Source organism: Acomys minous, assembly GCF_964271855.1.
Source record: "Acomys minous genome assembly, chromosome: 18".
NCBI lineage: Eukaryota > Metazoa > Chordata > Mammalia > Rodentia > Muridae > Acomys > Acomys minous.
The window spans coordinates 17,780,707-18,069,064 of record NC_140501.1 but is presented as its reverse complement, the minus strand read 5'-3'; the positions used below and the strand labels follow the sequence as shown (position 1 = coordinate 18,069,064).

The 288,358-nt window shown below is 40.8% G+C and overlaps 1 protein-coding gene across 1 annotated transcript; it reads right to left on the bottom strand.

Moving 5' to 3' along the window:
- Positions 1 to 143,651: 143,651 nt before the first annotated feature.
- LOC311589092 (NADH dehydrogenase [ubiquinone] 1 beta subcomplex subunit 9-like) lies at positions 143,652 to 144,329 on the bottom strand. Its single transcript, XM_084767390.1, has one exon. It carries the CDS (start codon positions 144,123 to 144,125, stop codon positions 143,745 to 143,747), a length of 381 nt encoding a protein of 126 aa, XP_084623516.1. The 5' UTR covers positions 144,126 to 144,329; the 3' UTR covers positions 143,652 to 143,744.
- Between the last annotated feature and the right edge of the window lie 144,029 nt (positions 144,330 to 288,358).

Genomic DNA, 288,358 nt, shown 5'->3' with positions numbered 1-288,358 from the left:
AGGCATGTCCTCACTCACCAAGAGTAACCTGGCAGAAGTAACCTGTATAGCAGTGGAATAGCTGAAATGTTTATCCTGTTATTGGAAGGTAACATTATGTGGAACGAAAATAAAGCCAGGGTGATTTTCCGAATTCTACATGGCCGTGACAGAATTCAGCGCTCAGGTGCCACGCTCTTCAGTCATGACGCTGACAGAAAGGTGACCGCGTTCAAACCTCATTGTTATGGAAACAAAAACTTCCACCCAAAGTCAATATAAGTAATCTTAAATATTTAATTCTATAATATGCCAGCACTGTTTCTGTTCGAATAGCTCGAATTAGTTCCGATAGCCATGAAGCCCCCAAATCTTGTATGAATGTGCAGTTCTACATATTTACAGAGACTTCTGTTTAAAAGGAGTGAAGGACCTGGAAAAGCATTAAGAGATGTTTGGAGATTTCAATTCTATCAGTATCTACTTGTGGCCTTGAGGAAGGCACAAAAGCCCTTGAAGCCTCAAAGTTTGCACTCTGTATAATAAGTGGGGATAAATGGTAATTTTGAAAGGCTTTTTCACACACAGAAATTATATTTTGTATTTACAGCCGTCTGTGCAAATGTATACAAAATGTGTGCTCACATGGATGCACGTATGATTGCATTTGTGTGCCTAACATTTGTCTTTTGTGTTATTTTTACCAACCATGAAGGTGATAGTGAATGCTTTTCACAGACTACAGAGCCTGCCACACTGTCTTGCTGATGCTCTGGCATCCGGCATCCCTGCTAATTCCTGAAATGAACGGCTTAATTTGCTCTTAAACCCTTCTCCATTTGTGTTTATGCTGATCTGTGCCTATAAACAGTGGGCCTTGCTTTCCTGCAAGTATATCTTTAACAAAATTCCCATGTGTGGAAAAAGAGACTCGTTTCATGTTCACATTTTTCACAGCAAGTTGTTGGGTCTTTGCAAATTGCTAATAGGCTCATTAAGCGCCTGCTTGTAATCTACTGGGTGAACATGGAGTTGAGGATGGTAGCTAAAAGTAGATTGGATTTAACTTTTTGGGTCAGTAGCATACGTCCTATAGTCTTTCAGAGCAGCAAGGATTTAAAAAGACAATGTGTACCAAGGAGGGCAAGTGGTATTTGACAATTCGTCTCTCAAGTTTAAGGACTGGCAGAAGAGAGAGAGAGAGGGAGGCTGGATGGAGGGGGTCAGGGTGTTCTGAATGGGTTAAGGAGAATCTACCTGCTTGAGATTGATTTAAATCAGTAATGGATCATCTCATAAAACTGCTGTTACTAGATACTAGCCGCCTCTCTCTGGCCTCCGATAGCACAGATAAGAAGTGCTTACCGCAGAGAAGGTTCCTAGAGGACAGATATAGTTTCCTGGACCTCAGGGAGTAAAAAGCCATACTGCTGGATCAGTGACTTTTCCTAACAGCAAGTAAATTCAGGCCTTATCAACTTACAGCACAAACTGCACTCATGTTTTATTATTCTCATTAGAGATTTAAGGACTAATTCCAGTTGTTAGCGCTTAGCAGTTTAATGTTTTCCATAGATAAGAATTAAGATTCTTCTGGGGGGCTTTTTTATTTGCTAAAGCTTGCAAAATATAATGCGGTGATGCACTTACTGTGATGTAATGCGCTGGTTTTTTTTTCTAAATGTCCTGCATGATTTTTAAGGCATACATTTAAAATTTAAATCTAATGACTGAAAATTTCCAAAGTTGGACCCAACACCCATTGCACTAAAACGTGACTGACTGTCTTTGTCTGAGAACCCAAATCATCACTGCTCCCCTTAGAAACTAAGCTCAAAGGGGCTGGACTCGGTTCTGTCATAGCTTTGTTTTCTTACTGTGTCTTTTCTCAAAGTAAATTCACTTAAGCAGGACCAAAGCAGGCTTAGAGCAAGTTGGATAATCATTGTGTCACTTCTTTAATGGCCTTTCAGGAAACTGTGACCACTGCTGTCTAGAATGATTCTCCTTGAGAGTCTGAAAGTCAGAAAACCCATTTTAATAAGAAAATTTAAGTTATTTGTGGGAGAAAATTAGAAGAATTAAAGATTAATGATTAGAGCAAACTTTTGGGTTGTGTTTGTTAAAGTTAGTTGTTTCGTGTGACTGTGACATAAAATCCATTCCCCACCTTCTTTTCTTGGAATGACTTTCAGATGTCTCATTACCTGAGGATGTAGCTGCATGATACTTTTAAACTGACTGGGTTTTTTATTAACGTAAGCCACAAACACAATCATAGTCAGCTTTTGGGAATCAGGTGATTTAGAGGAAAATGTGCTATAGGCAAATGAAAAGTGTTGTCATTGGCAGGCACTCATTGCTGTCCACTCTGACATTCCTTCTTGGAAAGATGCTTTTCACGGTAGAAAGCAGCCCTCGTGGAGATGGGAAAAGAATTGACAAAGCTGTAACTAAGTGGGGCACCTGCCGATCACACACGAGGCCTTGGGGTTGACATCCAGCACAAGGCAGGGAGAAGTCTTAGTTTGTGTGTGGCAGGTCGGGAACTCTGAATATGCCGAGTAGGTAGAAATGGCTGTCTAACAACAATAAAAAGAGCAGCTAACATTTGTTATGTGCTTGGCACTAAGCTAGGCATCATAAATGCCCGATCTTATATATCAGTTGTTTTAAAGGGAATTATCCATGTATTAAATCTGCCCTTTAAAATTAAGTCAGAGAGACCTATTGCAGCTAATGTTTCCATTATTGCTGGCTTAGTAGGCCTTGGGCATGTTTACACCCCAGATTGTTTTTTCCTTTTAACTAGTGATGCTCTATCTGCCAGAAAAATTTAGAATCTGCTTGTTCCAGTTACGTTAGTGGGTGCAATCCTCCCCTATACAGGAAATAAATTTATTATGAAGAATTCCCAGTAGAAGCCTTGGAAAACTTACACAGAGCTGTGCTGTGTCCAAAATGCTGTTCAGTAGGTTTTCCAAAGCGCCCAGGTAACAGCTGGTGCAGGCCATGTGCCAGCCCTGACAGCCCATATGCTCTCTTTAGTGCAGTAATTATCTCAACACAAAACTCTGATAGCCTACTCTACTGGGTCCAGTTTCCCTAGGTTAAATTGACTCAGTGGCTTTGTTAGTAAGTTCCTTTGGCACAGTCTGAACTTCATCAAGAGTTTAAGTATTGGAATAGGCTTCAAAGACTAATATGACTGCTACTTTCAAGACAGGTGGCTTATTAACCCTGGGAGATTCTAGGTGGCAGTTCATTAGGCTGCCACCCAGCAGAAGCAATGTACTAAGAAGTCTGTTATGCCTTCTATCAGGGCTCTTGCTGAAGGGTGGTCATTTACTCGTCTACTTGGGAAATAGGTTAAGAGTCATTTTGTATTTCAGTTCTAAGGCAGGCACGTGACTTGTTCCAGTTGGAGGGGTTGGGGCAGTAAAGGCTGGGGTATGGAACTGCTGAGTGTGAGAGGAGATGAAAAAAAAATGAGGTGGAGCAACATAGGGCATGTATGTTTCTCTTGCTGTATGTAACCTCAGAACTGTCTCCCTGTATATGAAATTCACGTGTTGGAGAATTGAAGTCCACCCTCCCTTCCTCCTTTCCTCCCTCCCTCCATCCCTTTCTTACTTCCTCCTTTTTCCTGATAAACACAAATACATCCAAAGGCTTGGTTGCACAAAGCCCGTAGGTGCAAGACTACAGTGGTAATGTAGATGAGGCTGCTCCTAAATTGAGCTGCCAGGAGTCTCGGAGCTGTTGCACGGTATGGAACTACACACCTCAGCCATAGATGCTGTGGGTTACGTGGAGTGCTATGATATCACTCTTTTAGCTTCTTTTCGGTCTGCTGTTCCTTAGGAGATATAACACAGACCTTGAATGATGATGTCTAGGCTTGTCTTGACGTGATTGATGTCAGGCACAAGTTTAACCTCCCTTCTCATCTATTCATAAGACGACAGCAAAATCATATTCTTAACAAGACGATGGGGCAGCTAGATATATCGGACAACTATAGGAGCTGATGTTGTAGACTAAGATTGTGGGATGACTAGGAGTGGCTGCTTCTCCAGTGGACCGTTTGTGATGGAATTTGTTTCAGATGCCCCCGAGAGGAGTAGTAGCTTGGCTCACTTGAGTTAATAACCACAAAGCAAATAGTTTATGTCTATTCCTGGACACAAGCAAGGACTGAAGAAAAGCATGTCTACCGGATTTTCAGTATATTTTAATTTCTCCTTTGTAAATGGAATTCAGAGAGAGAGAGAGAGAGAGAGAGAGAGAGAGAGAGAGGGAGGGAGGGAGGGAGGGAGGGAGGGAGGGAGGGAGGGAGACAGACAGAGACAGAGAGGGGGGAGGGAGGAGAGAGAGAGAGAGAGAGAGAGAGAGAGAGAGAGAGAGAGAGAGAGAGAGAGAGACGTAAGATAAGTGGAATGCGGTTCTAAGAGGCATGGGTCAGGCTTTGTCTTTTATGTAACCCCACAGCACATTCTGGCCAGCTGATGCCTGGCTTGTTTCTTTCTTTCTTTCATTAATTCTTCTCCATATCTGTGTATAATCTCGGTCTGAGAAGCCTCTATCAAACTGTAGCTTCAAGTGGCACAGTGGTGATAGGCACACTGTTGGTGATGTTCATTAAGCTCTCCTTAAAGAAAATAGTAAATAGATTGGAATGGACTCTTTTTGCATGGAAATGACTGCAGCTGTAAGTGCAAGTGTGTGTTCTGGGAAGGCGGGTGGATATGGGAACAAGGTGGTCTTCTACATGTTGGAACCATTCATGGAGACCCCATCTTATCACCGTCAATTCCCAGTTGGAAGGATGCTAGTGAAATCTAGGGTACCCAACACTGTTTCATTGATCAAGACTATGAGTAGGACTGATACATTGAAAGTTTAGACTGTAGGTTGAAATTGGTAACTCAATGTCACTGCATTATGTTTTCCATTTAATACAGCAGAGTTCCAGAGAGTTTCTACTGAAAGCTAGATCAGCTAGTTCACAAAAACCCAAACACAAACCTTTATTATTTAGTTTTCAACTACAGGTAGTTATACTTCTAAAGTCATTATTTATATGTTGTCAGTAGTGCTCACCAAATTTATTGACTTGTACATTATTCTTTGCAAATAAGTTCTGGCTGCTCTCTGCATATTATAATTAAAACGACAGGGACTTTAATCATTTATGAAATTTTAAACTACATACTGAATATAAATGTATCATTCAATGTGATAGAATGAATTAAATTCATCACTGTCAAATAACTGTATAAAAGATGAAATATCTTCCATCCCACATCATTAACTTACATAAAAAAGACCCTGCTTTGCAAGCAGTGTAATAATGCTTTTATGGACTTTTAAGGACACACTGAAAACTGAGACATTTGGCATATACAAGAAAAAGTGCTTTTGACCAAAAAGTTGCTATCTATTCCTGTGAAGCTGTAGCTTCTATTTGGTGATGACAAGTAACTTTTCCCTAGACAAAAACAAATAGTCAGTGTTTCAGGTCTTCTGTAAGGACATGAAACATTCTATCACCATGACATAAATAAGCATGCACAGATAAAACGAAGTTATGGCAAGCCAAGTCTTTAAAGCAAACACCCTAACTCCAGGTTGAAGGGAAACATAACCCAGGAGGTTAACGGAAATGGTTGTCTGGAGTAGGTGAGGCACAGACACTTGGTTAGATCTCCATCTTTTGGGTAGCTCTTCTCACAGTGTCAATATCCTGATAGCCAAGGAAAACAAGAAAGATTCAAGTGACGTGTCTGACTGTTGCTTTCGTTTTCATTTTCCTTCCTCTCATCAACTCACTATCTTAGCTGATATTCAGTTATACGTGACTTTTACCGGGAAATTTCATATCAACAATTCCTAAAACACGGAAACCTCTACTACTCACTGATTGGTTCACGGAAGTACATGGTACAGACTTGTAACTTTTCTTTTACTTCATGTCTTTCTTAATTTAATTATTTCCCTGTGTTTCTGGATAGTCATCCTTTCTTAGGCACAACATCCATTAATTCATTGACTCATTTGTTGAGTAAACATGCATTGAGCTTGTCAGAAGTAGGTGGGTGCCTGTGTCTGTCTGTCTGTCTGTCTGTCTGTCTGTCTGTCTATCTGTCTGTCTATCTGTCTGTCTGTCTGTCTGTCTGTCTCTCTCTCTCTCTCTCTCTCTCTCTCTCTCTCTCTCTCTCTCTCTGTGTGTGTGTGTGTGTGTGTGTGTGTGTGTGTGTGTGTGTGTGTAAAAGGAATTTGTATGGAAGCACGATGGTAATCACAGTTCTTTTTCCTGGGGGCTTTAATGAGAACCATACAGGTCTTGATAAAATCTTCAATAAATAGGTTTTTAAAAACTTATGAACTAAATGTAGGTTTGGGGGAAAAGTATCAATTACAACAATAAGTTGATAAAATATCCACAGTTTGATTTATCTTGTCCTACAATTTCATATAATTTCCCCACCAAGCAGGAGAAAAGCCAGCATGAATGGAAGGAAACAGTTTGCTGTTCTGTTCCAGGACACACTGCGTGTTTTCATGTACGTTAAATAGCAAGAAAAGAGCAACTGGGGCAAGATGGCTTAGCATGGAGCCCGAAACGAAGAGTTTCCATGGTGATCAGTGAAGTTGTCATCAATATCACTTTATCTTTTCAACAAGAATTTTAGATTGTTTATTTGGGAGAGTAGTCAATACCATTACATTTCCCCTGTTCTCTTTCAATAGAGCTCTTCCGTGTAACCCCAGAACCTAAGAAAATCGATGCCATTTAGAATTTTATATAGTCTACGTTGTCTATGTGATATCTGGTTGATCTATAGTTACTTGAAAAATATTTTTTAAGATAGTAAAACTTACATTGGGGACAGAAATACAGGAAATAGCCAGAATAAGACTTGGGTCTGTATAGCTAGCACACATTGTGTGTGTAGCATTGCCTACCCTGACATGACTTCTTAATAGCTGACTAGCAACCACTGTAGCTTATTTTCCATTTTATGAGAATATTATCTCTTCTAATTTAGCAACTCTGAATAACAAGAAGCACATTGAACTGACTTGGAGTGATCAAAAAGAAAACACACAAAACCTAGAAATTAAGGCCAATATTTAATGACGTAAGTTAGACTAAATATTTTCTTTTTTAAAGAAATGATTGTTTTATTGTAAAATGCAGTATTTCTTCTCAGTGTATGGAATCTTGTTGGTGAAATATATTCCAAATGCCTTTCCTCGTTATTGAAAAAATGACATTGCTACTTCCCTTGCACTTTTTTGCTGTTGTTCATACTTTTTTTTTGTTTGTGTTTATTTTCACACAGGGAAGCTTTCCTGGCTAGCCTAGTCTAGGGGTTGGCTAACAACAGACACTATAATACTTACCTCATCATTAAGAGCTTATGTGGAAATGATCAGCGTGTATGAAGTCTCTTCTTGTGGAAATGCTTTCCCAAGATTTCTAACAGGAAGCAGTTACTTTATAGATCTGCCCCTGCGTATGGTGGTTTTGAAGTAACAAAGAACTACACAAGATGAGAGAGAGAGAGAGAGAGAGAGAGAGAGAGAGAGAGAGAGAGAGAGAGAGACTTATTATCAGCATCTCTTTCTAATAGCTTCGTGACAAGATTCTTTATATTGAGAGAGTTTTTATTAGGTTTGAAATATAATTTTCAGAAAGTTGCCACAGGTCAGAGGAAAGTGCATTTGTTAGACTCTTCATCTCCCCCCCCCCCACACCCCCGCAGTCCCTCCCACCCCATGCCTCAGTATTGTGGAATAGAAGGTGAGACTGTATTCCTTGGTGTGCTGTTTAAAGTCAAGAGCAGCAATATTTAGCACATGCTTGGGCAACCTTGTTTGAAATCCGTGCCGCCCCTCTCTGGTGTTCTGATGTGCCTTTAGGGGACGCTTGCCTGTTTGTAGTTTGTTGTCTTTTGTTTAAGGTTCCAGCTATTGCATTGACTAATGATTATATAGCAGTAAACTCGTCCCTGTTAAATTCAGTAGTGATGCCTCAAACGCATTTTTCCCTTGTGTGACATAAAACAATAAAAGAACTAGACAAACCCCTTTTTGAGGAAGAATAATCCTTTGTTTAAAGAAAAGAACAGGCATCTCCCTGGTGCCAGAGGGTGGAGAATTCAAATCAAAGCCTTTATCTAATTGATAAAATATAAAACAAGTATTAATCTGAAATTTTTTGCAGTTACTTTTTTCTTAAAAATGGTTAATAGCATAATGTTTTTAGCCATGTGTGCCTCTTTATGATGTCAACCACACAATATTTATTTAGCACATTATTACTTGACTGGCAGCTTCTGCTCTTGGATATAAAGGCTAAATAATTAGCCTGTTTCTTAGAATGCTTTCACCAGTATAATTTATCAGTAGAATTTTTGTGAGACAGTTGTATTTTATTTCTTTGAAGGGAGCTAATCATATAATTTTCCTCACAATTTTTTTCTTTAATAAAAATTAAAACAGTGCATTTGAAAGATAGTATACATTACAGGCTTAACTAAAAATTAAGCAACCAATAGATTTACATAATGCATAGTCTTAGCTCTTAGCTTTACCAATGCCAAGCCCAAAGAATCTGAACACGCCATTTAATTGTGCTCCCTGCAATTTTTTTAATGAGACTTGTGGCCGTGATTCCAAGTGATAAATTCTTCTTGATTTGCCTCCAGTTGTCATTGGCCAAACCTCAGGGAATGAAAGATTAGTTACGGTTGCAACAGACTTATTATTTTAAACTGGAGAATTCTTAATGTTCTTAACCCAATTAAATACAGAGTGAAAAATCTATCAATAATAGCATCAGTTTATTAGAGGGGAAAAAATCTTCCAAATTTTAATTTAGCTGTAGTTGGTGCTCAATTTCTGCCTTTAACTTAAAAACAGAATAAGACTGTATTAAATTAGAGTTGATTCTGGTGCCTACATGTAACATCACTAACTGGAAAATTACCTTGCAATTTTAAAAAAGATTTCAATCAATGATTAGGTTTCAGTCTTTTTGAATTTTTAGTTGCATTTGTCTTTTATCACCAAGTGCTTGAATCGTGGAAATAACCTGTACCACACTTTACACAGGCTTGGTTCTGGCATGAGAGTCACATGCATATTTATAATTCAGTCTTTAGCCACAAATTTCCAACCTCCAAGAAAAAAAAAAGTTTCCTTGTTAAGTTTAGGCAATGAATCTTAGAGAGCCAGGCCACAAAATTGTCCAAGTTGGCCCCAAACACAGGTGCTCCCAGTTTGAACATCAAGCCTGGCTTTTCTGCAGTGAAAGTAAATGAGAGCAACTTCAAACACAGGTGCAAAATCCTGCATCTGTGAGGGACAGCCTGAAACCATGGATTTCTCCTGACCGTTTGCAGCTTGTAAACCTCATCCTCCGCGGAGCACCTGTGTCAGAACCAATCAGGGACGTGTATAAATGTTACCAACACCTACACATCATTACTTATTCATCAACACCAGCATCAAATAGTGTTGCAAACATGCGACGGTGCTTTCTGGGGTTGGCTTTGGCCTGTAGAGATGCCTGATGCCGATGCTTGTGTCCATTTGCTGCATGGTTAATGGGAAGTAAAAGACAGAGATAAGAAAACAAGGGCATTTTCGATGTAAGACTCTACAGTCATTGGAGCTTTCTGATCTTTAAATCTAGATAGAGGCTTTGGTTTGAGAAATGGAAAAGACACAAAAGGCTCAAAGGCATTGATGACCTAAAGCCCCAATTGCAGGCATCCTGCCTGTCGGGGTGTACCATTGTGAGCCACATCCTCCTTGGTGGCCTCTCCTTATCTCTCCACTGGATTCGAGGACTTTGCTTTGCAAACACGCGAGCACAAGCTCACAGCAGGAGCAGCAGGATTCATTCCTGAGCCAGCTCCACAGGCCTGTGGGTTGGTGGCTTTGTATTTGCCTCTGGGCCTTCCCTGTACCGGGCTGAGGAGGGGCCCGTCCTGGCTGTCAGGAGCTTTTGGAAACCGTTCCTTCCTTGACAATTTAAATTTATGTGTTTTTTAATTGTCTCTAAACAAAGCCTTTTAAATCTAGCACTAAGTTTCAATCAGAGGTCAGCTGGCATCCAAGAAGAAAATGGCTGATTTAGTCCTTTGCTTTTCTAAAACAAAAAACAAAAAACAAAACAACAACAAAAAAACCCAGAACTAAAAACAACAAATAAACAAACAAAAAACCAATTCTCAATCAGTTTATTGTCTTCTAACCTGCAATAGAGATACACAAAACACACAAATCACTTGGCCCTTCCCCCTGCTTTGAATAAATGACTAGATAAAAATCCATCTGGTTTTTGTTTTTTTTTTTAATCTGGATGTTACAAAGGCTAAATTTGTGTCCTCTGTTAAAAAAAAAAAGCCACCATCATACAACTTCCTGCCAAACAGCTAAGAGAACTGACTGGGCTTTGGGATTTTAAGTCACGGATGGCAGCCGTTGAGAAACTTTCAGTTTAAAGGGTCATTAGGTGTAGGTCATTCATCCCGCGAAGTAGTAAGAACTGCACTGCACTCTGGTAAATATGTACAGACTGTATGCTTCAAAAACTATGACACAATTTTCTTTAGCAGTATGGCATTAAAAGCTGGAAAAGGGGTCACATAGTACAAGCGTTTGGTTTTCTATAGATGTCACACAATAGGCAATATTCTTTCAAAGCTCTGATTTAATATTCACACAGACAAATGCTTGGCTGCAGGTCCCTGGCTTCTGTGTGTTCCAGAGAGCCCTGGGCACTGTGCAGCACAGAGTTCCTGGCTGGGCTGTCTCAGCCCACACATTCAGTGCTGTGGCTCTCCTGTTTCTCTGAAAGCCAGTTCTGTCTCTGTCACAGTAAGGGGAAAAACCAAAACCAAACCAAAACCAAACCAAAATGAACAAACAAAGAAACCAAATCCCACCTTACAAACGAGGGGAGGCAGGGGCCTCTTCGGGTGAGCATGTACAGAGACCACAGACCCCCTGCATGAAAGCACGAGCTGTCACTGCTGGGAACCTGAAGACAGATGGGGGAGGGGCAGCAATACCTGCTCGGTGGAGAAGGCGTGGAGTTTTCAACTACTCACTTCTTTGCATTCTATGTGCTATCTGTTCCCACTTGGAAGCAGAACCATGAAGCACAAAGCAACACAATACTTTTGTTATTCGTCTTGTTTTCTGTATATACCTGAGCATACGAGTTGTGGTTACAAATGAAGGATTGGTTCCTTTCCTTCTCTTTGCAATTTTCAGTTAAGCTGGATGGTAAAGAACACACCCGTAGAGAGGGAGAGAGAGAGACAGAGACAGAGAGACAGAGAGACAGAGACAGAGACAGAGAGACAGAGACAGAGACACACAGAGAGACTTAGTCTTGACTTGGCTAATTACATGACTCCCTGACATATTATTTCTTTTTACTTGTCACTTTTAAAACTCTGTACAGTGGGACCTGTCACACATTCCATGTGAGGTTAAGACGGAGATGAAATAAGACAATTGAGAGCCTAAGTTCTTCACCACCTAGCAAATATTTGCACCGAAAACATTGCACACCAAGGAACAATTTGAGAATAAAACTAACAAAGGAGGAAAGGAAAGTGGCAAAAGGTGTATTTAGAGGGCAAATCTCTAAAACATAAAACCATGAGAGCTAAGTTAGGACTTAAAATAAAACAGGCAATAACTCCAAGCATATCATTGCTGGCTTTGATAAACGTAGAATTTAGGGTTTTAAAAATACCTTTTTATGGAGGACAGACATTTGGAATGTACTAGATTGACTTCTTGAGGCAAGAATGAGGAAGTTGGAAGTCCCCAGACTGTGGGGAACCGTGTGTGAAAGCTCGAGCAGTGGACAGGAGGCAGTGGTGCCCCCAGGTACAGTTCCTGCAAGCTCCGGAAGGTTGGGGCGATCTGGAATCCCATCCCTTTTGCAACCTCTCGGCCAGGTTTTCCGTTGGCACTTGTGGCTGCTCCTCAGCAGTTCTGCAGAAGGTGTTCCCAGGCAAACCATCTAAGTTACGGACTCAGCCGACTTTGAAGATTCACGAATTCGAACTGTTTTGTCGTGAAGCCACTCTTGCTTAGATTTCGGTGCACCCAGAATGAAAACGAAAATGTCGAGGAAACCCGGTTCATCTTCTGCCATCACGGGATCCCAAGGCAAGCTTATGAAGTCACTTGGCTGATTTTACTGAGCAACTACTAAGTGAGAGGTGACGATGCGCAGGACACGGAGATGAAACAGCGACCTATAAAAACATCTCCCTTGGACACAGAAAGATTCTGTTTCGGCGGTGGTCTCACCTAACTCTGTCAGTGTTCCTGCAGTAGCTGGCGACCCTACAATTTCTTTACTGATCAGTCCTCACTCTTGTTTTCCTAGTGTAAGGCATCAAGAGAGTAAGCTCACCCAAGGTGTCGGGAGGTGTTCTCTGACTTTAAAACATGTCGGGTTCTGCGAACGCACAGCCTGTAGAGAAGTAGCCAGGTCCGTGGGGTTCAGGTCAGATCCTAGGTAAGTCTGGGGAAGAAGAAGATCCCCAAATTAGAAGTCCAAACAGTGAGTGACAGAGGTGAACTATCAGTGCGCAGATGAAGGAATATGGATACATTTTGGGTCCTTAGCCACTCTCTTCTCTGAGTACAGTCTTGTTTTCTAGCCTTACCATTTTCTAACCCCCTGGAGATCAGAAAGCTACCTATTATGTCATAATTTTCACCATATGCCAGATGCGCTCAATCTTTTTACTCACCTTAAGTGATGGGCATGAGTGCCCCCATTTTCAGAAGGAAAAGTGAGGCAGAGAGAGCTTAAGCAAATCCTGCAGGCTCATCTAACCGGAAGACTATGATCCCACCAAATGCTGGGCTCACAGTCTTTACGTCACATTTTGTCTCCTTCAACCATGGTGTCTCTCTTCTTATTTGGACCCAGTTGGTAACTGCTTTTCATCTCTTCTTCTCCTGATCTTTTTCTTTTTCTTTTGGGGAATTCCAAGGGAAAAAAGGCAGACTACTGTAACAAAAGCTGTTAACACATCAACCTCAGACTTTCTTTGCTCTTTTGCTTACAGCCTGTTGGATCATCTTGAACTTGTACAGAGGAACACTAGATTTTCGTCTCCATTACTAGTTTGAAATTTGATTGTAGCATTCTTCTTTTTTTATTGAAAATAATTTTATTTATTTATTTTTGTTACATTTAATTTTTTAATTTATTCACTTTACATTTCGATTGTAGCCCCTCTCTCATCTCCTCCAAGTCCCACTCTTCCTCCCTCTTCCCCTGCCCCCCCTACTCCTAGTCCTCAGAAAGGGGGAGCTCTCCTCCCCTACCATCTAAACCCAGCCTATTAAGTCTCATCAGGACTGCCTGCATACTATTCCTCTGTGGGCTGGCATAGCCACCCTGCCAGGGGGAAGTGATCAATGAATGGGCAACAGAGCCCATATCAGAGGTAGCCCCTACTCCCCATATTATGGGGCTCACATAGAGATTTGTGCACTTTTAATCCCAGAACTTGGGAGGCAGAGGTAGGCGGATCACTGTGAGTTCAAGGCCAGCCTGATCTACAAAGCAAGTCCAGGATAGTCAAGACTACACAGAGAAATCCTGTCTCGAAAAAAGAAAAAAAGCTGTTATGAACATAGTTGAGCAAATGTCCTTACACTGTGGTAGAGCATCTTTTGGGTATATACCCAGGAGTGGTATAGCTGGGTCGTGAGGTATCACTATTTCAATTTTCTGGGAAACCACTAGATTGATTTCTAAAGTGATTGTACAAGTTTGCACTCTCATCAGCAATGAACGAGTGTTCCCCTTTCTCTACATCTTGGCCAGCATGGGCTGTCAATTGAGTCTTTATTCTTAGCCATTCTGATAAGTATAAGATAGAATCTTAGAACTGATTTGCATTTCCCTGATGACTAAGTTCATTGAATGTTTCTTTAAGTGCTTCTCAGACATTAGAGATTCCTCTGTTGAGAATTTTCTGATTAGCTCTGTACCCTCACTTTTTAATTAATTGGACTATTTGGTTTGTTGGTGTTAAATTTCTTGAATTCTTTGTATATTTTGGCTATTAGCCTTCTGTGTTTCTAACAATATTTATGCCTCACCTTCTGCATAGTTCTCTGAACCCTGAGGGGAGGGATTTGATGAAAGCATCCCTGTTCGGACTGAATGTTCCAAGGTCTCCACTCTCTGTACATTGTCCAGTTGTGGGTCTTTGTATTAATTAGTTCCCATATCATGTAGCAGGATACATCTCTGAGGATGGCTGAGCAAGATACTAATCTATGGGTATAGTAGAACACAGTTAGGAGTCATTTTATTGTCCCGTTCCTTTAGCAGAACAATTATATTTGTTCTCCCCTAAGTCTGTGGCCTATCTAGAGTACCAGAGCTATGGCCACCCAAGCAGTGTCAGGCATGGGCTCAATCTCATGGAATGGGCTTTAAATTCAACCAGACAGTGGTTGATTACTCTCATAACTTTGTTGCATCAGGCTATCATGAGGTCACCACTGTAGATCAAAAGTTTTATAGCTGGGTTGATGTTTGCCTTTCCCTTCTTGTAGTAAGCAGAGTACCTTCTTGCATCATGAATACTAGTTAGGAAAAGTGAAGGCTCCAGCAAGGCAACAGCTCAACCTCTCCATGTTCAATGATATATACATAAGTGTTGTCTTTAGCATCAGAGCCTTCCCATCAGCTTGTGGAGAGCAGTCAATAGGCTTGGCAATAGCCTCAGTTGTTTGGGAGTTTCCATGAGCCCCTCTAACCAAGAAGTCAATTAGATGTAACCTATTCCTGGCACACAAGGTTTCACTTGGTGTCCAGAGATGTCTGGAAAGGGCTTTGTCTCCCCCATTACTTTGGTAACTTCATTTAGATTTCTTTCATATTTGTATATATTTTAAGAAGCTTCTGCTATACTAGGTTTTCACATGTTCCCACAAATGCCCTTGCTGTTAGCTAGCTCACCCCATTTTCCCTTCCTTATCCCCATCTTTTCTCCCCACAGACTGAGAACCACTGAACTACAAAGGCAGAGGGAAAACTTGTGATCATGCTAAAGGAAATGAAATGCAAAACCCTTTTTGTGTTAATAGGAAAACAATTCTTTAAGGGTAAATATTTATTTACTTGTTGCTTGGGCAGGATCTCACATAGCTCATGTACCCTGGACTGTCCTAGAACTTCTGTTCATACTTTCTCTACCTCTCAACCTATCATGCCTAGGTGTAGTCCTGACCCTGTAACCCAGATTCTCATGCACACCAGAAAGCAACTGAACCACAGCTAGAGCCAATGCATTTACTCTGTTAATCAAATAAATGACTGAAATCTGTTTAGCATGCCATATGCTCCAAACTGATAGGTTCTCAGTGGTAAGGGAGTACAAAAATCCGTTTTCAGAGGCACCAATACATTACAATGTGAGTGAAATCAAAAAGTAGCTTTATTGCTATATTGCTGTGGGGACAATGGAAACCCAAACAAGTACATGGTCACGTATACACTTGCAGATGTTGAGTAGTTCCCAAAGAGTCCTTGCAAAAGAGAGAACTGTGAGTCAAGAGGAGTCAAGATAGTCTTGAGGGACCAATAGGCTTCTTTTGTTGGAGTGGGATTGAGAAGGAAAAGAGCTCTAGATTCCTTTTAGGAAAAGATAGGAAAGAGTCACATAACTGAGAGTCTGGAACTAGCAAACAGATAAGTTTGTAATTCAGCTTAGAAGAAGAGAGAGAGGAAGTGCAAACAAAAGAGTTTGCACTTCAGGCAGAACAGATGGGAGAGTTTTAAGCTGGCCATTCCCAGGCAGACTTGCTCTGCGACTTTGGTGGGAAGGAGGAAGATGAATTAGAAGGAAGCGAGGCGAGACTAGAGAAAGGGCTGTAATTAGGACACTTTCCCAGTCCTCCAGTCTAGACATGACGGAGGCCTCGTGTGCGGCAGCGAGGACAGATCAGAGATATATTTAGGAAGCTGATTGAGGATGACATGGCTGATTAATGGGAAGCAGAGAGGAAGAGACAATGAGGAGAGCAGGTTTGGGGCTCAGGCCATTGGGGAATGTCATTCTGTGTTGTAGGAAAAATGGAACGGAGGAACAGTTAATGGGAAGATGATGAATTCTCTTTCAAATATTCTAGGTCCGAAGACCATGTGAGACATCCACGTGGCAAGTTCCAGGTGTCATGTGGATTAATGTGTCTGGAGATGAGAGAGGTGGGGCACAAGTTAGACTCTCAGAAGCCAACTCCACAAGAGTGTCAATCTGTGGCATCAGAGTTGGTGAGAGTAACAATGTCAGTATATAGTCTGAGGAAGTTTAAAACATGGAGCTTCAGATAGTACCATACGCAGAAAAAGCTATTTCAAAGGGGGTGTATATCATCTATGGTGTCTTACCCACATTGGCTCCTGTAAATATTTTCTCTCTCCTTTCCTTACCTTTGTCAATGTTTCACCAAGTGTGCATCCATGAACAATTCTCTTCCTATAGTTTGAGTTCTGCTGCGCTGTGGTGGCACACGCCTTTAACAGCACTCTGGAGGCAGAAACAGGTGGATCTCTCGAAGGTTGAGACCAGCCTGATCTGCAGAGTGAGTTCCAGGACAGCAAAGGCCAAAGCAGAGAAACCGTGTCTCCAAAAGCATGCCCCTCCCCCCAGCAAAGAGTTTTGAGTTCTATAGAAATATGCTATGGAAGCATTGACGTTTTCCTAGGAAATATTATTTACATATTTTCTGGCATAAAAATTGATAAAGTGTGAACTCATCTATTGTCACCACAAGAATTAAAGGCGTATGTACATAATTTCATCCATTTATTTTTTTAACTCTCAGACATCTCACAATAACTAAGCCAATTAATTTAAAATTGACAGTCTACTCTTTGCAAGTAACACATTGATATACCTCTCTGTGTTAAAGTAGCACAGAAAACTTCTTGGATCGCCATTGCTTTGCAAGTGAAGTGTCAAGACTGACCTTTCCAAAGAGGTCACCTAAGACTATTGGAAAAAGCAAAAAATTTGCATTATGGTTCGTAACAGCATCAAAATTACAGTTTTGAAGTAACAAAACAGTAATTTTACATAACCGGAGGAACTATCTTAAAGAGTCTCAGTATTGGGAAGATTGAGGACCGGGGTTATAGCTAAATAGTAAAACTCATTAGTTACTTTCCTGATTGCTGTGACCTGAGGAAAAAAAAGCAACTCATGGCAAGAAGGAACTTTTTAAGCCTCATCATTTGAAGGCGCAGTCTAGCATGGCAGCCGAGTGCCTTCCTTTCGCTACATAGTGACTCTTTGATGTTTGGATTCAGATCCAACTTGTAAAGGCTCCCTGGTTTTAGTTATCATTATCATTATCTTTAAAAAAGCACTCCTTCTCACTATTTAGGCACCACTGACTCCTGGTAATTTCAAATAAACATGTAGAAAGAGTCATCGTCTTGTCGTTTCTAATTTATAATCTGTAGCCTTTTCTAGGCGTTCGCTAGCTAGGACTACTCAGTGAGGAAGCAGAGCTGCTCCTTGATGCAGTTTCTAACTCTGAGGGGGAGCTAAGAGAGCCTAGTACAAAGGCCGTAGCTCAAAGGTTAGATGAATGCCAGGAAAAATAGACCAAGTGCAAGGAGAAGAGAGAAAAGAGACTTGCTTATCCTGGTGAGTAGATGTAAGAAAGTCTGCACCTAAGAAGGGATGGTTTCAATTGGGCCTGACCAGCTGAGTAGAACTCCAAAAGAAGGCCGGATGAAAACACAGGACCCAGGCAAGCCAGGCCTTGGACCTTGAAACTTAAAACCATGAGCTACATAAACCTTTTTTCTATATGTAGTTGGTTGTCTTGGACATTTCATTGTAATAACATGATTCTTAATCTTACTGCACTCGAACTTTCCCATTTATAAAATGAGGCTGTTGCTGTCTAGTGCTTCTCGTGCATAGTAGTAATTCTTGCTGGGGTGCTTTCCCCTACTTTTCCATCCTCTCTCCCCTCTTCCACTCCATGGGAACATTTATTTGTGGTGCATACATATGTTTCTGCTTGGCAACGTTGAGAATTGCTACTGTGTGTGGTGAGGGTAGAGGCCAGGGATGCTGTGAAACAGCCTCTAATCCACTGACTACCTCATTACAGAGCCACCTGGCAGTGGATGTCTGCAGTGATGAGAGAAGACTTGCTTCTGAGCAGTGCGTAGCAGTATTGTTTGCAGGAGTCTGTGTCTTCTCTCTTCCAAATGCTTTTCTCCATAGTACAACCTTCCTTGGTCCTTCTTAATTCATAAGGATTATTACTATATTTACCTTTTGCCTTCAGAATTCTCACAGCACTTGTTATAGTGCCATTAATAAATGCACCACAACAAAAAACATAACCAGATAATTTATCTTTCTAAGCAAAAGGAATCACACAATGACAGACTAATCATTGAGTGCAATTCATAAAATTTCCATTTGCTGTCATCAAAATCAATTTCTGGACATTAGAGGCATTCTTTATCCCAGCTGGTCCTTTCCTTAAAAATTTGGATAAACTTTGTTGTATTTATGAGCATTACAGTATGATGCTGTGGGGTCCATGGAGATAGTTAAGATTTTACCACAGTATAAGTGCTAATGTGTCTACCATCTCATATTTATTCCTGTGTGTGACAGGAGCAATGAAAATATATTTATTTCATTAAAAAGTCCCTAATCCAATTTTATTAATATTAGTCTTCATATTGTGCAAGGGTTTTCTAGACTAATTTGTTCTACAATTCTCTATTTTGTATTTTTAACTATCTTCTAGTCTCAAGGTAGCTGCCATTTTGTTCTCTGTCTCTGTATTTGAGATGTTTTTTTAAAAAAATATTAATCATATAAATGAAGTTGTGCACTGTTTTTCTTTCTATCCTGTTTGTTTTAGTATAATGTTATCTTAGTCCAGATATCGTGTAGGAAAAGGAAAGACACCTTATTGTAAGACATGTTCTTTATTCATTCTTCTATTGGAAGGCATCTATTGAGATGCTTCTTACGCTGGCTGCTGTAAATAATGCTGTAGTCAGCATAGGCGCACAGATATTTAGCCAAGTAGTCTTCCCATTTCCATTGGGTACAGAGCCAGAGGAGAAAGTACTGGCCTCTGGGTAGTTCTGTTTCCAATCCCTTAGGAACCTCCCTATTGTTTTCCACAATGGCAGCATATTGTGAGGTGTTCTGCTTCTGGTCCCTGGAGGTCCTGTGACTCTCAGCTAATGGTGACAATGAGTTAAAGATTTTGCCAAATTTATGTCACATCGCTTTGAGGATCCTTCTAAGTCTCAATCCATTCCAGACTCTTCACTGGGGACTCATTCAGCAGTGAATGTCTCAGATGGAATCGCACAGGGAGACAGTGAGCCTACCTACCCAGGCCTACTTAGGAAGAGATGAGCTGAGCCAAACCAAAGCAGGGCCCTGGGTGCAGATTTCTAACAGACCCACTCCGTGTTGCGCAGGTAACCCATTTTATGAAATATGGCTCCTTACACTTTTCCAATGTACGTTTAACATCTTTCTATTTCTTGACCATGCCACATGGATTATGAATTACCATTTTTCCCAGCATGGGAAACACATCCAGAGTCCATCACTGGAGTCACTTGTGAAAACATTAAATAGCACCAGGTGCAGGGCTGACCCCTTGAGGACCACTACTCAATATGCCCCCAAGGCTGACATTTAACCATTGATGACTTCTGAGTAAGGCTGCCTCACCAATATCACATCAATCGATAGTGTTCTTGCAGCCGCACAGCTCCAGAATCGCTCCTTCTCTTTAGAGCTGATCCCATTTGTTCTCATTAGTTGCTTGGCTCAGATAGCAAAGCTACAACTTAAGGGCAGCTGCAGATGACTTACGAAAAGCATGATCTATATCTATATGCAACAATATAAGTGACATATAAAGAATATAGACTCAACCACACAGTGGCCATCGGTTGCCTAGCAAACACAAATATATGGTGACTTTCCAGGTTATAATTTTTTCCTTAACAGAGCATTTGTTTCTGATCGTGTTCATTGAACGGTGTTTGACCGTGTGCATAGTGCATGTATGTGTGTGAGCACTTGAGTCTGCACAGGCAAAGGGGATGATTTTTCAATTAGCATTGGATTTTACATGATATTCCCCCTGGAATATCCACTACTCAATTTGGTAATTTTGACAGATGAATCCAACCAGTACATATCATTCATTTATTTCATCATAATTTGATAAAGGATTTTAAAGAGGTACAACAAATGGTTTTATTAGTATATTATTTTTAAAGCAGTTTCGAGTACGCAGAAAAGTTTTATCAGAGAGTGCAGAGATTCCCCTGTGTTCCTCATTTGGCCCTCATCTTGTATTTGTATGGTCCATTTGTCACAAGTGATAAAGAAATTTGATTGATTATTGTTAACTAAAGCTCACAGTTTGCCTGGCTAGTTGCTCTTCTCTGTGTACAATTCTATGGATTTTGAAATTGCATAATGTTATTAACCCACTGTTATAATATCAGACACAATAGTTTCATTGGTCTCTGATTTCCCACATCCCATCTCTATCCATGTCCATCCCTGATCTTTTCACCCTATAAATCACTTTTTCCATGTTGCCTTATGGCTGGGAGCATGTAATATGCTGATTTCGAGCCTTACTTCTTTCATTTATATACTGATTTCAGGCTCCTGCTTATCTTTGTTTTTTTTTTTTTTAAATCACAGAAGAATATTCCACCCATGGTGTATAGTTTGTTGATTCCTTCACTCATTGAAGGCTACCATAGCAGTTGGTTCCTGTTTGGGCAACTATGAAAAAAGTTACCAATAATATTCTTGCACAATTTTGTTGTCAGTATTGGGACTTTAGCAGAGACACGTCATTATTATTTTAGTTGTCTACTACATAATGACATAAAACCTTGAGTATCTTTTCTTCTGGTTATCATCTGCATATATCGTTTGATGGGATGGCTGTTCAAACCTTTTATTTAGTTTTTAAATGGAATGTCAGGACAGTATTGACAACTAATGTGATGTGTGTGTGTGTGTGTGTGTGTGTGTGTGTGTGTGTGTGTGTGTGTTTACTCGTGTGTGTAGAAATACACATGCATGCATATGAATGTTAAGGCTCAAGTCTGATAGCATTTTTTTCCTCGATTACTCTCTCTACCTTATGTACTAAGGCAGGGTCTGTCACTGATCCTGCAGCCTGCCTGACTAGCCAGTTTGCTCTGGGTTTTCTATCGCTGACTCCTGTGTGATGGAATAACTGGGCAAGAGGAATACCACACTGTCCTGGCTTTTCTGTGAGTTCTGGTGTTACGACCATCAGACTCTTGCACAGCAAGTGATTTGTCTGTTGACCCATCACCCCAGCCCTTTATTTGTTTTAATTGTTTTCTTTCAAGTGTGTTTTTCACACACTTTGAACACAAATCTTTTTCATATATGTCGTTAAAAATATTTCCTCCAGCTTATTTGTCTTTTCACCAGCTTCTCAGTGGTGTATAAAGAGTGGTTTCATTTTCAGTGAATCTAATTTGTTAATTTTATTTTGATTAACCTCAGCTACCTGTAACACAGGTATGAGCCAACACGCCCAGCTCCAGGATTTCATATTACCCTCATAGGTGGAAAAAAAATTATTGAAAACAAGATGGTGGATGCAGGGGCATGCCTTTGTGTTCCAAAGCCCACATTTAGTGACTAATACCCAAGTCCTCAGTAAGATTTCTTGAATAAATGAATGAGCTGAGTAAATGAAGTATACACAGGACAGAAAAATCTAATGTTATTTGGTTAACACTTTTTATTGTGTCTGAATAGCCTCTCTCTCCTATAGTGTATTTTCTTCCCTAACTTCCCAGCAGCTTATTATGTATTTTTCAGTTGATTAAAAAAAATCTCAGAAATTAGAAGCACAAGGTAACATGTACCAAGAGTTGCCTGCATGTTCTGAAGTTCCCTGAGAAAGCTGTATATGGCTCAAGGTTCTGCAAGCTGAGTAGAAGTATATGATTGACTATAAGAATATTGCAGATTTGGGGTCAAGATTACCCCAAGCTTTCCTTAGCTTCATTAATAGCCATTTATCATTTATACATTATTATATTGTATGGGAGTTTGGTATGTATACCAGAAGAGGGCATAGAATCCCATAAAACTACAGTTATAGATGGTTGTGAGCCACCATGTGGCTGCTGGAATTGGACTCAGGGCCTCAGGAAGAGCAGCCAGAGCTCTTAACCCCAGAGCTATCTCTGCAGCCCTGGTTCTCTATCTTTTTGAGTATTAAGTAAAAGCTGTGGAATGTAATTAACCCCAGTTGAGAATGTCATCAAGTAGCATCTGGGACCTTTACCATACAGTTCCCTGCTTCATTGTAAACTCCTGCCTAACAGCCATACCAAAATACCAAGTATAAAGGCTCTACTTATGACTTTTGTAAACATTTACTTTGTGAGCCTGACTATATATGTATACACAGAGGGTGGGAATGTGCATGTGCATGTGTGTGCCACATATGTGAAGGTGCCTCCAGAGGCCAGAAGAGGACATGGGATTCCTAGGAACTCCAGTTACAAGTGGCTGTGAGCCACCAAATGTTGGGAACACCAAGTGCTTGTAACCACTGAACCATGTCTCTATCACCTTCTTTTTTGTGATAATAAAAGTTATGTAACTCCCTGCAACTGTAAAACATGTCACTTGAGTCACCTTGAATCTGTGCCCTGGATAACATGACTTATAACTCAGCTTAGAATATGTCCTCCTATCCCCTTTGGAAAACAAAGAGCTGTGATGCATAGTGTCACCTGCATCATGCAAGTAAGAAGAAAGCTTTTTAATACAGTTTTCCAGGCAAAAGATATCAGAAAATGCCCACCACTGAGCATGCTCACAAAGGGACATCTGATTACTTTAGCAAGTAAGATATGACCCTATGTCTTCTGTCCCATCAGTAAAACAGCTTGAAGTACAGCCCTTTATTTGAATAAAATGACCAAAGAGCCAAAACCTCAAAGTCATTTTTTAATGTAACATTAATTTTATTCCATATCCTTGTGTTTTCATATAATCATCTTAAGTGTTACAGTGTAATTTTAACAAAAATGGAGACTCATTGTCACCAAATTTTAAAATAAAGCTGTGTGGTAAGTAATTTTTCTTTTAAATATTTATTTACTATGTATACATTATAGATGGTTGTGAGCCAACATGTGGTTGCTGGGAATTGAACTCAGGACCTCTGGAAGAGCAGTCAGTGCTCTTAACCGCTGAGCCATCTCTCCAGCCCTTCTTTTCTTGCATGGATTGTCCTTTTGGTTTTGTTCTTTAAGGTTTCATTGGTAGGATCAAGATTGTGTTGATTTTCTGTTACACCTTACAAGGTTTATAACTTTGTACTCTGTATTTAGACTCATGTTCCGTTTTGAGACACTGCTTAGAAAGCGCCACATATAATTGTAGTTTCTGCCCCTCCCTCTCTCCCTTCCTTCCTTCTTTTCTTCCTTCTCCTCTTTTTCCTTGTACGGGTCCATCCTACGCAGCCTAGGCTGATGTCAAAACTACAACGGGGCCTCCGTGTAGTGGGGACTGGGATTATCGTTGGACAAGAGTACTTCCAGCATGTCTGGGTTTAATTATAGACTCCGTTGTGTTCAGTTGACCTGTTTGTTCTTTCCCCAACACCGCACGGTCTCAATCACTATAGGATTATAGTAATTTTTCATTAGGGTAACATCAATGCCTCTAGGTCTCCTGCTTTTCTGTATAAACTATTAAATCAGTGTGGAAATATCTGCAGTGCTTTTGGTTTCTTGCTAGGAATTTGATTGCCTTTGGTCTATACATTATCTTTGTAATGTTGAGACTTTATGGGTAAACACAATACCTGCCTTCCACTCACATGGCAACATAGGTGGATCTCTGTGAGTTCTAGGCAAGCTAGGCCTACAAAGTGAAATCTCTAGGCAGAATTGTAAATGGGCATTGGATTTTAACAAATGCTTTTTCTGCATCCATTGACATAGTTATGTGATTTTTTTTTGTCTTAAACCTGTGAATGTAATGAGGCACAGGACTGAACTTCAAATGTAGAATCAGCCTGCCATATTCAGAATAAACTCCATTTAATCTTTATACTTTTTTGAATTTATTTACTAATATTTTTGAGAGAAATTTTGAATTTGTGCTTACAGCAGACATTGGTCTATAGCTCCCTTTCTCGTGATGTTTTTAGCAAATAGTTTTCTCCTTCCGCACTGCCTCCAATTGCATCCAAATGGATTACCAATTACCAATATAGTTATTTTTAGAATTGTTTTTATCTCATGGTGCATAAGTTAGCCAGGTTGAACTAGGTAAAGAAAACTAGCTTTGGGTTGATGGCGTGTTTAGCTAGCAGCTGCTAGTGCTCAGTCCCCAACACCATAGCTAAGCATGGTGGTAAACAATTCTGGAAGCAGTGGAAAGAGTGAGAGTTCAAAGTCATTACCAGCTACATAAACATCTTAAGGCTAGCATGCATTACATGAGACCCTATGTCAAAAAACAAAAGGAAACAAACAAACAAACAAACAATAAATAAATAAATAAAAGAACCAAAGCCAAAATGAAATAGAAACTCTGTATTCCAAACCCAAACAAAACAAAACCCTACAAAACTGGATCTCAAACCTCCATTAACACAAAAATGTTTTTCCTCAAGGATTATTAACAGAAAATTGTTTGCTTTTGTTCTCTACATATACAAGTTGTTTCATGAATGAAACTTGCTACATTTAAGATCATGGTTTTGCTCTTAACTCTCACACTCATCAAAACTTGAGTAAATATACGAATCTCCGAATAGGCTGCAAAGGTGAAACTGTGATATATAGTACAAAATTAGGGCTTTGGAGTGAATGTTTTTACTTTCTTAGTTGGCACTTGAAAAGTTACTCACAAAATGAAGTAAGAGACCCAGTGACTGAAGAGAGACACCTGCACTAAGAAAGGTAAAATATTCGGTAGAGCACAATTCAGCAGTCAGACATACATTGTAACAATTATGTTAGATTTTTTCTGGAGGATTGATTTGCACACTGTCACATTTCAAGTGATGTACCATGGCCATATGAATACTGAAGTCATCCAGGCAAATGACATCGTCCCTCCTTCCTTCCTTCCTTCCTTCCTTCTTTCCTTCCTTCTTTTGTCCCTTCCTTCCTCTCTTTTTCTTTTTTCTTTCCTTTTTTCTGTACTATTTATATACATTATCTCTAACCAGTATTCCTAGAGGCCAAAGGTTCTATGGTTCACTAGTTGAAGAAGTGATATCCTGTGGTCTTCATTCTTTTTTCTTTCTTTCTTTGTTTTCTCTTTTAACTTTTATCAACAAGTCTATTAATTATTAACATTAGTTCTATACTTTAAATTTTTAAAATTTAAATTTTCAGATATATATGTGCAGGTATATAGACATAATACAGGTATAAATACAGTTAATCCATATATATGTGTGTGTGTATTTTAGAGGGGTAGATTAAGATGATACACATATAAATAGATTTATATGAAATATATCTAGAATATATATGCACATCTGGATCTAAAAAGGTATGGATACTTTCCTGTTTTCTGCCCAAGTTTTCTAAATTTTTTATTAATTTTTTCATATACATTTATATTATTATACATATATACAATAAACTACCTACAGCAAGAAGAACCATGACAGAATCAGGTCTTCGTTCATTCTTATGTCCTTCCTGTTGCCAGGACCTGAACTGCTCACATATAGTACAACAGTCCCACAATCTGATTGTACACAATGTTGGCCTGTGATAACAATAGTAAGATGTATAGAGTGCTACAGCATTCCAGGTGCTGTTCTGATGGATTACAGGTATAGACTCATTAAATTGCCATAACAACCCCAGGAGTCAGGTACTATGATTACTTTTTTTATTTTATACATGAGGAATATGGGACATGGAGAAGTTAAATAATTGTGCAAAGTCACCTAGATATTAATTAGTTAAACCCAGATTAAACTCTGGTGACTTAGAACTTTCTCTCAGATACTGTGCTATGCTGACTTCCAATTAAAGAGAAGATAAAATGAAACAGCTTCAACTTTGTTCCACCAATAGCAATCGTATGTGAGTGGGGCTTAGTAAAGAAACTGCCAACACAACAGCTCCGTTGCTAGGGGGAAAGGTTTCATTGTGAACAAGAGAGAGAAAATTTCCAGAAGCATCTGAAAGAGTCCAGAGTAGAGAGAAAGAGAATCAGACTGGACATGACCAGGGCTATGGGCTTGGTAGAGGCAAGAGAATGGGAGAGTAATGGAAGATTCGAGGCAGCAAGAGATAGAGAGAGAGAGAGAGATAGGTAAATATAGGTCGATAGACCAAGCGCAGGAATAGTAAGAGTAGGAGAGTTATAAGAAGGATGAATAGCGTGGGTGGGCAGGAAAGCCCATGAGCGTGAGGGAATTTAGGGTAGAGGAGGAGGTGAGAAAGGCTGGGATGCTAGCATGGACCTTGACATATATAACAGGCACTTGTGATATTGAGGGAGCCCGGAGGCCAGTGTGGGCTCCGATATGCTGGTAAGCACCACATATACATATTAACTGAAGAGCCATATGTCCCTTCTGCCTGAAGTAAGGGAAATAACCTCTTTGGGGGAACATAAACCTGTTTCAAAAGTTCGTAATTAGGAAATCCAGAAACACCTCTAACTTCAGACCCACTTGGAGCCTGTGACTGAAATGCTAGTCTTGGGATGGTCTCATTCTGTATCTCTCAGACGAATTTTCCCTAGAAGGGGACAAATGATGTGCTGTGTTTCACCCCACCAACTGGACATCTCCATGGGATGGCTACTTACGGTCTATTAAGAGTCACAGTGTTAAAAGGATTAGCTTTACAATTTTGCTAAGGCCTCTTCAACAGATCCTCTGAGTGTGCCTCTACCCAACTATAAATTGTAGAAACTTTTATAACTTTGCTTTGTGAATGTCTTCTCTCAGCTCCCAGTGTAAATTGTCCTGTTAGCATTATGCACAAATCATGCTGATTTGTATGTATAACACTGGGGGATGCTTGTCCTGATCGGGCGCCTTCATCATACAAGCTGCATTCCCCATGCACTCTGATTGCTCAAACCCAGATCCTCACTCAGAGGCAGAAGAAGACAGAAGATGTCTGGAAGAGTCAAGTGGTTAAATGGTTGTGTTTAAAATCAGCAAGCTGTCAAGGTTTGAGAGGTGCTGGCTTACTGTCCTCAGACAAGTTTCATACTGCTCTGGCAGTTGATGCCTCTCTTAGTCCCTTGTTGACATTGCCGTATATGCCATGGCCAGCTTTCCACACACTAGGATATTACTACTCTCTGAGCTGTAAGGTGTCTTGTCTGGTTTTCAGGAGTACACTCTCCAGGTGTTCTAGGGCTTCTCTGGCAAAATAAGTGTTCCTTAAAAAAACTGTGTAGTTTTAGACTCGATACCCTATGAGCATATACAGGGGGAGGAGGTCCTCCTCAGTCACAGTCATAGGGGAGGGGAGTAAGGGGAAAATGGGAGGGAGGGAGGAATGGGAGGATACAAGAGAGGGGATAACCATAGAGATGTAATATGAATAAATTAATAAAAAAGTATTTATGTAATAAATACTCATTGTATATAAAAAGTTTTGAAAAAGATTGATTACAATTCAGATGTATAATCTAATCTACAATTTGTATCTCAGTAATATTAATAATAGTTTAAAATAAAACATATCATCAACCCCCCCCCAAAAAAAAACAGCAAAGTGTTCTTGTGGGCAAGATAAATTACTTGTGCAAGGATGCAAAACCTAGTTAAACTCAAGATCTTCCTCCAATCCCATAGTCCTTTCTTTCTAATGTGTAAATGTGATCTGGAATTGTAGCTGGACTTTGCAAATCTTACATTCAGTGGGACTACAGGCTGACTCTGATCTAGCACACACCTTTATAAAAAATAGCATTTTGTGGGAGTCTTTCTTGACACCTTTCTGAAATACGAGCACTCTGTGATTGTACTCTACATGGGGCTACCTCGCTCATTTGGTGCTTCATAATGAATACATGGTCTCTCGGTTGCTCCTTGTGTCCCTACTGTAGTCTTGCCTGGGTTTCTACCCTCACTCATAGAAGCCACCACCTCAGCCCTCCAGCACCCACAACGGAGCTCCACGGCCACTAGTGTAAATTCCCAAGACATAAGCAATCTGAAAATCCAACGTCTTTGTTGTTTTTTCCTACATATACTAATTTGAAGGTGGGATTCTATTTTCTGTGTGGATTGAGAGCACAGTAAGTCCACACACAGAAAGGAACGCCCCACCCTGTCTTCAGGATCTATGGGAAACATGGATGACTGCTATCCTTCTGGATCTTTCACTTTGTTCAGGGGATGTGCCTGTGAGATGGAGATGCCCCACATCTGTGCTCAGCAGAATGTATTGTATACATGTGTGAAATTGTCAAAGGACAAATTTAATTTTAATAACATTTTTACTTAAAAATGTGCTTTAGCGATGGCTCAGTAACTAAAGTGCTTATCACACAAGCATGAGAATCTGAATTCCCAGAACCCACGTAAAAAGGAAGACATAATATAGAGGAATTTTAATCCAGTACACCTTTAATCACTCTGGCTGGAAAACAGTCACACCCTTGGTATACACCTTTAATCCCAAATGATGTAGATAAAGTTAGTTTGTAGAAGGAAGCACCTATGTTTGAAAGTAATGTCTAATTGAGGACAAAGTTATGAATTAGGGAAAGATTTGACAGAATAGGATAAATCCAACTTTAACAAGAATAGACAAGAAAAAGAAGTTACTTAGTTGAGACAGTAGAGTAGTGTGCAGTAGAGAGAGAGGGAGAGGATAGCGAAGTAAAACACAGTAGGGAAGACAGTACAAGACAGATGGGTTGAGTACAGTGCAGTACAGCACAGTATAGGCAGCTCAGTGAAGGCCAGTTGAGTTCAGTTGAGCTTGTGCAGTTTGGTGCAGTTCAGTCTGTGGAGTTCAGAAGCAGAGAAATTCAGTCAGAAGCCAAGAGAACCCAGTTGGAATCGGTCAGCTTGGAGATGAGTTTTGAACCAGAACAGCTGGGTTGAACCAGCCAGCACAAGTTAAGAAAGAACTAGAAAGGGTGATGTTATTCCACAGTAAGGCTCAGAGGCTGAAAACATTCTCGGCCTCCATTAGATTGTATGGAGGCTAGATATTTCCAGTACTAGACCTAGGTTAACAGACAGAGGCAGTAAACCTCAGAAATAACAATTACATCTAGTGAGTAAAAGTTACATTTACAACACAGAAATGACCTCCTGCAATCCCTGCACTCTTTTGGTAATATGGAAGATAGAGACAGAAGAATTCCCAGAAGTCTGTGGACCAGTGACCTTGGTGTTTGTAACTGAGACCAGGACAGCCTTTCTTAAGCAAGGTGGAAGGATAGGACTGACATTTGAAATTGTCCTCTGACTGCCACATGCATGCCTATGCTTACACACACACACACACACACACACACACACACACACACAGATAAAAACAACAAAATGCCAGGAGTGAATGTATTTACACATAATAAAAGCCGCGTATGATAAACCCACAAACAACATCATCCTCAATAATAATAAGTGAGAATCTATTCTGTTAGCAAGAGAAGCAAAGAAATCACACTTACCATTTCCATTCAACATCATATTGGAAGAGTCATGATAATCAAAGTCATGATAATCAAAAAATATAGACTGAAAATGTGGTTCAGCAGTTAAGAGCACCCCTGCTCTTTCAGGGGACTAGAGTTTGGTTCCAGCACCTATGTTGGGTGACTCAGCCCTCTTCTGACCACATTTATGCATGTACATCCATACATTCATAATTAAAAATTAAATAAACTGTAAAAAATTGTATAATGATATTTAGGTTCTAACCAAACTGGAAAATGTGAAGAAATATGGTGAAAAGTGTTTTGTAAAGTACATAAATAAATATATATGATATAAAATCAAATGTAAATACATGAGTTAAAATGTTTATGTGTTTTTTAACTAAACGCAGAGACTCAAAGCTTTAAAATATCTCAAATTTATACATATAGTTAGTAATTAAATGAAGTAAGCTAAAATATTAATACCTTTATTATTCATTAATGAGCAAGCAAGTAATTTTAGTATCTTATTATTTTCCTGTAATTTAAAAATTGTGTACAATGAAGGATTACTTTTTAAAGTGGGAATATCTCTAATAAATATCAGTCGCTTGTAAAAACAGTTCTCAATAACATAGAAATCATGAGAGTGAAAATCAAGAAAGAGATTTGACAACCAAGTCTGTGACGAAATCTGTTATCATAGATGAGGATTGTATCAGTGAAGGCTAGTCTGCGTTGTCAACTTGATATATACTGGAGAGGAGACAAGCTCAACTTAAGAATTTCCTCTAGCAGCCTGGTCTGTAGGCATGTCTGTAGGGCATTTCCTTGATTGCTAATTCATGTTGGGAGGCTCAGCCCACTGTGGGCAGTTCCATTCCTAAGCAAGTCAACCAAAGTTGCATAAGAAAGGTTCTTCTTGCTGTAGGTAATTTTTCATATGTGTGTGTGTGTAATAATATAAATGTATATTTAAAAAATAAAAAATTAATAAAAAAAGAAAGGTAGCTGAAGACATGCTAAGCAGAGAGCAAGTCAGTAGTTAGTGTTCCTCCCCCATCTGTGCTTCAGTGTTTCTTCCTCGTGATGCTGCCGTGAACTCCGACCTTGGCTTTCCTCCATGTTGCCCGGAGCCTTTAACCTTCCCTCGGCAAGCTGCTGCTGCTGGGTATAGTGCTTATCAGAGCAAACTGACTCAGTGTCAGCGGTAGCACAAGATAGGATGCGCCAGCTTCTAATTGTCCCTTGGAAGTGGGAAAGAAAGAGGAAATTCCAGCATAATTCTGCCAAATTGACTAAGAGAACAATGAAGTATTTAATATCAATTATTACAAGAAAACCTGGACTTAGAGAAACTGGGACAAAGTATCAACACTAAAACCTGATGACTTCGCACTATGCTCCACTGTCTTCCAAAAGATAAACAAACAAAGTGTAGACAATGTCATATTTATTTATTTTTCAATCCCTCTCTCTCTCTCTCTATATATATATATATATACACATACATATATATATGTACATGCATATATATACATATTATATACATATATTCTTTTTATTTTTCTTTTCTCAGCTAATAAAGATTCATCCAAGCTAGGAAGGCTATATCACATGCCTTGAACTCTCCTACATAGTCCATCCCCTCTTCAGCAGACAGAGCCGCTCCTATGCCTAATGTAAGAGTTTGGACTCAAGCCAGCCTGGATTCAAACCCGTGTTTCCTCCACTCTGTAGTCTCTACATGCTGTGGACTCACCGTTTTGTTCCTCTAGCCCGACTCTCCAGTGAGACAGCTAACATCGTATTCTAATTATCAGGTGGTAACAACTACCTCAGAGAACTCTTACAAAGATCAGGAAGGTGATAGATAGGGGCCACAGCCCCTGGCACATAACAACCTTGAAACATTTTTGATACAATTGTCCTCCTAATAGGACTGAGCTATCCTGGCCTTTTTAATGAGTAGCAGACGATAAGTCTTGATTCCAGTGTAGTTTTTAAAATATTTGCATATATGAGGCCGACTTTTAGTGACTAGTAGATTCATTCCATCAGCAAACATCTGTTATGGCCACCATGTACCCAGTAGTAGTCTGGGAAACAGGAGCAGAAGGATAAATTAGGCAGTGGCCTTCTCAGAAACAAGTGAGAGATAAACATTTATTTCCCATGCATATGGCAAAGGCAGGTACCCGGACTATGACAAAGATACCAACTGACTGCTACATAGGCGTATAGACATAACAGTGTTTGTGTGTCAGTGAAAGGGGCACCAGAAAGCCACTTCCTGTAGTCATAATTAACATCAAATTTCCAGTCTATGAATTAATGCAAGTTTCACAAATTTTAGCAAACATACTCTTTACTATGTCATCCTGATTCCTATCTCAAGACTTTCTCTGGGAATTTTAAATATAAGCAAAGTCTTTCAAATATCGCCCAGAAAAAGATACAGCCTCCTTCAGGTATGTTTATGAACACATGGCAGGTGCTACCCAATGTAACTCTTCAGTCAAGTGCAGTTTGGAAACAAGTAACAGTATTACTCAGGGTTCTCTAGAGGAACAAAACTTACAGAATGAATATATATGGATACATTATATTATTAGCATATGTACTATTAGAATGGCTTCTAATATATATGTTAGAATATATTTATATAGTATTAGGATGTCTTACATGGTTCTCAAACTGTGGGCTGTGAACACTTAGGAGATCAAATGACTCTTTCACAGGGGTTGCATATCAGATATCCTGCATACCAGGTATTTACATTAAGATTAATGGAGGCAGCATAATTACAATTATGAAGTAACAATGAAAAGAATTTTATGATTGGGAAGTCACCACAACATGAGGAACTGTATTAAAGGGTCACAGTATTAAGAAGGTTTAGAACCACTGCCTTATAGGCTGTGGTCCAGCCAGTCCAGCAATGGCTGTTTACCAATAAAAGGTCCAAGAATACAGCGGTTGTTCAGTTTACAGGGCTGGGTGTCTCAGCTGGTCTTTGGTATATGCCAGAATCTCAAATAAGTAAGCTGTACTGCCAGTGAAGGAATGGACTTGCCAGTGAGAGTGAGAGCAAGCCGACAAAGAGAGAAATCTTTCCCCATGTCCTTGGTATAGGCTGCCATCAGAAGGTGGGGCCCAGATTCAAGGTGACTCTTCCCACCTCAAAAGATCTGGATTAACAGTGGGCCTTCCCCACTCCAAACAATTTAATTTAGAAACTAGTTTCCTCACAGGGATATCTGGCCACTTGGGTTTTAGGTAATTCCAGATACAGTCTAGTTAACAACTGATTACAGTCATCACAGTCATCTCTGTGCCTCTTAGAATATCAACATGTTGGTGGCATTTACAGGGTCTCAATAGGCTTGTTTATATTTTTGTGATTACTTTTAATAAGTTTATTTATTTATTCACTTTACATCCTGGTTGTAGATTTTTTGTTGTTGTTTTGGTTTTGGTTTTGGTTTCTGTTTTTTGAGACAGGGTTTCTCTGTGTAGCCTTAGCTGTCCTCAACTCACTTTGTAGACCAGGCTGGCCTCGAACTCACAGCGATCCACCAGATTTTTAACACAGACTTTCCCAAATAGCAATCTCAAGTAAAAGGAAAAATACAGCTGCATGTCCATTAAGGATCTAAGGTTTGTGGATCTCTGATAAATCCTGATGTAAGGCCTCTTTAGTCTTCTAGACAAACCTCTGGCATTTTCAGAAGTGCTGTTTTGTTTTTGTTTTGTTTTGTTTTGTTTTGTTTTGTTTTCCAAGATATATATTATTTTATTAATTTGTTCTTGTTACATCTCAATGGTTATCCCATCCCTTGTCTCCTCCCATTCTTCTCTCCCTCCCATTTCCCCCTTATTCCCCTCCCCTATGACAGTTCCTAAGGGGGATTTCCTCCCCCTGTATATGCTCATAGGGTATCAAGTCTCTTCTTGGTAACCTGCTGTCCTTCCTCTGAGTGCCACCAGGTCTCCCCCTCCAGGGAAAATGGTCAAATATGAGGCACCAGAGTATGTGAGAAAGTCATATCCAACTCTCCACTCTACTGTGGAGAATGTTCTGACCATTGGCTAGATCTGGGTAGGGGTTTAAAGTTTACAGCCTGTATTGTCCTTGGCTGGTGCCTTAGTTTGAGCAGGACCCCTGGGCCCACATCTGCCTATCATAATGTTCTACTTGTAGGTTTCTAGGACCCTCTGGATCCTTCTACTTTGCCATTCACCCATGCTTGTCTCATCTAGAGTCCCAATAGGATTAATTTAATTCTTATCTGACACAATTATTTTACAAATTTCAAATGGCAAAATAAATCTATTACAAACCCCTTTTAATAGGTGAGCGTATTTTTCCCCCTTTGGCCATCAATGCATTTGAAGTTCCACTAGCAATAACAACTAAAGTGGGTGTGCAATAATTAATAGTTATATGAATACTATGTTTTTTAATGAGGATATACCTGGCTGGGGGTGTGTGATATTGTCTGTAATACATTTGTGGATCTTTCTAGTGAAACTATGCCAAGCTTAACATAGTGGCAGGACCAGTAGGACAAGCTAGGAAGTTGCAAAGTGCAGAACGTCCAGCAAGAGGTGACCCAGCTCCGGAAGGTAGCACTGCTTAGCGAAGAGAGTCACCTGATGAACGCTCGGGTCTTGTTCTTGTAAAATTATAGGGACATCGTGTTACTCTGATATTTTTAGAAAAGATAAGCACAACTATTATAACAGTAGCACAAAACAATATAGTCAGCTTGTATCATTTGGTTTGGTCTTGTTCTGTCCTAAACTCCTAATTAAAATTTCCCTTAGTTTTTTTTTTTTTTAATCATCTCCTACTGCTTTAAACGTTAGTGGTTCCCGAACACCTCTAAATGCATCAGCCTTCTGAAATCACTGAAAAACATGGTGATTGCTTTACAGTATGATTAGTTTTCAATGGTTCTGTGGATTGTGACCCAAATTTTCCCATCAAGAATGACGAGTCTTTTCTGATATTTGCTTGACTGTGGCAATTTGATGAATATGTTCAAGGTAACAAAACTGAGACGATTCTAACATGTATGTTTGACTTACGGACTGTGATGTAAATGTTTACAGGAAATGGTTGAATGAAAAAAAAAAGTCATGATCCCGCCCAGGAGAGCTCTCCCTATTCTGTCCCTTGGCAGTTAGGTTCTTAATTTTTTCTTTTCTTTTCTTTCTTTCTTTCTTTTTTTGTTTTGTTGTTTGTTGTTGTTGTTGTTGTTTTGTTCTGTTTTGTTTTGTTTTTTGAAACAGGGTTTCTCTGCGTAGCCTATCAAATCAAATCAGAACTTTGAGGCGGTACTAGATACTCTGTCAAACTGTCCAACAGCTCAAAAACTAAGCTCAACAATGAAAAGTATAAAAGGCTTGAATGGGGAAAAGACTCGACAGCACGCTATGAAACGTATTCGAGGGCTAAACCCACGGTAGCCTGGGATCCTCTGGGCTTGAGACAAGTTCGGCTCACAAGGAGAGAGGACTCCCACACACTGCTGAGAGGGCGTAGAGCACGGGACACTCAAGGGCAGAAGCGCCCAGAGATCTGCTTGCTTTCTTTTTCCACCTCCTACACTGTACAACGTACATCTCTGTCTCCCTACACTACAGTAAAAAAATTAACTAAGGTTTACTTTTTAATTAAATGTAGCACCACTTAGGAAGATGTATACTAATCTGAGGCCAAATCTGCCGCCCTCAGCTTTACAAGATGCTAGCCCCAGCAGAGCCCGTAAAGCTCGCGATAAGAGAGGCGAGGAGCAAGGTGCAGGTCCCTCAGCGATAACCTCCTGACTCCAACATTATAGGTCTTTCTGCTGGAATTGAGTTCTACATCTTACTCGATGGGTTATTGTCACAGATGAGTAATGAACGCACCCTGCCTGAGTCCCAGGGTGCAGGAGGAGGTGGGTCAGGCCATGAAGAGGCCCAGCTGCAGGCCCGGGGCAGGCAGATAAAGAGAGACCAGTTAAAGGTACAGGGACACTGGTGACTGCTCCAGACCAGCCGCTGGGAGCAGCCTGGGGCAGACTGAGCCTGCTGGCTGGGGCTCACAGCAAGTGCATTAATCACAATGCTCCCTGGGCTAATGGGCAGTGCAGGGGCAGCAGCCCAGTCTAGAAGAACAAAGGCAGAGTGTGATAAAGGAGGGCAGCACTTGGGGGTTACAGTGTGGCTTTTCGCAGGTTGAAATGAAACAAATGACAGTTACCGAGAACACAAATTGCAGACAGAGGAGACAATGAGGAAGACTGTGTGGCTGTCCTTTCAGCAGTGGGTCTGGACTTGGTTTCTTTGGTTGTCTGATTTCCCTGCATCCTCCTGGGGCACTCAGAGCGACCGGCAGCATCCTTTCTAAGGAAGGATGTTGCAGGCGTGATAGCAGTTCTAGTACATTTCTGGATATAGTTTTTTAAACGGCACTTCAGGTAACTCTAGGATATTAAACTGTAGATTTAAGGTCTTTGCATGGAATGCATTTAAATTGCAATTGAATTGATTTATCAAGAAACAGCCTGACCAGTCCATTTGCAGTGCATTCTGAAGCCCCATGTGACTTTCTCTTTCCTAAGACTCCAGAGCAAGGATAGGTCTCTAGGCAAGCACAGGAAAATTTAAGAGCAAAACTTGAGAAGAGGTAGCCCATTTCTCTTAGCCGAAGCTACTGCATGTGTTTATGAACAATGCTGCAGAGGTAGGTAAATCAATTGGCATCGTCTCTTGGATTTTTTTTTTTATAGCACTTGTATTGCTCGGCACTCTACAGTGGGGTGATTCATCCGTAGCCCTTGTCAGAAAAGCAGTTCCCGGAGTCTCCTCTGCGAAATAATAGCTCTCAGACTTGTTTTTACAAAGTTTTAAGGTAGCATCTAGGGGGAAGACCCAGTGGGCACAGTGCCTACCATGCGAGTCAGAGGACCCTTTTCAGAAGCCAAGCATGGTGGTGAATTTCTGTAACCCCAGTAGTGAGAAGGGAGGGGGAAGGTGGGCAGATCTCTAGAGATCACTGCTCTGCCTCCAAGTCTAGCCCAAAAGGCCAGCTCTAGGTTTAGTGAGAGACTGTTTTTGTTTTTTTTTTAAGCGGCAAGGCAAAACAGGAAATAGAATTGACTCTGATCTTCAGCCTACAGGTATGACCACGTTTACATATACCATGAAGACTCAGACAGCAGGCAAGCAGGCAGACAGATAGACAGATGTATACACACATGCATACACACACACACACACACACACACACACACACACACACACACACACACACACACACACAATTTTAAGTCAGAATTTCCTTGGAGGAAAAAAGAAGAAGAGATGAAATATCAATCAGTAAACCAAGTGATTGGTCCCACCTAGGCAAAACAGGAGGGTCTGAGGTTCTTCCCTGTTAAACTAAAAGCAACTCATGGGGATACAGGGACTGAGTGACACAGTGTGATGAGCTTTTGGTCTAGCCAGCGTCAGGGACCAGAGACAGGATGCTCTACTGAATTTCTATTTGAAGGCTTAAATTATATGACCTGCAATAGCCGCATTTTCACTTTTGCAATTCAGTCCTGTTTTGCAGAAAACACGCAGCCCTTTTCACATTCAGTAACTAACATGCTGCTGTCCCGGATTCCCACCCACAAATGCAGTGCTGATTCCAGAGAGAGGCGGCACATCAGAGAGCGTGACAGCACCCACTTCCACTCTGCCAATTGCTAATTGTTGGGCCTTTGGCAAGTGGATCTGTTTGGTAGTAGAAGGGACTTCTTTTTCTCATCTGTAAAACACTGACTTGGCAACTGGGTTTCATCGACTCCTTGTTCATTAAGCATTAAGATAATTAAATTATTTTTTTCATATGTCTCTTCTTGCCTTTGAACAAGAGATAATTCCAGATGAGAACTACTATGAAAATAGAATGGGCTAGCTATCCCAATAGACTATTTACAGTAAGTTCATATGTGTATGAGTGTATGAGATGAAAAGGCCCTTTGCCTTAAATATAATAGCACCTTAGATTGTTAGATAATGATGCTTATTATAGCAGCAACAGCAAAGGGACGCACACATCATTACAATTTATGGCTGCTAATTTGCAGAGATGCTTTCTTAGGATCTCCTCTTGAAGCCCATATTGCTTATTCTTGCTTATTTCCTGACCAGAGTCTGACCCTTGCTCATCATTATTATAACACATTGACCAGCCTCCATCATACACAGTCCAAAGTGTCACGGTGTGTAGCATGCAAGGTACCCTACAGGCTTTGGGGGCTGCAGGACCCTCCTAAATCCTCAGGCACCACCAGCATAGATATTCTTCAATTCCGTGGACCTGAAACAGAGCAAGTGTTCCAGGAAGCAGACATTTGCTCTAGCTTCCGAAGAGTCTGTCCCATCCCACTCTGAGACAGGAAAAAGGCGAGGAAAGGAGTGTATCACTATTTGGAAATCAATTCTGCTAGTTAACCTTCAACCCTTAGTAGTACCCAGTAGGCTCAGGTCAAATGGGTGTTTAGGAATGTTTTTCTCAATGCTGGTAAGAAGGATAATTACAGTATTAGTTTTTAAAAAGATTTTTACAAAGAATCACATTTGCCTCAGAAATATAGACGGTTCACAATTTCAAAAACCATGAGGTAAAAAATTTGCATAAGACTATACATAGTCTTAAAATACCAACTTGATCTAAAGCTGTTGACTATGAAAAAAAGGAAAGGAAAAGTTATGTAGCCCTAGAGCAAAGTTTATAATGTGTTAAAGACTGACAGAACACATAGGATCATCGAAGGAGTCTCCACTGTGAATTAAAGACTTTTAGGACAGATCTAATCACCGTAAGCATATGTACTTATTTCTTTATTACTAAATGAAATAATTTCAGCAACTGGTCTTCTGAAATGGGATTTTCTTTTCAAAATTTTCCATGGCTTGGGCCACTACATATATCAATGCATTTAAAAGCACATCTTAACAGAAACCAAGTTCTTGTTAGAATTTAAAACACAAGAATCCATTTCTGCCCAGCGGTCTCGTTGCTGCGCATTCCCTAAAGTGAATCCCATCTGCTTTGGGGAGCTCTCATTGCAATATGCAGTGATTGCAGGATAAGCACACCACTTTCCTGTCAATACTTTCCTATTAGCCTCCTGGATCCATACATCATCATCTCGCTGGCCTGCAGTTTGCTTATCTTTGTCTCCGAGGCTGCCTTTGATTTATCTAACACCCAAGCTAATGAGGCATGGAGCCCAGGGTGGCTCCAAGGATAATGCACTTCTGTATAAAAATGCTTAAGGAAGGATCAAGTGATAATCCATTCTAGACTAAAAGGCCTGGCCCTTCAACAAATGTTGTATTTCTTAATCGCTAAACTAAGACTATAATAGTCCCCCCTTAAGCTACTGCCATCAGTAAAACCGTACACCCTAACTACACAATTTACCAAAAGAACAGAAATTGGATTTTAATTTGTGCCTCAAAAAAAAAGCCCCCAAAATACTTTCTATCTTAGCAACAGTTATCACCATTATTTGACAGCATTCTTATGCAAGAATAAGTTAGCTTTAATATTTAATTTACAGTAATAGTTTTATATTCCCACGCTGGGACCTCTGTTTTTCTAAAGACAAAAATAACAGAAACTACAATGTTACTGTGGCATGGATAAATCAAGCTAGCTATTTCAATAATGGAGGTAATTACAAAGTGTACACATCTGAAATTTACCAAGTGGTTAAGGTTGCTTAATTAACATAAAAATTTCAATATTATCATCCAGTGTGTTGGTATCACAAAAAGCAGAGTTAAAAATGTATTCTGAAATAGTAATGATTTTTGTTCCTTAAATTATACACATTTTAGCCATAGAAACACTTTTCATTGGTACATAGTGGATTGTACATTCCGGAAACTACATAGATAATGTAGCTTAAAGAGGCAAGAGATTTAATTTGGTCAGTACAAGTAATCAACATCAAAATATAAGCCTCAAATATTTCTTGTAGAAATAATGCTTACATAGGCTATCACAGCAATAGTTGCCACATCTCCACTCCATCTATTTTTTCAACTTAATCATTTTTATTTTTCTACTAGTTGTTTTCAATGATAAGATGCAAAATTTCTTGCCTTTATGAATCTTTGCTAATACTAAACTAAATACTATTCTATTTAAAAGCAGACATGAAAGGTAGAAGGATAAGAGGACAGAAAAAGAAAGGAAAGGAGAAAGGGAGTAAAGAAAGAAGGGAAAACTGAAAAGAATGAAAGACAGAGAGAAGGAAAAGAAGGAGGAAGGAGAAAGAAGCCATTCTGCAAACAGATTGCAGCAAAATTCCCCAGAGAAGAAAGGCTGATGTGGTACCTTGGTGCAACAAGAAAACCCTTCATCCACTGCTTCACTCTATGCCCCTGAGGACCCGACCAAGGTAATAAGTTCCTTTATTGGTCACTAACCAACATTATTGAGAACCAGGGTGGAATTTAATGATGTGACATTATTAGGAATTGTTATTGAGATGTAAATGATCTTTGGTTGGTTTATTTAAGTCACATAAAGAACCTAGTTTAGAATGAAAATTACTTATTGATTATTAGAGCAATTAACTGAATAAATTTTAGTGCTGGTATTAACATTTTCCCAAAGTCCAAAACTGTTGCTACTGGAGCTCAGCAGCACACTTAATTGGTCTGGGACTCAACGATTATCTCCTTTGGAAGATTTACCCTTAAAGGATAGGAAGAAAAAAGAAAGAAAGAAAGAAAGAAAGAAAGAAAGAAAGAAAGAAAGAAAGAAAGAAGCTAATCACCAAACTCATTAAAAAATATCTGAAGTGTTTTTGTTTTGCCTTTCAGTGGAGGTAGGATATGTCAGAATAATATGGAAGAGCATAAATTTAATTGGACAAATAAGAAATAGAATAGTCATTCCATATTTGTTTAGTAAAAATACTTTTAAAGTCAATCAAACTGAATCTGTTTGTAAGCATCCTCTCTCCTTTCCTACCACTGAGAATATCAGTCAATCAACATGACTCCTCGCTTTTGATGTTTTCTGATGTTGTAATTCTTTCCTTCTTCATTTTTAAGATAGGATCAATTAGTTCCTAAAAGGCCTTCATCTGACTGTATCCTTCTGTGATTCTCAAGAGGCACTGAGGACATGTACAAACAGCTACAGAAAGGAGAACAGAGCTGATAAGATGCTCAGTTCTGCATCCAATCTTGGAAATTTGCTTGGAATATTCTAACTTCCTAAGCAAAGTTGTTTTGTATTTTAGTGCAGCTGGCCTCGTCCCAGGGCACCTGTCCACTATGGGGCTATGCTGAACACCCTTCACAGGGTTCTCCTAATTGACATAATCTGTTAACCAGCACTGTTATTGTATAATCTTAATGACACACTAATGCCTGAGTGTATAATTTGAGCCACATTATTGTATTAGTTTCTTGATGCTGCGGTAACAGTGGCTTTTAAAAACAGTAATTGTTCTGTAATCTCTTGAGGGATAGAAGTTCAAAATCAAGGTGTCAGGCTGTACTGAAAAGTGTTCTGGGAAAGAATCCATTCTTGCTTCTTATTTTCTGGAGGCTTCAGAAATGAATGCACCTCTCTCTTCAGTTTTTGGATACATCACGCCAATCTCTGTCTTTCTTCAGATGGCATGCTGTCTCTCTTTAGATGGCAACAGTCTCTGTTGCTGTCTCTCTGTCTCTGTCTCTCTGAGTCTCTGTCTCTGTCTCTGTGTGTTTCTGTCTGTCTCTGTCTTCTTCTCTCTCTCTCTCTCTCTCTCTCTCTCTCTCTCTCTCTCTCTCTCTCTCTCTCTCTCTCCCCCCCCCCCGTGTGTGTGTGTGTGTGTGTGTGTGTGTGTGTGTGTGTGTGTGTGTGTTTGTGGGAGCGGGTGTGCGCGCATCTGCACGTGTATGCTCCTTCTCTTCTAAGAGCACCAGTGATTAGAATCTGGGACAAGTCAACTGCAATACAACTTCATGTTGACTTGATTATATCTAAAAAGATCTTGTTTTAGAATAAATTGGCAATCAGGAGTATATGCAGGTTTGATCATATATGTCTTTGGAGGGCACAATTTAATCCACTATAGCATATAAATCATAGGTGGTTTTTTTACCTGTTTCTTTAATAACAGCTACTGTTTGGTGAATGCCCAGCTCAAAAACTTACACAGAATAGATACCATATATTTGAAATGTAATAATAATATAATTATATCTTTTCTCTATAGTTTTTAATGTACCTAAAGAAACTGACCTTTAGCTACTTGGCCCAAGATGACAAAGCTTATGAGAATTGACTTAGCATTTTTGTCAAACTATTTCTGTTCCAAAGCCATTGAATTCCTTTATCTGCTCTCCATGAGTTTAAGGAATTTATAAAGTGATTCTGTTCAGTTTTTTAATAGACTTACTTTTAAAATCAAGGTTATTATGTAAAATCTATAACTTAAGAGAAAAATAAATAATTTAGCCTAAATCACAAATGAACCTTACATTTTTGTCACTGCAACCAGAAAACTTGGAGGCACTCAGGAAGATGATGGATATTACCCTGTGGTAGATGAAATCAGGTGGTCCCATCAAGTGTCCAGTTTTGTTGCTCCAATGTTACCACATCTATCTAGAGAGATGTCTGCTAGAGGACACACATGAAAACGGATGAATGGAATGTCTTAATAGGGTCAAGTATCTGAACACATGATTTTGGAGAGGTTTCATGGAGCTAAGTTTATTGGTGGGTATGTTGTTTATGTGTATCAATTTTCTATAACTGTAGAAACTCTTGAAATAATTAACTTCTGAGGAGAAAAGGGTTATATTTCTTTGCTTTGGTGTACAGTTTGACAGTCTGGAGGTTCTAGTCCATGCTTAAAAGTACCACTGTTTTTAGGCTTTTGGTGGAAAAGAAGATGATAATAGTAGGTAAGACATGGTAAATTGAAACTGTTAATCTCATGACTAGGACTCAAAAGAAGAAGAGGAAATACCTGATTCCCACAATCCCCCTCAAGGACACACCTTGATTTACCTAAAGACCTCCCATGTGCCCTACCTCATAAACACATTGGAAACATGCAGTATCATTGTATTTGGCTTTATGGGTACATATCTAAACTTCAGAAGTTTATATTAATACTTGTGTGAGGTTTTCAAATTGCTTTAGTGTAAAATTATTAACTGAATGCTATGTTTGATGAGGGTTGAAGAACACTGTGGAAAATAGAGCTCAACTCTGCCTCCAAGGAAAAAAAGACAGAATGAGATGACCCACATGTCAGATTATTTTTTTTCCCTAAAGATGCTAAAATTACATATGGGAGGAAGAACCCTCTCCTCAATGAATGGTGTTGGGAAAACTGAAATTCAATATGTAATACAATGAAACTAGATTCAATATCTCTCACTCAGAACTAAACCACCCCCAAATGCATCAAAGACCTTAATGTAAGACCAGAATCCCTGTAACTACTGGAAGAATAATTAGGAAAAGATGCTGTAAGGTGTAAACATAGGCAAGGGCTTCCTTGCTAGAATTCTACTTATTCAAGAAAGAAGGCCAACAATCAATAAATGTGATCTCTCATGAATCAAGAGACAGCCAACAGGATGGGAGAAAATCTTTGAAAGACACACACACACACATACAGAGAGAGAGAGAGAGAGAGAGAGAGAGAGAGAGAGAGAGAGAGAGAGAGAGAGAGAGAGAGAGAACTTTACAAACTGAAATCAAATTAAATCAATGGGAGAAGGGGGCGCTCTAGAGAGATAGCCCCGTGGATATAGTGCGTACTTCTCTTGAAGTGCATACAGCACTTTGGTCTCAGCACTCATGTTGTGAGGCGCATAGCTGCCTGTACCTTGAGCTCAGGAGCATCCAGCTCCCTCTTCTGGGTTCTACAAGCATGTGTACTCACATGAGCACATACCCAGGCCACATACACATATATACATAATTTTTTAAGTGCTTTAAAAACTAAACAATATATAATGAAATAACTCAATCCACTAATGGACTAATAAACTAAACAAACAGTTCTGAGCATATGACATACAAATAGCTAAGAGACACATGGAAAAATGCTCAACTTCACATCAGAGATATACAGATTAAAAACTACACTGTGATTCTATGTTCCTCTACCAGAACAGAAATCATTACTACAACAAATGATGGCAAAGATATGGGCAAAAGAGAACCTTTTACACATCTGGAGGGACTGTAACCTACTCCAGCCACTGTGGAAATCAGTAAGGGGTTTTCTAAAAAAATGATAGAATTCCCTCAGTTGTACCACTCTTGTGTGTGCACCGAAATGATTCCAAATTGACATACTACAGACGTACTTGAACATCAATGTTTATTGCATCTCTATTCACAGTAACTAGCATACAGAATTAGCAATGGTATCCAACAACAGATGATCTATAAGGAATGTGTGGCAAAAAAGAAAAAAAAACCAACAAACAAACCCCTAACCCAATGGGAGTTTTTCACCCATGAAGAAGAATGTACTTACGGATTCTGAGTGCAGCTGGAGATAATCATAGCAGACAAATGCAATCAATTGTAGAAAGACAAACACCATATATTTTCTCTCATTTGTGATTCTAGATTCTTATTACTGATATGTAAAATCACACACACACACACACACACACACACACACACACACACACATATGCACCCACGCATGTATATGGTGTGAGAATAGCAGTAAAGCTGTGAAGGAGAACACAGGTGACCAATATGAGAAGGAAACAGCAAGGAACAATAGGGATGTGGAGGGGGAATGACTTCATAATATATATGTACATGTATATATATATATATATGAAAGTTTGAAAATTAATTATTTTACTGTTTATTAAACAATTGACAAATACAACACACTAGTTTAATTAGACTTAGCTCTTGTTTAAGTTGTTTAGTGAAAATGGCCATTTAAAAATTGTATTTCTCAGGCATTTGCAATAAAATTTTGCCCATTTGTGTCCTTAGTATTTTTGTGTGGGAAATGTGTCAGGGATGATATTTTATCTTTTAATTTGTAAATTTTTTCTCCATTATAAGGATATTAAGCATTCATTTGTTGTAATTTTGGTTATTATTTTCTCTACTAACTTAATTTTCTCTTTGACTACAGAGCTTCTATATTAATTCTTCCTCTTTTTATTTTATTTTATTTTAAGCCAGTCTCATATAACACAGGCTATTCTCAAATCTGAACTAGTTATGTAGCTTAACTTGACCTTGAACTCCCCATCCCTTCTTGCTCAAACTTCCAAGAGCTAGAATTACAGGCATGGACCACTATGCCCAGCTTTCTTTTTTAATTTTTACTAATCAAATTTGTTGCCCTATTTCTTTATTTTTTTTTTAAGGTCAAATCTTAAGAGTTATTCTATACCCTATGACTAGGTCAGAATTTTCAGTGCTATTTTGTATTTCTTAACATTATCATTATCACCAGTTTCTTCACAACATTATTTTACATGTTCACATTTAATTCGTGTGATTATTTTGGTAGCACAGTTCTCATTCTGCCTAATCCTGGAAGAAATACTGTTCTCCTTATGTAACAACCACCATGTGGCAGACTGGAAAAAGATGTCGGAGTCCTTGCTGCAGACTTTTCCTGACTCTTGGGTTCTGTGGTCCACATTAGACAATATGAGCTAAAAACCCTGTTCTCTCAAACTGCATTCCTCATGCCTCTGCGTTTCTTCACCATTAGACTATGGAGTGTCCTGACTGTTTTTAATACTTCAAAGGCATAGCCTGAAACATATTGGTACTGTGATAAACTCATTCAGTAGAAGAGTGCAAGAAGATATTTAACACAAAAGATGACAGTACATCACAAGAGAGCAACACAGTACCTATGCACATGGGTGCGACTGTATCAGCTGGTGGTAATACTAATATTTGCACTGAAATTGATTGATATCAGGAATAAAGTAAGTGATTCATGTAAAGCAAGTAAACGGGTCCCGTGCCATAGCGGTTGCTGTTGGTGCCTCTAGTGAATATTAACCTCTCTTCAAGTCTGGAATATTTTTCACTTTGAAAAGTTTTCAGCATTAAATACATTGGGGCCCATTTTGTTTTTTTATTAGCTGCACTAGTCCTGCTCTTGTTGGAGGGCTAGGGCTTAAAGAAGCCACTCCCTCCTCATACATGGCTAACTGAGGTGCCTACTAACATATCAAAGCAGAAGCTGGCCAGCATCACTCAGTACCTGGACTCCTCCTAGCATCTTTCATCCCATCCCCCACTCTAGACATCACCAGCCCAGGGGCTCCCCAGCTTCAGGCTCCTATATAGTTCAGCAGTTTTGGCTGCACATTCTCCTGATAGCTTGTTCCACATGCTCTTTATCCTCTTGGTACTCTTATCTTCTCCTGTTTTCCCTCTTCTCTTCTTTTCTCACTCACCTCCTTTCTCCTCTCATGGCCTGGTTCACCCTGGACCTTTCCCGATGATGCTTCTGCTTATCTCCAATGAAACTTTTTCCTGCAACTGTACATAGCAGCAGCCGTGTCCTCATTTGTATCGACTATGTGTGGGCATTGTCACTTAACTCAAGGAACTACAAATGTCTATGAAATAGCCAAATAAGAACTGCACAATAAAACTTTCTTCTTTTTAATGTCCTTTTTGTGGTCTAGCTACTAAATATTATCTCCTGTAAGTTGTTGGAGCAGAGAAATGTGACAGTTATTAGTAAATGACCTAGAAATTTGAAAATGTCACCTAGGAATAGTTAAGGCATGATTGAATATACTTCATTTCACAGTTGATAGTACCTCATAGCAACACTCTTTGTGTTTCTTCCCTGAGAATTATGCTAAAACATAGGTGACACTACTGCCTTACCTCCTGGTCCATTTTTATTTTTGAAAAATTGAATTGCAATATTGAGCCAGACTACTTAATTATCTTCTCAGAGATTAGTAGCAAAATGGGCAAACCTGGTGGAGAATATAAACTACTTCATTCATTGATGCATATGCAAATACTTAATTTTAATGGCTGTTTCATCTGAGTCAGCAAGAGTTACTTGTGTTTTGTTGTCTGAGCCAATGCGAACACATTAGGTCAACAGCAGACAATTAAGCAACTGTAGAGCTCCTGTAACTGCATCCATCAAGGGGGCATGTGAAGCTGTGACTACACACTTCTATAACACTTATTTAAAATGATGACTATTGTAAAAGAGCATTATTGCATTTGTCATATGTGGGTGGTGCTTAATTTTTTTTTCTTATTAGGCAACAGGATCCATTTCTTTCCACAAGACTTTGAAATAAAATCGTCTTAGATCATGATAGCATCCTATAAATTTTACTCACTATACCAGAGAAAGTCCAATTTTGTGGTTCTGTGTGCAAGTGTTTAATCCATATGTACAATCTTTCTAGTCCCTAAAAGTCAAGTGTGCTTTGAGATATTTATATATTTCCATCTACATAATAGCCTACATTTGATAAAAAATATTCTGTGTTAATCATGGACATTATTAATTAAAACCCACATGCTTAGCAATTAGCCTGTAGGGTTTGTCCTCCTGCCAGGACAGGGAAGACTCCCTGGATAGAAGATGTCACACTGGCTAAGCTGATGCTGGGCTTGCTCTTCGCCAAAAGGCCAAGCAGTGAGCAGCCAGTTGGCTATAGCTGAACAGTCAATCAAATTGTTTGCTGTGCTGGATGCACAGTAACAGACCGGATACCACAGGGGCTCACTAAGGAAGCAGAAGACAGCTTCAAAGTCCAACGAGAGGAAAAGGCCACCGAAAATGGAAGTGAAGTGTAGCCACAGCCAACAGAAATAATGGATAAACTGTTTTAGTGATTAAATATCTTAAATTATGTAGTTGGTGAGTATTGTAAACACAACTGTTACTCTTCTTAAAAGTCTTCTCTGAGCCAATGAGATTGCTGAGTAGGTACAAGAGGTTTCTATACAGGTCTAGAGAAATGAATTCAATCCACAGAACCAACATAAAGGTGGGAGAGGGCAGACTCTTCAAAGTTGTCCTTTGATCTGCGCGCACACACACACACACACACACACAGAGAGAGAGAGAGAGAGAGAGAGAGAGAGAGAGAGAGAGAGAGAGAGAGAGAGAGAGAGAGAGGAGAGAGAGAGAATAGAAAATTTAAATATTCTTCTTTTGACTATCTCATGCTTTTATGTCTAAAAGATCAGTGATTGGGGCCATCTTTAATGTGTGTTTCTGGCTGCCTGGCTGGCATCACTCTTCTCTTCCTCCTCCATACAGGTATCCCCTTTTCTTTAGCCTCCATATCTGTAGCATCTGTAGCTCATGAAAGGATGGACCCATCTTAAGCTTAAGGAGGGTAGCTTGGGTCTGAGGAACCAATGAGCACCCAGGATTCCAGCAACAAGCCCTGCTAGTCTGCTTGGGGTGGGCAGGGACTAAGCTATGCTAAGGGGTAGGGGAAGGATTTGGTTCCATATGGGAAAGAGAAAATGTCTTCTAGCTTCATGTTAAATAGGAAGTTCGTGTCCAGCTGCTACTGACAGCCTTCCTGCGAACAAGAGAAAAGACAGCTTGGAGACAAAGCTGATAGGTACAAGTGGCACAGGGTCATAGACATCAAGATTTGGAGGTGCAGCCTTGTTCTCAAGCATGCCCACCCTAAGCTGCCTGTCAGCACAGCAGGCAGATTTGTAACTTTTAAAAGTCAATTGGAGTTGAAATCTCTGAATGGATCCCCGCATCTATATCACCACCAAAGTCAACTATGTATGGTTTTATGCATTTTAGCTTATTATATATAAAATATTTGTATCTGGACGCTCCCTTCCTCAAGAGACCACATGTCTATGAAAACAGCTGACTTTCAGTATTTGGATTCACCTCACCAATATGCACGTTTAAAAAAAAGTTTGCTTTACTTGCCTTTTTAATGTTCCACAGTCAAAAATAGGTTAGGCATGTTTCTTTTACAAAGGTTCAAATGATGAGAGATCTCTATAGCTCTAAGTGTGATGTGTTCTATACCTCCAGGCACCTTTACCTGTTAAAAAGCCACATTCAGAGCCCAGGGAACAGATGAGTTTCGTATCATCTTCTTGGTAGAGGGTCAGGGCTTCCATTTAAGGCTAATCTGATCCAGCAACTCTAAACCAGATAAATTTTTATCCTCTCTGATCACTTCCTCTTTTTCGGAGCCAAATAAATCATGTGTAACTGTGCACAGGCTAAAACAATTGTTTTATCCAAAAGGTCAGAAAGGCACTGCAAGGCTGACACGCACACCAGAGAGGAAGCAAGCCTGCTGCTGAGCTTATGTGCATGAGGCCCAGATCTCCAGGCAGCTATCCCTGCCACCAGCAGGGTTGGTTTCTTTTCTCTGTGGGACTGGAAATCCTCCAAAGACTGACCTTTTCTCCTCCTCCTCCTCCTCCTCCTCTTCCTCCTCCTCCTCCTCCTCCTTCTTCTCCTCCCATCTCCTGCTTCTCTTCTTCATCTTCTTGTTCCCCTGCTCCTCCTCTTCCTCTTCCTCCTTCTCCTCTTCCTCCTCCTCCTCCTCCTCCTCCTCCTCCTCCTCCTCCTCCTCCTCCTCCTTTATTAAAGACAGGGTCACATTATGCAGCCTGGTCTGGAATTCATGATATGGGCTAAGCTGGCCTCAAACCCACAGAAATCTCACTCCCTCTACCTGAACCACTACACTCGACAACTGACTTTTTTTCTTGTTACAAGTCCAGTACCTACGACCTATTTTTTAAACACCATAAATTGTGATCATCTACCTGTATGAGCCTATGAGGTAAGCTGGCCTCTTCAGGCACTTTTTCTCCACTGCAAACATACCTGTACACGTCTGAAGCTGTGGCTCAATCATTTAATGACATGGGAGAGTTTCTCTGACATTAGGAAAAAAGTGTTTCATGTGAATTATCAAGCATTTCAGGCATTTTTTTTTGAGAAACTTGAGAGAATGTGTTATCTGTCCAAATCCTTTTTTGTTTGTTTCTTTTTATTTTTTGAGACAGGGTTTCTCTGTGTAGCCTTGGCTGTCCTGGACTCTCTTTGTAGATCAGGCTGGCCTGGAACTCACAGCACCCCACCTGGTTTGGCCTCCTGAGTGCTAGGATTAAAGGTGTGCTCCCACCACACCCAGCAAGTCTAAATCTTTAGAAGTAAAGCTTGATATTATCTTTATTCTTTGTCTCAGCTGTCGCACTACAACATAACCAAAAGCAATGTGGGGAGGAGAGGATTTATTTCATTTTACAGACTATAGTCCATCATCTAGAAGTGTCAAGGGCAGAAACATGGAGGCAAAGAACTAATGTAGTGGCCATGGAGGAATGATGCTGGCTTGTTTCCCACAGCTTGCTCAGTCAGCTTTTCTATAACACCCAGGACCACCAACTCATTGACAGCTTCGCCTTCCATGAGTGGCCCTCCCACATCAATCACCAATCAAGAAAATGCATCAAGGACTTGTCCACAAGGCAATCTGGTGGGGGCATTTTCTCAAATAAGGTTCCTCCTTACAAAAACTACTCTGGCCCATGTCAAGTTGACCTAAAACTGAGTCCAAAAGGCCCCCGAAGAGGTCACAAGGGGAAAGGAGAGAAGAATGTGCCAGAGGAGGAAGGCCAATGGCAGGACAGAAGATCATCCTCCAAGGAACGATGAAAAGCAGTGGTGTGTAGTACACTGACTTAAGTGTGCAAGCCAAGTGTGCAGATAAGGTAAAAGGATCTTCTCCTAATGGCTTTGGTTTAGGAGAGATGTTCAAGTGGGGGTATGTGAAATTGAACTTTATCTTGAAATGATGCTTTAAGATGTGGAATATAACAGGAACAGAATTGTAGATGTCCATCACTGTAATACCTTTGTGACTGGTTCCTTCCCTCCTCTCAGGCTTCTAAGGACAGTTATTACCCAGAATTTAGCCATAGCCACTTCAGTGGTGTTTTTCCTCATTTTCTTTGTTTTCACTTCTATTTATATACTGGTGATGACCAAAGTTTTTCTCCAGCTATGACCGTTTCCATGAACTGCCAAATTCTCAATGAGACTCCTTGCCATTTTCTTCTGATGTCGAAGATACAGCATGTATAACCAAACCATATCCTGGTCTTCCCCAAATCAACTTTCCCTGTTGTTTACAATATAAGGTAGTCCCAACTTTAGGCTTCCAGGACCAATTTTCAGCTACCTCTTCTTCTTTTTCCCCCTCACACTTCATGTCCAAACCATCAGTAGATATATAGTTGTCTTTGAAATCATTTTAGACTTGAACAATGTTTCAAGTCTACTGCATAATCCTGGTGAAGGTCAGCAGCATTTCTCACTGGAATTACTGTAACTCCTCTCACCACTTTAAAAGCTTCTTCTCTGAGTCTTTGCTTTAGTCTCTTTGCCATGCAGAGGCAAGACTTTCACTAAAATGCAAAGCTAAGTCTGTGAATGTAGCTCAGTGGGAGAGCACTTGCCTAGGTTATACAAATGCCTGGACTTAACCCCTAGCACCATCAAAAAGCAAAACATGTGTTTCCTGCTTGAAGCACATTGGTGACTTCCAGTGTCATCCTCCTGAGACTCTACTGCTATGTGTATCATCAAGGGCCTATCATTTATCAGCAGCTGTATCAGGTGCTACTCCCACTTGCTTCTACTGCCCCAATCATAGTTGCCTGTTGTTGTTCTGGAATACTCTAAGCATGCTTTCTCTTTGGCCTCTGAACTCATTGGTTTTCACCTTATAATGCTCTTTCTCCTATGACTTCCTCCTCCACCTTCATCATCTCTTTACTTTAGACTCATAAGCTGGCAAAAATTGCTCCTGTCTGCCTGTTAATTGCAACCCCTGAGGTACCTGCTGTTCTACCCCTGTTTAGTTCTTCTATGTGACTCTAACTGCCAACTGATTGGTTCTGTTTCATTTTGTTAAGGCCTTTCTTCTTCGTCTGTAGCCCCAATATACATACATCCTAGATTGTGAACTCCTTGATAGCAAGGATGTTTGTTAAAAGTCATCATGTTTTCAGGACCTGAAAATATACTTGGCACACAGTAGGCATCCTTTAGAGATGTGTGATTGGGGATAAATAAAAATAAATTTACATTAATTTAGCCATGTGGTGGGTAGTCAACAAATAGTTGTTGAATGAAGGAACACATTTGAAAACTTTTCTATGTTACCTGGTCCACCATGATTAGCTATATGAATGAACTCCAAAGCAGGCATATTTTCTATTTTTCATTTTTTTATTACAGAGGACCCTTCACAACCTAAGACAGAACTTATTTCTGCTCTGAGTTTGTTGAACCCTAAACCTAATCATTGTCATTGAGTATTCAGATCAATGGGTAAAAGTACAAGGAAATGCAGATGAGGTGCGAAGGCTGTTTGAGAAGATTTCCAAGAAGCCTTTCACTGACTTCATCAAATTCCTTGAGTTTCTGTTGATGCTATAGTCCAAGCTTAGGTCAAATCCTGTTTCTTGAAAATTCAGTGTGGGCTCACCTCTCTCCCTAGAGAAAACTCCAGAAAGAAAGCAGCAGACAGAGCCCTCTGGGTGCTGTCATTTTCAGAGTGTTCCTCAGAATCACTGGACATGGAGCTGTGCATAGAAACTGATTACAAATATAGATTCGTGGTTCTGGCCCACGGGCTCCATATCAGAACTCGAGGGCTAAAGGCTGCTACAGTGAAACTATTCTACTAGGTAATGCTTCTGTAGTGACTCTCACTTGAAAAGCTGAAGCTTAGAGCATTGCCTAAAAAGAAAACGGACCTTCCCCTTGACAAAGTCATTGAGTCTGGGGTGCTGTCCATGGTGACAAAGAGTTCTGCTGCTGCTCAAGTGCAGAAAATGGTAGAAATGTATCACCGGGGACCTGTCTCCATTAGGATTTTCTGCTTCTGAGAGAAATTACACGCACAGTTTTGTCTAAGTATCTCAGAAATTAGGAAGCAGAATTTCTGCATTCCTGGATGAAGAAAGCTTTGAGGAATGGAAACATTATGACCCTAAATTTTGAACAGTTTATGTCGGATAAGAGTTTAAGATGAGAAAATAGGCTGTGTAGTCAATAGAACTAGAAATTTTGGATGTGAGATGAAGAAAGAGGTGTGTCTATGTGCCAACAGTGGGAGGGATGTACCCCTCATCTTCTACCCACAGACGTATAGATATTGAAAACTGCTGGAAAACTACAGCAAGGTGGATTTCAATAGGACAGAATTAGAATGTATGCTTTCAAGCCCTGATACTTTTTAAAGCTGGATTTTGTTTTCCAGAGAGACTCCTGCAATCTCTGTTAGTAAGTATCTTTAAAATATACAGAGCTGCTTGGATGTTTAAGGAAAGATATTGCTACAAGGCAGAGACAGAGGCTTGATAATATTTCAGGTCTTCTCTGATCCCCAACTTTATTTATTTTTGATTTTATATGGCTCTGTTTCATTAACCTGATCATGTGTAAAATGAGTTTCTAATTTCTACCTACACGGTGGCATATGAGGCAGCAGTTAATTATTTATATCTCTTATTATTATCAGATTAACACAGCAGGTATGTGCAATAAGCAAATGTATTTGACAGTTTTTTCTCAGTTTGCTTCTCACAGTCTGGAAGCAGATTCATTTTTATGAATTTCTTCTTGTTTTCTGGGATTTTTATGAGGCAGCATTTAAGTACAGCATTGTACTAAAAATATAGATTGTGAGTGGAGAAATTGATAAGCAAAAGTAGGGGCAGCAGCAGTGGATATGTGCATTTCTTTTTTAATTTTTCTAAGAAAATGTTCGCATAATTTTGGGGTAATAATCAGCTCCCCAGTTTGTTAGAAATGTATATTATTTTTTGGTGTTGTGGATTAAAGCCATAGTGTTGTCCATAAATACTCTACCACTGGTTTCCGTAGGCCCACTTTTATTTTAATCCTTATCATTTAATGTGTTAATTCCTGTTTGAGGAGCCACTGAGAAAGAACGCGCCTGTCCTTTAACTTCAAAGTCACTTACTGACTGTGATTTGGTACTAGAGTATGACTCCCAGTGAGTAGTATCATTTTTGGAAGGAACCACGTGCCATGTTTTAAAAACCCTTCATCTGCAGGTCCATGTGAGATGCTCAGTCACACTGTTCAGAAAAGCCTGCATCTAGTTCCACCTGTGGCAGAAGCACACTGTCAACTTTAAAGCACCAGGCTGGACCTTGCAGCAATACAGGCTGTGGTGGTGCATGCCCACCCCTCTCAGAGGAGAATTCCAGGGACTTCTAACGATGCTGCTCACAAAGTGTGTGGTTTTTATGCTGCTGCCAGCATCTTCAGAACGTGGATTCCAGCTGGCTTCTCTTGGTGATGAAAATCCTGGTGCGGCATCTCTCCTCTCAAATTTCTGGCAGGTGTGTGCTGGATCCCGCCTACTAAATACTTTGTAATTAGAATGCCTTGGGCAATCGCTGTCACCCTACATCTGTGAGGCAGTGAGGGCAGTGTTAGCATGACTGTGCTCATTGCTTTAACATCCCAATGCCTGTAGACCCAGGCACAGCTGCCTGAAGGGCTTGTGTTTGATGCATGAACTATAGAAAGACCTCAGAAATGAGACTAATTATATCAGTATCTTGATGCTTTGTGGAAGCAAGATGCATTATTCATAACCGAGACTGAATTTCTATCTAAGGAAAAATAGTTCAACATAGGTACTGCCACTTTTTAAGTAGCCCCCATCAGCTTAGGGGTTTGTTATATTTATTGTCTGTTTTTGAATAGTGGAATACCAATTGGCAGAAGGGTGGGGGGAAGCTGTTTGGTTAAAGAAGCAGCTACTATGACCTAAAAAGTACCTGGCACAAAGATAGGGACCTTATTAAATAAATAAACATTACCTTTTAATAGTAACCTTTAAATACTTACAGGAAAATAATACATAAAAATATTTTCCCAATACAATCAAGTGAGGGGAAATATGTAATGAAACTGCACTATGTTATCACCACATAACCAAATGGGATCATGAGTTACAGCAGAGTGAGAAAGAATATGTGTTTTTGATATAAGCTGTTGATCTGATAGGAGATGATAAAAAAACATGAATATATATATCACTAAACAATTTAAGGAGACATGTAAGTGTATTTTCCTTATTATTTAAGAACAATCAGGAAGAATTCCAGGAAATAAAGGGTAAGGATAAAAACATGGGGCAAACATATGGGTCACAGATGGTCACCGTACAGCTGGGCCGGAGAAGAAACTGGTGGTCTCAGCGAGCTTAGTGGGGACAATCTAAGCATTCACACCTGACCACTGTTGTTTAAGCAAGTCCACATTTTTTTTTTTTTTGCTCATAAAAGCAAAGCCAGTTCAGGGCAGCCAGGGTGGTCACACGGAGAGACCCAATCTCAAAAACCGAACCAAACAAACAAAAACCCTTATTCTCTTCTACTTGCTTCTGGCATCTTCCCTCAGCAGTGCTCCAGTTTTATAATTTTGTTTCCTTGAATTTTCAAGCTAGTCGTCGACGTTTTAAATTGGAAAATGAATAATTAAGTTGTGTAAAGCAATCCGGGATATCAAAGGTTTTGGAGTGATACCGGGCTTCTTTTCATTTTAAGATATAAGTGTTAGTTTTGCACATACGCATGTCAGGAGGGTTTTCTATGCAGAGGTTTCTTCTAACGTTGCTTGCATCTGACTGGTGAGGACCTGATTGACTAGGAGTAGCCACTGTCGGTCCCCAGGGCCCTCTCAACTTGCATCTAAGAGGCTCAGGGCTCCTTGATGCTCTCTGACTGGGGCTTGACCCAGCAGGCTGATGAAAAAAAAAAAAAAAGAGCAAAGTGATCCAGTGAAGACTAGAAGTGCAGAAAGGCCTCTTCTTCTAGCTTGTACAAAACAGCGGAAGCATCCCCGTGCTGTTTGATAACGAACTGTGTTCAACATCAGGGAAATGAAGACCAAATTTAACAGGTTTCTTTTACATAAGCAGTCACTCAGAATTCTTTTCTAGTTATTTAACTTGAAAAGTCAAATGCAAGTTCTAGCACTGTGTGTGTGTGTGTGTGTGTGTGTGTGTGTGTGTGTGTGTGTGTAGCAGCAGTTGCTTTGCATAATTCGGGGGAGTACAGGGTTTGGCAGAATTTATGTACTGAATAATGTTGGGGTTGTGTTTGGGTTTTTGTATCTATTTGTTGCAAAGAATAGTTAAAGCATTGTGGAGGCCAGGAAATAACTTTCGTATGAAAAAGATTCCATGAAGATGCTGACTTTTCTGTAGGGCCTGGCTGAGACTGGGCGAGGAGAGAACAAGCAATGTGGATGTTAAGTCTCTTCAGTGACAACTGTATTTTCCGGTAACATTTTAAACTGAGCTGCGCAAGAACGTGCAATTCCTGAACTATTGTGCACATTCATTTCCCCCTTTCATTTTTCCTTACCTTGCCTTTCTTCACTGCTTCCTTGCAGCTCCCACTTTTAAGGCATCCTTAATTCTTTCTACTCTGTGCTCTTGGGAGGGCCTGCACTTTGAAAATACTTGACATTCAGGAAAATACACTTTATATGTTAAAAATCAATGGTGACACAATATTTACAGCCCAAAGGCCAAACATTTGGAGTTTCTTTATAGAGAGTAAGTGCTCAGAGACCCGCTTTGTGCTACTCAGCTGTAGACATCAAAGAATAGTAATACAGCAGTTTTCAACTCGATGGCCCAAATGGGCCTCAGCCCAGTGCAGTGAAGTATCGAGCTGTTCCACAGATCTGTAATAGCGAGCCCGTGTGGGATTCCTTATTTCATCTTAATTACTAAGGAGCCCTTCATGTCTCAAAAGTCCCCATGTTTTCTTTCAAAACTTGTATCTGGAGAGTGAGCTTATAGACTTGGGTATACAAAAGAATAACAATACTTTGAATGGGCTTTAAAGAGGATTCAAAGTGCAGACAGAAGGGGAATTCATTTAGCTGGTCCTTGCTACACTGCAGAGTTTCAAAGATAGTTCACGGTAAGCCTATGACTTCGGAGAAAGAAAGAAATGCACAGTTGATGACTCCCGATGCCTAGAAAGTTTAATCGTCCGAGTTAAATACACATCCAAACACACACATGCCAGCACGTACTCCACTTACTTGTTAGAATCTGCTTCATGTTTCTCAGTGAGAACTGCCATTCGGCTTATGCACTCAAACCCTCATTGTGGCCTTTTACTAAACCAGCAAAAAGAGCAAGGAAAGCAATAACTATTATTATGTTAATAATAACGATCAGGACCGAACATAGTTACTGACAGTTCACCCATCTTTTCATGTCTGTGCCGGTGGTAACACTGAAGTGTCACTTCTGTTATTGGCATGAACTTTCTGTGAGCTATCGTGTAGCATCAGATGGAGTTCGGCCTAGCTTAATAGAACATTACGTAACAGAGCTTTCGGGTGGTGAAAGGAATCCGCTTAAACCGCTGGTGTGCTCAGGTTTCATATAGGGTATAAAGTGTTCATTCTCTTTACTTGTAAAAGGGACTCAGAGGGAGCTAGACACCAGTCACCTTGGAGAAAACTGTTGATGGAACCAGACAAAGCTTCAAAAGGATCACGGTGAGAATAACTCCTATTTGACAAAACATGGGGTTTAGAAAAGACTGACCCCTCAAAATTCCTGGGACATAATTATCAGAGAAGGAATTCCCTTCATTTTCCCTGGATAAGGAATTTGGTAGTCATGTGGTCACACAACCTGTTTATGCCTTTCCCACAAAACTACCGTTCCTCTCTGCAACAAAAGACAAGAAGGAAAATGACCTTCATCACTGTGCCTGAGTCACCTATGACAGAACTGCCCCTCCCTGACCTTGGAGTGCAGGATGCACTAATAAGCAAGTATCTATAGAGAGACTGGGAGGAATCTTTCCTCGAGACTCAGAGCATGCAGCAACAGCCTATGGGGATCCTGGATTGGCCCCTCCAAGAATCCACCTGCACCCTTGCACCATGTGGGGACAGATGGCTCACCCATCAAGCTTCTGCTTGGGAAGAATGTACCACCATCATCAAAGGCCATCAGAAAACTGAGATAGCACACACTAAGATGAAGCTCTTTGGTTGGTAGCTGTAGCCATTGTGGACACAAGGTTGCACATAGCTTCCTAGGAGGCTGGTATTAGGTTATGCTTCTGAACTCGAGGAAGTTCTTTTATCCCAGCAGGCTTTGAACATAGCAAGTCCCTGAAGACACTAGGCTAGAAGCATTTGCCAGTGGGTAATTATGTCTGTTTGATGTGCACAAGCAAGAAAGTTAAAAAAAAGAAATAGAATTCACAGGTTGCAGTGCAGAAGGCAGAATGTCTGCAGCCCTGGGGCTCATTGTAAGGGGCCTCATGAAGGGAGGCTGAAGAGACCCTGCAGGCTGGGAGAGGTGCTGAAGGATCAACTGGCAGCAGAGCTATGGGACTCCACTAACTAGCCAGGCCTCCCATCACAAACTAGGCATCTTAAACAACAGAAATAAATGTATTCATTTGTTGAGTTTCTGATTCCTACGATAAACACTGATCTGTACGTATGGGTTACTGGGTGACGTTTAGATATATATTGTGTACTGATTATATCAAGGTAATTAAAATGTTTATCACATTTACATTCATGGTGGTAACCTTTAAAAATCTTCATAGTAATTTAAGAGGTATGATACATTATTGCTAACTAAAGGCAATATATTATTAACTATACACACCTTGCTGTGTGATAGATCTGTCAGACTTATCCCTTTTATATAACTGAAACTCTGTGTTCCTTGGACATTGTCCCCATTTCCTCTCCTGTTCCTTGCCTCTGGGGACCACCATTCTCCCCCTTCTACTTCTGTGACCTTGACTTTTTAAGGTCTCACAGGTAAATCAGAGCCTGCTGTATTTGTTTTTCTGTAAAACAACAGAAATGTATGATCTCACAACTCTGGTAACTGGAAGCCCAACACCTAAGGGCTCTAGTCTCCTCCTGAGGGAGGCCCATCCGGGTTTCTTTCCACGGTGTGTGGATGGTCACGTCCTGCTAGAACCTCTTTACACAGCCTCACTTTCGGCAAGCCTGCCCCTGCCTCTCAATTCACCTTCCTATAAGGACAACAGTCAATTAAGAACCACACACAGGATCTTCTGATCTGATGGCCTGCCTCACTTGAGACCCTGTGTCCAAAGAGTAGCACTCTAAAAGCCTGCTGATTAGGCTTTCCAAATATTTGAGCCCGAAGCCTTCCTTGCAGGGACTGACATGAAGGAGCTGTGTTTGTGTTTGGGGCATGGGAGGTGGGTCTTATGCTCAGCCACCATTTTTTCAGTTTCCACTTATGTGAAAGCAATCAAGTTCTTGGTAGGGTGGAAATGCCTCTTCTCCCTGACTCCTTACCTTTACCTATCATGCGTGGGATCTATTCTGAGCTCAGAAGAGAAAAACAGAAGCTATGTTCTCACAGTACTGCAAAAAAAAAAAAAATCCAAGATGAAGATGTCAACAAATTCAGTGGCTGGAAAAGGCTTAGTTCATGGTCCATAGACTGCATCTTTCACATAGTGAGAGGCTTATCTCACTCTCTGGGGCCCCTTTTATATGGTTATTTTTCCTATTCCTAATCTGGCCATTCAGAGGCCACTCCCATGGTGTCATCATAGGGATTATGAGTTCATGCTACATGCATGAGGGGAGTGTGAACTTCTGGACTGGAACAACTCTTCTCTTATTTCTTGGTTTAATAGACAAAGACTCTTCTAGAAAAACAAAAACAAATGAAGCCATAATTAACAGAAAACACGAGTAGGTTTTTACTGACCAGAGAGACACCTTGAACTGTGTGTAACTGATTCTTCAGCAAGCACTTTTGGTTGTCAGTGATCTGAAGGGGAGAAAGGCAGGAGTTATGCTTTATTCTGAGACCCTGTCACCAGCATTGACAGCACAGATATCACAGGCCTTGTTCAGAGACAAGCTCCCACCCCACTATGACATTAGTGTGAAAAAGTAGAACAAATCGTTGGTTATTTTTAATCTGTTATTTGCCCTCTTTTGTCCCTCATTTAGCTCCCAAAGCCAGTTTCTATGATACACTGCTGGTAAATATTTAATTTCCATTCTCAGAAATGTGTTTTGCATTTTCACACTCCTTCTCATAGCGATAGAAGACAAAGTGGGTAAGTGTGTGCATGTGGGTGTGAGTGTGAATGTGTGCCCATGTGTCTGTATGTGTGTGTGTGTGTGTGTGTGCATGTGTGTGTTGGGTAGATATGCTAGGCATTGTCTTTATAATAAAAGATAATGTATACAATAGGTTTCCTGTAATGGAAGACTTCGGTTGCCTGCTTCTTAATGAGAGGTGCTGATGTGAAATGACCCTCGCTTTCCTAAACACACAGCAATCTAATTTGAACCTGTACACCAATTACTGGCCTCTGTGGAGCACTTCATGGCGAAACAATCACGTCACAATAGGATTAGAACATGATGCCCCAGGACCACAAGGGAAGCCAGGCTGGGTATAACTGCAGGTTTATTCCTCTAAATTGTCTGTAAACAGCATTGATGGCCACCTTGTGCCACCTTGGTATTGTTTCTATAAATCCTCCATAGAAACAATCTAAAATGAATAGACAATGAGTCAGTAATGGCCTGTTAGCTCTCAGCACAGGGACGAGACACGGCTCTGCCTCCTGCATCCCACTCCCAGGGACTGATCGTGGGCAAACTCTCACGCATGGCACTGTGATGGGCCTGAGGACAGCACCAGTTCTGAGAGCCTGAGCACGGCAGGGAATTGCGCCTCCTTGGTCTTCTCTTGGAAAGTTTGCTCCAAACCAGATTCGACTTGTAAATTTCTACGCTCTTCAGTTAAAAAAGGAAAGAAAGCATTCCAAACAACAGGGCAGCACCGAATGCAAAGAAAGCTAGAATTGCCGTGTTCTGGTCACCAAGGGCAGGTCAGAAGGAGGTGAAGTAAGCAGAGTTGAAGTCAATGGAATGGAAATGAATCTCTGGGATGTCCCAGCAGGGCTCAGGAAATTATGGGCTGTACAATAAGTGATCGTGACAACGTGGCAGTGTAACAGGCTCAATCATATCCTCTTTCACTTACAGCCAAGAAGGAGTAAACTGCGCCATTAGGTGATAGAGAAGTATTCGAATTCTACCTTCAAAATGAAGCCATTGGTATCAAACCTCACTTCTGTGCCGATATGGAGAAATAACACTGTTTTCATGCACTCTGCTGTCCTGTGTAATGGTGTACCTCACTGGGGAGGTTTGCAGGAATCCACTGTTTAGATTGCTTTCCGCCTGGGTTAGAGCTTACTTCTATATAACTGACATCTTATTCCATAGTCAGTTTCTAAAGACAGACTATGCAAAGTAACCCTGTTAGAATAAGAAAGCTGACTAACTGTTGGTTTGTAATCCATTGTTTCTGCTCTACCCATCCCCCTGTTTTGACCCTCCTAAAGCCTTCGGTCCATGATACATTGCTGGTAAATATTTAATTTTCATTCTTGGAAATGTTACATTAAACTATTTCCGTGTTGTTTATGTAGCGTTGTGGGTTGACTGCAAAAAGTGGTTTAAGTTTTTAAAAACCCAAAAGTGAATATAATATACTTGATAAAAAAAACTTCATATTACACATTTCTCTAGGTTGATGACACTGCATCCTAAGGTAGGCGAGAAGTGATAAAGAGTTTCCTCTGCTCAGGTTTAAGTTTTGTGTTTTCCTACTGACCAAGTAGAGAGAAGTATACAAGTAAACAGTATTCCCTTAAGCAGATTAAAAAACAACAAGATTAAATGGAAGGCATCTCAAAATGATGAGTGGCTTCTTTGTAGTGCTCACCATGGGTGACAGAATTTGGGCTGTACAACCCCAGACACCCCACCCTGCCCCCACCCCGCTGAGAAGCACCTAGGCTTTTGCCAGTGAGGAAATAAGAATATTTGGTGAATGAAGTTTAAGAACAAAGTCATAAGGCGCCTACGAAAAAGCACACTGGTTATTTGAGAGACGAGCTACAGGTTGGGTTGTAGACGTAAGTTTCGCTTGAGATCAGTAAGCTCCTCACCGTCCTGTGTTGAAACACCTGGGTTTTGCCTCAGGATGCCGTAGTAGCAAACTACCAGAGATGGGTTGGGCTAAATAATGGAAATCAATTTCCTCGCAACTCTGGAGATCAGAGTTATGAGCACACGTGGGCTTCCCATAGGGCGCCCTCCCTGCTCTAGACAATGGCTTCCTGCAGTGTCTTCACATGGCTTCTCCTTGTAGGTGCAAGGGGAGAAGACAGTCTGCACCTCTTCCCTTTCCAGCAAGAGCAGCAGTCCTTCCAATGTAAGCATCTCCTAAGAGACCCAACTCCAAACAGTCGCATATAAAGACAAGGTTTTGACACATAAGTAAAGGGCGTGTTGAATCCATAGCCATGCAGTTTTGGATGGGCACTGAAATTTATTTCAATAGAATATTCATTCCAAAGCACCCATGTGCTTTAGCATAAGGAGACCGTAATGTCCTGAAACCAGCCCTTGGCTGAGAGCAGAAGATCTGCGTTTGAGCACTGGTTAGGCCATTTGCTGGTTGTACAACATGGGACAGTGCACCTCAGTATGGTCAGAATAGATATCTCGGTTCCTTTTTAAAGATGGAGGCTGCTTCCTTTTAACAGTGGGCACACTGCCCTGAGCTGCGGAGAGTGCACCTGTTACTGCTCACCCTCTTCCTTCCGGAAGGCTTTATGGCCTTTGGTTTTCTTGACCTGTTGGTTGAGCATAGAACAGAACGACCGAGCCTCACAACTTTGCTTTATGCCGCTCCGACTGTTGATTTATCCCATATAAAGATTCTGGTCAGACAGTGTGGGCTTCTTTAATTCTTCCCTTAAACTCCATCCACAGCTTTAACCACAGCTGTGCTATGCTAAAAGGCCTACCTTGTCTCGCATGGACATGGAAGACAGAAGTCGGCCTGATACTCCAGGCTTTCTAAATGCTGTCCTCTACCTAAGTGTTTTCCCTAGTGTCTCCCAACTCCTTATTGCACTTGCTCCTTGTCATCCATCACACTGAGGTCTTAACGCCTTGCAACTCTAAACTCTGCTCCCCTCAAACTTCTCACTTACCAGTGCTGTGCTCTTTCTCACACCACTCAAACAAACGTCTGTTGGAGTCACTGTCACAGGGCCTGAAGGTGTGTGAAGGAGATAAGACCTGGTTCGGGCTTTCAAGGTTTCTTGTCTAGCGACAGGCGAGACCATGTAAACCAATAGCTAGAATCTAATACCAAGGATAAGAGCTCGGCGCTGCGTTGCTTGTCATATTTGTCTCCACACGGCGGAGTTGCTCCCCCACTTAGCTCACGTGTGACTTAATCTCTTATCCCCTTCTCTTGTTTCCTTGGCACTTGATCTCTGCTTTTCTTATCACTTTCGCTCACTGTTAATGCGTCTGTTTTCATGTCTTGTTTTTCTCAGCTAGACTCAATAGTTCTTGGAAGCAACACCCTTCCGCACTGAGCTGTTCCTCACATATCCCTTCACAGAGCCCGTTATGTAGTCCTCATGGACGGCCTGACAAAAAGAATTTCCTGGGGTTGGGGAGAAGGTTCCATGGGTGAACTCAGACTCCCAGCACCCAGGTAAAATGTCAGGTGCAGTGAGTGGCGTGCATCTACATACAACCTCAACCCTAGGAGGAGGGATAGGCAGGGGGAGGCAAATCCCAGGGGTCCACTGGCCAGTCAGCCTACTCAGATGTGGCTGACTACAAGTTCTATGAGAGATGCTGCTTCAAACAAATGAGGCAGAGCATGACATAGGAAAACACCAGAAATTCACCTCTGGCTTCCACACGCATATACATATACAAACTACAGCACACACACACACACACACATACACACACACACACACACACACACACACACACACACACACCCCAAATATTTGTGGAAGTGCAAACTAAGGCATGGTACTTCTAAAAAAAAAAAACCACTCTTTTCAAATACTGTTGAAAACCCTTGCAATTTTATCAGATTTTAACTTTTAAAACTCTATAGGTTACTTTTCTCGTTCTGCAAAGTCCCTAGCAAAGCCAGTTTAAAGAAGGCAGGGGTGATTTTGTCTCATGGTTTGAAGAAACGGCCAAGCATGGGAGAAAAAGGATGACAATAGGAGCATGAGGTACTTGGTGACACCATATCACATTCAGGAAGCAGAGAGAGGTTGGAAAGGGAGGATGCTGGCTCACACCCTGAGTTCTTGCTTGCTTCTTTATCCAGATCAAGACCCCAGCAATGGAGTGGGGCAACCCACATTTAAGGTGGTCTTTCTGCCTTAATTAACAGTATCTAGGAATCCCTCACAGATATGATCCAGAGTTGGTTTCCTTGGTGATTCCGTATCCTGCCAAGATAGCAATCAATATTAACCATTAAATAAATACAATTAAATAAAGGATTATTTGGAAATTGAGGACTATATACATTTCAAAATTAACTCCAGGGATTTAAGGTACATACAATAAAAGGAACATATAAAATATTAATTATTACTAGTATGTTCTTAGCATTAAGAATATATTACATTGTGTTTTACTGTGAAATATTTCTATAGAGTATATATTAAAAAAATCAGAGTCTCCACAACAATGGTTCTCAACCTTTCCAATGCTGCCGCTCTTTAATACAGTTCCTCATGTTGTGGTGACCCCCAACTATAAAATTATTTTGTTGCTATTTCTTAACTGTAATTTTTTTTACTGTTAAGAATCATAATGTGAAAATCTGATACGCAGGATACCTAATATGTGACACTCCCAAAGGGGTCACAACCCACATGTTGAGAGTGACTATTCTATAAGAAAAGTCACATTGTATATTTGTATATATATCCATATATTATATGTTATATATTATAAGCATGTATATGTATAATAGAAAACATCAACAAATATTTGTATATTTAATCATATAAACCCTAGAGTTTTTGTGATTTTACTTGCGAATGTTATATATTTTATATTTTTATTTTATTTCACTATGTTAGTTCTTTGAGAATTTCATGCAATGTTTTGGTCATATTCAACCCCTCTTCCAATTTCTTCCTAATTCACCTATCCTTCCCTACCCACCCAAGTTTGTGTAATTTATTTTAAAAAAAAATGTTCTTCATGACCAACTTGTTGTGGCCAAGTATTATTGGATGTATCATCTTCTACTAGAGAGTAGTCAGTTCACCAGGGGCTGCAGTGCAGTAGGAGGACAACGTTATGTTTCAAGTGGTTTTTCCCTTGGTCCTCAATGATCCATTATTTCCATTAGTCTTTTACACCAGTGCATTCTCTCTCCTTTCATGAAGGTTTTCCTCCCTATGACACTTTAGTCATTTTCTGACCTTTATGGATATTCCAAATGAAATACACATATCTGAAGATTTATTGATAATATCTGTAGATGAGAGGAAAATGTATGATGTTTCTCTTTCTGGTATGGGTTACCTTACTCAGAATGAGTATTTTCAGCTCCATCCATTTACCTGAAAATCCCATAACTTCACTTTTAATAGCTGAATAATATTCCATTTTGTAATTCTGGCACATTTTTATTATTCAGTCACCAGTTGATGAACTTCTAGACTATTTCCGTTTCCTGGCTGTTATGAGCACAGCAGCAATGAGCATGATGGGCATGTATCGTGACCTAGGATATGGGGTTTGAACCGAGGATGGAGCAGCTGGGTCATATGGTAGATCTGCTTTAGGTTTTTTTTTTTTTTTCAGGAATTTACATATACAAAGTAATGCCTGCATTACTTTGCACTCCTACTACGAGACACACATAATTGTAGATACATGTTTCTTTCCCCCAACATTCACACCAGAATTTGTTGTCATTTGTGGTATTGTTGTTGTTGTTGTTGTTGCTGTTGTTTTATCTTAGCCCTCTGACTGGAATGAGAAATCTCAGAAAGATTTAATTAGCAATCCCTTAATGGCTAAGGATGTTCAATATTTTAAGTGTTTCTCAGACATTTGTGTCTCATTTTTTTGAGAACTCTCTGCTTAGTTCTATGTCCTATTTCCTAATTTTATTGTTTGTTTAATAATTTTGAGTTTTTAAAAATACATTCTGGATGCTCACTCTTTGTAGGGTTATATATAGTAAAGATTCTTTCCCATTCTATAGTCTGACTCTTACTTTATATTTTAGATTAGAATGTTCACTTATAAAAATCCTTCTGCAAAGGTTAATCAACATCCTGTTAAAATATAAAATTATTTGTTTGACTTATTTCATTCATATAATAATAACTGTAAACACAAATAAAGGGAACTGGTACTAATTTTTCTTCTTTTTATAAGTAAATTTAGCATATATTCAATACATTTAAATTTCATTCTGATAACCTACATAGCCTCTCACAATAGCTCAAACAGTGGTATATTTAGTTGCTAGCATTTCTTTAGTTGCATTGCTAGTTCTACAACTCTAAAATTTATTATAAAGATAAATACAATAAACTTATGAAACTGGAAACTATAGAAAACTACTTAACCACACAGAAAACATCACCCATAATCCTACTTAGAAGAAACATTAAATGTTTGCAATCCTTCTCAAGTTCTGTTTCCCTATAAATTTAAAAGGTTGCATAGTGACTTTTCTCTTCTTGCCTCTGATTTTTTTCTCAATATTAGTTGTTCTTTGATAGTTTTATTGACCAGTTAGAGACATGGAGGATGTGGAGAGCATAGGATAAAAACAAAACCATTCATTAAGCATCATTGGCCTTTCCCTCTCATGACTCATAGTTGATGTTCCCTAACCTTCTGTGCTTGATAAATATATGTCAAAGGTAATGTATAATCAACTCTTCAATTTAGAGCATCTTTTGTAATACTACTACTACTACTAATAATAATGATGATGATGATGATGATGATGATGATGTTTCGTTGCATTCAAGGATCTTGAAGAGCTGTTACTAATCCAGTCCCATGGTATGTACTGTCATTGAAATCAGTCTAGGTGAACAGGAACACAGTGGAAGCAATTATTTTAATTCTATGCCACCTTTTAACATCATGATTGAAGTAATTTATTTTCTTTTCTTCAAGGCAGTTTTGCTAGGTTTTCTTTCTTATTCCCTTCCTATTAAAGCCTCAAATTGAGGATGAGATAATAGACAATGCTATTGGTCAAACAAAAATGCTGGGGCTTATTTCTGATGGTGACAAGGTCATAAGATTTAGCTTCCATCCCTTTCTTGGCCCTTCCAGGCTCTGTCTTACATGAATTTGATGATCTCAGCTCTCAAATTCAGATATTGCAGTATCCGTACTTTTATTCGAAGATCAGTTTCTAGGACTGTAAGTGATGTTTCACTTAGCAGAATGCTTACCAGAAACCACACCATCCTGACCCACTGCCCCTCTTACGAGAAGCTGGCTTATACTGTGAGGGCAGAGTGTGTCATGTGTCCTTGTGGTGTTCCTCGAATCAGGCTGCTGTGCTTTGTTGATTTGAATGGAACCAGTTCCCATATAACCATCTCCACTGATTGTATCAGTGTAACTCCAGGTATGGAACCAAAATTATTCGCTTTCAAGTGATTTTCATACATCTTTGGGGCCTTTGAAGGCAGACGGTCTATCCCTACCTTTTATGGATTCCTGGTGACGAAAATATTTTCAGGTGACAGTGGGCACTGACTTCACACTCACTGAATTTAAACTGAACTGCATTTGCTTTGCTGATGTACAGAAACATCCCTGACATCCGTGCAGTTTTCCTCACGCAGCTCAGCCTGTTTTGCTCTCGTTTTTTTTTTTTTTAGAAGAAACCCCGGGTCACTGTGAAATGACCTCTGCAGTTTTCCCCATCCTGCCTATTACAAGACTTCTTGTCACTGTGCTCCGTTCTCTCCTTCAGTGCCTTTCTCCTGATATCACTCTGGCAGTTTGAGTTGTAAATTATTTATTTCCTGTAGAGTGAAGTGTTTACCTTGATAGGATTACTTTTGGAAAGCAAAGAGTCTCCTGGTTACAGAAGAAGGAGTTAACCCCATCTGCAAGCATAAACACTGCCCGCCCAGACTGAACTTAGCTGAAAGCTTTGAAGATGAGCTGTAAGGGAATTTGAAACTTGGCATAATGAAATCACACCCGCGAGTTCTGCAGAAATGATTGCTGCACTGCAATACGTATTGTACTTAGATACTTAGATTAAAGATCCATTTTTATTTGTATTTTGTTATCAATTATGCATCCAGAAGAGAAATTCTATTACTAATGGAGCCATTGAAACAGAGATCTGGAGGAGTGGATGGATCACTTTATTTCTTGTCAGGTTCTATATTTGGCTTTCTAAAGCCCATCTGAGTATTTATCTACGATTGTTATTGTTGTGTGGAAGTGTACCTGGGGGAAATCTGAGAAAGGAATGAATAGGCTTGATTTTTATATCTGCATCCACCTTTTCTGGCTGTATATGCCTAGGTGGGTGACGTAAGATCTGTGCCTTGTCTGTTCCCCATAAGGAAGTTCACATTCAAATTCTTATGGTGATTATTCCATTTTAAAGTAAGAGTGATCTTTTATAAACATAGGGGTGTAACTTCTCATAAGTCGCTACCGTGGATATATCCTTTTTTTTTTTTTTTTTTTTTTGAGTTGAGAAAATAGAGATGATTACATTTGAAAGCCTAAAATCTTTTAAAATGGTAGAATTGGCATTCGTGATTGACTCTGGGATTTTATAGTCAAGAGAATTTTCCGTTGTAATTCAGTAACTCGTAATTCAATTTCAGCTTTCTTTTAATTGGTGAAATGTATAACATCTAGGCAAAAATCAAGATCTGAATTCAAAAGACATGCGTTCAAAGCATTCCAGTTGGTACGGCAGTACCTTTCTGGAGCAGCACAGACTAAACCCAGAAGGCTGCAGTCTAACTTTTTGGGCAGTAAAGGATGTTGCCAGAGTTCGATATGAACGGGCAGATAAGTGACCAGGGCCACTTGTTGTTCTTTTTTCTTAATAAAGCAGCATTCCTAATTATTATGATAATAGAAATGTGTTCACAGACACACTGAAGCCATTTTCACTTCATCTTAAGAGAGACGAAGCTTGATAATATACTTTATCTATTTTTTTATTTTTTTAACTTTTTATTGGTTCTTTATTTATTTCACATCATGCTCCCCAATCCCATTCATCCCCCCTCTTCCCTTATACCACCCTTGTTACCTCCCATGAAGCTGAGGGGGAAAAATCTCATCGTGGAAACTGCAGTATGTCCCAGTGTGGCCCACAGTAAACTCTCTTGCCCACACTTCTTGACTTGAAAATGCTCATTGCGATGAGTCATTGGTCTTGTATGAGGCCTCTGGCTTCCGCTACTCTATCCACGCTGGAACCTCACTGGGAATCCCCTGGAATATCCTGTTGTTGCCTTGTGTCATGGAGATCTCATAGCTCTGGACCTGTAAGGCTGGCCCCTTCACACGCTCCAGCAGATCATCAATAAGGTAAATGCTGAGGTGGGCCAATTCAGAGCCCTGCATCTGGGCCTGAGAGGTGTCTGAGTTGGTCAGGCCATCAGCACTCCTGCATCCACACCCTCAGAGTGAGCTCTCCTGCCCTGCCGCAGCTGGCCCGTCCACCACCATCAAGGGGCAGGGCCAGCTCCCCGCTCATGCTCTCAGGTTGATTGGTTCATTTGCACGCATGGTATCGGCGCCAGTTCTACTATGCTGCTCAGGCAAAGTGCAGGGCTTTACTCTCCCGAGCGCTGCAGCACGCAAGGGACAGGACCAGTTCACCCACTATCCTGGCACTGAGGTCAGCTTTCCCACCATAGAACTCCCTATGCAGATGTTTCCTTGATGCCTGCTTCCCCTGGCTGGTCCCCTCTTGGCTCAAGTGCTTTAATGAGCAGCCCTTCTCACTTGTCACTTCCCTCAGGGGACATGGAGTCAACTTTCAATCATTAAGTCCTATACTCTCATACAGCATAGAAGAGAATCCTTTCCTAACCGATGACTCTGAGAATGCTAAATGTGCATTTTTACAGAGGGCCAATATAGGTAATATAAATATATTATCTGCTTCTGCCCCTAGTCACCCATGGCAGGCGGGAGAGCTGGTGCTGCGGTCATCAGAGAAGAAGAGCAGAGAAGGACCCTAATGTGGGCAGGGGCCTGCAGGAGAGCTAGGCCTCAAGGGTAGGGAGAGATGGCCCTGGTTCTTGTCTGCTGTGTGGTGGTGTCAGTGAGGGAGAGGTACCCTCCTCTTCCTTTTGCTCTCACTACCTACAGCATGTGGGAAAGCTGGCCTTGGGGTGACAAAAGAAAGAGAGCTGTCCCTGTCCCTCACCTGTTATAGCATTCAGGAGAGAAGGCCCCGCACTTCGCATGGGCAGCAGAGTAGAGATGACCCTGGTGGCAGAGGTCATGGCTGAGCCACCCCAAGGGTGTGATCACTGGAGAGCTGGCCCTGCAACTTGTCATCCATGCTGTGACATGGACAAGAGAGAAATGCCCTCCCTGACCCTTGTCCTTTGCCACCTATGGTAGGCAGGAGAGCTGGTCCTAGGGGCATGAGAGCAAGAGCTTGCCATGCCTTTCATCTGCTGCAGCACTGGGGAGAGTTGGTCCTGCAGCTCAGCTGTGTGCATTCCTGATGTTTTGGCACCCTCGGTCTACTATGAATATAAGTTGAGCACACTGCTAAAGTTTACAGTGAAAGGAGTGGTGGTTTTATTCTGGCTGATTAGAAGTAAAGAGGATACATTAAATAGGAAAATATACAACCAGACAAATCGTAGGAGAATCTGAATGGTTCCAAGTTGAAGAATGAAGAGCACGTGAAAGCCAACAGCCCTACACAGCAAAGTGAGCAGAGAAAAAAGAGTTGAGGGAAATAAAAGGAGCTCACATCTAATTGTAGTTCTCAAAGCAAGCATGAGTAAGAGGTGCATCAGGAAGGTGGTGGGCCAGAAGAGGGCATCATATCACATTACAGATGGTTATGTGGTTGCTAGGAATTGAACTCAGGTCCTTTGGAAGAGCAGGTGGCACTCTTAACCACTGAATCATCTCTCCAGCCCATTTTTTTTTTCAAAAACACAAAAGTAACAAATGTTGGTAAAGATGTGAGGAAAAGAACTTACATTTCTGAGGGTGTGTAAGTCACTACACATATTAGGGAAAACGGTACAGTCGTTTCTACAAAATGAAAACCCATATGATCCAGAAATTACAGTCTCAGATGTATATCCACACTTCTCTATTTGCAAATGTTCATTGCAATAAGTCATTGGTCTGGTTGGAGGCCTCTGACTCCTGCTACACTATCAATGCTGGATCCTCACTGGGACTCCTTTTAGATATCTTTTTGTTGTCCTTTGTCATGGAGATCCTGCAGCTCTGGATCTGTAGGACCAGACTCCTCAGGTGCTCCAGCCATTCATAAATGGAGTAGATGCCAGAGTGGGCCAGCTCAAAGTCCTGGATCTAGGCCTGAGTAGCAGGCCTGAGTGGGTCAGCTCACCAGCTCTCCTGCACCCACACCTGGGCGAGCTCTCTAGCTAGCTCATCCAACGTTGCAGTTGCCAAGGGCAAAGCCAGCTTTCTCACTCTTATGCTTCTGGGGCTGGTTCACCAATGCTTTTTCTAGCAAAGCCAGCTCTATTGTGCTGCCGAGATGAGGTGCAAGGCCCCCAATATCCCTAGCGCTTAAGCTGGTGAGGTGTTGTACCAGCTCTCCTGCCTGCCAGAAGTGAGGAGGGGTGGGAGGGGGTATGGCATTTCTCCCTGGCCTGTGCTACCGCTTGGCAGGGCTTTCTCTTCCGTGCTCACACCCTTGGAGACTGGCCCCCCTACACCCCCATCATGAGGGTCAGCTCAACTGTTCTGCCCAGATAAGATACAGAGTCTTCTCTCCTGCTCTCATGACCCAGGGCTAGCTCTCCAGCCTGCTACAGGTTGCTTGAGGCAAGGGAAGGGAGATCATCTTCTCTCATCCTCGTCCCTGGCAGGTCCAGTTCTCCCAAGCTCATGTCCTTGGGGCCAGTTCACCCATGCACTCACTCCCAGGGTCAGCTCTACTTTGCTGCCCAGGTGAGGTGTGGGGCCCTTTCTCCTAAGTGCTGCAGCTGGTGATAGGCAGAGCCAGTATTCACAGCCCAACATGACCCCAGGCAGCAGCCTAGACCCAGGATGCCTGGCCTTTAGTGGTAACAGACACATTCCCCCTCCCCACCCCGACTGCAGGACTAGGGACCCAGACAAGGCTCCCAGGAGCAGCAAGGGCCAGGATCTTACCGTGGCCTTAAAAGTGGCACTGCCAGCTACTCACAGTAGGCTTTTCCTCACTACCTTCAAGTCTGCAGTTGCACTTCATTGTGCACACATCCTTCTGCTTCTCTTTGCTCTTTCTCTTTCATCTCTTCATCACTTGCTCATCTTAGTGGTGCCTGGGGCCTCTGGGTGTCTAGGGTCATCTGGAGAGTGTTATGCTCTACCAATGTGGCTATGAGCAGAGGTCATCTCAGGCTTGCTCTGCCTCCCTGGGATACTTGGCACCAGGCTGGAGGTTGTCTCAGGCTTGCTTGAGATGGGTGCCATGAGGCTAGATGGGAGTAGTCTACTGTGTGGTCTGCCCACAAAGCAGGCCACGTGGTGACATACTGGGGGTTATCTTGGGCTTGGTCTGCCCACCTGGGGCATGTGAGGCCACGTGGTGACATACTGGGGGTTATCTTGGGCTTGGTCTGCCCACCTGGGGCATGTGAGGCTGGGTGGTGGTCATCCAAATATTACCATTATTAAAACGGTACTATGAACTTAACATAAGAGTATATACTCTTGCACAATTTCCTGTTATTGTCAACACTCATAGATGTACACGGGTAATAATAGGAGAAAAATTAGAGAGTTGTTAGAACTATGCTAAAGTTTAATTGCTGTAACACCCATGTCCATATTACACTAGATAGTGAAAAGTATTAGCTCAGGTGTCCATGATAACGTGTTAATAGTTGCTTCCTGGAATACTACAGAAATAGTTCCTGGAGCTGTGTGGGTTCTGGCAGGAATGGCTTTGTTGACTGATTTCAATGTCCTTTGCACAGAGAGGATCCAAGAGTGGTTTCAACGGGTTTTCAGTCTCAACCACCACGTTCCCAGCATTGAGCAGCTCCACATACTTGCTGTTGTAATCTTTTCATTCTAAGCACTTTTCGGTCTTATGGAAGTAGACAAGAGAAGAGCCCCCAACTGGTATATAGCTGTCTTAAATACCCATGGACAATCCTTGCCTTGATCAATCTATTTATGTTTCTTTCAGCTTTTTGAACTCAGCTCATTGCTATAGCTGAGTAAAGTATTTGTAGTAACTGGTAGAAATAGACTTTGTCATGAAAACATTGATTTAACCCCAGGATATTGGAAGCTTTTTATTGATCCTCTAAAGCATTCTCAAATTCTCTATGATGGAAAACCAATTTCTTAAAAAAAATTCTAATCCTTATGGATTTATACATTTATACAATGCAATAAATATGATTACTAGAGAAAGCAAAATGAACTGAAAGGCACACAAAGGTAAGAGTCAATGTTTCAATGATGTTCAACATAGTTCTTTGCCAATTGGTATAGATTCTAAATGATTTCTCCCTATTTATGCAATTATCATTACCACATGCTGACCATGTAGTTCATAGATGAGCACCAACCCATAGGCCGCATTTTGCCAAAATTCAGAATATTTTTGCTGCTTCTACAACCATAATAAAAGTGACTAGTTATTCTCATTCCCTGTCTGAACGAATCACTGTAATCAGGGACAGAAGTGCCATGTAAGTCATTGTGGATCTTTAATACACTGTTAATCCAAATCCTAGACTTTTAAAAACATTGAATGACACTGACAACAAAATTAAATATATATGTAAGGTGGTGTTAGTAAGTCTTTGGTACTCTATTTTAAGTACTGTCTATCTAGATAACTTTATATAATGAGAGATGGCTGCTAATTATTATTTTACCCCTGTGAAGAAGAGTACACACAACATTTGGCACTGACTAAAGAGGGTTGCTCATTTAAGAGTGAACCATCTGGAGCGCTGAACAACTGTTTCTAGCCTGAGATTCTGGCTGTCTTCTGAGATGTGCCATGGTTTTTCTCAAGGGTCATTAAACTATTTTGTAAAATGCCCAGTAGCAAATATTTTAGTTTTGTCTTTCCAAGCATAGTATATAATTTTGCTTTTATAATCGTTTGAAAATATGAAAAGAATTACAGATTGGGAGTTATACAGAAAGGGATATGGGCTCCAGGACCCAGAAGGCTACAGTTGGAGACCAGTTTTGAGCTATATAGTATTGGAGTAAAGTCTGAACTAATGTAGCAAAATCCTCCTTCAAATTCTAAAACAAATATAAAAAGGAAAGGAAAGGGCAACTTGGCTTAGAAGCTGTAACTTACCAAGCCCTAACTGATCTTATGGTAAAAGTAGAAACTTTGCTCTTTTTCTCTCCTAGCTAGTGGGAAAGGTTCTAGAAGCAGGCAACAGAGTCAGAGACAACCTCTACTCCCCTTGTTAGAGGACCCACATGATGACCAAGCTGCATATCGGGTACAGATGCGTAGGGGATCCAGCCCACTCACGCTCTTTGGTTGGTGGCTCAGTCTCTGTGAGCCCCCATGGGCTCATGTTAGTTTATTCTGTAGGTCTTCTTTTGGTATCCTTGATCACTCTGTATCCCTCAATCCTTCTCCCATTCTTCCACAAAATTCCCAAACTTGGCCTATTGTTTGGCTGTGGGTTTCTTCATCTGTTTCCATTAGCTCCTGAGTGAAGCCTCTCAGAAGACAGTTCTGCTAGGATCCTGTCAGCAAGCATAGCAGAGTATCATTAATAGTATCAGGGGTTGACTCTTTCCCATGAGGTGGGTCTCAAGCTGGTTTGTCACTCCCTCCATCTCTGTTCCATCTTTATCCCTACATTTCTTGTAGAGGTGGCTCAGTTGTTAAGGGCTAGGCTCACAGCTTAGTTCTTTTTGACTCAATAGCATTTTGGGGTATCTTGCTCATTTAAAAAAACTCATATGGAAACCTACTACTGTGGAAGCATATGTGTGTGTGTGTGTGTGTGTGTGTGTGTGTGTGTGTGCATATATATATGAATATGAGAGAGAGAGAGAAAGAGAGAGAGAGAGAGAGAGAGAGAGAGAGAGAGAGAGAGAGAGAGAGAGAGTCCAACATAAATAGACCCTGTGGTGTTAAATGAAAATAGTCCCCATAGGTTCATGGGTAGTAGCATTTTTTGAAAGGATTAAGACACATGGCCTTATTGGAGTATGTATGGCCTTATTAAAGGAAGTGTGTCTGTTGAGGTGGGCTTTGAGGTTTTAGAATCTCAAGCCAGGCACAGTAGCTCACTCTCTTTTCTTCCTACTGCCTTCCAATCCAGATGTAGAACTCTCAGCTACCTCTCCAGTGCCATGTCTGCCTGCACGCTGTCATGCATGCTGCATGGCTTCCGGCCACGATGATAGTAGACTGAACCTCTGAACTACAAGCCAGCCATAATTAAATGTTTTCCTGTATAAGAGTTGCTGTGGTCATGGTGACTATTCACAGCGATAGAACACTGACAAAGACAGACTTTATGGGTCTTTTCTTTTAAGAAAGAACATGTAGTTGGGTAAGAAGATCTGGGAGGAGTTGGGAAGAGGAAAAACAATATGGTCAAAATATTGTACAAACTTTTTCAAAGAGTAAATAAAAGCATTGTATTTTAAGATCCCCAAGCTTACCAGCTTGAAGCAGTTTTTATTTTTATATCATGGTGCAGCTTGCCTAGTACTCCTGGTTCTGGAGCTAATAGCTGGAGCTACTGTCCTATCTGAAGTTTTGTTCAAGTAGAAGGTCCACTTATAAGATAATTTGTGTCATTTTAAATAATGCTTTGCTGTCACCATGCAGCAATTCTGTTAGAGTGTATGAACTGAAAAGGTGCTAGACATATATCAAATATACAAATCAATCAATGAGCTCAACAGCCCACAGTCAAGGGAATTGATTTCTCAAGGATATAATACATAAAGGTAGAGGCCATTAAAGAGCATTTTAGTCTCTGTCTGTCCTAGCTATGTCTCTTCTCATCCATTTCAATACATATACACCTTTTAGCATCAACTTTACAGACATATTGTGAGGCTAAAATGAGTCATTTCATGATCCCATGTAAAAATAAACATGAAAACCTTGTGTGTTAGTTAATTTTCTCATTTCTGAGCAAACTACTAGACCAAAAGCAATTTAAAGAAAGTTTTGTTGGGGGCTTACTGTTTGAGGGGATACAGTGCATCATGACAGTGAAGGCATGGCAATACTACATGGCGAAAGAAGCATGCAGCTTAGCATCCTTGCTTCCTCACATTTTGGGAAGGGAGGCAGCGAGCAGACAGACTGCTTCCAGTGGTCCGATTCTTCCAGTGAGCCTCCGCCTCTTAAATGTTCTGCAAACTTTCAAAATGGCACCACCAGCTGTGGGCCAAGTGTTGAACTGCATAATCCCATGGAGGACATTTCACATCCAAACCACATAACATATTACTTTTTATTTTTATGTAGACAGTTATTAGTTAAAATGTTTCCAAATTAAAAAAGAAAGAAATGATTTCTATAGTTATCCAGGCTTAAGAGACATTGATATAAATGTCAGTAAATATATTAAATTTTATATAGATATATAAAAATACAATTGTGGAATATTTAAACTCAACAGCTAGTCACTAGATGCTTTGGATGATTTTTTTGTGTTTTCCTTATAGAACCTAATTTACTCCTCATAACAAACGCATACAGTGATTTATTTTGGTTTTTCTCATATAGCTGGAGAAGCTGAAATATACAGAGGTTGGGCCCCTCAGTACAGGCTTCTAGTAACCAGTAGTGAGTGGATCCAGGATGCAGAACTACATCCTTAAACCCTGTAGCTCTCAGTTTTCTGAGACACGAATGCAGAAATATAACCTAAGTAAAAGTGGTGACTGTGAATGGTACTTATAAAATAGTCATTATTACTTGATTTATTAAGGCCAAAGACCCATTAGGAGTCTACATTATGGGCTTTTTATGAAAAAGATTTCAAGATGGACGCTGACCTCATTGACAGAGGAAAGAAATCAAAGCAGTTTCTGCTCTAAATGTTATTGGTTTTTTGTTTTTGTTTTTGTTTTTTTTTAACCAAATATTATGGAGGGGGGAAAAAGTCAATGAAAACTTCTTTGTCCTTCTAGAAAAGAGCTTTCTTGGGAAGGTGTCCACTCTATTATTCTGAATCTATAACCCTTACATAGATCAGCTTTGACTGATAGAGTCCCAGATGACTTGTCTCAATACACAGCAAAGATCCCAGTAGCTACAATGTCTGAAAATGCACAGTCTTGTTCTTGGTATTGATAGCATATGGGGTGACATAGGAATTCTTATTGATATCACTGCACAGAATTACTGGGGATGAAACTAAGAAAAAAGCTATCCTTTCATCAGCATAGGTTTTAAGATGTAAAGAAAGACTTTGAATATATATATATATATACATATATATATTATTTCCAAGAATATTTTGACTATTAAATACTGTTTGATTAAACTCATTTTCACTTAAGTCAATTAAGGAGGCAAATATCCATTTGAATGAGTAGCAAGGTTCTTTTAGTGACATCATTCCTATCATAAGGCTATCAAGAAATGTGAGTAAAATAACAAGAGATTATGGCCAAGGCTAAACAAAACAAGGTTAAGACAAACAGCATATGATGGAGAGAGCAAAAAACTTTAGGGAACCCTATGAAGATATGAGTTCAATAGGACAGTTTGCCCATCTACAGAGGTAGTGCCGTCACTCACCAGCTGGCTGAGCCAACAGTGCCTGAGGGAGGCAGTGCAAGAAGCCATAGCATCTTCGTGAATAAATGACACAGAAGGGCTGGCGATGAAGCTCAGTTGGTGGAGTGCTTGTCTGACTCTCAGGGAGCCCAGGCCCTACATAATTAATACACAGTCGTGCACCTGTAATTTCAGCACTTGGGAGCTAGAAGCAGAAGAATCAGAAGCTCAAGGTCATTGTCAATTACACAGTGAGTTCAAGACCAGCCACGGCTACTTAAAGGCTAGTCTAAAGACAAAAACAAAAGAAAACCCCAAACAATAACAAAAAAACAAAGACAGAGAAGCACTCAATTATCAGTTTTAAATTGATGACTCAGTAAATAAGAAGGCAAAAGTGTAAATGGAGAGCAGCTACATGAATACTTATTGTGTTTTAAAGCATGGTTTTAAGGCTATATACCGAGCTCTCTATCAATCCATTATTTCAGACTTTTTGACTTCATGGTATATGAAGAGATGATTAAGGATTCAAGGGGCTATATTTTATCCCAGTCCCTAGCTAATAGACTAAGTTCTATCAACCTCAGCCTTCTCATCCGTGATACAAATAACAAGAGCTAAGTAATTTGGCTTTGTTTCCGCTGGATTCCATCCTCACCCAGAGCTTTGGATGCTTCTTTGTACATCACAGAGCTTATCTCCTCTTGCTTCCATTGGGTATTTTTACGGCAAACCAGGACACTACATTCTGCTCTTAAGATATCTCTCAGGAATTCAAAGAGCAAGCCCAAATTCCTGAGCTCCCAAGAGTGGATGAAGTCCACTCTGAGGACCCTGTAAGACACGCTACTCGAGAGAATTCCCACCTTGTAGTAGAGTAGGATAACACTATGGGTCAGTGTTCACGTGTGGAAGACATTTAGAGACCAGAAGAAAGAACAGTTTTTGCCAGAACCTTCCTCGCTGTATCAGTCAGGTTGAAATTCAGTAACCCCAGTTCCCAGTTCTTTTCACCCTGCCTCCTCATAATCAAAGCAACAAAAAGCCCATTCATCCGCATCTTGATTCCCATTTACAGCTAAAGTGATTGACATCTGGGAAGATGCTCAGAATCCAAAACAGAACGCAAGCATCTTGCCTGGCCAAAATTTTCAAATCTCAGTGTTTGACTTCTTATTCTAATTAAATTAATCATGTGATAACCTTAACAGTTTCTTTCATTGTTTTGTCATATCTTCACAAGTAGCGCTCTTCCAGGTGCCGAAAAGAAGTGTGGAGTCACTCATAGAGGCTCCTGAATGGAAATCCAAAAGCAATTGTCATCAGAAAGGAAATTCTTGGTACCCCTTACTCACTCACTGAAAACACTGTCCACTAGGATCTCTCTGTGCACCAGACTCTTGCCACAAACCTTTCATTTCTTTCCTAATGGCTTTTGCACAGTAAGAAGTACACTCATCAATAATGCACATTTTTCAGGCATAGTAAAAATGTTTGCAAAAGGCTATTAATGCAAAAGCAAAATGCCCACATTGCAAACACTAATCCCCCCATTTATTTTAATTTTTTTCTTGAAATTACTTAAAACTCAGTCTGCATTCCAAAAAAAAAAATCCAATAGAAAAAGGTCAGTGGGAGGACTAACAAAGTGCACCCATTTGAAAGCCTTAGATGCTCAGGAGTTTGCACAACAGATATTTGTTTCCTTGATTTTAAAAATAACACAGCTAATTTCTTTTGGATGTGATACGAAGGGAGATAAAAATATTCATGAGCTAAGATCCAGCACAAAAAAGTTTCCAAAAAAGAGTGCATTTTTAATATGGAGTTGTAAAGCCCCAGAAAAGTGGAGTGTTTAATGGGAAAAGTGACATACTCTTAACACTATATTGGGGATGGTTCCATTATAATGAGAGAAACTATTGGTTGGAACCAGAACAGCTATATTCTTCTCTCAGCTTCCACAGTCCCCACACCCCTGGAGTACCATTCGAGACAGTGATGAACTGTGGTCTCAATTCCCTTATTAGCTGTAAGACCTAAAAATTATATGTGCAATTAAAAGGCAAAATGCTGATATTACTCATAGGAAGCCCTTTGTACATTAGCAAGGTACAAAAGTCTGCTGACACTTTGCAACAGAGATAGTCAGCAGGGCAGAAGATTAATAGAGCCTCATAAATTTGCAGAGTGAATACAGGAGATGGGGCAGAATAAGCATGTTGTGTTAGAGATAAATAAAGGGCATGGTCAGCTTGACAAAACAGTTAACAAGGAACACAACCAGTCCTTTTACGCAGTTTGCTTGGCTGGCATTAGCTCGTTTTATATAACCACACATAATTACACCACAGCAGTTGCTGTTTGTGTCACAAAGGCCTCCAACATGACCCAGAGCAGAAAGAAAGCCATCCATTCAGATGGGTTACATGGCGTGTCATGCTGCCCTGCCCAGGCACTTTTTTTCAAGCAAAGACCTTGATGGCCTAGTGGTTATCTTATCCCCTGTCAGTGTTTTCCTGGGTTAATAGGCTGCTCTTTCTTTTCTTGGTGGGGAAGCAAGAGAGCACTAAAATTTCAAGATAAAAACAACAGGACATATATATATTTTAAAGCCATTCAACATTATTATTTGGGAAATTTGTAGAATAACATTTGTTTTTATCTTTTAAAACCCATCTAATGACCTAATTAAATGAGCTACATCCATTCCTTTTCATCGTTTCTAGCTTGGAAAATATCTTTTCATGTTGATTAGATATACTAGAATGTCAAAGAATTTAAAGTTTATTTTCTTTAATTATCAAGAGGAGCTTTTTAAAAAATCTATAATTCTATGTGAAAAATGAGACATGAAAATTCCTCTTAGGGATCAAATGTTTTGCATTTAAATTAACTGCCCCCTGTTTTCACTAGAGATTGAACAAAACCCTAGCCTCTACCTTCCAGGCCTGAAAAAACACATAGCAATGTCCTGTGACATATAAATATTAAATAGTCACAAAAGAAGCCCAGCTTTTAAATAGTTGGCAGGTCAAAGACACTACAACAAGGAACACTGTGTGGAGTTACAAGGCAGCTCAAGTTGTCCAAAATTTTCATCATGTGAGAAGATGTCACTTATGACCTATGCAGGGACCAGGTAAAATAGTCCAGCTAAGGCAGAGTCCTATTCAACCACTTATGTGCATCTTCATCTTCATGTTGGAAGAGGTGTGTGGAGGAAGGTGGTCACTGTGGTTGAGTTTCCCAACATTTGGTATTACGAAGTAAAAAGGACCATACTTAGAAAGTTTCACTATGTATGTGTTTGAAGGACAGAGGGATGTTCTAGTTCTGTTTCTGAATCCTCTGACACTAGCAGTGGTTCTAGGTCTACGATGCATTTTTGGAGTGAGCTTGCTGGGATTGAATAAGCCCCAGGGTTTTTTTGGGTTTTTTGTTTTGTTTTGTTTTTTGTTTTTGTTTTGTTTTTTGTTTTTGGAGGGGGTATCGAACAGCACTTTAGTGTATCCTCTCTCTGGAGGCCCTGATGAGCCTTCACTCAGGGAGGAACGAGCATGTAAAAGGGAAGGCCTCTATGCATGTCCTGGGTAGCGATATACCTGAGCTGGTCCTCTGTCTAAATTTAAGAACTGCATTAAAGCCCTCGCATTAGAGAGTTTGGTCACTTAAGAATAAGAGTGAGGGCCAAGTTTCAATTGCAAAACAGAAAGGCTAAGGAATAATGGAACATGACTCAAGAAAACATCTGCTTTTAAAAGCCTACTGCTAAAACAATGCTTTTTCATGTCTGGTCCCTCAGCATGAGAGTTTAAAAAGCCAACTGAGATATGAAAAGCCATGGGGCACTTACTTAGCCCAAGTACAGTTTTCATAGCGCAGAATGGGAGCCTTCCAGAACTTTCTTCCACAGTAACAGATAATTATGTCCACACAAGAATACCTGCTCATAGCTGTCTCCTCATAGTCACAAGCATTCTCATCACTGGGTTGTTTATCACAACATCATTCTCTCTACTGCAATGGTCTAGTCAAGTTGCAATCACGGGCTTTGTTTCTACTTAATAGTCAGACTCTCCTCTTCTCTCCTACGTGTATGGTTAAAAGGGTGGCTTACAGGGCTCTGACGTACTAGGGACAGCATCTGTATGTAGTAAATGTTACAAATGGGCATTCACAAAACACCCTTCTGGGGCCCTCAGGTTGGCCACTCAACTTGGTGCCCGCTTCGGAAGAAGTACTCTTTAGTTGACGTTTTCCTTCAAGCTTCATGTCCCCTAATGCGTTAGCAAGCCTGAATTCTCTGAAAGCTCTTTTTCCTCCCTTCCTCCCTCCCTCCCTTCCTCCCTCCCTCTCTCTCCCTCCCCCCTCCCTCTCTCCCTCCCTCTCTCTCTCTCTCTCTCTCTCTCTCTCTCTCTCTCTCTCTCTTAAATTTACGATCTAAATAATGCACCCCCACTAAGGGAATAGGCCTGCCACAGACTTACTGTGAGTAACATCAAGGAACCACAGCCATTCACACGTTTAAATAAGGCTGCTAATCAGACTGCGCATTGTTCACCGTGTCCTGGATCTTCTTGGCAAAAGCCTCATCTAAAAATAACATGGCATTCCATTTATAGGAGACCAGGCACTTGCTACTTCAAGATGAATGGCACTTCAAGACCCAAGTCCCTTGTTAGCCCTCATAATCTGCTGCAAATATAACCCATTTGACCAAGCATTTGAATGAATAAAAATTAATCACTGCTGACATTCAACCCCATAGAGATTAGGAACATTCCCTCTCTCTTCTCTCCCTCCTCCATTTGCACACACATACAAATATAAATGGTACTAAAATTAGCTGTAATCAATAAATGAGATTAGGGGTAGCAGACGCAAGTCGACATAATTTAAGATATTTAGTGAACCCATAAAAGGAAAATACACATTGTGAAGTCCAGGAACAAGAAAAATCGTAATCTCAAGAGTAGAAAACCAAATTTCATGGAATGACATATGATTTTTTTAATGCTGTTTTACTGTCTAATATGGGCACAGCTTTTTAAAAGGCTGCTCAAAAGGCATTTGTCTAGGTCCTGGCTTAGCATCTCTGGCAGCAGAGGATTCAACAACTTGAAGAGTTGCTCATCATACTGTCATTAAACATCAGCACACATCCTTTCTGTAGACAGCCCCATATCATCACTAACTGGCTAGGTTTGCGTGGTTATTATATGAAGTTATAAAAGCTATATTTTTTGTATTGGATCAAAGGTGTACATGGCAAATTACATGTCTTGGGCTAGTTTATGCTATTAGAACAAAATGCTTGAAACTGGATGGTTTATAAGGAAAGAGCTTTATTTGACTCATTTCTTATGGCTGCAAAGTACAAATAGCATCCTTCTAGTACACAGTGAGGGCCTTTTGGCTACATCACAACATGGTAGATAAGAAAAGAGGAAACACATATATGCAAAGACAGGCACACAGGGTACTCTAGCCTGACAGCAACCCACTCTCACAGTAATCCAGCCCTGCACAAACTCAGTCTTGAGAAATGGTGAAAAAACCCTTCATGTGGTGACCCGAATGCCCATAGAAGCCTCACTACTTCTCAGTATTATCAACATTGGGGTAAGCCTCAGCATGCGGTCATCTGAGGACAGATCATATTGAGTCAAGTGGCAGTACATGAAGGAACAACTTTTCAAAGGGGGAGGGTGTATTTACAGACCAGCCTTTTATTGGATTTTAATTTGTCTTTGATACAAAGCTCCTTATCTAATGTGTGATCCTCCTGCCTCAGCCTCCTCCAGATGATTTGAGTACCGCATGGTATTTTGAATTCATTTTGTTGTGATTCCCCTGTCAAAGCTGATCTTCTTCAACTCTTCAGGTTCCTTCAAGGTCCCCCTCTCTCTTTATCTTAACCCTGGCATTTTGTTAGTGTTACCCAAAGGTCAGACTGCTGACTTGGTGTCATGACCACTTATGAAAAACACGCTTTTGTAAACTGCAATTTGTGCACTACAGCACCTAACCTTCATAAGGAAGTTCATTTAGCAACAGACTCTTGAGCATATGCCTAGGCCATGACGTCATACCGAAAAACAGGATTGATTTTATCATAAGAGAAACAACTCCATGAACTGACTGTTACATTAGAAAGTGGTATGGGCTATGATGATATAGATATGAAGAGTTCATTGGAGATGAAGGCAAATGCCAATCTAAGCTAAATTTACGTCAAATTTCAGGAGAGGTTATTAAAAGAGGTAAGACTGGCTCACTTGTGATGACAGAATCCTTTAGTATGGTCTTTTGATGTCTCCCAGTGAGTGTCTCTCTCATGCACTCATGAATTAAAGGGCTGGAAAAGTTGGCACAGTACAATGGATTTGGGATCTCATATGCTTCAAATGTATTGCTAATGAGTTAATTATCATTAAGTCATCTAGTTAAGGAAGTAATGAAAGAACTGTAGTACTTAACATTCTGAGAGAAACACACACACACAGCTACTCTTATCTAGGAGAGAAATTAAGACTAAATGAATGTGGCTGAAAGAGGACTGACTATGAGAAAAAAGACTTGACAAGTCTGTAGGGGAAAGCCATAGGCCTTGGCAACCAGTTGAATGTGATAATAAGGGACCTCAAGTGTTCTTGTTTGAAGGACTGGGGTATGGCCAGATGGGCTGCAGGAGGAGAAACATGCTTTCAGAAGGAGAGTTGGTGAGTTCAGGTGTGGGTCTGTAGAGTTGGAAGCAGCTCTGCAATGTTTAGGCACAGGAGCCACAGAAGCAACTGAGTATTCTGGATACCAGGGCTTAGACTGTGGAATAGCTTGGAAATCTAAAGGAAGAGCTGAACCACAGGTGTGGCTAAAGTCACCGGTAACAAGCTATTGGGGGTGGGGAAGGGGGGGAATCATAGAACTGAGAACAAATGACTAGGGAATTAAGAATTTACCAAGTGGAGAAAGAACTGTTCTACGTTAGGCAGAGCACCTGAGAAGTGAGGAAAAATTGGGGTCGGATGGCATAGAGGATTTCTGTATTGTTTGCTCTGTTTGTCTTTGGGGGGATAGGCCTCACTATGTGGCATTCTAGAACTCACTATGCAGACCTCAAACTCACAGAGATCCTACTCCCAAGTGCTAGGATAGGGTCAGGCACCACCAAGACTGTCCTTTGACACAGAGGGCTTTTTTTTTTAAAGGGGATCATAAGAGTTCCTGTTTATCTTTCCTATAGCCCTGAACAAAGTGATTGTGCCTCAAGCCCTGGTGGTTCATCAGCCAAATACAAAGCGACTATTCTCAGAAGACCTGTCCCTTCATGTAGGAGCAGACAATTTATGGTCTGGCTCAAGTTCTGAGGGGAAGTCCTGTTCAGAGACTTGAATGGCAAATAGTCAGTGGATGTCAACAAAAATCAAAATACCTGCATGCATGGAGAGATGGCAGGTATTAGGAGGCTGAGTTTTCACAAAATTTGTACGTTGAAATTTTACCCCTCAATTGACTAAAATGTTCCTTTATTTATAAAACATTCAATTATCTCAGGCAAGTTTGATGATGCAGTAGGTTAAGGTGCTTGCCACCAAGACTTAGGTTCTGGGTTTGATCCCTGGGGCTCACATGGTAGGACAGAATTAATTCATACAAGTTGCCCTCTGACTCCACATGTTGGTTTTGGCACACATGTGCAGACTTGTGTCTCTCTTAGTTCCTCTCTGTGTCTCTATCTCTCTGTCTCTGTCTCTCTCTCTCATACACACACACTAAATACATACATACATACATACATACATACATACATACATACATAAAACATAATTAAAAATTAAATTAAAGAAGTTCAATTAATTGTTAGGAAAAGGCTATACTGTGATAGAGTGAGTCTCCAATCCAATGTGACTGGTAGCCTACAGGGGGAAAATCTGAACACAGATATATCATGTTAAGATTAGGACATAGGACATGTGTCCAGATTCTACAAGCTATGAATGCTAAAGCTTGGTAGAAGGTGCATGGAAAAAGCCTTGGAACAGATTCTCCCTAGAAGCAGTCAGTAAAAACCAACTGTGCTGGCACTTTGATTTTGCACTTCTAGTCTCCAGAAACAAAACAAATTTCACGTGTAATCTAGTTTATAGCACTTTGATATGACAGGCTTTACAAACTAATGTGGGTACAGATGCTGATAAACACATACGAATGAGGAGTCTGGGGGGGCCATGAGATCATGGAAAGCTATGTAAGTAGAAGCCATAAGAACAAACAGGTGCTTATTGGCAACAGAGGAGCCGTGAAAGCCGATTTGAATGTCTGCAATGGTAGAATATGAGAGGGAGGCAACAGACCTCGGTTGCTGAGAGAGAATGAGGTAACTGTTCTAGTTTCATTTCCACTGCTGTGATAAAGAATACCCCGACACAAAGCAATTTTTGCAAGGAAGAGTTTATTTCACCTCATAATTTCAGGTTACAGTCCTTTGTTGAGGAGAATGCAAGGCAGCAGGAACTTGAAGCAGCTAGTTACAACACAGACCAAAAAAAAAAAAAGATGGTGTTCTGATGAAGGGTGAAGGCTACACTAGCCTGTGGGGATAAGGAGAAGTATTTATAAGGCAGTTTGGTACTATATTAATTTAGCAAAATAATAGTAGGAACTATTACATTCCCAGCCATTGCTTCTTGTCCAGATTTGCAGTGTTTACAGATTTGCAGATTTACAGGCATGAGTTACTGCCTATGGCGCAGGCTTGAAATCTAATAAAAAAGCTGTTGGTTACCTCTATGGCATTCATACCATGATTTCACCAGTGTGTGATTGCCAGCAACACTGGCAATCACTGTAGCTCATAGACTTGACAGGTAGGTAATACTGTCGGTGGCTTTTTCTCTCCTGAAGCATACAAAGCACTCTGGCAGTAAGAATGTTAACTAGTAGGAAGAAAGCTTTTGAGTCATGGACCAGTGTAATATTGCCTTCTCCTGAGATCAAAGTCTGTGGTATCTTTAGCAATCAGGGTTCCTATCCAAATCTTTGGTCCATCAAGAGTGATGTCAAGGGGCTGGGGATTTAGTTCAGCGGGAGGACACTTGCCTACCAAGAGCAAGGCCCTGGGTTCAGTCCTAAGCTCTGAAAGAAAAAGAGTGATGTCAATAGCCTGTTCTGTTTTGTGGGTCTCAAGACACTCTCCCAAATCTGACAGTAAGTGCCCCCACATGTTACAATGGGCTTTTTGTTTGATAGCCTTTGGTTTTACCCTTCATCAGAAATGCTACTTTATACAGTGGTTGGTGGTTAATACAGGGATTAATACAGAGATTCAGAACAAGTCAGAGCTTGGCAAATAAGTGGGTGAGAGAGAATGCATTATCTCTAAATGGGACATGTATCATACACGCACACACACACACACACACACACACACACACACACACACACACACACACACACCACTCCTTCAAAGCTCAGGTAACATCATAAAAAAGGAAGTGGATATGTGGGAAGAGCTGGAGGTTATGGAAATTTTCTGCAAAATAATGTTCTTTGGATATGCCAGGGCCATTGCATCCATGCACACACAGCAGCTGTGGTTGGTGCATAAGACCTATATAAGATCAAGCCACTCAACAGTCTAGCATGTATGGAGAAGGGTATCATAAGGGCCCCACTCCTAGCTGAGGATCCTAGATGGTTGGTGACTCTTTAGAGAGGGAGAGGACATGCTACGTTCATGTGCATACAAGAAGTCCAAATTGGACTCAAGGAATGAGAGTGGGTGGTAGGGAGAAAAAGAAAAAAGAAGAAAGAGAAGAACAAGGAGGAAGAGGAGACATAAAGATGGAAAAGGAATGTGAGAGCAAAAGTCCAGGGGGAGTTTGAGAAGCTGGAGGTGGGGTGATAAATATGATCTAAATGCGTTGTATTCATATATAAAATTACCAAGTAAATAAAGCAGAGAATGAGGTGAACAAAAGGCAAAGAGAGACAGACAGAAAACATGAGAGAGATAAACGAATGCATGCTTACTGGCTTACTGGTGCTCAGCCTGGTTTAGTTACTCTTCAATATCCCTACTTAGGGAGTAATGCCATCCATAGTTGGCTGGGTCTTCCCATGTCAATTAACATAATTAACATAGATATGCCTACAGGCCAACCATAAAACCCATAGCCTCCCTGGCCACCATCATCCAAGACAACTTGGGAATCATGGAGCGACTTAAAACCACAATCAATGCTATTAGCACCACCCAAAAAGACCATGGGAGTCTCTCTCTCTCTCTCTCTCTCTCTCTCTCTCTCTCTCTCTCTCTCTCTCTCTCTCTCTGGGAAACTATGATGCAATGGCCATGAGGCTTTCCAGACATCCTCCCTGCATCCACTGGTGCTGACAAGATTGTAGGATGGTCATCTCGGTACTGAATGGGTAACTCATGGGCATGATCTTGCAAGTTGCTGTTGTCCATGTGTCCATTGTTGGACCTGACCTCTTTCTGAAGAAAGTTTCTAAATGTGATAACATCATGAATATGGTTAGACAGGCTTTGGAGGGTCCTCTAAAGAACATCCTTTGGATCAGGTTGTCTCCCGTAACTTTAACAGTGACATTCTCTCACTTACATTTGATACTGTGGCTGAAATTTCTCTCAAGACCATTTTGCCAAGAGTTTTTCCTACTAGGATGTTGAATTTTGATACAGAATCAAGTTGAAGGACTTAATGGTCCCCATGACTTTTTAGAAGTTAAGAATCCCTGGACCATCCACTTCAGCAAGAACACAAGAAGAAAGAAAGATGACCTTTCCCAACCCATCCCTCAACACAATGAGAGTGCCTCACGGTTTACATCTTAGGCCAGTAGAAGAATGAGAGAATTTGGGGGAGCCCTACTCTCACACATACCATCAGCAAAGTTCATTACATGCAGCTCCAGCGACTCTCAAAGATTTTGGTTTTTTTAATTTTGTATTGTTGACATAACAACACTTTTTTATCTTAGAGTGAGAAAGATCAGAGATTTTTAATAGGCAGGTGATTGCAGGGCTACATTCCTTCCAAAGGCTATATGAACAATCTATCATTTCTTTTACTATCTGCTTGTTACTGTGGGCTGCCCTCAGCTTATGACCCTTTCTCCTCCATGTTTGATAACAGAAACATTAAGCTTTCTAAACACTCCTCATCACATCTCCTCTAACTTTAGTAGCTCTGCTTTTGTCAAGGTTGTCATGCTAGATGGAGACTACATAAGGATCTGAGAAAATACACCTCATGTTAGTTAGTGACATTAGAATATACAGTTTACAAGATGAGTGTCATGACACATACCTAAAACTCTAGCATGCAAGAGACAAAGCAAAAGTTTACAAGTTTCAGAGCATTTGGGGGAGTGGGATATGTGGAGTTTCAGACCAGCATGGACTACATAATGAGACACATTCTACAAAAACAGAAAGACCTTTAAAATGTTATCAAGCAATGTGTGCTATGTATGGTTTCTGGGTTAGTGTACACACGATGTGAAGACATAATTCTATCCACCATGGGAAGAGGCTGAGAATAGTATTTCAAGGCATATAAGTGCATTGTTTTATCATGTGGCATGGTCTGTAGATACAGGGATGAGAATGTGGGTTCTCCTCTCCACTAAATCACAGCACCAATAATGAACCTATAAATGTTGAATGAAGCCAAATGGGTTGACTAGGGTTCTTTGCCTTTCTTAAAAATTCTGAATGTTAAGTGTAATATTATGCATGCATGTTTTGCGGTTGACTGTGAAGTCATGCTTATTTCAAATGAGTATTGTTCTCCTTTCTGTCCAATTGAATAAATGGACTTCAGAGATTTCTCTTGTTTAATCAGTGTCTGAGTTTTCAATTTAACATATGGGGAGTCAAAAAGTTCACTATACATGACCTCTGATAAAAAACATTGCTAGAAAATGTATGTTATGAAAGTTTTATTCACATAACTCTCAGTAGGATGTTGGGTAGTCAAACTATCTTCGCATATTATTACACATGGTGGTTTGAATGAGATTCCATAAGCTCATGTGTTTTAGCACATGGTTCCCAGTTGATAGAACTATTGGAGGAGATGTGCCAAGGGTGGTGATCTCTGAAGTTTCAAAAGCTCACACCATTGCCAATTAACTCCCTTTTTCTCCCTCATGTTTGTCAACTGAGATGTGTCCACTTGAGATCACTCAGATGCCAGCCTGCCTGCTGCTATGCTCCCTGTGATGATGGAAATGGGACTTTAATTCTCTGGAACTGAAATACCCAAACTAAATGTTTATTTGTTGCTTTGTCCAAAGTGTTTTGTCATGGCAATATAAAAGTAAGACATTACTTATTTATTTATAAAATACATCACTACTGTGCCCATTCTCCTACTGTACTAAAATGAATATACTCCAATCACATGTTCATGGGATAAATCAATATATTTAGTAAAACATACAAACACTTCCATTCCCATATGATGAAAAATATGTAACAATTAATAAAACAGACAGCCATGTCCCCTGGAGGGGGAGACCTGGTGGCACTCAGAGGAAGGACAGCAGGTTACCAAGAAAAGACTTGATACCCTATGAGCATAGACAGGGGGAGGTAATCCCCCTCAGGAACAGTCATAGGGGAGGGGAATAAGGGGAAAATGGGAGGGAGAGAAGAATGGGAGGATACAAGGGATGGGATAACCATTGAGATGTAACAAGAATAAATTAATAAAGGAGAAAATAAATAAAATAAATAAAATAAAACAGATAGTATATGTTGATTCTTGACAGGGTGCATATATGTAGATATAACTTCTATTTGTTTAATCAAGGAAATTATAAGGTGATTATAAATACCAAAGGGAGGCACATAAGATGCCCTTGGTGGTGGAGGAAGTTCATTAAAGGGTTTAGCAACTTCCAAGAGAAGGATGTGGCACATGAAGACGGTGGTAGGAGTAAGTATTGGAAGAGTTGGGGGTGGGGGAGGCTGGCAGGTGAATGTGTTTAAAATTTATTGCCTACATACATAAAATTCCCTAAGAATAAATGAAAACATTATGTTTTAAAGAAGCATAAGGAAGTAGAACATTAAATTTGTTTCCTGATATTTTCCAAAGGGAAAAAAAAATAAAATATTCGATTCTGATGCTTTTTAGCTTATTTTTTCATACAACGTATTTTGATTTTATTCTTTCCCCTCCACAAGCTCTTCCCAAACCCTCTAAAAACAAAAATAAAAAAAATGAAAAAGCAAACAAACCTTGACCCTAGAGGTGTTGCAGGTGTGTCATGTACGTGTCAATAGGGGCAGAAAGACTATGTCTATGCTCAGTGTTCTGACCTGTGAAGACCTGAATGATTAGTAGCCCAACACTCCCTGAAAATAGCAAGCCAGGGACAACCACCAGCCAGACTCCAGGTGGCCCAGCCAGTGAGCTAGCCTGAGATGACCACTGCTCTGGTACCATGAGGGCCTGGGTGGGCTCCCAGAGTGGGAAGCAAGCCAGAAACTAGACCTGCAACTGAGAATATGGCCCTTAGGCTAGAGTAAGCTTGAGACAGATGATCCACACACGGACCATGTCTGGGTCCATCATCCTGCAGCAGCAGGGGTCTGTTACCACAGAGGTCCCTAGTCTGGGCTGCTGTCCAGGAACCTGTTGAGGTTTGAAGGCTGTGCAGAACTGGTCCCATCTCTCACCTGGACATCATGGGAGAGCTGGCCCTGGGGGATGTGAGAACAAGACAGCTGACATCGCCCCTGGCTAGCTGCAGTAGTCAGGAGAGCAGGTTCTGTAAGATTGCCAACCCTGGGGCTATCTATGAGCATGGAACAGCTGGCCCTACCACTCATCCAGGGCTTCGAATTGGCCCTCCCCAACATCTACTCCATTGATGAGCTGCTGGAGTACATGAAGGGGCCAGTCCTATGGATCTGAAACTGCAGGCTCTCCATAACACAGGGCAACAGGATGTCTGAAAGGAGTACCAGTGAGGCTCCAGTATTCACAGAGAAGCATAAGCCAGAGCCTCATACCAGACCAGTAAGTCGTTGCAATGAACACTTGCAAGCAAAAAAGTGGGACACACTGTGACACACTACAGCTTCTACAAGGAGATTTTTTTCCCTCTGCTACAGGGAAAGTTGTGAGGGTGGAGGATAGGTACGAAGGGAGAGGGAGGTAAGTGAGATTTGGGGTGCAGGATGTGAAATTCACAAAGAACTTCTGGCTTTCCCAACACATTTCTATACTATTCTGCATATTAAGTTTTTAAAAATAAACTACCTAGCATGGTATCTGTTTACCTGGCTGTACCATGACTGAGACTATATCAGTCTTGTGTCTCCCTATAATACACAGCATATTGTAGCCCTTTGATTACCAGAGATCTACAAAGGTTCTTGGAAGGAAAAAGGCTGAAGAACTTGTGCTGGTGAGCAGAGAATATTCATATAAAGCTAATGTTCATGTGCTCACATGTTCCATAGGGACTTTTTGTCTTATTGTTAATCTAAGAGTCTTCCCACTCTGAAACAAACATGCTTTTCTGACTTTTCATTTGGATGTGATTATGCATCCTGTGCCATCATGCTGCATTTTTCTTCACACATCTGACATAAAACCACATCACCACCACTACCCAAACAGTGATAATAGCTTGCTCTTCTCTCCTGCCTCCAAACAACTGATAATTTAAGAGAAATAGAAATTCTCTTAAAACTGAAAAGCTTCTGTAAGGCAAAGGACACTGTCAATAGAACAAAACAACAGTCCACTGGTTGGGAAAAGATCTTTACCAACCCTACATCTGACAAAGGGCTAATATAAAAAATAAAATAAAATAAAATAAAATAAAGAACTCAAGAAATTAAACACCAACAAACCAAATAACCCAATTTAAAAATTGAGGCGTAGAACTAAACAGAAAATTTGCAAAAGAGGAATCTCTAATGGCTGAAAAACACTTTTTAAAATGCTCAACATCCTTATTCATCAGGGAAATGCAAATAAAACTGACTCTGAGGTTCCATCTTATACCAATCAGGATGGCTAAGATCAAAATCTCAACTGACAGTACATGCTGGCAAGGATGCGGAGAAAGGGGAACATTCCTTCATTGCTAGTGGGAGTGCAAACTTGTAACCACTATGGAAATCAATCTGGCACTTTCTCAGAAAACTGGGAACAGAAAATCTCAAGACCCAGCTACACCATTCTTAGGCACATACCCGAAAGACGGCCCACCATACACCATGGACACTTGCTCACCTATGTTCATGGCAGCTTTATTCATAGCAGCCACAACCTGGAAACAACCTACATGTCCCTCAACTGAAGAGTGGATACAGAAACTTGGCACATTTACACAATGGAATATTACTATTCAGCTATCAAAAACAAAAAAAAAATCATGAAATTTGCAGGCAAGTGGATGGACCTAGAAAAGATCATTCTGAGTGAGGTAACCCAGACCCAGAAAGACACACATGGTATATACTCACTTATAAGTGGATGTTAGCCATATAGTACAGGATAAATATACTATAACGCACAGACCCAAAGAAGATAAGTAACAAGGAGGACCAAAGGGAGGAAGCTTAAATCTCACTGAGAAAGGAATATAGAATAGAAAGAGATAGTGGTTGAAAGGAAGGAACAAATTAGGAGAAGGAGCTCAGAGAGATAAGAGAGTGGAGATCAGACCTGGGGAAAGTGGGAGGGGGCGGGGGAGAGGACAGAAGGACTGGAGAGAAAATAGAAACTGTGGGTCGGAGCATCTCTGTAATAAGCTGCAGACCTAACTCAGGGTAGGCTCCTGGGAGAATATGAGGGGGACTCCGACAGAGACTCATAGCAGCAGGAGCCATAGAGACTGAAGAGGATACCCTCTAACTAGGCGAGTCTCCTAGTAGAGGGAGAGGAAAACCAACCCACCCACAAAAAACTTCAACCCAAAACTCACCCTGCCCACAAGATGTTCAGGGATAAAGATAGAACATATGGAGCAAAGATTGAGGGAATGTCCAACCAATGATTGGCCCAACTCAAGATCCACCCCATTAGAGAGAGAGCCAACCCCTGAAACTGCTAAAGATACTCATTGCTATGCTTTCAGACAGAAGCCTAGCAGAGTTGTCCTCTGAGGGGCTCCACTTTAAAGTAGCACTTTAAAACGGAGGCTAAACATTGGGAGATACGTAGAGAGTGTTGTGGGAAAAGTAGGGCAAAGGGGAAAAGGACCTAGAAAAGACAGAAGCTCTGCAAGAAGACCAACGGAGCCAACTAACCAGGACCCAGAGGGTCTTGCTGAGGTTGCAGCATCACCTGAGGACCATGCAAGGACTGGAGCCAGGCCCCCTACAAAGATGTAGATAACGGACAGCTCAAGCTTTATGTGGGTCCTCTAAGGGGAGCAAGGGCTTTCTCTAACAGGGACTCTGTGGCCATATTTTGATCACATCCTCCTTGTGGGACTGCCTTGTCAGGCCACAGGGGAAGAGGATACCCTCAGTCCTGACGCAACTTGATGAGCTGAAGCCCATTGGAAAAGGGGCTCCTCTCTTTTGAGGAATAGGGGAGGGGCATGGTGGAGGAGGAGGGAGGGTGGGACAGGGAGATGAGGAGGGATGGGGCTGTGATCAGGATGTAAAGTGAATGAATAAATAAATAAATAAATACATTTTTAAGATGCTGAAGAATCTATGGGCAGGAAGGGAAAGAGAGCAAGAAAAGAATGAGAGGTTGGGAGGACAGAAAGGCAGAGGACAAAAGTTGGGCATGTACATTGCTCAAGAGACACTCTCTTCACCTCCTGCTCTGGCTTCCTTTGGAAGCTAGGCTTTTCCAGCCTTAGCTCCTATACGTAGGCTTTCAACAGCTGGCAGCTCTCCATCTTAGCACTTCAGTTCACACAACAGCAGCTCTAATTTTCAAATATTGACTACAGAACTTTGTCTCCCCGGTGCCAAGTCAATTCCTAAACACTGTTTCATCTAAAGCTTTGGTTATTGTTATGAACTATGGGGAGAGGGTTCCAGCTAGCAGACTAAACCCATCTGTCCAGAACTTATTTAATTGTAGTTCACCAAAAATACCACACCTGTACGTAGTTCCACATAGTGTTTAACCCATTTTAAACATGTTTGTGTATAAAGATTTGTATTTTAAATGCATTTAAAATACAAATCTTTTTTTTATCTTTTTTTTTTTTGGTTTATTTTTTTCTCCTTTATTAATTTATTCTTGTTACATCTCAATGGTTATCCCATCCCTTGTATCCTCCCATTCTTCCCTCCCTCCCATTTTCCCCTTATTCCCTCCCCTATGACTGTTCCTGAGGGGGATTACCTCCCCCTGTCTATGCTCATAGGGTATCAAGTCTCTTCTTGGTAACCTGCTGTCCTTCCTCTGAGTGCCACCAGGTCTCCCCCTTCAGGCGACATGGTCATTGCTGGTGGGAATGCAAACTAGTACAACCACTTTGGAAATCTATCTGGTGCTATCTCAGAAAAATGGGAATAGGGCTTCCTCAAGACCCAGCTATTCCACTCCTTGGAATATACCCAGAAGATGCTCCAGCACACAACAAGAAAATTTGCTCAACCATGTTCATAGCAGCCTTATTCATAATAGCCAGAACATGGAAACAAATCTTTAACTACATACATCATATCATATATTAAGAGTGGTGACTAATATATACTAGGACAGTTTTTTAAATAAAATTGGGTGCCATCCAATTTGGATGCAAAATAATTGGCATTTAGTGTTTGGACACAGAACATTTTTAACTCTTCTCAGATAGATGCACACTCTACATTTGATCGGGGCTGTTGGGAGATGTAGTGCATAGCAAAAGAAAAATATGGTTGATACTTATGATTGGCATTTGCTTTTTATAAGAAGAAACACTATATGACCACATTTAAGAAATATGTTAAAGTTTTTTTTTAAATGTTAAACTTCACTTTCCTTAGAAGTCACCTGTAGTTCTTTGTCTAGGGGTAGGACCCTGTAAAATTTTTCATCTTCCACATGGACAGGTCCATTAATATTGCCACTGCTCCAATCTTGTTTATGTGGCCATTTCTAGGAAAGACTGTTTCATGGCCAACTTCCTGGTATTCTAGCTCTATCGCTATTGCTACTGTTTATTCTCCAGAACCTGACTGCATGATCCTGCTACTGAAGACACTACATACTTGAGTCATAAAACATGGAGAAGCCAACTAGCATTGATATGGCAGCTTCATATCTACAGGTTAGCTTTCATGTGCTGAAAGGTGCTATTACACACTACTATAGGAAGGCAGACACACATATAAACTCACAGCAGTTAGGGGAGCATGTACAAGACTTGTGCAAGCACAAGCCACACCAAATCCCAGCATGAAGAAAGGAGGTGGGCACATAGTGTCCTTTTCTTAGACCAGGGGCTATGATGATTGATTGCTGCCAGAAGAGGGAGTAACTTGCTTGACATTTTTTTTCTAGCAACAAGGAAAAGGAAATATCAGATTGTCCTACTTGCCCCCTCCATCTGTTACAGGATCCGACTTCTAGGGATGAAAAAACTTAATAATAACTAGAAATACTTTATCACCTTTAGAATAAAAAGGAAACACTCACAAAATCTCAGGCAGTGCGCCGACTCCTACTCTTGCAGCAACGACTCCTCGTGGAATATTCACATTAATCAGGGCAGGGGAATCCAACTGCAGACAGGTCAAAAGAATGCTCAGTTAGTTGCAAAATATATGGCTCCAGTGGTATGCGCTGTCTGACTCAGCCTGCCGAGACTAGACAGTGTGCTGGGTGCTACACATACCCTTCATTTATCATAGGCCACGCACTCTTCGTTCTTGTTTAGCTAGCACATAACTGATTCCCTCTTTCCTCTAGGCACTCACTCATTTTTATTGTTTCCCTCTGAACTCCCTCCAACATGTCAATGTATTTCTTTTATCCAAAAGCCCCCAAACTGTTATAAAATAATCTGATAATTCCTTGATGGAAATACTGTTACTATTAAATAGTCCCCCAAGCTTCGGCACATTTAAATCGGCACTTGACCTTCAAAGACTTCAGCTCCCACTCTCAGGAAGTTTCCGTTCCAGTCGATCTATTTTGTACATCCTTGCTGGCTTTGTTCACTTTGAGTGCCTTTTCTAGACCATTCTGAAATGACCTCTAAGGTTAACAGTATGATGTTTTGTTCCTTTCCCCCTTTGAGTAATTGCATTAGAAGGAAAAAAAAATTAGTGAAGTAACAGATTGTCTCTATTTCATAAGGCTGACCTACATGACACGGACACAAACATTGAGAGGCAGGTAGACTAGTTCCATATAGAGGAGAAGACTTAGTGGCCTTATTTAGTAAGGAAGATTACATTGCTCAAATATGACATGACTTTTAAGTTTAGACACTATTTTGTAAAGAAATGAACTCTTTTCAAGGGACCTTACACTACTGACTACCCATTGTGGTATCAAACAGCACAGACCACACAAGTAGAAGTCAAATGTCAGAAGGACCTCAGGCGTTACACTGCAGGTTACAGGGGGGCACTGCAGCATTAGCAGAGAAGCCTAGACACCGGCAAAGACTGTCATATGAGTCAGTCATAAAAAGGTTTGGTTTTAACACAGAAATCATGACCCAGTGATAAGCAACCAGGAATCAGAGTTAACAGTGTGTACAACGCAGCTGTCATCAGGACACATGGAGCCAAAAGTCTACATCCATACCACCTGAAACTATACAACCTCATTCGATATCAGAGGCTAAGTGGAGTCAGGCATGGATTGTCTTTGGATGGGAGAACTCTCTTCTTTTTTATCAAAGACATAAAATTTGCTGGCGAAATCAGTGATCTTGATTTCCTGATTCTCCATCCTCCTAAGGCACTAAAGTTGGATTTGTAGAATAGAGTCTCTCAATCCATTGATAGCTTGGAATGAGCAATTCTTTATCCTGATGCTTGCCTTATGCACTGAAGAATGCCTATCAGTATTCAGGCTTTTGCGTTTGCATGCCAGCAGCACCATGCACTCAACCTTATCCAAATTACTAAATTCTCTAAGGCTTGGTTTTCTGACAATATAATACTTATCTCATGGATTATTGTGAGATTTAAAAGTCATATGAGAAAACCAATATACTCTTTATCACAGAGTAAAAACAATATACATCTTAGCTAATTTTCATTTAATATCTATGTAGTTTGGATTAGAATTGAACAAAACAAAACAAAGCAAAACTAACCTCTCCATATCTTTCTTGGCCAATTTTCCAAATCAGGGTCCTCTTTCAGATTTTATTTAAAATAAAACATGAATCCAGTGGCATTTTATAGCTATCCTACTCAATATTTATTCCTAAAATAAGATGAATCAGGAAAAATGCCCCAGAGAAGAGAGGCTGCTACTGTAATGCATGTATACATTTTAGTGTACAATATCCTAGTCAAGGTTGAAAAGATGGAGCAATGGTCTAACTAAATAAAGGTGAGTGAAGGTTTTGCTAAAAATGCTTTTATGTGTGCACACACACAAACATGAGTACTCATGAATGCAGGTGTGGAAAGTGGAGGTCAATATTTGGTGTCTATGTATTTTTCTCTTCACCTTACTTTTAAAAACGTCTTTTTAATAGAATAATACTTTAACACTCTCTTTCCTCCCTGCAGCTCCTACTAGGTATTCTCCTCTGAACCTTTTTTCTATGTTCCTCCAACCCCAAGTAGATAGGACAAACATATATATCCTTCTGCGTCCATTTTGTCATGTATATATGGTTTCAAGGTTGACAGCTCTTTTCTGTGGTTTTTTTTTTCATTTATTTGTATATTTATTTACTTATCTCAGCCCCTTCCTCCTCTCTTCCCAGCCCCACCTCCATGTCCCCACCCCTCACGCCCCTTCTCCTTCTTAGAGAAGGGGAGGCACCAAGTGGTACCAACCCACCCTGGTACATGAAGTCTCCCACAGAGGCCTGACAAGGCAGCCCAACTAGGAGAAAAGGATTCAGAGGCAGGCAACAGAGTCAGAGACAGCCCCTTCTCCCATTGTTAGGGAACCCACATGATGACATGCTACACATCTGCTACATATGTGTAGGGGGTCTAAGTCCAGCCCGTGCATGCTCCTTAGTTGTTGGTTCCATCTCTGTGAGCCCCATGGGTTCAGATTAGGTCTTCTTGTGGTGTCCTTGACCTCGCCAGTTCTCCCAGTCCTTCTTCCCACTCTCTACAAGACTCCCAGAGCTCGGCCTATTGTTTGTCTGTGAGTCATTTCTGTTTTTTGTTTTGTTTTGTTATTTTGTTTTTTTTTTAATACAGAATGTCTCAGGTCTCAGGAATTCTCAGAACTGAGAACTCACTGACCCAGCATGGCTGGCTAGTGATTCTTTAGTCTCTAGGGCATAACCTGGGATTACACATACAAACTGTGCTTTTTACATGGGTGTGGGAGAGAAAAACTCAGTTCAAAAGCACTAAGCCATTGAGCCCTAAAAATCCTCTTTATAGATCATTCACCCTAAATTAAAGTCCTGAAAGAATTCCATACCTCTGTTGCTTTAGACAATGAAGAACATCAGGACGCTGTAGTTTAAAGAATATAACTATAATTTCAGTTGTTTTTAAAAAGTGTATCTGAGGCTATAGATATGGCTCAGAGGTTAAGAGCACATGGTATTATTAGGAAGGACTTGAGTTTGATTCTCAATCCCCTTGTGGCAGCTCATAACTGTCTAGAATGCCAGTCTCAGGGAATCTGGGCCTTCTTCCATCCCCAGGGAGCATCAGTCACTTATATGATGCGCATACGTATATTCAGGCAAAATATTTATACATAACAAATAAAAGTAAAAAAATCTTTTAAAATTGTATTACAGAAAGTTCTGGTGGGCTAAAGATTTACATTTATCCCCTAGACAAGTCGTGGCAGCTAAGGAGTGAATCTCTGACTGTACTTTTGAGTGGATCAAGTTTTATCTCTTCATTCTTTGCCATTCCCTACCCCACACAAAACCTGGAGTCGCCAAGGTTGTGAGTTGTTTCTTCTCTCTTAAAGTTTATCAACAGACAAAGAAGTAATGCCAAACTAGAGTAAATAATTTGATAGACTGTCCCAGATAAAATATTAATTTACAGTAGCTGATAAATGAATGGTGGCAGTGGTTATAATGTGATTGGAGCCCTAATTCAGGATAAAAGAATAAAGAAGGGTATGTGGGCCTCTGGTCATGATAAATAACAGCCTATCCACCTAGAAGGAGCCATCCAAGAACAAAATGAAAAGGCCAGCATTAAGTCAAAATACAGGGTCTGGCAAGGACCGGTTGTTTGTTTCACTTTCAGTTTGTGTTAAAATCCTAGAGGCAGGCGGATCGCTGTGAGTTCGAGGCCAGCCTGGACTACAAAGTGAGTCCAGAATAGTCAAGGCTATACAGAGAAACCCTGTCTCGGAAAACAAAACAAAACAAAAAAAAATCCTAACCCTGAGGATGACAGTATCGCTATCACCTTTGGGAGGTAATAAAGTTTTAGTTTGTACCACTATGAGATTAGTACCCCAAAAGAAGATCTCAAAGGCACTCACCATCGCCATCATATGAGGCTATAGTGAGAGACGGTTATTAAGGAAACAGATGCTCAGGTACTGAGTCTGTTGGCACCTTGACCTTTGGTGCCCGAGCCTCTGTAACTGTAAGAAATAAATTCTGGCTTTTTGTTTGGTTAGTTGGTTTGGTTGTTGATGTTGTTGTTGTTGTTGTTGTTGTTGTTGTTTTGTTGTGCTGCTGGTGGTGGTGGTTATGGTCATGGTCATACTCATGGTACTGGGGATTGAACCTAGGTCCTAGTAAAGTAAGTTATATCTAGCCCATACTTTTTTGATTTTCAGATGTAGTTAGTGGTATGCTGTTTTAAGATCATGAGTAGAGCAAGATAAGACCTTAAGTAGAAATATTAAAAGCATCATCATTTTTAATACTTATCCTTATACCCGCAGAGAAGCACAGTTCTCATCAGTCCTCAAAGATGCTTCCTTTTAGAAAAGACAGAGACTACTGCAGAAATCCACAACCGGTAATGTGGTCCCCATCGCTAGTTCACACATTTAAGGTCATCATGGAAGAGGTGACAGAAGCAAACCTAGGACATTTGCTGAAAGATAAGGAAAAAGCAAAAAGGACGTGAAAGGGAGATGAGTATAGCGGATGGAGCCAATTTGGGGAGAGGTAGGGACTGAATATGAACAAAATATGTTGTAGGAAATTCTCAAAAAATTCATAAAAATACTATATTATTTAGAACATTTAAGATGTATTAACTGGCTAGATACTAGGAACATAGGAACAGATAAAGATATGGAGCAAATGGGTTTATGAAAAATAGCAATATTAAGAAATAAAGAATGTCAAAGCAGAAGATGAAGTCTAATATATTTGGAAATAAGTTCATTTTCAAACTATTATATTTAATTTCATTCCATTAATAATTCAACACAGCTGGGAAGAAGCATTTGGATGAGAGTTGTACTTAAAGAGATTTAAATATGATCATGATGAAGCCCAAAAAAGGTAGATATGAGTTCACCAAGTGAACCTGGAAATATTGCTAATAGCATCAGGGCTGCAAGTTCTGCCGGTCGCCATCATGGACATAAGTTATTCAAACTTGCTTTTTCCTTGTTCTGGGTCATCAGGTCCTTGCATGGAGACTGTTCAGAAATTGAAGTGCATTATAACAGAAATTGTGATGATGAATCATCATTGTTAATTTGACTGGACTGAGAATCACATAGGAGACACGTCTTTGTGAGTGTCTGTGTGGGTGTTTCCAGAAGCTCAATAAACAAAAGAAGAAATCCAGCATGCTGTCAGCATGTATCTCTCTGTGTTTCCTGACTGAGGGTGCAATGTAAACATCCCTCTCATGCTTATGTCACCACACGTCCCTCTTCTTAAACTGAGAGCTAAAGTAAACCCTCATTGCCCAGAGCTGCTTTTTGTCAGAGCAAAGATGAAAAAAAAAGCAATTAATACAGTGCTTAAGCAAGCTATATTAAAATTACAGTGCATACCAAATACAAAACAGAAATAGTGTCCCTTTAAAACTTATCCAGATGTGGTGGATGACTGCAAGTAGGCAGCACCTTCTGGACACAGCCAGGCAAATGAACATGTGCAAGCACAGCAGCTGTAACAGCCTACACACAACCTGTGCAAGCCAAAAACATGTCTCACCATGTAGAGAATAGTTGTCATGACGTCCCACAACTAGTAATAGTTATTACAATTGTTACAATTGTAATTCTTCCTCCTCAACTGGAGTTCACTTACTTGTGATAGGGAGAGAGAGAGAGACAGAGACAGAGACAGCGTAATTTTTAAGAGTATAGTCAATAATGCTCCAATGAAAAGCTCCAATGGACAGCACAAATTTGAACTTGATGTTTATTTTCTTTTTAAAATGGGCACAAAATTATTTTTTTCTTCCTTTTTTTTATTAATTTATTCTTGTTACATCTCAATGGTTATCCCATCTCTTGTATCCTCCCATTCTTCCCTCCCTCCCATTTTCCCCTTATTCCCCTCCCCTATGACTGTTCCTGAGGGGGATTACCTCCCCCTCTATATGATCATAGGGTATCAAGTCTCTTCTTGGTAACCTGCTGTCCTTCCTCTGAGTGCCACCAGGTCTCCCCCTCCAGGGGACATGGTCAAAGGTGAGGCACCAGAGTATGTGAGAAAGTCATATCCAACTCTCCACTCAACTGGGAAGAATGTTCTGACCATTGGCTAGATCTGGGTAGGGGTTTAAAGTTTTACAGCCTGTATTGTCCTTGGCTGGTGCCTTAGTTTGAGCGGGACCCCTGGGCCCAAATCTGCCTATCATAATGTTCTACTTGTAGGTTTCTAGGACCCTCTGGATCCTTCTACTTTGCCATTCTCCCATGCTTCTCTCATCTAGAGTTGGGCACAAAATTAAATCAGTGGATAAAGAAAGTAGATTTTGGAAGGATTGGGATGGAGGTGAAAATGTTAAAAATGTATGAAGTTCTCAAAAGAGTATATTGTAATGCTGTGTAAGTCAAGGTTCTGTACAGAAACAGAATATATATATGGGAGAGTTATTAGAATGACATACAGGCCATAGTTCAACTATTCCAACAATGGCTGGAATATGAATATATGGCACAATAATCCTGTAGTTGCTCAGTCCACAGGACTGGATGTCTCAGGTCATCTTCAATCTATGCTAGAATCTCAAAGAAGTAGGCTTTGGGTTGGCCCATCCCAAAGTCTACCCCATCTATAAACTGCTGGAACATGTGAAAGAGCTGGTCCTGCAGATCCGAAGCTGAAGGATCTCCATGTCACAGAGTATCAACAGGATGTCTAAGAGGATCCCCAGTGAGAATCTATTATTGATAGTTTAGCAGAAATCAGAGACCTCAAACAGACCAAATGACTCACAGCAATGATCATTTGCAAGTAAAAATATTTGGACAAAAGTGTATATTGTAGGGGAATAGGGTGAAAGATGGAGGGGGAAGGGAAAATAGAAGTGAGGGGATAATCTTACACCCAGCAGAATGGCTAAGATAAAAAATTCAAGTGACACCACATGCTGGCGAGGATGTGGAAAGAGAGGAACAATTCTTCATTGCTGGTGGGAATGCAACCTTGTACAACCACTTTGAAAATCTATCTGGTGCTATTTTGGAAAACTGGGAATAGAGCTACCTCAAGACCTAGCTATTCCACTCCTTGGAATATACGAAGAAGATGCTCCAGCATACAACAAGGACATATGCTCAACCATGTTCATAGCAGCCTTATTCATAATAGCCAGAACCTGGAAACAGCCTAAGTGTCCCTCAGTAGAGTAATGGGTAAGGAAATTGTGGTACATTTACATTATGGGATACTACTCAGCTATTAAAAACAAGGAATTCCCGAAGTTTGTGGACAAATGGATTGAACTAGAAATGTTCATAATGAGTGAGTTAACCTAGAAGCAGAAAGAGTCAAATGGTATATATTCACTTATATCTGCATACTAGCCCAAGGGGCATGTCCCATGAAAGTATTCACTTACCAGGAAAGTAGGATAGAGGTGAGGACATCCTAGTGAAACTCTAGGTGAGAGAAGTATGGAAGATTGGGGACATAGAAGAATCCAGAGGGTCCTAGAAACCTACAAGAAGAACACTATGATGGGTGGATCTGGGTCCAGGGGTTCTGCTCAAGCTATCGCACCAACCAAGGACAATGCGTGCAGTAAGCATCAAATCCCTACTCAGATCCAGCCAATGGAAAGGACATTCTCCACAGTTAAGTAGAAAGTGGGGACTGACATTTACTGAACTGGTGCCCCATATTCAACCATGTCCCCTTGATGGGGAGGCCCAGTGGCACTCAAAGGAAGGATAGCAGGCTACCAAGAAGAAACTTGATACCCTAGGATCATATACAAGGGGAGAAGATCCCCCTCAGTCACAGTCATAGGGGAGGGGAATAGAGTGAAAGCGGGAGGGAGGGAGGAATGGGAGGATACAAGGGATGCGATAACAATTGAGATGTGATATGAATATTATCAATAAAAAAGTAACTTTAAAAAAAGAAGTGAGGGGCTAACAATCAAGATAAAATCTGAATACATTATAATAAAAAGGATTTTTTGAAGTGTTTATTGTGTGACACACCACACTGTAGCTTTCATGGAGAGATTTTTGTGTTGTGGAGGTTTTTTTGTTTTGGTTTTGGTTGTTGTTGTTTTTAATTTTAAAAATTTTTTCTTCTTTTTTTGTTTTGTTTTGTTTTGTTTTGTTTTGTTTGAGGGGAGGTTACAAGGACAGAGGACAAATACAAAAGGACGAGAAGATGAGTGAGATTGGGATACATGATGTGAAAGGCATAAAGAAACAATAAACAGCCTAAGAACATCCGTTCCCACCCTCTGCTGCTCCATACCTCACTCCTACTTACTGTACATGTAAGGTCCTCAGAACACACCTCCACATTCCTTCTTTAGCCTTTCCCTTTCCTTCTGATCTGTCTTGCAAATCATTGCATAGCAAAAACCCACACCACTTTCACCTCAAACACATCTTCTGAATTTCCGTATCCTCTAGGAACTAGTTGACCTTTTCCCAGTGCTTCAGACCATTGTCTGTAGCTATATTTAAATAGCTGAGAGTAGGGAAAAGCAAAGCAGCTTATTTAGCTCAGTTTTAGAGGTGTCCACCTTTTCCTTTTATCACTATAATGAAGTATAACGTTTAACAACGTGACATGAAGGAAGTTTATTTAGCTCAAAGTTGTGAAAGTTAGCCAAAGTTTACCAACCTCATGGCACATGACAGGATTGCTTACCAGGAGCAAGAAAGGGACTATATTTAGAATCAGAATCACAGAAAGCAAGTGTGGGGGGGAAACTCAGGGTTTTATGACAGCCCTCTTGCGAGAACTACCAAGAAGTTACATAAAGTCTTTTCTAAGACTGAATGATCCAAGTGTCTTCCACCAAGTCCTCCTCCTAAAAGCTCCCAGTAGCATCAGTCCCATGGAACCAAGCTTTGACACATGGCCTATGTGGGGCTACCACCACCCAAGGTCCAGGAGAATGGCACTGGCATTTGCTCAGCTCTGCTGAGAGTGTCTTGGCTGTATCACAGCATAATGGATGGCATCCAGCTAGGGACACCAAGTGAGACAGGAAACAAGGGTCTATGCAGGAGCAAAGCTCACTGTTCTTATAACAACCAGCACCCATAGTAAATAACTTCTGCAAGGCTCTGCCATTCTCAGACTTGAACTAAGACTTTTTTGAAGACAGTATCCCATGACCTAACTACTAACCATAGGACATACCTTTAAAAGTTTCTACTGCTGAACAGCCACAACTGGACTGCTGGGGTTACAAATCATATACATATTAACAGTAGCACAATGTGTATAACCTAATCTAGCAAACTCTGCTCTGTGAAGGTCTCTACATCAAGAATAATTTTTATTAAATGTCCCTTTCCAACAGTAATTCTTCCTCCTCAACTGGAGTTCACTTACTTGTTACGTTTAGCTAAGTCTCATAGCCAACAGCAGTTTAGCGTTCTGCAGTAGAAATTCTAAAATGCCCCAGGCATTGGTTTAAGCTCTCAATCCATTTTATACTTCAATTATAACTTGAATAAATGACTTCACTTCTCAAAACTTTAGTAACTTATACCTATAAAATGATTAAAATAATGATCCGACCTCCCTTGAGCAGGCTTCGAGGATGAAATGAAGTCACCTAACATTAGCACCTTTTTGGCTAAAGAGGGAACTAAGTGATTACCATTAACATTTTCTTTTGATGATCTCAGTCCTTTCTCTAAACTTGCAGTTAGTTAAAGTTATACATTTAGTGTTCTTACTAAGTAAAATATGGCATTTAAGAAAAAGTAACAGACTTGTGGTCTGAAGCAATAACATTAAATTTTGGCAAAATTATGAATAATATTACTCTTAATCAAATTCTATAGCTCTTTAAAAAATTTAATCAACATAAGTTCTTTTTATCACCATTATATATTTTTCCTTTAATAGAATATTGGAATAAAAAAAGGACTAGGCCTCAGGAGACTCCCTAGTCAGGTATCATGGGGCTCTGGTGGTCAGAGCAAGTGTGAGATGACCCCCAGTCCAGCACCACATGGCCCAGGTAGACAGAGCAAGCATGAGGTGACCTCTAGTCCTGTGCCATGGGGCCCAGGCAGGCAGATCACACCCAAGATGACCCTGTGTCCAAGAACATGTAGCATGGGCAGGCAGAGCCAGCCCAAGATGACCCTCAGCCTGGTACCACATAGACAACCCTTGTCTGGCGCCATATGGTATGGGCTTGGGCATAGCATTACTGAGATGACCCCAGACACCCAGAGGACCTGGGTGTCACTAGGATGAAGAAGTAGATGTAGAGTGAAGCAAGAGAAAGACAAATAGAAGGAGACTCGAGGGTAGTGAGGAACAGCCTGAATTAAGTAGCCAACAATGCCACCTAAGGCTATGGTGAGGTCTTGGCTCATGCTGTCACCAACACCGAGGGCCGTGTCTGGGTCCATGGTCCTGCAGCAACAGTGGTCTGCTATCATCAAAGGCCAGGCAAGTGTCCCTGGTCTGGGCTGCCACTTGGGGCCATGTTTACATCTGAGGACTGTGCAGACCTGATTGCCAACACTTACCTGGGTGTTATGGCAGAGCTGGCTCTGCCATTCTCCATTGTGGTGAGAAACCAAGGCAGCTAACCCCACCAGCTGCAGTACTCAGGAAAATGGGCTCCCCACCTCAGCCAGAAAGCACATTAGAACTGCCCCTGGTTTCAGAGGTTGTGGTTGAGCCAGCCTGGAGGGTATGAGGAGTCCTATGCCTGCCAGTCTCAAGATGAGATTTTTGGAAGTTTAGACACGTCCCCTACCCCACTTTTGCTCCAGGACAGTTCCTGTTCTTCCTGTTTCACACAGCTCCTCAGCCCTGTGGGCCTTGAATCAGACCAATGACTCATTTGCAAGTAAAGAAATGTGTTAAAAATAGTATACTGTGGGACACATGGTGACACACCATAGCTTCCATGATGAGATTTTTTTTTCTTTTTTGGGGGGGAAAGGTTTCAAAAGCAGAAGACTGATATGGAGGGATGATGAGATGAGTGAAATTGGGGTGCATGATGGGACATTCAGAAAGAAATAATAAAAAGTTAAACAGAGAGAGAGAGACAGAGAGAGAAAGAGACAGAGAGAGAAAGAGACAGAGAGACAGAGAGAAAGAGAGACAAAGACAGAGAGAAAGAGAGAGAAAGAGAGACAGAGAGAGAGAGAGACAAAGACAGAGAGAAAGAGAGAGAAAGAGAGACAGAGAGAGAGAGAGAAACAGAGAGAGAGAGAGAGAGAGAGAGAGAGAGAGAGAGAGAGAGAGAGAGAGCAGTGTTGGCACATGTGTAGAAAAAGTAGAACCCTCTATGATATCAGTAAAATAGGTTATCGCGCTGGAAAACAGCTTGGTGCCGCCTTAAAATGTTAATATGGTCCCGCTGTGTTAGCCCTAAGCATACCAAGAGCCCTTTCACAGATAGACCATGGACAAGAAACTTTCCCAAGGTCACAGAGCCAGCAAATAGCTAAAGAGCAAGTCAAGCTTGACCATTCTGGTGCCAAAGCTCACATTCTACAAGTCTCTACACAACCCTGCAGTCTGGCCTCTGTTCCTCTTTGTCTTGCCCTTCTTGATTTGAGTAACTCCTTGCTAGGGCTCACCTTGGAGATCTCCTCTCCTCAGTCACACTCTGACCTGGGTTCAAAGCAAACCTTAGACCCACTAGTTTCCTTTGTGCCCATCACAGGGTGTTTTGTGTCTTTGCTTATTTTACTTACTTGTCTGGATGTTCCACAGCTTCTGAGTGTCTCAGTCACTATAACTTCAATATCTACCACTGTATTTAGTATTTTGCACTTCTTCACATCTTTTGTTAAATGTACTACTAAATCAATAAATGAATAACGCTGCAGTAGTTACTGATTTATTATGGTAAGGGACACCAGTGCTCAGTGCTTAAGACTAAGCTATTTATCTATCACCAGTTGTATGTATTGAACAGGTTGTGTCAAAATCTCCAGCCATGGCTACGATAGAAAGATGAATAGGACCCAGTGTATTTTCTTGGGTGGGTGGGGGGAAGAGAAGAAAGGGTGTTTATGTGTACACGCGCGCACACACACACACACACACACACACACACACACAGGAATTTGTGGATGAAGACTCCAAGGAGGATGTACAGTATCATTTTCTTCGTTCTCTACCTTCTCCTATTGGTACAAAGTTTTTCACCAAAACTGGAGCTAGATGGATGAACACCCAGCACCAGTGAGCCTCCTGTCTCTGAACCGCCCAATCCCTTGTGGGTTACAGGCATGCAGAGGACCACACCTGCCGTTTTATGTGGTTATGGAATTTGAATTCATGTTCCCATGCTTGCAAACAAAGTGCTCTAACCCACTAAGTAATCTCTCCAGCTTAGCTTACAAAATAATGAATTACATTAGATAAATATAGATGTACAAATTGCTTATATTTGCCTCTCCATGTCAGTCCTGTCCTCTGGTCACGTTCATTTTATTTATTTATTTTTTTTTTATATTTTATGTTTTTATTTTTAATTTTTTCACTTTATATACCAGTTGTAAGCCCCTCCCTTATTGCATCCTGGCTCCACCTTCCCTTCCTCATACCCCCACCATCATGCCTCCTCCTTCCCTCCCCTAGTCTTCAGGAGCAGGAGCCCTCTTCCCCTAAAATCTGACCTCAGCCTATCAAGTGTCATCTGGACTGCCTGTATCCTCCTCCACTGTGGCATGGCAAGCCAGCCCCACTAAGGAGAAGTCTTCAAATTGTGTGGTCCAGAGTACATGACAGAAATAGTCCCTACTCCCTGTACTATGGAACCCACAATGAGATGGAGCTACCTATCTACTGCATACGAGGAGAAGGTCTAGGTCCTCACCATGCGTGGTCCTTGGTTGGTGTGCTGAGACAGACAGCCAAACTTTGAAGGGAAACACAGGGAGACTTATGGAAGAGTTGAGGAATATAAGGACCTGGAGGGGTCAGACGCTCCACAAGGAGACCAATTATTCTGGGTGGAGGAGGTGGGTGCTGCAGAGACTGATGTACCAACATTCATTTTATGTTTTTATCTTTCTCTTGCTCTCACTATTGCTCTCTCACTCTACACTCTCTCACATATATGTATATACATGCATATGTACATATATATGAGAGGAAACATGAGACATTTTATCTTTCGTCCCTTTTTACTAGAACTCACTATTCAGTCTTCCAAGGCAAGCACACATTTATGTGATGCAGCACAGTACTTTAAGTTTTATGTTATGCCTAGTAACAATAATAACAAGGTGTTAAGGAGCTATCATGAAGATAATGGATAATTATATATACAGGATGTTTTGTATACTTTACAATCCAAAGGTTAAATTTAATATGTTCTGGGGTGTCTCACAGGTTTTATTTTGGACCTTGTCAAAGGCCCATGTACACTTACAGTCTTCACAAAAAAAATCTGAGACTTCCCAATGACACCTCTGTTTCTTAGGACGTGATCAAAGGCATCCTTACTCAAATTTAAATATTTGAAGAAAAGTATTTTTTTCCTTCCTTCTATAAACACCTGAAGTAGACAATCTCTGATACTCAAGTGTGATCATTTATTTTGTTTATGTCACTATGATTTTCCTCACTTTAGATAAATGTAGTCTGACATATTGATTATCCATTCTTGACTATGGGAGGGAATTTTGCCCATATTGATCTAACTGTTTAGGGATGTTTGTTTATATGGATGTCATGTGATGCTTCAGAAAGGTTGTGGTTCAAAACAAGATGCAGACCTACTGAATTATTCACTGCTGTGCTCTGACCATTAAAAAGGAAGAGACCTAGGGCTCAAAGTCTGATCTGGGAAGGGCTACCCTCCTATCTGTGTGCTACGTTGACAGCAAGTCTGGCTGTCCCAGTTGGAGTACCTCTCCTTAAAAATCTTTTCTGGGTACCTAATTGCTTTTACTGAATTTAGAATTTACACATTACAAAATTCACTTGTTTTAAGATTACAATTGAATAACTTCTTCAATTAAACTAACCATCACCATCACCACCACAGCCCATCGTGGGATTATTTTTGCCATCTCGGTATGATTCCTCATCCTCAGTTATTGTTAATTCTCACTCCCATTTGCACCGTGGGTGGCACCTGTCTACTTTATGCCCCATAGATTTGTCTTTCACATGTATTTTTGTATAAATGGGAATACATATTAACGAAGTATCATTTGTGTCCATTTTCTTTTTATTGCTTGGAACTTTCATAGATGTATAGAACACACATGGGTCACACGCACCATCCTCTCCCCTCGCCTCTCCACCTACTTTAAACTCCATAGCTCTCTCATGTAAGAGCATTGGATATCATTCATTCTCACCAGGCATCAGCATACTACTAACAAACACTACTTACTATGCGGAGATAACACATTCTGTCTTTCTGGTCACCATGTCTCATATATGTGGGTAGCTTTCTCGCCACTGTAAACATTGTGCTCAGAGATACATACTTATTTTGTGTTATTTCCGAGGGGCACACGTGTGTGTTGTGGTATGCGTGCTTGTATACATTCATGTGGGTAGAAGCCAGGGAACAATCTTGAGTGTCATTCCTCGGAAGTCATCAACATTGGTTTTGAGATAGGGTCTCTCAACGACTTGGAGCTCACTTATTAGGCAAAATTGGCTAACCACTGAGTAACAAGTATTTTCTTAGTACTACACCACTATACAGTGTTCATTACATTGGTTCTGGATATCAAATTTTATATTTGCATATGAGTACTTTTTTTTTTTACTGAAAAATCTATATTCTTAGTCCATACATTTAGCTTTTTTTTTTTTTATCTGTTTTGAGTTAAGTTTTACATTCGGTATGGAATGAATTTAAGTTCTCTTGTAGTTTTGGATGCCCAGGAATCTTGGTGGCATTTGTTAATGAGACAGTTATCACTCCAATCCAATTGCCCAGACTCCTGTGTTGATTGCCAACTGACCTTAAGCATTCAGAGTTTATTTCTGGGTCTCAAGTGTGTTCCAGTGATGTATATGCTCAACTCTATGCCATCACTACACTGCTTCAGTACATTTTCAGAGTTCATGGAAACTTTTAACCTAAGAGACTAACAATGAATGGCAGATATACTTTGCATTTTAAAGCTTTGGAAAAATACATACATTAGTAAGTAACTGAATATAACAGGATACAGAAACATTTTTTTAAAAACAATAAGTCCAGAAAAGTGAGACACATATTATTACATGACTTCTTTGTTCCTAGTTCTCATTGCTATTGTGACTCAAAGCTTGTCAACAGTGAAGAAAAAAAATGAGAGCATGTGCATAAAATAAGTATAATAAAAATGTACTACAATTCCTTAGGTACAACACAGCTATTTTTGTCTCTTAGACTAGAGGGGTTTTGTCTGGTGCTCATAAAATTGAGGATAAATGGTGTAATAAACAACACCCTTCCTGGAATTTCTGCCTTGAGTGAACCAGAAACTGCAGATTTTTCTTCCTTTACATATTATATTAAAATCAGTACAAATCTCAAACGAAAGAGATTTGTCCTAAATTTGGCTAATATTGAGACAAATATTTTACTACTGAAGTCCTTGTCCTATAAATTCTATTTCTTTCAACCACTGATCTAATGAACTGAGTGGCAAAAAAAAAATGACATTTTCCCCTCTTATAAGAACATTCTTTCTAACTGTGACAGGGAAGCTACGCTCAGTAAACCTCAACAACATGGCTGACTAGCCTCTGACTGGTCATCCAGTACTTAGTGGTCAGCCCTAGCTGCATACAGAGGCACCAACACTGAACAAACTGAGCAGGTTGTATTTTTATGCTGATGTATATGTATATGTATATGTATATGTATATGTATATATATCAGCAAAAATTAAAGAAGAGGATGTTGTGGATTTGTGATGAGTTGGGAGACAGACATGGAAGGTATATAAGGAAAGAGAGGAATAGGGGAAATAATATGTTTTAATTAAATAAAACAGAATTTAAAGTACAGTGACGCTATGCCGTAAATTGAGATCAAATTTTCTCTTAATAATGAACTCAAGCAAAAAAAAAATAGTTGGTTATGTCATTCAGATAACTAAGCTCATCTTCCAATTGATAGGATGAAAGAAACCCTCTTTCTCCATGGCAAAGTCAAATTATAAAACCCAAAACTAAATGCTTGTCATTGGTAAATATATAGGCTATAACCCTAATGTACCACAAGAGCAAGAAAGATAGTGTAAGGAGATAATTATTCTAAAATCCAGGTAAATTTTGTTAATACCAAAATTTTGTGAGAAAATACAAACACATCGAGGACCTTATTTTCACAGTATTAATTCATTGCCTATTGAAAGAGGACTCACTGTGGGAAGCTGTAGATTTTCCAGGCAGGAAGAATGAATAACCTTATTAGGCTGCTAGAACCAGATGAATTCATTGTCATTGCTGGAACTGACCTCTGCTTTTAAAAGACAAGGTCATTGGGAGAGATGGCTTCTCGTTGTTGACTGGCGAATGAACATTGAGGACCATATCCATCGCTCTGTGGGTGGTCATATCCAGCCATAGATTAAACCAGGTCCAGTGCCTCCCCACCTGTTAGCAAAGACAAGGGAAAGACCTCTCTTCCTAGGCTTGGTCGAAATGTTTATCACTATTTTGAGTAAACCTGATACAGAAGTCACGATGGAATAGTAAATATCCTTGGCCAAGTTATACAAGGGAAATTGAAGAAAGGTGTGTAAGGCATCATAATGACCCAGGCTACAATGCCAATTAGTCACCCTAAGACACAAGAACCTTCTGAGAACATCAGTCTTCTCATTTTTAGGAAACTAGATTAATCCAATCCCCAAAGCCACAGGAACTTCCTGAGGCATGCTTAAGCCAAACCAGCCTTGCTGTGCCTCTTCTCTTTTGGTTCCAGTTCCCTGGGTGAACCTAAAGTCCAAACTAAACTCTTAAAAAAGAAAAAGTTAGGCTGGTGGCCAACACTGTCAGAAGCCTCACTTTATACTATCCTGGAAATACAGAATCTCATGCTTCACCCAAGATCTAATAAAGATGGAGTTCTAAGAGTCTCATTTCCTGCATTCCAGATCTAGCAAATCCTTCAGATTATTCAGATTTACTGATATTGGAGAAGAAACATCTTCCTTCTTTTTTCTCTGTTGTGTGTGGTGCACCCATGTGTACCTTCAGTCACACTCCTGAGTGGACACATGTGGGAACTAGAGCAGAATATAGGTTTGTCTTCTTCTAGGAGTCTTCACCTTATTGCTTTGAGAAAAGATCTTTTCTGAATCATATGTCCACTATGTGGGTGAGGCTGACTGAGCAATGAGGCTTAATAATCTTCCTACCTATGCTGTCACTAGTGCTGAAGTCACAAGCACACATAGCCATGTCTAGATGCTTATGTGGATTTTGGAGATTCAAATGCAGGTTCTCACACTTGAACAGCAAGAACTCCTACATACCGAGCCATCCCCACGCCTGGAAAACCATGTTTGTAAGATATTTAAAACAGGATAGGGAACAAAAAAAATATGATGTAGTATTTGATGATAACCATAAAATGGCCATATCAAAGAAGCTCAGTAAACCAAAAGAACAATAAAGAAAGAAAATAATATCACAGCATATCATAATAAGTTCATAATCATATGTGATGAGGGGAAAATAATAAAAGAGGCCAGTACAAAAATATACACGTCAGATAAAAATGATCAGAATGACTGATGATTGCTTTTTGTAAAGAAGATCAGTGAGAGATGATATAATGTTGTTAATGTGATGATAAAGAAAAACTATTAACTTGGAATTCTAAACCCCAGGTAAATTATCCCTTTAAAAAAATGTGAAATTTTTACTCATGAGTCTGGCATGGTGACCACATGCCTTTCATCTAAGTACTGGAGAGACAAAGGCAGGTGGATATTTTTGAGTTCAAGGCCAACCTCTTCTACATAGTGAGTTCCAGACAAGCCAGCACTACATAGCAAGGCTGTCTCAAAAAGAAAACAAAACAAGAGAAAAGCAAAGCAAACAAACTCTCAACAACAAATACTGTTTTCACACATAAAATTGTTTAAACACTTAGTCTCCCAAATTATCACTGTAGTAAACATTAAAATATAAGGCCTCAGACACAAGAAAAATAATACTAGATAGAAATATGGATTTTATACAAATTAGTGAAGGATATAAGAAAGGTATACATGGATCAATATGTACCATGCTCACATTATCTAAATCAATGTAAATCTTAATTGAATAAAGAAAAATCAGACAAATTAGGTTTTCATTTCTGCACTGTGCTGAGGGAGAAATATAAGTAAGTTTTCCTAATTTTCTTATATCAAATGTGGCATGGTATAATATCTCAATGTAAATGTGATAAATCTAAGATGTATACCTTACATCATAATATAACTATTAAAATAAATCAGATTGCAAGCCAGTGAACCAAAAGAAATAGGTAAAACCAAGTACTAAAATAAAACAGAGAGCTGTCGGGGAAAAATCAACAGAATAGATAAAACTGAGTAACAAAATCAAAATAATTCAATTGAAACAGATACCAAAAATAAGGAAGGAAAGTAGAGGGCATGTGGGACAAAAGGAACTAAGGTATATAATTTTATCTGAGCTAGTCTTACAACTGATCTTGTAATTGGGTTATTTTGACCATTTATATTTAATGTAATTATTGCTATGCTTAGATTTCAAATGATGACCTTGATATTGTTTTTATTTCTATTTTAAATCAGCCAAAAATAGGTTAAAAGTTAAAGTATTAATGATTTTAGGCAGGCTCTGAATTCATATATGTATGATGTTTATTAGTGTGGTCAATATTCAATGGATAATCTAAAAGTAGCTGATAGGTTTCTGCCATTTAGTTAGGCAAACTTCATATGATGTATGAGCCAGTGCGGTGTCTATTTCATATATGCTCAACATCTCCAGTAGATTTAATTCACTGAAGAGCATTCATCCTTTTCTATAATGATAAGAGTCATTTGAAGTCATACTCTATAAAGAGCGTCATTTGTGTGCAAGCTCCTTTAAGATGAAAAATAGCCAAAGGGTGTGAATGGTAATACTTTAGTGTACTGACAAGTTTATTTGAAGATTAATTTTTAAAAGATGACAAATTTTGAAAATCCCAATATTCACCTAGAAATTAAGATACGACCTTTGTATAGTGGTTCTTGCATTCTCTCTGATGGGTTTAAAAATCATTAAATACCAAGATATTGAGCTACTTTTTCATTGTCACATTTTCACCATTTCCAGTTATCACTAAAGATGCAAAAAGCAAACAACCACAGCAAGTCTATTCTCAAATCTATATTTAATGTCAGATTATGTTCCATTTCTCTCCTTACTATACTGTACTTGGCATCTTTTGAAAGTCTTCAGGGGAATCTAATTGTTTCTTGATAGTCTTCTTTATTGTTATGTGCCTGCACATTCCCGTTTATTGATGAATATTTACCAAACACTACTTTCCTTCTACCTTCCTTCTCATGCATCTTTTTTGTATCAGAGATTTTAGCAAAATTTACTTAGTCATTCAAACTTAACCTGTTTTTTAAACTAGAGATTAGTGGATGTGAAATTATTTGTCTCTATTTCCTGATAAGGGGACAGTTTCCAATTTGATATTTTATGTAGGATTGTATAGACCCGTGTACACATTTTTATGCCAAAGCATAACTGGAATGGTTGACAGGTCTAGGAATACAAATCATGTCCAATCTCCTCTATAGATAAAACCTTGTTATATGATGATTCATCTTACTGATTCCCATGTCTATGCTATGGTAATTTTTGTCATCAAAGCCAGAGTTGGAATTCAAATGATCAATATTCTTGGAATTATCTGGCATGAAATGCACACAGTATAGACAGTTTGTTCCAACCTAATTCTCACATCTTGAGTGTTTTCCTTATCATGTTTTTTTCCTTACCATGTTCCAGCCTTGTCTCTTTATAATTATTGATACAAATAGGGACTTCAGACAAGCTAGACTCCACACATACTTACAATTGAAGAGGAGATATTTTTAGAGATAATGTATTTAAAAAGAGGCTGTTTCATGGAGAAAGTGGATAAATTACATTTTTTTTCTTGAGGGAACTAATGAAGTTTCCTGCAAAATACCATATTCAAGTAAACATTGGTTTTTATTCTCTCTCTCTCTCTCTCTCTCTCTCTCTCTCTCTCTCTCTCTCTCTCTCTCTCTCTCTCTCTCTGTGTGTGTGTGTGTGTGTGTGTGTGTGTGTGTGTGTGTGTGTGCTTATATTTTATTCAACACTGGCTCCACACTTTTCATTGCATTTTCAGTATATCAGATGTTTTTTATGTTCTAAAAATCATGTCACTCATGTGTTTTATTCTATACTAAAACCTATATGCTCTGGTCACCTTGTCTTTATTCATTTCAACCAGTCTGTCCTATAACTTGAAAGCTTTTTGTGTGTGTGTGTAGAGACAATTCTGGAATTTTGGTTTCTTTAAAACTCACATAAATATTATAATAATATGTTTTCATTCTAATCCCAGGTGTGGAGATATGGGGCTGCTTCATACTGTCCACAGCAGCTGACTATGATTTGCCTCACGCTCTAGCAGCAGCATGGTTTTTCCAGCTGCAAATAGGTTCTGCAATTGTCTGGTGTTTGGAATTCTAGGCACATTTCAGAAGGCATATAAATGCTAGGACACGAAGAGACAGAGGTGGTGGTAGCTGGTCATTTAGGGAGAGTGGGTAGAGTTTGTTAGTAATCATGCTCAAAGAACAAATTACAAGAAATTAGATTCAATGATCTCTCTGTCTGTGTCTGTGTCTGTCTATCTATCTGTCTGTCTGTCTGTCTGTCTGTCTGTCTCTCTCTCTCTCTCTCTCTCTCTCTCTCTCTCTCTCTCTCTCTCCTTCTATCCTTCTGTCTTTCCTATCTAGTAATAGCAGGTAAAATTAGGGGAATAAAAGGTGAGAAAAAGAAGAATGCACAAAGTAGCAAAGAGCAGCTACAAACAAAAAAAGAGAAAAGTAAATTCAAAGATCTCTCTTTGCCCCTCTATCCTTCTTTCTCTCCTATCTAGTGGTAGGGGGTGAAAACAGGGCAACAAAGGGTGAGAAAAAGAACTCACAAAGGAGCAAGGTCAGACCAAGTGATGCGTCCTTTGAATTCTTACCCAGACCTTCCCTAGCCCTATGCTATGTGCATTGTACTTGGCTTTGGCTGAGTGGAGGATTTCAGGAAACAATGAGACACTCTTTTTCTGTTTTATTCCAGAAGGGAAATTTCAGATTTTCACTTAAGAAAGTTCCTCATAATATTTCTAGACTCCCAGCAAGTATTAACTAGTTAAAAAACATGCTTCGTTGTTAGCGTTCCATCTTTTCCATGTTCATCTAGTTTTGTCCAGCCCCTTCCTTCTAAGAATTACATTCCACTCTCAGAGCAGCTATTGGTACACATGTGTTTCATTTCAAGTAAATATTAAGCTGAAAATTTCAATAGCTTAGCAAGTGTTATGGCCCACTCCAGCCCTCATGAGGTTGAAATAGAAAGATTACAGGTTCAAGACCAGCCCAGTTATGTAAGAAGACTCTACTTCAAAAAGAAAAATAAATCTACTTAAAGAGACACAAAGAACTTCACAGTTGAGCAAAAATTTGTCCAGATCTTTGCTTTCCCAGAATTAAATGATTATGGGATGGAAATTGAACTCCTATAATGTATCTGTCATCTCCTAGTTATACATCCTAATACAGCTTTTAGTCACTGCCCCAGTTTGCTTTCTGTCACTGTGATAAACATCACAACCAAAAGCAAGTTGAGAAGGAAAGGTTTCATTTCACTCTACAATATATGGTCTTTTTTTTTCTCCTTTATTAATTTATTCTTGTTACATCTCAATGGTTATCTCATCCCTTGTATCCTCCCATTCTTCCCTCCCTCCCATTTTCCCCTTACTCCCCTCCCCTATGACTGTGACTTAGGGGGACTTCCTCCCCCTGTAAATGCTCATAGGGTATCAAGTCTCTTCTTGGTAACCTGCTATTCTTCCTCTGAGTGCCACCAGGTCTCCTCCTCCAGGGGACATGGTCAAAGGTGAGGCACCAGAGTATGTGAGAAAGTCTACTGTGGAGAGTGTTTTTATGAAGTGAAGTCAGAGCAAAACTTCAAGACAGTAAGCTGGACGCAGGAACTGGAGCAGACACCATGGAGGATGTTGCTTACTGGCTTGCTCTTTAAGGCTTGCTCAGCTTGTTTTTTGAATAGTACCCAAGAGAACCTGAGGAGAGGGGGCTTCCCACCCAGTGAGCTAGGCCCTCCCACATCTATCCTTAATCAAGGGAAGCTCCACAGATTGCCTGCAGGCCAACCTCCAGGGTGAGCTTCCTTCTTCCCAGTTGATTCTCAAGCCTGTATCAAGTTGACAGAAAAACTAACCAGCACAAACTTTTTTGTGTGAAAACTTGAATACATGTTCTAAGTAGCACAGAAATAATGACAATCGCTTTCAAAAACCCATTGTGTCCTGACTGAGTTTCTATATTTTTCTTAATGCCATCCCACCATCGCCATGCCTTTACAGTCATTTGCTACTGTATTATATATATATATATATATATATATATATATATATATATATATATATATATATAGTTTTATTTTATTACACATGTATAAAACAAACTACATACAGCAGGGAGAACCATGTGACAATCATGAGAATAATGAGTTCTATATATGTTACATTCATAGTGACTTGGCCATCTGCATTCGTCTTGTTTGAAGTAAGTGTTTTTCCTGTCTTGTTGGGTCTAGATTTCCGAATGAGACTCAACATCTATCTTATCTCAACTCTAAGAGCTTAACTTCTTTATCTTGATCTAAAACGAGCTTGTCCCCTAACCAGCTAAACTTGGTTATTGAACTATATTATCTTGTCTTCAATACCCCTCAGAGACTTGAGAAGGAATAAAACTTAAATTCCTGAGTGAATCAGTAGTGGGAGTTTCTTAAATGTGTCTCTTCTGATTGGTGGTACATAACACTGCAAGATGACACCTACTAACCCCCATCATTTAATAATCTCACCCCCTTGGGTGCAGGTAGGGCCTGTAGATATGATGTGAAATCAGACTTCCACTATGTTGTATGAAGAAGCTGAAAGTATTCAGCATATATAATTAAAGGCTTCTCTTCAGGTCACTGTGAGCTAACCAATGGGAGATTATTCTGGTGGCTCTGATTTATTACAGGAAAGAGAAGAGGACTTAGGCCTTTGCTGGGCTAAGAGACAGTCCTACTATGCTTAAGACAGCAAGCCATCATGTCAAAGACCAGCTTCGACAGGTCAAGGTCGACTGACGCAGTAGACGTAGAGTCAGTGACTGCACACTCAGAACTTTTTTCTCAGGGTACAGCTTGATTCTCTGGGCAGCAGAGAATCTTTGCTGCTTATAGCCAGCAAAGAAAAAGTAAGAAAGAAGGAGTGGGGAAGGATCATATACACGTGTGTGCATAAGCTCATGTGTGCATGCTTGAGCACACACACACATACACACACATACACACACACACACACACACACTGGATGAAGCAAGACAAGTACCAGTGAGCAATTTCCAACAAATTTCAATAAGCTTCAACAATTTCATACATATTCATACACACACACACACACACACACACACACACACACGTATTCACACATTCGGTGGGTGGAGTAAACTCCAAAAAGTAAGCTCCAATGATTTTATTTCTTCTCCCACAGCTTATATATCCCAGCAAAATCTTTCACACAGTATAAAAATTACAATGTGATTACATTCCACTTTTCTTTTAGTGAACACTTACAGTCAGTATGCATAGAAAGACATGTTCCCCAATGCCCACACATGATCAAATGTTTTACATATTATGGGTAAGAAACAAATATGAAAAACAAATTATTCCCAAGAACCCACATAATTTGTAACTAAGCAACTTGTTATAGGTTAACAAAGTGTAAGCAAACAAGGTAATTTTCTCAGCCAGTTTCTCTGTACTGGCAGGCTGCAATTTGCAGTTAGAAAGAAAGAAACAATTATCTTAAAAAATAATCTTATAAAAAATCTTAAAAGAATCACAAATCTCAAGTTTTTTATAGAAAACGATCAGCCATTTCTACTTTAAATCCTCAAGATACATGTTCACTCACTAACAATATTTTAGCAAATCATATCAGAAAGCTAAGGGCAAAAATGAGTACAAGAAATTAATCACCTGATTCCCAGCCCAGCTTCAGCAAGACAGTCACATCCGCCAGTGCTTCGTAAAGTCCCTAGCTCAACTATAAGAGTGTACTTTTCTCAACTTCAAGTTGTTCCCTAAGATTTTCTACATCAGAGCCAATGGCAAAAACATCTTAATCTAACCTTCTAGAAAAATCTACACCTCTTAAGTTCTTTTCAAGAGTAGTGGTTGAACTAATCTGCTCCAGCAGCAATGCTTGAAAAAACATCAAGCATTATTGTAAGTGCCATTGAGAGGCTGGGAGCCCCCTTAGAGTTTTCATACAATTCTAAATTAAGAAGGATGTGAAGACCACAGAGGCAACAAGCAGAGTGATGCTCCATAACCGTGTAAAGTCCCCGGGACACGTAGTCCTCCGGGCTCTGCCTCTCCGAGACACACCCATCGTGGTTATGCTAACCAGTGGGCTGCGTTCCCTGAGTTCTAAAGCTGTTTTCCTCTTCCTCCTGCACGACCCTCGACACCATCATGAGTTCTGTAGCTCTAAATTAATTACTGTTCAAACCACGCGAGCTTGGAAAAGGATGAGAAGACTCAGGTGAAACTGACACTGAGTCCTTGTCAATGCTTTAATTGTAGCCATTGAGACGCTGAACGCAGAACGGAGTCACACTGTGCCCAGACTCCTGTCTCACACGAACTACAAGATGATACTTGTGGACGCTACTTTCAGTAACAGATTGAGCTTCGTGACACTTTGTTACACAGCATCATCATGTAGTTTCTGTTGACATTCGCATTTGCCTACCAGCCAAGGTTCCGAAAGCTAGCAAATGCTTTATAAACAACAAACATCTAATCATTTTAAAATAAGTGTCTACTAGTTAATATTCTGAAAAGAAAAAATACAAAAATACTTACTTGGGTTTGGGCAGTGCCATCCATATTAATTCTGAAAATTAAAATTGCAACATATCTTGGAAATTTTAATAATTTACATTTGATTTTCAATTTTTTTCATCTGCATAAACCTTGGCACCTATGAAAACCATCTACTACAAATAAAAGTGCATGAGCCAGGGGAAGAGGATAACAATTTGAAGACATCTCAGCTGTACTTCACTATTATAATAATGCTCACAAAATCAATGGAACAGACCTTCAATGAAATATAAAATGTTAGTGGGCCTGGAACAAATTGGTGTCAGGCACTTAAGAAAAGGAAATTTAGATCTTGAACTGGAAATATTTTTAAAACCAGAAAACGGTGATCATATACATGTTCATCATAGTGAATTTTCAAGATATTAAGGTTTAATATAATCTCTGTGTGTAGCTCGGGAGCCATTGATGAGTTAATATTTCTAATGTCCCTAGAGGTACTTTGATTAAATATGTTGGAACAATACAAATGTCTGAGTCTCCATTAAGGTGATAGTAGAACTATCTTTAAAAAAAAAAAAAGCATAAAGTAAGTAAGAATTTTCATTAAATGGGAAAACAGAGTTGTTGTTTGTTTGTTTGTTGTTTGTTTAAGACAGTGTCTATGTGGTTTCAGGTAGAAGAGGTTTCAGTTGGGAGAACTTTTAATTTTTAAAGTCGTTTAACAAAATCTATTGCTGACAACTAGCTTAATTGTTTTATATCTGTTACTTTTATTCTTAGTTGAATTCTTGCTTGAAATAGAGTTAATTGCATAGTAATCCAGTTGTACGGATAACAAGTGTGATATTCTTTGAATAAATGTTCAGACTTAGATAGACCTTAGCCTCTCAGATACAGCCAGTCCTACAGTATGTCCTTGCTTAATTTAATGCACATATTGAGAATTGCTCTTTGATAGGTTAATTTGGCTACAACTTCAGAACGAGCTACTTAGGAACTGAGACTCTTGATCAGTTTAGAAAGCATGGCCCCACACTTCCGGCAATGCTTTAAACCCATGGCACGAATGCAACACCGGGATCAGAGGTAAACGTCTCCAAAGGAAAAAAAAATGAAGCTATTTTGTAAGTGAGAGATAAAATATTATTACAGGCTAAGCCTTTCTCATGTCAATTTCTTAAATGTGAAAAGTACCCAATGAACCCATTAAATACATTTTGACAGACTAACAGCAGGAGGCTTGTTGACCTCTCACCTCATATCGATCTCCCTTTCAGTCCTTTTCCTCGGTGATTTCCACTTTTCCTGCATATGTTTTGCCTTGCAGTCTATTCTCCGCATGCCCCATCTCTAATCACTGGCAGAGGAAACCCACAAAGCCCTGAGCCACACTGATGCTTAGGAGAGCCTTGAAAATAAAGTGGCCACTTTATTCCCATCTGTCAGCAAATATTTCTATAAAAAAGATTTCCAGGCTCTCTCAATAGGTGACTCAAAATGGGCGTTAATTATTATTTATTCATACGCTCATCAATTCTACCAGCACTGGTTAATGGCCCCTGAAGGCATGGGGACAAAAATGGAAACTCAAAGAAAGGAAAGGAAGAGTAACCCTCTTTATCTAGGCATTTAGAAATATTATCTGTGTGAAAAATACAGGGAAAATATCTCCTGATGAAAAATAAGCAACCAAGCAGCTAAGGAGCTGAAACTAATTGGGAAACCTATAAGAATTGCCTGAAGGTCAATAAAGTTGCAAGCTAACTGAAGGGGGTCCCAGTTTGCTAGGTTCTTTTTTGATAGTCATCTTCTCTGTCATGTCTGAGGTCAGTGAAGGATGTCAGATACCTTAGCAGTAACTATTACTAAGGCGAGCCGTATTCCTTAATGCTGAAACCAAAGCTATGGTGAAAGGCCAAGGTGTGGGGGGCTCAGGGTGTGAACACGTACATGAGTTGTGAAAGCACTTGAAGCACTTGAGGTAACTTCAAGTAACTTGCACCATTTATCTGAAAGGAAAACTAAACCTCGGAAACAATCTTTAGTCAAGATTAAATATATCAGGGCTAGAAAGAAAAAAAGAAAAAAAAATACATCAGGGCTTTGTGGAAACTGGGTTAAAACCCTGCCTCCCCAGTAATTTCCTGATGTTTGCTTTTGTGAGCACATGCATGTCTCCAGATGCTGTCTTCCTCTGGGTCCTTCTACATGGTTGTGGAAAACAACATTCCCTCCCCTCCTCCCTTAAAGAAACAGCAAAGCCATCCACGTGGTATTAAGGAGCGCTGTGTGTTTGCTGGAGATTGTCAATGAGAGGGAAGCCTTTGTATTTTGCAATAGAAGGAAACCGACACAAATCTCAAGGCACTCGTGTCCTTGTCCGAGCCTCACTTTGGATGCCACTCAAGTCGCCTGCATCTTTCTTTCCTCATTTCTCCCTTATCGCTGGTCTATTATTATACATCTTACCTCACCTGTGATTTGGCTTCAGGCCTTATCCATGTCCAAGTAAAAGAATCATCAAGTACCAGGATCCACTTAATTTTTTATGTCAGTGTGAGCATAAAGGACAATGATATTTATATCCAAGTATTTTTTTTATATATAAAGTTTGGGATCGTTAAGAAATTGCAATAATTTTAACTTTAATACAGGTAAAATATCAGTGTACTCAATTCCTCTTAACTTCTTTATCAGTTCTGTTTTTCATTTCTTCACCAAAAAATCCAAAAGATTCTTTTCTCCCTGTAACCCCTACTATAAAATGAAAGTTTGGGTCTCATCTAAATTCATTTACTGAAGCCCTGCCCCACGGCAGGGTCTTATTGTGATGGAAACCCTGTAAGGAAGATATGAAGATTGAACAGGATCATAAGGTGAAGCCCTAACCCAAGAGAGATGGAACCCCTCAAATAAAGGAAAGACATACCAGCTCTCTCTCTCTCTCTCTCTCTCTCTCTGTGTGTGTGTGTGTGTGTGTGTGTGTGTGTGTGTGTGTGTGTATGTGTGTGTATGTATGTGTGTGTGTCCCCTGCCCACATGTGAGGACAGAAAGAAAGGGTAGCTCTTAACAAAAACAGACCTAACTCCAACTTTCAATCCCACTGATGCCTCTGGTTTCAGAGTCTATTTCATTTTGTATCATATCTGTATCATAGAAATTAGCTTGGAGGCGCAGGGTCAGACAGCCTTGCACTTATGTTCCTTCTTAGCTATATGCCAACTCTGTAGACAATAACCTCACCCTGGGGGCTCATCTACCTTATATGTAAAATGCAGGTGACAATGATTACTTTTGTGAGTCTTTAGGAGTTAAAGTTGATGCAGGTAAAATGCCATTAGAGAAGGGGAAACTCGGCTTACACTTAGCATCTTCCCTAAGGTCGTTGGATAAGAAAGTGGCATAGGCAGGAAAACCCCTCAGGTTTTCAGACCCCCCCCCCCCGATGAAGTTACAGTCTATGCAATGAGTTTAAATTTCACACCTTGGATGATTTTTGAGAAGGTACCACCAAAAAGGAGGATTCTGGCATCTCTTCTGAGTGCATGACAACAACTGCACTTCAATAATTGCGCCTTTCCTAGCTTTCTCTCATTGGAGATTTCACTTAAGATGCAAGCTGATGCAGTATCTGTGCATACCAGAGACTGAAACTGCACCAACAGCCTTGCAGCTGGTCTTTCACACCTCCTCCTTCCCTTGTTTCTGCAGGATGCTACACCATCAATGCTATCTCTATAGAGTTTCTGGAAACGCAGCAACAGGAGATTAACATAAATGTGGATGGCAAGGGATACTTTTTTTAGTCTTCCTATTACTTTAACAGTGCCTGTCTTTCTTTATGTCCTCAGCTGCAGTCCGGACATACACTCCTTCCTGGTTCTGATCCAGCTCTCTTAGGCAAACATACAAGGCAGCTTGAGCCACAGTTAAGTCTGTGAAATATGCAGCAATATTATTTTGATTTTCTACATTCTCTTGAGACCCTTCACTAACTTCTAGGCCATGTTTCTAAACTTTTGACACTGTGACATGCATTATCTACAGTATCAATGCTCAAGAATTGCACAACAGTTTTAAGATTTTCATAGTTTAAGTAAGTTTTATTTTGTGTTGGGCTGCATTTATAGGTATGCTCAGTCACCTAAACCCTGCAACTTTGGGTCTCTCACTAAAAATTTAACATCAGAACTAAAAGTGATACTAATTCATATACTTACTATCTTGGCTCTTTAATAGCCTTGTCTAGTCCTTGATTTTAATGGAATTTCTTTGAGTTTCTATTCATTTAATTTGGTGTTGACTATTGGCTTGCTATATATAGCCTTTATCATGTTCAGGTATGTGCCACGTATCCCTGATCTCTCTAAGACTTTAAACATGAATAGGTGTTGGAATGTGTCAAATACTTTTTCAACATCTAAGAAGATTAAAATGTGGTTTTTTTCTTTCAGTTTGTTTATACGGTGTATTATATTGATAGATTTCCATATATTGAACCATTCCTGCATGCCTGGGATGAAGCCCACTTGTCAAGGTGAATGATATCTTTAATGTGTTCTTGGATTCAGTTTGAAAATATTGAGTATTTTTGCAGCAACGTTCATAAGAGAAATTGGTCTGAAGTTTTCTTTCTTTGTTGGGTCTTTGTGAGGTTTAGGTATCAAGGTGACTGTGGCCTCATAAAAGGAGTTTGATAATGTTCCTTCAATTTCTATTTTGTGGAGTAGTTTGAAGAGTATCAGTATTAGCACTTCTTTTACTGTCTGGTAGAATTCTGCACTGAAACCATCTATCCCTGGGCATTATTGTTGTTGCTGTTGTTGTAGTTGTTGTGAGACTTTTGATGACTGCTTCTATTCCTATAGGAGAAATAGGACAGCTTAATTTGTTTACCTGATCTTAATTCAACTTTGGCAAGTGGAATCTATCAAGAAAATTGCCCATTTTATTTAGATTTTCAAATTTTGTGGCATATAGGCTTCTATATGCCTATATAGTAAGACCTAATGATTCTTTGGATTTCTTCAGTGTCTGTAGTTATGTCTCCATTTTCATTTCTGATTTTGTTGATTTTGATAGTGTCTCTCTGCCTTTTGGTTAGATTGGTTAGGGGTTTATCTATCTTGTTGATTTTTTTCAAAGAAACAGCTCTTGGTTTTGCTGATTATTTGAATTGTTCTCTTTGTTTCTAATTTATTGATTTCCCCTGAGTTTGATTATTTCCAACCATCTATTCCTCTTTGGTATTTCTGCTTTTTCCCCCTAGGGCTTCCAGGTGTGTCATTAAGCTGCCTGTATAAGATGTTTCCCATCTCTTTATGAAGGCACTTAGTGTTATGAACTTTCCTCTTAGCACTGCTTTCAATGTGTCCCATAAATTTGGGTATGTTGTACCTTCATTTTCTTGAATTTTAGGAAGCCCCTAACTTCTTTCTTCATTTCTTCTCTGAACCAGTTATCATTCAATTTCCAAATGTGTGTAGGATTTTTGTCATTTCTATTGTTGTGGAGGTTCAGCTTTAGTTCATGGTGGTCTGATAAGATAAAAGTGTTATTTCAATCTTCTTGTATCTGTTAAGGCTTACTTTGTGACCTACTGTATGGTCAATTTTGGAGAAAGTGTTGAGAAGAAGGTATAATCTTTTGTGTTTGGGTGAAAAGTTCTATAAATATGTGTTAGGTCCATTTGATTCATGGCATCTGTTAGTGTCATTACTTCTCAGTTTATGTTCTGTTTCCTTGACCTATCCTTTGGTCAAAGGTGGTGTTGAATCTCCCACTATTAATGTGGGGGATCAATGTATGGTTTAAGCTTTATTAATGATTCTTTTACAAATATGGGTGCCCTTGCATTTGAGGCATAGATGTTCAGAATTGTGCTGCCATCTGGTTGAATTGCCTTTGATGAGTATGAACTGCCGTTCCTCGTTTCTTTTGATTAATTTTGTTTGAAGCTCTATTTTATTACATACTAGAATGGCTAATCCAGCTTGCTTCTTGTCCGTTTGCTTAGAAGACCTTTGTACAGCCTTTTACCCTGAGGCAATATCTATCTTAGTGACTGAGATGTATTTCTTAAATGCAGCAGAAAATTGAGTCTTGCTTATGCATTTGTTAGTCTGTGTATTTTTATTGGAGAGTTGAGGCTATTGATGTTGAGAAAGATTAATAACCACTGACTGCTAGGTCCTTTGATTTTGATGTTGGTTGTGGTAGTGTGTTTGTGTGTTTGTCTGATTTTTGTTTTGCTAAAGTGAAGTTATCTATTTCCTGTGTTATCCTGGGTGCAGTTTTCCTTCTAGTAACTTCTGCAGGGCTGGATTTGTGAATAGGTACTGTTTGAATTTGTTTTTGTCATGAAATATCTTATTTCCTCCATCTATGGTTAACGAGGGTTTCACTGGATATAGTAGTCTGGACTGTCATCTATAGTCTCTTAGGGTTTCCAAGATCTCTGTCCAGGCTCTTCCGGCCTTTATGGCCTCTGCTGAAAAGTTAGGTGACATTCCGATAGGTTTGCCATTATATGTTACTTGGCCTTTATCTCTTGCCGCTTTTAATATTTTTTCTTTGTTCTGGATGTTTTGTGTTTTGATTATTATGAATGTGGTGGGAGGATTTTCTTTTCTGGTCTGCTCTATTTGGTGTTCTATAGGCCTCTTGTATGTTTATGTGCATCTCTTTCTTTAAATTGGGAATTTTGTCTTCTATGATTTTATTGAAAATGTTTTCTGGGCCATAGAGCCTGGTGTCTTCTCTTTCAATTCCTATTATCTACATGTTTCTTCTTTTCATGGTGTCCTTGATTTCTTGGATGTTTTGTGTCAGAAATTTTTTTTTTAGATTTAACATTTTCTTTGATCAAATTCTTCCATCGTATCTTACACACCTGAGATTCTTTCCTCTATCTCTTGTGTTCTATTGGAGATACTTACCTCTGAAGTTTCTGTTTTCTTCTCTCTTAAGTTCTCACTTTCCATTATTTCCTCAGTTTGTGCTATTATTATTGTTTCCACTTTCATCTTCAGATCTTGAACCATTTTACTGATTTTTTTTCATCTGATTGTTTACATTTTCCTAAAAATTTTTCAGTAATTTCTTCATTTCTGGTCTATAGGCCTCCATCATGGCCTCTTTAAGGACCTCAATCTGTTTTGCTGTATCTTTGTATATTTGTTTACAGATTTTATTCATCTTCTCCATCATCTTCATAAGGAAAGATTTTAGGCCATCTTTGTGTATTTCACTTATGTTATGGTTTGCAGGGCTGATTGCTTTGGGATAACTGGGATCTGGAGGTGCCATATTATTTTGGATTTTGTTGTTTGTGTTTTTACAATGGCATTTAGACATCTTGCTGTCTCTAGCACTGGATGATAGTTTCTGGTGTCCTTCACTGACTCTTGAGAGCAGCTTGTAGGTGAGTGCCTTTAGTTGAGATCTCTTACCTCTAGGGATCAGGGAATGTTTCATGTGCATCAGGAGAATGACTTGAGATCAGACCTGGGAACTTTTCATGGACCAGCTGGATGACCTGAGGTCAGATATAACTGTGTTCCACACCATGGTGTTTTCTCTCAGCAGGGAGATTCAGACTCTGGTGTTTTGTACCCCACGGTTCCATCTGAGACACAGAACTCAGGTACTGTGAGCATGCAGCAGTGTAGCTAGACCTTGGAGCCCAAGCCAGTCCCTCCAGTGTGGACCCAGGAACATTTCTTGGGTGAGCCAGGTGATTTGAGGTCAGATCTACTAGTGTTTCAAACTGTGAGGTGTTCTCTAGGGTAGGAAACACAGATACTGGTTTTGTGGTCTTGGATTCAGTCTGATACCCTGAGTGCAGGTCCTATTTGCATGTGGACCAGTGATTAGACTTTGGAAACTGGGCACAAGCCTGCAGGGACCTAGGAGTTATTCTGTGGATTAGATGGGTGGCCTGAAGCTGGACCCACACATGCTCCAGACAGTGTGGACCCCTCTTACTTGGGAATCACCAGCAATGGTATTTTTGCAGTTCTCAGTTTGGTCCGTAGGTTGCTGTGTAGTCACTGCTGTCCTGTTGACCAGACATGGTATATGTTCTGGGCTGCCATCTTGGATTTTTTGTCCCACTGTCAATCTTGACAGTATATCTCACTCTGATCTGCACTATTACTTCACTTTGAATAATAGTTTCTTGTTACTATTATAATAATAAAAAAGAAGCTGACCAATAGAAAAGTAGACAGCTCAGAAACAGTATAAATTTCATACATTGAAATTCACTGAGTTTTGAAAAAGTTTCAAGAATACACAATGAAATAAGGAAAATCGCTTCAGCTAGTGGTACGGAGAAAACTGGATATTCAAATGTAGATGAAAGAATGAAACTGATGCTTCCATGATAGCCTATACAAGTCAGCCCCAATGGTTAGAAATTTATAAGTAAAGCCTCAAACTTCAAAAAGATGGTAAATGTGGGCTGCACAAAGATTTTTTTTCTAGATATGAACACAAAGTATGAAAAGAAAATGAATGGAAGTTTATTCAAATAAAAAACTTTCACATGCCCAAAGAAAGATACAACCAATGGAGAGGAGGTGCTATAGAAATGGAGGGAAATGTTTAAACTGCAGATCTAATAAAGACTGATACAAAAAAGTATAGGGAATTGAAACAACTCAATAAGAACAAAGCACATACTCCAATTAAAAATAGATGAACCTAAGCCTGAATTTCTCAGACCAAGGCATACACATGATAAATGGGCAGTGAAAAGAATGCTCAAAGCCACTAATCATCAGAGAAATGCAGGTTAAAAATCATGGTGCTATCACTGCACAGGTGTTCAAATGGCAACTATCAAAGCAAACAAGAATGAGTCTAGATGTTCTTCAATTGTGTTCTTTACCTTGTACACTGTTGATGATCGTGCAGCTTTCTATACTCAATTTAAAAATCTCAAACATTACAACTTGAACTATCCAATAATCTAAGAACCCCACTACTCTATAATTACCCACAGGAAATGAAGCCAGTATGTTGAAGACATAGATGTATTCTGATGTTTACTATATTATTAAGCATAATCAATACATGGAATCAAAGTTTCCATCAAAAGATAGATTTAAAATTTTTAGTGTGTATAGAGAATTGAATAATATTTAGTCATAAAAATTATGGAAATCCTTCCCTTAAAAATAGATGAACCTTGATCTTATGTTAACTGAAATAAGCCAAGCACAAAAAGACAAATATCACATAATCTTATTTATATATGATGTCTTAAGAAATTCATCTCACTGAAATAAAGCATAGAATGGCAGTTACTAAGGGCTAGAATAAGTAAAATTGGGGAAGAGAGTGTTGGTGACAGGATTAAAAATAGATAGAGGGATGGAGAGATAGCTCAATCGTTAAACATCAGTTGATATTCCAGGGCACGTAATTGAATTCCTAGCACACATATGGCAGTTCACAACCATCTGTAACTCCAGTTCCAAGATATCCAACACCCTCTTCTGGCCTCCAAGAGCACCCAGCATGCAAGTACTCTACAGACATACTTGTAGACAATACTCCTGGTACATAAAATTAATTAGTTAGTTAATTACTACAAACTAGATAAAATAATGTCCAAAAATATATTGTATTATACAATATACATGATTGAAAACAATATATTATGAATTTCATTGAGGGCAGATTTAAGCATTACCAACACACACTCACAAAGAGATCAGTAGAAGTTATATGTATGTTAATTAGCTGCATCATTACCTAGTGTATACATTTTTCAGAGCAACATGTTGCACGTGGCAAATATATAAAATTTCATTTATAAGTTAAAAATTTTAGTCACAAAAGTTCTAAATTATTTCCATTCTCTTAAGGATTGTACATTTTTTCAGAGATAATAGTTGAGTAAAAGCAACTCAAGTGCACATTCTATGACCAGTGAAGATGCTGAAACGTTGATGCAAAACTATTGTCAGTAACAGAGGGCAGGAGGTAGCTAAGAGGGAAAACTGAAGAAACAGAAGCTGTTCTAATAAGATTAATATTCTGTCAATCACATATTCAGTTGTATTCTCAAACATTCATCTTGTCTGCCCAGTCACTCCAGTTCTAATTAACTGAGTTCTTTTTTAAAGCTAAAGCTTATCATGTGCAAAATGTTTGGCAATTGGCACATTACTCATAATAAACCTGGAGCTCCGTGATGATAAGCTGTCAGTAAGAGCATATACTCACATGTTAATGGCATAGCTTAAAATAATAAAGCTTTGATGATCCTTTTGTGTTTAATAAAAAAGACTAATGGGAATAATTTTGTAGAGTTATGAAGAATTTTCAATGAAATACAACCATTTCAACATCATTAATTTATTCAACAACTTATTTGAATGACTGCTATTTAGAAGTCACATTATATATAAAAGTGTTTCATAAAGGCTAAATTCCATTCTCTCAAAGAGCTTGTTAGAATTCAGACTTATATATAAATAGATTTAGCATGAGAGTGAGTTCCAAGATGGTGGCACCTATCACACACTGTATCTGATCTACAGCACAGAGACCAGGGATGAGACTGGGAGCCATAGACTACAAGAACTGGAGAACACTAGGTGAGTGGGGTCTAGCACAGTGCAGACCACAGGCAGGCCTGGCCTCAAGTCAAACAATAGTCCACAGAGGACCTGAACCCACTCCTAAGACTTTGGAAAGGAACCTACCTGTGGACTGCAGCTGGCCTCTATAGCCCAGGCGCAGCATGTGGGACGGTGGAACACTGGAGCTCCTGGCCTGGGAAAGTCTCAGGGAAACAGGTGAATCTGTCCTCGGACAACCTCATCCACCCCACGCCAGTCCAGAGAGAAACCCCGAGGCCACAGGGAAGCCCAGGCAGCGGTAAACGTGGTGCCCACCCACAGCATGCTGTCTGAACGGGCAGGTAGCCAGCCTCAGCAGAATGAGTTGCAAGATTGGGCTGATAGAACCTGGCCCAGCAAGCATTCAGGGCACAACAGGGACTCCCACACATGTGGGAGAAGCCAGATTGCCCTCAAGGGTCTAGAAGGGAGTCTGAATTGTGGCCACAACTCAGTGGGACTGAACCACCAAAGGTGCACTATCTAGAGTGGTTCGCTATCTAGACTGGTCTGGGCAGGAACCTGACTGCAAGCCACAGTGATCTGGGCCTGGACAATTGGGAAGATAAAGCCTGGCCTGGCCAGTTCCCACAGCCCGGCAGGGTTTCCCACACTCTTGGGAGAGGCTGGACAACCCTGAGGGATCTGGATGGGGTCTGAACTGTGACCACAACTCAGTAGGACAGAACCACCACAGTCCTGTTGTCTGAACAGCTCTGGGCAGGAAACTCTACTCACCACAGCAGTCCATGTCTGCACAATTTGGCAGTTAAAACCTGGCCTGGACAGTCCTGATGGCCTCATGGGGTCTCCCACACACTTGGGAGAGGCTGGACTGCCCCAGGGGTCAAAAAAAATTAAACAGCTGGCCCCAACACAGCTGGTCTGAATCCCCTCAGTAGCATTAACGGGATCAGGCAGAAGCCTACCTCTGCTGACCGAGTCAGGAGCTTAATGTATAAAGCAAAACCTCCTGGAGCAGAAACCAGGTCACCTGCCAGTTCCAGGGAAGAACTCCCTGATCCCCACAGGCAAGGACACATGACCTAAAATCACTCACCAATTATCCACTTGCAACTAGTGAAGGACACCAGAAGCCACCATCCAACATCAGAGATAGCAAGATGACTAAAGGACAGCATAAGAATGCAAACAACAAAAACCAAAACAACTCAGCATCTCCAGATCCCAGCTATCCCAAAGAAAGCAACCCTGAGAACTCAAACGCAACTGAAATATAAGGAAATGACGTCAAATCCTTAGTAATGGAGACTATAATGGAGGAAATGAATAAAATCTCTAATCAAATGCAGGAAGATGCAGCCAAATAGGTGAAAGACATAAAAGAGGCCTATAGAGAGGCACTAGAAAAAATTTCAGGAAAATACAAACAACCAGATGAAGGAAATCAATAAAAACAGTTCAAGATTTGAAGATGAAAATGGAAACAGTGATAAAGGCACAGACAGAAGAAAATGGGAATAAGCGACCTTAGAGAAGAAAATAAGCAACACAGAAGTAAACATCTCTAACAGTATCCAAGAAACAGAGGAACAAATCTCAGGACTAGAAGATACAATCGTAGAACTCGAAACAACCATCAAAGAAAATGCTAAATCTAAAAAATTCCTGATGCAAAATATCCAAGAAATCAAGGACACCATGAAAAGACGAAACCTGAGAATAATAGGCATCGACGAAAAAGAAGACAGCTGACTCCAAGGCCCAGAAAATATATTCAACAAAATCATAGAAGAAAATTTCGCCAATTTAAAGAAAGAGATGCATATAAACATACAAGAGGCCTACAGAACACTAAATAAAATAGAACAGAAAAGAAAATCTTCCCACCAAATAATAATAAAAACACAAGTTATACAGAACAAAGAAACAATATTAAAAGTGGTAAGAGAAAAGGGCCAAGTAACATACAATGGCAAACCTATCAGAAATACACCCGATTTTTCAGTAGAGACTATAAAAGCCAGAAGTACAGAGGTACTGTAAACCCTAAGAGACGACAGATGCCAGACCAGATGCTATACCCAGCAAAACTATCAATAACCATTGACAGAGAAAAAAAACAAAATATTCCATGACAAAAACAAATTCAAACAGTTCCTTTCCACAAATCTGACTTTACAGAAGTTACTAGAAGGAAAACTCCACCCCAAAGGGACAAGCCACAAACAAAACTACACATGAAATAGATAACTACACCATCACAAAAACGCAAACACACAAACTCTCTACTGTAACAAACATCAAAAATTAAGAGACTTAACAGTCACTTGTCATAAATATCTCTCACCATCAATGGTCTCAATTCTCCAATAAAAAGACACAGCCTAACTGAATGGATGTATAAACAAGATCCACCATTCTTCTGCATTCAGGAAACACATCTCACCCACAAGGACAGACATTACCTCAGGGTAAAAGGCTGGAAAAAATATTCAAAGCAAATGGTCACAAGAAGCAAGCTGGTGTAGCCATTTTAATATCTAATAAAATAGACTTTCAACCAAAATTAATCAAAAGAGGTAAGGAAGGAAACTTCATACTCATCAAAGGTAAAATCAACCAAGATGACATCACAATTCTGAACATCTATGCTCCAAATACAAGGGCACCAACATTTGTAAAGGAGCTATTAACAAAGCTTAAACCAAACATTGATCCCCACACATTAATAGTGGGAGACTTCAACACCCAACTTTCACTAAAAGATAGGTCATTGAAACAGAAACTAAGCTGAGAAATAGCATCACTAACCAATGTCATGAATCAAGTGGATATAACAGATATTTACAGAACTTTTCACCCAAACAAAGGGATTATACGTTCTTCTCACCACCCTATGGAACATTCTACACAATTGATCACATAGTAGGTCACAAAGCAAGCCTCAACAGATTCAAGAAGATTGAAATAATACCTTATATCCTATCAGTTCACCATGGTGTAAGGCTGGACTTCAACAACAACAGAAATAACAAAAACATAGAAACTAAACAACTCTCTACTTTATGATACCGGGGTCAGGGAAGAAATAAAGAAAGAAATTAAGGACTTCATGAAATTTAAAGAAAATAAGAAACAACATACCCAAATTTGTGGGACACATTGAATGCGGTACTAAGAGGAAAATTTATAGAAGATCAAGGGGATCCAAATGGGAAAGGAGTATGTCAAATTATCCCTATTTGCAGATGATATGATAGTATACATAAGTGATCCCCAAAATTCCATCAGAGAAGTTCTACAGCTGATAAACACCTTAAGCAAATTGACTGGATACAACATTAACTAAAAAAAATCAGTAGCCTCCCTATATACAAATGACAATCATGCAGAGGAAGAAATTAGGAAAACTACACCCTTCACAATAGCTACAAGCAATATACAATATCTAGGAATAACTCTAACCAAGCAAGTGAAGTACTTGTTTGAAAAAAAAACTTAAATCTCTGAAGAAAGAGATTGAAGATGACATCAGAAGATAGAAGGATCTCCCTTATTCATGGATTGGGAAAATTAACATAGTAAAAATGGCCATCTTACCAAAAGCAATTTACAGATTCAATGCAATCTCTATCAAAATACCTACACAATATTTTAAAGACATTGAAAGATCAATTCTCAACTTCATATGGAAAAACAAAATAAAACAAAACAAAAAATGCTGAATAGCTAAAACAATCCTATACAATAAAAGATCCTCCAGAGGAATTTCCATATCTGATCTCAAGTTGTACTGTAGAGCAACAGTAATTAAAACAGCATGATACTGGCACAGCAATAAGCTGGTTGATCAATGGAATCCAATCAAAGACCCAGAAATGAATACACACACAAACGGTCACTTGATTTTTGACAAAGAAGTCAAATTTATTCAATGAAAAAAGGATAGTATCTTCAACAAATGGTGCTGGTCTAACTGGTCTTACTACATGCAGAAAATGCAATTAGACACATATTTGTCACCATGCACAAAATTCAAGTCCAAGTGGATTAAAGACCTAAACATAAAACCAGAGACACTAAATAGGTTAGAAGAAAAAGTGGGGAAAAGCCTGGAACACATTGGCACAGGAGACAACTTCCTGAACAGAACACCAACAGCCCAGGCCTTAAGGACAACAATTAATAAATGGGACCTCATGAGGCTGAGAAGCTTCTGTAAGGCAGAAGACTCAGTCAACAGAACAAAGTAACAACCTACAGACTGGGAAAAGATCTTCACCAACCCTACATCTGACAAAGGTCTAATATCCAAAATATAGAAAGAACTCAAGAAATTAAACACTACCAAATCCAATAACCTAATTAAGAAATGGAGATCAGAGCTAAACAGAGAATTCCTCAACAGAGGAATATCAAATAGCTGAGAAACAGTTAAAGAAATGCTCAACATCTCTAGTCATCAGAGAAATGCAAATTAAAACAACTCTGAGATTCTATCTTACACCCATCAGAATGGCTAAAATAAAAAATTCAAGTGACACCACACACTGGCAAGAATGTAGAGAAAGAGGAACACTCCTTCACTGCTTGTGGGAATTCAAACTGGTACAACCACTTTGGAAATCTATCTCATGCTTTTTCAGAAAACTGGGAATAGGGCTACCTCAAGACCCAGCTATTCCACTCCTTGGAATATACCCAGAAAATGCTCCACCACACAACAAGGACATATGCTCAACCATGTTCATAGCAGCTTTATCATAATATCTAGAATGTGGAAACAGCCTAATTGTCCCTCAGTTGAAGAATGGATAAAGAAACTGTGGTACATCTACACTATGGAATACTACTCAGCTATTAAAAACAAGGAAATCCCAGAATTTGTGGAGAAATGGGTGGAACTAGAAATGATCATACTGAATGAGTTAATCCAGAAGCAGAAAGAGCCACATGGTATATAATCACTTATAATTGGGCACTAGCCCAAAAGGCATGTCCAATGAAAGTCTTCACTTACCAGGAGATTGGGATCGATGTGAGGACATCCCACTGAGAATCTAGGTAAGAGAAATATAGGGGAAATGGGGAAATGGAAGGACCCAGAGGGTCCTAGAAACCTACAAGAAGAACATTATGACAGGTGGATTGGGGCCCAGGGGTGTCTTCTTAAACTATTGTACTAACCAAGGATAATACAAGTAGTAAACATTGAACCCCTACTCTGATCTAGCCAACAGAGTGCGGACTGATTCTGACATGAACTCTGGTGCCCCATATTTGACTACCTACCCTTGGTGGGGAGCCCTGGTGGCACCCAAAGAAAGAATAAGCACTCAAAGAAAGAAAGAATACCATGATGAGACTTGATAGCCTAGGACCATAAAGTGGGGGAGGAGGTCCCCCTTGGTCATAGATCCAGAGGAGGGGAATAGGGTGAAAACGGGAGTGAGGGAGGAACGGGAGGATACAAGTGATGGAATAACAATTGAGTTGTAATATGAATAAATTAATTAAATAAAAATAGCTTTAGCACTAAGCAGAAAGCAGTCATGGAAAGCATGTTACAGACTTAACGGAAATATACACATGAGGCTAGATACATAAGATAAATAATTTACATATATTTGCATTTATACAAAAATATATATACAAAAATGCTGTTTGAAATTCAATTTGAGGCAGTAAAACATCAGTATATCACTCCTCACCAATTTCTCTTTGTAACAGAAGACCATTACAGAAAACCTCAACAGTTCAAAATGCAGACAAGAGATTAAGTGTTGCCCAGTCCCAATCAAAGTATCTGCAACACAATTCCAACACCTAAGAGTCGGGGATCATTGAGGAATAAGGGGCGGAAGGATTGTAAGATCCAGAGGAAACGGGAGTTTGTGTTTCCTAGAAACCTCAGAGAAACCACACCCATGAAGTTGCATCAAAATGTCCGCCGAAATAAGACCTGAACACCACCACCAACAGTAACAATGGACATGTTAACATTGAAGTTAAAAAGCTAGAGACATCGAAGCTAAATAAAGACTTACAGGCAACTGGGAAATTCTGGGTGAACAAAATAGTCTTCCACAAGGAAGACCGTTCTAATTGGTTATCCAATATCAAGAGGATCGAGTAGGTTTTATTTATATATGGAGGGGGGTGTGTGTGTGTGTGTGTGTGTGTGTGTGTGTGTGTGTGTGTGTGTAAGTGTGTGTGTGTGTGTGTACATATATGCATCACCAATTTTTTTAAAAAAGAGAGAGATCATAAATTTGAGAGAGAACAAGGAGATGCATGACGGTTCAAGTGAAGAAAAGAAAATGGGAAAGTGATACGTTGATACAGTTTTCTAAAATATTATTTTAAAAATTATCACATTTTTAAAGGAGATCCATATTCACCATAATTCTGCTTCCTTTACTTAGGCCCTTTTGTTCATATAATAAAATAGGAAGCACAGCAGAAGATAAATCTCTGTTCCAGATCCACACAGGGTCTCAGGTGGCGGATCGGTAGCCCCTATCTCACCATTCTGAGTGCTGGTCTTCATGAGGACTCTATTTTCCTTTACTCTCTAACACAGTATGAAACCACTTGGGAGATAACAGTTGATACTGAATTTCAAAGAACGTTCTAAAACACACAGACTCTGTTTTCTGCTTTGCTCACCTCAAAACATCCATCATGCTTTCAAGTTTTGCTTTGGGGTTGTGCTACCTGTCCTACCTTTTACCCTGTTTATAGAGCGTCGTACACATAGCTCAAACCACTTCCTGTTCATAGACTACTAATAATATCTATGACAAAATGGAGCTATTTTCCATCCTTAGCCTTAGCAAGTCTGTAATATCTTTTCATCTTAGAGGACAAAGAAGATACGGTGAAATGCACAGCTATCTGACCTACAATGTCTAAAATCTGTATGCTCAAATGCCTGCTTAATGGAGGCAGGGTGGCCTTCCTGAAATACTAGCAGACACTGTTTTCCCCCATAGGTTTAATTCTTGAGACACAAAAGATGCTGTAACCTTTCTGGCCATCTACGTGGTACTGCAGAGAGGTCTACCAACCTACACTGATCACTGAGAAGAAATAAAAATGACCATGACTGAGCTAGTTGAGGGCAAAGGGGCAATCCATGCTTCGCACTGCAGCAGAGCTGCGTGATTCTTTAAATGTAAACTGAGGGTTTGACTGGACAGCCAGCCTTCTCTGTAGCCGCGGAAACATGGCATTAGTGAAATGTCAGCTTGCGTTAAGATCACCAGTGGCCTTTGCTGCTCACATTCTTCCATGTTTCTGCACAAAGATAAGGGAACACGGCCATGCCTCTGCTCTGGAGATCGATCTGCCTTCATGTCTGATATTACCTTACATCGCCGGGGCCAGGTGGGTGTGAGAGCAGAGGGCAGAGGGAGCATGTTTACTCACTGAACCTTGAGTGCAGCTGTAGCAAGTAGCCAGGCAGCTTTGGATCACTGAACTGACTGCAGTGGGGAGCCTTCTTTTAGGGTCTGCAGTGATAAGAACAGATCTCGAAGGAGTTGAATGTCTGCGTGATCTAAACCCAGGGCAGCCAGGCTGAAGAGGATGTGTGCTCTAACCTGTTTGCACTGAATACTCTCCATAAATAATTTACAGCCAAGGCTGCTCGCTATTATTGCAAAAATACAGGATTGCGTTTTGACACATGCATCCAGCTTGTAAGTCAATAGACACAGTTTCACCCAGTGTGTGCAGACTTGGCAATAGTCACCCATACAAGTGTGTTTTCCAATAATGTAATTTAGCACTCTCAAAACCAGAGTGGGAAGAGATTTCTCAGAAAGCATTGCCACAAGACAATAGATTGCCCTTCCAGTTTTTATTTTATTATTCCTAATAAGTGGGCTTATGGTTTTCTCCTATGTGGCATTAACATCCTTATGAATACAAAGTTATTTGTACCTAATGGTAAATTAAACTTATTTGGATCTGAAAAATACTCTTCTGTTCTCCTTATTCAATTGATGCCTTTCATGGCCATACTTGGTGTTTTCTCCGAGATACACTTGAACCAGAAAGCATTTTGCTATGGTAAATTTTAACACCCCCTCCCAACTTCCAAATAATGTTACAGATTTCACCAGGCATTCAGTTTTCCACAGATAATGATCATTGCCCATGAAGACTACCTGTGACTTTTAAAATTGTTTTTAAACATGAGAAAAACAGCTTGTACTTTCTGGGATCTCAGAAATATTTGATAAAGCATCCTGTTAAATATGCAAAGACTGAGCCACATCAACACTGCCCAGCATCATTGGTGAAGTTACTTAATTCCTTCCATTTTGTTGTTGTTGTTATTGTTGTTGGTTGGTTGGTTCATTTTTGTTTTGTTTTGTTTTTTCTTAAATGAAAGGATTTTTTTTAGTTACTCAGATGCTACACTGTTCCTATGACCAATCAATAACAAAGCTGTAGTGTCTCCCTTTTTTTTTTATAAGGCATATTTACATGCAATAAGGGATTACATGTATATTTAATAAGAAAGTCCATTATAAGTATACAAGGAAAGAAAAGTAGATGTTTGTGCTGGATGTAGTAATGCTAAAATAAGAAATGCATCTAAAATTTATCTGCTACAGATTTAGAAAGAGAATCCTGCTTGGAGGACAAAGAAGATGGGAAATGATGGTTCCAGGTGAGGATGGGATTGAGTATTTATATGTCAAAGTAGAAGGTGTTTCAAGTAAGCTGTTAGTAGCATGCATTATTTTCTCAATAGAAGCACCTGTTCTACAAGGGTGCAGGGATGAATGCTTACAACATGGAGAAAGGATCCGTGGGGATGGGCAGAATTTCTCATCACAGTGGCTTTCTATATTTACTCACATGATATTGACAATCCTTGTGATGGCTAATCTCAGTTGTTAACTGCAAATAGAACCAACAAAACACAAGCTGCTGAGTGCTATTGGGGGAATTTTCCTGGACCAGACTATTTGAAGCAGGTACACCTACCCTAAATCTTCACTGAAGTTTCTGGTGGTGTACCACATAAAAAGATGTGAAAGAAGGAATCTTTGCTTTTTGCCTACTTGCTCTTACTCTTGCTGGCATGTTCATCTACTCTGTTGTTGAGGTATTCTTCAACCAATATTAGAGTTTCTTTGGGTTTCCAACATAGACAAGAAGACCAGAAGCAATCCATAAATCATTTAGGCCTTCAGTGCCAGACTTGGACTGCTTAGGCTCCCAGCCTTATGAGCTAAAGAATTGCTATATTCTCAGTCTCTCTAGTATGAGGCTGTTGGACTGTCCAGACTGCATCCTCTAAGTCAACTTAATAAATTCCATTTTAGTATATTTATCTATAAGCTCTATTACTTTAGAGAACACTTCATGAAACATGTGTTTTTATTGATTGAGGCTTATTCAACAGCCAGTAGATTGGAACGTATTCTGAAAACATATTTACAGTTTCTCAAAAGACACTTTAGTTAGCCAATAATAGGTCTGAGTGAATAAATACCATCTGGCAGCATCAAGTCATTTATAAGAAAAAAATTTTTAAAGTAAATTATGCTAAAGAAAGACACCCAAGCACCTGCCACTTGTACCACTACAATGGATAAATGTATGATGGAGACATGGGACAGATAGAGTATGTGGAGAGATGGAAGAGAAAGAAAAGCTGAATAGTCCATACAGTGTAGAAAAAGGTAGAACTGCAGACAAGATGGCAGTGAGGAACAGGCTGATATGAGACGGCCATAGTGAAGTCCTGGTCTGGAATGCTACTAAAGGATATGTCTGGCTCCCCAGTCTTGCTGCAGCTAGAGTCTGTGTCAATGTCTGTGGCCTGAGTTACCACCAAAGGTCAAGTATGTATCCACGGCCTGAACTGCCACCAGAGACCATGTGGATATCTGAGGGTCATGCTACCATGGGAGAAATGCTGATCTCATTGGCCCGTGCTGCCACCTGAGACCATAGGGACATCTGTTGTTCAGCATCCAATGGGCCCCATATCCAGTGGGTCAGTCCAGGTGCTCCTTGCCTCCAGATGAGAATAGATAAACCTTGAGATCAAAAGTCCCAAGGGTCTGTTTCTTGCTCATGGGCAGCTAAAGTGCCTTAGGTGAGGCAGGAGTCACTGAGGGAGGTAAAAAATGAGTTTTCTGCTGAGTATTTAATCTTTTAGAATGAGACTGCAGGTCTCAGAAGGCAATGGAGACTCAGGAGCTCCATAAGCCTGTGGTGATACCAAAAGCTTTGCAGTTCCTTGTTTGAGCTGCTGTGCCAAGCACAGCAAAGGAAGCAGGCAGATGTTTGAAACCCACTGGCAGGTGGGTCCAGTGAGATACAGGCCTGGTGGTTCTTCACCAAGACTCAGCACCAAGCTAGCGGCAGTGGTAGAACATGCCCAAGGAGCTGCAAAGGCAGTTTCACCATTGCTACCTGACCTTTGGGAATCCAGCGGCAGTTCTCCCCAGGATAAAGAAGTTTCAGGTGGTTATGGTGGAAGAATGGTGAGCACCCGAGAGCCCCCAGCGTGCCAGCCAGCCTTTATTTATAAACCTTGGGCAGTGGGGAGGAGTTTTGAGAGTGAATGTGTCCGATTTGCTAGGACTAAGGGTGCCAGGATCCTTAATCTACATACAGTGGTACAGTACCTCACTTACATGCAGTAACATGGGATCCTATCACAAGAAGGAGAAAACAGTACTTCATTATCCAATGGATGAGAGGATAACTTCTAGTTATGATTAGAGGTCATTTGCTGGAAACTAGCGTCTCCTCAGCATAGGGAGGGAGGAGTACTTCTTGGAATTCCTCATGCACGAGAGCAGAAGAGCTGGCCTTGACCTTGCTGGCTTCAGCATTGGGTGAGCTAGCCAGGGCAGTGTTGAGGAAAGACTTCACCCTGGTGGGTTTTCCAACTTAGCTACCTTCCAGGTCCAGATCCATGGCTTTGAGTTGACCCTCCCCAACATCTACCCCATTCATTATTGGCTGGACTATATGAAAGGGCTGGTCCTGTAGATCCAAAGTTTCAGGAGTTCCATGACACAGGGCAACAACAGGGTATCACAGAAGAGTCCCTGTGAGGATCCAACATTGATAGTGTAGCGTAAGCAAGATGCCCTGAAATAGACCAATGGGGCATTGCAATGAACATTTGCAAGCAAATAAGTGTGGACAAAGGGGTACACTATAACACACTAACAGCTTCCACAAACAAGATTTTTTAAAAATTCTATCTAATTTTATCTTATTTTGGTAAGGGGTAGGTTGCAAGGGCAGAGGTGTACAGAAAGGGACAGGGACATGAGTGGGATTGGAGCGCATGGTGTGAAATTCACAAAAAATCAATTAAAAGTTTTAAAAGGGAATAAATTATGAATCAGCTAAGTTTGGGTTAGTCTGATATGCAGATTAAGAAAAACCATGACATGCAGTTAAAATGAGAATTTATTGGAATTATTGGGGTTTTTTTTTCCATGTTCAGTTATTTTTATTAGGGCAAGTGTGAACGTGTTCTGCAACTTCTCTCACTTGCAAGCAGGACAGTGAGGTCCATGTCTACACCGGCCGGTCCCGAGGTCTAGTCACAATAGTGGAACAATGCCACCGCAATGGGGATAAGTCACCTTCTTTTCTGGCAGGAGGCAAAGCTTCAGTCAAAACACCATCAGGTGGTGTTTCCTCCTGCAGCTGCTTAACTTCCCGATCCCAGCTCTCCATCCTCGGCTTCTTCCACTGCTCTCTCTTGGAAAAGTAATCAGGATACATTGCTTTCTCAGAAGGATGCCAATAACCCAAGCACCATTCTGGAACCTGGTAGCACTCATATCTCTCATAGGAGGTGCCTCCGGGAGAATCCAGGAAGATATATGGCTGAGGATGCTGATTTTGCCAGAATTCTTCTTCCTCCTCCTTCAGCAGCTGTGTAGCCTTCGTCATATCCTTCTCATTCTTCTGTTCTTCAAACCGGGCTCTCGTCAGACAAGCGAAGTATCAGTATTTGTCCCTGTGGATGCACCATGATTCGAGGTGGCGCAGCGCACGCTTATATAGCCGCAGAACCTTCTGCTGGTGGGTCAGGTAGGCTGGAGGAGAGCAAAACGCCATAGCGTCCCGCTCACCTTCGGCGGCCACCGCGGGTGCTGCCGGAATTGTTGTTAATAAGGTAGCTTTACTTTCATGTGTCATGTGTCTCTGCCGCTACGTTACCATATGCTGTTCCGACCTTACATCTTGAGTTCCTCCTCACTCTTTACTCCCGTCCCTGATAGGTCTATCAACCAATCTGTTTTTAGGATAGTTTCCGACTCTCTGGTAGCCATTCCTTATGTTAGTCTTCTAGGAAGGCACTGCTTTCTAACCAGCCTATCAATAGGCCTTCCTTAGTTCCTTCCTGCATAGGGACTCATGGGCTGCCCTCAGTCCTGCCTTGACTTCTGTTCAGTACTACGCTCTCACAATAAAAACATCTTTCTTATTATAGTTACTTTCAGGGTAAATCAGTCTTCATATACAGACTTAAAACTTCTTAGAGCTCATGCCTAAATCGGCCATCAGGAAACAAAGTATCCGGATCCCATAAGCATCTACCTCTCCTCTGATTAAACTCCCTGCCCCCGCCCCCGCCCCCGCCCCCGCCCCCACTTCAGACAAGAAACACTGGAGCTATGATCAGAAAGACCACGTCTCCTGTGAGCCTTTAAATCTTGGTATATTCTTGCAGGTAATACACATTGTGATTGAAAATAAGGAGTTAAACTTGGTATGTCTTATAAGGCTCCACAGAATAGTAATTCTAATGGGAAAAAAACCCACACACAACCACTTGCTTTGCTGGAATGTTGCTGGATTCCTTGGGACGGGAATTTCAGAGTTAACCGTGGACTATGGATTTCCAATCAGAATAGAGTTATGTAAAATGAAAAATGGTGCTTCCTGCAGTCATAATGTAATCCCATTGGTTTTCCTCACAGCATTTGAACTACCTCCCATTCTAATGAGTCTCAGTAAACACAGAGGCTCTGAAATAGATAAAGACTTTCACTAGGTCAACGTATAAAAATATGCTGACTATGAACTATTGCGCAAATACAAATGTATTAAATCCTATTTTAAAGGTTACCTTGAGGAAAAGAAGAGACACCATCCCCACCCACTGCTTTCGCATCAGCCCTCCCATTTCTTTATAATCAAAACCACAGAGAAGACAGAAGACGGGTCCTAACACAGGCCCTGATGCTGCCTCCATAAGCCTCCTCCTCTCTGAGCCCCTCTAATTTAAAACACGCAGAAGGCATTCAAGACGTTCTGTAGGATTCCAGTGCTAACATGGATCACTTTGTTAAGTCTTCTACGTATCGCCGTTAAAGACACAGCATATCCAGGCTAGACATGGCGAGAAGGCACAAATCAGAAGTAGAGGTTTTGTATCCTCAGGCACAGTGCAAACTCTTAGAGTGCCTGTACTTGAACATTAAATGCTGGATTCCTGTTTGCTGAGAGACTATCTCTGCAGGAAGAAAGGGAGAGCCATGACTCTTGAGGGTACTAAAGAGCCTAGAAAAGGACTCTTATGTTTTCATGCGTTAAATTTACTCTATTTTCACTCACAATTATCAACCTTTTATCTCTCCTTTTTTAAAAAAAAAATGAAATGTAAGTGACACAGGGTTAGAAATTTGAATCCTTGTTCTCAGAGACCCTTAACGTAGAACCACGTGTTCCATTCACATGTTTGCAATTCTCTGGTGAATCAGCAGCAGTTCCCACCAAACAAGTGCTGGGTGAAGGTCAGTAGCAAATATGTGCTCTGAAGAATTATCTGGATTCCACTGGGTTGCTTATTCAGTCATTACTACACCTTTCTCTTCTATATCGGAGGACATGAAAAAATAGATTTTTCCTATCTGTGAGTAGCAGTCCTCTGTTACCCCCCCCCATTTGTACATCTGATTAAATGGATCTTATTTCTTTCACCAACAAAGGGACTGTGATTTTTATATTTAATCCCACTACGTACAGCCACTACTTGTGACAAAATCAACAAACATATGATCCACTAGACACCACGTCTCAGTTACTCAATATTTGTGTTCAATTTTTCATCCTTTTTCTATTTTCATTTTTCTTTTCATCTGCAGTTTCAGTTTTTAATCTCAATAGGTGGGTAGGTGGTAGGATGCTAGAATAAATACAAAGTCTCTGTGTTCCCCGGTTCTCTGCAGATGGAACAAAAGGACCGTTTCACTGGATGAAGCCTGCACTTAATTGCTGCCAAACTCAGAACCACAAACACGGCCCTGATCATCCAAAGGCATACGTGATGGATAGCTACTCCAGTCCTCTGCTCTGCCATCCATCTCTGTAGGAAAGCCATGGTGATAGCTGGAGACAGGGGGGCTGACATCAGCAGAAAGGACCACAAGAGTCAGATGTAAAGGCAGCCAAGGAAGGGCATTTGTCTTTAATCTGTTCTTTGAAGCTTAATGTGAATGAAGGGAATTTCAGTCACTTTGGTCCAGACACTTTGCAGATCGTTCGGTGCAAAGAAAATAGCTTATCTCTAGGGGATAGGCACGAAAGTTTAGTAGAGCTTGTAGGTCAAAACTATTGATTATCTAACTTTCTTCAAATTCTGAAAGATGGAAACACGCACCAAGGCAAACCATGCACACATCAATCCATCAGGTGCTTGGGTCTATTTTATGGATTGGAACATTGTTATTGAAAAAGCTTCCACGACATCCACAGCAAGGCCAATGAAAGTGGTCTGGTTAATATCCTTAAGAGCATTCAATCCTGATAACATTTGCTACCTAAATATAGAAGAAATTTGGGCACCAGGACCCTTATAGCATTTAAACTAGCATATGTCAAAATTTCAATTGTGTGATTAATGAGCTTGATGGTGTTGAGCAAACACAACCTTATAATCCTACTTGTGCCAGTAATTAGTAAAAATATTATCAATATTTTATCTTTTTGGTGCAGGTTTAATAATGTCCCCCAAAGCATATGTTCACATGAAACCTAAGATGGTATGCTAATATGAAATAAGTATTTTTCTAGATATACTTCCTATATTTCAAATGGAGATTATCCTGGCTTAGCATAGTCTCTACGGCCATTGACGGGTGTTTTTATATGAAGACAGGGACATAGGAGAGAAAACAATGTGAAGGCAGAGGAGACAGAAAACAAGATGACATATCTGCAAGCCAGGGCTCACTAGAAGCTGACAGCAGCCACAAAAAGTAAAGAAAAAGAACAGTACAGATTCTTCCAGCACTTCCTGGAGAATCGAGCACATCTGCCACGTTGATGTCTGACTTCTGTTCTCTAGAACTATAAAAGCAGTATGTTTCTGTTATTTGAAGACATTCTGTCTGCAGCAAATTGTGTGGCACCAAGATGTTATTATATTTTACAGTAGTTATTTCAGCACAAATTGGTACCCAATACCTAAGCTTCAGATTCTTAGACTCAACTGCCTAAGATCATATTCCTACTTAGTTATTGTATTATTCAGGAATCTCCACAGTAAGAAAGATCACAGGAAGTGTGTGTGTGTGTGTGTGTGTGTGTGTGTGTGTGTATGTGTGTGTGTGTGTGTGTGCGCGCACGTGTGTGTGTTTGGTTTATTTGAAAGGACTATTTCTGTACTTATGGAAGGTGGCAGAGCTGAAATCAGTAGGACAAGCTGGCTAGCTGGAGTTTGCCTGAGATTTATTGTTACTGTCTTGTGTCTGAATGCTAGGATTTCAGGTGAGACTTCTGTGCTGCAGTCTGGAATCTGAATTCCTTCCTGTAAAAATTTGGAATCTTATTTATTATGAGTAATAGCAACATTTTAAAACATTTATAGTAAAATCTAGATTGATGTTCACCTAAACAACTGACCACCATAGCCTAAGCCAAGTTGATAAATAAAATTAATCATCGTTGAAGCCAAAACAATAGCTCTCCCACAGTATTTCATATCATTTGTTGTTCAGAGTAGAAAACATGTTTACACCATTATACTTATTTCTTCAACAACAACAACAACAGCAACAACAACCACTCTCAAAGCATTCCCACTAAAATCAGAAATACAAAGCTGTATATTCTCTCCAGGTATGTTCAATATAATGCTTGAGGTCTTAGGTAGTAGGGTTAAAAAAAGGGAATAAAAGATTTACATGCAAAAAGAGAAGTCAAAGTACAGATTGTCAATAATATGATTCTAAATGTTAAGAGGCACTAACCACTTGACTAAAACCTCTTAGAGCTGCTAACAAGGTTCAGTAAAGTGGCAAGAAACAAAATGAAAACACACACACACAAAAATATAGCCTTCTTAATATCAATAACAAACATAATAAAAAGTCCATCAGGGCAACAATTATTCAAGATACACACACCAAAATATACACACACACAAACACACACACACACACACACACACACACACACACACACACTGAAGGAAATTAAAGACCTCTGCAATGAAATTTTTAAGGCACTGAAGAAAGAAATTAAAGAAAAAATTAGATGATAGAAACTCATCCTATGCTCATAGATTAGAAGTATTAATCTTGTGAAAATGGCCCAATGTAACACCAATGAATATTCCAAGGGCATTCTTTACAAACAGAAAAAAACAACCAAAAAATTTAGTGGAAACACAAAAGATGGTAAAGTAAAATCCTGAAGAAAAGGAATGCTGTGGTATGTATCACTATACTTGATTTTAATCTGTATTACAGAGCCATAGTAATAAAGGCAAAATGATCTACCATAGAAGTATAGGCCTCTATCAGTGGGATAAATGGAGGGTCCCAAATAGGGGCCACCAGAGTTCATGTCAGAGTCAGTTCTCACTCTCCACACAACTGTGGAGAGTGCACTGTCCTTTGGCTAGATCTGAAAGGGGGTCTAGGTTTACTGGATGCATTTTCCTTGGTTGGTACAGTAGTTTGTGCAGGTCCCCGGGTCCAGATCTGCCAGCCTTGATGGTCTCCTTGTAGGATTCTAGGACTCTCTGGGTCCTTCTATCTCCCCATTATCCCTTACCTCTCTCACCTGGCATCCCAATAGCAAGCGCCAGCATCTGTCCCCATCCCCCACTGAATGAAGACTCTCAGAGGATGTCCATGTTGGGCTAATATCCGATTATAAATGAGCATATTCCATGTCTATCTTTCTGGGTCTGGGTTAACTCACTCAGGGTGATCATTGCTAGTTCCATCCATTTGCCTGAAAACCACTTCCCCCTGGTGGGGAAGCCTAGTGGCACTCAGAGGAAGGGGAAGCAGGCTATCTAGAATAGACCTGATAGGCTATGATCATATGGTGGGGGAGGAGGGCCTCTTCTGTCACAGGTCTAAGGGAGAGGAATAGGGTGAAAGAGGGAGGGAGGGGGAACTGGAAGATACAAGTGAGGGGATAACAATCAGGATGTAATCTTAATAAATTATTAAAATAAAAAAATTAATTTAATTTTAAAAAAAGAAATGGAGGTCCCAGATATATGACAGCACAACAACAGTTACCTTGTTTTTTACAAAGATGCCAAAAATACACATTGGCACAGAGACAGCATCTTGAGGAAATGATAATAAAGAAAATTGGAATTTCAAACTTTTAAAAATGAAAATAAATCCCTATCTCTTACCCTTCACAAAACTCAGTATATCCAAGTGGATCAAGGATATCAGTGTAAGAGCTGATGTTGTAAAGGCGCTATTAAAAAAAAAAAAGTGGGAGATGTCCTTCAATTAAATGCAAAGCTAAAGAAACTGAATAAGGCCCCAGTGGCACAGCAAGCAAGACCAGTGATCAGCAAATTAATAAAATGCTTTTGTACAGCAAAAGAAGTTTAGGAGTGAGTGGATAGGCAGCCACAGACTAGGGCATTGGGGGGTGGGATTGCCAACTATCTTTTTGATGGGTAATTAGCATCTAGAACATATAAAGAACTCAGAAAGCTAAACATTAAGAAAATAGACAGTGAGAGGGGAGAATGGGGGAGGTGTGGGCGGGGGAGCTAGTAAGAGGGGGGCTGCAATCATGATGTAAAGTAAATAAATAAATAAATAAATAAATAAATAAATAAATTTAAAACAAAAATAAAAAAGAACCAATTCTAGGTCTGGAGAGATGGCTTAGCCATTAAAAGCTAGGTTCACAGCCCACCCACCCCCCCCAAAAAAAGAACTAATAATGGCTTTATTGTAAATATAACATTCCTGGCCACTTTCAAAGTTAGCTAGAACATATGCATTCCATCCTGGGCATGGCAAATGGCTTAGCAGACTTAGCTGCAGACCTTTGATGCACAGCTCGATGCCTTCCTTCATAGTTCATGAACAGTCAGTGTCTCAGAATTTTCTTCTGTAAAATACCTGCTTCATGGAAATGCTTCAACTGACATGAACATGGGACTTAAAATTTATAATAAATACCTACTTTCCAGTTTAAGGAAAGAAAGAAAGAAAGAAGAGGAAAAAACAGCTCAATTAAAAATAGGCTTTGGAACTGAACAGAAAATTCTCAGAAGAAAAATATATAGATGGATAGGAAAACTTTTTAATGTCTTCAACACCCTCACCCAACAGGGAAAACCAAATTAAGTTTATTTTAAAGTTTTGTCTCTCCCCAGTCAGAATGGCCATCATCAACAATACAAATGTCAGCCAGCGCTGGTGTGCATAGAGCAGAGAATACTTCCACAGTCTTGGTGGAGTGTAAGCTGGCGTTAATCAGATGAAAGTTACTTGCGCCTGGAACTGGAACTGTCCGCTGTCCCTGCCCTCCCCTCCTGGGCATGTACCCGACAGTCTTTCTTTCCTCCCACAGAGAACTTCCACATCCATGTTCATTGCGGTGCCAAGCTCTGGAATTCTGGGTGGAGGTGTTTGTTAACTGGATTCCTAGTTTTTAATCGTGGGATGGTGAAGAGATGTAGTGACTTCATTTCGCTGGGGCAGCAACTCTTCTCAAGCAATCATTTTCATCAAATCCCACCTCCACTCCCCACAGACCCTGGTGTCCCCTGGGGCTCTTTGGCAAGTCACCTTATTTCCTGCTGTTCTCACAGAATAGACACGTTTGTCTCTCGGGACATTAATCACGGATCATTATTAAAAATGCTTTCTTTCTGATCCTTGCATTCACTTTGGGTTTTTGCTTTTTTTGTTCTGGGGGGTGTGTGTCTGTGTGTGTGTGTCTGTGTGTGTGTGTGTCTGTGTGTGTGCGCGCGCACTCGCGCACACACACACACACACACACACACACACACACACACACACACGGACATGTAGAAGCCTCAATTGCTTTCCACTTTCGTTTTGTTTTTGTTTTGTTGGTTTTTCGAGACAGGGTTTCTCTGTGTAGTGTTGGCTGTCCTGGACTCACTTTGTAGACCAGGCTGGTCTCGAACTCACAGCAATCCCCCAACCTACTCCTCTCGAGTGCTGGGATTAAAGTTGCCACCATTTTGAGGCAAAGTCTTTTACTGAAATTACTAGAATTCGTCACTTCAGCTAAGCCAACTGACTAGAAAGTCCCTCACATCCTCCTGCCTGTGCCTCCTTAATGCTGGGATTAAAGGTTCACCCTACAGTGTCTGGCTTTTATGGGCGTGCTGGGGTTCCGAACTCAGGTCCTCACGCTTGCCTGATGAGTTCTTTACTAATGATGCCATCTCCACAACCTGGTTTTACCTTCTTTCTATTTTTCAAAAAAACCTCTTACAATCTCATCCTCAATTCTCATCACCTTTCATGTTCTCTGTCCTTGTGGTTGTAAATGTTCACATGACACTGCACTCCTGTACTAGATCTGTTGTGCAAAAGAAAAGAAAGCTTGCTATCTGGACAACCCACCCTCTTCTTTCCATTGGCTCCTTCTGTATATTTGTGGAACAATGAGAAGCTACCTGGTTCAGTGACCAGATCCTGTTTTAAATTCTAGCTTTGTAGTTTTGTGAGCATGTGATTTTCCTGCTCGTCACTCAACTGTCCTGCCGAATCTAGCAGAGTGGCTTTAAAAGCACATTGACTGAAAAAGATCCACTGAATTGGGTAATTAGAAGGCCACTGGTGACCTTCACTGGGGTCGTTTTCATAGAGTGACAAGGGCAGAAGCCAGGCTTCACTGAGACTCATTCATTAATTATGTCTCTGCTGCTGTAGCGCATGTGTGCCTCCTCCAGCGGCTCATGGCAGAGCTGTGAGCTACCTGAGCCTTTTGGTCTCTGCTTATTTTGCCAGATGCTTTAGTGTTTCAATGTGCTGCCAGGTTGTAAGCATGCTTCTCCTTCAAGACTCATATAAGCCAGCTGTTGCAACAGGCTTCAAACGCTCCCTGAAAAATAGCAGGAGTCGGAATACCCTCTGAGCTCTGAGGGGACAAGGTACAAGCAGCAGAGCAAGAAGATTGCTTAGGGAAGGCCTGAACAAGGAGCCACCCAGCGTGGGTCAGGGTGGAGACACTCTTGACAGGAAGATTGACCCCAAAAAGGGGGTGGGGCAACCTTGGAGGAAAAACTATGACAGCAAGAATAAAGATAAGGGAAAAGCCATTCTCAGTGTTCTCTGCCTGGGTCCTCTCCGTGTTGCCAAATCCACTGTATTAGCTTGGATCTTCCAAAATCTCTCTCGCCCAAAGCAGGCATACCCTGATGGAAGGCAGAGAGGAATTGCTTCCTGGATAGGATGTGTCTTGACCCGCACAAGAAGGACAAGTCTTCATTTCTAAGAAGGCTTAGATGCCTGTGTGATGAGAGCTGGAAAGGTTCTCAGTTCCAGTCAATACTGTGTTACCATAGTGACAGGACTGTTTTGTGTTTTGTTTGTTTGTTTGTGTAGTGGTTTTACTACACAATTCATGTTCATAAACTACTGCCTACCTGTAAGTGTTGGTGGAAAACTAGTTGAAACAAAATGTCACCATTTATTCTGCTCAGAAACAAATTTAAAAGTATCTAGACTGGGGAATAGGAACATGAGAGAAGCTGGGAAAAAAAATCTTTTTAGTACAGAGATTCAATGCCAATTTTGGGAACACTGTACCTGAGGAATAATTTTTAAGAATCTTTTTTTAATAAAAAATATATCAAGGACTCATGTATAAACTGATCTAATTGAAGTTTACTCTAGTACTCTTTTTTTTTAATCATAATATTGCTTATAAAATTCTCCTAGAAGGTCCTCCTCTTAATCATCAGTCAGCATTTTATTATATTATCATCCCTAATTGATTGACGTTTAATCACAGTCTTTGTGTTTTACTACCCCTCGTCTCATAAGAGGCAATTTTCTCTTTACTGTAGTTTAACAGCTGATGAAAAAGATTTAAGGAAACCTATAAACTTAAGATTGGTTAATGGTCCCTTATAAAAGAATATTATACTTCCAGGATCCATTGCACAGATGTGGTACTCAATTGTAGAAATGTGCATGGGGTTTATTAAATTACAGCACAAATCTTCAGTCTTCTGAGTTATTGTCCATGTTGGGACTGTTAGGCAAATGGGGAGACACATTATTGCTTCCAGTTGTTCGCATTACTGTGGTGCGATGCAGTCGGAGACAGCTGGCGCATCGCTGTAGGCAAGTGCCGAGCTTCGGCAGCTGCTGAGAACTGGGCCCAAGTGAAGGTCCAGCTCCGCTGAGTCAGTGTTGGCCACCTCATCAAAGGCTTCCAGAACATGGCGAACAAATGAAGCAAGCTGGCTGTCAGAGAGTGAGAGAACAGAAGCAAGAACGAGCTGACGAGGGGAGGCAGTGGGGTTACCTTGCTTGTGTAGCGCTCCTTGTCCCAACAGCGTTTCTTTTCGGGTGCGCTGTCTACCTGCACAGGACCGATAATGTAAAAACAGCCTTTAGACTTTGTGTGTTTGGTTGTGCGGTTTTGGTTTTGAGGCAGGATCTCATTGCGTAGCTCTGTTTGCCTGGAACTCACCGTGTAGCCCAAGTTGCCTCGGAACTCAAGGAAAGTCCTCCTATGCTCAGCCCATTAGGTGCTAGGATTCCAGGAGTGAGTGAACCCCCACACTCTGCTTTCCCATTAGACATTTTGGGGAAAGCCCTTTAGCTCTGTTGTTTGCTATTTTGTACCTTGTTAAACAGTTGTCGTTGTGTTTTTCCTTGCTTTGGTTTTAACTCTGTGGTACCGCCATATTTAAAAATAAGGGACGGGATCAGGCAAGTTGACTTTGGCATCTGAACAACAAAAGGCACTGAGTGAAATGCCCCCATTGAGGTTAGGTAATGGGGGTGATTCTTCTCAGAGGTCTGTTTCTTTCATTTGCAGATGAGCCTTTTCATTAGCTATGTACCCTATGAAGGTGTGAGTGCCTAGCATGCTGCCTGGGATTCCACAGGTGAACAGTGACCACCAAGTACTATTGTTTTATCTTTTACTTCTCCCTTCCCCCCCCTCTGTGTGTGTGTGTGTGTGTGTGTGTGTGTGTGTGTGTGTGTGTGTATGTGCTCATGTGTGTGTCTACAAGCATGAGACTGTTCATGCGTGTACATGAATGCACATCTGAAGGCCAGAGGTCAACTCTGTCTTCAGCAATCCCTCTCTACCTTGTTTTTTAGACAACCTCTCATTGAACCTGAATCTACTGGTTCATTTCAGTGCCTGGCTAGCAAATGCCAGGGACCCGGTTTCCAACCTTCTCAGTGTTGGGACTGCAGACCTGCACATCACACACAGCTATTATGTGGGTGCTGGGCACCCAAGCTCAGGTCTTCAAGCTTGGGTAGTAAGCACACTACCAACTAAGCCATATTCCCTTCCTTTGTTGGCACTTAGAGTAAAACCAAAGTTCCTAAATGTTAGACTGAGGCCTTGGCTAAAGTGTCCCTTTACATTACTAAAAGGTATATCTCAAAGTTCCACTCAAAGGCAAAAAGACACAGTCACAAAGAGTACAGTTCTTAATCCGCACATAGGTCTCTACTCATGTGATAACTAAAAAGTAGATTTTCTTGAAGCTTTAGTTGTCTTTTTTGTTTGTTTTATTTTCTTTTTAAATATTTTATTAATTTAATCATATTATATCTCAATTGTTAGCCCATCCCTTGTATCCTCCCATTCCTCCCTCCCTCCTGCTTCCCCTCTACTCCCCTCCCCTATGACTGTGACTGAGGGGGACCTCCTCCCCCTGTATATGCTCATAGGGTATCGAGTCTCTTCTTGGTGACCTGTTATCTTTCCTCTGAGTTCTACCAGGCCTCCCCATTAAGGAGACATGGTCAAAAATGGGGCACCAGAGTCTGTATGAGAGTCAGACCTCACTCTCTACTCAGTGGTGGAGAATGTCCTGTCCATCGGCTAGGTCTGGGTAAGGGTTCGAAGTTTACTGCCTATATTTTCCTTGGCTGGTGCCATAGTTTGAGCAGGACCCTAGGACCCAGATCCACCCGTCATAATGTTCTTCTTGTAGGTTTCCAGGACCCTCTGGATCCTTCTATTTCCCCATTCTCTCATGCTTCTCTCACCTAAAGTCCCAATAGGATGTCCTCCCCTCTGACCCACTTTCCTGATAAGTAAAGTCTTTCATTGGACATGCCCCTTGGGCTAGTGTCTCGATATAAGTGAGTATATACCATTATTCATAATAGCCAGAACATGGAAACAGCCTAAGTGTCCCTCAGTAGAAGAAACTGTGGTACATTTACACTATGGAATACTATTCAGCTATTAAAAACAAGGAATTCCCAAAAGTTGTGGACAAATGGATTGAACTAGAAATTATCATAATGAGTGAGTTCACCCAGAAGCAAAAAGAGCTTTAGTTGTCTTATTTTCTACAGAAAGGAGGGGAAGAAAACAGTAGTTGCCTAATGATTGCTTTGGAAACGAAATATCGTGTGTGTAGGCATGCCGCCTATCATGGCATCTATGAAAGTAAAAAACCTCTAGCAAGTGATAGCTGCTGTTTTATGTAAGCCTTAATTCTTGAATTGTATTTTCCTAAGTAACTCTAAATTTTGTTTCCCCTTTCTGTGTACCCTTTGTTTAAGTTATTCCTAGTTTGACCTGGAATTTTTAGCACATTTTAGGACAGAGGTAATGTAAACATTATTGTCTGGCAAATAGTCACTGATCCAATACTTACTACCTGAAGGACGATTTACTGTACTCACATGGAGCTGCCGGGGAAAAGAGGGAAGGGAGACCAGACCTGGGAGGAGAGAGAAGTTAAGAGTCTGGAGTAAGGATAATCAAAATATATTATGTGAAATATTTAAAGCATAATAGAAATATTTTTAAATATATAACTTTTAAAAATACTACTATGTTCTCAGGGCACAAACAATAAATATACAAGAGCCCTTTCCTTCATGGAATGTCTGGTGTGGTAAGGCTAAATAGTTGTACAGATAAACTAATACCGAAACATGATGCTGCTGTGAGAGATGCTAACACAGAAGGTAAATGACTACTGTGTTAGACAATTGAAGTTCAAAATAAAACAAAACACATTTTCCTCAATGTCCCTGCACTGGCCTTTATTCCCACCCTTCGGTTAAGAGTTCTCTCAGGAAGGTCTCTGATGAGCTCTCCACTGTCCAAATTAATGAGTGAGGAATGGACAGTGCATTTCTTGTATGACTTTCCAAGGCCCAAAGCAGAACCAAAAGCATTTCTCCTTTCTTCTTGCCATACATCATTTCTAGAAGGTTCTGACCTAATGGGCAACCTCCCTCCGTTCCTCAGAAGCTGCCTCCCTCTCAGCCCCACATCTAAATGACTGATTCAAGCGTGTGATAGTGGAAATTACCAATGCCCTTGCTTATTTTCTATTTCCCCCTTTTCCATTTGTGTCTAAAATACTGCCCAGCACATAGCTACTTAATAAATATGAGTGAAATTTAGAGAGGGGAGGGACTTGCTATTAGGGAGTCATTTACCACTATTACACATAATAATTACGTAAAACTACAAGTCCTCGGAGAAGTTTTGCTGAAGATTTGAAATCAGTGGTCAGTGGGCAACTAGAGGCTTAAGTGTGGAGCATTGAACAAGCGGCCAGATGAAAGCTTAGGAGAGAAACACAAACCAGGTTGTCTCAGGAAGAGGAAGAAGCAGAGAAAGTGCAGGAAGGGGAGACCTGTAGGCAAGTGAGCCCCATCACTTCTTACTCCAGGTCTTAATTAATTTTTATAATCCTTCCCCTGGATTTACCCCTAGTGATGCCCACTGATGCTATCAAATCTAGGTACCACCTCTCTAGAGAATGGGCCAATCTCTGCAGCATTCTAAATGAAGTGTGAACCTGTTCAACCGCATTCTGCCCAGTGTGGCAGCTCTTCAGTTTTCCTTTACATCTTCCAGCCAGTCACTCTGCAAAAGAAAAGGTTCTAGAAAAGCCTTGAGGATGCCCAGCTCCTCCATTATGTTGCTTAGCCACCCTTTCCCCTTTCGTCTCTGCCATTCGTCTCTGATTTTAGGAAAGAGAACTAAGATAAAGGGGTTGGGGGGCGGGGTGCAGGGGGACTCGGCCAATTCAGTCATTTTGTTTGAAAGATCAATCAGTTCCCTAGGAGAGATTTTTTCTGGCGTGAGAACCAGAGTGCCTGGGATCCAAAAGCAGCAGCTCCAGCTCCGGCACTCCATTAGCTGTCAGCAGTAATCGTACTTACATCCTCGTTCCCGGCCTCCAGCTAGGAGGGGATGCCTTTACACTCACCCTGCCTGGTCGCGAAGCTCTCCCCGCACACGCACACATGAACGCAGCTGAGTCGAGCTGCGGCGAGCAAGTCCCTGGCACCAAGAACCCTCTCCAGCAGGTGTATATCAACTCACCCATTCTGTGCTTGGCACAGACCACCAGGATCCAGGATGGGCTACAGGGTGAGGAGTCTGTCTACAGCTGGTTAAAAGTCGGCTGCAAGTCCAGGACCAAATGCCACTGTTGGGACTTGAGAAGGCTCCACGCTGACCACGGACAGGAGTGCCTTCCATCTCTGCAGTGGGGTGGCCTGCACTATGACAGATGCTGCCTGTCCAGGGACATGCTAGTTTGGAAAAGGCACAAACATACACATACAAGGTTACAGTCTGGTGCCTTTTGCTCCTCACCTTTAAATATTTCAGTGACCTAGCACAGTCTTCATTCATAATGAGTCCCCTCAAGGAAGCCAAGCCGAGTTCAGAGCATGTTGGGTTAAGTGTCTTTCCCTGAGCTTCTCCTTTATGGAATATAGCTCTGCTCTGCATTTTCATGTGAGAGTGGCTGTGGCTTTGCATTGAGCCTGGAGCATGAGCTCCTTATTAAAAAGGACTTCTAGGTACCCCTGGGCTGGAGGAAAGCCTCAGGCCAGGGTAATTAAAATGTAGCCTTGAACAACATGGCCATGTGATATGTGACCCTATGATGAGAGATTACCAAATGATTTTAATTGAAGAGGGCGGGAGAAGGCATACACATCCAAAATGATAAACTGCCTCAATGGCCACACTTTGCTAAATGAATAACTGTTAGAGGTGGATTCAGACATGGGAAAACTTCTATTCATTCCTCAATGCCCCCTTTTCGTTTTTACTCAATTTGCCAAGTCATATCGTTTTATCACTTACTCATTTTTGTTCCTATTAAGTTTTGTTTATAAATTTTCTACTATTATCAAAGAAACAAATAGAAAGATTCTCCCCATCTTTCCATATACATTGTCCTACTTTTTAAAAAGGAGCTAGATTTGGTCCTTGCAATATTTTTCACCTTTGATTTCAGCATAAAATGCAGAACAATTTCCTCTATGAAAGGAGCCGTCTGGGTGGAGTGACCACTGCAGATATACAAGGGATGATGGGGATTGTGGGAAACAGTAGCATTGAATGAAACAGCAGCATCCAGTAATGGTCAGTTGTGCTGCGCGAAGATGTGAGTGAAACCGCGACTATTTCATCAAGAAAAAAAAAAATCAGACAAAGATGAAAGGCCAAAATGAAGTTTCAGAGGAAGAACGAACTGGGCATCACTGATTACTGCATGAATCAAACATAGTCAGCTTTCAACTTTCAACTTTGACACCTTTGATGCCTGTAGCTGGCCAAATGACATCAGAGAGACAGACAGACAGACAGACAGACAGACAGACAGACAGACAGACAGACAGACAGACAGACAGACCACCCGCCCGCCCACCACATCTGGGAATAGTGCCCTACACTCGAGTCTCCACTGGCCATTAGCAATCAAGAAATGACTGTGAAGTTCTCTACTTTCCCCACTTTGCACAGAGATGAGCAGAGGAAACTATTTGACCTTCTACTTACAATGCAAGGTCTCAGTGTCCAATACACTCGGTGTTTCTCCTCCATTCCCTTTTATCACTTTTTTTTGGGGGGGGGGTCTACATTTTAGTCCACTGACTTGCTGAAAGCATTGATTCACATCGGTCTCAAACACCTCTTTACACCAGCGTCTCTAGGAGGACTCCTTCAGACCAACAGCTAGATCTGCTTCTGAAATTCCTGAGTCAGTTGTCCTGAGGTGACTCCAAAATTCTTTATTAAGCTGCCAGATGCTGATGACCTAAAGACCACAAGAGAAGGAAACATGGCTTCTACTCAGGGCTATGTGCTGCTTATGGATATATCTCCAGAGCTGGCAAGAGTGAATACTCCCTCCATGTATAGCACTAATGGCATTCATTTTGGCTTCACTATCAAATCAAATGCATTAATCATCTGTCCATGTCAGTTGGAAAGTAGTGGCTGATCCATCGATGCCCTTGCAGAGGACTCTCATATCTCAAATACATGTAGAATCAAGAGCTTGAAAATTCCTGCGTGGCCATGATCACATAAATCAATGTAAGCACTTTACAAATGGTGAAACCAAGAGTATCATTGCCCCCTTCACTTTCCAATTATTTTCCATTTTTTCAAGATTCTCTGTGTTCAAAGCAAGATCCTAAAGCTTTCTTGACTACTCTATTCATGACAAACACGACCACCACCACATCAATACCTGATGAGCAATTAAATCATCAATATGAGAGCTAAGATCTTCCAGTATCTAAACCCCATTATGTCATTCTAAAGGGCTAGAATAGAAAGCCTATTAACAATTAGGAACTTATTTCTGGATTATATTAAGTGGACTAAAATGCTGGGAATGATGTAAATGCATCCTCAAAATATGCTGAACAAAATGAGCAAAATGAGTCAATTCTCATAATTTGCATTTTTCTCTACCACTAACTCCACATGCCTAGGAACTATGACAAGAAAAATAAAATAAAATATACCTTCTTAGGACTTCTTTTTTTAATTTTAACTTACCATAATTTATTCAGATTGCATCCCAATTGTTATCCCCTCACTTGTATCTTCCCATTCCCACCCTCCCTCCCTCTTCTGCCCTATTCCCTAGACCTCTGACAGAAGGGGACCTCTTCCCCCCAGCACATGACACCACAGCATATCAGGTCTCATCCAGATAGCCTGCTTCCCCCTCCTCTGTGTGCAGCTGCAGGGCCTCCCCACCAAGGGGAAATGTTTTTTAGGATTTCTGTGTCTGCCTGTCAATAGTAGAATATTTTCTTTGTAGGACTGAAAATGATACATATGGGATATGCAAACCTTATTAATGAGTTACATTAATTTTCATGTCTAGAATAAATAAAAATCTTTAATGTGCAAAAAAAATAACTTTCAGATTATTGTATCACAATATTTTGTCCTAACTGGTCAAGATTTCCTTTGTTCAGCTCACTGAGGGCCATCCCCAACCCTCAATTCCCACTCTTCCATCATTCAAGACAATTTCATCCCTCATGATGATAACTGAGCAGCTGTACCAAGGGTTTTCCCCGCATCTGTTCCATGCTGAGCCCTGCTTCGGTGGCATTAATGTAGTAGTCAAACAGGAGAGTTTAAAGTTCTGGCCATGAGTAGTTTCTGGCTTTGTGCGCACTATAGCAGATATAAACAGGCAAAGACTGTTGTTGTAGATCATGACAAACAAACAAAAAAAAATCATATGAACAAAGAGTAAAAGCAATTACAGCAATGAGGGGGGAGTTTTTCACATGGAGGGCCAAAGGGCGACATTTGAGCTGTCTGAGATGGAGACAAGGATGGAAACCTGAGCAGAGGACAGCGAGTGCAATGGCCCTGAGGTAGAAATGGACCCGCCATTTGTAAAAGGCTCAAGAAGGCCAGGGTGGATCAAGTAGGGAAGAGGAGGGGGTTTGTGTGGTCTTCTACTTTGCTTTCTGTTGCTGTGATAAACACGACGACCAAGAGCAACTGAGGGAGGAAAGGGCTTACACTTCCAGGTCACGTCCATCACTGAGGGGCATGAGGCAAGAAGCCATGGGGGACAATGACAACAAGGATCACGTCTTCCTGATGACTTTAGTGTACACAACATAATCCTGAAAATACCTAGATCCCTATCACAGTTATCCTGTCCTTAAAGAACATGAAAAGTGTGACTATTTCTAAAGAGAAAGACTGTCAAAATGTGTCAGCCTTGAGATCACTCAGATGTTAGAAGTAGTAGACACAGGCTGTAAAACAGCTATTTTAAATATATTTCAGAAGCCAAAGCTAAGACCTTTTAAAATAAGCATGACTGTTTGTACTTACTAATGATTATCAAGGATAAGTAAACTCTTTAAACAAAATTTTACATATAAATGTGCTACTTATTTTTAATGAAAAATATTTTGAAATTAAAATATAATTACGTTATTCTCCCCAGTCTGTTTCCACATCCCCATCCTTTATATACAGAATTATAGATATGTTCATATATTAACATATATTGCTAGGTATATAAATATAGTCTTATCATTCCATATAAAGTTACTCATATGTCTATGATTTCAGGGCACTACTCTTCTGCTCCTGCTCTTCTACTGTGCAACCTGACAGTCTAAACCTGGTCACCCTCTCTTCCTTACTGTTTCACTTCTGCCCATTTTCCATCATTTCTTCTACATGTGCTTAATTTATCTACTATTACTCTTTCTTCTGATTAAATCACCATCCATTCTTTATTATTTTCAAGGCTTTACATTTAAAACCTATAGAAATCATCTGGGTGGCCATTGGAATTCCTTCTTGTTAAGTGTAATGAAATCTTTAGTCCCCATCACTCGCGTCATGCACATATCTGTGAATGTGTCCTTGTGGGTTGCAATGCTAGTGAAAGAAGATGGTCATATGTCCATACATGTTGTGCCACTATGGCAATAATTGTGTTATTAAGGAAATGAAATCAGCCTAGATGTCCATAGAAAAAAAGAGCAAATACTGAAAATGTATGCGTACAGATATATAGATATACAGTGGGATTTTACTTCATTACTTAGAAAAATTAATTATAAATTTATAAAACAAAAGAAAGAAGAGGAGGAGGAGGAGGAGGAGGAAGAAGAAGAAAAAGAAGAAGAAGAAGAAGAAGAACAAGAACAAGAACAAGAAGAAGAACAAGAAGAAGAACAAGAAGAACAAGAACAAGAACAAGAACAAGAACAAGAAGAAGAAGAAGAAGAAGAAGAAGAACAAGAACAAGAACAAGAACAAGAACAAGAAGAAGAAGAAGAAGAAGAAGAAGAAGAAGAAGAAGAAGAAGAAGAAGAAGAAGAAGAAACAACCTGCAAAGGAGAATATAAGTGAGGTGATTCAGTCTCAGAAAAAAACAGACATCTTCTCATATGCAGATTCTCACTTTTAGTGTGTGACTTTTAAACCGTGTGTGTGTGTGTGTGTGTGTGTGTGTGTGTGTGTGTGTGTGTGTGTGTGTGTGTGTGTACTATAAAGTTACATAGAGACTACATGAAGAAAATGAGAGGTATTGAAGAAAGTATGGGATAGAGACAAACTGTTTCTAAGTGACAAGAAGGTAGAAAGGCAGCTAATGGGAGGAAGAAGAATGAGAAACAATAAAAACAAATTTTATTTCTAAAAGGACTCAAATAAACACAATTATTGGTAAGCTACTAAAAATTTTTTTAAACTTAATAAATACTACTTCCATGTTCTCAAATAGTTTCCTTTAAATGAAAACTCTTTTGTCCTGTTTCTAGTTGCCATATGCACATCTTCTCTTTCTCTTACTTTACGTGCTAGAGCTAGCAGGATTTTGACCCTGCACATTAGGCACATGGCCCTATAGCTCATGCTCTTCACACATGCTCCTGTGGCCCATGCTCTTCACACATGCTCGTGTGGCCCATGCTCTTCACACATGCTCCTGTGGCCCATGTTCTTTGCACATGCTCCTGTGGCTCATGTTCTTCACACATGCCCCTGTGGCCCATGCTCTTCACACATGCTCCTGTGGCCCATGCTCTTCACACATGCTCCTGTGACCCATGCTCTTCACACATGCTCCTGTGGCCCATGCTCTTCACACATGCTCCTGTGGCTCATGCTCTTCACACATGCTCCTGTGGCCCATGCTCTTCACACATGCTCCTGTGGCCCATGCTCTTCACACATGCTCCTGTGGCCCATGCTCTTCACACATGCTCTTGTGGCTCATGCTCTTCACACATGCTCCTGTGGCCCATGCTCTTCACACATGCTCCTGTGGCCCATGCTCTTCACACATGCTCCTGTGGCCCATGCTCTTCACACATGCTCCTGTGGCCCATGCTCTTCACACATGCTCCTGTGGCCCATGCTCTTCACACATGCTCCTGTGGCCCATGCTCTTCACACATGCTCCTGTGGCCCATGCTCTTCACACATGCCCCTGTGGCCCATCCTCTTCACACATGATCCTGTGGCCCATGTTCTTAGCACATGCTCCTGTGGCCCATGCTCTTAGCACATGCTCCTGTGGCCCATGCTCTTAGCACATGCTCCTGTGGCCCATGTTCTTAGCACATGCTCCTGTGGCCCATGCTATTAGCACATGCTCCTGTGGATCATGCTCTTCACACATGCTCCTGTGGCCCATGCTCTTCACACATGCCCCTGTGGCCCATGCTCTTCACACATGCTCCTGTGGCCCATGCTCTTAGCACATGCCCCTGTGGCCCATGCTCTTCACACATGCTCCTGTGGCCCATGCTCTTCACACATGATCCTGTGGCCCATGCTCTTCACACATGCTCCTGTGGCCCATGCTCTTCACACATGCTCCTGTGGCCCATGCTCTTCACACATGCTCCTGTGGCCCATGCTCTTCACACATGCTCCTGTGGCCCATGCTCTTCACACATGCTCCTGTGACCCATGCTCTTCACACATGCTCCTGTGGCCCATGCTCTTCACACATGCTCCTGTGGCCCATGCTCTTCACACATGGTCCTGTGGCCCATGCTCTTCACACATGCTCCTGTGGCCCATGCTCTTCACACATGCCCCTGTGGCCCATGCTCTTCACACATGCTCCTGTGGCCCATGCTCTTCACACATGCTCCTGTGGCCCATGCTCTTCACACATGCTCCTGTGGCCCATGCACTTCACACATGCTCCTGTGGCCCATGCTCTTCACACATGCTCCTGTGGCCCCTGCTCTTCACATATGCTCCTGTGGCCCATGTTCTTTGCACATGCTCCTGTGGCCCATGCTCTTCATACATGCTCCTATGGGTCATGCTCTTCACACATGCTCCTGTGGCCCATGTTCTTAGCACATGTTCCTGTGGCCCATGCTCTTAGCACATGCTCCTGTGGATTATGCTCTTAGTACATGCTCTTGTGGCTCATGCTCTTCACACATGCTCCTGTGGGCCATGTTCTTAGCACATGCTCCTGTGGCCCATGCTATTAGCACATGCTCCTGTGGATCATGCTCTTAGTACATGCTCCTGTGGCCAATGCTCTTCACATATGCTCCTGTGGCCCATGTTCTTTGCACATGCTCCTATGGGTCATGCTCTTCACACATGCTCCTGTGGCTCATGCACTTCACACATGTTCCTGTGGCCCATGCTCTTCACACATGCTCCTGTGGATTATGCTCTTCACACATGCTCCTGTGGCCCATGTTCTTAGCACATGCTCCTGTGGCCCATGCTATTAGCACATGCTCCTGTGGATCATGCTCTTAGTACATGCTCCTGTGGCCAATGCTCTTCACATATGCTCCTGTGGCCCATGTTCTTTGCACATGCTCCTATGGGTCATGCTCTTCACACATGCCCCTGTGGCCCATGCTCTTAGCACATGCTCCTGTGGCTCATGCTCTTCACACATGCTCCTGTGGCCCATGCTCTTCACACATGCTCCTGTGGCCCATGCTCTTCACACATGCTCCTGTGGCCCATGCTCTTCACACATGCTCCTGTGGCCCATGCTCTTCACACATGCTCCTGTGGCCCATGCTCTTCACACATGCTCCTGTGACCCATGCTCTTCACACATGCTCCTGTGGCCCATGCTCTTCACACATGCTCCTGTGGCCCATGCTCTTCACACAGGCTCCTGTGGCCCATGCTCTTCACACATGCTCCTGTGGCCCATGCTCTTCACACATGCTCCTGTGACCCATGCTCTTCACACATGCTCCTGTGGCCCATGCTCTTCACACATGCTCGTGTGGCCCATGCTCTTCACACATGCTCCTGTGGCCCATGCTCTTCACACATGCTCCTGTGGCCCATGCTCTTCACACATGCTCCTGTGACCCATGCTCTTCACACATGCTCCTGTGGCCCATGCTCTTCACACATGCTCGTGTGGCCCATGCTCTTCACATATGCTCCTGTGGCCCATGTTCTTTGCACATGCTCCTGTGGCCCATGCTCTTCACACATGGTCCTGTGGCCCATGCTCTTCACACATGGTCCTGTGGCTCATGTTCTTCACACATGCCCCTGTGGCCCATGCTCTTCACACATGCTCCTGTGGCCCATGCTCTTCACACATGCCCCTGTGGCCCATGCTCTTCACACATGCCCCTGTGGCCCATGCTCTTCACACATGCCCCTGTGGCCCATGCTCTTCACACATGCCCCTGTGGCCCATGCTCTTCACACATGCTCCTGTGCCCCATGCTCTTCACACATGCTCCTGTGGCCCATGCTCTTCACACATGCTCCTGTGGCCCATGCTCTTCACACATGCTCCTGTGGCCCATGCTCTTCACACATGCTCCTGTGGCCCATGCTCTTCACACATGCTCCTGTGGCCCATGCTCTTCACACATGCTCCTGTGGCCCATGCTCTTCACACATGCTCCTGTGGCTCATGCTCTTCACACATGCTCCTGTGGCCCATGCTCTTCACACATGCTCCTGTGGCCCATGCTCTTCACACATGGTCCTGTGGCCCATGCTCTTCACACATGCTCCTGTGGCCCATGCTCTTCACACATGCTCCTGTGGCCCATGCTCTTCACACATGCTCCTGTGGCCCATGCTCTTCACACATGCTCCTGTGGCCCATGCTCTTCACACATGCTCCTGTGGCCCATGCTCTTCACACATGCTCCTGTGGCCCATGCTCTTCACACATGCTCCTGTGGCCCATGCTCTTCACACATGCTCCTGTGGCCCATGCTCTTCACACATGCTCCTGTGGCCCATGCTCTTCACACATGCTCCTGTGGCCCATGCTCTTCACACATGTTCCTGTGACCCATGCTCTTCACACATGCCCCTGTGGCCCATGCTCTTCACACATGCTCCTGTGGCCCATGCTCTTCACACATGCTCGTGTGGCCCATGCTCTTCACACATGCTCCTGTGGCCCATGCTCTTCACACATGCTCCTGTGGCCCATGCTCTTCACACATGCTCCTGTGGCCCCTGCTCTTCACATATGCTCCTGTGGCCCATGTTCTTTGCACATGCTCCTGTGGCCCATGCTCTTCATACATGCTCCTATGGGTCATGCTCTTCACACATGCTCCTGTGGCCCATGTTCTTAGCACATGTTCCTGTGGCCCATGCTCTTAGCACATGCTCCTGTGGATTATGCTCTTAGTACATGCTCTTGTGGCTCATGCTCTTCACACATGCTCCTGTGGGCCATGTTCTTAGCACATGCTCCTGTGGCCCATGCTATTAGCACATGCTCCTGTGGATCATGCTCTTAGTACATGCTCCTGTGGCCAATGCTCTTCACATATGCTCCTGTGGCCCATGTTCTTTGCACATGCTCCTATGGGTCATGCTCTTCACACATGCTCCTGTGGCTCATGCACTTCACACATGTTCCTGTGGCCCATGCTCTTCACACATGCTCCTGTGGATTATGCTCTTCACACATGCTCCTGTGGCCCATGTTCTTAGCACATGCTCCTGTGGCCCATGCTATTAGCACATGCTCCTGTGGATCATGCTCTTAGTACATGCTCCTGTGGCCAATGCTCTTCACATATGCTCCTGTGGCCCATGTTCTTTGCACATGCTCCTATGGGTCATGCTCTTCACACATGCCCCTGTGGCCCATGCTCTTAGCACATGCTCCTGTGGCTCATGCTCTTCACACATGCTCCTGTGGCCCATGCTCTTCACACATGCTCCTGTGGCCCATGCTCTTCACACATGCTCCTGTGGCCCATGCTCTTCACACATGCTCCTGTGGCCCATGCTCTTCACACATGCTCCTGTGGCCCATGCTCTTCACACATGCTCCTGTGACCCATGCTCTTCACACATGCTCCTGTGGCCCATGCTCTTCACACATGCTCCTGTGGCCCATGCTCTTCACACATGCTCCTGTGGCCCATTCTCTTCACACATGCTCCTGTGGCCCATGCTCTTCACACATGCTCCTGTGACCCATGCTCTTCACACATGCTCCTGTGGCCCATGCTCTTCACACATGCTCGTGTGGCCCATGCTCTTCACACATGCTCCTGTGGCCCATGCTCTTCACACATGCTCCTGTGACCCATGCTCTTCACACATGCTCCTGTGACCCATGCTCTTCACACATGCTCCTGTGGCCCATGCTCTTCACTCATGCTCGTGTGGCCCATGCTTTTCACATATGCTCCTGTGGCCCATGTTCTTTGCACATGCTCCTGTGGCCCATGCTCTTCACACATGGTCCTGTGGCCCATGCTCTTCACACATGGTCCTGTGGCTCATGTTCTTCACACATGCCCCTGTGGCCCATGCTCTTCACACATGCTCGTGTGGCCCATGCTCTTCACACATGCTCCTGTGGCCCATGCTCTTCACACATGCTCCTGTGGCCCATGCTCTTCACACATGCTCCTGTGACCCATGCTCTTCACACATGCTCCTGTGGCCCATGCTCTTCACACATGCTCGTGTGGCCCATGCTCTTCACATATGCTCCTGTGGCCCATGTTCTTTGCACATGCTCCTGTGGCCCATGCTCTTCACACATGCTCCTGTGGCCCATGCTCTTCACACATGCTCCTGTGGCCCATGCTCTTCACACATGCTCCTGTGGCCCATGCTCTTCACACATGCTCCTGTGGCCCATGTTCTTCACACATGCTCCTGTGGCTCATGCTCTTCACACATGCCCCTGTGGCCCATGCTCTTCACACATGCTCCTGTGGCCCATGCTCTTCACACATGGTCCTGTGGCCCATGCTCTTCACACATGCTCCTGTGGCCCATGCTCTTCACACATGCTCCTGTGGCCCATGCTCTTCACACATGCTCCTGTGGCCCATGCTCTTCACACATGCTCCTGTGGCCCATGCTCTTCACACATGCTCCTGTGGCCCAAGCTCTCCTAATTATGTTTGAAGGCTGTGGCCTATTGTCGTCACCTGTAGCTCTCAATTTTCCCAGATCCACTTGAGCATTTTCATTTAGAAGCCTTGAAACTACAGCACCAAATCCACCACACTTGTGTCTCCTCTTGTATTCTAGACTAGGGCTATTACAGTGATGGCATCATCATGCCTCTGATGCCCGGAACCATCCCTCTATAAGCATGGCTCTATACAATGGCAAGGATATATTTGCTTTTCTCCCTACGTATTTTGAAGCTCAACTTGTTAAATCCATCCCTTTCAGTATTACTCCATTTCTGACTTTCTGTAGTTTTACAGACAGATTTTCAATGTTCCCATACTGAGTCCTCTACCCTCCATTATTTCTCTTCACAGTTCTAAAAGCTCCTGAAAGACTGTTGTATAAGATAAATAAAACTATCACTCACTTGCTTAAACCTCATAAACAGGGCTGGAGAGATGGCTCTGTGACTGAGTATTGTTGCTCTTGCAGAGGACCTGAGTTCAGTTCCATCATCTCTATCAGGTGACTCACAGCTGCATGCAACTCTAGCTCCTGGGCACAGGACCTGCACGTCCGGTCTCCTTAGGTACCTGCACTCATGTGCACGTCACCACATCCTACACACACACACACACACACACACACACACACACACACACACACACATATATATATATATATATATATATATATATATACACAGACAGATAGACACACACACACACAAACATACACACACATAATTGAAAGTGAAATAAAATGTTTACTTAAAAAATCATAAATAGCTGTGTGAAATAAACCCCAAGGCTATGTTATTTCCCCTCTGTCAGCTTTACTAGACCTATTTCTTGCCACTTCCTGCCTCATAGTTTAAGCCCTAACCAAGCTGTGTTACTCATAATTTCTGAATAACCCTACTGTTTTGATTTTTATAACTATTTATGCTTTCTAAATCTGTTATTTGTAATTTTCTCCCATCCATTCTCTACAAATAGCAACCTTCGTACCTGATGTTTGTTGAGCATCTGTTTGTGTCTCTGTTGCCCTGGGGTTAAATGTCTCATTGCATTTATTTCTCAGAAGTACCTTGAGCCAGACACTGTAGAACGGCTGTAATCAGCATTTTAATTACAAGAAAGAAAGAAAGAAAGAAAGAAAGAAAGAAAGAAAGAAAGAAGAAAAGAAAACAGATGGGGTTAAATGATTTACCTGACATGGATAAAGGGTCTAAATCCCATTATTTTAACACTTAAATCAGCCACTGTGCCTGAAAAACTTATATCCAACATTGTACACTCAGGTTAGACATCAGCTCTTGAAAATTGAGCACCATCATTTTCTAAGATTGATTAGAAACCTCTGCTGGTCTCCCAGACTCACTTGCACCTCTCTTATAATAGGGATCATTTGGCAGGATAATTTTATTGATGTAAAGCCATATATATAGCTCCTAAGTAGTATGGATTCTGCTTATTGAACTTTGTATCTAAAGTATCTTGCAAAGTAGTTCCATAGCAGTCTCTCTGTAAGAGTTGTTTTGCTATGTGTAAATGGCTCTCTCTATGAGACTTCTGACTTAGTTTGGGTTTTATTGTTGTGAAGAGACACCCTGACCATGGCAACTCTGTAAAAGAAAACATTTCACAGGGGCTGGCTTACTGTTTCAGAGGTTTAGTCCATTATCATCATGTCAGGAACCATGGCAACACCAGGCAGCTATGATGCTGGAAAAGGAGCTGAGGATTCTGTATCTTGATCCACAGGCAGAAGGAGACTGTGTTCCACATTGGGCATAGCTTGAGCATAAGAGACCTCAAAGCCTATCTCCACAGTGACACACTCCCCCTAACAAGGCCACATCTACTCCAACAAGGCCACACGTCCTAATATAGGCCCTCTCTATCAGTTAAGCATCCAAACATATGAGACTATGGGAGCCAGACCTATTCAAACCATCACATTCCACTCCATGGCCCCCAAAGACTTGTAGTCATAACATAATATAGATCTGCAATCAGTTCAACTTCAACAGTCCTCATAGACTACAACAGTCTCAAACTTACTTAAAAATCCAAAGTTCAGAGTCTTTTCTGATCTTGAACTCCAAGATCTGCATGCCACTATCTCTGCATCCTGCGCTTAAAGGCGTGGACCACCATGCCTGGGCCTAAACTGTTCTTTAATTCCTTTTCACAAGCTGGAAGCCTTGCTGGGTAGAATCTTGCTCTGAGGTCACTACTCCTTTTATTTCATTTAATATTCTTAATCTGTTTGTCTCCCTGAAACAAGACAGGCAGGACTTAGCTCCATTTCACTTCCTGGTGCCCCTTTTCTCCTTGAAGCACACATTTGAATTTTTTCTTCATCAACTGCTTCTTTTCATCAAGAGCATGCTTCATATGAGTAAACACGAGTAACCACATGACAGAATCTGTACTAGTCTGTTTTGGAGTGTCCTTTGGCAATGCAATTAGTCTAAATTTCTTCATTTATCCAGTATTCAAGACTTTTTTGGAAAAAGGCAAAAAGCAGTCACATTGCTTAACAAAGTATCACAAGAACAGTCTCTGGGCCACTCACTACAATTCTTTTTCTCTGAAACCTCTTCATCCAGGACACCACAGTTCAAATCACCGACAGCACCACTGTCTTCCATGTCCCTATTGGCCTGGACCATTAAGCCCCACTTTAAAAATATCACTGCTTTCCTAATCCAGTTTCCCAATACCTACATTTCTACAAACAAAATCATGGTCAGGCTTATCACAGCAATTCCCCCAGTCCCTGGTACCAACTTCTGTTCTAGGGGTTTATTGCTATAAAGAGGCACCATGACTATGGCAGCTCTTATAAAGGAAAACAGTTAATTGGGGCTGGCTTAGAGTTTCAGAGGTTTAGACCATCATCATCATGATGGGAACCATAGCATCATGTAGGCAGGCAGATAGGGTGCTGAAGAAGAAATTGAAAATTCTACATCTTGATCTAAAGGTAGCAGGAGACTGTGTGCACACTGGGTGCAGCCTGAGTATTAGAGACCTCAATGCCTGCCCCAGTGGTGACATATTTTCTCCAACAAAGCCACACCTCCTGACAGTGCGACCTATTCAAAACACCACAACATATGAGCTTAAATAACTTGCTTCAACTTGTCATTTAAGTCTCCCACCAGTACTCAAGAGCATTTTAAATACAATGAAACGTGAATGTTAGTTAACCCTTCTATTTCCTGATTGCTCTTAAATCTATGATCATCTTTCTTAATTAATGTACCAAAGTTTGTCTGATTAACAAAACCTAAAATCCAGGAATCATCCAATATTTGTCTCTTGTAGGCTCAATTTTCTTAGCCAATATATTTTATTACAACTTATTAACTGAGTGTATGCCATTTATAACCTGACTAACCAAAGCATATGAAAGGAGGATTAAGGAACACAATAACAAACCCGTAAGGATATCAGTTTCAAGGAACGATTCTCCTGGCATAATCAGCAGGATTTCTTTTGCTGGAACCTGTAGTAACCAGAACCTGGAACCTCAACAGGGGCCAAAGCTCCAAAGCCTTCCCTCGAGCAGTTCTCTCTAGGAGCGGCCGGGGAGCGATGAACAGCCAGAACTATCTGAAGTCTCCAAAAGCTCCTCCTCCAATTTTCGGCTCATTTATATATCTCCTCCCAGAGTCTGTTCACAGGATCTTTTCAGCAGGCAACAATCAAGCTCCCTCATGAGGTGGTTGGTCTTCTAGTGGATTAACCTCACCTGTTCTCTCAAAAGACCGTTCACCATCCCACACTTGGGAAACAGGTTTATCTCTCCTTCAGTCTCTCATGAAAAATAACTGACTAATCAGCCACCAAACACTCTCAAAGCCACATTTATGAATCTTTCAAATCTTTCTTCTTTCCTGTAAGCACATTGTTTCTGTGTGTTTTTTCCTTCCAACAGCCTGACAGGACACTATGATTACTTATCCACTTATCATTTTCTCTTCCTGCCACTGGGCTGCAAAATTCTTGAGAAAGAGATATTGTTTTGTCCTTGTATTCCTACGTCAAACCTACATCAAGGGTTTTTGTTGTTGTTGTTGTTGTTGTTGTTGTTGTTTTTGTTGTTGTTGTTGTTGTGAGTGACAACTTAGGGCATGGAACAAATGACCGCATTTCATATTTTGGTGACTATTAGTTCAAACAGGCAATTGTCTCAGCAGTAACTATGCTTTTGATGGACATTGGAGCTGTTCAGAAACTTCCAGCTCTTCTCTGCTGCTATATGTTCTCTAGAACTGCAGGAAGTATGTCACTTCTGGGGCAGGCATTGGGGTCTCCAATACTCAGGCTGCACCCAGTGTGGCACATAGTCTCCTGCTACCTTTAGATCAAGATGTAGAATTTTCAATTTCTTCTTCAGCACCCTATCTGCCTGCCTACATGATGCTATGGTTCCCATCATGATGATGATGGTCTAAACCTCTGAAACTCTAAGCCAGCCCCAATTAACTGTTTTCCTTTATAAGAGCTGCCATAGTCATGGTGCCTCTTTATAGCAATAAACCCCCTAGAACAGAAGTTGGCATCAGGACTAGGGGAATTGCTGTGATAGGCCTGACCATGGTTTTGTTTGGAGAAATGTAGGTATTGGAAATCTGGATTAGGAAAGCAGTGATATCTTTAAAGTGGGGCTTAATGGTCCAGGCCAATAGGGACATGGAAGACAGTGGTGCTGTTGGTGATTTGAACTGTGGTGTCCTGGATGAAGAGGTTTCAGAGGAAAAGAACTGTAGTGAGTGGCCCAGAGACTGTTCTTGTGATTGCACCTCCTTACATTGGTGTGACTTGACGTCAGTTGGTGAAATGGATGCAGTTAGATGAAGTCTATCCAGAGGTATGGGAAGCAGCATATGTGCTCACCCAGTGCTCATTTTACTTCAGTGATGATGAGCAGGGAAGGATGTGGGAATAAAAATCCAGCCGCCTGAGATGTGAACTAGAAATAAACTCACGTTGAGTCAAGCCAGTGCATTTTAGGATCACCAGTACAATGCGACTAACTTGTCACACCTAGTACAATATCCTTCAGCGCTGGTGTTAGTTCTCCTTTGGAGTAGCAATCTTGTCTCACAGATGTTTTAATCCATGTCAAATAAAGGAAGCCTTGAACTGGAATTCAAGGGCCAATCTGGCAATATACGGCTTAGGAACCATATGTAGAGTGAGAATGTCAACCATATTGACGTGGAGGATAATTATGAGCTATTAGTATGTAAGAAAGAAAACTGGGATGTCTTTCTGGTTCATGTAAGCCTTTACTGCCTGCTGACTGGAAGCATATAGCCAGAGAATAAGGACCACAAACGCTTGACTGAGGTTGTCTGATTATTACAACCTTAAGTGGGAAGCATAATACGTAACCTCGCCTGTGAAGCATTAAGAACTTGTCCTAATGGCAACTAGATGACTGCATCCCAGGAAAAAGCCACATAGGAGTTAATATTTCTCATTACCAGGTGCTCCTTTCTAGAAATATGACACTAGCCATAATCACTTCACCACACGGAGCTAGATATTCAGATTATCCCAGAGGTTTTTAATTTTTTTAATTTTCCCCGTCTTGTTTCTCCCTCCAACCTCTACCATTTCTCCCTTCCTGTCAAATCCATGGCTTCTTTTTCTTTAATTGCTTTTATTGTACACTAACAAATACATGTGTGGTTCAGTGTTACTTGCATGTATATGGTTCTGGGTCTAACCACTTTGTATTGGGTAATCAGGAGGCTCATCCCTGGGAGAACTATTTCTCCAACTCTGGGCATTCCGTAGTCACCTATAGCTCTTTGTATAGGGACAGGACCCTATGAAATTTCTCCCTTTCACATTAGCCGTCTATTGGTGTCCTTCTTCAAGTCCTGTTTAGGCAGCCGAATTATTGAAGTATTATGGGTGAAGCTTCCTTTTGATTTCTAGGAACACACTCTCACAGCAAGATTTCCAGTTCTCAGGACCATACGCTCTTTCCTCCCTCCCTTCCTTGATGCTCCCTGAGCCTTAGGTGCAGGAATGGCACTGTAAATGCCTCTGGGAACACCATACAGCCACAAGCCTACATGTGTACCCCAGGGGCATACTGGGGTACCTCATAATGAGTTGCTCTCTGCATTTTTGATTAGTTATGGTTTTCTTTAATGGTCTCTGTTGAATATAGAATATTTTGATAAGAGGCAAGAGCTACACTTACCTGTGGGCATAAGGATAAAGATTTACAATGCAGTTAAGACTTATACAGATTTAGTAAGGTCATGATAGTAGGTTTTCCTGTAGTTTAGTAGCTCCTAACAGTTGGCTAGGTTTCAAATACCAGGCCTGATTTCCTTCCTCTTGCAGGGCTTTGAGTCCAGTCAGACATCTGTTGGTTACCACTATGATATACATGCCAGTCTCACACTCTTAGGGAAATCTTGCCATGGTGAGCACTGCTCTGCTACCTGGGCATCACAGCCAGGTTGCTGGCAGCAGCAGCTTTCATAGCACCTTCTGGTACTACAAAAACAAGACTCAGAGGCTAACCCAGGAGATCTAAGGCTGTAATAAATACTGTGAATTCATTTTGCATTTTTAAAGTTTCTATTCATGTGCTCACTTTGTTTCCTAAAATTTCTCATCCTTTTATGTTTCATTTTGGCTCTTATTTTTCTGATTATGATGGTCTGCTTCTGTTCTTTTTAAGCTTTTTCTTTGCTGCAATGTTTTTTCTTGAACTAAATAACCAGACAGGAAACAACTTAAGGGAAGAAATGTTCATTCCATGTTATATTTTAAGGGGATGCAGCCCACTGTGGTGGGGAAAATATGGTGCCAGCAAGGGAAGGCAGCTGGTCACACTGCACCTGCTATCAGCAAACAAGAAATGATGCCAGGTGGTGGTGGCACACACCTTTAATCCCAGCACTAAGGGGGTAGAAGCAGGTAGATCTCTGAATTTAAGGCTAGCCTTGTCTACAGAGCAATTTCTAGGACAGCCAGGGCTACACAGAGAAATCCTTTCTCAAAAAGAAAGAAAAGAAAAAACAAAAGAGGAGGAGAAGGAGCAGGAAGAGGAAAGAAGAAACAAAGAAACAAGCAAAGAAAGAAAGAAAGAGGAAAGTAAAGAAAGAAAGGGAGCATAAAAGAGAAGAAAAGAAAAGAAAGGGAAAAAAAAGAAAGTAAGGAAAAGACAAATACCAGTGAGCAGCCTGCTTTCTCCATTTTACCAGGCTGGTACTCCTGCCCAGAGGATGGCATCACATGTGAGGTGGATCTTCTACCTCACAGACCTAATCTCAAAAATTCCTCACAGTCAATGTAACCATCACATTCGTTTTCTGACTTCACTCACAGAAGGCGAAGCAGCTTTTCTCCTCCATGAAAACTGTCACTGGCCAGAAGAGGCTCATCACTCTGTTTCAGATCAAGTGACCAACCGCTCCTCTCAGGAAACAAACCAAGCTCCAAATAGTGCTTTTGTCAGCCTGTGCCTAACATATACACCCTATCGCCAACTCCTCCATTAAGTCCTCTTTGGTTTCCTCTGACAAAATTACTCCTGGGCTCAAACACTTTGTTCTGCCTTCCACCGTAACACATTATATTCTGCTGACATGCCCTCTTCAAAATCTTTCTCCTACACAGAACTCCCCACCGACACTCTATGTTTTATTTGTCTTTGTGCCGCTGGCTCACTAAACACTATGGCACAGTATGAAATTCCATCACCCATGTTTACCTTCAGAGAAACTAAAAGGGTTTTCTTCAAAATAATTGGGCACCACTTGCATGCCAAGAAGAGAATCAATAATTCAAAGACTTTATCCTTTATCTATTGGAGCCAATTGGAGAGGAAGAAAACTTCCTGGGTCCTAGAGCAGCCAAGGCTGTATTGTGGAGGAAGGGTTAACTCATCTCCACTTTGCCCATACAGGAGCCAGAAGCCTCTACTTCCCATTGGACGGCACCAGGGGCTCTAATTCATGATTCACGGGCCAGGATGACAAATCAATGTAAAGCTTTGAAACACTTCCAGGATGAAGCAACTATTTTCAGCCATGCATGGACAGGACTTTCATCCTCAGAAGATTTCTTTGGATCCAAGCCTAACCCTTGAGACCAGCATCGCATCGAAGCCTGGCTGGGGTACCCGAAGCCCCAGTATGCCCCTGGGGCACACATGCAGGCTTGTGGCCATATGGTGTCCCTAGAGCCTTCTGTCCTCTGATCTCTGCCAGAATAGGCATATGCTGGGGTATTTTAGGACCCTGAGGGAAGAGTCAAAATGTCATAGAGCCAGCATGAAGTGAAACTCTCATTTCTCCTGTTTGTGGCAGCCGTGGAGACGGAAGCAGAGGGTACTGTGGTTGATTCTAAAGCAGGGACCGTTCAGGTTAAGACACTCAAGCTAAACCTTCTGGGCTTTCCAAGGAACAACTGTTTAGTTTAGTTTAAACGGATTTTAAAATGTCTTTTTAAAAAGAAATAAGACTCCTGTATCTTTAGATTTCAGCCATTAGGCTTCTCTCAGGTCTTGGTTTTTACATACTATGGAAAGCAAATATCTAGAATGCATTTATTAGTGATGTCTTTTTTTGTCTTTTTTTTTTCTTTTTCTGTTTGTTTGGTGGAGGATTAAGATAGAAGAAGGGGATACTGGAAGGAATGAATCATTGCTTCAGGATTCTGCTGTAATAAAACAAAACAAAAACAAAAACAAAAATCAGACTGTCTTCGGTATGGACTCCAGTTGAGTGAGGGACTGGTCCATTCAATGAGAAGCTTTAAAATGCTTTGAGGTCCGTACAAGGGCTAAACAAGGCCAGTAAGAGAGGATGCTCTCTCCAAGAAGCATTCTGACAGATGCACTGCAAAGAAGATGGGAGAAAATCAAAGCCCAGGAAGGCTGTCAGCTGGTGGGGCAGAGGAGATAATGCCCCAGGGCTGGGTGCCAGGACCAGTTTATAGGAAAACCCCATTGCTTGAGAAGACATGAGCCTGGTCAAATAAGGAATCACTGGGCAAGGGAGGTGCCCAAAGGGGCATCAAAAAACAAGGGGCTGTGTCCTCAGTCACCCCCTGAATGAGTAAGAGACAAATGCAAAACAGTACAATACAGAAATTGCTTTTATTCCTAGTTGAAGGTTGACTAATTCTAGCAGCTTCAGAGATGGTTCCATTTGCTGACATTCACAAGTTGTGATTAAACACTGATTGTTTATTTAACCACTGTTCAGTTTAACTAACAAAGCCTCTGATGCATTTTAAACCAAATTTCACAAAACAGCAACTGTCTGCTTTTCTTTCTTGAAATGAAAAAACAAAAATCAAAACAAACAAAAAGAACCCTCTCACTTTAGATTCATGCTCTTTTCATTTTGTCACAGTGGAATACTATATATATCCAATGTTTGAAATGTTGGCTATTGTTAAAAAAAAATAATACATAGACAGATATGGTGGTCCACGCCTTTAATCTCAGCACTCAGGGAGGCAGACGCAGGCAGAATGATGTGAGTTCGAGGCCACCCTGGTCTACAAAGTGAGTCCAGGACAGTGAAGGCTACATAGCAGAAACCCTGTCTCAAAAAAACAAAAAATAAAATATAAAAATAATACACAAGTACATTTTGTTAATTGAAGAAAACCACAACAACTCTTTTAGAGAGTGGATATAAAAGTAGGAATTTCCACGTGATTGTCACAAGTCAGATATAAGCAACATTCAAATCACGGGACTCACTGTAGGCATCATTAACCAGCTGCCTCTTGTGAGAAGATAATTAGAGCCTCACTCAGATCTTTCCTAAGCATAAAGGAAAATAAGAGTGGAGGCTAGAGCTGTACAGTAGAGGACTTGCCTAAAATGCACAGGACAATCAATGGGTTATATTTAAAACAAACACACACACACACACACACACACACACACACACACACACACACACACACATACACACACAGTTTTAAAATGCTAGAATTTCATTTTTCCTAGACACGTCCCATGTCTGTGATTCTAGCATTCAGGAGGAGCTGCAGAAGCATTGCCATAAGTTGGAGGCCAGTCTGGTCTACGAAATGAGTTACCAGACAATCTAGGTGGCAGAATGAAGACTTGGCTCAAAAAAATCCCAAGCAAAATATGAGTATGACATAGGGGTGTGTGTGTGTGTGTGTGTGTGTGTGTGTGTGTGTGTGTGTGTGTGTGTGTGAGCGCTTTTAAAACATGACAGAGAATAAAAAATAAAAACAAGCAGTTTTCTATTTCTGGACATGGAAAAATATTGTATTTTGTAGTTTTGAGCATGCAAAAAAAACCATAAATAAATATACACAGTCCAAGAAGCACTTTTCTTTATAAATAAGTCTACTTAGATTCAACATTGATGCTGCCAGTCCTTGGTCAATGTTAAGACCGCGCCACCTTCTGGTCACCAGGTGTATGACAGGTGCGGATGTTCACAGGCTTGCGTTTCTGCTTTATGTAAAACTTATACTGAAGGAAAACAACAAACACGCGACTTGTGCGGTTCCTCCTCCCCCGGGGGATGCAGTGGGATGAGAACACAATCCCTAAATGTACTCCAGTGGCTGCTGTGCTTAAAAATCCGAGTTTGCTTTTGAGCTCGTTCAACTATTACAGTTCACGACAGACCATAAGCAGACGGCCTGGGCTATGATTTTAAGAGCAAATTTTTTCCCTAGCTGTCATTCTCTGAACTTCTTAGAGCCTGGGCAATGGTGCTTCAACAAGCGGAGTGGTGCCTTTGCCAGTGAGGGAAGGCAGATGGGGGCATGCCACGTCTCTCCAGAGCTACACAATAAAAAACATGTACGCTAATTTCTGAACAACTGTTACCACATTATTGTGGCCAAACACTGAGTTCGGGAATTATCTCCCGTTTAAATTCCTCCATAGTTACAGTTAGATCGGTGATGTCGCCACAGCCTTCAATGTCCTGGGCGTAAAAAAGAAGGAAATGTCATATCTTTTCAACCAAGCTGGACACCCCAGCTACCGGAGTTTGGAGGGCTTCTGTTTGCAGATTTGTACACATTTCCCTCATAGTGTGCATATGAAAACCAGTGTTTGAAAAGACAATCCCAAAGGCAACGTATGTTCCCCATGTGTATTGCTTTGGGATGTGTGTATCTTAATCAAAAATAGTATCCAAAGCCCTGAATTCTTATAGGTACTAATATGCACGGAGAGGCAAATATGTTGGTGTAGAAACAGTAAATTTAATTCATTTATTCTCCAACTTTTCCAAAGTAGATGCTTAAGATTTCTTGGGCAACTGTCCCTGTCACCCCACTGACTGCCCACTTCAGTTAGCATACTCAAGCACGTTTAGTCCTAAAAAGAAAAGAGTTGACACTAATGCACAGAAAACACTACAATTTTGCTGTAACCATGAAGATCTTTTCCTTAACTTTCTATTTCACATTGACTCTGTTGATAAAAAAAAATCTTTTTCTCAAAAATTAAATTCATTTCTGAGTCTTCGAGTAAAAGAATACAGGAGTGGTTTAGGGGGAAAGAAAGGTACATAGGCTTAGAAACACAGCCTCAGTCACTGCTAAATCATTGGCTTTTGTCGCTGTTGGGATTTGCTACATATAAGATTTAATTATAAGAACAAAGATTTCAAAGGGAAGTATCAAAAGATTAGCCCAGGGCCACCAAGATGGCTCGGCTGTGAAGGTATCTGGGACTCACACTGTGGGAGGGGACAACTGGCTCCCACAAGGTCTCCTCTGACCTCCACACCCTCAACTACTAAACAACAAGATGGAAAGAGAATACTTTCAATTTTTAATTACTCATTTGGTGTTAAGGATATACAGGAATGCTTTATACCATGGAACTAAATGAGCAAGAACGAAATGTGAGCCAGACAGGGATATGTGAAGACAAGGGGCAAATAAAACCACCTAAAAACAGGTCAAAACCAAGCGAGATGCAGACGCCAAGTGAAGGAACTTCCACCATTTGAGAATCAAGATTATTAACGACAGGCGACAGCCTTCGTCAGTCTTCAGCGACACTCAGCAGGTTCATGGCTAGGCGAATATATCAACAAACAAGGGGCAGGAAAAGGTTTCCCTCAAGTTGAAAGGACAACTGATACATGTGAATGAAATTAGAAATTTTTTAAAAATCACCACTTGGCAACCATCACAAATCCCGGTCAGGGATGGATCATTCCGGGGCCCTACAACTAATAGGTGACGGTTTGTCCCTCTGCACCACAGGAATGCAGGCTCTCCTTCTGGCATCACCAAAGCTTCGGTGTCAGAGAACTCTTCCTGCCTCTTTTTGTGCTTCCTGGTATCAATATGGCTTTGTAAATCCACAGACTTACATGTAAGCTTGTGAAGAAATGTTAAAGATGACCCAAATTGAGATATTCTACAAAATGCATGGCTTATGGTAAAAATTGCAGTCAGCATCACAAAATATAAATGAAAACCTAAAATCTAGACCAAGTTTTAAAGAACTAAAGAGACGGGACAGGCAAGCACAGCTCAGGACCATTGGATTTCTTCCGTAAGATATTCAGTTAATTGGCAAAAATCTGTCGTCCTCTTAGTCTCCTGGGTTTGCTAACTATGTTACGGTTGCAAAACAAAAAAAGCCATTTTTATAAAATACAAACTAAAGTATTTAGAAATAGATGAACCTCATCTTTGTAATTGATTAAAACAAACAAAACAAAACAAACAAACAAACAAAAAAAAAACCAGAGCAAATGTTAGTTCTGGGGAATCATTTTGAAGAGAATTCTCTGGATGTTTCTTGCACTCTTTCTGCACATCCACGACTTCCAAAGGAAAAAGAAGCAGGTGATAAAACTGCCCTTCTCTTTATTTGTTACAGGTAACTAATACTGTAACAACCAAAAACCCATCTTTAATTCAAAAACATCTATTATTTTAGTCTTATAAAGACCAATCTGCAGACAGCTAAGTGGGAGCTTAAGGCAGCACCCTTCCCATGCCCAGGTACAACAGCTTCCATCACTTGGACTCACTCACTCTCCTTTCTCCTTCGGCTGAGGTGGGGAGTGGGGGGGTCCCGCTAATTCTTTCCATCAGAACCCTTTTGACATCCCATTTGCAACCAGACAGTGAGTCAGACTTGGTTCTGAGCCTAAGACACACGCACAGCTACCTGTAATAGAGTCTATTTAAGTGTAAAGAAAATGAAAAAAAGGTTAAGGAGTCTGGAGGAGGGGACTGCAATGTGCCCTGGAGGCAGAAGCTGCTAGAGGGGTAATGGGTGCATCCTTAGTGCTGAGGGCTCCCCAAACCTGTACTGGTCTATGTGCTTGGTCTAAGGGATTGGTGAGAACGGCAGCGTCAGGGGCTGCAGCAGCACCTTCTCCACCATAAATCTGAGCCCCATTCACTGCTAGTGCAGAGCCCCTGAAGGTTCCAGAAGGCTTTCAGCTGTGTAGAGTAAGATACCTACTGCACAGCCTCCCATCTTGGTTCTTTTATTCGCTTATTGCCTGTTTCCTTATCTGTTTAAGATCTCTTGGTATATTAATGTTTTCTTATAGTATCTTCCCATCCTAGGATCTCTGTGCATGTTTTCCCGTTGTTTCTAGAACATAATAATTTACGTTTAAATTACCCTGTACACTGCACTTGATCTACATTTGATGTGTGTGTGTGTATGTGTATGTGTGTGGGAATGTGTGTCTCTGTGTGTGCATGCATTATGTGCATGTGTGTATGTGTGTCAGTGTGCGTATGTATCTATGTGTGTGCACATGTGTGTGTTTCTTAACCTCTTTATGAAATTCCTAAACTTGTCTTTATTAAGCTGACAGAAGGAGAAAGCACTTGAAGCAAACTACAGAACATGTAAGGCAAAATGTGCTTTCCCTAGCCAGCGTCAAAGCAGCCAATTTAAATTATACTGAACACTTCTACTCAATGCTAGCAGGTAATGTTGAGAGTATAGAATTTCCTTAAGGCATCTTTTTAGTTCATTGACTTAACAATATTCCTGTCACTTAGCATATATAACATAAAGTAATTGTTTCATTATGTAATTTTAAAATATGATTAGCCATTATTTTAATTATTTTTCACAATGTAGTACAATCATTTATAATTTCCTTCTTGGTACACTACTAATTATGTTAGCAGCTTCTAGTTTTAAGTACTGTAGCATTCTGTTTTATGGTGTTTGAAAGCTCGCAATGCACAGAACATAATTTTTACTGTATGAATTCCCATATTGTCATTATTTTCAGAGTATGATTTTATTGTAAGGGACAGCTAAGGGGAAATTACTCACTTAGCTTACATTTTCCAACCAAAGATTCCCTTGTGTATAAAATACTTGCTTGGGAAGCATAGATGATGTGGAGAGATGAAAATGCAGGAGGCATCTGAGAGAGGTGGGTTGGGTGGTCAGGACAAGAACATGTTTCTCTAACCAATCACAGACATAAATGCCCTTTGATTGATGTCTTGTTTGAGGCAGAGTCAGAGACTTCTTAACAGCAGGAAGGTCTTCCAGAAAAGCGCACTTGAAGAAGTTCTAGTTCACTAGAAGGCATTTTAGTGTGCATGTATTTAGATCTCGTATTTGATTTCTTAGTTCTATTTTCTAGCTTATACAGGCCAGGTGCCTGTGACTCAGTTTCCTTGTTACCTGGCCTCTCTGAGATGTGACAAGTATCTTTTGCCATTGTCCTATAAAGAAAGCATAATCCTCTTTTCTTGGCAACCTGGCCAAGATCCCTCTTCAATAAGTTTCAGTTAATAGTCTTCAGTTGTTTTAATGTTTTTATCAGATAGCACTTTCCGAGCTATGCACCTTAGCAATCTATGTTTAAATAAAATTAGATTGAGTCTTGTGGCTTAATCTTAAAATTAGGTGACACCTTTATATACCACGACATTTTAGAACATTGATTTTTCGAGGTAATTCTTTCCTTGGGATAATAGGAATGGAGTGGAAACTGCCATGTGTTCAGCTAGAAAGCGCATTCTCAGAGGTGGACTGTGGCATATCAAACTGAGAGGAAATCAGTTTACATTGTTTCCCTATCACACATCTGCTTTTCTCCCTAATAAGGATACCTTTTGCATATTTGGGGTTTTCGTTTTTCCAGTACACATATTGAGGACTGGAATATCAGAACCTCTGCTCCCCACCCAGAACAGGCTCTCAACCTGTTTGGTAAAGCACTTCCTGCTCTAAGATATCATATCCCGTCATATCACAATATGTTTTATCATATCAGGCCATGCCTGTTAATGTTATATTTCAATATGAGTTCCTACAGTGAGGCCATACCTGAGGGCAAAGTATGAATTTAATGTCTTGATGTCTATTCCAATTGAATGATTGCTCAGTAAGTAGCAAAAGTGTCATGATACTGTGAATTTTTGGAGGCCATGCCCAGGTTCATGGGCTATCAAGGAAAAGATAACCAGAGAAAGCAATTGTTATGCACTATTTGGGCAAACGGTTACTAAGTCTCAGGATTTCCATTGCTTTAAAAGAAAGTTACTACTCGATGATTTAAAGAAAAATGCCTTGATCTCTGTAGGCTATTGTGTTTCTCTACTTGAAACCACAATCATTAACTCCTATTCCTTTACTTTTTAAAAAAATTACAGATATATTTTAAGTGTTTTCCTGATATTTGCACGCCCCATCAGAAACAGGGTAGGGTGCAGGCTGAATCTCGGAAACCTGAAGCCACTGCCACCACCAGAGGCAGACTCTGCAGCGGGATGCTAGCTTTCTCCATATCTGCCAAAACTGGGGCTGCTTCCAAGCTGTTTAACTTGCGATTATTTCTCTTGTTGCCTTTTCTTTGAAAATTAATTTCCAATGTGAAGTGGCCACGTTTAAATAATTCATTAAAAAAATAAAACCAGAGGAATGTGGCAAAGGTAGAGAGAAAGCCCGACAAAGTACAAAGCAGGGGTCGAGTCTGTTGTAGCAATCTGTAGGAGGGTTTTTCTTACTAACAGAGTGCTTAATTAGGCCCGCCTGCCTGTTTGGCCCTGGGTTGGTTTTGTTCTTTCAAGAGAGCAGTTGACCTGATACTAGAGTAAAACACACGGAGAAGTAGCATCTCACAGTTCATGAAAACATTTGTAAATGCTATTATTTTGGCATTGAAGAAGAAAAAAAAAAAAAGGAAAAGAAAAAAGAAGAAGATAGTGATGCCTCTGACCGGGGGAAATTCATACATTTATAATTGCATTTTTTAATGGTATAGGAGGGTAGCCTTTCAGCTTGCCCATTCTGCAAGGCAGTCAGACAACATTGTTAAATGCAAGCAACTAAATGCCCAGAAGAACCTTAAAACCAAGCGCTTCTGCAACTTTTCCAGAATCTTCCAGCCAGACAATTAAACGAACTAACTCAGTGAGGTTTATGGCTCCTGGCACTGTTGCCATGCTTACAGAAGCATTTTAAATGTTACATTCTTAAACCTTCTAGATCAATTAGTTTGTGATAGAAGCCGATCTTCAGGTCTAAAATTACTTTTTTGTGCTGATGTATCATTTTCAGTAATAAGCATCTTTTTAAAGAACTAATTAGTACCTACTTGCCCTGGAGAAAGTGTGCCATATTGATTAGACTTCCGCCTTCGTGCTGTGAGGAAACTTCTACTACCTTCTTTATAGCCTCTCTCAAATTTGGGTGGATATCTAGAACAGTAGAAAAGGGGGGGAGGGGGCTCTACCGTGTTATTGGTAAATAAATAAGAGGGTCTGTGTTCTAATTAACTAGTTATACACGCTGCCATTTTACAACCAAAACTCCCCAAATAGGCACCACCTCGATTACTCAATAAGCCCATTTTAATTTCCCTTTTAGAAAAACACCATAGCATTTCTCCTTTTACATAATAAAATTTTTTTTTTCTGTCTAAAGCTCTGTTATTGAAAATGTAGTCTTCAAAGTTACTATTCAAAATATCCATCTGGCTGGGTAAATGCTCTCCTGTCTTGTTGTGTTTTCCCAAGTCTCTGATGAGGAGATGTTCGTCGTTTAATTGCTGCTAAGGATCACAGATGATGGTTTATAGGTTTAGGCAAATTGTGGACAGCACTTTGTTCACAAACACAAGAGCATGCCGGTACTTCATAATTATCCTATGGAGCTCAATTGGCCCTTAACAGCACCTGCCCGAGTAGCTTCAGGGAGCCTTGTTTCAACACAAAGGCTCCTTCTTGTTAATTAACCTGTTTGTGCTCGTTACAAATGAAACCTATTTGCTTCCAGTTAATATATTTGCTGCTACTTGAAATAATCATTTGTTCTTATGCTTGTTAAGTGGAGGGTGGAGGAGGAGAATCATTTGGGTGACTTCCGTCCCTGGGGTTTAAGAGATCAGCAAATAGACTAACACGTCAGTTGGGTTGCCCTGTGCTCAGTGGGCCCCCAAATCTGCCGAAGAAGGATGAGCACCTCTCTCTCTCTCAACCATGAAAGCAAAACAGGAGCAACTGAAAAGCAAGGCATCCGTGACAGAAACCGGCGACTTTTCATTCAAGGAGATTCTGCTGAGCAATTAGTGTGAAGCCTGATTTCATTTTTCAGTCGGCGTTTTGACTGGATGCACGCATGCGCGGAAGAGACTGGACGTGTGCTGCCCGTTTTGACTTTTCGTTGCATTTTAGTCTGAGCCAAGTGAAACCATGTGTCTGCTCTTGTGGACACATTAAGTGAAAGTACTTTGAGGGCTGTAAGGAACTAGACTAGGTACCATATGTAAGGATGTGAGAGAAATGATAACCGGGCCTTTCTTAGCCTATTTTATATAAAACCCAGATATAAAGTAGCTAATCTCGAAAGGCTGTCAAAATTACCTCTCAAAATTTTACATGCTTAGAATCCACATTTTTCTGTTACTCATTTTCGGAATATTTTTTATTCTTGTTTTTGGCAAGGTGAAATTGTTCTTGCATGTTGGTTACTGTTCTGAATTCCTGCTGGGAGTTTTCCTATAATCCATTTTTTGCCAAGGTAAGAAATAACGATTTTATAAGTTATCTTAAGGGGTAAATACATTTCTCAAATGGAAAGAAGAGTGCCCTCCTCTTAATAATATGGAGTACTAGAGCAGTGTGGCTTTAAGCTTTGTTACTCAGAATATTCTTTACGCTTTGTTACATCAAAAAGCTGTGCTTATGTGACTTCAAGCAGGCTTGCTTAACTGTATACAGAGTTCAAAATACACTTAAATATTGATGGGCGAGCATTCCCACAGCCACCAATCAATTACTTTGATTCTTGTGTTTTAAAATTGGTCTGATAATGCATTTTAGAACAGGTCAATACTGCCTTCAACATAGAATAATACATCTAATTTGTTCCTATTCATCATGACCATGTAGTTAAGAACAATCTGCTTTAAAAACCCTAACTTGGCACTGAGAAAAGTAATATGGAAAATTAACAAAAATTATGAGATGCCTGTGCGGGCATCACATTGGTAGAAGAAAGAACACATTCTTATGGATATGTAATACTTGGGATATATTATTTCATTTATATTTTAAAAATATTTGTTTTAAATGGGTGTATGAGTGAGTGTGTGGCCAAAAGGTCGTGAGGGTGCAGATGGTTATCAGGCGCCCACTGTGGGTGTTAGGCACAAAAAGCTGCTTGTTCGGAAGAGCTGTATGCACTCTCTCATCACTGAGTCATTTTTCTCACCCTCATTTGGATTAGCCTGATATTTTTTCAACACAACTACACACCCAACACTAGAGAAGCCAGGGCCACCGGAAGCGCCATTTAAAGAAGCACACGTTAGAGGCGAAGAAGCCTGAGACTCTTGCCTTCTGAGACCACTTTTGAGCAGGAAATCTCCCTTAACAGCATCACACGTTTACTGAGGACGTGCAAGAACGTGTTTTTTGTTTTTCGGTTTTTTGGGTTTTGTTTTGGTTTTGTTGTTGTTGTTTGGTTGGTTTTTGTCCAGAAACTCTATACAGACGCCTATAATTATTGTACTATTGTTACGTTGGTTACCACCACTCAGGGACCATTAGCATAAAAGGAACCAAGGAAAGGGAGCATGGAGGGCCACCCTCCTGCCTCTTCCCCCAAGAGCCTCACTCACCAAAAGAGCCATACTCACCACAGAACCTGCTGAATGTGCTCAGTTGTGAGTCTGAAAATCTCTCCATGTTTTCTTTGTGTCTTAGTTGAACGTTCTCATGTTCTCCTGTTTTATTGAGCTGTAGAGAAAAGGAGGGAAAACTGACAAATTGCACTGGGCTCCTGGTACACATACACATGTGATAAAGTTTTAACTCTCCAAGACCATGAGGGTTGAAATTAACCCACCATATTAAGCCTAAGATTATTTATTCTCATACAAAATGGATATTTAGAAAATATCTTTAAATTTTTCTTTAACACAAACAAAGATCTATCATGACCTATAATTTACATGAACCTTTATGTCACCCACTTAACACGTCATTCTGATTAATAGACAAAATGCTGCCCTGAGCAACTACATGTAACTGCACTTACTCATAATAAATATTGTCTGCAATCATATTATCTATGCATATGTCTTGTCGTCTATTAATGTCAGTATATCTGATAATCTTATAGTATTAGTAAGAAGAGCATAACACACAAATTATAGTCCTGCTACTAGTCCAAGTTTAACCAAATACTCATAACCGCTATGCTCTTCTAGATAAATATACATGTATTCACTGATAGACAGACAGACACACACACACACACACACACACACACACACACACACACACACACACACAATACCCTCAAGTAGCATCTTTCATGATAGGCAGAGTGTGTTGCACCATTGAGGTAGCTAACACCGAGGGTTGTGGTAGAGAAAACAGCCACAGGGGGAGCTCAGCTTGAGCCAGACTCCTGAAGATCAGATCTTAGTCAGAGGCAAGAACAGAACTTCAGAGGCTGCACCACCTTGGGCAAGAGCTCATGTTTTTGGAATTGTACTTTCTTTACTCACACCATCAAAGTTTGAACAACATTTTGAACATAAGGAACATTATCATCAAATTATCGGTGTCTTAGCAGCCATATCACTGCAATTAATCTATTCTAATAGGCCACTCAGGCATGAAGATTGAAGATTTTTTCTGTTTTTATAGGCCATTTGATTTTCAGCTAGAGTATTTTACGACCGATTTCCTACACTGTGAAGGGCTGTGAGTGCACTACCCTCATGCTGCTCCTGTTTGAATACCAAGGTCACGATACCCTTTCTCCCACAGTCATTCGCTGGTGCACACACACACACCAGTCAGCAACCCAGATTAAACACCTACTACGCATCACGTATGTACTTAACCATGAGCAGTTGGACAGTTGAGAGGAACACAGCTTATCATTTCTGTAGCAGTGGCTAGGAGGGTAGTGACGGCAGATGACGAGACTAAGAGCAAGAGACAGCAGAAGGCAGAAACGAACCAGGAAATAGCTCTCGTGGAACTCCCCACCCTGAGGGAGTTTACATGGTTTCCCGATGGGGAGATTAACTGCTTTGTATCACATCCATACTGACAATTTCTAAAAGGTAGGATTATTTAGGGATGTCACATTGGTTTTAAAATAGAGCTGTGGTGTTTGAAGTAGTGGCAAGCTGGTCTCTGACCTCGATTTACTATCGGCTCTCATCTTGCAAGTTTACTGGGATGATCAATAAGGGTCACTAACTCTTCTGTATGTACCGGAAGGAAACTGAGCCCCCAGACTTTGGAGGAATTTACTAAAAGCCTAAATGTCCAGGGTTTTCAGATGTGTAGTTATTCATAAGAACATCTAACTGTAAATTGCTCAGTCACATTTATACTCACTGACCTCTGCTAGCTTGTCCAACAGAGGTCGACAGCTGATATGTCAGAGAAACAAGTCACCATAGTCAAAAACAAAGGCTAGAGCCAGGCCTTCAAGCTCACCTCCAATTCATCTGGTATAAACTCCTTCATCTGGAAAGTACGTGCAAACATCACGTGCCCCATGCCCTCTCCAAGGCCGCAGCAATGGTTTATAAGTTATTATATGGGATATGACTTTCTCACATACTCTGGTGCCTCACATTTGACCATGTCCCCTGGAGGGGGAGACCTGGTGGCACTCAGAGGAAGGACAGCAGGTTACCAAGAAGAGACTTGATACCCTATGAACATATACAGGGGGAGGTAATCCCCCTCAGGAACAGTCATAGGGGAGGGGAATAAGGGGAAAATGGGAGGGAGGGAAGAATGGGAGGAGACAAGGGAGGGGATAACCATTGAGATGTAACAAGAATAAATTAATTTTTAAAAATAAGTTATTATATGTTAAATGCCTAGAACGGTGATCACCAATTTACGTATCCATCAACAAGGTAGAAGACATGAATCAAATGCACCCATGATGGAGCATTGTCAAACGCCTTCCAGTTTAGCACAGAAGGTTTAGTGGTCTAAAAAACAAATTGCAATTTGCTGTTTAACTAAGTTTTTAATACATATATTATTATAAAAATTTGGTGACAGTAATGCTGATGTGTATCAAACCTGTTTGTATGCTGCGTGTTTGCTGAACACACCGACCACAAAGGAATTGTTTCCATACCCCATCTTTAGGACTGTCAAGAAATAAACGATTCTGAGATTATTAATAAGGTAAAGTATCTTAAATTTTTATCTTTTTAAACTATACTATTCTAAGCCCTCTTGGAATGGAAGTTCACTTTGTGTCTCTCCAACTCTGTGAAAATGATATCAAAACCGTGTTGTATTTGGTTATGACACAGGGCTGGATAAAATATCTTAGACATACATTAGTGACAATAGATGCATGACTTGAAAAATCACTGGTGAATAATAGGGCACATTAGCTTGATAGGATCTGACTGCTGGCACTTGTGCTGGGCACTGAGATATCAGAAAGCTCCTGAAGTAAATACCTTCATAGAAGAATCACAATGGAATTCAGAAATTAAATACAAAAGATTATGTTAATGTGGCATAAGTGGGAACATGAGAAAATATCAAAGTTGAAGTTTTAGTTGGAAAATGAATTTGAAATGATCTCTTATGCATATGCAACTTTTTAATTCATACTCTCTGAGGTACATTTACTCTCACATTCAGCAGTCTAATTAGTCATAAAAAGGGAAGCGTTCCTAATGATGGCACCCTGCTCTTAGGGTCCCCATTATAGATTCTGAAAACAAATTCATTAATATCTTAATCTACACTATGTCATTTTCTGTACTTAAGTACTTCAGCCTAGCCGACATAAGCTTTATTATCCATCTGCATTGAATCTCAAAGTCAGAGGCCCAGGGATCCCGTGTCTTTCAAAGCAAAAGTTCTGACATATTTTTTCCTGCAAAACAAAACATTAAAAGAGAAGTAGCCACAATGCTTTGGAATGTGTGTCTTTCTCTGATGTGTGATGCTTCTTGGGGAAGCTAACAGGCATTTGGGGAGGGAGCCATCACAAACATCATTTCTAAGGTTTTTCTGTTGCCAATAGACTGTCTCTTAACCCTTAAGGCAACTCAACAATTGACTTAAGGAGATATTCATGGATGTGTTTTGCCTGTCTTACGGTTGACTTGGCTTCAGGATATACTTTGCTGCTGAAGGTTCATTTCCCTCGATTTGTTAAGTGGCTAATTATAGAGGTTCACAAAAGAACTGACACAAGGGAACGAGGGGGCCTGGCTCCTAGCAGCTGCCCCAAGAGACCTGTACAAGTGTCATCTGCAGGAACAGAGCACAAATTAAACAATGGCCATAATAGTTGCCTCAAGTCGGTGTATAATCAAAGCGGAGTTTCTGCAAGGATGCAAAACTAGCTGTAAATGTGACTTTTCTTTCTTTCTTTATCATTTACATTGACAACTAGATCCTATAATCAGTCATACTTTTAAGTTTTTGTTGGAGAAATACATTTTAAACCCAAATTGACTGTAACAAGTGAATAAAAACACAATTTGAACCTATGCTGGGATTTAGAATTTAATTCCACTTTCTGTAATCTATTTTAAAATAACTGTAAAGTTTAAAAAATATCCCTGGAATTGGTTTCTGAATAATAATATATTCTAAGTAAAGTTATTAAAAAACAGTGATCAAAATATGAGTATGAGATGAAATGTGTGTATTAAGAATCCATGTTTTCTCCCGATAACAATTAGGTGTCCTATTTTTAGTCAGTGTCATGAATTCTAAGAACCAGCCTTTCTGACACTTGAAAAGCATAAACAACAAAGAAAACTTCCCTTCCCAGGGTCTGAGCGAGCTAATGGAACACACTGGAAATGGCTGCATTGTTTCTCCCTCTCATCAACGCATCCCTGTGCATAGCACTCGCATCATTATGTAAGGCATTTGCAAATATGTATAATGCTTTTGCCTATGGGAGAACTCTGCTGCTCTAATGTATTCCTGAAAGATGAATGAACATTTCTTTAGGTATGATAAAAAGATTCAGAGGGCTGGATACTGCCGTGATATTAAAACCACAAGCTCATCATTTAATTTTTTTTTTTTTAATGTCAACTGCTAACATCGCAGGTCTATGTTTTACTTTAATTTTTTTTTTTCCTCTGCAAATTCACCACTTCTCTTCCAATTCTCATTCTGATTCAAGTTCGGTGCTGTCCTGTTTGCTGGAGGCTGCCTGCTTTGATACTTCAGCGGGGATCCTATGAAGTCAGAAGGAGTCTTTGGCTTCAGGTCTCTGATCTGGGTCCCTGCTTGATCTCCCGAGTTTTCGTTGCCTCTGAAACAGTTGTTAAATTTGGCCATCAGCAGATTCCCACCCCATTGTGTTGTTTACCTGTTGAACTTAGTATCAGGGCGGAAGTATGGGACAACTGTGCTACTCCAACAGAAATTGTAAAATAGCGTCGTTTTCATCAGAATTAGAAACAGAGCAGAGGAACGGGGCTGCGGGGGAGACAGTTCAACTATGCAAGCATGAGGACCTGAATTTGACCCTTAGAATCCATGGGAAAAAGCAGAGTGTCAGGGCTCACACTTACTATCTCAGTGCTAGAGAGACAGGGCTAGCCTCGGGACTCCCTGAGCTAGCCTATGCAGAGAGGGTATGTCTCAGAGTCCCCCCCTACGCCGGCGAGAGACTCTGTCTCATGAAATAAGATGGCTGGCTGCTCTTCCCTGGCCTCCCCACACACTTGAGAGTGCACACCCATGTGAAAAGGCCAGTAGAGAGGTGGCAATGAATGCACTGGATGGGTAGTAACAGATTTAGCACAGTGAAACAAATGGAGATAGACATTTTGGCAGAGATGTGGTTACAGCACAGGTAAATTAAGTTGCCCCATAATTCCCAGAGACGTTTGAGGAATCATCAACTACTTGATGGGTACAAAGTCAAATATATACATTGGAGCTAAAAGATATCTATGTTCATTAAATATATTATCTTCCAGGGAGATTGGAGGAGTTTGGTTTGGTTTGGAATGCATATGCATGTGTGTGTGTGTGTGTGTGTGTGTGTGTGTGTGTGTGTATGGTGTATGTGTGTATGTGTACATGTGTGTATATGTTTGTGTATGTGCATGCATGCATACGTGCATGTGTATGTTCATGAGTATGTGTGTGAATTTATATATGTGCATGTATGTGTACATACATGTGTATGTGTATGTATTCCATTTATGCATGTGTGCATGAGTGTTTCTATATTTGCATGCATGTGTGCATGTGTGTTAGTGTGTATGTGTGTGTGTATGTTAGGGCTTGCTTTGCATTATTTTGCTTTGTGAAAATGTGAGCAGACCCTACTCCTTACAGCCTTATCTGTAGCCCTCACAGACAGCATGGAATCACCAGGCATTTGTGAAAATATTTTGGCGCATAAAGTATAAATAATCTCATAAGCAAAAGGTTCCACAGTGGGCAGACAAAGCAGAAACATAAGAAACTCAAAAATAAAGTCTTTGGGCAGTTAAGCGATTGCACCTATGAAACACAAATAGGACACTGTGAAAAGGAAGAGAGAACAACAGAGTTTAGAACAATAATACCTAGTGAGTAGACAAAGAGAGCGAGACCGACTACTGCTCAGAAAGTGCTTTATGAGGAGAGGGAAGCTCATAGCCAGCCATGATCAGATCTTGAGGTGAGAAAGCATTTAGAAGTGAGCTAGTTCTCACTGCAGAAAATTCTCCTGAACAAACAGGATGGTCTGACTCCTAAGCATGGCTTGCTTCCCCCAGCCCTTGCACGCTGAAGAGATCCTATGCTGTGCACTCTCAGTCCAGGCCATCCAGTGGTTCTTTGTCTCAGGAGCAAATTACAGAGAGTCAACAGCCTGATTTGGGTGTGTGTGTCTGTGTGTGTGTGTCTGTCTGTGTGTGTGTGTGTGTGTGTGTGTGTGTGTATGTGTGTCTGTGTGTGTGTGTCTGTCTGTGTGTGTGTGTGTGTCTGTGTGTGTGTGTCTGTGTGTGTGTGTATCTGTGTGTGTGTGTGTGTCTGTGTGTGTGTGTGTGTGTGTGTGTGTGTGGGTGTGTGTCTGTGGGTATGTGTGTGTGTGTGTCTGTGTGTGTGTCTGTGTGTGTGTCTGTGTGTGTCTGTGTGTGTGTGTATGTGTGTGTGTGTGTGTGTGCCGAATGTGTAATTTAACAATTATAACAAGACAACAGGAAGGTAGCTATGACACATAGATTTGCTAAAATGTATCAAAAAATAGCAGATGAGTGGAAAGAAGTTAGAGAAAGAACACATTTAGGTCTTTACTGTACTTTGAGTTTTCTGGGATGTACTTTAATCATATTCACTGCCCCTCCCCCGCTTTCTCCAGAGACACTGTCCTCCTGTGCTCACCCAATTTTTTATCTTTTTCTTTTTTTAATCCTTCAAGACTAATTTGTGCTTCACAAATATTCTTGGCTGTGTGTACTTCCACTGGGGGCTGGTGACCTTACCCGGGGTTTCATTCTTAAAGAAAACTGCCTTTCCTTCTCTCAAAAGCTAATAACTGCCAATAACTCCACACCAAAGGGTGCGATTTGTGTATCCAACTCCTCTCTCCATGCTGGGATGTGGTCTGGCTTGGGCTCAGGACAGTAGTTGTGCATGCTGTCCCACCTACTATGACTTCATAGATGCAGCCTCCTGCCTGTGTCCGGAAGATGTTTCTTGTAAACATCCATGCCTTGGATTTTATACTTCTTGGTCTCGTCTTCTGCAATGATTCTGCACTCCCAGAAGGAATGGTGGTGAACGCGTTCCCTTTAAGGCTGAGAACCTGCAGTCTTATTCTCTCGCGCCTTGGCCAGTTGTGGGCCACTGTGTCAACCATCTTCTGCAAAGAGAAACTTCCAGATGTGAATTGACAGATGCACTGATCTATGGGGAAGCAACACTTAAACCCAATCAGAAAGGGGTTGGTTACTCTCCTGATGTCCATGCCAGTGTTGCACCAGTGGCCGCGTCTTACCAGGAAGGTCACTGTGATCGCTGGTGTGGCTCATAGATGGGTATGATTTATACTTTGTTTTCTTCTCTGGTAGTATGCGTTGTACCTTCTGGCTCTATGAAAGGTAACCAGGGAAATGAAGCCTCCAGGTTCCCATGAGCTTGGCTTCTTTCACGTGTGTGTGGTATCTTCAGTAACAGGGTCTTACAATCTAGTTTAGTTCTGGACAGTAAGCAAGAACAGTGGCAACAGCCTGTAATATCTGGGAAGTAGTCTATGATTGGTTGCTACCCAACAAATGTTTGAAAAGTAACCTATCCCTGGCTCTGGGCTTTTTATGTTATCCTCTGATGTCTAATGGGTCATTATTGCCCTGTTACAAGGTAACTTCAATTTAATTCTTTTTATCGATTTGTTTGTATACATATATACATGAAGGCTTCTACAACAGTGGGTTCCCATATGTGGTTTCCCAAAGGTCTCTGGTGTTATTTATCGCTTGGTGTACTCCTTCCACTCATGCACCCCATTTAGCCTTTCCTGCTCCCCAGTTCTCTTCTAACCAACCCTAGAAAGCCATTATCTTAGTTCCTTAGTAATTTCCTGCTCTTTCTGGGCATTCTGAATGAAACACACACACACACACTGATGCACATGCACACACACACACACACACACACACACACACATACATGCACGCACATGTACATGCACGCACACACACCACAGATTTAAAGCTAACATCCCAGATAAAAGAGAGCATATGACATTTGTCTTAAAGAAATAATCTAAGGCTGGGTGTGGTGGCGCACGCCTTTAATTCCAGCGCTTGGAGGCAGAGGCAGGCAGATCTCTGAGTTCAAGGCCAGTCTGGTCTACAGGGTGAGTTCAGGACAGCCAAGGCCAAACAGAAACCCTGTCTCAAAAAACAAAGACAAACAAACAAACAAAAAGAAATAATTTAAGAAAAAACACAAGGGAAGTATTCATAGCTGAAGAACGTTTGTGGCCAACTTATAACAATATTGTAGTTTCCAATCTAAATACAAAGGAGAAAGATACCAAACCAAAATACAATTGCATTATTATACATTTTTGGAATATCAAGGAAACTCTTAAATATACCAAGAAAGCCAAAAGAAAAAGAAAGTCAGAAAAGAGATAAAGAGGGGGGAAAAAGAACAAGAAGACAGACCATCACATCAAAACCCAGACCCGGAACACTATCAGATTTCTCCAAAACAGCACTTGAAATTGAAAGTTGGAAAACTGTTTTCATGATGACACAGATTGGCACTGTATGAATATGAATAAGTTATATATGCATAAAACCTCAAAACCTGTTTTCAAAATTCTAAAGCGAAGTGATTATGTGGCCTAAAACTTGATGCTATTAATATTCTCAACTGGAACTGAGAGTAGAATAAATATTTATTTAAATATAACAAGACTCTCAAAATGTTCTTACATTTGTTTTTATAGGTGAAGTAAGTTATAATTCAGAAAAGGTGAGTGATAAACCACTTAAAGAAATATAAGACATGAACATGTAACTATTTCGATGAAAAAGATTCTGGGGTTTTTGGAGGGTGATATTTTGGCTTTAGCTTCATTGGTTTTAAAATGGATGTTAGTAGCTCCTTTTTTATTCTCAAAAATATTCAATGTTTTTAAAGATAGATATACAATTTCCTATTTTATGACATTCAAGACTCTTAAATTTCTTCATTTTTGGTAAAAAAAAATGTAATGAAACCAGTAGATCAAATTATATATGTTCTGAAACGCATCAGAACATACACACAATTATCTTGAGGCCATGAAATAATTATGTTGTGGATTAACCTCTCATTAACAAATGCAATTTTCCTCTGAGTAAAGACAGTAATTAAATGGAATAAGAACATGTAAAACTATGTTTTCAGCACTCAAACTTTATGCTGATGTTACACTTGTTTTACCGCTCAGAAAGGCCAATAGAAAATGTTTATGCCAAGACTTATCTCAACAGAAGAAGCACACTGTGGAATGATATTATATTAGTCCCAATGATGCAGTTGTCAAGTTTTTGGAGTTGGGTGTTAGGTAACTCTGCAGAAATTAAAAGAGTCTCTTCTTTACTTAAAGTCTGAAAAACATAGGCTAAGTACATCCCTTTTCTGTGGGAATGCAGAGATACCAAGACAGTGGTACTTTTGTATAAGACTTGAGTTCTGTTCCCATTACTCACATCAGATGACTCACATCCACCTAAAACCCCAGCTCCAGGGGCTCTGACACCTCTCACCTTTCATGGGCATCTGTACTCACGTGCACATTCCCACACAGAGACACACACATACAGATATTCTAAAATAAAATAAATATTTTTAAAAACATGATAGCCTATACAGAGCCTTATTAGCTCAGAGATTTGGTGCATCCACCATCCTAGGGGGATGGTTACTTTGATCAGCTCCACACCATCTAGTTGACAGTGATTCAAAATAGGCTTCTATTAGCTAGGAGCCTAAGAAGCTTATCAAAAATCCTTCTAAGCTTTAGTTCCCACACCTAAAAACATTTTTGCTAATTTTGTTTTGTTATACGGCTGCTTCTCCAATGCAGGCTGTAACTAAGCTCTTTTAGGAATTTTCCTCAAAATGATAGTTGATTAGCCTACTCTTCCCCCAAACATTGGAGGAAACAACAAAGTATATAGTTTAAAATATTTGTGTCCATTGTAACATTACCGCTAACACAAATTAGTGTATGTATGTGTGTGTGTGTATATATATATATATATATATATATACTTATGTATATATATATATATATATATATATATATATATATATATATATATACATACATAAAATGTCTCTATCTCAGTCGTGACTTGATCTTCAATGGCCTCCAATGACACATGTGCTAAAGGCTGTTACCAGCTACTGGGAGGTAGAAGAACCTTCAGAGAGTAGGGCTGGTGCAGTGAAGTACAGTCCTTGAGGTCTCTGCTTCCTGGCTACTTATGGGGTGAGCAGCTTTGCTCTGCTGTGTGTGCCCCATCGTGCTGTTCTGCAGCCATGACAAACACCCAAACAACCATGGGAGGAAATCGCTGAAGCCACAAGCCCAGATGCATACCTTCTCCTTTACGATGATGACTGTCTCAGGGATGTTGTCACAGCAACCTGAAAGCAAACTAACACACACTGTAAACAATGTGCCTCAGATATGAGACTGCTTCCCTCTGCACCCCATTATAAATTAAAGAAACTGTGAAATGGGAGAAAGAAAAACACCTGGACTGGCAGAAGACGACTCCAGCTGTTACCCACTGTTTTGGTACCTGTCCTGAGAGGTCCCATGTTCATGTTTTCTAACCAAATAGTAGGATTATTCTTGCAAGTTCTTTTATAAGGATGAAATGACCACTGACAACACACTTATCAACATCTGTAAAATGTGCAGCCGCTCTTCTGTCATTTCCTGTAAGATCTTAGAGTTCAGAATATATAGTTTGTTTTCTGCTTTATTTATCTTTCTTCTTTCTCTCCTTTTTCCCCCCATGAAACAAGAGATGATTAAAGAATTGAAGTTTTCTGGTGAATGAAACAGCCAGACCACTTTTCATGACAAAGTTGGTAATTAGAAGGCCAATTTAATGGTGAATCAGGCAGAAATATTCAAACCATGACAAATGACTTTAATAATGCAGCTTGCAATTCTTGAACAGAAATAAATTTCACTTCCTCAAACTCTCGCCTTTTGCTGCCTGCCTGGAAGATAGAACTGTCCGGGAGGTGTTTCGTACCCTTTATTCAGTAAAGCTTTTACTAGGTTTTAAGCGACCAAATAGCTTGCAAATGCGAAACATCACTCAACTTCTTATGATTTTTTTTCCTGAAGGTATGCCGTGTTCAGAATTCTGAGAAGTCAGGATTTATTTTTCTCCTGTTCTGCTTAGCCATGCAATCATGTTTTATTGTTGCCACTCTGACTTGAGGTATTAAAGAGAGCTACGTTGGCCTCAAAATTGAAAGCTAATTTTGGTGTTTGTCATAAGTTTGTTAAGACCACATGCATTCCACAGTTTGAAAAATTTCATTATTCTGTCCATGCTGGGGCTTCGTAATTGGATAGTAAGGATGTTCAAAGACTAATTTAGTGAATTGCACAATATTTTAAATGGAATTATGCAGGTTTATGGGTCCTTAGGGGATTCGACTAGGAGCCTCTCGAGAAAATCTGTTTATCAGTAAATGATATTAGCAGCTTTCACCTAGCTTTTGTCTTCATTAAATTGCTGCTCTCCCAATTGAGGGTCACATCTGAGGCCTGCTTTGATAATTTGTCATTATTGTCTTGTTTATTGGAGCATAAAGTTGATACAGGCTGGGCTGTGCTGTTTCTACATGATGTGCAAAGAAGTTTTTATTAACAATTTCACCAATGCCAAATCAAGGTGGAATTTTTCAGGGTCTAAGAAAAAGAATCATTTGCCGCCTTCTCGTTTCCTCCAAAATCCCCTCCGCACGTACCGGGTCCCTTTGCTCTGTGGCCACCGTTCCACCGATAACTAACTATAAGGACATTCTTATCAGTAAGAATCAGGCAGAAATTTGAACTTCTGTCTATAGTATTGACCTATAAGATAAAGACAAGTTCGTTTTCCCTTAAGCATAGCAAGCCCAGGTAATTCCCATTAACAACTTATCTTTAGGCACTTAGGATTACGCTTGAGATAAGAAAGTTATGGCAAAGCATACTAAACATTGCAGCACAGTTGAGGATACGGTTCATGACACTTGTATTTGCTACATGGACAGAGAGGCATTCCCTTCAGAGCTGCAGCATGCCCCTTCCGAAGGTAACACTGAGGTCGGTTAAATCTGTTTCTGACTGCTTTTCCCATGACTTCCTATGGTTCTTTGCCTCTCAGTAACAATGTGGGATCTACAACACGGAAATAGGACAGCAAGACTATCTTCCCTCAGGCCTACAGTGCTTGCGTGTCTGGGTAATCTATACATCCCACTGCTCTCCTCCATGAGAGCAATCTGGTGGTCCAAGCCTTCTCACTGTATATAAATGGGAGAACTTCTACTCGCTTTTAAGTTTGGACATGTCTCCCTTTTTGCTTCCACCTTCCATACCTCTACCCTCCATTCTCAATCCTTATTTCCTGGTGAAGCAAAAAAAAAAAAAAAAAAAAAAAAAAAAAAAAAAAAAGGATTCTTCCTAGTGAGAGTTGGCCTAGGGATGGGGAGACTAAAATGTCAGTAGCAGATGATGCCATGTATTTGTGGTACAGGCTGGATGGTGGCGAGCAAGGCCTCTGGGTACCACTAGGGATTCAGTTTCTCCTTGGGCATACACCTAGGATGCCATTTTAGGTACATCCATATGCTCAGCTCTTAAACTACCCTTGGTGGTTCTTTCCTTGGGATGGAGGCTAAGGTCAGCAGAGGTCACTTGAGGACCTCCCTGGGCACTGTACATAGACTTGGTCAAGACTCCAGGAAGGAAAATGCCAGCCCCTCCAGTGTCTCTACAAGTAGGAACAGTTAATTGCGCTCTCTCGGGGGCTCACCAGGATGATGGCAAGGCATTCCTTATGAAAGTTCTCGGGCCAGGAACTGAGCCAAGTCATTTTTATACACTATTACCTAGTACATCCACGGCTTTCAAAGATTTATGCCTATTATTGCCATCTACTTACCCACATAATCACCAGCCTTTCACTTTAAAATGGTTAAAAATTGTTTCATAGATTGCAGGTCATTAATGTAAATTAGACTATTTCTATATTTGATTTCTTAATTTTTAAAAGGAAAAGAATAGCTCTCATACACACATACTCCCTCTCCCTTTTTTTACTTGAAATTTTTAAATGGCCCTCCAGACGCCTCTTTCAATAATTCTTACCCTCCAAAGCTGGGCTGCCTTTTAATTTCACTTTAAAATAGCTACATTGGGACCATAATATGATTAGAACTAATGAATATTGTGGAGAGAAGCAAAAAAAATTTATTTAAAATCTTTAAAAAGTATAAATACTTCATGTGCATAAGGACCTGTGGTTTCTCTGAGCCCAGTCAAGGGCTCAGCTTGGAGTCTGAGAATAAATCATCAGAGCTCACCCGGCCTCACCTTCCACTTCTTCACAAAGAGGTCATGACTCCTGAGGCTTCTTTACAGAACAGTAGGAAGCAACAACGTGAAAATAACTCTCCATTCCAATAAGAGTAACAATAATAACAGTAATACTCAAAACTGTCACTGTACTAAGACACATAAAGCTACTTGTATTTTGAAGCTAATGCAGTCTTCCTTCTCTTCATCTTAGGGGGCTTTGGCCACAGGAAACCTTAGCACAGTGGAATCAGATGGAAATTGTATAAATAACCAACTTATTTGTGAATATTCTACACTTCTCTAGAAAGTGGTACTGTCAGAAAATGCATTCATTCCTCAGTAGTTTCGTGTTTTTACACTAGTAAATCAAATTTATTCTTAATTATCAGGAATTGGGAGGGAAGAATGGGAGGATACAAGGGATGGGATAACCATTGAGATGTAACAAGAACAAATTAATAAAGGAGAAAAAAATGAAAAAAAATTATCAGGAATTTACTGATGAATCAAGTTTACTCCCAATTGTCTGGTACTGACCTGCTACTCTAAAACTTAAGGTAAACTTATGAGCGAGCCAGAGGTGAAGAGTGTGGCCTCCTTCCTTTGGGATTGAGACCAGGTCCACATACCTAAGCCATGTGTGCTGCACAGCTGCCTCCTATCCTCTTTGTGCTGTGGAGGTCTTGCACTTGCTACCGTGAGAGCTCAGCTGAGACCCATATTATGAGAAAAGAGTGAACTGTACACTTTTCGTCCACTGCCCATGGCCCAACCACCTCAAGGCTAATTTTACCATAAAATGTTCTGATCCTCGAATCAAGTATGTCAATAGAGTAAGCAAGAATCTTCTGAGAATCATGTTTGTGAGTACATTTTGCGGGGCTTGGGGAGCTCTCCGCTTGAAGACCCCAAATGTGCTTGTTAGCCTAAATGTCAGGAGGGAAAGAGAGATAATTCTGATTCTGTAACGATTAGCAAGTGCGTTTGCCACTAGCCCCATTTCCTCGGCCTTGGAATGACTGGGTGCTTTCGCCTCGGTATTTTCTGTGTGGCAACAAGTACCTCAGATGTTCAGAGACAAGTGGCGTCTGGCCAATCCTCACTGGTGGAGGGCGCTTCAGGACGATCCCGCAGTGAAGGACAGACTTGGCCAAGGGGACCAGCGCACTGCAGGGTAATATGTAATATGTAATATGAATAAATTAATAAAATATAAAAAATAGAATCCTGAGTTTGTTACAAAAGTCAGTCTAAATTTTCTATTTCTTAATCTGTAAAACAGAAAGGAGGCATTCTCTTTTTGCAAGATGTATGTTTAACTTTCTTCAATAGACACTTCTCTGTGAGATATTCAGAGCCTTAATATGATCCTTCTGGTTAAATTCAATTTTAAATTTTTTTAAAGAATTTCCTAAATGTGTACTGTATTTACCTCATTTCCACTCTTCTCTCTCTTCTCCCAGCTCCTCCATTTCCCCACTACCTCTCAAACTCATGACCTCCTCTTTATTATTCTTCATATATGTATGCATATATGTGTGTGTGTATACACAGCCTACTGTGTTCATTCACTGTTGTTTATATGTCAACAATGTGGTCTCCTAAACACAACCACATAATGATGACCTGCCAGTGTGGGTAGGAAAAATTCACAATGCCACTCCCTTATATGAAGAGCCCCAGGCAACCAATGGTTGCAGAGCAAGGGACACTCAGTTTTCTCTAAGGACAAGCTTGCTGGTAGATTATTTACTCCATTATGAAAAGACACTTGTTAGACTAAATAGCACTAGAAGCAGTTCTGGGAAAGATACTATATCCTATTAGGTTGGGGGGCGGGGATGGGGGGGGGGTAACATTCGCTTGACTCAACTACAAATTTTAAAATACAAATACTTATGGAATTTCACCTGGTTTGTATACTAATGTGAATTTTAAGACATTATTTTATTTATAGTTTGCTTTCAATTTCTAGTGAACATCGGAATCATTTTTAAAAGCCTGGCCATTGACATTTTTCTCTTAAAGAAGAGGAGGAAGCCCTATGGTAGAGTCTTCATTCCCCTGACCTGAGCACATCTCTGTACTTCACGCCCCCACCTCTCTCCCTCTCCCCACCCACACACACATTTTTATTAATGTGAGCATTCTTGGTACTTTTCTTACAAGTGTATAGTTGTTCTACGTCAGGAACGTAGTGAAAGGTGAAGGACAGAAAACAGAGATAGGGCAAGAATTAGAAAAATAGTTGATAATTTACAAAGAGGTTCAAATACTAAAATATAAACACACAAGTAATACCAAAAAGTTTCTATCTCGTTATTTTCTTAACTATGTAGCTTTCCAAGCCTAAAAATAATGGCTCCAACTTCTATGGATGTTTCCTGTGCCCAGGCAAACCATGGTAACAAGAATTCTAAGTGCTCCTGGAAGCTTCCAAAGGAACAGTAAGTTTTTATAGGCATAATCCAGGAAGTATGGGCCTCTCTTTGTCACTGGAATGCTGCAGTTTTATAACCATCACATTTTGTCCCATGTCCCCAAATCTAACAGGTGAAAAGGAACTTCCCCATCTCTTATTATGCCCTGAAAGCTCCTCGGGCCAAGCTTCAGGAGGGCCATGGTAAGAAGGACACTTCAATCTCAGTCACTTTCCAAGTTCTGTATACTCAGCAGATTTTTCCAGCCGCACCATCTTGCTCTGTGGTGCAGCTCACACTGAAATTTTGTTCTGCCAGTCAAGGCCTTCCCAGCTGCATTTCTATTCCTTCGAGTAGTTTCATGTGTTACCCTTTGCAGATCACTTTGAAGGTCAGCATCCATTTGAAATTGAACAAATGAAAATCTGACTAAATATACCTCAGAAAACATCTTTCCTCCAAAACATTTTGAAGAAAAAGAAGTCTTTAGACAAAGAATTTGGTTAGATGACTCATGCTACCATGTATATGTGGCTAACAGTGTGTGCTAATATACTGAAGTTCTGAGCCATCATGTAGAAAACTAGCTATTGCGCTTTATTTAAACCAAACTTTCACAAACATTTAACTTTATTTGGGGTGCTGGGGCAGTTAACATGACTATTTTTCTGAGTCACGACTTATACCCCTTTGTCTGTCTGCCAGCATAACTGTGGAAACTAAACACCTGAGATGAATCCTAGCAAGGATGACTCATGCAGTGAAGTCAATCATACATCCATCGCACATGTTGACCCCACTTACTATTCCGTTTACCGTTTGGTCAGAAGCAGGCAATTTAAAAAGTGGTATTCCTAACATTACTGTCCAAAAAAAAAAAAAAGGGACAAAGTTAGCAACAAAAGTTTGACATGGATGTGTCCTGTGGCTCACTACCAGTATGAAGAGAAACACCAGTATAATTTTCTCAGACCATTCACCTTAGACAAGTTAAATGAATCTATTCTGTCATCATTTCCAATACTCAAATTACTATTCATACTTTTATCATCAATGGAAGCTGTTTCTGAGGTGGCCTAGTTGGCTAGGTTTTCATCATTTAGTATATTCTCTGTTGAACTCGGTCTTCTTGTTTTTGTTTTTTTTTGTTGTTGTTGTTTTATTTTGTTGTCTGTTTGTTTTTGAGACAGGGTTTCTCTGTGTAGCCTTGGCTGTCCTGGACTCCCTTTGTAGACCAGGCTGGCCTTGAACTCACAGCTATCCGCCTCCTCTGCCTCCCGAGTGCAGGGATTAAAGGCGTGCGCCACCGCACCCAGCATTGAACTCAGTCTAAAAGCTGCTTATAGAGGGCATGAGCTTGCAGGTGGCACTGGAGATTTCAGAGTTGTTAAACACACAGGATTTTTCTCCTTCCGTGGAAGAAATTGACAACTGGTTCCCATCCAGAAGTCTGAGAATGGATGTGACCTTTGCTATCCTGTAAAGCCAGCCCTCACTGAATCCTCCAGAATCCCAAGCACTTTCTCCCAGTCAGTCAGTCACCTTAAGCTGATTACAAAGCCTTCCTCCCTGGACCCAGAGAGATGCAGAGCACTGTGTCACAGCCAATAGGATCCATTCTTGTGAGAAAGGTCACAGGTGCCCTGGTAAGAGGAGCAGGGGCTGTCTCTGGAGGACTCCGTGGACTCTACGGCCTGCTCTTAGATCGCTTTCCTGCCATGTAGGCCTTGGCAGGCCACAGAGGAAGAGAATGCTGACAGTCCCGATGAGACTTGATAGGCTGGGGTCAGTTAGTAGGGAAGAAGAGCTCCCCCTTTCTGAGGACTAAGGGAGGAGGATAGGGGGTAAGAGGGAGGAAGGTTGGAACTGGGAGGAGATGAGGGGTACCATCAGGATGGAAAGTAAATAAAGTTTTTTTAAGTAAATTGAAAAAAAAAAGAAATGTGCTTTCCAAGGATTTTCTATGTAGCTATGCTTAAAGCTTCATTGTGATAATTGCCAGGTGGAAACTTTTCCCCAAAATTTTACCTTGTTTAAATGTGTAAAGAAAAATAAACAACTTGGTCAGATTCTAAAAATGTTGACCTAGCACCTGCTAAGTCGTGCAGACCTGAGTTTGGTTTTTCTCTCCTGGATTGTTTCCCTGCCATCTGTGGCGCTTACATGTACTTTGATCGTGTAACAATGCAAGTAGCCCCAACTCGATGAGACTGAATATTATTTTTATGAGCATTCAAGGCCCTCTAGCCAGGAAGACTCAGCTAGTGAATGATTTGTAAACAGCCACACCGTCCGTGCACCCAGCAGTACAAGAGAGTTCTCAGAAAAGCCAGAGACTTTCAGTTCTTCCTCACACGGAAAAGCTGACCAAAACACGACTTCTATATTCTGTGAGGCTAGATTTTCTTTTCAAGGCTACCTTGCTTAGAGAAATTGGACAATTTATCACACCATGGCCTGGAGCAAATTTAGTATATGCTAGTGATTAGTCTGTCTCTTCCCCACGCAGCGCTGATACGATTTGGTAAGAGAGACTGCCGAAAGAGAAGGTCACTTAGAACACAAACTCTCTGGGGAACTGCTAATGAGCTATTGACCCTTCCCACTGCAGGCTGGTGTGTCATATCTGATTCTGGTTTCTTGAGATGTAATTTCTAAGTGGTCATATTTTCAGTGTATGTGGGATGTGTAAGCTCTATCAAGTTTTCTTTTTAAGGCTCGTATATATTCACCCCATGAATGGCAGGTGCCAATTGATTTAACTTGGGACATTTTCACCATTTTCATCTATCCCCAAAGGCAAAGAGAAAATAGACTATTGACAATATTGGTTAAATTAATAACCAAGTATAAATTATATCTTCATCCTGTACTTAACTGCCTTCCATCACCCCCTCCCCTTGCCTATTTGCATGAGGTCATAGAAACCAAGTCAACATTTTTTGGTGTATCACTTGGGTCTATCACTTAAGACAAATTTTATAGCACTCTTGCCTGCCAACTAATGACTTTTATTGCACTGCTATCAAAAACTTTGCGGAAGATAAAAAGACCATTTCAGGTGAAATGCTGGGTTCAGCCAGCAATTCATAAACTGAAGAGAACCAGAGCTGGTCATCTAAACTGTCAAATGGGCCAATTTATCTTGTTGCTTAATTTAAAATGGTTTTTTTTTTTTTTTTGGTTTATCCCTTGTTGACTTAGCTTATAATTAAGTATACATTACAAAGAGAAAAAGTAGAGTTGGTAGACGTTTTTTGAATTACATTCATATCAAAGTATTGTCCAGGTAGACCATTCCCCCTAGGAGTGGAGGAGAAAATGAAGGACCCTGTGGGAGGTTGAAGGAAACCAGGGAAGCAATGGAATATTTCCCTTGGCTCCACTGTATGCTAATAATTATGCAATTGGCTGGGGGGGGGCCTTTTCTCTGTAATGGGAGAGATGGTGGGGAAACGAAATAATACAGGAAGAGGACCAAGTAGGTAAGAGGAAGGTCCCATAGTCTACGAATAGTGTCATCGCTTCCTGTTGTCCACTGTTGTATGTTGCCGTGCTCATAAAACATGTGCTTTTCCTTGCACTCACATCATGAAACACAGAACCAGGGAAGCAAGACCTACAGACAACAGGGCAGAGACGAAGAAAGCAGGTATAGACATTGAAAATAAAGCATCTGTACCTTCACAACCCACAGATACACAACAGAAACAGATACAGAAGTGGATACATGACAGACTTTCCTTTTTTTTTTTTTTTTTTTGTAACACAAAACTTATTTTGAAACAATCCATTTAGAAAGAAGAGGTTTTTAGCTTTCTAAGACCTACTAAATTAATGAACCAGGCCAATTTATGATCTTCTGTGTGTTGCTGAAAGAAAAAAAAATTCTCCCTGCAGGTAAACTGTCTATCTGGAGCCAGAGATATTAGAAGCAATTTCATGAGCAGGATCATTAATTATGACCTATGAAATTTTAATAGTTGCCTTCTTCAGAGCTCTTAGAGGAGCTGAGATCAAAGTGGCCTCAAAGCACTGATGCTAGCTCGGTTATCAGGGAGTCTGGAGAGCGTGGGAGGGTTCAGAATCACCCTGTATAGTTTTAATCTCCTTGCTGGTTATGCGTTAAAGGCACCATGTGCACAGCACAAGTGTACAAACACACCTACTTGGCAGTTGGTGCGTATGTATACTCAGCTTCCTGTAAACTCACATACCCTGTTCCGATGACTGCATTACACCTCATGTATTTTTATATAACTGTGCAGCTAAGGGCGTTACTTTTCTTTCTTAATTATAATTTAGAGAAAGGCATGGTGTAGTTGAAAGATAAATCAATGTGAACTGACCTACATTTATCCCAGGTCTGTAATATAACAGAAGCATGCCCAGGGGCAGCTGACTTAAGTGGTCTGGACCTTGGTGTCTTATTCATACAAGACGCTGATATGGTGTGAGGGCTAATTGGAAAACAGGGCTAGTCCATTGCTAACACACTTGCTTTTCGTGTCTACAGTTCTATGGACAAACATTTCCTTAGTAAATGGAGACGTTCATAGTGCCTCCCCCTTGAGCCTGCTATGAAGACAGAATAGGGTAATCCTTCAGGGGAAGGAGAAGATGCTTCCTGGAACAGGACACCCTCCTTCCTCTGTTATCCTTAACATTTCTGGGAGCAAATGGGGTTCAGGGAAAGGATGAGAAGGGAAGAGGGATGGATTTCTAAATTCCTATCTCAGGATTCTGTCATAATTCACGATGCTTAAGAGAGAAACTGAAACCACAGACCTGATGTGACCTCATGTGATCAGGTTCACCAGGCAAACAGCCAGGGGACTTATGACATAATACAAGTGATCAGAACTGCTTTTCGGGGACTCAGAGTCGGCTTCAGAAATGGCGTTTCTCCTCCTGTGTACCCAGGACAAGTGCTCTATGCCTTCAGACTCTCACATCATAAGTTTCTGTCACTCGCCTTTATCTGTTTGATTCAAATTGTTTCCATTATTGTTATTAAACACATTTTTTATTAATTCTGAGCATTTCATAGATTCTTACACCGTAATTTGGTCATATTCTCCCCACACGCTTTTTCCCACAGCACTTCTCAGACCCTTCCACACACCCCCATGCCTTCTCAGCATTGTCTTTTTAAATATTTCTATCAGTTCTTTTGAATTTTGTATGGATTTTAACCATTTTCACCCTCCCTCTCTGAACTCTTTCTAGATCCACCCCCTTCTCTTCCTAGCCAACTCCTATTTTCTTCTATTTTCTTTCACATATGGCTAATCGCTACTTCCCAAATATTTTTGGATGTGGGGTCTTCCACTGGAGCATGGTTGGCTCTCAGGAGCAACAGTCTTAGAGAAAGTTGACCATCCTCCCAGCAGCTAAGAATGGCTAACAGCTCCTTCACCAAGAGAAAAATTCAGTGTCCGGCTCCCCACTTACTCTGGAATCTGCCATAGCCCATAGCCCATAGCCCATAGCCCATAGCCCATAGCCCATAGCCCATAGCCCATAGCCCATAGCCCATAGCCTATGGCCCATGGCCCATGGCCCATGGCCCATGGCCCATGGCCCATAGCCCATAGCCCATAGCCCATAGCCCATAGCCCATAGCTCATGGCCCATAGCCTCCTTTGCTCTTATCCCTTGGCCTGGCTCCCTTCATCTTGCTTAAGCCCGACCTTTCCCAACTTGACTAATATTTATCTCATAAAATTATTTTAATTCTTGATTTTATTTTAAGAAGTGGGAGGATTTATTTTCTCACAATCAGAGGATTCAGTCCATTCTGGTAGCAAGGCCACAGCAGAACAGAGCTGGGAAACAGAAAAGGGAACTTCCATATTACAATGCACAGTCCATATTACAGTGCACAAACGTAAAGATGCTGAGTAACAAGGAGGACCCTAGGGAGGATGCTTAATTCTCATTCAGAAGGGCAAATAGAATAGACACTGGAAAATGTTGAAGAGAGGGAACAGTACCAGAGAAAACATAGGGGTCCTCTGAAAGACTCCACCCAGCAGGAAATGGAAGCAGAAGCTGAGACTCACAGCTAAACTTCGGGCAGAGCACAGGGAGTCTTATGAAAGAGCTGGTGGGTAGAAGGACCTGGAGAGGCCAACAGCTTCACAAGGAAGCCAATGGAGCCAACAAATCTGGGACAGGAGCCAGTGGGGCAGCAGAGACTGATGCACCAAAGAAGGACCATACAGTCCTAGGAGGTCTCCTGCTCAGATGTAGCCAATAGACAGCTCAGTCTCCATAGGGGTCCCCTAGTAAGGAGAGCAAGAGCTTTCCTTGCCATGGATTCTGCTGCCTGGTGGGGTGCCTTATCCAGCATTCCTGATTAACTTGGTAGGCTGAGGTCAGTTGGTAGGGGAGGATGGCTCCCTCCCCCCTAAGGACTAGGGGAGGGGAATAGAGGGAGGAAGGAGGCTAAGATTGGGATGTAAAGCGAATAAATTTTAAATCATAAATTTAGATGAAGACGCATATATTCTTCACGGTTTTCATACCGGATATAACACATTCTGGTCACAGTCATCGCCATATCTTCTATTACCCTGCTCTCACCAATCACCCCTTCTGCCAATTAAAATCCCACCCAGGTCTTGGGTGCCAAAGTAGGCATGCGTTTACAGCCGTGCACTGGAGCGTAACTAACATACTGGAAACTACGTCACTGAACACCATGGCTTCCTTTGCCCATAGCTCCCCTGAGCTGGGTGAGACCCCTTGACGGGCTCTGACTGCTGACTTTTTTTGAAACTTAAGCACTCAATCACACTCCATTTGCTCACTATTTCTTTTCCACAACTTAGAAGTTTGATTAGTTTATGTCAGCTACCTTCTGCTCTGTCTATGAAATACATGCTATGAAATACAGTTTATTGCATAGGCATTTGCGCTGAGCAGGGTGAATAACAGTGCACTCTGGAGACTACTGAAATATTCTAAATGCAATAATTAAGATCTTTGGCCCAGAGAAGAAAAAATGACTAAACAACAGTGTCACCTGAAGAGCCCTCAGGGCATCAGTGCCTGGTGCTCTTTGGGTAAGGGCTGTTCTCCATGCTGAGGGTCTTTCCCCCAATCAAAATGTGTGCAAGATACTCGCATACTTTTTAAATATTTTTGACACCAAGTAACTATTCAAAACATGCAAAACAAAAAAATAAATAAAATTAATCTATTTGGGGTTTGTACAGAAAAATTTAGGTTCTTCAATTTTAATTCTACAATTTTGTGTTGGGGAAAACAAATCAAAATGTAATAACTGAAAATATTCTTTTCCTTTTCTGCATACGAATTTTCAGTTCTCAGGGCATAAATGTTCTGCATAAGACTGGACAGATACATGACTGCAGAAAGCTCACAGAATCGTGTTTCCTCTATTCTCTTATCTCCTTTACAGTGACACTGAGCATCACTAAGGGGAGTCAGAGAGAACCAGAGAGTGTAGGGAAGAGATAAAACCAGAAAGACATGAGTAGCCACCTTGTCAAGATTGGCTTTAAAAATGCTAACTCAGCATGTAAAGTGAAAGCAATCGCTGAAAATATCTACTAAATAGCCAAATGCACATTAAGTTTTACTTCTAAAGCACATTTTTGTTACTTAACAACTTCTCAGTTGAGACCACTGGTGGCCTCAAACCCCCAGGGAGTCCCAAGGGACTCACTTAAAATCACACTTTAGCCTCTTTAGAATCTATAGTATATAGATGATGATTAAATGATTCCCATTTAATTTAAACTATCACTTGGACAAACTGACTTGCAAAATACAATTGTTTGTTGTTATGAGTAACCATAGGAAACAATGCTTAATTTTATATTGAGGTCCTAAGCTGATTGGAATTAACTAAAACAAAATCATCATATGTTCAATGTTTATCTTTAGCATTATTTATAATTATGATTGTAAACCTGTATAGTATTCAACTTGTGGTAAGCTTGGTGATCAAAAGAGTTGCAACAAGATTTTATATGTCCAAATAAAATGAGAAACACATTGTAATTTTTGAAAACTCCTAAAATATTTCCTAAATAGCTTTGAACTATTCTCAAATCAAGGTTGAGGCAGTGGCAGAGTTAATTAGCAGCTAGCCTTATACCTAATCTCTATAGTCTAGATTCTAAAGATGAGATGTCATTATTGATTTTCATATTATATTTATAAAAATACAGATGAAATAGTCACCACATCATAAACCATGAACAGTCTTTTTTTATAATATAGTAGATGCCCAACTTTGAAAACAAATTTGGTAGCATTAACCCTTGAAGTTGTTTTCAATCTTTCTCAAGCTTGAAAAAAAAATTTAAAGGCCTCCAACTCATTTAAATTAATTTCAAGTCACATAAAAACCAGCACTTTGATAGATTCAAATATACATAGAAATATTTGAATTCATCATGACATCTAGCATTATTAGCATGTATTTCTTCTGTGTGAGATTTCATGGATAAGCATGTATATTATGGCTTCTTACATTTTTGAAAATCTGTTATTCTGTGATGCCCACAGTCTTTTTAGGAAGGGGGGGGAGAGAGAGAGAGAGAGGGAGAGAGGGAGAGAGAGAGGGAGAGAGGGAGAGAGAGAGAGAGAGAGAGAGAGAGAGAGAGAGAGAGAGAACAGATAGACGATAGATAGATGGTAGATATAAGGTTTGATAGCCAAGCACACTCTGAGACAGAACTTTTAGAAGAAAGAAGACATAAAATCTACCTGGCAAGCTAAACCACATGATCACAATGTTGCCTTTCAAATGAGCAGAAATGTGGTGATTCTGAGGTACTCCCAAAGAAAAACAAAGACACATTGATTAGGTTATGTGTGGCCAGTGCATTCTCACGTAGCTACTGTGGAGAACGCATATTGGAAAAAATCATTAAAGTTTCCACACACTAATGGGTCTGATGGGCTGGGAATTAGCTGTCACTTCTCACCAAGAAGGATCTAGGCATTGCTATGAATGGCTCAGTAAAGATGTCTGCTCAGTGGGGTAGCCTAGGCCAAAAAGCAAAGCCACTGTCGGGATAAATTAATAAAGGAAGAGATAACATGAAATACTATGATGTTCTTACATAATAGTGATGAGTACAGGCTTGTTTCAATGCTTCCTGCCTAAATTTAGACAAATAAACTGTTCACTTGTTTGTTTGTTTCATCCCAGATGATTTTATTTATCTCCAAAGGGTGCAGTTTCCCTGAAACCCGATGTAGTAGCCAGGTGCCTTGTAACAACGGAATCATCACTCCTGCCACATCTGTTCGGCTGCTGCTGCCTTTGGATCAGTTCTCTTCAACTGTTTCCTTCCTGACTCACTCAGTCAAGCCTCCTGCCTGTCCATAGAATGCAAGTGGGGAAATGTGAGCGCGCACAGAAGCCTAGCATCCCAGGAGCAGCATGTTATCAACATTTCATGGATTTATAATTCTGTCCTGGAGATGGGTTCAAAAGCTTTCAGATGCATGGAAGTTTCCCCCCACTTAATAAAAAATGTTGTTTCCAACAGTAAAGTATAAAAAAAACTCATTTCATTTAAGTTGTATATTGGCTTTCCAACAGCCCTTACTTCATAGCAAAAAAATAATAATAATAAATAAATAAAAATAACCACAGATCATTGCTTAAGGTAAGCAAAAGTAAGCACTGTCAGGGTTCACTAAGCTACTTCCTGTGTGGAAAAAGTTGCTTCCCTTCCCGAGACAAACCTGTACTGAATTAAGTGAAAGCAGATCAACACCCAAACATGAGCCAAACAAGGAGGAGACTAATAAACTGTGTGGGGAAAGGCCCACAGGCCTCAACCCAAACAAAAGACTACGGGCACCTATGGAAAACTGGGAGCAGGAGGGATGGTCCTCCCCAGGAGGAATGGTCCTCCCCAGGAGGAACACTCCAGTGCTAAGCATTGCCAGCCCTGAAGACATACCTACAAGGACCTGGAGGGGACAGGAGCTCATATGCATACCTACATTCATGCAATAGCAATTAGTTAAAAAAAAAAAAAAAAAGAGGCCATAAGTTTAAAGGAGAATGGGGAGTGGCATCTGGAGGGTTTGAAGAGAACTAAGGGAAGAGAGAAATGCTGTAATTAAACATGAGCTCAAAAATAAACAGTAAATAATGTAAGAAGGCAGGTCAGTCTTACGATTGAGATCCACTTGGATTTTTAAGTGGTTCTCCTAAGGGCTAAGCATGGTTACCATGGCTGCACGCTTTCTCGGTATCACAAAGGACACACGTGAGACTATGATGGCTGCACATACGTTCTCGGTGCTCTCATGTCCATTCTTAGTTGTGTGGCATCTGTGCCTCGCAATGCAGCAGTTAAGAAATTATCTTCTAAAGAAAATGTTGAAAGCAATGCATTGAAGTCGCATCAAATAAATGCGTCATACATTTCCCTAGCATATTATGCACTGTGCTTGAGACCTCAGTAATTTCATCCAAGACACTACCACATCACACAAGTCCTCCAGAGCCATAAGAAAATTAAAACCATAGTGTATATGTACCACAGTTTCTTTATCCATTCTTCTATTGAGGGACACTTAGGCTGTTTCCATGTTCTGGCTATTATGAATAAGGCTGCTATGAACATGGTTGAACAAATTTTCTTGTTGTGTGCTGGAGCATCTTCTGGGTATATTCCAAGGAGTGGAATAGCTGGGTCTTAAGGAAGCCCTATTCTCAGTTTTCTGAGATAGCACCAGATAGATTTCCAAAGTGGTTGTACTAGTTTGCATTCCCACCAGCAATGAAGGAGTGTTCCTCTCTCCCCACATCCTCGCCAGCATGTGGTGTCACTTGAATTTTTGATCTTAGCCATTCTGATGGGTGTAAGATGGAATCTCAGAGTTGTTTTGATTTGCATTTCCCTGATGATTAAGGAGGTTGAGCATTTCTTTAAGTGTTTCTCAGCCATTTGATATTCCTCCGTTGAGAATTCTCTGTTTAGTTCCAAGCCCCATTTTTCAATTGGGTTATTTGGTTTGGTGGTGTTTAATTTCTTGAGTTCTTTATATATTTTGGATATTAGACCTTTGTCAGATGTAGGGTTGGTGAAGATCTTTTCCCAATCTGTAGGCTGTTGCTTTGTTCTCTTGACAGTGTCTCCTGCCTTACAGAAGCTTCTCAGTCTCATGAGGTCCCATTTTTAATTGTTGACATTACTGCCTGGGCTGTTGGTGTTCTGTTCAGGAAGTTGTCTCCTGTGCCAATATGTTCCAGGCTCTTCCCCTATTCAGCTATTAAAAACAAGGAATTCCCAAAATTTGTGGATAAATGGATTGAGCTAGAAATGATCATAATGAGTGAGTTAACCCAGAAGCAGAAAGACTCAAATGGTATATACTCACTTATATCTGCGTATTAGCCCAAGGGGCATGTCCCACGAAAGCCTTCACTTACCAGGAAACTGAGACAGAGGGGAGGACATTCTAGTGGGACTCTAAATGAGAGAAGCATGGGAGAATGGCAAAGTAGAAGGATCCAGAGGGTCCTAGAAGCCTACAAGTAGAACATTATGATAGGCAGATTTGGGCTCAGGGGTCCCGCTCAAACTAAGGCACCAGCCAAGGACAATACAGGTGGTAAACCTTAAACCCCTACCCAGATCTAGCTAATGGACAGAACACTCTCCACAGTAGAGTGGAGAGTGGGATATTACTTTCTCACATACTCTGGTGCCTCACCTTTAACTATGTCCCCTGGAGGGGGAGATCTGGTGGCACTCAGAGGAAGGACAGCAGGTTACCAAGAGGAGACTTGATACCCTATGAGCATATACAGGGGGTGGAAATCCCTCTTAGGAACAGTCATAGGGGAGGGGAATAAGGGGAAAATGGGAGGGAGGGAAGAATGGGAGGATACAAGGGATGGGATAACCATTGAGATGTAACAAGAATAAATTAATAAAGGAGAAAAAAAAGAAAATTAAAACCAGAACCAAATCAAGTCACGACCCTAGGATCCTGGAAGGTCTTATGAATATGATAGATTCCTTTGCACCTTCTCAGCATCTAAGAAGAGTTTCTAAGCTGCCAAATTTCCATTTTCTCCATTATACCAGTACTGTGAAAGTCATCTGTTACTAACACAGAATATAGTGTCTAATGCCCATTTTAGAAATTTGGTGTTCCTATGACTACCAAAAGTATTGTTTTGTATTTTAATAAAATTTAGTCTATTATAGATCAGGAGTTTAAAAAAAGATAAATACAAAACAGTCCCTTCGCCATAGGTGCTTCGAATTCTGGGATGCAAAGCTACTGAAACCAGTGCCCCGCCAAGAGCTAATTAGCACTGCAGTCAGGCTCTCTTGCACTTTAAGCTTGAGCCTCAGAAGCCACAAGTTAGAGACAAAATAAGCAAATTCATGTGACATCCAAACCCAACCACATGGGAAACGCAGAGACTGACAGGTCCACTCTCCAGTGTAGGCCTATGTCTCAACTGCCTGACTCTCTCCAGTGGCCATTGGTTCATTAAGACTGAGGCGAGCCTTGAAGACCATAGAGCAAACGCCAAAACCCACCAAGTGCTGCCTTCCTCTCAAGTTGAGTATAAAATTCTTGAATTCTTTTTGGTGTTCTTGTTTGATCTGTTTTATTTCTTATTGTTTTTTTTTTAACTTGTAGGGTCACCTGTCATATTTGATTATCATCAGTAAAGAGTTATGATTGAAAAGGACTCAGGAGCAGGGCGGTGGTGGCGCATGCCTTTAATCCCAGTACTCAAGAAGCAGAGGCAGGAGCATCACTGTGAGTTCGAGGCCAACCTGGTCTACAAAGTGAGTCCAGGGCAGCTAGGCCTACACAGAGAAACCCTGTCTCAAGCAACAACGAAAGAAAGAAAGAAAGGAAAAGAAAAAAAAAGGAAAAAAAGGACTCAATAACACAGATATTCATTTGTGTTAGTTATTTAAGATGAACAGATGTATCCATTGGCACATAAAGAGAAAGAAGTGATATAATATCATAGAGATCTGAGATGTAAAAGAAGATACTTTGTACTTCTTTCACTTTGAAAGAGGGATCCTCAGCTGACTATTGGCAGCTGTCAAACAGCCTTCACTTTTTTTGGATCAAGGCTTGCCAAAAATGTGAATGCAGACTTGGTTTTCAAGTGTGGTCCTCCAAAGTCTATCAATAAAGGAAATGCAAAACAGAATTGATTTCACTGCTGCCAAAGTGCCCAGGCTTCGATCTGTGACCATATTGACCCCACTCCTAGAACAAAATGTAGCAAAATTTACACAAGAGCAGATCATCAAATGGTTTCACTTATTCCGACCGTAAACCTCAAAGAGAAATTGATGCTGCAGATTGTATCAATCCTTTACTTCTGTTGAGAAGATGATACTTCTGTCAAAACAATAACACTGGGAGAAAATAGTACAGACACGTGTCCCAATATAAAAGACAGAAAGAGGGCTGGGCATACAGCTCAGTGTGCATAGCTCAGTGTACATAGCTCAGTGTACGTAGCTCAGATAACGCGCTTGGTTAACAAATGTGAGTACACAGGTTCAAGCCACAGTACTACCAGGAAAAAAGTAGAAAAGCATGTGAACAGAATTGCCTCAGAAACCTCTACTGCGTATTTTAAGATTTATGGTTTTATTAATATTTGTGTGTGATTCTGTATGTGTATGCCACATATTTGTGGGTGCTCACAGAGGCCAGAAGAGGATTTCAGATCTCCTGGTACACTGGATTTACAGGCAGCTATGAGTCACTAACTTGGATACTGGGAACTAAACTTGGGTCCTCTGGGAGAGCAGCAAGTTAACCATTGAGCCGGTTTTATCCAGCCCTGAAACTCCCAGTTTTTAAAATAGGTGTTTTTAGAAACAATGAAAACCTAGGATGCTTGAAGTCAGGTGCTTAGCAGAGGCATGGGTTTTAAAAGTAGGCAGACCTTGGTGTCATTGCCATCCTTAGTACTTAGAAGCTCGAATCTTGACTCCATGAATCCAGTTTTCTCGCCAGTTAAAAGTCAATGACAACTGCTGCACGGGGTTTTCCATGATAAGTCAACCTCTGCTCACCTATCCTGTGGGTGAGCATGTGTGTGTACATGTGTGGGCACACAAGATGTGCAGGCAGTCGCACAAAATTGACGTAGAATGTCTTCCTCATTCACTCTCTGCTTTATTTATTGAGGCAGCATCTCCCAATGAAGCCAGAACCCACCATCTCTGGCTATTTTAGCCTGACCCAGTGTGCTCTTGACTCTGCTAGGAATACAGAGAGGTGCTGTGCCTGCCCAGTATTCACAGCTGAGTTCTGGGAATCTGTATCTTGAGGGGCAAGCATTTTACCCACTGAGTCACCTCTCTAGCCCCTGTACTGAAAGAATTTCATGACATAGTGACACACATGTTAATTGCCCAGTAATTAGTTTACATAATAATACTACAAAAAAAGAGCCCAGTAAAACTAGAAAAGAATGCACCAATGAAATGAAATGGAGGATAGCGGGGAAGGTAAAAAAGATTACAGAAAGGGTGTTGTGATCAGAGAATAATATACTGTCTCAAAATTCTATAGTGAAACCCACTAATACATACAATTAATACAAGCTGACAATTATAATTAAAATATAATCACATTTTAGAGTGGTGCTTGCCAGTTACCCCCTGCAGACTCTCATCAGGACCAAACACTGGGCTCTTGCCTTGGTCTTCCTCCCTCTGAGCCGTATGAGCATGCTTGTCCCCTCATCATTGGATCTGCACACAGAAATGAAGTCATTGCTCTCCTCTTACGAGCATTTCCTTTGGGGGAAATTGAAGACAGAGCACTCTGCGTTCGTCAAAACAAAATGTCACAGCATCTAGTGCACCCAGAGGAAAGAAATAACATAATGTTGGAATTTTTAAACTAAGTATGGTATCAGCGTTAATCACGCGTGTTGCGTTCTGTCTAAGAATGACTGAACAAGTAGAAATTCTTCCAAAAAAAGGAGGAAGAAATATAAGTGTCATTTTGCAGAGCATGCGAACATTATTATGGATTTTACTCATGTCAATTTGGTCACAGATGTTTCTTACATTGGTCAGCAAGGTCAGCCCTAAAATGACTGGGGCCAGTGAGAGGACTCCATTGCTATTTCTACAAACCACAGCTTTGCCCACTGATGAAACACCCCCAAGCATTTATTAAATAATCATCCTTCCTAAGTAATCCTCAAAACACTTCATAAAGTCTGTTTTGTGAATTTGGGAACCCTGTAGGCAATTTTGAAATATGATTATATTCTGTAACTTAATTTCTATCACCTAATATTTGGTACTAGGAGAGCTCTAATGTTTTTACACCAATGGGTCACCTCAGAATGGCCTGTGAATAAAGGCACTGGCCTCAGGCAAGACTGGATTCTCACTATTTGTTCATGCAGTGAGAAGGATGGAATTTGCTTCAAACATTTTGATTAATTCACGTGTTTTGTATACTTCAATTTCACAATGAGAACCCACCTCTTTCTTTACATATACCAAACTACAAGGTGCTCACCTCTCCCATAACAAACCATGTTTGACATTCATTACATGAGTCAATATCTCATGCTAGTTGTAATTGGGATAGTTTATTATACTGCTGTCTCTAGAATGTGACCTACCTGTGTGTGTGTGTGTGTGTGTGTGTGTGTGTGTGTGTGTATTATAGTATATATATATATATATATATATATATATGTTATACTATACATATTACAGTATATATGTTATACTATATATTACAGTGTGTGTATATATATATATAGTGCTTCTAGAAATATATATTAACTAGCTACACATAGAATAGCCCATATTCTCTATACTGAAGCATTTAGGTTATTATATCAATGCTTTGTAGTAAAATGAAATCTAATGCACTTAGTTTGGCTCTCCTAAACATTGTGTATATGAGTCCAGACAGGCAAGCAAATGATACAAAGAAAAGCAGGCACTTTTGTATCTAGCCATTTTTATACCATCTTCGGTATCTGTGTTTCATTAATCTAGAGGTGGTTATCATTTAATCATGCATCAATTGTCTCCAGCCTCTTGCTAAGGATTCTTTGTATTGGGATTCATTTTGCAGAATCTGGTTTGTCATTTGGCCAGAGTTCTCACTTCTTTCACATCACCATGAATAAGGCTGTTCACAGATTTATTGTATAACTGATAATATCAACCCATTTTCTGGAAAAAAGAAATGAGCTATATTTCCTCTCGATCCAAGAAGCCTATTAGAATAGAAGCTTTTCCCTAACCATCAAAACTGCTGTCTTTACATTTTAATCTTTATAAAAGATTAGTTTTATGGTGTATTGGACCCCATCTGTCTCAGTAAAGCAGCACAACTATGACCAGTGGGCATCGCCCCATCCACTTCCTTCTATGGGAAAACTGGTAGCTTTGTGTCTACTTCTATCCTGATGTTATCATTTGAAAGGATGTTAAAATAATGGAGAAGTGTTACTAGCAAGTACCCATTGCATTTTGGACCATTATTTTTACCTGAGGCCACAGTGTGATACAAGAAGATTGTTGGCCTCTCAGCTATAATTATATCTACTACCTGTTGGTCACTGATTCCCAACTGCTTTAGGGATCTTCTGTTTAATCCCTTTCAGGAGGATTTGTGCATCTTTATTTCATGAATGAGGCTGTGAGACATGAAAGAAAGCCACATACTAAATCAGCTGGAAGTGAATCGTAACTTAGCTCTCTCTCAACACCAACCCTGCCCTGCTGTCACTAGTCCCTTCCTCATGACACACTGAGCCACAGAGTCCTCTTTACTCAACTGCTGATGTTATGATATATAATGAAGATGCAACAGCACCAGGGCTTGCCTATACCAAGGTGCGCCCCCTGTGGAGTTAGGCCATGCAATAGATCTGTTATAAAGGAGGTTTAGTGTGGAAAGGAAAGAGTGAGGGCCTGGGGAGGGTGTAGGAACACTGAGTGAGCCATGAGGACAGAGAGAGAGAACACAGAGAGGAGAGAAACAGTGGGAAGAGAGAGAAGCTAGAACAAAGAGAGCAGTGAGAGAGAGAGACAGAGAAAGAGAGCTTCCTTTTATCTGTACATACCTGGCAGTGGTGGCAGGTGTTGATGTAAGCAATTGTTAGACCCCTGAAGCCCTGAAGGCAGGCCAGCTGAGTTACCTGTACACTAACAGCTGCTCTATTCACAACTTCTGTCTACATCAAGGCACAGGCCTTTTCTTTTCTTTTTAATTTCATTTTATTAATTTATTCATATTACATCTCAGTGGTTATCCTATCCCTTATATTCTCCCATTCCTCCCTCCCTCCTATTTTCCCCTTACTCCCCTCCCCTATGACTGTGACTGAGGGGGATTTCCTCCCCCTGTATATGCTCATAGGGTATCAAGTCTCTTCTTGGTAGCCTGCTATCCTTCCTCTGAGTACCACCAGGTCTCCCCATCCAGGGGACGTGGTCAAATATGAGGCACCCTACTCAGCCTCAGGTCCAGTGAATCGTGAGTGAGTGATACCACCTAAGAACTACATCTTATTAAACTCTCTTTTCTTAGTTTTGGTTCCACCTCGTTCTTTCATAAAATTCCAATTTCTTTATCCCATCAAGTAAATACAAATTAACATTTCAAAAACTCAGCAGGTGATTCTGCCCAAGAAGTGTGTGTCTTTGCAGTCCACTTCCACACAGATATTCTGGAGACCGTGGGTACCACACATGGACTCTCCAAAGTGATGTCCTAGTTGTCCTTACTTCTTCCACTAACGGAGGAAACTCTAGTAAGAAATGGTCTATTTGTACAAAAATAAAAAACTGGAGAGAAAACTTGTTTCATTTTCTTTCTTAAAAATCGAGATAAGTAACAACTTCTCAGGTGAAATGCAGTGCAGATCTCAAGGGTAACCCGCCAGCAGAAACACCAGCTAGTCCAGCCGCATCCTTGACTCTCAGCCCGTCTTTCTATTTCTCTTTATATTATCTCCAAGTCTCCTTCATGTGAAAGGTCAAGCAGCCCCTCCCTATTAAATATTACTCTTCAAAATATTTTACCAAATGTGCAATTTAGAGAAAAAGCACTGCCCAACTTCATATTAATATACACGGGGAGACTTTCTCATAATGTTTTGGTAAAATGCTACACGGGAGCACGTATCCTTTGCATCCAACAGCTTGACACATTCATCAGTATCTTTTAAAACACTTTTACCTGTAAATTAAAACACTGAGTGTATAGTATTTTATCCTAAGAAGTGTAAACTTGAATAAAATTCTCATTATGACAGTTCACAGAATTTTAAAGCTAAATGAACAAGAATATAGAATTACTGCACAGCCTGAAACAGTTTAATGATTTTTAAATATTTTATTTCTCTCAGGGAGGCAGAGGCAGGCAGATCACTGAGTTTGAGGCCAGCCTGGTCTACAAAGCAAGTCCAGGGTAGCTAACGCTACAAAGAGAAATCTTGTCTGAACAAAACAAAACAAAATAAAACAAAAACAGCAAAAAAAAAAACCCTAATTTTTAATAAACGCCTACAAAAACAAACTACCTACCTAGAGAGATAAAAATCTTACATGCAGAAAAATAAACATGAGCATTCAACCTACTAGATTTTTTTTAATTTTTTAAATAATTTATTCAGATTACATCCCAATTTTATCCCCTCACTTGTGTCTTCCCAGTCCCCCCTCCCTCCCTCTTTCATCCTATTCCTTTCCCCTAGACCTGTGACAGAAGGGGACCTCCTCCCCCACTAAATGGCCACAGCCTATCAGGTCTTATCCAGATAGCCTGCTTACCCTTCCTCTGAATGCCGCCAGGCCTCCCCACCAAGGGGAAGTAGCTAGTAGAATTTAAATATTCCTTCTTTAAGTAATTCAAGGCATGAATGGGTTACTGTAGTCCTTGTTTATTTACATTACCTAGTTACTAACATGAACATGGGATTCCATTCTACAAAAAGTAAAGTGGATTTGACATTTAAAGGCGAAAGCTTGTCACCCTAAATTGTGAATATGTGGTTTTATTATTCTAGTCCTTTGTGAAATGCACGTTTTTTTCATGTAAGAGATTTCTAGCAGGAGAGGTGTGAAGGGGGTTTTCCTTAACAGGGGTCCTTCCAAGGACATCAAAGGACTGCTTAGGGGCTCTGGCACGCTGGAGGCCTGCCATACCTTTCTTGGTATTTGAAGCTTTGGCAAAGAGACTTATATTCACAACTCCACAGCAGTAAGGCAACTTCCTAGAGTGATCTGTAATTCACACACACTCTTTCCTTCCCTGCACATGGTCAGCTGTAGCTCTTCTGCACCACAAAGCAATTATAGAAGGAAAAACGAAGTGGTCAAGGGCGCATCTCACTGTCCCTCCTTAGGAAGACGTCCCCAGTCATGTGAACCAGACTCAAGCACAAGAAAATTCCATGTCACCATGCTTTCACGTTCTACTCACCCCGCAAGGTCTGCATACCTTCTCAGGCCAAGCTTCCTATCCTGTCTTCAAAACCCAATTTAAATATCTCTTTTCAGCCTCGCAGGGCCCAGAGGGCAGACTCAGAATTAATTTCTTCCTTCTGCGTGCAGCCACGGCACTGTTTCCATATTGCTAATACCGAGTGAATCATAACGCATGATGATAGATAGCTTGCCAGCATATTTTTCCTTCCCCACTAGGGAAGGATTTTTCCTTCCCCACTAGAAGGATATGACACTAATATTTATTCAGCCTCTAGTGTTCATTAAGCATCATCTGTAATTGGTGCTTTTAACAACTTATATTATTATAGAACAATCTCAGATGCATGTGTTATTATCTTCACCTCGTCATAAAGGAAGCAAACTTTCAAGGAAGTTGCAAGACTCTCGTTCTCAGGAGCTGCATCCTCCCAAAATCCTTATGTTGGCACTTCCAGTGATGAAGTTCGGAGATAGGGTTCCTGGGAGATAATTTAGTTTAGAAAGACAATGAGGATAGGAGTTCTTATTATGAAACCAATGTCCTTTTATTTAAAAAAGAAATGCCTTCCCCTCCCTCTGTCTCTGTCTCTGTCTGTCTCTCTCTGTCTCTCTGTATCTGTCTCTGTGTCTCTATCTCTGTCTCTGTCTCTGTCTCTGTCTCTGTCTCTGTCTCTCTCTCTCTCTCTCTCTCTCTCTCACACACACACACACACACACACACACACACACACAAACACACACACAAACACACACACACAGGTACATGCACACACATATACCCACACAAGACATATCAAGGAAGCAGTCAACCAGAAACAGAAACTGCAATCACACATATAACCCTTTCACTTGAGAGGAAAGAAGATTACACATCCAAGCACATCCTTGGGTACATAGCAAGCTTGAGGCTAGGCTGACCTGCATAAGACTGGGTCTCTATATTATAGCAGCAATCAATCATTTTCTGATTGAATATAAAGCCCACGCCACAAGCCAGAACTCATGTCTAGTACTGTTAACTGACTCAAAAGCTCATAGGTGACTAGGCCATATGCTATAGGGGAAACCTAGAACCATTATTCTGCTGAAGGAACATATGGTTAAACTACCCCATAAAGATCTTATCTTTATGATCCATAGATGAGTGCATTTTTTACCTCTAATCATAAAAGGTTTTTTTTTTACAGCAGATGGTGATTAATACAGAGGCCTACAATTGATCAATATGCAGAGAACAGGCTAGATTGCTCAGCCCTAGGTGGGAATCTGTAGTTCACCCCTCTCCTTAAGACCCAGGCATCATTGAGAAAGAAGGGATGGAAATACAAGAAGATCCAGAAATAGTGGGTCTCTGCAGTAAACAGTACTTATTTCTTAGAAAGGACGGAGATGTCACACATGTGAACCCACAATGGCTGTCACTGTACACACAAGCCCTACACAAAATTAAGATAGCAAAATCCTGTCATTAACTGGAGGGTGATCAGGAAGTCCCACTAGCTGAGAAGCTATTGGTGATTGATGGCTGACGGGCAGCGGGGGCAGGGGGGCGCAGTTCTCTAAGGATGGGACTCCTGAGAGGCTGTGCAAGTTCCATTAGATGATCTTACACACCCATCACCCGTGCACACACAGGCAGCACCAAGTAGACTCCATGGGATTAAAAATAGACAAAACAGAGAGTTGGGATGGGAAGTGGTGGAGAAACTGGGGAGGAGTTGGGGGCGGGGGCGGGAGGATGAGAGGTAGATTTTATCAAAACACATTATATGCACATATGAAATTCTAGAGCAATAAAATATTAATAAAAATAGAAGAAGAGGGAGGCCTGGTGACACTCAGAGGAAGGATAGCAGGCTACCAAGAAGAGACCTGATATCCTATGAGCATATACAGGGGGAGGAGGTCCCCCTCAAGCACAGTCATAGGGGAGGGGAGTAAGGGGAAAATGGGAGGGAGGGAGGAATGGGAGGATACAGGGGATGAGATAACCATTGAGATGTAACAAGAATAAAGTTTAAAAAATAGAAGAAGAGAGAAGCAAGAGGAAAGAAAAGAGACAACAGGAAGAGGAAGAAAAGGAAGGAAATGGAGGGGAGAAAGTATGGGAAAATAAGAAAGAAAAAAGAATAAATGGGATAGGAAAGGGAAGGGGAGGAGGGGAAGGGGAGGAGGGGAAGGGGAGGAGGGGAAGGGGAGGGGAGGGGAAGGGGAGGAGGGGAAGGGGAGGAGGGGAAGGGGAGGGGAGGGGAAGGGGAGGAGGGGAAGGGGAGGGGAGGGGAAGGGGAGGGAGGGGAAGGGGAGGGAGGGGAGGAGAGAGGCCATGTCTCATTGCTGTGTAGTAAACATGTAGCTCTAAGATTACAGAATTCACCTGTGTTGTCAGGAAGGCATCTTAGATATTTGTGGTGCTATTTTGCTCAAGCAAAGGCATTTGGAAAGGCTTCAAACCTTTATTAGCCTTTTGAGATTAGTTGCTGGTGTAATAGGCTTTGATAGTGTAGACACAGGAGACATAGGTTATGCACAATTAGGCTCAATTAAGCAATCAATCTTAGAACAGTAACTTTTTAAAGATTTACTTAAGTAATTTTGTTCAAAGCCCAACTGGAATCTCATTGGGGTGACATTCAAAAGTACAATGCTTAGATATACTAAATCACATACTTTAAAAGTAGATCTATTTTATTTATGTGTATGAGTGTTGAGGCTGCCGGTGTGCAAGCAGCTGTAAGTCAGCACCCACTGAGCCTAGCCTTCAGCCCCTAGATTGAATGCTTTTGTGAAAGCACTGATAAATGCAGGTTTCTTGGGAATTTGCTCATGGGTTCAATCAGGGAAGTAACCACAGGTATCTGTGTATCCTAGATACAAACATGGCTCTCCTCTACTGGAGTGGTATCTTTCCTAGGATGCACCCTAGACAGGGATGTAAATGAAACTTCAAGACAAGGAGAGACCCATCCAACCATCCAATGAGCCATGGTGATCAGTGGAGGGACCAAAGAAACATCCAGATGGACCTCACATTCAACAAGTTTCTTCTCTTTCATTATCTCACAACTTTTAAATTTGTATAGGAATATAAAAACAGGCAATATCTTCTCCCATTCTTTGCTTTGGTGATATAGTCACAGATGCAATGACTTATCATCTATCCCAAAATCAGAGCGGAGACCCAATCAGTATAACCTTCAATGCCAGGGATAAGTAGTAAAGAATAGGTCACCTGGAACGTTTACAACTCTCAAACCCAGAGATTCCACTTCTGTCTTTATAATAGTCAAAGTGAGACAAGAAGGCTCTGCCCACAACCTCTGAGTCTCATGAAATCCTACCCTGTCTTCAAAACTCAATACAAGCAGTTTTCTTTAGCTTCCACATCCTCTCCATCATATCTCTCAACCCTGCCTCCAGAGAATGGTTCTCCCTCCTCTGGACAGGCACATCACTTTGTTCGTTTGCTAATATAGAATGAATCAGAATGTGCTGGAACTGGAACTTTGGGTAGCATTTGATCAGCATAGTCTCATCCTCCCACTGGCTCCCACCATCCTGAGAAGTACCAGGAAATGACCAAGCAGCAAGTCCTTATTTGGTTTAACAGACTTGGAGTAGCAACTGACTCAACCTGCTTGCAGACTAGAAATTATTAAATACAGTTGAAAACTAAGGTACCCAGAGCTCAAGATTTTTATGTATGTATGTATGTATTTCCCTCTCTCCCTCTCTGTCTGTCTCTCTGTCTCTCTGTTTCTCTGTCTCTCTGTCTCTCTCTCTGTCTCTCTCTCTGTCTCTCTCTCTCTCTCTCTCTCTCTCTCTCTCTCTCTCTCTGTCTCTCTCTCTGTCTCTCTCTCTCTCTCTCTCTCTCTCTCTCTCTCTCTCTCTCGCTCTCGCTCTCTCTCTCTCTCTCTCCTCCCGTGTGTGTGTGTGTGTGTGTGTGTGTGTGTGTGTGTGTGTGTGTGTGTGTGTGTGTGTGTACAGAAGCTCACAGCTAGCATGGATGTCTTTTTTGATCACTCTTCGCTTTACTTATTCTGGCAGAGTCTCTCAGTTGAACCCAGTGCTCTCTAATTCAGTTACTCTAGCTAGCCAACTTGTCATGGGCACCCCTGTCTATTTGAAAAGAATAAAATCTGAATGCTGACCTGCACCAAGCTATAACATGCTTACCATTTCTTCTCTTTTTAGAGTGATAGTATGATGTGGTTTATTTTGTAACTACATTAACCATGTTTCATTAGTGATTTTGGTTCTATCGCATTATTTAAAATTTCTGTTATATATAAACATTATGGGAGCCAATTTTCAAAAGCTCCTTGACCCCTATCATTAGTTATAATCTCTAAAGAATTGCTCTCAAAGAACATTTCAGAAGGAGAATTTTTTTTCCTCCTTTATTAATTTATTCTTGTTACATCTCAATGGTTATCCCATCCCTTGTATCCTCCCATTCTTCCCTCCCTCCCAATTTCCCCTTATTCCCCTCCCCTATGACTGTTCCTGAGGGGGATTACCTCCTCCTCTGTATGATCATAGGGTATCAAGTCTCTTCTTGGTAACTTGCTGTCCAGAAGGAGAATTTTTGAGTGGCAGGTGAGCTCTCTTCCTGTCTGCTCCATAGTTTGCAAGCTGAGAGCAAGTCAGACTTGAAGACCAGAATTAGCAGCAAGCCTCTGACTGCCTGTGATAGTGGCAAGAGGCACATCATAGCTCATCTATTCACTGTTCGTCCTACTAAAGCTTTGCTTCCTTTTATGTGTGTTCATCAAATTCTATCTCCCCAAAGTACTCATGTCCCCGTGTAATAACACTCAAAGCTAACACAGGCCAACCTTTTTCTTAGCTCTAGAAATGTGTCATGTGCCTGCATGTACTTAAATCCTACCCTTTTAAGAACATGTTTCTAGGATGTAAATGTAGAAAAACATGTAAAAAAATAAGTAGATAGGATTCTTATACAGGAGTCATTAAGGGACATTGCTGAAAGATTAAAGGTAAATATATATTATGAGACATGTTAATAAGATGGTCAGACACTCTTGAAATTAAGTTGAAATGTAATATACAGAGATGAAAAGAAATTAAATATGAACCCTGAGATACTTATTAAGCCATCCGTGGCAATGTAGATGATGATGTCACAAGCAAGAGAGGAAAGACGACCCATGCAAAGTTGGACGAGATCCAGTTTGCGCTGTAGATTTATGCAGTTAATTTTGTCCCTTGACTGCATTCAGATGAGCATTTCTCCTCGACATACACCAAGAAAATTGCTGCATTATAGCTGTGTTAATGGTAATCAGCATGCTAATGAGCACCAGAAGGTCGTTACAGCAAAGAGAGGTTCAAAGACGTATAGCCTACAGGAGACAAGAGCGTAATTCTTCAGGGACTCTGAGTGTCTTGTTTGTAGGTCATAGATTATTTGTTTTGGTCACTGCATTGCACTGGGAGTTTAATTTAAGCTGGAAAAAAAATGAAGCTTTTTGAATTGTGGGAGCAGGCCCGCTTAATTAAGAAAAGTAATACCAGATAGCTTTAAATTTGTGGTTTTTAAAAATTATATATAAGATTCCAGGATAGTTGTAAATGAGGCTTTCCAGTGTGGAATTAGTCTTTTATGGTTATGTAGAATGTGAGGTTCTTATTTGTTTTGGGTATTTTTTTTTAAGTTAAAAGGTGCTCTGTGGCTTTCTGTCAAGAACAGGGTCAAAATACCAGAGGTGAAAAGGGGCAATATTCAGAAGTTAAGTCACATTATGTGCAAATAATCTCAGAGTCTTGGCCTTCTGGGGGAATTAAGAGATATTTCATTGTTTACTTCAAATGTGTGTTTGGCTTCAAAAGGTTAAGTATGTATTGATACTGACAAAGGAGGCTACTCAATCAGAAATGCTGCTCTTCTGGCTTGCTGAGAGGCTCAGGGACACAAATGCTGTGCAGACTCTAGGAAGCTCTCGAAAGCCCACACCCACCCACTCACCCTCCCTCCCCCAGAACTTCCTCTCAAGCAAAGGTTTGTACATTGTGTATTCATAGAAAAAAATCTAAATACTGTTGTCTCCATCATGCAGGTTTTGTTTAAATGTCCGGTTTGGCTAAGATGCTCCTTGTGTGGGATCAATAAACGAAAAAGCCACCTTAGAGTGAACAACAGTGACAGCCGCCATTTCCCTTGTCTGTTGTACCTGGGATATGTTATTTACTTTAGCTAAATATTTCCCATCCCAAAGAATACAAAGAAGATGATTCCTCACATACACCTACAGAGATGATGGTACATGAGTAGAGATGCATATAGGATATGCACACATATGTGTAACTGACTGGTGTGATAAAATAAATAATGACAATCTGTAATTGTTGCTCTGATAATTTCCTCAGGAGTGGGGGGCAAAGGTCTGTGTTTTCTTTATTTATCAGTCTCCCCTACTTAAACATCTTTCTGTGCGAATCAGAAACTTTTCTTTGTTCTACTTCCACAAGATTAAGGGGAGAGCACGCTCCTAAAGATTCCGTACTGTCTAGAAAAGCTTTCTTGGGCTTAAGTTAGTATGCAGAGGCTATCCTCTTTCCTCAGAGCATCTGTGATACGTAGCTCTTCATACAACCTCCCAGCAAGTCCTTCAAGAACAAGGTGCCTGGGAAGATAGGCTTGTGTGCCAATCCAAAACTCAATGCCAAAAAGGAAGGAAGGAAAGAAGGAAGGAAAGAAGGGAGGGAGGGAGGGAGGGAGGGAGGGAGGGAGGGGGAAGGAGGGAGGGAGGAAAGAAAGGATGGAGGGAAGAAAGTCAGGAAGGAAGGAAAGACAACAATGCAGGAATATAGGAATAGTATACTCAGTAATTCACCAATATAAACAATATGATGTTGTAAAAACATAATTAAAGAGCAGACCCGTGTTCCACAGAGAAAAATCTCCCACAAAGCAGTCAAAACAAACACTGGTTTTATTACTGAAGAACTGTTAAAGCCGGATATGGGGGATATTCCCCCTGACCTTACAAAGGCAATGAGAAGCCACCCCACTTACGTAGTGAAGCACAGACAACCTGGTCCATAGATGACATGGAGAGAAGTGATCACCAGTCGAGCGTACTTGGTGGTGCCCTGAGTCACAGTGCCCTGTCTAGTGTCAGAGGCTCACACTCCTAAATGTACCTGGTACTTGGAATGCCCATCTGTGTTAGCTGTGTGCCTTCATCCAGAGGAGAACTTAACCATTGTCTCTATAGGAGGAGATATTCTTGCAGCTTAGAAAACGCCACCTAAGGTATGCCCTACCTTTCCTCAGAAGCTGGACAAGAGCCACCAGCTCCCTTTAGAACTGCATTCAAAGAGGTGGATGCAAGTCCTTGAGAAAGAATCCGAGGCCACCAAACTGCCAAAAGACCTTCGTGATCTTCTAAAGGACTGAAAAGAAAGCACATATTTTTCTAAGGTATAAATTCTGAGGAAAAGGAGAATAATCTTTTCCTTTTTTTTTTCCAGTGATGAGAATTCAGCTTCTCAGTCAAATTTTATATTTGTATTTATTTCACCCAGAATAACTTCCCTGGGCTCCCTGAGACTGGGTGCAAGAGGTGCAGCTGCAGCCTTTTTGGCTCAAATAATCCCAAGGTCCCAAGGCATAGTGACCCCAGGGGCCCTGAAAATATAGCTTAGCATCTCTGAAACGTGTGTGCACAACAGTCATCTGGGGACCTCACAGCATATAGATTCAGACTTCCAACTTCTGGAGTGGGGTCCTACTTTAAGCACCACTTGGTATACTTAGAAGGTGCACTTCGAACCCCATGGTGGGGGGAAGGGTGCTGTCAAAGCCCACACTCAGAGACAGGCAATGTTCCTGGGAAAGTGGCTCCAGCTCTCACCAGTAGACAATCCATAGTCACAGATTGCCTGTCCTTGAGCTAATCCTCCAAGCCCTCCTTCTTTTTTTAATTTGCAGAAACACGCAAGTCAACAATACTTTACCAGGAAAGATTTCATCTCAGAACATTATAAAGCTAGAGTCTTAGATGAGTAATGGAGCACATGTAGTCTCAATGGGAGGGGCTGGCAAGATAGCTCAGTGGACAACGGTGACAGCAAGCCTAACAACCTGAGTTCCAACCCCAGGATCCACACTGCAGAAGAGGAAAGCTGGCTCTTGCATGTTGACCTCTCACCTCCACTAATTACCTGCACTTGTGAGCACACACGCACACACACACTCACACACACATATACACACACACATACAATAACACACAAATACACCACACACATACCCACATGTACAAACACACACACATGCACACATACATACACATGCATGCACACATACATACACATGCATGCACACATACAAACATACACATACAAACATACATGTATACACATATAACACACACATACAGGTACACACAAATATACCACACACATACCCACATGTACTAACACACACACACACACACACACACACACACACACACACACACAGAGAGTCAGAGAGAGAGAGAGAGACAGACAGTCAGACAGACATCCAAACTAAGGAAAATGAAGAAAGAAACAAAGGAGAGATGCATAGTGGCCTAAACCCTACCAACAGATATTTCTCATGCTGTGCAGGTGGAGGAGTGATCCATCTTCTCATACTGTTGACCCACTGACTCTGCTTATGCCACCTGAAACAAGGGCACACAGTAAAATGGAGAGTGCTAATATCTCCCCAAAACCTCGAGAACTTCAAAGCAGTTTTATGACATCTGATGTTACCAACACAACCCTTTATATATTCCAAGCCAGCTAGCTGTTTGTCACCACTTACATCAGGACCTAACTGCGTTCGATGAAAATCCCTAGAGATCTCTGACCTCTCAGCACTTATCTTCCCTTCACCAGCATTAAATATAGTTTCTAGGACCTACTATTTAATTGAGTACAAATTGATGGCAATGAAGGAGTTTGTCCTTATCCAAAAAATTGTTATTGACTGAAAACTTGATGAACAGACCCACTTTCGTTTGCTTAGGTTATGAGCTACACTGGCCATAAGTTGCAATTTGTGAACAGGAACAAAGAAACATATTCTTTCATAAGGTAACTGGAGGGATGATGTAGGTATGCTACACACCTGAGCAGGCATGCTGGAAATATTGATGTCTCACAAGTCAGCCCTTACTAGAAGATCTGACACACCAATGAGGAAGAAATGGTTATGACATCCTCCCATATCACGGGTCTATCAGACCACAAGCAATGTATACTAGTCTGTTCTGGGACTGTAACAAAATAACCTTGCACTGAGGGATTTATAAACAACAGAAGTTTATTCTCCACAGTTCTAGCCTAAGGTCAAGTTTTTGTGTCTGCTGAGGCCAGCTTCCTGATTCCTGAATGGCCGTCTCTTCATTAGAGCCTGGACATGAAGAAAGAGCAACAACGTCACCTTAGAAAATAAAAATGACTCCAATTTCATTCACGAGGTTTGTCGTGTGACTGAATACCTTCCAAAAATACTCTACCTATTAATATGTTCAATTTAGAAGTTAGGAGGCCAGCATACAAATGCTGAAGGGACACAGACATGCAGGCCATAGAAACGTTAACTTACATCTCATCTTGGTTGGTTCAACTCTCAGAAAACAAATGTTTCCCTTGCTTCAACCCGAAGCCAACTTCTGTATATAAAGATGACGAGTGTGTGGACCTGGTGCAGAACAGACACTAGCACTAATATGCTTCTCTTCCACCTCCCCTGGCTACGCCTGCCTGTGACTCACAGCATGCTGACTCCTCCTTTTCTGAGAAGTAGCCTGGAAACCTACAGGTGCAGAACTTCGGCCTACTCCCTGGGCTCCTGGGAAATCTGAATCTCTACATTATACTGTGAGTTTGGCTCATGCGTCACTCAGTTGGCTGCTGTGTTGTCTGCAAGGCAGGTCAGTTGATGAGAACTCTACACTCTATGGAAATGGAGCAAGCCTCAAGTTTGTCAGCTAGGAGTTTCTCCCCTCTGACCACACTTCTGCTCCTTCAAAGTAAAGCTCTAGAGCTCAGTGTCTTGCCAGAATTTCAAATAGGGCAGTGGAGTGTGGGCATTGACCTCTCAGTGCTCGCTGACACACACTGCCACTTCCCCAATCAAACCCAGGATGGAAAAACAGAATTGCATCACACTTTCTTCTCTCATCATATTCCTCTGAAACCAAAAGGAAGGTGCCATCTCCGACTTCCTCTACCAGCCTTAACCTTCTTTTCAGACAACTCACCCCCACTGGCCCTGTCTCACATATACTAGAAGAACAGACAAAGGGGCAGATATAAGATGCCATAAGGGGACCTAGGCACGCATGAGACAGTCAACACCGAGGATGGTAAAACACAATGTGAAAAAAAATGTTCCTGAACATAGTCATTGAGCTACTGGTTAACCACGCCTGTAAGGGGTTGACACAGCTTCTCATGGGAATTAATAAATTTGCCTCGTTTTTCCAGTTGTTTCTAGCTGGAGTCTTTGTTAAAACCGAAAGGCTCAAAATAGATGTGCTATCATTCCGAAACATTCCTGGTGTCCCCCAAGACAGATGGGTAACCTGCTGAATTCTGCCAAGATGTTACACGGAACTACTGACATCAATATTCTCAGGATAACAAGGACACAAGCCCCAAGTGGCCTTCTTCTCAACGCCCTCATTTGTCTTAGCAATTTGGAATAACTGGTTGGCCTGCCTCCATGGCAATTGCTACCTCCTCCCTGTGCCAACTCTCAGGTCTACTACTAAAGCAAGAACTGCATGTGAGTCTCTACTGAAAACCTTTTATCTCCCCGTGAACTCAGCCTACTTTGCTTGAAAGTTCACGGCCTGGCCTTGCCTGCTGCTTCAGCTTCTGCCCATCTTTGCTTCACATCCTGTGCCTCAATCAGCCCAGGTCTGAGAGTCCATGGACTCCACATGGCCTTTCATGCCTTTGGGCTTCTTTGGTCCTTCCTGGTGATCAACTTCGTAACACTACAGAGTGATAAACGCTCATTTATCTTTCTTTAAATGCTGGACTTACTGTACCCAGAAAACATCTTCTCTATCTCCCACTTATATTCTATAACAACATCTTAATTTTATTTAGTTTATGTATGCATGTACATGTGTATGCACATCTTCCATAACTCCCACATATATCCTACTGTAAGACTCCGGGATGGAATCTCACTTTCTGGGAGGCCCCTAATGAGAGATGGAGACCGGCTTGATGCAAAAGCAAGAGGTTTATTGATCCAGTGTACTGTGGTTGACCTTCACCATAAGGAGAGGTGGCCCCAGCAACAGCTTTACAGAGTTTATATACCTTTACGAGCAAGCACACTTAAGCAACAGCAATCAAACGGTTTGTCATTGGTGGAGCTAGTTGACCTTTAAACCTATTGGCTATCCTGAATCAGGCGATGTGAACCTTAAAACTGATTGGCTAACTCAATACAGGTGATGCCTCTGTATATTTTGGGCTTGAGACTTTGCACCTTGGCGGGTGGTCAGATGCCCGTTTGTAACTATTTTCTAGGTACAGAGGAGTGGTAGGGAGGAGCAACTGTGATAACACGAAGCAGTGGAGTTTTATAGTCTTTGGCCACCTACGTCTAAAAAAAGGGGGCGGGGCATTAGGCCTTGTCTGGTTCCTTCACTACAACAGCATTTTAATTTTTAAATTTTATTTAGTGTATGCATGCACATGTGTATGAATAAGTTCACATGGAGACCAGATGGGCACTGGGTATCTAGGCACTGGAGTTAGAGGTGTTTGTGAGCTATGTGACAAGGGCACTGGGATCCAAATCCCAGTCCCCTGTTAGAGCAGTAAGGGGTATTGATCATTGAACCCTGTCTCCACATCTAGAATGTTTACTTTACCTCCCTCCATATCTAGAATGTCTACATTGCATATGAGTTTCTATTTGACCTCATATGAGCATGCAGAATGTACTTTAGTAAGCAGAGTTGATTGTTTGTCACATCATTCTGCAGTCATGGAAGAACCCTACCAGCATCAGAAAGCAGTCAGAAGATCTGTAATCATGAAGAGTCACTTAATCTGGCTGACCTCCAGTTCATGAGGAAAAGGGAGTAATTAAAGCCTATCCCGCCTATTTCATGTGGCAGGCATGAGAAATGGTTTCCTGAGGCATGGCATGGTGGGGGCACATCTGTAACACCAATACTGGGGAGGCAAAGACAGGCTGATCACAACGAATGTGAGGCCTGCTTGGACTTCAAGTAAGTTCCAGGCCAGTCTGACCTACACAGTAAGACCTTGGAGACACACATACACAGAGAGAGAGAGAGAGAGAGAGAGGGAGAGAGAGAGAGAGAGAGAGAGAGAGAGAGAGAGAGAGAGAGAGAGAGAAGAGAGAGAGAGAAGATAAAGAAGAAGAAGAAGAAGAAGAAGAAGAAGAAGAAGAAGAAGAAGAAGAAGAAGAAGAAGAAGAAGAAAAAGGAGAAAAGTGTGTTATCAGAGCACACAGGCGTTTCTACAGACTTGCTAATTTCACCATCAAATTTCTCCTCTACACTCTTTCACATCAGTTTGCCCTATAGAAGCATGCCAGTATAACAAAACCTCACACCAACATAATGCATGTATGCACATTTGTTCAAGTATGTACATATATGTGTGGAAGCCTAATATGTCTGTCTACTCTACACGCTGTGCTTCAACTCCTACGAATTCAAATTACTTATTATATTCATATCAGGAGCAAAATAAAAGCATTTTCTCTAATGGCAACCGGGCAGAGGAGTAAAATTAGCTTCAAATGAGAATGAAAGAGCATAATGTTGTAGTTTACTAGAAACCAAGGAAACCTAGTATATCCTGCAGCCTTTTTCTTCCTTCTCATTCTTTGTGGTGAAGCAGAGAATCATGCCCTTAGGTTTTCCACACTATATATGTAGATGGGAGCAGAAAGTAGCAGCAGTGATGTGGACTCAAAGACAATGCAATTAAAAAGACAAAGGATAATTTGATTATCTTTAATGCACTGCATCTTTCCTTAAAAGTCACCACAAATCCACTATCTTCACATAATGTAATTCCAAAAAAAAATATTATTTTAGGCATAAAAAATTCTATAGACAGAAACATATTGGATGAAGTATTGCTTGTGGTGTAATTTTAATTCTGAAAGATCTTGCTAAGAGGGCTTATTTAAATAGGCTCTCCCTGAGATGAATATTTAGGAGAAAAAAATTCCTACAGGATGATTTATAGCAAAATTATATGAACAGAATGAAGGACAGAAGAATTTTATTAGAAAAGGGTCTCATTTCCACAAAATATAAATTATACCTTTTAGAAAATATATTGAATTTTATTAATATTCTGTAGACAGCCTGAAGTGTTAATCTCCACCCCTACCTATAAGACTTTCATTATGATGTACAAGGTGTATTTACCCTTTAACCAAATAATTTTTTAGCAACCCGGTGGAGTCTCCAGTTTACATTCCCTACAAAATATTTTCATTGCATTTACAAAATTTATATTTCTGTATTGTTGGCTACTTTTAATGGTCTATGTGTGGGGTGTGTATTTTGTATATAAATATTCATGCTTTTAGGATTACCATGAAAGCACACATATTGAAGACGGACTTGTGTATTTGGTAACTGAAGAAAAATACTTGATCAACAGATACTGTTATTGTTATTATCATAATAACTACCTTTTAATAGGTATACAATTTGGCTTTTTCAATGCTATTATTAAAATGTTGCCTTGTTTCATGTTAAAATTTATAGTCAGAAAAAATACTTGGGATATACCAGTGATCACCATATTTATACCTGGCATTTGAAAATGACCCCATTTAGACCTTGGTTGCTGATATTTTTGATGAGGAAAGTGACTTATTATGATGTAAAGAACTTGGTCATGACTTTTTTCCCCATTCTGTCTCAGTCTTGAAAATTGAGCTCCTTAGGTTGATGACTTTGTTGTAAGGGATTACAGGCAAACTGATTATTGGTGAAATGTGTCCTACATCAAGCACAATTTAGACTCTGCACCGATTGCAATATGGTCCCTTCTGCCGGAATTCCACTTTGTCTTTGTTTGTTTGTGCATTTATCTAACCTCACCAAATTCCAAAAGTAACTTGAGACAACTCAGAAGCTAGCTATCCATAATATTCGAGCCTTAACATGGGTCACGTGAAAGCTAATATTAGAATAAGGTCACAAGACAGCATTACCTGGCGGTCACCCATACATACCCCTCCTAATGGCCCATCACTACTGCACACTCTAAGATCTGAGTAAGCCAGGGATGGTGGTATAAGCCTGCAATCCCAGCATTCCAAAAACCAAGGATAAAGATGAGTCTGTGGTACACAGAGAGAGACTGTGTCTCAGACAAAGCAAAACAAATTTGTTCAAAATAAAATGGACAAGTGAGGTCCATTTTTACTAATATGATGTAGTTTCTTACCCAATAAGTCAGAATTGCATCACTGATGTTGTGTATACCTTCATAGGTATGACCCAAATGATACAGCGGTGATTTTTTTATTTCTAAGTTTTACCCTTACATGATGCACACAATCTCAGAGCCTCTACTGTAACCAGCTCCACTGATACTCCTTCTCTGCCTGGTTAATATTCAGTTACATGCTTTGATCACTCAAGCTATTGTCAGTAAAAATATGGAATAACAAAGAAAAGGAGAAAACAGAAACTGCTCTCTTTGGCAGCATTTGGCGACTTTAAAATAAAAAGTCCTGCTATACAAGCTCAACGCAGCACTTTCCTCGGCATCCTTTCAAATGGGCTGAACTGTATCCTTTCCTGTCTTTGATTTATCCCTTTGCTGGCCCTGCAGGAGAGCATCATTTTTCCCCCCTGCCCTCTGTCCTCTATATTTCATTTCAGGTGTCTATCGAGGCAACAGAAGATAAAGCTCTCTGCTCTCCCTTGTACTAAAGTTCTATCTGGAATCAGTTCACCTGTCTGTCACTCCTCATTAAATTCTTACCCTCTTCATTCACATCCTGATCTTTGCAAATGAACATTTGCTTAATAAATGTTCCCAAGACTAACAGTGCGGAGCGAAAACCCCACACAGCAGTAAATTATTAACTCAGTCACAGAGGGAGTGCCATATATGACTTTTCAGAATGAGTTATTATGTGGATCATCATGTAATTATGAATTTTTCAAGCCATGATAGAGGAAAATTGAATATTTAATATTTTATGGACATATTCTACACTGAGGACATCTTTCAAAATTTTATGATAATTTTTAGAGTGAGCGAAGAGCAGAACAAAAGTTACAAAATAATTGCAAACTTGAATATTTAATCACTAGGGGCGTTGTTGGTTATTTCTCAAATTATATAACGTAACCAAAGCTGTGAACTTTTAATCATAGTGAATTCAAGTGGGAAAAAAGTACATTAAAACCAACTGACAAATATGTTTTAGTTATTTAATAGATCAGAATACAGGGTTTGGTGTTGTCAAATCCGATCTTAGGTGTAAACACCCCATCTGGACGGGAGGTAATCTTCCGTCACAGCTCTAAGTGAGCTACTGTAAAGCAAACAAGCTCGTTAAATAACCACCTTCAAAATGCTCAAAACCATTACCAAGATACAAACTCGAAAATCTTTTGAAACTCTTTAAAAGGAAATAAAATTGGCATTTGCAAAAGAAAAACAATTTTCAGCTTTTATTAAAGAGAAAGGAAAGGACAAACAAGCCCGTGTGCAAAAACCCACAGCAGCCCTTGCTTTTGAAGGGTCTGCTGGGCTCATGCATGCTGGCACAGCGCAATATTTAGCGCTGCAGCTATCACTCTTGTTTTACCTTGGAAAACTAGAACATAGTGATTTCAAATTATTTCCTGTAGGTTTTTCTGGTTGCTGAGAAAGCCATTTCTGGGATGCTAATGCAATAAAGTTGGTGGATATTTAAAACCCGAGGTTCTCAGCTCTGGTCACACTGACTCTGAATCATTCTAGTTCCTGATTCCAAACTTACGGCTGCAAAGATGCCGGGCAGGGACAATTTTTTTAAGTTCAGGTCATTTTTGCTTTCAAGTCACTGTAGCCTGTCATCTTGTTTCTAAAGATGACAGCCAGATTTCTAAAGGTCCAAAAGGATTTACCTTTTGGAAACATCAGTACACAAGAACTAAACATACAGAGATAATTACTTGTCAGTACTGGCCCTCAAATTTGCCAGCACAAACAAATTGCGTGAACGACCAACCAAAATTCAGCACAGTTACTGTTGCTCGTATAATAGCATTTGTCATCAGCACAGGAGGTAAACAACATCCAAAGGAGAAAGATGGACTTTTTGAAAACTGAAATTTGATTGAGAAAAAAATAAGATTACTCCATTCATTCATTCATTCATTTGTTCGTTCTATTATTTATTTACAAAACTTTTGAGTGTCTATGACCCCTCAGTTTTATCTTCCATGGAGGATAGACTGAACATTAAGTAGAGTGCATTGGTTAACCATTGCTTCGTAACAAAATACCACAAAATTTAAGTGACATAGAACATCACCTATTCATTTGCTCATGAATTGGAAGCTTGGACTGGATTCAACAGTTTCATCAGAAAGGAAGTGTGAATTTATCTTATAATCTTTTAACGTCTTTGAAGAAAGTGAAATTTGACAATGCCACTATACACACACACACACCCTTGAAAATGAAAATGAATATATTTGGTAAGGTGAATCCTTTCTTAGGAATGTTTCAAAAGGTCAGATTTACTTATTGTGAAACATTTTAGAGGGAGAAAGCCTGAGTATTTTCGTAAACTCTGTGGCTAATTCTCCTTCTCATTCTTTTTCCAAGACTGCTCGCAGCCCCATAAATGGGGTGAGACAACAGTTCTTCTTATTCAATGTAATCTTTCCACCTTAGACCTCTTTCTTGCTTGTGAGAATACCAACCCAGTAGCAGTATGGTTTAAAACAAGTTCTGTAACTCATAACAAACAGGCTTGATGTAGGAAGAGCCCCCTACGATATGAATCCTTGCAGCTCTGATGCTTCTGTGCATCCCTGCTATTCCTGGGGACACCGGAGACTAAGAGAACACTGAGAGGCACAGGATGACCGTGCACTTCAGTAACAGAAGAGGTAAGAGCAGCCTGAACGATGGAGAATGACACATTTTAACCCCAACTGAAGACTGAAGGACAACAAGATTAGGAATCTCAGCGAAGAAAACATCCAAGGTTTTCAGAGAACCAAGAAAAGACTTTCACAGCTGGCAGGAACCGCCGTGCTTCAAACAGAAAATTAATCACAGGAAACGTGATACTTCATCCCAGATCTGCTCTAGATTTAATACATGTCTAGTCCAAGTGAGAATTTTTGTAGAAAGATACATTAAAAAAAATTCTCAGAAATTGATCTGAGAAAGTACTTCAAGACACTGCTCAATTAGGAAGAAAAGACAGGAATATGGATAATTTTTTTCTTTCCTCTAGTTTTATAAAAAAATATAATTTCTTAAATTGTGACAAAATTATAATGTGTGTATATTTGATAATTAACTACCTGAAATGTTTTAAGGCCTTAAAATAACATATGCAAGTATACTGTTGAACTAAAAAATATTAATACAGGGTCTAAAGAAGTGGCTTGGCAGTTAAAAGCATTTGCTACTTCTGTAGAGGATCCAGGATCAGCCACACACATGATGACTCACAACTGCCTGTCATCCCAGCTCTAAGGGGCCAAATGCTCTCCTCTGGCTTCCACAGCACCAGGCATGTACATGGTACTTTTACATACATATACATCCTGGAAAAATACTCATATTCATAAAATAAGTATATTTTTGTATGCATGATTTTTTAAAAATTGATTTAGTTAAGTGTAACATTGAAGCAGAGACTACATATGTTTCTGAAAATTAAAGGTAAATAAGATATGGCCTGTGCTGTCAAGAGAGATACAATCCTGCAAGTAGACAGAGTGGTAACATACAATTACCATATGGTACACAGGTGGGAGTCTGGTGACTCTCACAGGGTCTTATGGGAGCATGCAGAAGGGACCATACCAGCATACTAGCAAGGACATAGTACAGACCTAGTAGACTTAATAGTTCAAAGGAAAGAATGGCCCTGCTGTAAAGGCACACGATGCCACAGGCTGGCCTTTTATCCACTGAAGTATCAGGTATTGATGGAAGAAGCTACCAGACCATGGGACTCTCTGATCCTTGGTAGCTCTCTTCTTGAAATTAGTCTGCCTCTAATAGGGAAATGCTTGTATTCATTCCTCCAGTGGATTTTCCTCAGTGCTGAGTTGGATTCAAAATAAAACAATGAGCTCTTAAGATATCAATCATATTGCATTTTTTTATTTTGTTTTTGAGATTTACAGTATAATTAACAACATTTCTCCCTCCCCTTTCCTCCCTCCACATTCCTTCATATAACCCTCCCCACCTCACCCTTCAAAGTCATGGTCTCTGGTTTCACTAATTACTATTGCGTTCTTTTGGAGGGAGTTACGACAGGGTTTCTTTGTGTAGCCCTTGCTGTCCTGGAACTCTCTTTGTAGCAGGCTGGCCTTGAAGTCACAGAGATCTGCCTGACACTGCCTCCTGAGTGCTGGGTTAAAAGGTGTGCACCACTACCACCTGACAATATTCTTAAATATAACTTGTTCAGTCCATATGATGTTATCAGTGTGTATGTTTTTAAGGTTTATAGTTTGACAACAGATAGCCAATTGGTACGGTCCTGCCTTGGGAAGACCGGATGTCCCTCTCCTATCTTTTTTGTTGCCTATAGCTCTTTGTGTTGGGTCTTTGCAACAGACAGAGACCACTACAGAAAAACATTGCCAATGAAAACGCAGAGGTGTAGAGCCCAGTGCCAATAGGTACAGCTATAGAACCCTCCAGGCCCTAAGGCTCAGGAAACATTATGGAGGAGGGAGAGTAAAGACTTCAAGAGCCAGAGAATCAGGAAGTCTGCCCTGAGATAGTCTTAGTAATGTCAGAAGCTACCCCCATAAAATCTCGTCAACATGACCACCCAAATGTGAGCTGAACAAGACAGGCACCAGCAAAACATGCCAAACTGTTAGGGGTGAGGTGGGGGTGGGGCCAATGAGCCTCAGTCACATTTTCAAAATGGAGTCAATCTAATTAGATTCACCTGTGAAATCTCGTGTTTAAAACGTGCTGTCACAATGGATTAAGCTAGAAATGATCATAATGAGTGAGTTAACCCAGAAAAAGAAAGACTCAAATGGTATATACTCACTTATATCTGCATACTAGCCCAAGGAGCATGTCCCATGAAAGCTTTCACTTACAAGGAAACTGGGACAGAGGAGAGGACATCCTATTGGGACTCTAGATGAGAGAAGCATGGGAGAATAGCAAAGTAGAAGGATCCAGAGGGTCCTAGAAACCTACAAGAAGAACATTATGATAGGCAGATTTGGGCCCAGGGGTCCTGCTCAAACTATGGCACCAGCCAAGGACAATACAGGCCGTAAACTTCAAACCCCTACCCAGATCTAGCCAATGGACAGGACATTCCCCACAGTAGAGTGGAGTGTGGGATATGACTTTCACACGTACTCTGGTGCCTCATATTTGACCATGTCCCCTGGAGGGGGAGACCTGGTGGAACTCAGAGGAAGGATAGCAGGCTACCAAGAAGAGACTTGATACCCTATGAGCATATAAAGGAGGAGGAAGTCCCCCTCAGTCACAGTCATAGGGGAGGGGAGTAAGGGGAAAGTGGGAGGGAGGGAAGAATGGGAGGATACAAGGGATGGGATAACCATTGAGATGTAACAAGAATAAATTTAAAAAAATATGTAGTATGAAAACATTAATAAAAGAGAAAATTCTAGTATTACATTTAAAAAATGTGCTGTCATTGTAGAATACTACTCAGCTATTAAAAACAAGGAAGTCCTGAAATTTGGGGGCAAATGGATGAAACTAGAAATGATCATCCTGAGTGAGTTAACCCAGACCCAGAAAGATATACATGGTATATATTCACTTATAATTGAACACTAGCCCAAAAAGGATGTCACAAAAGTCTTTACTTAGTAGGAGATTGGGATAAATGCAGGGACTTCCTATTGGGACTCTGGGTAGGAGAAGTGTAGGAGAATGGGGGAAATAGAAGGATCCAGAGGATCCTAGAAACCTACAAGAAGACCATCAAGGCTGTTGGATCTGGACCCAGGGGAGTCTGCTCAAACCACTGTACCAACCAAGGACAATGCATGCAGTAAACCTAGAACTCCTATTCAGATCTAGCCAGTGGACAAGACATTCTCCACAGCTGTGTGGAAAGTAAAGACTAACTCTGACAGGAACTCTGGTGACCCCTGTTTGACCACTTCCCCTTGGTGGGGAGACCTGGTAGCACTCAGAGGAAGGATAAGCAGGTTACCAGGATGAGACTTGATAGGCTGTGACTATATGGTGGGGAAGGACGTCTCCCTGTATCACAGACCTAGGGTAAGGGAACAGAATGAAAAAGGGAGGGAGGAAGAATGGGAAGATACAAGTGAGGGGATAACAATTGAGATGTAATCTGAATAAATTAATTTAAAAAACAAAAATAAGAAAATAAAAAGTGCTGTCTCATTAATGTATCTTCAGGCCATCAAGTGAGTGAAGACACTGAACAAACTTCATGGTGCTGGGTTGCTTCAGTGGCAGATCAACTGCATTCTGAGGCAGAGAAAGAGAGGGAGAAAGAAAGAGAGAGAGAGAGAGAGAGAGAGAGAGAGAGAGAGAGAGAGAGAGAGAGAGCGCATGTGCATTACTCACATTGTCTGACCCAGGCCAGGGCTTGACATGTTTCAGTCTCATGTGCAAAACCATGGTACACAGCAGAAAAAAAGAATTCTCCGAGCACCTGCATGCGTATACTTTTTTAGCAGAGACAGCTGAGTCCTGGTGCATGAAGCCACCGGATTTCAATGTGATGACTGAAGCTCAGCAGAGTCTATGGAAAGAAAAGACTAGGAGGCAGGGGTATTGTGTCATACAGCCAAAGGTGCCAATGATAACATAGAAGGTAATGAAAGGTCATGGGAAAGAAAGCTGTGGCAGCTGAAGACCTGTAGCATTCAGCCTGGTAAGTATGGCCCTGCAGAGAAAGATGCTCAGGGGCAGCTGGAAACCTGCTGAGTAAACACAAAGGAGGGAAGGCAAAGGCAGAGCTCCCTGTTCTGGTGAAATGAACTGCCTGACCACTTCTCCTAGCCTGGTACTCTCAGGAAACATTTTAGGAACAGGTAGGATCTTTAAGGTCAGCAATGAGCTTTTCTCCTTTGCTTCTAAAATAGACCATGGCTTATAACTTTCTAGTTTTTATGAATAAGAAAAGGCTTCTTCTTTAAAACCTGGCCCCCATTCAGAAGGCCTAAGAAGCAATGCTTTCTCAGGTCCATGTTTCCATTCTGTTTGTAGATGCCACCTGAATCCCTGGTTGTTCTCACACGGCAGTTACCTCGGAAACATTTTCAGAAATGGCTATGACCAACAAGTCTGTGGGGATAGCCAGAGGGAGGCAGGCAGAGTCCTCAGTGTGCTGAGGATACAGATGATTTTTAAAAAGGCAGTGATGAACATGTCTTGGGAGTTGACATTGAGAAGACATGTAAAGTATGACGAAGGACTAAGAAGGCAGCTTTAACTGTTCTGTGAGATGGGCGGAACCCAAGGAAGGGCAGGCTATGTTTGCCATGCAAAGAACAGAGGGAAAGTCTTTGACACAGAGCCGATGGCACATGGAGTACTTGGAGCAAGGACTGTGATAAATGTCAGGCCCAGTTTAATAACAATCCAGACAGTGGGTCGTCTCCTGTCCTCCTTAACTTACAGAGCTGTAGAAGGAGACTGTACCAGACAGTCTCTGAAAGGGGCTGGGAAGGTTAGTCAAGACAGAAACAACAGAAGAAAGACTGAACTCAATTCACCTGAATCAAAAGGCAGGGATATTTTTATTTCCTTTGTTTTAACTTTGACCTGAGTGAGTTCCTAGTCTGGAGTTCCCAGTCAGTGAAGTTTGCTAAGGAGATTACTTTACTTTCGTAAATTAGGCTCCTCAGAAAAGGGGGGGGGGGGTGTAATAGAGGTGCTAACTCCTTCCTTGATTAGCTTCAAAGACTTGGTTCTTAAGTCCTAACATTTTCAAGTAGAAGAAATTTACATCTCAAAAGAACAGGGAAGGAACTTAAATCCACTTTCTCTGAAGTCAAACTCCAGGCAAAAGGGATGCAGACTCTGGGGCCAGGGAGAAGCCTGAGAATGGTTTCACACAGTGAGGGGCAGTAAGGGCCTCCTCTGTCAGAAAAAGCTTGGGAGCGCTGCTGCTTCCGAGGCTGCATGCTTCCAAGAGTAAGTGACCAGTATCTTTTTTTTTCCCCACAAACAAATGTTTGATGTTTTCTTGTGCTTTCCAAAGTTTCAGACTCTTCTAATCAAACAAAGAAACCAGTGGGCAACATGTAGAACAGTTCTTTACATACATAGAAATGTAAAAATACAGTTCTTACACGTCTACAACATGTGCATGTTCTCTTACAGTGGTTATTCTTTATTCCACCTAAAAAATTAAATTGGCATGAAACCATATGGATCTGGGACAACACGAAAGCGTGCAATGTGCACACAGCCACAGCCTGTATTGACCCAGTTGCTTTCAGTTTACTTGTTAGTTGGCTGTTACCTAAGACCCTGACCCTCCTGGCAGTACAATAAAGCAAAAGTGATTTTGTCTGATGTCATGTTTGACAGCCTCCTGCCTTATTGATGATGGGAGTGGCCATTGGCTATCGCCTCAGCAAACGGAAGCCAAAATCTTAAATTGCCTACAATTAAACCCTTCTCGTTCCTGTCTGAGATTTATCTACTCACCCATTTATTCAGCAAGTGCCAGGCCTTGTGCTGGGCAAGAGAACGCATACAGCTTGGTGTCTATTGCTGTGATAAACATTGTGACCAAAAGCAACTTGGGAAGGAAAGGCTTTGTTCCCACTTACTACTTCATAACCCATCACTGATGGAAGCCAGGGCAGGAACCTAAAACCAAATATTAAAGCAGAGACTGTAGAGGAACACTGCTTTCTGGCTTGCTCCCCTATTTTTACCTGCCCAGAGTTGACACTGCAGACAGTGGGCTGGCATCTCCCACGGCCTTGTCTATAGGGCAAACTGATAGAGCTGTCCTCAACTGATGTTCCCTCTTCCCAGATGACCTTCCTTGTCAAGCTGACAAAAACTAACCACCACCATGAATATGAGTAGGAAAAAAATATAAATAGTTGATCAATATCTGTAAGGCCTATGGAAATTCTTTCTGTCATTTGAATTATTACCTGTGTTTTGTTATCACTTGATCTGTGCCCACAATTGCCCTGCACATTCAATGTATCTATTAGCAAAAAGCTACTTTGCCAATGAGAATGCTAAGTACCAAGACAGGATCACGAATCTTCCAAGATCATCTGGCAGTTAGCAGGCGATGGGGATTCTGACCTAGGTCCCTGTAACTCTAGGGTGGTACCAAGTCGAATACCACAGACAGCATCACACAAGCTCAGTGAGCCCACTAAACAGTTTAAGAGTTCAGAATCTGTGTAAGTGGTTACCCTTATGTGACAACAGCACAACAGGCTTGATGCTAAGACTCTAGCCCTTTCAAAACCTCAGCAGGGCAGGCAGCTTAATGAAGCAAAGGAGCCCTCCCCTCAGCTCTGTCAGACATCACTCCAGGCACGTGGGGCTGAGTCAAGCACCTAATGAAGCCTCCGTGTCCTACATCCCCAAATCTAGACCATACTTAGAAGTTTTGCTACACTCTTGTAGCACATGACCTATATATGATATGTTCAGTATTTATAAAGACCATTCACCAAAGTCGTCACAGAGAATGGAAGGGTGCGGGCAGAAAGTAATCACTGCTATTAACAGAAATATGTGCAGCACCATCACAGTATAAAATGGGTCTGTGTGCTACCTATGGTCACCTCGCGTACCTCAGCCTTTTTTGTTTCTTCTTCATTCTAGAGTTTCCAGATGTAACTCTTCCTCAGGGGAGACGTTCTAGATCTCTGGTGCTCTCATGCACTTTCCCATTGAAGGCACCAGTGAGTGGACAGGGCACACTGGCCCAGGGTGCCCCCTAAGCCGGACAACTCACCAAACAGCCTGATACAATGGCCTTCCTGGAGTGTATTTGTAGACCAATGGCTGTCAGTCATTAGAAAAGTTCAGTGACCAAGAGCTAGGCAAGGCTTTGCATGAAATATATTCTCAACCCTCACAGTTATCTGATGAAGACATTATTACTTTGTGAAGGCAGATGTGGGATTCAGGAATTCACCTAAGACACCACAATTAAAATTTTCAGGTCTGTGTACCTCCGAAGTCTATAAATCCCAGAACACTCACATCCTATGGCACAATTAACAGGAGGCCAGTGTTTTAAGCTGTGTTCCATCTCATAGCAGAACTGTCCTCCCGGTCCATCCTCCCAGCATTATTACTAACATCTTCTGAAGTTCCTGCTGCCACATGTCTTCATAGACATCCTTCTACGACAAAACAAAAAGGTCACAAACAAACAAAAACCTGCTCTCCCTCTCTACACTTCTGTCCCTAACCACCCCACCATCAAAAACATTCTGATGAGCAGCTTCCCGTTGCGTGCAGAGTATGGAATAATGCTCACAGTAGTCAGTGTTTTTCCTGTCCCAGTTGTGATTTCACTCTCCTGCATTGCGCCTCCTCAACCCACTGCCTCACCGTATGCCACCCGCCCGCCATCAGGTCAGGCTTCCTCACTGCTCTGGAACAGGTATCCAAGAACGCTGTCAGTACAAGGGCATGAGACGGGAGTGAACCAACCTTCAGATTCCAAAGCCTGGCAAGTTAGTCAGTAGCCTGGCATTCTCTGTTCTCTCACAGGTAAGAAACAAATTGTGTTCTTCTATTGTAAGAGTTGAACTACACACCATAGCCAAAGCACAGCACAGCAGGTGGAACCTGGCCTGCCTGCGCTTAGGTTGCCCATTGAAAACTACCTGCAGTTGTGTGTGTGTGTGGGGGGGGGCTCTGACATGAACTCTGATGCCCTAATTTGGTCACTTCTTGATGGGGAGGCCCAGAGGAAGGGGAAGCAGGCTATCCAGATGAGACCTGATATCCTGTGGCCATATGGTAGGGGAGGAGGACCCCTTCTGTCCCTGAGGTCTAGAGGAGGGGAATAGGGCGGAAGTGGGGAGGGAGGGTGGGAACAGGAAGATAAGAGCAAGGGGATAACAATGGGGATGTAATTGAATAAATTACAATAAATTAAAAAACAAAAAAGAAAACTACCTGCAACCTCTTCTTCCTCTGTGGTGGCTACCCATTCTCTAAACTAGGCAGCCTGTTGCTCTGTCCTCCATAAATCCTTATTCTTCCTTCTCTTCCCCCCCCCCACCCCCCTTAGCACTCAGCTCTGGTCTCTGCTCTAACACTTTAATCTGGGTTTCAATGATCCATCCCTTGCTTCTCTCTTCTATTAAAACCATGAGTTCTGCTGGGGCCAGTATATCTGTTAAAAACAATACTTAGTATCCAGAGAGCTTATAGATGTTTGTTGCCTCACTTAATGTTTTTCTCTGCTTACTAGATTATCACTAGTGTTTGAACAATATTTTAGTATGAAAGCAGGGCCAGTGGTGTGTGGAAGGGAAGATTTTTCTCCTAAATTCCCCCCCCCCCAAAAAAATCCACTTCCCATGCAAAAAGCTGTTTTGGCTCCAGAATCTTTGTCTGCAAATTATATTGGTCTTCCCTTCGAAGCATGAGGGAATTTTTATGACAGGAAAAGCTAATGCTTACAAAACCTTTTCATTGTAAACGTTGATTATTTATGAACTCTTACAGGAAGGAGACCCTCTGGATGCTGGCACATGGGAGAAGCCATCCCCCCAATTTATAATGAATGAACGTTGGAGGAAATCTCTTCATTAAGCAGATAGAGAAAGGAGTTTACACTCCAAAGTCATCACTCATCTCTTCAACCTCAAGTGCCCCATGGACTCCAGGTCCTGACTGGCCTCTCACGGGACAGACTTTTTTTCTGACCTGCTGAGTGCATGGATCATGGCGACAGTAGACTCCTCAAAGCTAATAGCCAGGAGCAAACCGAGCTACAGTTCTGGAAGCCCATGGGTGGTCTTGGCTGGTGAAATGCAGTCCTTCAAGCAACTGAGGCAGGAGCCCATTAAAGATGTTAATTTTACATGACGTGGCACAACGAGTTTATAAATAAACAATAAATGACCCCCGCAGTCCCTCTCTCTGCATTTCTGTGTACCTACCGCAAGCTTGGCCGCAGCAGGGACCCTCCTGGTGCCTACCAAGATTGCCCTTCAAAAGAAAAAAGCAAGGAAAAGGCACAAGGAGGCATTTCTGTCACCAAGAAATAAGGACGATGCCTTCAGCACTGGATCCAGCCACTGTCAGGAAATCCCCATCAACTTGCCTTCTATGGCTGGATGTGCTCAATTTAAAATTATCATTCTAAACCGCAAGAACAAAACACAGATGTTAGAATTTCAGAAAAAAAAAATGTACTGTTGGGGGCCATTAGAAAAAATACTGTTTAAAATATATAACATATGTAACTATTAAATACATAAAAATCTCATGTACCAAGAGGCAAAACATGATGAAAGTTGCTGAATATTTTAAGTACCTATATTGCTGCATAAAATGGTTTTGTGCCGTAGAATTTTCTATTGCGGGAGATTTATGAAATTTTGTCAAAGTGGTAGATCATGCTGAAGTCAGGGGAAATATTCGCACTCTTGAGGTTGCTTTCTATTTTTAATTAAGTTTGAAACTGCATCTTTGCACTTGTGAGTGTGCACATAAATAAATGCATGTAAGTGTTAGTGTGATTAACGGTAACGCAGGGCTGTGTAAGGTCCAGATGCATCTGCAAGATGACTCCTCCCACTGCAGCCCACTTGGGGCTAGATCTGTGTAATGGTTATACTCTGTGTCAAATAAGAAAATTCCACCTCCTTGCTCACTCTCACTCATTCTAGGATGAAAGAGTTAAATAAGTCCCAGGGGGTGCTTCCTGAGTTCCCACTCACAGACTTAAGTCGGGTGGACTGTTTTGTGACACTGGCCATGTTTACCCTTGCTCATAAAGATAGAAGCAGACTGAGCTTTAGCAGCTAACTCGAATCCCTCTCATGCTAATCCTAGGGACTGGCTCAAAAGTACTCTTAAGAGATAAGTTCTTCAGGAGGCAAAATACTAAGCAAAATACTAACCAAAACAAAATAACTCGTAACAAAATAGCTCAGCTACACATCACTGGAGGCCTACGGTGAAGAAAGAAAGAGAAACAACAACAGAGAATTCCCAAAGGATGTATCTTGAGTCCCTTCCGTCCATAAGCTGCCCCAACGCCAACCCTCCCGTCTTCAGGATCAACGCCCAAGCTCTGTCATCCCTAGATGTGTCATGTGTATCCTGCAATCACGTACTCCTCCGTCTCGTTCCTATTGCTCTCTATGGGCTTGCTTCTATCCAAACACAGTTGCAACTCTTTTTGGAGGTCAGTGACTCCATCCCACACCTCTGTGTTCCCCTGGGGGCTAGCACAGCTCAGGTACACATGAAAAGTTTCAGAAACTGCCTCTTTGGTGAGCAGTTATTAAGTTGTTCTGGGGTCTAGCCATCTCCCGGCACATGCCCTCAATACGCTGCACTTGGAACCTCGCCTGGTATCCCAAAGTACGTGAAGTATGCTTTACAATACATGAGTACGTTTCTACTTATTACACACCTTATTCTCTAACTTTTTAACATGAAATTACACATAGATCCAGATAATATTTTCTAATACTACAAAAGTCCCACTGTGAAGTCCTGTTACAACGTATTTAGCTATTTCCCTATTGGTAGACATGTAACATGCTGCCATTTTCTAGAATGCCGTAAGGGTAGTGCACAAAACAAGTGTCTCTGTGTCCTTCTGTACTTGTGTTTCTATTCCTTCAGACTTCAGGGGTATGACAGAGTTAATGGTTATTTTGAAATTCTTCACATTATTAAAGGTATTTCCAGCTTACTTTCCTGAAGTGTTCCAAAGTCACTTACCCACAATATTCTGAGTATTCGTTTCAACACAGTCTTGACAGTACTGGCTACTTTTAGTCTCTTTACGATTCAGCATCAGGGAAAAAAGGGTTAAGGCAAGACCGAAAGAAAAGAGGGAGGGAAGAAAAGAGGTAATAAAGGAGGTATCTTGTTTTGTTTTGAGTTTCTCTGACTGCTAGAGAAATTAACTTTCTTCATTATTCATTTGCATATCTTTCTGTAAAAACTGGCTTTGCTTTTGACTCTTTATATTAAATGTGAAGCCATTCATTTCTACCTTAGGTATATCTTTCTTGTGTGAATGACATGCATATCATTTCTCCACATATATCTTAAACCTTCTACATTTTTTGAGGACAATGACTGCATCTTAGAGTCTTATAAGACCAAGTTTGGAATATTTCAATGCATTCATTGAGGATATTCAATAAATCTATTCCACAATGTCAACGAATACTTACCAACAGTGATTTATCCCCAAGGTCTGAAACATTATTTAGTTCCATCATACTTAGAACAGAACACATGTAATTTCCTCAAATTTCTGATAGATCAAGTGAATTCTTCTATTTGTAGGCCACATAAAATTCCCAGTTTTAAGCCTAACACACCATTCAGCTTCCTGTACCTTGGGTTTATCAAAAAGATGTCTCAGAATCCATCTGAACCCAAGCATATTATATGAGATTATAACTGTAAAGAATATTTGAGGGGGAAAGTAATGAATGAAATTAAAAGGAAGTTCTGGGCATATGCAAATACAGATGTACACACACACATCACAACACACACGTGTGTGAGCATGCAGGCATGCACACATCACCACCATGACCACCACCTTTTCATATCAGTAGGTTATTTGGAGCACAAGTCTCCATTTTATGGTATTGATGCCAATCTTTGACAATGCAGGAAGACAGAACACTTAAAAACAAACAAATGAAAACATAACACGAACTAAAGCAGTGAGTACCAGAAAGAAGCCGATTTTATGTAATGCCAAGGCAAGTTTAAGATCTTCAGCAAAATTTCCAGTGACTTCAGGGATTTAGGAGAGTATTTAAATCGAAGTAAGATTTGGGGAGTTTGTTTAATAAAATAACAACACACAAAAACTCATGTGTGAGATTTAGGAGGCAGGTGCAGGAGTGCTCTATCATGGGAGCCTGAAAAAAGAAAGCAGTATATATCAGAAAATGCAAGTGGGGTCGGAGGGATGGCTCAGCAGTTAAGAGCACTGTCTGCTCTTCCAGAGGTCCTGAGTTCAATTCCCAGCAACCACATGGTGGCTCACAACATCTAGAATGTGATCTAATGCCCTCTTCTGGTACTCAGGTGTACATGCAGATAGAGCACTCATATACACAAAATAAATACACAAACAACAACAACAGCACACAAAGAAAACGCAAGTGATCTGAAGGAGCCTTGAGGTGTGACATGTGACGTGTGAGGTGTGAGGTGTGAGATGAGGCAAACGAAGCCTGTCAAGAAGTCCAAGTCTGGGTCAAACACATGAAGGCCTAGTTATTTCTATCCTAATGGATGTCACCTGCATCTCTGTCACCAGTTTCCAGTTTGAAAAAGGCCAGCTCTAAAGCTGAATACAAACTCTGACTTCATGTCAACAGGGAGCACACACAAGCATTTTACATAAAAATGAAAAAAATATGCCAGTCAAGCTGTGGAACTACCAGTCTCAGTGGAACTACCGGTCATGTTTATTTTATACCTTTTTGGATCTTAAAAAAAAAAAATAATTTTAAGGTGAGCACTTGCTATTTTTAAAGTAGCAAAAGCTGGTGTTCAATGACCCTGCTCTCGTGGGTCCTAACTTGTAGCTGGTGCTTCGCTAACATGACACCCTGACATGCTCTACAGTTCAAATTTTTCTAAACTAATTAATCAAAAGTCAGAGTTCTTCATGCCAAAGATTCTACCCTGCTGTGATCCTATCAGCCTCTTTCTGTTGGTGGGACCAAAGGGTTGACTTCTCCCATTCCTCAATCTCAGTATTTATGAATTTTCGAGCTTATGCCAAAAAATACACCCACAAACTGAAAAGGAGAAAAAAATCATGTACATATTTTGCCACTACACCTCTGTCTTTATCTATGAGAAGTTTAGTGCATGAAAATGATGCTTTAGAAGATGCCTCAGAAATAGTTGTAACTCCTTAAAATTTGACCTATTTGATTGATTGGTCTGGGAGACAATTAGATGCAATATGGTTTCAAAATTCTCTTGTATGGCTTAATTCACTACTAAACTAAAAAACAAACAAACAAACAAACAAAAGCTGTCTGTAAAAATACAGAAAAGGATTTTATCACATGGAAAATTTACACTGCTGCAATTCTAAGTGAATTGTGTGGCACTTACTACTAGTGTTTAGATTTTGCATGACATTTTACAACAGCTGGACATTAGCTGCCCCCAGAATCCTCTGAGGCCACATCCTAACCCCTTTCTTCTGCATCCCTAGAAGGCATCACGCAGCTCAATATCTTATTCCATAGATTGATTTTGTGTTCAGAAAACTAAGTCCCTCAAGAATCTCAGAGGACTATTTTGAGACAATGAGGAAAAAATCCAGAGGACTCTTGGTGACTTAGACACCGTTTATTCCTCAAATGATTCTTCATGGGGGTGAAGGCAGCTAGCAAGTAGAAAAGGGTTCACCCTGCACCAATAAGAAGCATCAGTATGCATACACTTACTGGACAAAGAGAATCAGAGACTAGGCACCCAGAGGTTTTATGAGAATCCCTTAAACAATGTGTACCCCTCTTTATAAGGCCCCAACATCAAAACAAACTAGGAATCCACTTAAGTGCACTCTAGGGAACCAAAGAGTTGAAGGGGCTTACCTATGGCGCATGGATGAGCTGTAAACAGGAGTGCGTGGGGACCCCAAAGCAGTGCACTTCACCCAGCAAACAGGATGATTCCCCCCAATACCCACACAGACTGAGTTCTGCCCTTTGGTATGATTTTTCCAAGCCTATACACTCTAGCACCTCCAGGGATTAGGCAAAGTGGGAAACTAGGGCAGAATTATACACAAATGGCTCCTGTGAGCAGTTACACTCTCAGAAGACAGTCCAGTGCCCTCTCCACTCCCTCCTTCTCTTGAGGAATATCAAAAGTCAACAGGCTTTGCCAGGGCAGTCTCCTGCAGCCAGCGAAGGGGGGGGACAGCTGCTTCCTCGGAGGACTCCATTCTACAACAGCTGTATTACTAACTTCTGGTGAGTAAATTTCACTTGTCAACCAGTGCTCATCTCCTTTTTCTCTTTCAACTTCCTCAAAGACCGGAAATGACCAAGAGCCTTCCTCCTTCATCAACACTTATACAGTCTGTGGGTCACCTGCATGGACGGAGTCACGTGACTGCCACAGACACTGATACCGTTGGCTTTGACATTTTATATAAATGGACCAGAATAGAGAAATTATTTTAAGCCTGGTTTCTCCAGTTCAAAATAAGATCTGGGATATTGACCTGTGTTTTGAAAGGTAATTTGCAGTTCATTTATTCATAGGTATGTGTTAATAGAAGTCCATGAAATAAATATCTAAAAACTCAATCTTTGTTTCCTCAGTGTACTAATGATAGTGGTACATATACACTATGGAATACTATTCAGCTATTAAAAACAAGAAATTCCCGAAATTTGTGGATAAATGGATTGAACTAGAAATGATCATAATGAGTGAGTTAACCCAGAAAAAGAAAGACTCAAATGGTATATACTCACTTATATCTGCATATTAGCCCAAGGGGCATTTCCACGAAAGCCTTCACTTACCAGGAAACTGAGACAGAGGGGAGGACATTCTATTGAGACTCTATATGAGAGAAGCATGGGAGAATGGCAAAGTAGAAGGATCCAGAGGGTCCTAGAAACCTACAAGTAGAACATTATGATAGGCAGATTTGGGCCCAGGGGTCCCGCTCAAACTAAGGCACCAGCCAAGGACAATACAGGCAGTAAACCTTAAACCCCTACCCAGATCTAGCCAATGGACAGAACATTCTCCACAGTAGAGTGGAGAGTGGGATATGACTTTCACACGTACTCTGGTGCCTCACCTTTGACCATGTCCCCTGGAGGGGGAGACCTGGTGGTACTCAGAGGAAGGACAGCAGGTTACCAAGAAGAGACTTGATACCCTATGATCATATAGAGGGGGAGGTAATCCCCCTCAGGAACAGTCATAGGGGAGGGGGAATAAGGGGAAAATGGGAGGGAGGGAAGAATGGGAGGATACAAGGGATGGGATAACCATTGAGATGTAACAAGAATAAATTAATAAAAAAAGGAAAAAAAAGATGTTTAGCTCAGCAGCACTATTTTTTAGGTATTTCTTGTCAACTTATAAACACGAATTGAGAATAACATGTAAGCAATGCCAATTATAAAGGTTAAGATTTGACATGATAGTCTCATTGGGGGTTACAAAAGGAGGTTACATAGTTAGAAGAGTTGGAGTGGGGTGGTCCCCCAAATAGGCAACACTGTAATTCAATATTTGAGTCCAGGTTAATTTGCCAAGATGAGACTAGAAAAGATAGATTTTAATTGAACAGATAGAGGACAGTATTCAGCTAAGTCCTCAAGGTATGGGTCTCCCCATCCCTCACGTGTGTGTGTGTGTGTGTGTGTGTGTGTGTGTGTGTGTGTGTGTGTGTAGCAGGTTGTTATTCAGAGTGATGAGCAGTTTATCATAATATTCATAAGAGGTTCTTTGGGTGTGTGGCAATGACTGGCAGCTCCCATGAGATGGAAAGGGGGGCCTTGAGAGAACCAGATAGGATTTCAAAGTCTTTCTATGAATGACCACAAGTTCAGTTCAGCTGCCTTGTCTAGCTGCCATCTGGAACCCCAATAAAGGACTATAAAGCAAAGCAAAACAGGCAGTAAGGGATAAGAGTAGCTGGAGATGAGAAGATTGCCTACATTCCACAATATTCATTCTGATTGGTTGGTTTCCAGGCTGCACAACCTGTACATACTTTGAATTGATATTCTTTAGGATATGGGCAGCTAAGAAGTCTGGGTGAAATTATAACTTTTATTGTGAATTTACCCAAAAGTTTTATTGCTCAAATCTCAAATTGTAGAGAAGCAGAAATCTATTTGCCTTTCATTTTTACCTTTCCAGTGATATCATATCTGACTGAGGTGTTATGGAAAAGAAAACCTTTGCTGGCAGTCAGAAGACCTGGGTTCTGTGTTAGTTCTTTCTGTAGGATAAATAAGTTCACATATATGCATATATGTGTGTATATGTATGCACATGTTTGAATGGTTTTTTCAGGCTCCTCATCCAAAAATGACAGTGAAAACAAATGTCTGGCTTGGTACATCTGAAAATAGTGTCTTATCTTCCCAGCAAATACTGAGAATGAGATGCGTGTGTGTCTATGTGCATATGTGTATATGTATGTCTGTGTGTGTGTTTGCCTGTATGTGACTGTATGTGTCTTGGCGAGCGTGTCTGTGTGTGTCTGTGTGTGTGTACATGTCTATGTACCTGCACTCCTATAAATTATCTATACATACTGCCAATAATGTAAACATGTGATGTGAGATCTGTCTAGGTTGGTGCTATTAGAAAAAAAATCTAAAAACTATTTCCAGGTTTCTTAGAATGTCAAAGAACTTCAGTTGTTAACGATTGTTAATAGTATTGATAGGTATTCCTTAAATTAGTATGGTTTTCCCCTACATAGATTCCTTTCACGTTTAGCACCTAGAGTATATATAGCATCACTAAAGAAACAAAGGGAAGGACAAAGGTTCTTTTGAACTGTTTTAATCCACAGAGAAGGCAGTACATATGACACTCAGTAGGCAGGGGTTCAAACATCAATAGGTCTGTTTGACGCAGTTATACAAATGGGATACATCTTTCTTTTAAAGTATGGGGTTAAGCTTTGATCGAGACTCCTGATCTCAGTGTTTGGTAGCAGTGGACGCTTGGGCCTGAATGCACCGCTGTCTGTTTTGTACATGGAATGTGCTCAGTCGAGACTCACTAACTCAATGTTCGCTAACAGCCTTCTGATCTGGCTTGAACTTTCTGCTTTGCTCACAGGGCTCCACGCTATCACAGCATAAGCATTGCCCCAAGCTGAATAGCGCCTCTTCAAAAGGCTCGGGTCTCAGAATCAAACTACACGTGGAAAATGCAGGATCAAGCCTTACCCTTGGCTCTGTGAGGAAGTTGTGTTTGTTTTAACACACCTGCCCTTCAGCCGCCTTGCTCCCATCTCGATAGAGAACATTTTGAAACCATTCGCATAAAATTGCTTGTATGTGTTTGTATAAAGCCGTTTGGCTTCACAGTCCATTCAAAACACAGTTCAAAGACACTCATCTAATCTATTTCTTCTAAACAATGAGGCTCGTTTGACTGTAGGAAAAGAAAATATTGAAGAATCTTCTCTGGTGGCTTTGAACACTGCCCAGGGAAAGGGCGCCTTGGGGAAGAGTTAAGACTTTGAAAACCCTAAAGAGCTTTGTAGCTGGAAATGGCCTTGTAACCTCTCACCAGCTTTTTGCAAACAAAATCTTTCAAGCTTTATCTAAAAGAGAGGTGAGCAGCAATTTGAAGAACGAGGTTTCCCTTTGTGCCTGATGGTAGAGCTCAGGAGTTCCAACCTTTTGTTGTATTATACTTCTGATCTAAATAAGGAATTATTTATTACCTGAAATAGGTGGTATTCAGATCACAGGGCTCCTCAGAGTATTGACTTTGATCCTCAACTCTATGTGGAGATTTGGGGAGGAAAGTCTTCTTATTTGTAAAGAATCTAAGAGCCATTCTTAGAATGTATGCTGGGCTCTTATCACGGACAGTGAACCCTTGTTACAAGTTCTTGTTTTCAATTCATTTGTATAACTCACATATCCTGAGCAGCTTCATATTTTATTTTATTTTATTTTTAACATGGATGGAAGTTTTCCCCATGATAAGAAAAGGCGGAGGGCATTTAATAACATTTTTAGGCTAGGCATGGAAATACGCACCTATAAATGCAGCACTTTTAAGGCTAAGGTAGGGTGATCACAAGTTCAAGGCCAGCTTTGATTACAAAGTGAGACTGAGGCCTGTGTTTCAAAATCAAACTGTAAGTGGAAAAATCAAGATCAAGCCTTACATGCAGCTCTGTGGAGAAGTTGTGTTTGCTTTTAACATAAGAGCTACACAAGACTGTCTTTTTTTTTTTTTTAATTCCATAAAAGTTTCTGCTAAAATCAGCAAGGGTTTAGCTTGTATTCTTCCATCAATGTTTCCTGGTATATAGCCTAGAAAGTCAATACTCAATGTGGAGCCAAATGTGGTCTTCTAATCGAACTTGTTACACAACTGTCAGTTGGTGCCACAGGGAATTTGGTGTCTTCCTTAGCATTTGGCCTTAGAGTCATTTAATATTTTAAATAAAGCAGCTGAAAGATTGTAATTTAAAGACAGTGTCTCTTTCATTGAGCATTGTTTTGAAAGAAGAGTATTCCTTGTGCTCTGGGAAAAAAATTAAAGTCCTTTTCGTTATAAAATGCAAAGTCAATGTGCATTCAAGAAATGACTTTGGAACACTGAGATAAGCGATGGAGGTGAGGGAGTGAGAGGGCTGAACAATAGCCAATGCGTCTGAGAACTTAGAACTCAGGAAGATGTGCCTCTAGAGTCAAAGATGGCGGGAGACCAAAAGATGAGTCTCCAATTCTCACTTGAGTTGGCTCTAACATGTATCTATCACATTATATCATGTTTCCAAAACCCATAACAGTATACATTAACAAACCAATTCTTACTATACACAGGAACTTTGATCGGAAGAGAAGGAGGACCTATATTGGCATGGTAGCTCACAGCTGTAACCCTAGAATGTGAGAGGCTGAGGCAGAAGGGTTGCATGGATCAGAATCAGCCTGGGCTGCAGAGTAGATGCCAGGCCAGTCTGGATTACATGCCAGATCCTGTCTCAAATAAAGGAGTAAACAAAAACTACCAACTGTAACAGCAGCCACAACTCCTTATCTGACATGAGTAAGGAGACAGCCCCTTGCTAATCAAGGCAGTAATTGACAATATGAGGACCTTCTAAAGCTCCTCCAGTTTGGGTCGCTTGGGTAGTTATTCTGTAGACCAAAAACCTTTTCTTTTAAAGACCAGTGAGTAAATAATTCAGGCCTGTTAAGTCACATGGTATCAGCTATTTCTAAAACACAGCCACGGGCAATACCTAAAGGAGTGCATGTGTCTGTGCTCCAATGGGACTTATTTGAAAGGTGGATAGAGGTACCCTTGTTTGGAATGCCCTGGTATAGTCAATAGCATCAGATACTCGAATAACCCCTTACAGGAAGTACTGTACTAAAGTCCAGCCCTATAGCTGATGTTGATAATCATGGTCTTATCTCAAGAAATGATGGAGTGTACTCCATGCTATCTCATCAAGTCAAATAATGCTAAATTATGTTATGGAGAGTTTATCTAGAGTTAGAAAGAGCGTTGGGACTTAGGGGATAAATGTCTAACTAGAAAAAAATGTTTCTGATAAAATAATACATTTCTCGTACATGTCAATGCCTGAAGGTTTTACTCATGCATTTTTGTGGGCATGCATGCTGCACAGTTTTGGTCAAGATCACTGATTAATACAGTAACTACTAGATACATGGGCTGTGGACCTGGTAAACCTGTGGAGCAGAGTAATGTTTACTTTTAATAGAGTTAAATTTAAATTTTAAGGTAGATACTACATTTGATGTTGCAAATTTCTAAAGTATGTGCAACAAAACTATAAAATTTTCAATGCAACCCTTTTGGATTTCTAAGTACAAATCAAGTGTTTTTTTATTAAAACTTAGCTGATAAGTGTATAATGCACATGAATTTCAAAGCCAGTACAAATAAGGAATGGTAGATCACGTTTATCATTTTCATATTAATTAAATACTCAAGTCATAATATGCTGAATTAAATAAACTACTTGTACCAGATTAAGTAAAATAGATTTTTAAATGAATCATATTTCTTTTTTTTCCTTCTAAGACAAGAGTTACAGGTTACACATATGAATTACATTATATTTCTCTTGGACAAACTATCCAATATATTTCTATTGTTAGAATATCCTAGTGAGGTAAAACTAACATCCCCTCCCTGTTCTAATTAGTTTTCTATTGCTGTGATAAACATCATGACCAAAATCAACTTGGGGAGGAAGGAGATTATTTGGCTTATGCTTATACGTCATGGTCTGTCACTGACGACTTCATAGCAGGGATTCAGAGGTCGTGGAGGAAAGCTGTATACTGGTTCACTCTCTGGCTTGCTCGGCTAGCTTTCTTTACAGTCTTGGCAAGGCTGCTTATCTCTGGTTCCACCCACAATGGACTGGGTCTTCCTGAATCAATCATCTGTCAACACAGTTTCTCACAGATATGGCCACAGGCCAGTCTGATCCAGGCAATTCTGCAATAGAGGTTTCCTCTTCCCAGATTGTGTCAGGTTGAAAATTAAAACTAATCTAAGGAGCCAATACACCCACTATGTGTGCAGAGCTCAGATAGATAAGAACACAAGTTCATTGGCAATAAGTGACTCAGTCATAGTCGTGGCACTTTAGTGCTTTGGCTCAGCTTAAACTGAGATGCGGTTCTGGAAACAAATCCTTCTTTAGGTTTCTTTAGCTGGTGTCTGTCATAAGACCAGTGGCTAGAACCATCAGTTGTGGTACCCGGGTGACCAAGCCCCCACTCCTCCATAGATTCAGACACTGAAGAGTAGCTGGTCAAAGGGAGTTCAAGTATGCAACCCTATACTGTTTTATTTCATTGTAGCTTGTGGGACAAGGTGTGCATGCCACAGCCTTGTCAGAGAACCACATTTGGAAGATAGTTCTCTCCTTCTACCACAGGATCAGGGACTGAACTCAAGTGTCAATCCTCCACAGCTGGCTTGTACCCACTGAGCCAGCTCTCTGTCCTCGAGATGATCTGAGGCAGAACCGAGAAGATTCAGCTTTGCCCAACATTCCACAGAAACCAACTATTTGGTGGCAAAATGGAGCCCGAGTAAAAATTCCAACAGCCTGCTCTCTCTTCAGTCTCTCTGCTACATTTCTCCCCAGTGAGGGAGGGGGCTACAATTGGGATGTAAAGTTAACAAATTAATTTTTTTTTAATTTTTAAAAGCTAAGTGTTATAGTTTTGTATATGTATTTTAGGATCTTCTGTCTGGAAAGTTGGAGAGTGGCTGTATTTTTTTTTCCTTTAATGCACACAAAAGGTAAAAGTCAAAAAGAAATGAAAAAGTAAAAAAGAGATAAATAGACAGTGAAAGTTATAATTCCTCCAACACCTTTCTCTTGCCATAAGCCAGAAGAATAATACTAATCAGACACTAGCAAGTGTTTGTAGACTGAAGGGAAGGCAGAGAAACAGACAACAGGGGAGGTGGGAACCAGGTCAGGCAGTAAACCGATGGTCTTGCAAGCATGGAAACCTAAGTTTGACCTCCAGGACCCATGTGGAGGGGGGGTGAAGCCACACATAGTACATGCTTATACCCACAAGGCTGGGGTGCTAGAGACAGACAAGGTTTGGGTCTTGGGGCTCGCTGACCAACCAGCCTAACCCACTTGGTTTGCCAGGTTCCATCTCAAAGCAAACAAGCAAATAAACAAACAAACTGAGGTGGACAGTGATGCTACAGCTACACCTAAGATGAGGCTGCTTTTGCCTTTATTTGTATATGCAAGAACATGTACACATGCGCACACACACACACACACACACACACACACACATACACACACACTGCACACACATATACACATGTACAAACCCCCTCCCCAAATGGACACAAAACACAGAGAAAGGAACAAAGATTAGGACAAATAGTAGAAGTTTCAGGATTAGAAAGCTAGCCCTTCAGGCACCATGCTGATCAGGAGATGACCAACATAAAATTAACTCAATAGTATTTTTGGAGAGGTTTTTTTGTTTTGTTTTGTTTTGTTTTGTTTTGTTGGTTGGTTGGTTGGTTGGTTGGTTGGTTGGTTTTCTTTTTGTTTTTGGTTTTGTTTCATTTTGTTTGTTGCTTTTTGTCTCTTAATGCTTCGGACTTTTTTAAAAAATATTTATTGGTTTTTTTGCTTGTACGAAATAGTTTCCAATTTTGTATTTCTATGAGTTTTCTTTCTATGTGTGTGTGTGTTTGTGTGCGTACATGTGTATGAATACGAGAGTGTGTGTATCTGTGTGTTTGTGTGGGTGTGGGTGTCCTTCAGCATCTGAAGGGGGGGTCTGGGCCTCATCACTGGTGGGTTAATCTGGGTTCCACATCCCTTGAGTTGGTCCAGGAATTGCTTGCCTCCAGACAAAAAAACAGATAGACCTTGAAATCAAAGGTCCTAAGATCCCATTTCTTGCTCAGGCACAGCTTAGGGTACTCAGGCTGAAGTTCATGGCCCAGGCACTAGGCCAGGTTCCTGGTCTTACCAGGGGAGGTGGGAAATGAATTTTGCTCAGTGTGTTACAGTTTGGCTCTTTTAGAATGAGAGTGTTGGCGGTGGAGACTCGGGAGACCCACAAGGCCATACTGATACCCCACGTACAGCTTCTTGTTTGAGCTACTGTGCTAAGCATGTCAGAGGAAGCAGACAGATGTTCGAAACCAGCTGGCAGGCAGGCCTTGCAGGTGCTTCACCGGTGGTCAGCATTAAGCCAGCGGTGGCCAAGGAGCAGGCCCCAGTCGCTGTAAAGGCATTCCCGCCATTGCTGTCTGACCACCAGGCATCCAGCGACCATTCCCCCAGAATAAATGGAGTCTCCGGTGGTCATGGTGGAGGAATGACAAGCGAGAGAGAACAAGTGAGCACTCCATCCAACCTTCATTCATAAACCTTGGGCAGTAGGGAGGAGTTTGTGGGTGAATGTGCTAGTTACTGGGGGCCTAGCTTGCCTCAGAGTGGAAGTATTATGCACACCTTCAGCTTCTACTCCTATGGGCTCTTCCACTTCCTGTTGCTATGTAGCCAACTAGCCCCAAAATCAGAGACTCAAAACACCACCATTGCGTCTTACTCTCAAAGAATTTGTGGAAGTATTCGTTTTCTGATACTTTTGTTTACATTCATTCATTCATCCATGCATTTACTCGCTCACTCGGGGTGGGGGGGTGGTACATATGCTACTGTGCACCTACGGAGTACAGAGGACATCTTATGGGAGTGCATTCCAGAAATACCATCCAGGTTGTCAGGCTCATCAGCAAGTGTCTTTGCCCACTGAGCAATCCTGGTGGCCTTCATGATTCTTCTGCATCTAGCATGTACAAGGCTCACTCGGCAATTCTCAGCTACCCGATGAGCCAGTCTCACATCTAACACCACCTGAAGGCTATGGCTGCTAGTCAGAGCATGCAGCATGACTTCCTGTGGCTCAGTTTCTACACAACACAACAGCGTCAAGGTAACCCTCTTCCCTAATAGTACCTCAGTATTCTGGGCACGAATGTTCCAACTATCAGAGTAGATGTCACCGTGCTTTCTATTTCTAATCAAAGTCCCAACAGACAGATTGTTAGATGAAGTTAGCATTAATTCACCCAGGTTGAAAAGGAAGGAATATATAGTTAAGCCTTTAACAAAAGACTGGTGAGGTCACACTATGTAAGAACAGGCCAGAGCTATTGTGATACCTTTTATAGACATTACCTCTTTCATTAGATGAGATCCTACTCTCTCTCTCTCTCTCTCTCTCTCTCTCTCTCTCTCTCTCTCTCTGTGTGTGTGTGTGTGTGTGTGTGTGTGTGATGTGTGTATGTGTGTACTAAAGAATGAAACCAAGGCTCTGAAAATACTTAGCAAGTGCACTCCTAACTGATACCTCCAGCTGTGCTTAATCCTTTAAAACTCATAGACTCAATTATTTAATTTGAAAAAATAGTGATAAACATAGCACCAGCTCATGGCATTATTTTAAATAGCGGTGATAAGAAATAATATGCTCGGTGCATTGTCAGGTTGTAGAAAAAGTTGGAGAAGTGTGTTCTTCTTAGTCCCTATTAAGATGCTGAGAAAAAGTAAAGGAGAACAGAAAGATGGCTCCAAGAAGAGTCAGAGGTGAGATAGAATGACACTGAGACAACGGGGTGAGACATCCCAAGATGGTAATGGGCACAGAAATCAATGTTGGCCAATAGCTAAATGGAATCCTTCTTGGCTGCTTGGTTTTCCTCAGGCTTGGCCTTGGCATTTTGTCAAGCAAGCAGTGGGAGATGACCTGTTTACAAAAGCCACTTTCATTAGAAACATCAGATTGTCTTCATTCCTAGGGTTAGCGAGTAAAAATAAAAGAGAGACCCCACTTTTGACACATCCTGACACTGCCAGCCAAGAGTAATCTTTCTTGAGTCTCTAAGCAAATGAACACCAACCTTTCTGGGCCATGATGGTGCCTTGGGATTTAGCACAGAAATGGAAGTATGTAACAAACTTTAAGTGAAATAAATGGATCTCATCCAAACAAACTCCCCAATGGGCAGGTAGAGGGGATCTGTATTACAGGATGCTTTATTAACTTGATGGAAAGGGCCTAAATCCCTCTGCCACCTGTAAGTTTTGAAATAAACCTTTGTATAAAACCATAAAAACAGGAAGCTATGTAAATTAACACTTTGTTTAGCCCTAAAGCAATATTTTCTATTGTAAAAACATTTTAGCAAACATCAGCTGACAGCCAGTCAACAATGTATTATACCACTTTTAATTACAAAAATACAGAAATGTTTGAAAGAAAATATGTTTAATAAACATTACTGCATGTTCTCTACCCAGAGTTAATGTCAATTATTGAATACCTGCTAAATATTAAATTATCATTATAGAGAAAGCATAATATGTCAACCACCTCCTAATGAATACAAATTCATGCATTCCAAAGGTCACAGTGATGTTACCTTTACATAGAAGGAGTTGATAAAGTCTTGGACTCTGAGGTTTTTAATCCAATGAACATTTTTAAAAGCCTAAGAATATGTATTTATTTTCTAACGTGGGCATGGACCCTGATGGGCACAGAGGGATAGACACAGCTAAATAGAGCCAGTTGCTATTGTCTTGGGTGCCATCATCTGTGGAGCAGACAGAAGTATACATCAATAACTCTACTCTGAAGCTCATAAAGAACAGATATCATAATAGAGATGACACATCATTCTTTGGGGATGTTAGAAACAGGCTGATTCAGGATGCCAGATTGCAGAGAGCATAGAAGGTTTCTCAAAGAAGTGGTATTCGAATGGGGTCCATAGATAATGGGTAGAAAGCACATTGAAAGTCTAATACCACCTCACAGAAACAACGAATGAAGAAAAGCTGTGGAGGCAGGAGATATGAGGACTATTCCAGGAAAGGGTAAGTGTGAGATCCATAGAGGCAGGAGTTCCCTTTACATGTTTCCAGAATTTTGCTGGAAATGGTAGAAAAGTTATTGAATGTTAAATAAATAAATAAATAAATAATTGAGCAGTGGTTACTTGTATTGTGCAATGGATATAAAATTAAAACATTATATAAAGAAAAAAATATTTATTATTAATATCATATTCTACCAAAATTGCAATAGATTGTTAAATGTGAAGACTATTGTCACAGTATTACTTGGTGAAACTTATGGAAAGTTTAACATGTTATATAAAAAGCCATAAAAACTAAGATGTATTAAAAGCACAAAAGAGAAAAGTTGTTTAAAAAGCACAAAAGAGATTATATATGTATATGTATACATATATATACATATATATATGTGTATATATATATTTAACTTTCAAAGCATTTGTAATAGTGAAAAAAAATCTGAAAAAGAATTTAACCCATGGTTACTGAGTGACTCGCTACACTGCTTACCATAACAGTGTAAAAAGCCTAGAAGGTATAACCACTGCCATTAGCAACTCATCCAAGACAGAATGTACTGATCTTATAAAAAGCAAGCTTCACGAAAGCCTCCTAGTGACCAAACCAAGTTATGGCGCTTACGCAAATAGGGGAGAGACAGGAGTAGACACTTAGCCCTATAGGAACACAAACCACAAACAGCAGCAATACGAGACAAATGCAGGAATGAAGACTCTACAAGCACCCAGAAAACAATTAGCCAAATAGTAAGTGCCTATCTATCAATAACACATGTAAAGTACATGTATTATAGTTTCTTACCAAAAGATATAAAGTGACCGGATATCACTTTAGCTTTAACTATGTGCTGCCTATATGAGACCTATCTGAGCTTTAAAACACAAGTTAGCTAATAGTAAGGGATTAGAAGGTATCACACAATCACGATGACGAGAGGGCAGCTGCTACCAGAGGAGAAAGGCAGACACAAGCCCAGCTGCAGACATTTTGATCTACAATGGTGACCTGCCTGCATGATATGCTGGCACATATGTGGGAGTGCCACAAATGTGGGAGTGGTGAGCCACTATCTCGCTGGATTTGAGGCGCACGCCACGAGATGGAACCCATGGCCACTGCTCAGGTGGCCAAAGAACATGAAACTAGATAGGCCCTTGACCTAAAGGAAAGCAAAATATTACTGTTCCACCAATAGAATGTAGCAATCCCAGTGACTTTTAGGGGCATTCTGCTATACTCAGTGCTTTGCTTGGCCATCATCAGCCAAGAATCCTCCTGCAGTAGTTGAGAACAAATCCAGAGGCCTACAACTGAATGACGAGCAAAGAGGGAGAGACCTTGGTACACTCAGTTCTAATAAAAAATGTCTCCATCAAATCTCTCCCATCAGGGCTTAAGGAACTGTGTGGAAGAGGAGGTAGAAAGATTGTAAGAGCCAGTGAGGATGGAGGGCACGAAGGAAACAAGTAAAGCACTGCTCTTACAAACTCTCTGAGACCGCAAGTGCAGGGCCAGCACAGGGCTAAGCCAGATGCGGTCCCAGCACTGAGAGGGGAAGTGGACACAAGCCCCCTTCCCTAGCCCAGAAGCCGTCTCCAATTAACAACTACTCACAAAGGAAGATCAGCTTTCCCTAAACCACACCCCAGGGGCAGACCCATGCCGAGCAGTTGATAACCAATACAAAATGAATTCAATAGTAGTCTTGTGGTTGTTTTTTATTTATTTGTTTGTTTGATTGGTTGAGTTTGTCTCATAATGCTTTGTCTGGGCTGCTTCTTCTTCGTCTTCTTTTTTTAAAACAATTTTTATTAAATATTTTTATATATGCAATAATATTATTACAAATATGTATAATAAACTACCTACAGCAAGAAGAACCATGAGACAATCAGGAATTATATATATGTTACATTCATAGTGTTTTGGCTATTTGTATTTGGCAGCCTTGAAGAAAACATCTTTCCTATCTTGATGAGTCTATAATTCTGAATGTAAATCAATATCTATCAGAACCTTTGAGGTCTTTTGCTTTATATATTATGTTTTTCTGGTATTATTATGTTGAATGAGGTGACACAGACCCATAAGACAATTGTCACATGTTCTCTTGTTCTCCTTCCTGTGTAGCTTCTAGCTCTAAATCTTAAGTTGTGAGCAACTACAAAACCTACTAAAGCAAAAAGGGATCATGGAGATGGGTGGAAGGAGCTCTAAAGAGGAAAATAGCATGATACAGGTGGCATGAAGGGGGAAAGGGGAAAAATAAGAGGTAGCTTTAAAATCAGAGAGGGAGAACAATAGAAGAGGAGGCATCAATAACACTAAGAATGCTTTAAAAGCAATAGAGAATCGTTTTGTTTTATATTTATCTAAAATTACATGTAATACACATACACACATCATTTTAATAAATTCAAGCTACATGGAATAATAACACTTCCCCCAAGAGCCATAGATGTTGTAACAAAAATCCCAACCAAGCATGAGAAACATCCTTTTTAATATTGGGCCGTGGGGTTCAGATGCTACCAAAACAATATAGGCTATTGCTGTGCCTTTTGCTGCCTCCCAGAACTTGAAGTCTAGTCCCTACTGCTGAAGATGTCGTGCACTTTGGACACAGGACACACCAAATGTGCCTGGAACTGGCCCCAAATCCTCCTCCCTGAAGATTAACTTTCATAATACTAGATGTTATACAAGATGCCACTTGAGAAAAGCAGTCAATAGTCCTACCCAGCTGTGACGCCTATGAAACACAAGAATCACCACCATGGCAGGATACCCTTAAAGTTGCAATGGCGGCACTTAGACTTTGCATAACCAACATACGTCTAATTGGACTTAAGGTCCACTCAATAGGAGGGAAACCATGCCTTTTACTGGAAACCTAGACAACCACCCATAACTAGTAAGGTGTGTGTCTTAGATGAGAGCCTACTACTGCCATTTTCCTACACCAATATAATTCCTAACTGCATTATGGATGCCTGTCCTTATACCTACAGGCAGTATAGCTCTCGCCACTCATCAAAGGAGCTTCTTCTTACAACAGATGGAGAAATGAAGAAAACAATTGACCATGAGGCGTTCGATCCCAATAGATACAAAACTTCTAGACCTGGTGCTCAAGAAACCTCAAGGAAAAAGGGCAAAAAGACTGTAAAGCCCAGAGGGCCAGGAAATCTGCTGTGAGATTCTGTCTTGTATATATGACAGGGAAGCGACCATCAGGATACCTCAACAGTAGGGTTCCCTACATAAGATCTGAACAATTCCAGTTGAAATGCCAACATGGATGGGGAAATAGTATGGGGCCATGACCCTTAATTAAACAGGCACAGGAAACTAACAACTGCTGAAAAAGGGAGAATTACTTTCTCCTGTGATGAGCTCTCTAAATGTTTATCCAACACCAAGTGGTGATCCCACACAAAAGCAAATTAGAAGGAGTGAGCAGATTCTATTTACCTATTGTGTGTACATGGCTGCATGCGTGCATGTGTGTGTGTGTAAAAACAAAGAAACAGATCACAGATTTTGAAAGTAGAGGAATTATGGAGGCACTTAAGGTAGGAAGAAAGGAGGAAATTATGTAATTAAATTTTAATAAAATAAATAATCCAGAAAGAACAGCTTAATGATCAGAAGAGAAATAAGCAACAACAACAAAAAAGATTAAAACAACATTTTTAAGTCAGTAAAAACAAAGAGTTGGCTTTTAAAAATAAATCAATAAACAAAATTGACCAACCCTAGATAAATTAATTAATAAAAAGGCAGATGACACAAAATAAAAAAAATGGAAGAGAACACATTAAAACATACTTCTCAGAAATAAAAACATCATTAAAAACCATTCTGAACAATTACATGGCAAAATAATTTATAAAAATGGATAAATTTATAGAATAAATATTACATACAAGATTGAGTCAAAAGAAATACAAGTAGAACATTATGATAGGCAGATTTGGGCCCAGGGGTCCCGCTCAAACTAAGGCACCAGCCAAGGACAAGACAGGTGGTAAACTTTAAACCCCAGATCTAGCCAATGGACAGAACGTTCTCCACAGTTGAGTGGAGAGTGGGGTATGACTTTCTCACATACTCTGGTGCCTCATATTTGACCATGTCCCCTGGAGGGGGAGACCTGGTGGCACTCAGAGGAAGGATAGCAGGCTACCAAGAAGAGACTTGATACCCTATGAGCATATACAGGGGGAGGTAATCCCCCTCAGGAACAGGGGAGGGGAATAAGGGGAAAATGGGAGGGAGGGAAGAATGGAAGGATACAAGGGATGGGATAAACATTGAGATGTAACAAGAATAAATTAATAAAAAATTTAAAAAGAAATAAATAAAAAAGAAAATTGAAATTAAAAAAAAAAAGAAATACACTAATAGTCTAATTGAATAGACTAATACCAAAGAGTTCAAAATAGTAATTGAAAGCCTTTTAGCAGTATGGTGTAGAGATTCATACCTACAACCTCTGCACTTAGCAGAATGAGCCTGAGGCAGGAGGATTGCCATGAGTTTAGATGAGCCTAGACCACATAGTAAATTCCAGCCCAGAGTGAGACTCTGCCTCAGCACACATGAATACACACACACACACACACACACACACACACACACACACCCCTATACATACACAGCAAAGCAAAACAAAAAAGTTTAAACTTGCAATAAAAAAAAATGACCAAGACCACGTGGTTTCAAGTCCAAGTTCAACAAAATAGCCAAAGAGCTATTTTCAATATGCCATGCTTTATCCCAGGACTAAAGAAGACTACATCCAAGCATACATTTGAAGGCTGCCAGACCTTCACATCAGAGCCACCAACACTGCAGGACAATAAAGCTACAATCTAGTATCAAGTGATCATTGGTACAAAAAACCAAGTTCCATAGCACATCAGGTTGTGTATCACCCACAGATGGGACTTGTACCTGACATGCCAGCCTGTTCTACCACAAACAACTCAGGCAATACATTGTACCAGCAGAATAAAGACTAAAGCCACATGATCATGTCAGTCAGTCAGTCAGATGCAGCATTTCATATAAAGTCTTGACTGTTTAGGAATAGATGAAAACTCTTTAATATAATAAAGGTCATGTATGGGGAAACCTTCAGTTCATATTACAGCCAATAGGGAACAACTCAAACTTTTAGCTCTAAAACAGAAAAGAACAGGAATGCACACTCTTGACACTTTTATTAAACATAATTTTGGAAGAACAAGCCAATATATACATGTATGTATATATGTATGTATGTATGTATGTGTGTATGTATGTATGTATATGGCAAGAAAAAGAGAAAGGGACATGATAAATGAAAAGAAAAAGTAAAACTGCCCCATTGTTGATAAGATTATCTTATTTCTAGAAAAGCCCAAGGACTTCACCCAAAATAAACAGAATTGATGAATAAACTTATCCAAAATTAATAGAGTTGATGAGTAAATTTGGTTATTCCACAGATTGCTAAGTCAATATACAAAAGCCAGTAGAGTTTCTATGCACTGTTTTACACACACACACACACACACACACACACACATGCACACACACAGAGAGAATACAATCTTATTTATAATAGCATCAAAAATAAAAATACTTCAGAATAAATATTACCAAAAAAGGAGGCACATACATTTATAACTATAAAACATTGTTGACAGAAATTTCAGGGGAAACAAATAAATGCAAAAATATTTATGTTTATAAATGAGATAAACTAAGACCATTAAAATGTCCATTCTACCATTAGTGACCTGCAGATATAGTACATCCTTAATTTCCACTGGTATTTTTCACATAGACAAAAAGTATTTGAAATTATAAAAACCATACAATAGCCTAATTAGTGTGAGCAAAAGAAAATAAAACAAAAACAAACAAAAGCCACATAACAACATAGTTTTTCATTTCAAAAAAATATTTTTACTTTTTGTTTATTCAGTTTACATCCTTGTCATAGTCCTATCCCTCTTCTCCTCCCAGTCTCACCCTTGTTCCCCACCCTTCCCCCTTCCTCTATTCGTCAGAAAGGGGGAGCCCCTTTCCCATCAACCCCATCTCATCAAATTGCATTGGAACTGAGTGCATCCTCTTCCCTTGTGGCCTAGCAAGGCAGTCCTGCCAGGAGAAGTAATCACAAAGCTGGAAACAGAGTCCATCTCAGAGACAGCCCCCACTCCCATTACTAAAGAACCCACATGAAGCCTGAGCTGCCCATTGCCTGCATCTGTGTAGAGGACCTAGGTCCAGTCCATGCATGGTCCTTGGTTGATGCTTCAGTCTCAGCAGGCCCCTCCCGGCCCTGGTTAGTTGGCTTCTCTTCTAAAACATTATGTAAGCTGGAAACATGTTAACTTGCTCCTTGTAGGCCCTCAGCATGAGGTCAGTAAGCCTCATATATAACTGTTATTTTTTTTTCATTTTCAACAAAACTAGTTACTATTATAAAAGGATATATAAACCTCCCATGAACCACCCACCTGTTTAACCTCAAGGCCAAGACTCAGCACTCGGGAAGCCATTTTGCATCACACACAAAGTTCCCTTCTTCAAGACAGTCTTCCTTCCCGGATTCCACCAGTCCCAGCTGGCTTGTTGGCTCAGTTACTACTCAGAAAGGTCACATAAACACATATTAAAACAGTTGTGTTTGGACGTGGCTAATCAGATCATTACAAAGAAGAAACATAAAAATGGCCTCTTGCATAGCTTACTTGGTCCTAAATTCAGATGTCTTGTTTACATGAGCCTTGAAAGGCTCTCAGTAACTGAGAAAATGTTATCATAAGCATAAGTGGCTGGTTTTATAGCAATCGTGACGGAAATGAATGACTAAAATCTAAGTGGACTTCTGTAATTTTCTTAGTTTTTACTACTTTTCAAAACTACTGTCTATTATTAAAGTTATTCATGAAATAATTAATCTGAAACTTTGCATCTCTCCACTTGCTTTTCTCTGTCATCTCTACATCACTCTTCTGTTCTCTCTCTCTCTCTCTCTCTCTCTCTCTCTCTCTCTCTCTCTCTCTCTCTCCCGCCCCCTCTCTCCCACCTCCTCGTTATGCCCTTTATACTTGTTCCCTTAAAGAAATTCTAATTCTTTCTGTACTGTATAAGATGCTCTGTGCACTTTGCTCTGTAATTCTCAAATTGTTTGGGATGAGTGTGATAGTAACTAATCCTAATTGGTTGTGTAACAGGAGCCAGCAGCCTATACAGTATTAAAGCCACTCTACACCACCTATTTTCTGTATGCAAATCAGACAGAAACAAATGTTTGGCCCCAGCTGGGCAAAACGTCCCATTTAGAATTCTTTTCCTCTTCTTTGTTCTTTGATGTTCTGCAAATGAGCTTTAGAACTCCACTCTTCACACAATTCAATTTTACAGACCCATTATCTGAGATATAATGTGGAGGTTAAATATATCAGGGCAGCCATTATGTGAAAATAATTAACAGTAATGAATAATGCACTAATTCCACTGATGAGAGATGGTTATATGTGTAATGAAGTGTTGGGGCAGCCCTGACAAATGAAATTAAAATATTTAAACACTGTTTTATGATATTACTTTGCTCATATAATTTCCTTTACCTACAATGAGCCACTTGGATTATCGTCATTATCTTGACAGCTCTGAGGGATGAAATACTGCGGGTTAATGTGACAGCGATTAGTCAGAGGGAAAATCCATCACCCATGGCAGAACAGGCTGAGGCAGAAAAGGGCCCGTGCTCTGTCCTGCTTCTACCCCGAGAAGAATGATGCTATCAACATCACTTCAATATTAAATGGATAGAATTATCTTGTCATTCAGTTACAGCCTCTGAAGAACTACCTATTTGTACCTGCAAAGGAAAGGTCAGCCTTTCTTAATCAGCCATAAAAATATGCTGATGGATCCCTCATATCAATAACAGTGACAGGAGCAGAGACAGCAAAGAGGCATGACAATTAAAAAGCAAGAAGTTTCTCCCTGAAGTCTTTACAAGTCCAACGCCCCACTTCCCCTGTAGTTTTTGCTTAAATTAAAACAGAATGCAAAGGTCCCATCTGAAGAGGAGTTCACCACCTCACCCGCCTTTTTCTGCAATCAGTACAGCACTCTGCATATGAAAGCAGATTCGGCTTTCTTGAACTTTATGAATATTCTTCTTAAAATAATTATTCTTCCCCCATAAAATACAACAAGTGTGAATCCTAAAGGTCTGATGATGCAGTAATCTAAATGTCTATTAAAGTTGATATGAAATGAACTCTATCTACAATGTATGATGGGAGAGTAATTCATTGATAATTTGGACAGAAATGATTACATCACCACTATCCATTCACATGGCCCTATTCAAGTTCACACACAGACAAGAGAGTTATTGTTCCTAGAAATTTTCTAACTGTATAAAGTACATTTTCAAATGGCTTAAAACTCTAAATAAATTCTTTTTTAAAATTTGTTTTTGGCAGTAAAATAAACATTCAGAACAGGATTCCAGAGACTCCTGATGCAATGGTGGTGGTGGTGGTGGTGCTGGGTTTTTGGTTTGTTTTTTTTTCTGATGCTGACCAGGCAACTCTCTTTGATCTTGCTCCTATGAAAGTGATGCAATGGAGGCACTCATTTGAGAATGAGGCTAAAGGTCAGCTCCACCTTCCTTTAACTAATCCCAACATCTTGGGAATCCTTCTACCAAACCTGGAATCATCATTTAGATTGCAAAACAGAATGTTTCGTTGGCCAATATTAAAAGCTGAGCTTGATATCCCTTTTCTTTTGAATCAAAAGCTAGTTCCAGAATATATATCAGCTGTGCTGGCTAAACTTTCTGACCCTGTCCTGCTGGCTTTGGGATCCAACAGCACATCAGCCTATTGCACAGTAACAGGTATTTTAACATATGAAATACAGAGTTCAGCGTCTCTTCTACTGTATGGACACAGCAAATGTGCAATGACTCCTGACATCAGTAAGATAAATAGGCAAATATTAAAGCAGTCTCACTTAGAGAACAGAACTTGTCATTATTACAGGGACAGACAAAGTGTTTAAAGAACAAAGCACATATACTAACCCCTTTGGTAACAATAGTACTGGAAAATGAGTAAATGTGACATTACAATACTAATGACTGCGTCTGTAGTTCAATACAGCAATACCTACTCTATAAGAAGTGATGCTGCTGGTGATACATTTCAGTGTTTGTCTAATTTAATTTGCAGCCTCATTTTAAAATTCTAACTTATCAGCTCTACTGCAATCATTAAGAAAAAGCTAAAACAATTAAATATATGCTATTCAAAATAATCTACAGTTACAAATTTTTAAAGTTTATGATGTGAGCTATGTTTCTCCTAGTAGCCAAGAATCCTTGAAAATCATATAACCCTGTTTGTGCTTGCATTCATTTTGGGGGGGGGGGAGGAATTACAATTTACTTCAATTACCTGACAATGAAGTACCTCGGCAATAAATCTAACATTAAAAAATCATTTCAAGCAAATTACTCCAATAAAATCAATGAAGGTCAGGCTCAGCTGTAGCAACAAATAAATGACATGCTATTGACAGGACTTCATTGCCATTTATAAAGGTTAAGGGGATAAATAATCTAACAGAAAACAGATGTTTACTAAACAAAAAATAGAAGCAAGTGAGATAAATCTAGGGGGTAAGTTAGGCATAAAGAGACTTGACAGGCCTAGACTCAGACAAAATGACTAGTTATTCTAATTCCTGGCAACACTCATGTTTGACTGGGTCAATATTTATCTGCTTCAGGCTACTTTGTGATCTTTCTACCTTTTATATATATTGAAGTCATGAAACAGATTTTCTGTTAATAGAAAATAAAGAATTGATAAAAATTGAATAACAGTAGCCAGGTTAAAAGCAGTTTGACCCATTTCAAAATTCTAGTAACTACATCTTTGAGAATAGCAAATACTAAGGAAGAAAGGTTGCTGCTTATATGAAAGCAAGGCTCTAATTCTGACTTTTGAAAACCATAAATAAACCTAGATTTCAGACACATGTAGTTGGTTTAAAACTTGTTTCTATACAAACTCTGTGAAACAGACCAGACCAACTCCATACCTAGGTAATAATTTCCCGCCTGTACATATTAGTCCTGTCTGCAAAGCAGAAGGCAAATTGCATTGTCTGTCCAAATTTCTCAGAATAAAATCCATCCAAAATTTGCTTTACCTAGTAAGGCTCAAGAGTCTATGAATCACAATGGGCTCTCAAATATAAAATAAGTAACAGCATTTGGAAGAGATCCAGTCTTACCAGAAACTATGGCTTCATAAACTTTCAAAAGTGGGAAGAGTCATAGATCATTGAGTCTGACCTCTTTGTTTTACAGGGAAGGAAAAAGAACCAGAAAAAAATCTTCGCCCAAGGAGCCTCAGACATATCTAGGTCAGAACTCGCCCCAAGTCACCTGATTCCCAGGGCAATGATCTAACCACACAGTCTCTTGATCTAAAATATTAATGAGGAAGAAATGGTAGTGTCTGTTTCTCACAGACACAATAAGAATGCTTCCTACTTTAAATTATAGGATCTGGTATCCTCAAATCTGCTCACAATTATTTGGTCTCTTGGTTAAAAGAGCGAGGATCACACTACTCAAATTTTAAAATGTCCTCCTGTCTTCCACAGAATATATGAGTAATTTCAAAGCATCTCGCTTGTATTCCCAGCCATACTCAAGTCTTAAAAAGCGGTTGTGGAAAGGGGTTTGCTGGAGAGATGGCTCAGCAGCTAAGAGTAAAATGTACCCAAGTTCAGTTTCCAAAGACAACAAACTTCAGCTCCTGGGTAACTAGTGTCCTCTTATGGTTCCCATAGGTAACTGCACACACATACACCCCAGAACACACACACACACACACACACACACACACACACACACACACACACACACTTTAAAATGTTTTAAATGTCTTTTTTTTTTTAAGGGAGGATGAAGGAGAGAGGGCAAAAGGAAGGAATGCTGGAAGGAGGGACGGGAGAAAGGAAGCAAAGAAGGAAGAAAGGAAGGCTGAATTAAATTTAGTCTTCACATTTTACCTAACTACTCTGTATTACTTTATAAAAGATAAATAGCTAAATAATATTTCCCACAACAAAATACAATAAATATGAGTTTTATGGGTGTGTTGTTAACACCTTAAAATATTCATTATACCTCTGGAAAATGTTTTAATTGGATAGTTTCTTAAAGAAATACTTAATTTTATCAGAAAAGATAAATGAAGATGAAGGGAAATTACTTGTTTTATTTGGGACAACATAAACTGAATAAAATGGACATTTTTTTCAATTGCTAATAAAAAGAGAAGTGTTCATAATTCAAGTATTAGTTCTCAATCCACTGCCTTTTGCTTCTAGACCCCAGATCATGTACTATTCCTTTGTAAGTGTAGTTTTAATATAAAAAAAAAAAAAAAGCTTTTGTGCACTGAAGGCCCAGTTTGTAATATTCATCACTGATTATTGTTCCAGTGTTACGGTTAGGGACTACTCAGAAAAATTTCTGCTGAAGAAAATAGTTTTTAAGAGAATTGAACCTAGAAATATAACTAAGGAGCACTTTTCCATAGATAGCCTAAGTGACAGAACAAACTTGTTTTTAAAATGAGGGTTTCATTATAAAATATTCACACCCAAAATCCTATGCCTTTCTCAAAATATTGGAATCTCTCTCAATCTCTCTCTCTCTCTCTCTCTCTCTCTCTCTCTCTCTCTCTCTCTCTCTCTCTCTCTCTCTCTCTCTCTGTCTCCCTGTCTCCAAATGATTAATAAGTCTTACATTTGTCCAGTATTGACTCATAAGTATCTACTACCTGAATGATGCCATAAGTAAATGTCTCTGTGAAGCAGGTGAGTTAAGTCTATAAAGATCTTTCTAATATTTCAAGCATTAAGGAAGAAACACCATCAGAAAAGAGCTGCTAATGGCTATGGACGCTCCAAGGATACAGAAAGTCTGTTAGGTGGAGAAAGTGGTACAACTTAGGAGTCAACACCAAACACTCTTGTTTGAATACCATGTTCCTTCCAAGACAAAAGATGCAGAAAATATCGTGGTATATTTCCACAAAAATGCTGCGCTCAAATAGTTTTAATTGACCAGAGAACAGTTTGGGGGGGGCAGTTGTTTTGCTTTGGTAAGATCAGCCTAATTATGGTAACTTGCCTGAAGAAGGGAAGCCCAGGGTACTGTTTGACAACTGTAATGTGGAGTCTAGAGAGGACTTCAGAAAGCAGATGTGTGGAGTGAAATGAATATGCTGAGGTATAACCCTGAAACCCATTTAATAGTAATAGTGACACAGGTGTGGGAATATCCTACCCATGAAGAGGTCATTACCATCCTTGGCATCAGATTTACCAAACTTGACCTGGAGCTTGGCAGTCTAGCCCAACTGAAAGAGATGGCTGTCAGACAAGCACAATTGCTCATTGCAATAATCGGGCTTTACTAGGGGGAAAAGTTTGTTCCGTGTAGATTGAAATGAGGAGATGTATTCGTCAAAGGCAAACTGCTGCTGACTGTGTTCTATCCACAGCAGCGTTTGAGTGAGTATTCTGGCTGCAAATAGATGGCTAGATGGAATAAAAAGATAAGGAAGTGAAAGGAAGGAAGGAAGGAAGAAAGAGAGGGAGGGAGGAAGGAAGAAAGAAGGAAGAAAGGAAAGAAAGCAAGCAAGCAAGAAAGAGGTATATGAGGGAGGGGATTTAAGAAATAAATTCATTTTCAATTGATATTTTTAAAAATTCAGCTTTTTTCACGTTAATTGATTCTTTGTCAGTTTCATATCATGCACCCCAATCCCACTCATCTCCCTGACCCTCAATATTTTTCCACCGCCCTCACAACCTTTCCCCATAAAGAAAACAAAAAAGAAAAAGAAAAACAAACAAAAGTCTCCTCGTGGAAGCTCAACTGTGTCACCGTTTGTCACACAGTATACCTTTTGCCCAAGTAGCTTTGCTTGCAAATGTTCATTGCAATGAGTCACTGGTCTGGTTTGAAATATCTGGCTTCGGCTACACTATCAACACTGGATCCTCACCAGGAGCCTCTACGTTATCTTGTTGTTGCCCTGTGAAATGGAGGTCCTGCAGCTTTGGTTCTGCAGGACCACTCCCTACACATGCCCCGGCAGTTCATAGATGAGATAGATGTTGGGGTGACCCAACTCAAAGCTTGGGATCTGGGCTGGGTGGTAGTTGAGTTGGTTTGCCTGCCGGCTTTCCTGTGCCCATGCCACCAGGGCCAGCTCTCTTGCTTGCCAGGACTAGTTTCTTGTGCCCGTGCCATGAGGGCCAGCTCTCCAGCACTGCTCTGACCAGAGGTGAGGCCAGATCTTCTGCCTGCCACAGGTAGCTAAGGCTTGGAGCAGGGTATCTCCTCCATGCTGACTGCCACCCAAAGATGACAAGGGGCAAGGCTAGGTCTCTGGTTCTCATGCCCCGCCCTCCGCCTAGCTCACCCCACCACCACCACCACCACGGCCAGGGCCATTTGTTCAGTTTCCATGAGTTTGTAGGCTTCCTGTTGTTCCTTTCATTGTTGAGTTCCGGCTTTAATCCATGGTGGTCTGATAAGATGCAAAGGATTATTTCGATCTTGTATCTGTTGAGGTTTGCTTTGTGACCAAGTATATGGTCAGTTTTGGAGAAGGTTATGTGAGGTGCTGAAAAGAAAGTATATTCTTTATTCATAATTGCCAGAATCTGGAAACAACCTAGATGTCCCTCAATGAAAGAATGGATAAAGAAACTGGTACATTTATACGATGGAATACTATTCAGCTATTAAAAACAAGAAAATCTTGAAATTTGCAGGCAAATGGACAGAACTAGAAAAGATCATCCTGAGTGAGGTAACTCAGACCCAGAGAGACATGCATGGTATACACTCACTTGTAAGTGGATATTAGACCAACATAGATCTCCTCTGGGAGACTCCACCCAGCGGGGGATTGAGACAGATACTGAGACTTGCAGCCCACTCTGGGAGGAAAGCTGAGAATTGTATGGAAGAATGGGAGGATGGAAGACCTGGAGGGGTCAGGAACTCCACATGGAAACCACCAACACTAGAGGACCTGGACCCAGGGGGCCTGCACAAACTGATGCACCAACCAAAGACAGTGTATGCAGAGTACCTAGACCCCCTGTTCAGATGTAGCTGATGGACAGCTCATGCTCCATGTGTGTGGGGAGGAGGGAGAACGGGGACTCCCTCTGACATGAACTCTGCTACCTGAGATTTGATCACTGCCCCTTGAGCCTTGAGGGCACACAGAGGAAGGGGATGCAGGTTACCCTGATGAGACCTGATAGACTGTGATCAGTCAGTGGGGGAGGAGGGCCCTTCCTCACCAGAGGTCTAGGGGAGGGGAATAGGGCAGAAGAGGGAGAGAAGGCAGGAACTGGAAGATAAGAGCGAGGGATGACAATCAGGATGTAATGTGAATAAATTATAATAAAAATGATTAAACATTTTTTATTTTTTTATTTTTTTCCTCCTTTATTAATTTATTCTTGTTACATCTCAATGGTTATCCCATCCCTTGTATCCTCCCATTCTTCCCTCCCTCCCAATTTCCCCTTATTCCCCTCCCCTATGACTGTTCCTGAGGGGGATTACCTCACCCTGTATATGCTCATAGGGTATCAAGTCTCTTCTTGGTAACCTGCTGTCCTTCCTCTGAGTGACACCAGGTCTCCCCGTCCAGGGGACATGGTCAAAGGTGAGGCACCAGAGTATGTGAGAAAGTAGGAGAGGACATTCTAGTGGGACTCTAGATGAGAGAATCATGGGAGAATGGTAAAGTAGAAGGATCCAGAGGGTCCTAGAAGCCTACAAGTAGAACATTATGATAGGCAGATTTGGGCACAGGGGTCCCGCTCAAACTAAGGCACCAGCCAAGGACAATACAGGCGGTAAACCTTAAGCCCCTACCCAGATCTAGCCAATGGACAGAACACTCTCCACAGTAGAGTAGAGAGTGGGAGATCACTTTCTTAAACATTTTTTTAATTGGAGACATGGTCTAATGTAGATGAGGCTGGTCCAAAGCTCAATTTGTATCTTAGGCTCTCTTCATTGAAGTCTTGGTCCTCCTGTCTCTACATCCCAAGCAATGAGGTTAATGTATGAAGAACCACACAAGCTCCTCTTACCCTATTAGTTACTGTTTCTATTAACAGAGTATTCTAATACAGGACTCATATGCGATTCACCTGAGGGTGTCATAGAAACAGAGGAGAGGCAAGCAATACTGCTGGTTGGAAGCCACCAACCAGTGTGCTGGGCCCTGCCTTCAAACACACAAGAAACACAAAAGTGTTGCTCATCAGCGTCTTCCCAATTCCTGTACTGACAACTCATGACTCAGAATACATTTACTGTGGTCTGAGCATCCAGACTTGTCCACGTATAGCTTTGGAAACAACGAAATCTATAGGGAGACAATCTGCCCACTGTGCAGTCCGTCTCTCCGGCATTCATCTCAGGACTGCTCTCCATTTATTTCCATTGCACCTCAGTCACAGTCAACACTCATTCTGGCCTGGTTGTGCCATCAAGATCTCCCCATCGATACGTGCCATGTAATACTGTACCCTGCAGTGAGGCACCTAGGCCTTACCAGCATCTAAAAGGTGGCCATGCTGAGGTTCACATTCAAGGGCAGTGAAAGATATGACCAGAATTGGTGAGATCAGGAGCTCTGGAGTTGAGGAATTCAGTAAGAACCACCACCTGAATGAAATAGGGTCACTCAGAGCAACGCCTTAGGTCGTGGAACACTATGGGGTGTCATTTGACTCCTGAGAATGTCTACTCTTTGTGGTCTCCACATCATGCCTTACCTCAGTCACCTGGGACTGACTGCAAGCTCTACCTCACCAACTCTGGATGCGTTCTCTCACCACTTTACCTTTCGAATCTCTGAACATAGCTGGCAGAACTCAGCTCACTGGGACACAGAGAGGGACAGTAAGTGATAGGAGTGCAGAGGCGTGGTGGTGCACACCTTTAATCCCAGCACTCAGGAGGCAGAGGCAGGTGGATCACTGTGAGTTCAAGGACAGCCTGGTCTACAAAGTGAGTCCAGCACAGCCAAGACTACACAGAGCAATCCTGTCTCAAAAAACAAAAAACAAACAAACAAACAAAAAAAAAGAGTGCAGAGGCATCCCATAATAGTAGACATGATATGTCAATTGTTTTATGGGTGGAATTCCACACACCATTGTCATAACTGCTTTCATCAGTGATCCACACACTGAAGTATATGCTATTTGATTTTAATCAACAGGATAACAAACAGAAAAATCTTTGGCACCCAGATGTGACCAGATTTCACATTTTCATCACTCTTTGCTTTTAATTAGCACAGGCCTCACCCTTTCTGCTTTTGGAATGACAGATTTTTCTGATCAGTCGCACCTTGCATGCTGCGGTCAAAGCCTAGGCCATATGAGCACATCAGCAAGAGCCAAGGCTTGTTAGAGAGTGCTCATTAATATTGTTTATAGATATGTGGAGCTGTTGAACCTGCGTCCTCTTAGGCACCAAGATGCCATTGTACAATCAGCACCTATTTCCAGGGTATGGTCCAGCTAGGTCTCACAACAGGACATTGAGGACCAAGGAGTGCAGGGCGGGTAGGAAAGAGGCAGAGTTCCTATTGGTGAGGAAGCTGGCCAGAGTCAATAAAAATGCCAGCCAGGAATGAAAGAAAGAAAGGAAAGAAGAAAAAAAGAAAGAATAATTAAATCTTTCTCCAATCCAAAGATTCCAAGGGAAATAAATCCCTGGCCAAAGTCAAGCACAGCACAGTAAAACTATAATTCAACATTGAGTCACTAGTCTCAGGGTTGACCCACCACCACAACCAACCAGAGAGACCAGCAGTTAGGCCCATGATGAGATGTACACACAGCAGGACATGTCCAGCCAGTCATGTGTGTCCACTCTGAAGGTCTTGCTCTTCTTCCTGAGCTAGGATGCAGCTCTGGGAGTCACAGCCACTCACACAGTGCTGTTTTCTCAAGGGAAGAAGGCACAGGCCCACTGGCTCTTGTATTTGTTACCAGCTCTATTGATGGACAGTGTAATCACTATTCCCCAAGGAGCAAGAAGAGTAGCTGCCTTCATGTCTCCAGTTCAGCGTCTCTTTATAGCGCACAAACCGTTCAGCTTCTCTGTCTCTTCCATCACTCCACCACCTACTTGCTCATTCAGCTTATTAACCAAGTTATTTTATCCAAGGTTCTTGGTGTATTATTGAAGTTCTTCATATGGTTATATTATCATATAAGGACGCTATGGCATGAATTCACTCAGGCAGTGAATAAGGAAGTCAAAAGTTATACATCCAAGTAAATTAAAGAGCTCAGAATTTGCTAAGCAAATTTTCCATGGTTTATACAAATTTGAAGGCAAGTAAGGAAGTGAATGTAAGTGGGAAAAAAATGATATACTCAAAAGAGTAAAGAACATACACAGAAATAAAACCAATGCAGAAATTCTGATCTTTCACGTATACTCTGATTTTTAAAAAGTCCATTTGCCCCAAACTTTGCATCAGCTGAAGGCTACATTTGCAAATGCCTGAAGTTAAGTGGCTCTAGAATTGTTTCAAGAGCCCAAAGAAGCCAAGAAGCCTAGTGTCCGGGATGCCCTGGATCTTGCTGTTCTTGTGGAAACTAGTTTCAGTACATGGTCTGTATTAATTAGAGCCCAAGAAAATAAACATGCTTTAGACATTTGGAAATGGATGAAGAACTAAGTGTCTGAGACATCTTTTAAGGAAATAGATTTATATTTGAGAAATCCAAGCCAGACTTCACAGGAAAAATATAATTGGAAAAACAAACATACAAGATAATCATATTGGTAAAACAACCTGAATCAACAAGTCAAACACTTAGAAGAGCTGCAGGGAAGTCAGTAGTTAGAAAGTGTAGTCTCAGCAATGACAGGTCAGTTATGAAACACAACGTGCCTGCTTTAAGAGTTGAGGAATGCCACCCTCTCAAAGCCCAAGCCTGCCACTCTATCAGCTTTTAAGTTCAGGACTCAAAACCTGACTCTTTCCAACAGGTTAGGATCCACTGGTGAACAGAGCATGGATTACAAGCATGGACCTTGGTCTCCTGGACAAGGGAGTTTTGATGTATACACTAGCTGTTTGACCTAGAGTCCGTTGCTAACCTTTTCTGAGATACTTCCTTTTTTATTGAAAAATGTGTATTTTTTGTCAAAGAATATATCCTGATTACATTTCCTCCCCTTTTCTTTCAAGTTCCTCTCCATTTTCTCTCCCATCTAGATCCACCCCCTTTCTGTCTCTCTTTAGAAAACAAGCTTCTAAAGGATAATAATGAAATGAAATAAAATAAAACAAAAACTAATGCATTGGAATAGCCCAATATAAATATATGTGTGGAAGAAAGCCCAATAAAAGGTACAAAAAAAGTAGATACAGACACAGAGACCCGACTGTTTGCACATTTGAGCTGCTCTTCCATTTGAAAAAATATACAAAATGACAGATCTTTTGCTGGAATGTTATCGGAGATTATCTTACTGTATTATAAATTGTTTGGCACATGGCAAATACTCAGAAAAGAACAGGCATTCATGATTATAACAAAAGACACCATACCTTTTTAAAAGAAGGAGCATTTCATAATTTCCTATAACAAAGAGTAGAAATTTGCAGGACTTATCCAGAGAAAGTTTCTTGGGAAACCAGGCTAAATTTATAGTCTGACTTTTTTTTTACATAAAATGCATTTTGAACAATGTTCCAGAGGCATCCATGGAAGCTAGATAATTTTCATTTCAATAATGTTTACCAATGGGCTGTCAGCCAACACATGACAGACAGATACCTGAAACATCCGGGCATTTGGTTGGCTCTCTGCACTGCTTCCCGTAACCTTAGAACAACATAGATTGCCTGAACCCTAATCTCCATTACACACTTAAAGCCCAGCCAGGCTTCCCAGTCTGGCCCAGTCTAGATGCTTGTATCCTTATGCAGACTCACAGGTGAACGCCCAGGAACACACCCTGAAATAATTCTGAAATAATTGATTGTTGTTTAAAGAACTCACGCTGCTAGAGAAAGTTTTTAGCTGCATTTCCCTGGCAATAATTAGCACCTTTTGTGCTATTGTTCTTGCAGAGTTGCTGTGGGCACATTCATCTGTTTACGTGGATGTTTTAAAGACATATTTCTTCACCATTTGCCAAGAATGTAGTACAAATGGAAGCAGCAGTTTGAGAAATAGAAGAAAATGTGCAGTCTGAATGTAGACATGTTTTTAGAGTCAACACCCTGAGTTGGAAAACAAGTTCTTTACATGATTCTGGGCCCCAGCAGGTAAAGATTTCAAGCTCCAATGAAACGACAAGAAAATAAATACAAAAATGTAATCTATTCCCTCCTTTAGTGTGGGACCCTAACTGCCCAGGATTAGGGAGGAAGTAGGGAGAAGAGTTGAGAAGAAGAAAGGGTCTAGGAGAGCTCCAAACCCAGATACCTCAGATGCGGACAGCAGGATTTGGCTCCCTCCCCACTCCCAACCTGCCATCATAAAGTCTCCTCTGTCACCATCAAACTTGGAAGAATTTATTACCTCGAGACTTATCAGGCGTCACTCCTTGTTCGACGTTATAAGGTCCCCCTCCCCCACACACGCACTTCCACCCTCCAGCCCCTGAGTATGCCGATGAAGTATCATCCAACAACCCTGCCTTGGCCAGTTGTAAATGGCCACACAAACCTTGCCCCAGAGACCCTGGCCACCTCCCCAGGGCCATAAATACCACCCCCCAAATTAAGTGAGCTGAGATCCTGCACTATAGCCCTCCCGGCCCTGGCTAAGCTTCCTTACCTTCAACCTGGGTTGGTACACAAAGAGCCTGGATGCCCCGAGGAGAGAAACAGAAACACGACAACACTTCTTCACTCAACAAAATGCTGTGTAACTGCAACATCCTCTCAGTTAAAACCTTTATTTTTCCAACTACAGTAAATATGTCTTGCCCGTCGAGTGTTTTTAAAAAAGTGGTTGCTTTGAGTGAACCAATGCAGTTTAGGCAAACAACCAAAGGAAAATGAATCAGAAACAAATCCTAAACATTTTACTTTTCTTGTTATATTTTAAGAAAATATTTTTGTATGAGTCTGCTTCTCTTTAAACAGTATGTTCCAGTGTTGGCAGAGTCAAAGGCTATGACCAAAAGATTCAAGAAAATCCCATATGCTATAAAAAAAAAAAAGATACTGAAAAATATTTCCAACTATATAGCCAGGCTGGAAAAACAAGTCCTTGGGATGTTAGAAGGCAGGTGAATTCAAAGGTGCAGTAGCAGTTGTGCGGAAAGCTGGGCCCTGCACACATCTCAGCCAGGAGTAATGCTAGGACTGAGGGCTACCCTTCTGACTGATGCCAGTCTAGGGCCCAGCAGGATGAACTTGTGGGAGAAACTCAGAAAACCTGGTCCAAAAGACAGGATAATTAAAGGCTTATTCAATTGGTGTGGACAACTAGAAAGCCAGTGCCACTGGCTTGAGGATACAGTGAAGAAGTTTGCTGCATGTGGTTTTGTCTTGGAAGAAGAAACTGTCACCCATAAAAATAAAAACGTTAACCTTATACCTTTCATAGGTGTGGTGGACTAAATGTGTATATTCTCCATACCAACAAAGTAAAACTCCTAAGATTGGTGGGGTGTCCAATTGCCACACAGAAAAATATATCATATCCAAATATACAGAAGTTAATGAAAATAATGATTATAATAATAATAGAGATAACATAAGGAGAATGTCTTATCAAATACAAACTCATTTTTTAAGGGAAAAAAATCACAATGACATTACAAATAAACTTTTTAAAAGAAAAAGTGTGATGTATACTTAAAATAACCAACTTATAACAAAGAGAAACAATGATGATATGTGACCAAAACATGAACTATTAAAAATGCCCACGTTTTTCTAGTTCCATCCATTTGCCTACAAAATTTCAAGATGCCCTTGTTTTTAGTAGCTAAATAGTATTCCATTGTGTAAATGTACCACACTATCCATTCTTCAGTTGAGGGACATCTAGGTTGTTTCCAGATTCTGGCTATTACAAATAAGGCTGCTATTGATGAAGTTGAGCAAATTTCCTTGATGTATGGTGGGACAGAGGGCGGGGATGGGGCAGAAGAGAGAGGAAGGGTGGGAACAGAAGATAAAAGCGGATAACAATTGCGATGTAATGTGAATAAATTATAATTAATTAATTTTAAAATACCCACGGTTTCTGTGCACATTCATAATGAATTTGCAGCTGTAAAGAATGAAACCAAAGTTATGAAATTTGTAGATAAGTATATGGAACTGGGAAAAATTATACTTGAGTGAAGCCCTCCAGGCCCCCCCAAAAAAAACAAATGTTCTGTGTTCTCTCATATGTAAAAACTATCATTGAGTTCTTAGGTCCATAGGGTTTAGCTTAGAATATCCATGGAAACCAGAAAACTAGTATGTGGCTACTAGGATCCCAAGAAGCTAAGGAGGAGAATAAGTGTGTGAAGCGGGGAAAAGAAGTAAGGGAGGAAAAGTTTAATTAGAGAGGAGGACAGTAGGCAGGGCAAAGGAGAGTTTGGGGAGACAGACAACTAATTCTTAGGATGTTTGAAAGAGCCACATGGAAATCAATTTATTTTAGTCAGTCATTTCTGTATGTAAAAACTTTCTGGTGGCACTGGGAGGAAGGACAGCAGGCTACCAAGAAGAGACTTGATACCCTATGAGCATATACAGGGGGAGGTAATCCCCCTCAGTCATAGTCATAGGGGAGGGGAGCAAGGGGAAAGCAGGAGGGAGGGAGGAATGGGAGGATACAAGGGATGGGATAACAATTGAGATGTGATATGAATACATTAATGAAATAATTTTTAAAAACTTTCTGCAAAAGAGAATGGCCTGACTCCCTCTTTTCTGATAGAATATACTTCATTCCTTTCTTCTGCCGATTTCTCTCATAAAACCTTCTTTCACTGCTCTGAATGAGAGTCTCAGGTGTGGAATAGATATTTACAAAATAGGAAACAGGTGATGGGCCATAGAAATGACAATACCAAGATCCAGGTAGTACTTAGCCCTTTGCTGGTTTAGCAATCAACAGTTGAATATACAGAAACACACCTTCACCCAACGTCCCCCAACATAATATATATGTATTAAGCCATTCTTGTATCTTGGGAGTAAATTCCACTTAACATGGTACATTAATTTTTTTAATGTGTTTCTTAGTTTTTCATTGCTGAGGCAAAACACCTGAGAAAAACAACCTAAA

Coding starts and splice junctions, on each gene's coding strand:
- LOC311589092 (XM_084767390.1), bottom strand. CDS start 144,125: ATGACGAAGGCTACACAGCTGCTGAAGGAGGAGGAAGAAGAATTCTGG.